Source organism: Dermacentor variabilis, unplaced genomic scaffold (genome assembly GCF_050947875.1).
Source record: "Dermacentor variabilis isolate Ectoservices unplaced genomic scaffold, ASM5094787v1 scaffold_12, whole genome shotgun sequence".
NCBI classification, from domain to species: domain Eukaryota; kingdom Metazoa; phylum Arthropoda; class Arachnida; order Ixodida; family Ixodidae; genus Dermacentor; species Dermacentor variabilis.
In genome coordinates this window covers 35375286-35646138 of record NW_027460280.1, presented here as the reverse complement: position 1 = coordinate 35646138, position 270853 = coordinate 35375286, and the positions used below count along the sequence as shown (strand labels likewise).

At 47.4% G+C, this 270853-nt stretch overlaps 2 protein-coding genes across 6 annotated transcripts; both read right to left on the bottom strand.

The window, feature by feature from the left end:
• Positions 1 to 28337: 28337 nt before the first annotated feature.
• LOC142566420 (U-scoloptoxin(11)-Sm5a-like) lies at positions 28338 to 254122 on the bottom strand. 5 transcript variants are annotated; one of them, XM_075677394.1, is made up of 6 exons: positions 254037 to 254122; positions 201556 to 201686; positions 91966 to 92105; positions 40637 to 40801; positions 31755 to 31973; positions 28338 to 31367 (listed from the first exon to the last, which is right to left on the bottom strand). In XM_075677394.1, the coding sequence occupies exons 3-6, from the start codon at positions 92083 to 92085 to the stop codon at positions 31167 to 31169; spliced, it is 705 nt and encodes a 234-aa protein (XP_075533509.1). In that variant the 5' UTR covers positions 92086 to 92105; positions 201556 to 201686; positions 254037 to 254122; the 3' UTR covers positions 28338 to 31166. The 5 variants fall into 5 exon arrangements, with proteins under 5 accessions (XP_075533509.1, XP_075533513.1, XP_075533512.1 ...); XM_075677398.1 differs by having other exon boundaries at positions 91978 to 92105; XM_075677397.1 differs by lacking the exon at positions 201556 to 201686.
• LOC142566135 (uncharacterized) lies at positions 157393 to 159579 on the bottom strand. Its single transcript, XM_075676946.1, has one exon. It carries the CDS (start codon positions 159496 to 159498, stop codon positions 157642 to 157644), a length of 1857 nt encoding a protein of 618 aa, XP_075533061.1. The 5' UTR covers positions 159499 to 159579; the 3' UTR covers positions 157393 to 157641.
• Positions 254123 to 270853: the final 16731 nt, after the last annotated feature.

Below are 270853 nucleotides of genomic sequence, written 5' to 3'. Positions count from 1 at the left end.
CCAGGCGCGACTGCGGCGATGCGACCGCCTAGGGATCATCCTCGCATTCCAGTCATTGTGCCCGAAACAGGCGATGCCAAAGCAGGGATCTCGTTCCAGTCATTATGCCCGAAACAGGCGATGCCAAAGCAGGGACCATCCTCTCATTACAGTCATTGTGTCCGACCGGCAGCGCCACGACAGGGTGCTACGAGATCGTGCTCGACATGGTGCTACGGCATCGCTACGACAGTGTGCGTCACCATTAGCCCATTGTACATTCACGTGCTCGTCTTTTGAGGGGTTCCTTCTTGCCCTCAACTGCGAGAGTATAAAAACAGCTGCCCCCGGACGCCAAAAGGAGGGCTCCGATTTCTTCTGTTGAGTGAAGTGCTCTCCCGTCTCTCTACTACGGTCAAACCTGACCGCCAACTCTTTGCGATGTTAAAATAAACAAGTTGTTTCGTTGTTACCAGTCGACTCATGCTTTGCCGGGACCTTCGGATGCTTCCAGTTGTACCCCAGGCCGCCAGGCCAACGCTACCCTTGGGGCTTGCGACCCAGGTACAACCACGGGCGTCAGCGCCGAGTTCCCAACAGATCGTACCAGCAGTCCGATCCCAAACAATCAGCAGAACCGGCAACGAGCTCGTCTACGCCGTGCCGATGCTGCAGCTCGGGAACAAGAACAGGCTCATGCAGCCAAGCGCAAGCAGCAACTGCTTTCCGAGTATCCGGCAGCCCACCAAGCTGCCATTTAAGGAACCGTCGGGATTAGCCCAGTGATAAACACCGGGGCCGCACGTTTGAGCTTCGTTGGTTAAGCATCTGTACGGAGTGCTTGGGCGGTAATTTTTCTGTTTTAGCAGGCCACAGTGATCTTGTGGGGCGAGCGAGGAAGGCTAATGAAAGGGCCTGCGTCGGTGACAGCGCGTGTCGACATCTCGTAACGAAACGACATGTATGCAACAAGATGAATGGTGGTATAGCAAGAATTCGACTTGTACACTCTAATAAAAGTTTACACCCTTTCAGTCGTATCTTGCCACACAACAATAAACTTCATCTGTCTTGTCCGCATTTCCTTTGTTTGACGCTGCGAGCCCGGTACTTCCCAGTAACGAACGGCATGCGCGTTATATCAGCATGACATATCATTGGCGACAGGAAAGTAGCGGGCGCGGAGTTTTCAAAAAAGGGAATGCAAGCGAGGCAGATGACGATTATCGTTGCGTGGCAGATATACACTTCAAAGGGTGTAAACTTTTTTTAGAGTGTAGCAAGAATTCGGCGGCGCGTAGTCCGCGCCGCCTACAGATGACCAGCCGGTCTCTTAATCTTGAAGATAACCACCTGGCGTCGCCCGATGCGCTGCGGAGCGGGACGTCCGTCTTGGAGCCACAAGGGTCCACATTGTGATCGGCGTGAATCGTGGTCGTCGCAGTATTCGCATCCGGTGATACTAATCGGTGGTATCTGTGTGCTGGGTTCATTCAAAAGGGGGTTATCGGGGCAGGCATTGACCGTCACCGATAACGCTCATCATTTGCGCCGGCTGTTTGCGCCGATAACAATATCGGTGAGTGCCCGTGATCCTGGATCGGTGCCATCGCCGCGTGGATAACATGACTCACGTTCTTTCTAAGATGTATGCGGCTCCACAAGACATTGTATATGGCATTTGCGGTGTATGCAATGGAGACCAAAGTTGCCGCAATTTTTTATTCTTCGCTGCCTGCGCATGCCGGCTGAAGGGGTGATGCCTACGAACACTGTTCGACCAATGTAATATGTTGAGGCAGTTTAAAATTGTGGAGATTCGCTAAAAGATTTTTTCGTTTTTGTTTTGTTTTTGCTTACGCCATGGGTTTTCCGCTCGCAACTGTACATGTCTTCACCGTTAGCGTCTGGGATTATTAGAGACTGGATGCTTAGGCACTTAAGATTGCTGTTTTAGGCGCTTATAGGAGGCACTGAAGTTACCATTTAAAGCAATATAGGCACGTACCAATTAATCTGCTTTAGATTTGTATAGGCTCAATTAAAAAGAACTTCCACCGTATATTTTAGGATAAATTATAATTTTCTAGGGAACACAGCCAAATAAACTCCTATTTTGTGAAATTCATTTTATTTTCTGAATAAAGCGGAATGCGGCTGGTCGAGTAGGTTATAAGATTTATCTAAATTCTAGTGTGACTAGACAGCACGGGAAAAGCTGTAAGAACAGTGACAACAAGCACAATTCCAAGATTTTAGGGTTTCATATGGTGCTATTTTTCAGTGAGTACTAGTTTGTACGGAGAAAAGAAATGTTTAACATTGTTGTGCCACACTGCATGCCTATCGTCGAGGCAACGGGCGCTGACCCCTCGTTCTTCTGAAGTGGTTGCCCTTGCGCTGAGCTTCAACCATTTACTGACAATCTTGACATCGTCATGTCAAGCAAACTCGCCCATCAATGTGTAGAAACCTCCAAAGTTCCACGAAACTGCCGACCCCTTCCCGTGGGTCGAACTGAGGAATCCCCAAGACTGCTGCCGCGACAAAAGAGGAATGCGACGCGGGTGACGTCAGCACCCCCCACCCCACGTGTCGTTCCTGCCGACGATGGGTCGCGAAAGGGATTTAAGGCAGGACCGGCCCAATGTTACAAAAGAGAGTCGCCACCAGTCGGTCTGGTGCGCTCTGGACGCTACTTGTATGCTATTACCTGCTACATCTGTACATATTGTGTAAAGCTTTTCGCCTCCTCGCCGTCTATTCCAAGAGTCCGTCTCTCGTCCTCGACCCCGAGTCACAATAACATTTACCGAAGTTAGAGACGCATACTTGTTCTCGGCATGTTCGATGATCCAATGCCCTCTGGAAATGCGGGATATTCACCAGTCAGAAGCTGTGACAAAAATTTCGAGGACGCTTAAGCTTCGCCTTTAGGCGTGGAACGCGATAGCATTCAAAGATCCCTGACTGCTTCTCACGCGTCCCGGCAACTGCAGTGTATGTAACTGCATTGTTTACCAGGAAACGCTCGCGGCAAATGCTATGCACGAAGGAGAGCTTTCTGGTAGAAACGCGGCCTCTTGAGTGCGCCGCGATGCGGCGGAGGTGAGCGCCATCTGGAAGTGTTTCAAGGAAGCGGGCGCGCCGCTACGTGGACTCCGAGATATTCGCGCACCGGTGCGGGCAAATGGCGGACGCCATCGGTGGTCTATGTATTGTAGAAACGTCGGAAAAGAGGTTTGTTTGAGTTTTCGCGTGACAGGATTATGTTTTCTCGTATATTCAACTTATAATCCGAGAGCTATCACGTCTGTAGGTTGTATGTAAGTCGTACTTTATGATTTTTCTCTGTATTTTAGCTTCAGAAATACAATTAGTTCAGTAAGTTCCTTGCACCAAATGCAGGGCCTGGGTATGGGTCCTTCGAAAATCTCTCTGCCGAAACGACGTCCGACGCCGACGCCAGCCCCCCCCCCCCCACTGCCTAGTCAACCCGGGTTGAGGGGGACCGCCGAGGTCAATGTACCGAATGATGCTAGGTTGATGAGTACATGCAAGCTCTGGGACGCGACACCTCCGGGTACTAAGTCCTCTTTCCATCTGACAATGGCGCGTTAATACTTTTAGTACTGATATCCCAGGATTGCTGTCCGAAGTTTCGATCTAACTCTACCAGCAAGAGGTCCGTTGGGGATGTTGGCGAACCTTTCCTGAACGTCCTAAATGATCCCCATATTCCGAGCTAGAGTTGCACGCGAGCATACAAATTTCTAGATGATGTCGGCCAAAAACCTGAAGTGAGTGCACAAGTACATGAAGTCGCCTTCTAGTGTATTGCCGCGTAGTTTGAACCCTTCTCATAGTGATACTCTACTGCAAAGTTGTAAATAACAGCATTTACAACGGCAAAGTGTTTGTGGTAATAATTCGCTGCCTTCAGCCAAGTTCCCCACGGGGAATAAATAAGATAACATTATAAACAAGATGAGGCTAGGACAACACACGAAAAATACTTTTAGGCGCCGAAAATCCAATATATAGGCACCAACATTGAAATAGTGATATATAGGCAGAAAAAAGGTGCCACTAAAATCTTTCTACACCAGTAGTTCATGCTTATATGTCAAGTAGGCACAATAATGACTTAAGGAAAAAATAGGCATTTTGCCTATAGTGTCGGTGTCTAGTGCTAATCAGCACACGGACCACGGTCCGGTCCGCCAATTAAGCGCTCGTGTGTTGCTATTGTAAATTACCTGAACATATGGCCTCGCGAATTGGGTACAGACCACGAGACTCGGACTACTTACAGGGCAACTAAAGCTGATTATTATGTATCGGCAAAGTACACTTCTGGAAGGTATGAAAAATCAGTCATATACCGTTAGCGGAATCTGATTAAAAAAAATTCACAGATGCATGCCAGTCGTAGCACCTGAAATAACAAAGCAGTGAAGTTGCATAAGCGGCTTCTCACACCCATCGTGGAGAGCTCCACCACTGGAAAAGCTGGCGCCACCATCGGTGGGACGTGGCATGAGGGATCACGTGGGCACAGCGGCCGTGTCGGCTGCTTCGTAAGCGCCGAAGCGAGCTGAAAACGAAAGCTTAAAAGTCCCACCTGCGCTACGGTTCTGAGTAAGTGGTGCCTTGGGTGTCTGCTTGACAACATTTGAAATCACTATAATAGGTAGTGGCTGCCTTTGGAGGCGTGCAGCATGGTAGGCTACTGCTCGGTGCCGCAGTGCCGGACGTACGCAACGAGCCCGGTGTCAGCCCTATTCACACGTAGCCGCAGGACAAGGAGCTGCGTGAAGCTTGGCTCGCGAAACTTAGAACCGGCAGACAGCCATCGGCTACAACTCGGGCATGCAGCAAGCACAGACGCGTGGAAGATTTCTGCTACGGCGCCGGGACGGCGATGCTCGGTGAGTAGTGTTTGGATCTGACTGCTGGTACGATCTGTTGGGAACTCGGCGCTGACGCCCGTGGTTGTACCTGGGTCGCAAGCCCCAAGGGTAGCGTTGGCCTGGCGGCCTGGGGTACAACTGCAAGCATCCGAAGGTCCCGGCAAAGCATGAGTCGACTGGTAACAACGAAACAACTTGTTTATTTTAACATCGCAAAGAGTTGGCGGTCAGGTTTGACCGAAGTAGAGAGACGGGAGAGCACTTCACTCAACGGAAGAAATCGGAGCCCTCCCCTGGCGTCCGGGGGCAGCTGTTTTTATACTCTCGCAGTTGAGGGCAAGAAGGAACCCCTCAAAAGACGAGCACGTGAATGTACAATGGGCTAATGGTGACGCACTCTGTCGTAGCGATGCCGTAGCACCCTGTCGTGGCGCTGCGCACGATCTCGTAGCACCTGGTCGTGGCGCTGCGCAGCACACTGTCGTGGCGCTGCCGGTCGGACACAATGACTGTAACGAGAAGATGGTCCCTGCTTTGGCATCGCCTGTTTCGGGCACAATGACTGGAACGAGATCCCTGCTTTGGCATCGCCTGTTTCGGCCCCAATAACTGGAATGAGATCCCTGCTTTGGCATCGCCTGTTTCGGGCACAATGACTGGAACGAAATCCCTAGGCGGTCGCATCGCCGCAGACGCGCCTGGAAACACCTGGCGATGAGTGTTGCGGTGACGACGATCGGGCCAAAATGTCCGCCGCCCCGCCGCCGTCGCGCCGGCAAAACCACGTGTCGCAGGCGAAACGCAACAGACCGCCCCGCCGGGGAAAGGAGATCCCGATGGACAGGGGACTGCATCCGCTGTCCGGAGGGATGTCGCTCGATGATGCTCATAACCGAAGTCGGGCGTCCCTTGACGTTTCTTGAGCGCAGCGCACAGAGAAGGCCTCGTTCTCTCGTTCAGGTTCGCACGGGACACTGCAAAGTGACTTCGGGAGAGTTCACATTTTTGTTCTCGTTCCCGGCAAGCGTTAGAACTACGCTGAAAACTCAACCGCTCAGTCAGCAAGCACGGCACAACCCTCACTAAGCCCTGCCAGGCTCTTTCCCCTTTTTATACCACTGCCTAGTTCCTTACAGTAGTCTAGCATCACTCAGAACGCGTCCACAAATTGAAAAATTGCACTAGAAAGCATATCATCACTTTGAAACACTAAACAAAAGCAATATGTTAAAAAAATCCTGCCTCAGGAAGAAAAACATCAGTAACAAACAATTTTGAGGCTGATTCCTACGTTAGGGGCTTCGACTTAAGCCATCGGCGTTACCGTTGAGACTCCCCTTTTTGTAACGCACCTCAAAGGAATATTGTTGTAAAGCGAGGCTCCAGCGCAGGAGGCGGCCATTTTTGGGAGAGATGGTCTGCAGCCATTGGAGAGGGCAGTGATCTGTCTCAATGATAAACCTCGAGCCGGCTAGATAGCATGACAATTTCTGAACGGCCCACACGAGACATGCACACTCTTTCTCGGTGGCGCTATACGCCTGCTCACGACTGGTCAGCTTACGACTAGCATACAGGACGGGGTGTTCTACTTCTCCATTTTCCCGTTGGCACAGTACAACGCCCATGCCTCGCTCACTAGCATCGCACTGAACAATGAACCCTTTTGTATAGTCTGGCGATCGTAGCACAGGCTGGCTTGTTAGGGCACTCTTTAGGGCGCTAAAAGCTCTTTCCTTTGTCTCGTCCCAGACGACTGTTTGAGGCTCTGTCTTTCTTAGAGCATCCGTCAGGGGAGCCGCGATATCAGAGTACCTAGGGATGTACCTCTGATAGTAGCCGGCGACACCTAAGAACGACCGAATATCGGTCTTTGTGCGCGGTTGCGGAAAGTCTCGCACAGCGGCCACTTTTATTTCAGAGGGGCGGCGACGACCCTGACCAATCACGTGACCGAGGTAGACAACCTCGGCCTGTGCTAACTGGCACTTAGGAGCCTTTACTGTCAAGCCTGCTTCGCGCAGGCGGGTTAGCACTGCCCGCAAGTGTGTCATATGCTCAGACCAGGATGCGGAGAATATCGCTACGTCGTCTAGATACGGTAAAGCGAATTCTTGCTGTCCCCGCAACACTTTATCCATGAGACTTGAAAAACAGTATGGCGCGTTCTTCAAACCAAAACTCAACACTTTAGGACGGAATGTTCCCATTGGTGAAACGAACGCCGCATACCTACTAGCCTCTTCTGTAAGTGGAACCTGCCAATAACCCCTGACAAGATCTAGGGTGGAAATAAACTGAGCGCTACTAACTTTCTCAAGGCGCTCCTCGATGTTAGGGATCGGATAAATTTGATCCTTAGTGATGGAATTAAGCCTGCGGTAGTCGACGCAAGGACGAGGTTCCTTGCCCGGTACCTCAACTAAAATCAAAGGGGAGGTATAATCACTCTCACCTGCCTCAATAACACCGAGCTGTAGCATTTTCTTTACCTCAGCCTCCATAATATCGCTCTGGCGGGGTGACACCCGATACGCCTTGGATCGTACTGGCTCTGTGGAGGTAAGTTCTATATCATGAGTAAGTACAGAAGTCCTACCAGGCCTCTCAGAGAACAGACCTTGAAACTCTTGTAATAGCTGGTGTAGTTCGGTTTTCTGCTCAGGCGACAGCGGTGCTTTACTGATAAGGTCACTAATGACTTGACCGGTGTCTTCCCTGTTCGTCACTGAGCCTAGTCCCGGAAGCTCGACCGGAAGCTCTTCAGGAACGTTTACCATCATGCACACCACTGCTTCCCTTTGTCTATAAGGTTTGAGCAGATTACAGTGGTAAACTTGCTGTGCTTTCCGCTTTCCTGGCAGACTTACCACGTAGTTAACGTCCGACAGTTTCTGAACAATTCGCGCTGGGCCCTCCCACTGCACGTCTAGTTTGTTGTTTAGCGATGTGCGCAATATCATGACCTCATCGCCAACCTCAAAACGACGGGCCCTGGCTGTCCGATCATAATAAACCTTGGCCCTCTGCTGGGCCTTTGTCATTGCTTCACCTGACAACTCCTGTGCCCTTCTTAAGCGTTCGAGGAGCTTAAGCACGTACTCCACCACGACTGGGTCGTCGCCCCTACCTTCCCATGATTCTCGAAGCATGCGAAGCGGAGATCGAAGCGAGCGACCGTACACCAGTTCAGCTGGCGAAAACCCCGTAGCCGCATGCGGCGCGGTCCTTAAAGCAAACATCGCCCCAGGCAGACACAGCTCCCAGTCAGTTTGATGTTCAAAACACAAGGCTCTCAACACGCGCTTCATGACGGAGTGGAGCTTCTCAACGGAATTCGACTGTGGGTGGTACACTGAGCTGTGTAGCAGCTTTACCCCACACCTTTCGAGAAAAGTTGTCGTCAAAGCGCTAGTAAACACTGTGCCCTGATCTGATTGAATTTCTGCAGGAAAACCAACTCGCGCAAATATGGACAGTAGTGCATTAACTATCTCAACTGAGCTGAGTTCTTTAAGCGGCACTGCTTCAGGGAACTTTGTCGCTGGGCAGATCACAGTCAAAATGTGTCTGTACCCCGTGGCTGTTACCGGCAGAGGTCCCACAGTATCAATAACGAGCCGTCTAAAAGGCTCCGTAATGATAGGTACCAATTTCAACGGCGCCCTCGATTTGTCCCCTGGTTTGCCCACCCGCTGACAAGTGTCACATGTCCTCACGAAATGGTCTGCGTCCCGAAAACACCCTGGCCAATAGTACTCTTGCAAGAGACGGTCCTTAGTTTTCTTAACTCCTAGGTGTCCGGACCACGAACCCCCATGTGACAAGCGCAACAGATCCTGACGATAGCATTGAGGCACGACCAGCTGATCGAACTCCACTCCTCGGCGGTCTAGATACTTCCGGTACAGGACTCCACCTCTTTCCACAAAACGCGCAGTTTTCCTGGCGATACCTTCTTTGACATTGCAGCGCACGTTTTCCAGGCTGCCATCCTTTTTTTGCTCGGCTATCAAAGCCGTCCGGCTGACTTTTAGCAACCTATCAAGTCCGTCTGACGTAGGCGCGATGAGCAAATCAGTAGATAGCTCTTCTAACTTTCCCGCGTCGGGATTTTCCTCTCCAGTATCTGGCGCCTTCAACGCTACAGACTCAATTTTATTCTGTTCGGGCGTGCTCTGAATATCAGCTTGCTGCGCCTCTGACCCTTTTTCGTTGTTTGATAACGTCGGCCCCGCAACTACCGCCTTTGCAGCGAGCTCCCGAACCTTCGATCTGGTTAAGGCCTGAACACTAGCTTCACCAAACAAAAGCCCCTTCTCGCGCAGGAGGTGATCGGACCTGTTTGAAAATAGGTACGGGTACTGGGGTGGCAGCATAGATGACACTGCCGCCTCTGTCTCAAGCGCTCCGAAAGGTCCTTCAATAAGCACCTTTGCTACTGGCAGACACACGCTATGAGCTTCCACGGCTTGCTTGATCCACGCGCACTCGCCCGTGAACATATGGGGTTCTACGTAAGATGGGTGAACTACATCCATCGTAGCTGCGGAATCGCGAAGCACTCGGCACTCTTTCCCGTTCACGAGGAGGTCTCGCATGTAAGGCTCGAGAAGCTTCATGTTCTCGTCAGTGCTGCCTATTGAAAAAAACACAACTTTTGGTGTTGTTTCCGGACACTGCGCCGAAAAGTGACCCGGCTTCTGGCACGTATAACACAAGCGCGCTCGCCTCATCTCGAACCGCTTTCTGCGTTTGGCTGCCGCCGTCTCTTTACGTTTGGTCGGACTGCTTTCGCTCGCATCCGCACTACGCGTGTCCCCCTTTAATCTCATGGGTGTGAACTTCGGCCTCTCAAACTTCGAGCCAAATTCACCCTTTTGACCGTCCTTAGCTCCGCGAGCCCGACGCGTCACAAACTCTTCGGCTAGCTCAGCGGCTTTAGCCACCGTACAAACGTCTGGCCTATCCAAGACCCAGTATCGCACGTTCTCCGGTAACCGACTATAAAACTGTTCTAGCCCGAAACACTGCAGAACTTTATCGTGGTCACCAAACGCTTTCTCTTCTTTGAGCCACTCCTGCATGTTCGACATAAGCCTATACGCAAACTCTGTATATGACTCACTTCTGCCTTTCTCATTTTCCCGAAACTTCCGACGGAACGCTTCCGCAGACAGCCGGTACTTTTTTAGCAGACTCGATTTTACTTTGTCGAAATCCTCTGCTTCCTCTCTATCCAAGCGAGCGACTACGTCGGCCGCCTCGCCGGGTAACAAAGTGAGCAAGCGCTGTGGCCACGTTTCCCGAGAGAACCCCTGCTTCTCGCACGTTCGCTCAAAGTTAACCAGGAACAAACCAATGTCCTCTCCAAGCTTAAACGGCCGCATCAGGTCAGTCATTTTGAACAATACGCGTTCTCCTGCACCGTGTGCCTGACTTCCATTACGAGCGCGTTCCATCTCTATCTCGAGACGCTTCATTTCCAAAGCGTGTTGACGGTCACGCTCTTCTTTTTTCTCTTGTTGCTCTCGCTCTTTCTGTTCTTTACGTTCGCGCTCTTCTCTTTTTGCAGTCTCCCTCTCTTCAATAGTCTCAAGGCATTCCGACAGCTCGTCATCCTCAGCCTCTAACTCAAGAATAGCCTTTATCAGTTCTGGTTTTCTGAGTTTGTCTGAGACATCCAGACCCAACTCTCTTGCAAGCTCTAACAATTTCGGTTTGCGCAACGACTTCAAATCCATGGCTGCTCTGAATGCTGCTTTCTCTACTGCTTACTATTGTCTTGCCGCAAACTAACCCGGCAGCAACGACAACCACAATTACCAGCTCTGTTTCTGACACTAACAAAAAGCCTGGCAAAGCTCAGAAGAAGAAAGTCCCGCACTCACCAAACCTCGCAGGCAGGAATTCCGCGCAGTCGTTCCGCTGCAGGCAACCAGTCGTCACACAGGGCTCGTTGCACTGCTCCCGGATCGTCGTTGAGCTGCTCAGCATACTGTCAACTGCATCTCTTTGCTGCTGGCCTCCGTTGTCGTGATCTCGCCGCTGGCAGACAGTTGTTTGAAGTCGTAGGCGATCTCACCGCTGGCAACCAGATGTTTGGATCTGACTGCTGGTACGATCTGTTGGGAACTCGGCGCTGACGCCCGTGGTTGTACCTGGGTCGCAAGCCCCAAGGGTAGCGTTGGCCTGGCGGCCTGGGGTACAACTGCAAGCATCCGAAGGTCCCGGCAAAGCATGAGTCGACTGGTAACAACGAAACAACTTGTTTATTTTAACATCGCAAAGAGTTGGCGGTCAGGTTTGACCGAAGTAGAGAGACGGGAGAGCACTTCACTCAACGGAAGAAATCGGAGCCCTCCCCTGGCGTCCGGGGGCAGCTGTTTTTATACTCTCGCAGTTGAGGGCAAGAAGGAACCCCTCAAAAGACGAGCACGTGAATGTACAATGGGCTAATGGTGACGCACTCTGTCGTAGCGATGCCGTAGCACCCTGTCGTGGCGCTGCGCACGATCTCGTAGCACCTGGTCGTGGCGCTGCGCAGCACACTGTCGTGGCGCTGCGCAGCACACTGTCGTGGCGCTGCCGGTCGGACACAATGACTGTAACGAGAAGATGGTCCCTGCTTTGGCATCGCCTGTTTCGGGCACAATGACTGGAACGAGATCCCTGCTTTGGCATCGCCTGTTTCGGCCCCAATAACTGGAATGAGATCCCTGCTTTGGCATCGCCTGTTTCGGGCACAATGACTGGAACGAAATCCCTAGGCGGTCGCATCGCCGCAGACGCGCCTGGAAACACCTGGCGATGAGTGTTGCGGTGACGACGATCGGGCCAAAATGTCCGCCGCCCCGCCGCCGTCGCGCCGGCAAAACCACGTGTCGCAGGCGAAACGCAACAGTAGCAGTAAACGCGCGCTGAGACGCTCGCCCGCGCGCGCTGCCTGGCTAATGTCATGACGGTTCGGTCTATCAACTTGTTGATGCTAGATACTGGCAAGTTCACTGGAACGGAAAGGGAGCGGTAAGAAGCACATTAAAGAAAACATGGCATGTTGTTATGTTAGCGTTATGAATTAATGCACTGGATTGCGAAAAAAAAAGCAGAGGGAATCGCACGCTGACAAAACCGGTAAACATATACAGTGCGACGCAACTTTATTTATTTATTGATTTATTTCTAATACTGGTAGCCCTTGCGGGCTGTTACAGCGGTGGGGTAAAATGAATTTTCCACAAACACGTAACACCAGTTCCGCAATAAACAAATGCATTCAGCCAATACATGACAGTTTACGCTCAAATGATTCAGTTGTGTGCGTTTCAATAAATCCATCTGCGTCAAGTTTGTTCCAATCAACTATAGTTTTCACAAGAAAGGAAAATTTGAAGGCACCAACGCGCGGCACATAGGGCATTACAGCATGAGGGTGACCTGTACGTGGGGACACTCGTCCAGGGGGACGCCAGTATAGTTTGGAGTCCAAATTGAATTTATTGTTATACAGTTGGTACAAGAATTTCAACCTGGCTATTTTTCTGCGCGTTGCGAGTTCGGGCAAACCGGCACGAGATAATAACGCAGTTACAGACTGCGTCCTTTGATAAGCATTAAAGATAAACCGTGCGGCTAGTCTTTGAATTCGTTCCAGCTTACTTATCAAGCCCACTTGGTTCGGATCCCAGACTATACATGCGTATTCCAGTGTGGGCCGTACAACTGTTTTGTACGTCTTGAGCTTTACCTCGGGTGTAGCATCTTTCAACTTTCGCCTTAACAGACCAAGTTTGCGTTGAGCAGAACCACAAATGTTTTCAATGTGTGCGTTCCAATTCAAATTGTGCGTGATTGTGACCCCAAAATACTTAAGCTTACTAACATGTTGAAGTGGGCTATTATTTATTCTGTAAGAAAACAGCAACGAGGTTTTCTTGTTAGATACAGTCATGTAAGCTGATTTATCGAAATTAATTTTCATGTTCCACGTAACACACCAGTCATAAATTCTTTGCAAGCATTCGTTCAACAACACTTGATCCTGGACATTCTTAACGCGACAGTAAATAAGGCAATCATCCGCAAATAGACGCAGTTCAATGTTAGTATGCAAGTCATTAGCAATGTCGTTTACATATAATAGAAACAAAATTGGTCCTAAAACCGAACCCTGTGGCACACCAGACAAAACAGGTAAGGAGGATGATCTTTCGCCTGCTATTTGAACATATTGCTTTCTATTGGTAAGGTACGCATGGATCCATTTCACAATTTGTGTATTAACTCCAAGTTTATACAATTTCTCAATAAGTTTTGTGTGACACACCCAGTCAAAAGCCTTCGAAAGATTAATTGCTATAACATTAATTTGTTCGTTGTTGTTGTTGCTGCGTCACTGTTGACAGACGTTGGCGAAAGCCATGCTGCTTACTGTAGAATAAGTTGTTATTTTCTATATATTCAACCAGATGTTTCGATATTATGCGTTCTAACATTTTACACGCGGAGCATGTAATGGAAATTGGCCGATAGTTTTCCGCCAATAACTTATTGCCCGCTTTAAAAATAGGTACGATGCGTGCTAGGAGCCAATCTTCTGGCACACCTCCGATATGAAATGACATTGCAAAAATTCTAGACAAAAATTGTGATATCCATTCACAATAACGCCTTAAAAACTCATTGGGTATCTCATCGGGACCACAAGGTTTTTTGGTATCCAGTTTTAACAACAATGCTAGAATGCCTTCTCGAGAAAGTTCAATATAATTTCTATCTTCACACATCAACAAACCATCGCTCGCATTATGGGGTGCCTATTACTGCCAGGTGCCAGGTGTCAATACAGAGTTAAACATACAGTTAAAAGCCTGTGCGATCGAAGCTAGTTTAGTGCAGACATTTCCGCCTACCTTAATTTCATTAATGTTGCACGTTGTTAGATACGGGACCTTTTCCTGAGCCTACTTCGAGTTCACCAGACCACATCGAATCGCGTCACAGCTAATTAAGGAGCGCAGAAGCATATCTACCACGTTCCCGAAGCGCCGCACGTCCAAACAAGTTGGCGTCCCCCTCCTCGTGCGCCGCAGGTGGAGCTATTCACTGCTTGACTCTTCCCGAAAGTGTAGCGGCAGCCTGGCACGGTTCCAGGTAACGCAGGTCCCGAGCAAAGCTGCTTTGCAGCACTGAAACGTCGCCCCATCCGCCTATTGTGACGGCGCTTGCAAGCCGGGAAGGCAATACCGCAGAGAGAACTAAGCCTTCGGACAATTGGGGCCCAAGGAGCAACCCTCGGCGCCGGGTGTGACACAATCGCACGGGCGCCTACCATTGGCAGAAAATGACACCTGAGCGGGCTCGCCGATTGGCCGAAAATGGCGTCACCTGAGCGGGCTCGCCGATTGGCCGAACGTGACGTGACTTCGAGACACCGAAGGGCTTAAAGCCAGAGACCGGGAGCAGCAAGGGAGCATTCCTTCACTCATCTCTTTCGAGCTTCTTGCCACGGGCCGCAGCGTCCGAGTTGCTGACGGCCCGTAACGACTTTATGACTTAATTTCTTTGTACTCTCACTGTAAATAATGTAAATAAACCTCCAGTTTTCATCTCAAAGTCCTCCTCATCCTCGGCCAACTCAAGCACCCAACGGCAAGGTCCAAAATCTGGGGGACAGCAATTGGGATTGTCCTCCAGATCCAACAACGTAGAACCAGATAAGTAATTCCAGAATTTTTGAGGCGAGTTTTGCAAGTAATCCACCAGTGTTGTTGAAAAAAAATGCCACCTTCGCGTCTTTTATTTCTTTTCTAACTTGCGTACTGAGACTGGCTATTTCTGCACATCGCCTTGGCATCCTTGTACGTGCACGATTCAGTCGGCGCTTTAAATGAATAATGTTTCTAGTTACCCATAGACTGGGTTTTCCTATGCGCTTGATTTTCTTGGGTACATATTTTTCTAAACAGGCGCGAACAACTGATACAAAGTATCTCCAAACCCTATTTATATGTCATTATCAACCGTCATATTATCAAGAGCACGTTCTAACTAGTCGATAACCGACGTGTCGTCAGCCCGATTAAAATTATACACATATACACAGGGATTTTTTTGTAATTGCGTGTTTCCTATACTTAAAATTTCTACTACTGTTCTATGATCTGATATGCCTTCCTCAATGTCGACATTATAATTAAATGTTCCGTTAGTCAAAAATAACAAATCCAGCGTAGATTGATTTTGCCCCTGTGTCCTGGTCGGCTCATGAACCACCTGAATAAAGTTGTGCTTGAGCATAATCCCGAACATTATATCAGCGCTAGGCTTTTCCACCGGCCCCATAATTCTCGCATCCCAATCGACACCTGGCAAATTAAAATCCCTTGTTAAAATAATTATACTTCTGGCATTCCTTATGTTATTTAAATGCTGGTCAAGCGCATACAAAAATTCAACAGGGCTTTTAGGGGCTCTATAGATAACGCCGACTAGCAAAATGGTATTGCCAATAAATAGTTTTTAACCCGCCGTGGTTGCTCAGTGGCTATGGTGTTGGGCTGCTGAGCACGAGGCCGCGGGATCGAATCCCGGCCACGGCGGCCGCATTTCGATGGGGGCGAAATGCGAAAACACCCGTGTGCTTAGATTTAGGTGCACGCTAAAGAACCCCAGGTGGTCGAAATTTCCGGAGTCCTCCACTACGGCGTGCCTCATAATCAGAAAGTGGTTTTGGCACGTAAAACCCCAAATATTATTATTATTAATAAATAGTTTGCACCACACACTTTCATGCGAGTTTATGGATGGCCCAGTTTCATATCTGAGTGGTTTCTTCACTAGAAGAGCCACGCCACCGCCTCGTGTTGCTCTATCATTGCGGATTACATGGTAAGTGCTTGGAAATGCCTCATCATCCTTCACGTCAATGTGCAACCACGTTTCTGTTATGGCAATGAGCTCTGCGTCGTGAAGCAATGACAAGTATTCAAGCTTGAGAAATAATATTCAACTTGAGAAATAATATTGAAAAGTCCAAGAATTTAGAAGGCAAAATGGCTGAATCGTCGCGACGGCACATCACAGTCGCCGTAGGCGTCGAAGTCTCTATAACGAAATTATTTTTGAACAGTTCTCATAGCGTCCACGGAACAATTGTTGCTAGTGTGTTGTAAAATGATCATATGCTGCGACCTTAAAGTGACGGAACGGTGCCAAAACGCGCTTACAGCGAAAGCAAAACCTTGTGCGCGGACATGCATGTAGACGCGCAGTCGGTCACTGCATTGAGGCTTCATTCTGTTATGCTCCATTTGGTTACACAGAGAGCCCACTATAAGAGCATATTTCACACAGTTTACTCTCAGCGTTTGCCTACGTTTCACGCAAGAAGCCGATTCGGAAGACTCCATCGCGGCAACCGCGCGTAGTGGCGTTCTGTGTACGTATTCGGTAAAGAGCGTCTGTAAGCAATTCTGTGCTTTCAGTTTGGCCAATATTATTATATAGACAGTCAAAAACGTTCCTGGTTTTGAGAGTACCTACATAAATGTCCAGGAGGGCTGCCGCGTGGTGTTTTTATTGAGCGCCGTAAGCGAAACCTATGAGGAGCGCGCCGCGTGATCCCTCATACTACGCAAGGGAGGCACTTCCGACAGATGGCGACTCCGTAAGTCCTCGCACCCAATACTAGGAGCTGGCTGTTTCTATATGTGATGATTCATCCCCGACGCCCTGGTCATACGGCCGCTTAGGGCTCCCACGCCGACTGCGTTGCTAGCTACTCTGTACCGCCGCAGCCGTATAAACGACTAGGCAACGTGGGAGTGGTAAAACGACGTGAGAATGAAAAATTACGGATTACTGACCAAGAAAATCCTAGCAAAAGAAGGCCTTGTGTCATTGTGTGATGTGTACGCAAGGTAACCTTTGCTTTATAATCGTCGATAAATGCGTTACAAAGCAAGAATTCGGGATTCGGACGCAGGTTGCGTTGCTGATTGATACCGAGCACGCCGCCGCACGAAAACGGATTCGAAACTTGGCAGTTTCGCTGTGAAAGCTGCTTCCTAATTCTCTGGCGTACATCTGGTTCCGCACCTTGCTGAGAAGGGCGCGCAACCACACGGGTCCCCCCAAGAGCGCCGAAGGTGAATCTGCCGGTGGAATAATGCACCCGCACACCTCGCATGATGCAGGAGACGCCGGTTTGAGGGTCGCAGACGGTTCCATTCCTGAGTCACGGCGGCGCCAGCGGCCTCCGGGAATCCGCAAGGCTGGAACGGCGTGTCCCCAGCGAATCGCTAAGAAAGAATGGCCCGGTAGCACGTTAACTGGTCACGGAGGTTCAAAGGGCCCCCCACATATCTGATTGCTGTTACAAGTTTTGCGCTCCGACGTAGGCGGAATCCCAAAACGCACGTGTACTGAGATTTAAGGGCTCCATAAAGAACGCAGGTGGTCGAAATCAACCCGGAGCTACCCGGCGTCTCTCACAGATTTGGTACGTCAAATTAGGCCCACAATGAGATTTTCAACGGACACTGAAGAACAACACTAAGTCAGTTTATGCGAGTAAACTATTGTTTCAGAACCTTAATGCAAATATTATTAGGGGAAATGTTATTAATGGAGAGACTGAATCTGAGTTACCCTTTTTGAATTTACTGAGCAAACATTTGCACCGCTTCGTCAGTTAGTTTGACGTAACAATTATCAAAGTATTTGCACCATTTTGGCCCCGAAAATCTGGAAACGTGCTTTTAGGGGCCGTTGATTCCTTTAAAATGCAGTGCGGTCCCTCTCTACCAAAAATAATTAGCTAGGTTTGAGTAGACGCTGTCGCAATCCATGACATCCCGCCAAGCTGGGGCGTTTTTTTATTGTTGAAGCATAATTCACCAATACACTTTCACGAAATGGTTCTCTGATTCACTCATTGGAATCTTCAGTTGCCGCTCTTGCGCACTGCTGTCTCCCTGACAGGTTGCGTTATGTATGCGTCAATGAACAAAAATCTTATAAATGCGTAAGCATTACTATGCCTACCCAACGAGGAAACCCGTCCGTCCGTCCTTCACGTAAGACAAGATCGCTTTCAAGATAGGGCCCGCAGCAGCGAGCGAATTCACCTTCGTGCTGCCTCTCACTTCAACGCGAAATAAACGCCGAGAATACAGCGCACACGAAGTTATCAGCAGTCGGCGTACTCTGTCCACCGTCGCAGATCGCTTTCAAGATAGGGCCCGCAGCAGCGAGCGAATTCACCTTCGTGCTGCTTCTCGCTTCAACGTGAACTAAGCGGCGAGAACACAGCGCACGCGAAGTTATCAGCAGTAGGCATACTCTGGTCCCCCGTCGCAGATCGCTTTCAAGATAAGGCCCGCAGCAGCGAGCGAATTCACCTTCGTGCTGCTTCTCGCTTCAGCGCGAACTAAGCGGCGAGAACACAGCGCACACGAAGTTATCAGCTTTAGAATAAAAACAGGAACAGCGCAACACAGGACAAACGAGTAAACAGGACAGAGCGTTACCAGCAGTCAGCGTACTCTGTCCTCCATTGCAGATCGCTTTGAAGATAGGGCCCGCAGAAGCGAGCGAATTCGCCTTCGTGCTCGCTTCAACGCGAACTAAGCGGCTAGAACACAGCGCACACAAAGTTATCAGCAGTCGGCGTACTCTGTACACCGTCGCAGATCGCTTTCAAGATAGGGCCCGCAGCAGAGAGCGAATTCACCTTCGTGCTGCTTCTCGCTTCAGCGCGAACTAAGCGGCGAGAACACAGCGCACACGAAGTTATCAGCAGTCGGCGTGCTCTGTCCCACGTCGCAGATCGCTTTCAAGATAGGGCCCGCAGCAGCGAGCGAATTCACCTTCGTGCTGCTTCTCGCTTCAACGCGAACTAAGCAGCGAGAACACAGCGCACACGAAGTTATCAGCAGTCGGCGAACTCTGTCCCCCGTCGCAGATCGCTTTCAAGATAGCGCCCGCAGCAGCGAGCAAGTTCACCTTCGTGCTGCTTCTCGCTTCAACGCGAACTAAGCGGCGAGAACACAGCGCACACGAAGTTATCAGCAGTCGGCGTGCTCTGTCCCCCGTTGCAGATCGCTTTCAAGATAGGGCCCGCGCGGCCGCGACACACGCAGCCGCGGCTGGGCTACGGTTGATCCTGCTGATAATGGTTGGCATCGAGAGAAGGTAGCATCGTCGTCCACGTCTACGTACGAGGTCTACCAAACGTGACACTGTTCAATTACCTCACGTACTACACCACGCGTCCACCAGTGCTCACTTCCACGAAGCAGCGGCATCATCCAAACGCATCATCATATAACATCAGTGAACATGCTACTAAACGCCTCTTCATCGTGTCATGCTGGTTTCAGTTAAAGGGACACTAAAGGTTACCAGAAACTCAAGTTAAAGTGGTAGAGCAATGTTCTAGAACGTCTAAGGCGTCAATATAATCGCGAACAGAGCTTTAGTAACCGAGAAATTGAGGTAAATGCATGACACGATTTGAGACCCCCCAGCGACATTCCGGTACTAGCCCGATGACGAAAGGACTCCTCATAATTTGTGTTACTAATACTCAACTACTCGTATTAAAAATATCATTTCATTCGATTATAAGACGGAAAAAAATGCTACTTGTCTACGTCTATTCGATTCTAAGAAAAAATAACATTTTGACGTTGCCCTTCAGTAATATGGGTGTTCGAAAGGTTTCGTTTTCGCTCGACTCTGCGCCGCGCACGCTTTGGAGTTTCAGTAGTTTCGTTATCGCGTCGTGCTGTGAGGGTTCTGCTGGCTCGCGAAACTTTCATTTGGAACAAGCAGCGAGAATGCCACGTCCATGTGATGTCGTGGGAAGCCCTCGTTGCTTTCCCGCTCCGGAGAGCCGGTGTCTCGAGGCCGCCGTCGTAGTACACAACGACGCCGGCAGTGCGAGCCCTCAGCAGCAGGTCGCGCTCGTCGGTGCTCAAATCGCTGAAGTTGAGCCCACCATCGCGAGCCAATCTGTCGGTGTCAGGGTCCATAGCGACGAGCGTCGAAGTTAGCGTCAAAGAATGAAGCACCAGCTTATGGGCGTCTTGCGCTGGAGTTTGAGGTATAGTAGCGGCGCCTGGTGGCGGTGCGGGAAACGACATCTGGGTCGTGCCAGCTTGGGTCGTATTGAGCCCTGGCTGTGGCGAAGCACGTTTCTAGGCCGAGTTTTGCGTCGATTCGCACAATTTTATGTCCTGTTGCGAGTGCGAAAAGGCTCGTCGCTTCTCATAGACCACGCCGACCACGCTGCGAGCTCGCCGCAGCCTATAGTTTAACGAAAACGGACTCTCCGTGTGCCGTGGGACGTAATGTGGGACGTAATTCGTTTCTCCTTCCGCTAGCCACCATACTCCCGCTTTCGCTCTGCTGTCGGCTCTGTCTTGGCTCTGTTTCTGGCCGCGCGTTCGCGTTTTGCGCAGAAAAGCCGTAGCGCCGTCTGCGGACGCCGTTCTACTCACCGATGGCGCAACGTCACTATGAGACCATGATGTCAGTACTCCTCGATCGGAGGGCGGGCGATTTGAACTGCGCTAGAGGTACGCGGACGCTTCAGAACGCATTTTCTCTTAAAATAAGTCTCTCCTTGGCACGAAACAAGCGTTTCGAGGTTTCTGTGATGGTATTTCAACAGTCCACGTTGACTTAATAGTAACCTTTAGTGTCCCTTTAACGTTTCGTTGTTGCAACCGCGCTTCTCCGTTTCACGATTCTTTCGCGGTGTTTCTCGCAATTATACCAAACACAGCAACGTACGACGACTAAACAGCAGGTGATTAGTAGCAAATGCTTACGCATCATTTAGATAAGTCCCACAGGAGAGTCTGCGTGTAATTTTTTGTAAAAGGCTACTAGCGTCGCCTCTCAACCCTCAGTATTATTGGGTCACTCCTGTGAATTTTCTTTAATGGCGTTTCTTCCACTATTCGCAATTCCTTCTTTATTCTATAATGTCGATGGCATCAAAATTTTCAAGGAAATTCGCACTACTTCATCATCAACCTGTTTTAAGTCCACTGCAGGACAAAGGCCTCTCCCTACGATCTCCAATTACCCCTATATGACTGTCGTATTTTTGCAGTTCTACTTTCGTTTTCTGAACGGCCTCATCTAAATATTGCTAAGGTTAACTTATGACTTTCAATTGCGAAAGCGCAAGTATTACGTTTTCCTATTCTGTGGATTGGGTACCGCTTTGTCAGGTCGTTAAGATGCAACAATCCTGGTGTACTATGTGGCATGACAGTAAACATTTTTTGATCACGCTAAATGCGTTGCAATGCGGTCTCTGCGCACAGTCGGTTCTGCTTGCAGTCTATCAAAAAGAATTCGATTCTCCAACGCCTTTCCTCGAATTATGCACATTCATATGTTTTCATCAACATGAATACACCTCGTTGGTCTGGAGTGCCGAACGCAAATCCAACAGGGACGTCATAGAACGGTTTGTGATGACTGTACGAAGTGCTAATAAAAACGTCATGGACACGATAACTGTCTTTTTCCGCCCTCTGCATATATTCATGATGAAGGGAAGTCAGCTTGCTTAACTTGCTGTACTACTCCAAAACGAGAGAGAGAGAGAGAGAGAGAGATCCACAGGAAGATGGAGGCTTGAAGTGATGAGCAGTGGTCGAACAAGGAATGTCACTTTAAGCCGATGTTTCGACAAGGGTTGTCTTCGTCAGGGTAGCAAGTTATTTCCTTAGCAGCGTTCTTATGTACTGTTCCCCCACACTGAGGGGGGCGGAGGGGGGAGGAAGAGGAGGTGAATAAGCCGGTGCGCAGATTAAGCGGAAGTTCAGTTGTTCAAAAAAAGCGGGAAGAAAGAGAAAGGGAAAAAGGAAACTAGAGGAGGGGTGTGGTGCTTAGTAGTTATGGACGGTTTCACTCGCGCGATAACTGCAGCGAGAGTGCGCCCCCATGAAACTTCCGGTCACGGCCTTATCAATCTACTGCGCCGGAACACAAAGCGCGTTTTTAAGTTGTTTTACTGGCGGAAAGTCTATTTTTTAAGTTTTTCAGATAAAAAGACATGCGCATTACGGCTGAAGAAAAAATACATACAACTTTTTCGTGTAACTTAGGGCAACATTCACTTGTAAAATTGTTCTTACGTACAGAGGAAAAAGTGTTGAGAATCTGCGGGCTTAGATATTAACGCGCTCTTTCTAGTCCTTATCGCAGAGAATGCCTCTCTTGCTCACTAAATTTAGCGCGCTACGTCAATGAGCAAAACCGGAAGCTGTCCAGGGTCTATAGAGAAGACCCAGGTAGGCGGTACTGATGCTTCTTTAGAAGCCCGGATGATAAAAAACTGAAAGGGTTCCAAATATGCAAACACGCGCCGACAACCGCTGATTAAAACTTCTTTCTGGGCGAGTTGGTGCATAGTTGGTGCAGACACAATACAGCGCTTGTGTCGTCCTTGTTACTTTGTTGTTGCATGTGTTTGCGCTGTTAAAAGTTTAAAGTCAAACCGCTGATACCTGGGACCCATGTTCAGGGAAAAGCAATAAATAAGGAGATACGCTGTTTGTAGACGTGAAAAAGAAAAGGCAAACCGGTAGAGGCAACTGAGTTCGATTAGGGTAAGTACGAATACAGATCTTTACGGCACTTGAGGATGACAGAAACGACATTAACTGAATATTAAATAAATGCAACAATAAGCTTATACTCCTGGGAAAAAGTATATTAGTAGAGCATCGCTTGGTGAGGAGATATAGCAAATAAAATAGACATAAAAAATCTGATGACGTAAGAAGTTGGACCGGGGCATACGATCAGCTCTGGTCTACCCAGGTGTAAGATTTGCGAGAAAGTAAGGGTCGCTTGTTATATTCGTGCCATAGGGGGTTAACGGTTGGATTCAGGTGCTCCCCTTGAAACATTCATGCGTGTTGGTTACAGTGTAGTGAACTTGCAGATGGGATATGATTCTCTATATTTTTCAGTCTCGAGGCGAACGAAAGTGAGACTGTAGTATATCAAGTTTAAGTTCGTCTAAATTGTGGCCTGACAGGTTAAAATGCTGTGCGAGTGCTTTCGGGAGTTTCTTACCGGTGTCCGTGCGATGTAGGTTTAATTTAACATTCATTGGTTGTCCTGTTCACCGGTGTATTGTTTGTGGCAAAAACGAACATTCCAGTTAATAAATAACGTTAGAACTAGTGCAGGTAGAATATAAATTTATATTTTGTTTCATAAATTTCGTGCGCATAACACTTCCAGTACTCCTAACTTTTACATAGTTTTAAAGACGTTTGCGGGTTTTGACCCTGGGGCAAGAGCAGGCTGTTATGTTGGTGGTAAATTGAAGGCTTACATCTGCGTGAACTAACAAGTCCTTAATGTTTCTATTGTGGCGAAACCAGATTCTTCGTATACCTCCGGGAGCGCTTTTCCAAACCGCCCATTGCTTTATAATATTAGGTAGTAGCCACGTAGAATATTGTTTATGCTTGTAAACTGTCGTACAAACTGTCGTACAAACGATAGTTTGTACGGCAGTTTACATTAAGCAGGGAAAAATTGAAAACGACGCTCTACAGAAAGCCACCAGATGGCCAACCATATTTAGACTATACTAGTCCCCACGCACGACACTGCAAACGAGGAATCATTGCAGAGCAGGCAATACGCATAAAGATGATCCGTAGTGCGACGGCGATTAAGCTCATCATTTAAATAATCTGAAGGCAACACTAAGTAATAGAAATTACCCACGAGATACCTATAACACCGCCGACGAGGATGCGTGTAAATTAAAAGGCAGATCAGCATTAACTAGAAAGGAGCCTAAAACGCAATCGAAGCTACCTCTTGCATTTGTAACAAAGTATTCGAACGGGCTCCTAAACGTAAACAATATTCCACGTAAGTACTATCTAATATTATTAAGCAATGGGCGCCTCAGAAAAGTGCTCCCGTAGGTATACCAAGGATCTGGTATCTCCGCAATACAGACTTCAAGGAATTGTTAGTTCACGCAAATGTAAGCCCTCAATTTACCACCAACATAACAGCCTGGTGTTGCCCCAGGTGCAAGAACCGCAAATATCTTTAAAACGATGCAAAAGCAAGAGCACTGGAAGTGATTATGTGCACGAAATGTATCTACACGAAATTTAAATTTCAGTTCAACCTGTATGAGTTCTAACGTTATTTATTAGCTGAAATGTTCGCTTTGCCGCAAACAATACGGCGGCGAATAGGATAGCCACTGAATTTTAAATTAAACGTACATCGCGCGGACACCGGTAAGAAACTTCCGAAAGCACTCGCACAGCATTTTAACCTGTCAGGCCACAATTTAGACGGACTTAAACTTGATATCCTACAGTCTCACTTTCGTTCTCCTCGAGACTGAAAATATAGAAAATCATATTCCATTTGCAATTTTACTACACTGCAACCAACACGCGGGAATGTTTCAAAGTGAGCACCTGAATCCATCCGTTAACCCCTATGGCACGAATATAACAAGCAACCCTTACTTTCTCGCAAATCTTACACCTGGGTAGACCAGAGCTGATCGTATGCCCCGGTCCAATTTCTTACGTCATCAGATTTTTTATGTCTAATGTATTTGGTATATCTCCTCACAAGCAATGCTCTACTAATATACATTTCCCAGGAGTATAAGTTTCTTGTTGCATTTATTCAATATTCGGTTAATATCGTTTCTTTCATCCTCAGCCGCTGTGAAGATGTGTATTAGTACCTTCATTCTCAACTGAACCTGCCTACAAAACTCAGCTTCCTGTATCGCTTTTGCTCTTCTTTACACCTATTCAAACAGCGTATCTCCTTATTTCCTGTTTTCCTGGAACATGAGCCCGCAGTATCAGCGGATGTCAGCGCGTGTTTGCATATTGGAACCCTTTCCGTTTTTATCATCCGGGCTTCTAAAGATGCAGCAGTGCTCCCTACCTGTGGCCTCTCTATAACTACTAAACACCGCCCCCCTCCTCTAGTTTCCCTTTCCCTTTCACTTTCATCCCGCTTTTTTGAAGAGCTCGACTTCCGCTTACTCTGCGCACCTGCTTATTCTGTTCCTCTGCCCCCATTCATGTTGGGGAGACTGAGCTATGGTACAGAAGTGTAAGACGTGTCAAACAAAGTCAAAGCGATAGGAGACAAGGTAGACGTACAGTACATGTGGTATATGTATATATATGTACTGAAATTAGTCGACTGGGGGGGGGGGGGTGAGGGCATCAAGAAATGCAATGTATGTTGCGTAATTGAATTACATTTTGGCATTGTTTGCATTATTATCTTCCTTTTGCCGTCCCACCCTAGTTTTTTTTTTTCCGGGCCCGCTATTTATCTTATTCATGCCGAATTTTTTTCAGTAACTTCTTCTAAATCATTTTTTTACGCGTATGTAGGTCGACGTTGCCTAACCCACTTTTTTTTGTTACCGGAAGGCCAGGTAGGCCCATGCCGAGTATAGTGCAGCCTATTGTGCAATGTGGTTGCTTGTCGGCTGTATTTACGCTAATTACACCGGCACCGTTAATTTGACCTTATGGGTCTAATTATCTCTTCTTGTCGCATTGAGAGCAACATTTTGATATCTTTTGCGACTCGCTACGTCGCTCTGAACGAGCGGTAGGGCGTTTTCCTTCTTTTTTCTTTTGTCAAGCGGCCAGACAGATACCCAGGACCCACGTACTCCAAACCCGTGTGAAGTCGCCAAAGAAGACCTCGTCTTCAAGGAAGGAAGGAGGAAGGAAGGAAAAAGTGGAGAAGGAAAGGCAGGGAGGTTAACCAGTTTAGCTTAACTGGTTTTCTACCCTACACATGGGAGAGAGATGGGGTGATGAAAGATGGGGAAGGGAGAGAGAGAGAGAGAGAGAGCACATAGCACAGCACACACACATCATCCGTTAGAGTCCATCAATCTGGCATGGTACGTGATATGACTGTCACAGCCGCTTGTCCAATGCCTCCTCGTCTTCAAAAACGCTTCTAAGGAAAGCAGATGCTACCCTGACGAAGACAGGTCCTATTGTCGAAACGTTGGCTTAAGCGATATTCCTTGTTCTACCACTGTTTATTGTTGTACTACTGTATTAATATAATTAGACGAAAAACATTATAATTAGATGAAAAAGTGTCAATGAGAAAATTGTAGAGCGACATGAAAAGCTCCCGATACAGCTTTCTGTTGCTCAATACCCGCTACACAAGTGTTTTTCCCAGTGTGAAAGATGCCCGCAAATACACGGAAAATTGCCGCGCGACTGGCCGCTCTAGGCAGATTGCGTGCATTCGCGGGCTTCTTTCACGCTCGGAAAAACGCTGTTATGTAGCACGTATTGAGCAACAGAAAGTTGTATCGGGAGATTTTCATGTCGCTCAACAATTTCCTCAGTGACAGTTTTCATCTAGTTATAATATTTTAGAAGTTTATTAATTAATTTGGACTAATTATGTAATTAGGTAGAATGAAAAAATAATAATCTGAGTATCTCCAAACGACGGAAAACAACATCATCCGGTTCTGTCCAGCTACGCGGCATTCGCATATTTTTAAACTCTGGCTAATGTCAGCTGGGACGCCCTGTACAATAGAACGGTTGCAGAAAAAGCATCGAAGTGTATGCCATCATCTGCTAACTTACTTACTAACTACCTTACTAACACTAGTATTGGCTATTGCTACAGCATGCCTTTACCATCATCAACATTATTTCGTTGCCGACGTAATCACGCTGACATACATCCTGTTCCTGTTCAAACAACCTCATGGCATCCTGCCCTGCCCCGAGCTACTCAGTTGCACCGTGCTTCGAATTCCGCGTAAGATCAAAAGGGAGCGTGGACCGTTCAGTGTCATAGCCAACACCCAACTGTGCATAGAATGCAAAATCAACTATTGTGTTTATCTCGATATTGATCATAGGTTGCTGTCAATGTTTCATTCCGAGCTTCGCTATCTTGTGTGTTAGCTACTTTCCCACATTGTAGAAATTGTTGCCCCTTCTTTGTTGTGGATTCACTTTGCGTTTTGTTGAATGTTATTTGTTAGTTTTCGTTATTGTCCTGCTACTTTTATTTTTTGTGTATACTTGCATTATGCCAAAATGTTCTCTTTCATTGTTTGTCTCGTTTCGCTTACGTTTTCTTTTTGCAGTTTTTTTCCTTAGTTTTTATATTACTGTACCCGGTGCGCCAACATGCAGACCTCAGAGTTATTCATGTGCACGTTAAAAAAACGAGTGACGTCATCTGCGCCGTGCGCGGATCTTCATCCCGGCAGGTCGCCATGCTTTCCCAGTTGGACTTACGGACCACATCACCGCTGACACTTCGTACGGGAGAGAGGGCTTCACGACCCCCTTTGGCTCGTCTGCCGTGGGGACAACTAATGCTGAAAAAAAAAATTGGAAACTTATACTGACGAAGCGTGATGTGTTTTATTTTAGTTGAGCTTGTCCGTGTTTTATTTAGATGCCGATAATGGATACCTGAGAAACCTCAGGTGCTTTATAACAATGTTCTCATTTCTATGGCGCGAAGGATGGTTTTTGTGCATGATCGGTGGTGGCGCTGGTCGTAGTGGTGATGGCTCAAAGCGTCGGGTCGAAGATGGGCCCCTTCAGTGTGCTGATCGCTGCGGGAGAGTGCCATTTAGGATGTTCGTCGTCGTGTGCACATGCGTGCCCCGCGTGTGGGTCGAGGTGCGATTGCGCCTACGAGACCATGTGTAACATCATGGTGCAGCCCAGGATACTGGGATGCATGACTTTCGCGCGTGCAAAGTTCAGCACGTAGAGAGGACGCCGGTGAGGAGTGTCCTCCCTCTGTGTCACGTATTTTGTACATCAAATTCACCCACCTCTCTACGCTTTTGTGCTAATTAGTGTGTTGTTTTGATTATTTTTCAAATATATTTTTTTGCGGCGTGGTTGGATTATTTTGCACGTGGTTCCGGTCTTTCAGAAGTCCTGTAGGCATATTAATGAACCAGTATAGCATCTAAGAACGCTGATTTGCAGAAGGCGAGAAATCCGTAACACATGAAGTTTACGCAAGTCGTACTGGTGGACGGAAGACCTGCTGCCATTGAGCTGCACTGTGGTGCTCTTAATTTCAAAAAAAAAAAAAAAATGTGATGAGCGCTCTTTCTCTACCCCCGCCTCAGAAAAATAAAGAAACAAATAAAGAAAAAAAAAGCCAAGAAAAACGCGTATGCATTCGTGTCAAGCGCAACACTTTTAACTGATTTTCGTAAAGTGTCACTGTGGCTTAGGAAAGTGGTGAGATAGCTGTGGAATAAATACTGCGAAGCAGTTATTAACGTGCAATGGGATATTGTGAACATTAATTTAAGGTAACAAAAAATAAAATAAATAAGCTCGTAGATCTTTATTTCGTTTTGACGGAATTAATTTAATTTGGAGTGCAATTACACATCGAAGAGTCGTACATTTGCGGTTACATTTATTCACAAGAAGTAACGGGGTTACATAACAAGTTCCCGAGGAAAGAAGCATACTCGACGGTAACTTTCTGGTGATCAAGAATCGCACTGAAGAAATGTGTGCGCTTTCACTTATCGACATGTTTTCATCGAAGCCTTGATCCAACAAAGTACAGTTTTGCCTCCGCAGTCTGTGAAATCCAGAACCCATGGGACTGAAATACCACCAACTTCCCAGTTGGACAAAGTTATTAGTTTGCAAAACAAGTGTCGCGCAGATTACCTAAATCAGCCTGTCGCAGCATCACGCATTCAAACCTGACAATGGCGTTGTTTTTTGTGCTTCATCTTGAGTCTCCGTGTGGTTAGTATCAGCATCACAGACGAGTGCAGCTCGATTCGTAGCATAACGAAAAGTTATTCTTGTTGTCACTCGACATCAGCGAAAATGCCACATTCACAAATTAGGTTGTCTCTGCACAACATACAGTGGCGCCAAATCTCAAAAAAAGGAACGCAGTTTTATGGCGGCGACGATAAAGGTTCGACACCAGATCACCTCGAGTAGTTGAAACGCTCGAAACACTTCGGTGAACTTCGTCGGGAATTTCGTTCCATGGGGCTCTCTGCCTTGACGTACTCCAGCAGAGATCGCGCTGTGTACACTCTGAACAGGTTTATAGGCTCTTGTAACACGAATGGTGTACCATGCTCTCAATGCACCTGGAATCTTATTTTCGCTTGCCTTCCTGATGCGGTTTCTGCAAAAGCGGGGAACAAGGGGAACGAAGAACACTTAACGAAGTACGCTTAAGAAGACTGAGTATTTCGCGAGAAGAAGTGATGGTTCAGGTTACAGAAGGACCCACTGCTGTGAGGTTGTCACTAAATAAGCACTCAGGGCTGCCGAGAGGGCTTTTCATTCTTGGGAGGCGTTCTAACAGGGCGATCACAACATTACATGGGGACTTTGAGGTCACTCGTCCCTCTAAATGGTATGGGTAATTCTATAAACGATGAACTGGCGCGTTATAATCTTGCACCAAGCGTCCTCTCGGAGCAAGTTTTTTGCACCACACTCGTGATGGAAATACGGCGTGCAACTTCGCGTTGTGCGCGCTTTGACGAGTGTGTTACGTGCTTTTTCTGGCGAGTACATGTGATCTATACGACTGCTCAAGGAACGTTCTAGTATTATTTTTTCTATCTATAGGAAATCACACTTCGCCATTTCAAAGCATTGCTTTTCAGTGACCTTCTTCACAACCGATGTAAGCTCTTTTATACACTTACCCATGCAAAATTGTTTTTGCTAGTGCAGGTAGTTCTCGTTCATTAAAGAGTGAGTGGTTGAGGTGCTAGTCATGTTGTTTTTGTAGAAACTTTATGTGAAACGTTTGTATCCCGGGCTTCATGTCCTCGTCGCCCTTTAATCACGTGTACTTAGTTTACTTGCCGCACTATCTTCACTGCGAATAATTTGCGTGAGTTCATTAAGCGTCTGGCAAAAGAAGCGCAGCCGAAAGCTTTCTCCGCAAGAGAAACGCGATCGTCTCCTGCTCTTCGAGACAGTTATGGTGACTTTCTAATCAGGAACAGCCGAGTCCGAGGCATGCGTGAAAATGTGAGCGCCGGTTGTGCGTAGGCTTTTTCAAAGTAAAACGCGCTTCAAAGTAAACCTAGCGCTTGTGGCCACGGCGCACTAGGGAAGGCGGACCCACACTCGCGAGTCAGAGTGTAAAATGTTTTCTTCACTCTCTCTCTCGGTCTCTCAGCCGAGACTGCCGGCTCTGATTAGCATAGGCGCTTGCGCACGTAGTGTACTCTGGTGGCACGATAGAAGGGCAGTATTAGAGTTATCAAAACCAGGCAGATTCTTTCAGAATTTTTTTTTGTTTACTACTCAGGCGCGGAAGCGTGTGACGGTCTATTCACGTGCGAGTTCGATGTTTGCAGTTTTAGAGCGTGTCTCGCCTTCGCAAACACACACGTCGGCGATATGAAGCCAAAGTCGTCGACGTGTTTTAAAACATAAATTGTGATTTTCGCATGGGCTAACGCGAGATCGGAAAATGCAAACTTCAAAGTTTTGTTGACATAAACGCCTGGAGACTGGTTTCCTCTAAGTCGTATACAAATCGGTGCCCTTGTATATATGTTTTTAACGAGTGGCCACTACGTCCACTTGCTTTAAAAAATTGCCACGTCGTTCTAGCCACGCACACTCGACAGTTGCACGCCGTACAGTCTTTGCCAGAGAGCCCGTGTAAGCTTGCCTAATTGCTGCGCGATATTAAGAGTGAACAATTTATTCACGTTAGTAGGCCCCTTTTCGCACGGGTTAATGGAGCGTGAGCACAGCAGCGCACAGAGTAACAGCACCGTCAGAACAGCTTAGGAGCCAGCGCAAGCATTGCTGCTGCACACATGACAACGCGTAAATCTGCGTCTGGAGCAAGTGCATACCAGAAAAAAAAATACTGCTGAGGCGTGCGGGGCGCACGCGGATCCGTGGACGCGTGTTGCTCGGCAGCAGCCGCAGCACTCCATCTCCGCATGGGCCCCGGTGCTTTCGCGAGAGCCTAGCAGCCTCGAGTACACAAGAGCCACCCTGGCACACGGAAAAACGGCTCGCGCTGTGCCCGGCACAGGCGCCAGCGCGGCGGCCTGCAGCGGTCTGTTTGGCAGAGGTGCGTACGCAGTGGATCGCGACTGAACACTTTGCGGGCAGGGTGGAGGGCGGATGAGCGCCGCGCGAGCTTTTATTGGCGGCTGCGGTGGCGGCGCGCCGTTCAGGCGCGCTCGGGGAGGCAGTTCATGAGGTAGTAGGTGCCCTTGGCTAGCTCGACGCGGTCTGCGGCCAGGTCCAAGTCGGTCGGGCAGCGCATCCCTGCTGGGCAGGCGCAGTCGCGCTTCACGAAAACCGTCCCGGTGACGAAGGACTCCGAGATGGCCATGCAGGCGTCCTCTTCCACGGGCTCGCAGGTCGGAGGCTGCGCCACAAGAGAGAGAGAGTCGCACGTTGCTCCCACGACCGGTGCCGAGCGTATACGTCGCCCTGTCCGAAAGTCAGAATCGATAGGGCATATATGTATATAAGGTCATAAAAGTATGACCAAGGGGACTCCCAGTTTACTTAAGCACTTTATGACACACATACACACGGACACTCTGCCATACATGCTCCCAGTTTTTTTTTGCACAAGTTCTCCACATACCTCTCTCTTGAGCACACGGCTAATACATTTGCTGGTTTCATGTGCACAGCGAAGAGCTATCACACGCTTTTTCTATCAAATCTTACACGCTTTTTCCAGTGCAAACTCAGCGGTTTGTGCTTCCAAGTAGAGGAACAAAGACATAGAAAGAGAGAGACGCACGCGTTTGCAGAGCGTGCTGACGTCGATGGCGGTGACGCCGTTGTCGTACTGCTGGTGGCTCGTCTGGTTGCGGTAGAAGATGTGCGTGGGCGGGCACGAGCAGTGCAGGCGCGCCGTGTTCTCCAGCTTGATGCCCGTCAGCAACGACAGCTTCACCGCCGTGCTGTACACCACCTGGTCGCGCAGGCAGCGCGCCAGACGTGGCGCCCGCCCGCAGTACTGCGCAACGAGTCAACAGGGTGAGCGGCCTTTGTGATCAAAAACACTACACGTACACGTAGCTGCAACTAGGCGGTGTGAAACGCAGCCTGGTGCTTTTCTGAGAATGTGCCCTGGCTAACACATTCGTCATTAATTAGCACATCACTAAACACTGTAATAGCAAGTAGGTAGCAGAAAGCTAGTAGCGGTCAAAAAAGCGTAATAGAAGCGAAGGCTGTTTGGGCTAGTACGTTGGCCATCCATTATCGTGAGTGTAAAGCACGAAGGTAAACCACGAGAACGTATACATATACAGACACGAAAAAGACGAGGCGCTCGTCCTTGTCGTGCATACGCCCTGGTTTCACCTTCGCGCTGTAGCCTCACGACAAGATGCTGTGAGCCATTTGAGCGGTGCAGCGTGCAGATATAGGAGGCTATGTGCACACGGTGTGCTTTTTTACGTACTGTTCGGGAGGAGAGTGCACGTTGCCTTTTCAGATTGTGCGCACGAGAATATGTCGCCAACAGATTCGTGGGATATTCTAGCAACATTACACACACACACACACACACACACACACACACACACACACACACACACACACACACACACACACACACACACACACACACACACACACACACACACACACACACGCACACGCACACACACACAAACACACACACGCGCGCTAACGCACGCGCGCACGCAAGCGCATCGACATCAAGGTTTCTATTGTCACTTAGCAGTGACGGCGAAGAAAGCGTACGTTGCGTACGCAACGGCATTGCGGTACGTATGATCGCTACGTTCTGCAAAGTGCGCATGTGCAGAACGCAACACGAACGGTACATGATGCGTACGCGGCCGCTGCGTACGCACGCATCCGATTCTTGCGTGCGTGCGTACGTGGGGAGCCTTGCGTGCTGCTCTCGTGGTTCTCGTTTGTTCGGGAGAGCGCGAGACAAAAGAGTTTCGCAAAATGGCGGCGTCAAAGGCGACCAGAGGAAGGCTATACTCCTCAATGGCCTGCGATCTGCCTTTGCTGCGTGAAGTGAACGCGCAGAAGCCATCCCCGGATCCTGCACGGCGGATATGCTAGCAAAAATGTTGACTCTGTTTTTGAGAAAGTGTTCAGTGTGCCCTGTTTGCACAAAAGCCTCGACCTCCTGTAGGCGCAGTTCGTCGCAAATGCCCGTGCCAGTCTCAGAAAGTAAGTGCTCGGTTTTTATTTTTCTCGATACGATTCGTGTATTGCACCGTATTAAATGTAGAGACCTTTAAAAACCTAAATATAGTTCGACGTAGCGTGAAAGCGCATGCTGGCGTGATAAACAGTGTCTATGGTTCGACCGATGGTTCGACGCACTGACCCGCCGTGGTTGCTCAGTGGCTATGGTGTTGGCCTGCTGAGCACGAGTTCGCGGGATCGAATCCCGGCCACGGCGGCCGCATTTTGATGGGGGCGAAATGCGAAAACACCCGAGTGCTTAGATTTAGGTGCACGTTAAAGAACTCCAGGGGGTCGAAATTTCAGGAGTCCTCCACTACGGCGTGCCTCATAATCAGAAAGTGGTTTTGGAACGTAAAACACTATAATTTTTTTTCGGCGCACTGGCGGACACGGCCAACGCTCTCCGACGCGCCCGGCGTCTAACAACGCTCGCCTGCTTACGTACGTAGGCATTTCCCAGTACTAAAGCGTGACGGGACACGCGCTCCTACGTTCCGCAAGGCGCTTGCTTGCTGCGTACGTATCGTCATGACACAGTACTAAAACTGTCTAATAACAGGCTACACTCGAAGAACAACGACAGCAGCCAACACAGTCGGCGATCGTCGAAAATCTGATTAGCGGGTCAAGTGCGTCAGCTTTTGTACGTGAGTCATCGAAGGTTCCAGGGTAGTCGCTGGTGCCCGCGTGTTTTCCAGAAAGTACTGCACAATTCGCATCGCGCATGCGTGCAATCAGATTACACAGGGTTCGATGATAACAGACAACGGATAGATCCATTGATAACATTCGATGGTGGTGGTGAGGGTGTTACAGCAGACGGGGTTAGCCTGGCATACATAGCCGGCAATTGTTCCGCCTGAGCCTCCTATGAGTGTCACAGTGTGTGTCACCAGGTGTCGAAGAGACCCATTTCTCGCATGAAGGCAATCAGCAGTCGTTGCACCCTGTTAATTATTGCCGCAGGCCCTACAGGGAAAACGACGTCTTCAAAGGTCGTGTGCGAAAGACCATTCTTTTGCAGGCTGTCGACCATCGCTTTCCTTTGTGTGTCGAACTGTGGGCATATCCAAATGAAATGTTCGATATCGGCGATATAACCACAGAAGGCACATAACGGGGAAGCGCATCGTCCAGTCTTGAAGAACCAAGCCGGAGTGTGCGCGGAGTCTGTTCGGATGCGGTACAATAGCGTTGCTTCTTCCCGAGTAAGTCCACGGGTCATACATGCTGGGTGTGGAGTCTTGGTGGATCGCCCTAAAGTGAATGCGGATTGCATTCTTAGGGTTATGAAAAATTTTTGGCGCTCTTACTCTTGGGACACATGTAAGTGCCAGGCGAGCAAGAGCGTCAGCTTTTTCATTTCCTTCAATTACTACTTGGGATGGTACCCATTGAAATTTTACGTTAAATCCCTTGCTTATTAGAACTTTGATCAGTGTCAGAGAATGCCTTATAAACTTGTCTCGAGGTAGGCCACGGTGTAATCGTTGAAACGATGATTTTGAGTCCGTCAGCACCACGACGTCACGTGCGGAATAAATGCGTAGTTTTCGCAAGGCCGCGGTAATGGCGGAACTTTCTGCTGTTGTAGAAAAAACTACGCGATCCAGGCGGCCAGACCATGACACATCAAGGAAGGGAATGCAGAATGTCGCTGCGCAGCTGTCTGTCTGTGCACGCACCGACCCGTCTGGGAAAACTTGTAGGTGGCTTTGAAACGCTGCGCTCAAGTGGTCTACCACAAGAAACTTTGCTTCGGCAGTTGAAATGGTGCGTTTCGCCGGTAGGTGGGGTACACTGAGGCTGCACGTAACGTCCGAAAAAGACCATGGCGGGTCGAGGCGACTCCGTTTAGGCCACTCCAAACCTAAACATCGAAAGGTGTTCAGCGCCGCATGGAAATTGGAGCGAGTTGTTGCTCTTAGCCGCCGGAGAAGCGCCGCGCCTGCATTCACTCGATTCACTCGCCCTGCCTTAAAAGATGCGTCAGCAAGGCCTGAGACGCCAAAAGGCGGAGTGGAAGAGACCCCGCTTCATTACTAACCTTCTTGTTTGAAGCCACTTGAGAAACTCCCATCGCCAAGAGATGGCGATGGGGGTGCACTGCCTCCAAGCACTCCAAGTGCACTGCCTCCAAGCACTCGAATTGGCTCGGTGATATCATAGGCAGCTGATAAATAATGCGGCTTGTTATCAGTGCAGTGTTCAGTTTAAGCATAGACATAGGATTGTTTCCTACCCGCCGTGGTTGCTCCGTGGTTATGGTGTTGGGCTGCTGAGCACGAGATCGCGGGATCGAATCCCGGTCACGGCGGCCGCATTTCGACGGAGGCGAAATGCGAGAAAACCCGTGTACTTAGATTTAGGTGCACGTTAAAGAGCCCCAGGGTCGAAATTTCCGGAGTCTTTCACTACGGCATGCCTCATAATCAGAAAGTGGTTTTAGCACGTAAAACCCCATAATTTAATTTTAGGATTGTTTCCCCAGCGTACATCTGCCATGCGACGAAGTGCGTTGACTCTTTGCACTGATGCAGCCATAACACTTTTAACTGCGCGTCGCCATAGTAGCTTGCTGTCGATGGTGATGTCTAGGAATCGAACACTAGTTGCATGGCGAATTGGAGAGCCTCTAATATTCAGCGATAGGCGAGTTGACTTGCGCCTCACCCCCGCAAAAAGCATGAAGGCACATTTTTCCGCTGATAAAAATAGGCCAAGTGTCCATAAGTGACGATCGATGACGGAAATTGCACCCTGGGCCCCGAGATCCAAATGCAGATGTCATCTGCGTAGATGGACATCTTAACAGCCGTCCAACCTACCTTCAGTGCATCTGGAAGGGTGGCCATGACAACGTTAAAACCAAGGGAGATAGGACACTTTCTTGTGGGACGCCGAGGAAAATGCGTCGCTTTTCGCTCATTATATTTCCGAGCTTAACCTGAACATGTCGCTCTCTAAGAAATTCATGGACGAATCGAAGAGCATCCCCAGAGACACCCAGGGCTTGGAGTCTATTGATGATGCCAATTAGAAGCACACAGTCATATGCTTTGGCAACGTCCATAAAGATGGCGAGTGTCGAAATGCCGTCGACGCGAAGGGGCTCGATGTGCTTTAGTAAGTTCAAGACACTGTCCTGGGCACTCAACCTTGGGCGAAATCCGGTCATACACGATGACAGTCTATTTCCTTGCTCAAGATACCAAGTTAACCTCGTACATATTAGTCTTTCCATTCCTCGAGGACCAGCGAGCCCTCGTGGAAAGAGCTAGGGCGGCGGCCTTAGCCAACGGAATTCTGGAATAAGAATCCGACCACCCTTCTCCTAACTCCCCTCCCCTTTTCTTTTCAACAAAATGTTTTCATCATCATTAACTTTGGTACGCATGATGTTAGCGATACTGGCCGATATAAGGCAAGGTTCGCAGGATCCTTTCCACACTTGAGCACTGGCACCACTCATGCTGTCCTCCACGTTTTGGGAATCTCTTCTGTGCTCCGCGATTAAATACGTCCAGAAGGGCTAGCCTTCGCTTGCATGGTATATTTGTGAGCATTTCTCTGCTGATCAAATCGGGACCCACAGCGTCTTTTTAATCTGCCAAGCGCCAAATACAACTCACGAAAGGTGAATGGCGTATCGTCGCATGGAATGATTGAGATCACAGAGGGTTCACTATTACTGCTGATCTGCCAGATATGTATACATTTGAAAAATCTTCTGCAAGGATTGGTAAATCTTTTCCTTGCTTTGAAGCAAGTGCTTCGAATAGAGCTTATGTGGGCGAATCTTTTCAGGTAGGCTATTGATTACTCCCCATATCCTTCATGGGAGTAAATACCGACAAGCTCTCACAGAAAGTAGCCCATTGAACTCGCCTTAACCTTTTTGTGTGACGACGGATGATAGCGTTTATCCTGTTCAGTTTTCGCAGTCGTATTTCCCTTTTCTTCTCATTAGCTTCCGCTCTGCTCTCGCATATGCGCTGTGCAGAGATTCTTTAGTTTCAAGTCAGGAGTAGGCAAATGACCTGGCAGTTTCAACACTGAAGTAGCCACTCTCTTTCTCCACAACATATCTGCGAACAGCTCCCCAGGGGATTCGTCCAACGCTTCTTTGTATGTGTCCCAGCGTGTCACAGTATGGAATTGTCGACCGGTAGTCTGAAATCCGATGATCTTTGCGAAGATTGGGAAATGGTCGGCTGTCAATCCTGTCTGGAGCCACTGTGGATGATACCAAAAAGGTCTGTAGAGTGTAACACCAGGTCTATGGCACTCCATGAATCTGGTAGCCTGAAAAAAGTCGGTATGCCATCGTTCGCCACACACAAGTCAGTAGCATCCACGGTAGCGACAAGTTCTTTGCCGCACAAATCTACAAGCTTATCTCCCCAAAGCGAATGATGTGCGTTAAAGTCCCCACTGATTATTCCAGGCGAGGGGCAACGAATGCAAAAGTCCTTTAGAAACGCCTCCATGGAGACCTTCCTTCGTGGACTTACATACACTGACACCACACTGAGTTTTCGGCTTCCTATAGGCACACTTGAACAGCGGCAACTTCCAAGGAGGTAGAACAAAGTTCTTGCACTGGTAAGGTGGCGTGATGCAGTTCACGGCTGATGTATATCATTGCACTGTCATTTTCAAATGAAGGTACACTCAGACAGCCCTGTCTGATGTACCCTGGGATCGTCCTTCCATTTGTGAGATCAGCCTCCGAGAGGGCTAGAATTGGTATAGGCATGTCTCGAAGGAAAAGACTAAATTTGTACAGACGCTGTAGAATACCGGCGCAGTTCCATTGCATTATTAAGGGCACTTTTGAACGGCGAAATGGGCCAGGTGGGCTAGAAATTGCCATTATGCTACTATATATATATATATATATATATATATATATATATATATATATATATATATATATATATATATATATATATGCATGCGGAAGTAGAGCAGAGTATTACTGACTCAAGAGCCAGCACTGCTTCCAGCATATCCATCGCTGAACTTGCAGGCATCTTCGCGGTGTGTGAGCGTAGTGGCGTGAACAAAAGGCGTATCACATGTTGGCAGTTTTCCTTCAGAGTGCTTCGGAACTGGTACAGATCGGTTCACTGCGGCTGCATATGTGCGCATTTCGGACTCTCTTCGAACATGATCGTCAGCGGTGTTGACCAGTTGCGTTGGCTCAATAACTTAATAATAATAATATTTGGGGTTTTACGTGCCAAAACCACTTTCTGATTATGAGGCACGCCGTAGTGGAGGACTCCGGAAATTTTGACCACCTGGGGTTCCTTAACGTGCACCTAAATCTAAGCACACGGGTGTTTTCGCATTTCGCCCCCATCGAAATGCGGCCGCCGTGGCCGGGATTCGATCCCGCGACCTCGTGCTCAGCAGCCCAACACCATAGCCACTGCTCAATAACTTCTTTTGGCGGTGTGAAAAGCGGGAAATTAGATGCGTATTCTGTTTCCAAACCACTTAGTTGTAACGCGCTGGACGTCGTCTTCTTGTTCGATGGTGCGTTTGCATGCTTTGCACCCAAGATAAACATCTTATTTCTTCGCTGAGCGGCTGTCCTTGCAGAACATCGGCCGTAGCTAGCTCAGTGGCCGCCGTCGCAGTTTGCGCAGATAAAATTGTCTTTTCTTGTACACGTCTTAAAGTCATGAGGTCCCCCACAGCTCTTGCACCTCTGCTCGCCACGACAATACTTAGCTACATGTCCGAAGTGCTGGCACTTAGAACAGCGAGGTGGCGCCTCCATGTAGTCGACAAGCTCGTGTCTCGTAAAACCGAGGTTAATCTTGTCCGGGCGCTCAGAACTTGGAGCAAATGTGGGAACGACAGAGTCAGTACGCCTTGACTCCCATTCAGATGACGATCGACAATATTCGAAGAACTTCCGATAAATGCCGGCGTGGCCTGCGCTGAGCAATAGCATTTGTTAGACAGTGAAACGCGATCGTCTGATAAAGATAAACAAGTACACGTGTCACTATAGATATCGCAAGCGAACCCACACTCCAAAAGCAGTTACACCATTTGGGGCGTATACTTGTCCCACAACGATAATCGTCATCTGCCTTGCTTGCGTTCACTTTCTTGAAAACGCTGCTGTCGCTACGTTCCTGTCGAGAATGCTACGTCACGCTGATAACGCGCATGCAGTTCATGACTTGGAAGTACCGGCCTCGCAGCGTTAAAGAAAGAAAACTCAAGCAAAGCAGATGACGATTATTGTTGTGGGACAAGATATGCCCCCACAGAGTGCAAACTTTTTAAAGAGTGCACGCGTATACGATCTCTCCCGCATGGCTTCGCACGGTAGGCTCCGTCCCTTCAGAAGATATTCGTTCAATGGAAGCATCCGCCTACGAAGTGCGCATGACATGGTGACCACTGGTTTGTTTTTCTTATTTTTTTTCCAAGGAAGTTGGAAAAGGGCAGTTACGGCATGCACTGGCTAAGATGTTGGCGTTGTTGATGGGATTTTGGTATGGTTGAGTAGCGGCCGGCAATAATGCTGCTTTCCCCTTTCCCTCACCCCCAGTGTAGGGTAGCAAACCGGGTGCTCTTCTGGTTGACCTCCTTGCCTTTCCTGTCCTTGCTCTCTCTCTCTCTCTCTCTATCTTGGCACTGTTGCTGGTCAGCAGGACACCTATTGAATTCATTATGCAAAAAAGAAGTGAGGCATGCAGACAGGACACAAGAGTAGAGAAGTGGACAACACGTTCGTGTTGTCCACTTCTCTACTCTTGTGTCCTGTCTGCACGCCTCACTTCTTTTTTGCGTGTTGTCCACTTCTCTACTCTTGTGTCCTGTCTGCACGCCTCACTTCTTTTTTGCATAATGAATCCTTACCAACTAGCTCAGCTTTCTGTCGTTCTAAGTTACACCTATTGAAGTAGTAAGACTCGGTACGTGCATAGGGATGTCATTTTCATAGCTTTCTTTCATGAAAAACAAAGTTGCGTGCGCGCGTTGCGCACGTCTCGCTAGAGGACGGCTTGAGGGCGCCACGAAGAGATAGTTTGTGCGACACTTCCGAGACGCCGACACGTCCGCGGAGTTATGTTTGGAAGCAGTATACAGGGTGTCCCAGCTAACTTTAGCCAGTGTTTAAAAATATGCGAATGCCACGTAGCTGGCATTGACATTGACTCTCACTGACAATTTTCGTCTAATTATAATATTTGAGAACTTGATTAATTATTTGGGACTAATGTAATTAGGTAGAATGAAAAAAGTAATCTGAGTATCTCCAAGCGACGGAACATTACCTTGGTTCTGTCGAGCTACGTGGCATTCGCATATTTTTAAACTGTAGCTAAGGTTAGCTGGGATACCCTCGTATATTCTACCGACGTCAAAAACTAACGCGAGAAAGCATGCATGATTTCCGGATGAGGAGCGCACCTTGTATTGGTCGTTGCCGTGTGACACGGTGCGACCGTCCAGCGGGTCCCAGTCGAGGGGGCAGCCGAGGCCGTCAGGGCAGCGGCAGAGCTGCTCGGAGTTGATGCCGGCGAGGTTGAGTTGCACATAGGCGCAAGCGCTGTCTTCCATGCACTCCGGAAGCCCCTGCGCCACGGTTGGCGAATCAATTGCCGTTACGCGCGTGCCGCCAACTGTGCGTGTGTGTTACTCATGGGCTAGAAGTGAAACGCTGTAACTGCAGTGCGAATTGGCAGCTGCACATATAGTGAGTCGTCACTTTTCGACGAGACGTTCGTGTGGCCCACCGCGTAAACAGCTGAGTGACTCGTGCTGACCATATTCTGTAGCCTCGGTGCAATGGCATACATTTGAACCACGCGGCTCACTTCATGGAGGGTTCTGACACTGCATAGACAATCCGCCTGCACCGTTTTTTGATCGCATCTCACTTTCGGTTAACCATACATTTCCGTTCAAAAGAAGCGCTTTCACCTAAGCTATCTGCAGTGACAGCAGCGCCAGAACTCACAGCCTAGGATTAAGGGAATGAGAGAAATGTGATTCAGACACCTTCGATAGTTTGTCGCGAGTCAACAGTGCCCGAGATCTGCTAAAGTCCAGCCGCGCATGCTCTGCGTACACGGTCACGTTCGAACGCGGAAGCACGATCATTCGCACGCTTGCTGCAGGCAGACCTCGGCTAAGACGAGCGATGAAGGTGCCGTTGTTCTCTCTTCGAATATCGCGTCATTTTACATCGAAGCTGTCTATGGCTAGGATCCGGGATATTATGGCGTCTGCGTAGAAGAACTCGTCTCTAAAAAGTGAGAGAGCCAACAACAAAAGCAAACGCATATATATCGCCGCTCGTGTCGGAGCTCGGTTTAACGGCCGCCTGTGTCTAAAACGGCGCTCCATCGCAGCTGTGTCTCTGTGAATGCATGACGTAGTGCGTGATGTAGTGGTGTGCGCCTGATAAGGCTAACCAAGGGGAATATTGTGTACCATTTCGCTCCACCGTTACTATGGGAAGGCCACGCGTGATCCGTACGCCTGAAGAACAGAGTATCTACGAGGAGCGACAGTGAGAGCAGCGGCGGGGAAGACACGTCGTGCCAGTACAACGGCCCGAGAAGAAGAGCGTGCCCGCGATGTGGCACGTAAGCGACGAGCAAGAGCCGACGACGCATATCGCGACGCCAAGAATGCCACGAAGAGACGCTGACGCCACGCGGGCACGGTGCCGGGATTCGACGGCGCCTATACGCAAGGTTCCAACGAGACTTTCTCGATTGCAACTTCGAATCAAGTTGCCGAGTATGTGATCGCCTATGGTTCAATAACGACCTCTCGGAAATCAATGGCATACGGTCGGAAGAGCGACGGCAGAAGGCGGTGGATGTCCGGAAGCGGTGCGTTCCCAGCGAGAATGTTGGGCAGTGTGGAGCCTGGGGCACGTTGCGCCATTCATTGTCTTACGTGACGGACACATTTAATAACAGAGGTGGTATGCGAATGTGTTTGCTTCTCTGGTCGCACTTATACTTGTTCATGTGCTTTGTCTGTTTATGAAACCAAAATATCCTCTGTATTTCTTTTTTTCTTTTTTTGCCGTGTGTTGCATGTTGCAATTGCCGCTGCTGACAGTTTTGTACAAAGGCAGCTGTGTGCCTTTGTAAAGCTGCCTCTACGGAGAGCAGCTTTTACCTACAGCTTCTTTCATCAGTGTGATAATGAAAAATAAACATTATTATTCTTAATATCATTGTTAATCAATCCAAGCTTGATAAGCTTATCGGTTCGTTTGACTGAGAATCCTTAACCAAAGAAGATTCGTCGGGCAAAGTGTATGAAAGGTTCTGTACACAACAGAAAAAATTTGAATTACGTTGCACACGGCTGAGAGCTAAGCCGATAAGAAAGGCTCACTGCTGAATGAACACGGAAATTCTTGCTTCTATTTCGTATCGAGACACCTTGTGGAAACGCTGCAGAAGAAATCCCAGAAACCAAGCACTGCGCTTAGAATACAAGTCTGCAAGAAATAGAGTTGTTACTCTTCTGCGTGGCGCCAAACGCTGTTACTTTTTTTTATAAATTCCAACAATCTCCAAATGATGTACGCAAAACTTGGTCTTTGGTAAACCATCTCAGAGGAGTGAGTTCCAGTAAACGGTCAGTTTTTGGTCCTTTACAGCAACCTCCCCCAGCAGTGGCTGGTGCTTTCAACAGGCACTTTGTTAGAGCGTCCCAAAGAGCTGTCTCTCCATCCACAAACACTCGGTCGTTAGGGCAATCCGTATCCGCGTCAGCTTTTCTGCCGAGAATTTTGAAGGGTGATCTGGAAGAAATTATTTACAGTTTCCGTCTTAACAAGCCCACTGGGTATGATGGAATATCTTTACACACCATCAGAAGGAATTTCAATGCGCTGTCAGATATTATCTTGCGTATACTGAATGTTTTTTTGGAAGGTGACGAAATTCCAGAATGCCAAAAACCTGCAGTTGTTTTACCACTACACAAGTCAGGGAAGAAAGTAGTGAAAATTATCGGCCAATTTCTATATTGCCGTTGATTGCTTAAGTCTTTGAAAAATTTTTTTTCAACACTGTATTCTTTTCTTAACAAAGTTTTCATCCTAACTGATCGACAGTTTGGCTTTGTTTCAGGGCGTGGTACTGTGGCACTGCTTGAGGAATTTTCAGATGAACTGTTCTCGGCATTCGATCAGAATATTTTCACGTGTGCGCTGTTCTTAGATGTAGCGAAAGCGTTTGAATCCCTGACTAATCAAATCTTGTTAAGTAAACTACATTTTTGTGGATTTTGTGGGACTTTTTATAACATTCTCGAAAATTACTTGAGCAACGGATTTCAAGTGGTCGCTACCGATGATAAGGTCGTTTTTAGTTCTAATCTGTCGTTGAAAGCGGGAGTTCCTCAGGGGTGCATTTTATCTCCATTGTTGTTTAATGTCTTCGTTAATGACTTTCCTTTGGCAATTTCCAAATGTTCTGTGTTCCAGTATGCGAACGACACTGTTACTGGCAAAACCTCTTTCTTACAAAATGTCAACTGAAATGTTGCAAAGTTACGTGTACAAGGCAATGCTTTGGTTCACTAATAATGGAATTTTTGTTAAAACCCCAAAACACAACTTGTTTGTTTTCGCTCTCCACTCAAGACTACGGTAACCAACATGCTTCTTTACTCACATGGGTCAGACTGTGTTTCTTGTAAATGTGCGCCTATCCCATACGTGGACTGTGTGAAATATCTCGGAATCTATTTCGACAGTAACTTATCATGGCAACATCGCTTATCACTTGTTTGTTCTAAACTGAGGTCAGTAGGTTGGATGTTGTTCAATATCAAAAGTTTCGCACCCTTGTCTGTAAGAAACATTGTGTGATTGTGCACATACACTGGGTTAGTGTGTTGAGATACAGTATTACAGTCTTCGGCTTCTGTTCGGATGGTTGGAGAAGTATGGTAGACAGGATTATAAAAAAATATTCTTAAAGATGTTGCCTACAATTCCCCAACAGTAACAGATGAAAATATCTTCTGTGAACTTGGTCTACTGAATTTTCATTCATTGCTTATAAAAACAGTTGTCGTCAAACAGTTTTGGAATTCCGCATTCAAACAAAAAAGTGCCGCCACAAGGGAACTTAGAAAACACGTCCGGTATGTAGTTCCTCGTTCAGCCACAAGGTATGGTGCCGCCAGACGATGTGCATATGTGCCGGACATATTTAACAATTCACCAGATGAAATTTTTAATGCGACATCGAAAAGCACGCTGAAAGAAATATTAAAGCAGCAATGGTGAGATTAACCGCGAGAACTTTTTTTGCATCATAATATTTACTTCAACTTCCTTTACTTTAAGTAGAGTAAACAAATGTTTTCTTGTTCTTCTCCATTTTTTTTCATTTTATTTATTCTACATGTCTCACCAGTTTATGTATTTTTTTTCTTTTCGCCATGTGTATCATATTCATAGGCACGGTCCTACAAGCCACCTGAGGCTTAGACCGGCCTCTTTATGTTTTTATGGCAATCATCATCATCATCATCATGATTATTATTATTATTATTATTATTATTATTATTATTATTATTATTATTATTATTATTATTATTATTATTATTATTAATTACCTATCATTACGATGACCACCAATCAGGACAATAAATATGTTCGTACCTTTGTTAAAAATTCTGTCACCTCTGTGTCGTGCGCTAAACAGCTTCGCTCATCATCCACTTTCGCTGAGTGGAATGGCTAATGAATTTTTTTTTCGCAGCCCAACAACGTGATGATAAATGAAACAGTCGCAGCATTACGTGGCTGGTGAAAGGTGGTTGAACCCTGTCAGATATGTGGTTTATACAGACGTAGCGTGGACAATAGTTCAGGGCACAATGACATTTAGTCTTCGTTTCTGTTTCGTACACCAGAGAAAAACATATTGCAATTTACAGATTGTGGCCGGTGAGCTTGCAAGGCGTATCCACTTGGAATGAATTGCCAGAATGACACCTGTTTGGAGATATGCGCCATCAAAATCGCCCTAAAGATGCCCTGTTGTTCCACTTACTTTTTGTGACAAACGCTCTTATATGCATTGAAGCACGAAAGTAACCGGGAAAACCATGAATTTCTTCCACACTTTGGTAAATAATATCTCGAAACTGGTGTCATCCTGAAAATTCATTTCCAGAGAATGTCTTGTGAACTCGCCGGCTACAATTCGTAAATTGCAATATGTGCCGTAAAGTAAATAATTCGGAAATTAATTAGTGATTTTTTGTTAATTAGTTGAATATGTGTTTCAATTTCTCGTGCTATAGTGATGTCCGACTCTCGGAATAACCCAGTTCTAGGACAAGGATTACGCTATCTGCCGCAGGGGATTTTTCGAAATTCTGGTAAACTTGAAAATTATCACCCCGTATACCGGGTGAATTTTCAAATTATAGCCGGGGAGTTCGCAAGGCGGCTCCTAGCCATCGTGGATGCTCAGTGGCTATGGTGTTGGGCTGCTGAGCACGAGGTCGCGGGATCGCATCCCGACCACGGCGGCCGCATTTCGGTGGGGGCGAAATGCGAAAACACCCGTGTACTTAGATTTAGGTGCGCGTTAAAGAACCCCAGGGGGTCGAAATTTCCGGAGTCCTCCACTATAGCGTAATCATACTCAGAAGCTGGTTTTGGCACGTGAAACCCCATAATTCAATTCAAGGCGGATCCACTCGGAACGAATTCTCAGGACGACATCAGTTTCGAGATATTAATTCCATAACGTTGCGGAGAAATGAATTGGCTTTCTTGTTAGTCAGTGCTTCAACGCATTAAACGACAATTCGTTAAGAAATTAAGTGGAATGACAATGCATTTTTACCGTAAGCTTGACGGCGCATATCTCGTAAATGGTGTCATCCACACAATTCTGTTCAAGTGGGTAGCTTTGCAGTCTCACCCGCTAGAATTTTCAAATTGCAATATGGGGCAATTAGTGAATTTGTGTTCATTAGTTGATTATGCAGTCATGTTTTTGTTCAAGTAATGCCCGCCTCTTCGACTAGACCAGCTCATGTACTAGAATTGGGGTACAGCTGCTACACGTAATTGAAAAAAAATTTGAAAGTGTTCGCTGAAACACCCTCTATAGTGTAGCTCACTACCTTTCAATAGTGAGCTGCACTATATAAGGTGTCTCAGTCTATATGCCTAGCCGATTCGTCCGTGCATCCGTCTGACGGTCGCCTGTACGCCAAAAATTCCGCTTGCGCAACCCATGCGCATGCGCGAAAGAAATGTAGAGAGAGAAAGAGAGGCGCACGATTGCCCAACACCGCCTAGATAGCACAAGGCCTTTTTACTCCGATCCATGACGCCATGCTACCTGGCCCGAAATTTCCATTGACAAGGCTGGCGTGATGAAAGCGGTGACGTCAAAATCATTGTTGCCGACTCGGGAGCATCCCCATTAGATTCTATGGCAGTCGGGCCAGGTAACATGACGTCATGGATTGTAGTGAAAAGGCCTTGTGCTATCTAGGTGGTGTTGGATTAGCTGCGCCAGTAATGGACGTCGTTGATCTCCATCGCAGCCGAGCGCGCGTGCGCAGCAGTTTCTCTCCGGCTGCGAAATGGGTAGGTCACGCGTCATACGTACTCCTTAGGAGCAGGCAGCTTTCGACAGCAATGCCGCGAGCAGAACCGAGAATGAGCTCGTCTACGCCGTGCCGATGCTGCAGCCCGGGCACAAGAACAGCCTCGTGCAGCCGAGCGCAAGCAGCAACTGCGTACCGAGGATCTGGCAGGCTACCAAGCCGTCGTTTAATGAACCATCGCGATTAATCCTGTGATAAACAGCGGGGCCGCACGTTTCAGTTTCGCTGCTTAACCATCTGTACGGGGCACTTGGGCGAGGTTTTTCTTTTTTTACTCACAACAGAGATGCGCTTACTGGCACTTTCACTCGGTGCGACTACCCGCACGATCAAGGAGGGCACACACAAGATGATAATATATAGATGATGAAGAAGTACACAATAAATTCTAACTTCCCCCACGCGACAGCGGCCATCCTGGCGGCAGCCTAAGGGTGCGGGGAACGCCACGTGAAGGGCTTCATACGAGGAACGTGGACCACTTCGGTAGAGCGGCCATGGCGGTCAGTTGATGGAACAACAAGTGTCACACGATAATTAACGGGAGAACTCATTTCCAGGACCGTGTCATCATCATCATCATCATCATCATCATCATCAGCCTGGTTACGCCCACTGCAGGGCAAAGGCCTCTCCCATACTTCTCCAACAACCCCGGTCATGTACTAATTGTGGCCATGCCGTGCCTGCAAACTTCTTAATCTCATCCGCCCACCTAACTTTCTGCCGCCCCCTGCTACGCTTCCCTTCCCTTGGGATCCAGTCCGTAACCCTTAATGACCATCGGTTATCTTCCCTCCTCATTACATGTCCTGCCCATGCCCATTTCTTTTTCTTGATTTCAACTAAGATGTCATTAACTCGCGTTTGTTCCCTCACCGAATCTGCTTTTGTCTTATCCATTAACGTTACACCTATCATTCTTCTTTCCATAGCTCGTTGCGTCGTCCTCAATTTGAGTAGAACCCTTTTCGTAAGCCTCCAGGTTTCTGCCCCGTAGGTGAGTACTGGTAAGACCCAGCTATTATATACTTTTCTCTTGAAGGATAATGGCAACCTGCTGTTCATGATCTGAGAATGCCTGCCAAACGCACCCCAGCCCATTCTTATTCTTCTGATTATTTCCGTCTCATGATCCGGATCAGGACCGTGTATGGGCCAATAAAGCGGGACTGAAACTTCTCACACAACCCAGAAGTGTGAACTGAGCACTTCATCGCCGGGCTGGTAGAAAACTACGCAATGAGATGCGTCATAATGATCCTCACGGTCCTTTTGTCTGGCTTCGGTGTTGAAGCGGGCACGCTGGCGACAATGGTCAAGACGTGAAACATATTCTCCGCAGGAAGATGGAGATGGACTGACGGGGGCAGAGAAGGAAGAAACGTCAAGAAAGGAACTGGGCGAACAGCCATAAACAAGCTAGAATGGCGAGTAACCGGTTGTGCGTTGAACGACGGTGTTATACGCGAAGGTGGCGAATGGCAAAAGTGCGTCCCAATTTCTGTGATCTGGTTGAATATAGGCGGCTATCATGTCAGAGAGCGTACGATGAAACCGCTCAGTGAAGCCGTTGGTCTGAGGATGGTAACCTTAAATTTTGTGAGTTGTTCCAGAGGCTCGGAGCACTTCGCCTACCAGTTCTGAAAGAAATGCCTTTCCGCGGTCGCTGAGAAGGACACGAGGGGTGCTATGATGCAAAATTATGGCTTGAAGAATGAAGGTAGCAATTTCGGAAGCAGATGCAGAACTGACACAAGCTGTTTCGGCATAGCGCGTGAGGTGGTCGGCGGCTGTAACCATCCATCGACTAACGGCGGGAGTCATGGGAAGTGGCGCATAGAGATCAATGCCAACAACCTCGAACGGTTCCGCAGGACACGAGACCGGTAGTAGCTGCCCGGCAGGAGCTGATGTTGGCCGCTTTCGACGCTGGTAGACAGGCCAGGCCAGTAGAAGCGACTTCTTATGCAGTCGTAAGTTTTCTGCGTGTCAAGGGGGCCAGCAGTCAAATCGTCATGAAAGGCTTGAAGGACGCGAGCACAAAGGCAGCGAGGCAGTACGGGCACCCAGCGTTGTCCGTCAGGATGATTGATATGGCGGTACAGCACGGAGAATTTTGTAGCTTGAATTGTGTCAGCTGTCGACGGAGCCTGGCGTTAGGCGGGCTCGTAGCACCACGAAGGCGGTCAATAATACGCCGACAGTAAGAATCGACGAGTTGTTGAGACGAAAATGATTCATGGTCGTCCGAAGTGAGATTGTCAAGAGCGGCGAAGGACAAAATCGCCGTTGAAGAGACGTCAGGGATTGCGTCTCTGGAGGTGGTTGCGGAGTCATTGATCAGTGCGGCTGCATGAAGCGGGCAGCGAGAAAGAGCGTCTGCGTCTTGGTGTTTTTTACCAAACTTGTAGCTGATCTCAAAGTCATATTATTGCAGACGAAGAATCCAGCGACCAAGACGTCCTGACATGTTCTTGAGTGTGGAGAGCCAACATAAGGCGTGATGGTCCGTAACGATGGTAAAATGGCGGCCGTGGAGATAAGGGCGAAACTACTGAATGGACCAAACGACAGCTAGGAATTCCTGCTCGGTGATGGTATAGTTCTTCTCGGGAGGTATGAGTATGCGGCTTCCATATGAAACAACTCTCTTACGCAAAGAGCTGTCTCGCTGGAGAAGAACGGCACGAATTCCATGGCCTCTAGCTGCCGTGTGCAAGATTGTGGGTGCAGTCTCATCAAAATGACACAGGACAGGTTCAGATGTGAGGGCGCCCTTCAGCTGGTCAAAGGCAGATTCACATTCCGGTGACCACACGAAGGGAGCACCAGAACGAAGTAGGTTGTGCAAAGGAGCAGCTATAGAGGCGAAGTTGCGTATAAATCGGTGAAAATAGGAAGCGATGCCAAGGAAACTGCGTAATTATTTTGTCTTTCTGGTCGAGGAAAGCAAAGCACCGCCAAAATTTTGTCAGGATCAGGTCAAATACCACCCTTACTCACAATGTGACCTAACACCTTGATGGTCTTGCTTGCAAAACGGCACTTTTTGGTGTTGAGCTGAAGACCAGCGTTAGCGAGGCATGTGAGAACCTCGTCCAGACGTTGCAGGTGCTGGGAAAATGTCGATGAGAAAATAAAGATATTGTCCAGGTAGCACAAACATGTTTTCCACTTCAGGCCGCGCAGAACAGTGTCGATAATGCGCTCAAAAGTTGCGGGAGAATTGCGGAGGTCAAAGGTCATGACGTTGAACTCGCAAAGGCCATCTGTGGTTGCAAACGCTGTCTTTTCTTTGTCGTCTTCGTGTATCGGAATTTGCCAGTAACCTCAACGCAGATCAAGGCTGGAGGAGTACTCGGCACCTTGCAGAGAATCGAGGGAATCGTCAATTCGAGGCATAAGGTATACATCCTTGCGCGTAATCTTGTTGAGCACTCGGCAATCGACACAAAATCGCACGGAGCCATCTTTCATTTTGACCAAAACGATGGGAGACGACCACGGGCTAGCAGCAGGGCCGATTATCTCACGTTGCAACATGTCGGCGACGTTTTCCTGAATAATCTTGCGCTCGGCTAGAGACACCCGATACGGCCGGCGACGTACGATGGATCTGCCGTCTGTCTGAATGCGATGCGTTGTGACGGAAGTCTGACCCAATGTCGAAGAATGGACGTCGAATGAAGTTGCATGCCTCTTCAACAAACTAAATAACTGTTGCGTCTGCGAAGGGGTAAAGTCGGGGTTGATTACGGCTGCAAGAGCGGAGGTAGAGGGAGAATGTCCAGTGTAAGTGATTTCAGGGGGAGCCGCCTTCAGGTGAACGACACAGAGAGGATCGGAATCAACAACGCAACCAAAGTGGCGCCTTTAGGAAGGAGAATTTTCTCGGGTGTTGTGTTCCTTGCGGCGAGAAGCGCAGACCCATTGTCAAATCTAACTAGGCCTGTTACAATGGCTATCTCTTTTGTGAAACAATACGCAGAAGGTAACACTAATGCATCTCCATGGTCGATGACGTCGGACGTGAATGGTCAGAATTTGCTGAGAGCCTGGACGTAACTCGGTATCTTCTGCAGCGAGCAGACGAAGTGGCTGGTACTTTTCATCGCCAGCGAATAATCGGTATCGGTCATATGTACTACGACATATTGCCCACAACATATAGCAGCAGAAGCAGAGGCAAGGAAATCCCGTCCTAAAATGAGCTGGTGGGAACATGGCGACAGCACAGCAAACTGTATGTGGTGGATAATGCCGTCGATCATCACACGCACAGTACACAACGTAGAAGGGCGGATGGAGTCCCCTTGAGCTGCAGCCAGCTGTGATCCATCGTAAGGCGTTGTAACTTTCCTGAGACGCTTACACAAATCAGTATGCATAACAGATAAAGTGGCACCAGTGTCCACCAAAGCTTGAACTTGCACACCCTCAACGAACACAGACAAGTGCGCGCTGGAGTAATTGTAGTTCTGTCGGTAAATGCGGCTTTTCCTCCGAAAACTGCATTACTTAGTTTTCCCGGCGACGGTCAGAGGTGAACGTGGCAGGCCGGAGGGGTGACGAGGAGCGGCGGAAGGGCGAAGGTGAATGGTGTCTCGTGCTGCGGTAACCATTTGGTGTCTCGGCTGTTGCGGGTGGAGATGTGGAACGTTCAGCGCGGAGGGGACGCGTAACGCCGGTTTTAGAAGTGGCCCCACCAGAATACGCATCGCGTTCACTCAGGTCGTACCCGCGACGCTCATCTTGTTGGCGCTTGCGGCAACAACGTGACATGTGACCGCGATAACCACAGTAATAGCATATAGGACGAGAAGGTCGCCAAGGCGGGTAGTAGGGGCCGCTAGATACGCCGGGAGATAGTGCGGTCAGATGGGGCAATGAAGGCTCAAGTGGAATTGAGGGGACATTGGCCAGAGGAGCGACACCAACCGGCGCGTATGCGGGTAGAGACAACGTTGAACGGACGCCGGTTGTGAGGCGCGGTAGCAACCTGGGCGAATGTTGGCAGGGGGCGAGGAGCAGGAGGGTCAACATGAGCAGAGCAAGTCATGGACGCGAGCTCCTCTTTGATGACGTCGCGCAACGCTGCAACAGAAGGCTGAGGAGGAAGGACCAACGGGGATGAAAAGCCAAGTGATTGAAGTTCCTCGCGGATAATCGCTCTAATCATTACACGGAGGTCAGGGTCCGCCGTAGAACGGTGTTCGCAGTCCGGCTGCAAGCGTACGGACTCGAGCTCATCGAGGCGCTGGCACGTCAAGACGATGTCAGCGACGGTAGCCGGGTTCCTCACGGCGAGCGCGTTGAAGGCCACAGTCACAATGCCTTTAAGAATATGACGTACCCTGTCCGACTGAGCCATAGCGTCATTGACAAGGCGACAGAGTGCAAGCACGTCCTCGATGTACGATGTGTAGGACTAACCGGAGTGTTGTTTGCGAGCATCAAGAGTTTTCTTCGCAAGGGTGGAGCGAATCGACGGCGTTCCAAATACTTGTCGAAGCTGCCGCTTGAAGGTGGTCCAATCGGAGAAATCAATCTCATGGTTGAAAAACCAGGTCTTCGCCACACCCGTCAGATAGAACGAGACATGGCGGAGCTTGAGTAGGTCATCCCACCGATTAGCAGAGCTTACGCGCTTGTAATCGTCCAGCCAGTCCTCGACATCGTCACCGTGAAGAACAGTGAACAGATGGGGATCGCGCTAGTGGCCACTGATGATCAGAGAAGGTGAGGCTTGCGGTGTCGAGATGGTTACGGTAGAAGTGCCAGGCTGCTCGTCCTGCGACATGCTGGCGGACATTCGGCACAGGCGGCGACCTGAACGAAGCTGCAGGTAGTACGGCAGGTGTGCAGAGGACGGGGGACCAAGAAGCACCTCCACCACTTGTGACGTCACAGCAAGGGCCGACCTTTATTGAGCCCGAGAGACGCGGCGAAGGACCCTCGGCCAAGTCCACTATGACGATGCGACTACCCGCACGATGAAGAAGGGCACACACATGATGATGATAATATACAGATGATGAAGAAGTGCACAATAAGTGCCCACAATACAGAGTGTTTCAACTAACTTTAGCAGAGTTTAAAATATGCGGATGCACTTTAAGACTACCCGACCAAATCTATGTTGCTCACCTTTGTATGTAGTGTGTCATGCTATTTTTTGTATTTAACCTAATTAGATAATGAATCAAGATTAATTACAACTTCAGAAGCAACGAAGCTAGGAAAAAAGTCAGAAACAGTCAGGAATCTTTGAAAGCTATCGCGTTCCACTCTTAAAGGCGAAGCTTAAACGTCCTCCAAATTTTTTTAGAGTGAATGGACTTCTGCCTAAAAGCAACAAATTTGGTTGCAATAGCCTTCGTTGTGGATCGTATTTAGTGCACTCCAGGAGGAGATGATGCACGTCTTCATTTTGATGGCCACAACAACACTGCGGACTAGAGGCACGTTTTATCCTCTATAAGAAGTGTCTCGTAAATGCAGTACCAAGCGGCAGGCGGTGCACCAATGTTTGCAATTTTCTGTTTTCTTTTAGAATTTCCGGAATTGATAGGTTTATACATGGGTCTGTAAAGTATAACTCCGAGTTCTTAGATTGCTGATCAAACCAGGTAGGTTTGCTGAGACGACCGGATGCCTGTCTCAGGGGCATACGGACTTCACTATGCAAAAGGGGAAGAATGATTCTGTCTGCGTTATTGTGCGCCCCATCCGCAGCTGCGTCCGCTGCAGTATTACCAGTAATATTGCAGTGCCCGCGGGTATACACTGAAATGCAATTACGTGATTCATTGCGTTTGCTTTTGTATGTTCTTTGAGCGTCTCATTCAATAGCAAAGTGTTCCAAGAATTTTTCTCACTGCTTTGTAGCAAATTGAGAGCGACTTGCGAATCACTAAAAATAACCCGTTTATTGAGCATTCTTTTCTGGTGTCATGAAACGCAAGGCACACAGGATTGCAAACAGTTCTGCCACGGTGGAAGATGTCTTGATCTAGCGTCAAATGTGGAATGACGAATGCTGAAGTCGAGGAATTTTTATGACACGAATCGTCTGTATACACTTGGATGTACTGGGGGACATAATGAGTAAATTTAGAACAGCGCTGTTTGGATCGGACTGCTGGTACGATCTGTTGGGAACTCGGCGCTGACGCCCGTGGTTGTACCTGGGTCGCAAGCCCCAAGGGTAGCGTTGGCCTGGCGGCCTGGGGTACAACTGGAAGCATCCGAAGGTCCCGGCAAAGCATGAGTCGACTGGTAACAACGAAACAACTTGTTTATTTTAACATCGCAAAGAGTTGGCGGTCAGGTTTGACCGAAGTAGAGAGACGGGAGAGCACTTCACTCAACTGAAGAAATCGGAGCCCTCCCTTTTGGCGTCCGGGGGCAGCTGTTTTTATACTCTCGCAGTTGAGGGCAAGAAGGAACCCCTCAAAAGACGAGCACGTGAATGTACAATGGGCTAATGGTGACGCACACTGTCGTAGCGATGCCGTAGCACCATGTCGAGCACGATCTCGTAGCACCCTGTCGTGGCGCTGCGCACGATCTCGTAGCACCCTGTCGTGGCGCTGCGCACGATCTCGTAGCACCCTGTCGTGGCGCTGCCGGTCGGACACAATGACTGTAACGAGAAGATGGTCCCTGCTTTGGCATCGCCTGTTTCGGGCATAATGACTGGAACGAGATCCCTGCTTTGGCATCGCCTGTTTCGGGCCCAATAACTGGAATGAGATCCCTGCTTTGGCATCGCCTGTTTCGGGCACAATGACTGGAACGAGATCCCTGCTTTGGCATCGCCTGTTTCGGGCCCAATAACTGGAATGAGATCCCTGCTTTGGCATCGCCTGTTTCGGGCACAATGACTGGAATGCGAGGATGATCCCTAGGCGGTCGCATCGCCGCAGTCGCGCCTGGAAACACCTGGCGATGAGTGTTGCGGCGACGACGATCGGGCCAAAATGTCCGCCGCCCCGCCGCAGTCGCGCCGGCAAAACCACGTGTCGCAGGCGAAACGCAACAGACCGCCCCGCCGGGGGAAGGAGATCCCGATGGACAGGGGACTGCATCCGCTGTCCGGAGGGATGTCGCTCGATGATGCTCATAACCGAAGTCGGGCGTCCCTTGACGTTTCTTGAGCGCAGCGCACAGAGAAGGCCTCGTTCTCTCGTTCAGGTTCGCACGGGACACTGCAAAGTGACTTCGGGAGAGTTCACATTTTTGTTCTCGTTCCCGGCAAGCGTTAGAACTACGCTGAAAACTCAACCGCTCAGTCAGCAAGCACGGCACAACCCTCACTAAGCCCTGCCAGGCTCTTTCCCCTTTTTATACCACTGCCTAGTTCCTTACAGTAGTCTAGCATCACTCAGAACGCGTCCACAAATTGAAAAATTGCACTAGAAAGCATATCATCACTTTGAAACACTAAACAAAAGCAATATGTTAAAAAAAATCCTGCCTCAGGAAGAAAAACATCAGTAACAAACAATTTTGAGGCTGATTCCTACGTTAGGGGCTTCGACTTAAGCCATCGGCGTTACCGTTGAGACTCCCCTTTTTGTAACGCACCTCAAAGGAATATTGTTGTAAAGCGAGGCTCCAGCGCAGGAGGCGGCCATTTTTGGGAGAGATGGTCTGCAGCCATTGGAGAGGGCAGTGATCCGTCTCAATGATAAACCTCGAGCCGGCTAGATAGCATGACAATTTCTGAACGGCCCACACGAGACACGCACACTCTTTCTCGGTGGCGCTATACGCCTGCTCACGACTGGTCAGCTTACGACTAGCATACAGGACGGGGTGTTCTACTTCTCCATTTTCCCGTTGGCACAGTACAACGCCCATGCCTCGCTCACTAGCATCGCACTGAACAATGAACCCTTTTGTATAGTCTGGCGATCGTAGCACAGGCTGGCTTGTTAGGGCACTCTTTAGGGCGCTAAAAGCTCTTTCCTTGGTCTCGTCCCAGACGACTGTTTGAGGCTCTGTCTTTCTTAGAGCATCCGTCAGGGGAGCCGCGATATCAGAGTACCTAGGGATGTACCTCTGATAGTAGCCGGCGACACCCAAGAACGACCGAATATCGGTCTTTGTGCGCGGTTGCGGAAAGTCTCGCACAGCGGCCACTTTTATTTCAGAGGGGCGGCGACGACCCTGACCAATCACGTGACCGAGGTAGACAACCTCGGCCTGGGCTAACTGGCACTTAGGAGCCTTGACTGTCAAGCCCGCTTCGCGCAGGCGGGTTAGCACTGCCCGCAAGTGTGCCATATGCTCAGACCAGGATGCGGAGAATATCGCTACGTCGTCTAGATACGGTAAAGCGAATTCTTGCTGTCCCCGCAACACTTTATCCATGAGGCTTGAAAAACAGTATGGCGCGTTCTTCAAACCAAAACTCAACACTTTAGGACGGAATGTTCCCATTGGTGAAATGAACGCCGCATACCTACTAGCCTCTTCTGTAAGTGGAACCTGCCAATAACCCCTGACAAGATCTAGGGTGGAAATAAACTGAGCGCTACTAACTTTCTCAAGGCGCTCCTCGATGTTAGGGATCGGATAAATTTGATCCTTAGTGATGGAATTAAGCCTGCGGTAGTCGACGCAAGGACGAGGTTCCTTGCCCGGTACCTCAACTAAAATCAAAGGGGAGGTATAATCACTCTCACCTGCCTCAATAACACCGAGCTGTAGCATTTTCTTTACCTCAGCCTCCATAATATCGCTCTGGCGGGGTGACACCCGATACGCCTTGGATCGTACTGGCTCTGGGGAGGTAAGTTCTATATCATGAGTAAGTACAGAAGTCCTACCAGGCCTCTCAGAGAACAGACCTTGAAACTCTTGTAATAGCTGGTGTAGTTCGGTTTTCTGCTCAGGCGACAGCGGTGCTTTACTGATAAGGTCACTAATGACTTGACCGGTGTCTTCCCTGTTCGTCACTGAGCCTAGTCCCGGAAGCTCGACTGGAAGCTCTTCAGGAACGTTTATCATCATGCACACCACTGCTTCCCGTTGTCTATAAGGTTTGAGCAGATTACAGTGGTAAACTTGCTGTGCTTTCCGCTTTCCTGGCAGACTTACCACGTAGTTAACGTCCGACAGTTTCTGAACAATTCGTGCTGGGCCCTCCCACTGCACGTCTAGTTTGTTGTTTAGCGATGTGCGCAATATCATGACCTCATCGCCAACCTCAAAACGACGGGCCCTGGCTGTCCGATCATAATAAACCTTGGCCCTCTGCTGGGCCTTTGCCATTGCTTCACCTGACAACTCCTGTGCCCTTCTTAAGCGTTCGAGGAGCTTAAGTACGTACTCCACCACGACTGGGTCGTCGCCCCTACCTTCCCATGATTCTCGAAGCATGCGAAGCGGAGATCGAAGCGAGCGACCGTACACCAGTTCAGCTGGCGAAAACCCCGTAGCCGCATGCGGCGCGGTCCTTAAAGCAAACATCACCCCAGGCAGACACAGCTCCCAGTCAGTTCGATGTTCAAAACACAACGCTCTCAACACGCGCTTCATGATGGAGTGGAGCTTCTCAACGGAATTCGACTGTGGGTGGTACACTGAGCTGTGTAACAGCTTTACCCCACACCTTTCGAGAAAAGTTGTCGTCAAAGCGCTAGTAAACACTGTGCCCTGATCTGATTGGATTTCCGCAGGAAAACCAACTCGCGCAAATATGGACAGTAGTGCATTAACTATCTCAACTGAGCTGAGTTCTTTAAGCGGCACTGCTTCAGGGAACTTTGTCGCTGGGCAGATCACAGTCAAAATGTGTCTGTACCCCGTGGCTGTTACCGGCAGAGGTCCCACAGTATCAATAACGAGCCGTCTAAAAGGCTCCGTAATGATAGGTACCAATTTCAACGGCGCCCTCGATTTGTCCCCTGGTTTGCCCACCCGCTGACAAGTGTCACATGTCCTCACGAAATGGTCTGCGTCCCGAAAACACCCTGGCCAATAGTACTCTTGCAAGAGACGGTCCTTAGTTTTCTTAACTCCTAGGTGTCCGGACCACGAACCCCCGTGTGACAAGCGCAACAGATCCTGACGATAGCATTGAGGCACGACCAGCTGATCGAACTCCACTCCTCTGCGGTCTAGATACTTCCGGTACAGGACTCCCCCTCTTTCCACAAAACGCGCAGTTTTCCTGGCGATACCTTCTTTGACATTGCAGCGCACGTTTTCCAGGCTGCCATCCTTTTTTTGCTCGGCTATCAAAGCCGACCGGCTGACTTTTAGCAACCTATCAAGTCCGTCTGACGTAGGCGCGATGAGCAAATCAGTAGATAGCTCTTCTAACTTTCCCGCGTCGGGCGTTTCCTCTCCAGTATCTGGCGCCTTTAACGTTACAGACTCAAGTCTATTCAGTTCGGGCGTGCTCTGAATATCAGCTTGCTGCGCCTCTGACCCTTTTTCGTTGTTTGATAACGTCGGCCCCGCAACTACCGCCTTTGCAGCGAGCTCCCGAACCTTCGATCTGGTTAAGGCCTGAACACTAGCTTCACCAAACAAAAGCCCCTTCTCGCGCAGGAGGTGATCGGACCTGTTTGAAAATAGGTACGGGTACTGGGGTGGCAGCATAGATGACACTGCGGCCTCCGTCTCAAGCGCTCCGAAAGGTCCTTCAATAAGCACTTTTGCTACCGGCAGACACACGCTATGAGCTTCCACGGCTTGCTTGATCCATGCGCACTCGCCCGTGAACATATGGGGTTCTACGTAAGATGGGTGAACTACATCCATCGTAGCTGCGGAATCGCGAAGCACTCGGCACTCTTTCCCGTTCACGAGGAGGTCTCGCATGTAAGGCTCGAGAAGCTTCATGTTCTCGTCCGTGCTGCCTATTGAAAAAAACACAACTTTTGGTGTTGTTTCCGGACACTGCGCCGAAAAGTGACCCGGCTTCTGGCACGTATAACAAACGCCCGCTCGCCTCATCTCGAACCGCTTTCTGCGTTCGGCTTCGGCTGCCGTCTCTTTACGTTTGGTCGGATTGCTTTCACTCGCATCCTCACTACGCGTGTCCCCCTTAAATCTCATGGGCGTGAACCTTGGCCTCTCAGACTTGGAGCCAAATTCACCCTTTTGACCGTCCTTAGCTCCGCGAGCTCGACGCGTCACAAACTCCTCGGCTAGCTCAGCGGCTCTAGCCACCGTACTCACGTCTGGCCTATCCAAGACCCAGTATCGCACGTTCTCCGGTAACCGACTATAAAACTGTTCTAGCCCGAAGCACTGCAGAACTTTATCGTGGTCACCAAACGCTTTCTCTTCTTTGAGCCACTCCTGCATGTTCGACATAAGCCTATACGCAAACTCTGTATATGACTCACTTTTGCCTTTCTCATTTTCCCGAAACTTCCGACGGAACGCCTCCGCAGACAGCCGGTACTTTTTTAGCAGACTCGATTTTACTTTGTCGAAATCCTCTGCCTCCTCTCTATCCAAGCGAGCGACTACGTCGGCCGCCTCGCCGGGTAACAAAGTGAGCAAGCGCTGTGGCCACGTTTCCCGAGAGAACCCCTGCTTCTCGCACGTTCGCTCAAAGTTAACCAGGAACAAACCAATGTCCTCTCCAAGCTTAAACGGCCGCATCAGGTCAGTCATTTTGAACAATACGCGTTCTCCTGCACCGTGTGCCTGACTTCCATTACGAGCGCGTTCCATTTCTACCTCAAGACGCTTCATTTCCAAAGCGTGTTGACGGTCACGCTCTTGTTGCTCTCGCTCTTTCTGTTCTTTACGTTCACGCTCTTCTTTTTCTTTTGCAGTCTCCCTCTCTTCAATAGTCTCAAGGCATTCCGACAGCTCGTCATCCTCAGCCTCTAACTCAAGAATAGCCTTTAGCAGTTCAGGTTTTCTTAGTTTGTCTGAGACATCCAGACCCAACTCTCTTGCAAGCTCCAACAATTTCGGTTTGCGCAACGACTTCAAATCCATGGCTGCTCTGAATGCTGCTTTCTCTACTGCTTACTATTGTCTTGCCGCAAACTAACCCGACAGCAACGACAACCACAATTACCAGCTCTGTTTCTGACACTAACAAAAAGCCTGGCAAAGCTCAGAAGAAGAAAGTCCCGCACTCACCAAACCTCGCAGGCAGGAATTCCGCGCAGTCGTTCCGCTGCAGGCAACCAGTCGTCACACAGGGCTCGTTGCACTGCTCCCGGATCGTCGTTGAGCTGCTCAGCATACTGTCAACTGCATCTCTTCGCTGCTGGCCTCCGTTGTCGTGATCTCACCGCTGGCAGACAGTTGTTTGAAGTCGTAGGCGATCTCACCGCTGCCAACCAGATGTTTGGATCGGACTGCTGGTACGATCTGTTGGGAACTCGGCGCTGACGCCCGTGGTTGTACCTGGGTCGCAAGCCCCAAGGGTAGCGTTGGCCTGGCGGCCTGGGGTACAACTGGAAGCATCCGAAGGTCCCGGCAAAGCATGAGTCGACTGGTAACAACGAAACAACTTGTTTATTTTAACATCGCAAAGAGTTGGCGGTCAGGTTTGACCGAAGTAGAGAGACGGGAGAGCACTTCACTCAACTGAAGAAATCGGAGCCCTCCCTTTTGGCGTCCGGGGGCAGCTGTTTTTATACTCTCGCAGTTGAGGGCAAGAAGGAACCCCTCAAAAGACGAGCACGTGAATGTACAATGGGCTAATGGTGACGCACACTGTCGTAGCGATGCCGTAGCACCATGTCGAGCACGATCTCGTAGCACCCTGTCGTGGCGCTGCGCACGATCTCGTAGCACCCTGTCGTGGCGCTGCGCACGATCTCGTAGCACCCTGTCGTGGCGCTGCCGGTCGGACACAATGACTGTAACGAGAAGATGGTCCCTGCTTTGGCATCGCCTGTTTCGGGCATAATGACTGGAACGAGATCCCTGCTTTGGCATCGCCTGTTTCGGGCCCAATAACTGGAATGAGATCCCTGCTTTGGCATCGCCTGTTTCGGGCACAATGACTGGAACGAGATCCCTGCTTTGGCATCGCCTGTTTCGGGCCCAATAACTGGAATGAGATCCCTGCTTTGGCATCGCCTGTTTCGGGCACAATGACTGGAATGCGAGGATGATCCCTAGGCGGTCGCATCGCCGCAGTCGCGCCTGGAAACACCTGGCGATGAGTGTTGCGGCGACGACGATCGGGCCAAAATGTCCGCCGCCCCGCCGCAGTCGCGCCGGCAAAACCACGTGTCGCAGGCGAAACGCAACAGCGCCAGCTGCCATGCGGCTACCATGAACATATCTCTCTTAGATATAATCCCGTCGACCGATAATTCTATTTTGGGACTTGTTAACATCCAAACAGGGTAACTAACATCCACTTTGCATAATTAAAATCTTGGTAATAATGCTTTATGTTCTTGAACAACATCATGGATCTTGCTTTTGTTTCGTTCGCTAAGGGCCAGGTTTAACGGTTGCTTCTCGTGTTGGCTTCTCGTGACTGGAAATGGTGGGTGACGAGCTTCAGCAATTGCCAGAGAACTCGAGGTAGCCTGCGGTACCTCAAGACACACTCGCAGCCCCCTTGCCAGTAATCGTTGAAGACGTTTCTCAGAGGAGGAGGAAGAGGAGGAGGAGGAAACAAATAGAGAAGGCAGAGAATGTTATCCAGAAATGCGCCTGGTTGGTCACTCTACTCTGGGGGCCGGGAATGAGGGAATAGAAAGATAAGATATAGAGAGGGCAGGGGGAGGGGGAGGAAAGCCGCTGTGAGCTCGTGCACGCACAAGGAAAGCCTGAGCGAATCAAACACGTTCACATAGGCCAGTCGCACTCAAGAAAGACAAAAGTGCCTTCATAGCTTCGTGGGCCAACGAGCGATGGGGATGGTCTTCAAGTCGCACATCACGCAGGAGTTTGCGATAATGAATCCTAACCAACTGGCCCGACTTGCCGCTTGATGTTGCGATAAACCATGGAAAATAGGTGCCGAATAAGCAATTTTTTGTTTTGTGAGTGCGTTATGAACTTGTAATGGTGAAGAGACTGATCACCGCCCCCCAACCCCCAACCCTAAGTTGTGCCAGCGAGTTGCTGAAGTACGTTTATTACAGTATTGGTCTGGTTTTCAATTCCGCGGATATGGGATGCCCATGTCAGCTGGTAGTCAAGAATAACTCCAAGAAACTTATCCCCTTTACGAACATCAAAGTGTTCCCTTCAAGCGTAAGTTTGAAATTATTCAGCTGTCGTGTTGTGTGGGCTGAACGGAGCGGCAGCCATGCAGCCGCTTCAAAATCCGTTCTTGTTTCTTGTACAGATTCTGGCATTCCTCGGCACGTGGCAGCCCTTGGATTCCTTTTACGAAGCTGCCGTTGTGCCGTCATCACCATGTTACGTCAGAGACCAACACTACGGCGGAAGCACCACGTCATCAACCCTTGACGCGGCGTACATCGTGCCCCACTTTGGCTGGACATTCCCATCGCCTATGCCACCAGTCAGCCGGACGTACTTAAGAGCGATGCTTTCATCGGGCCACTTCAGTGAGCTGGACGGAGCGGCAGCCATGCAGCCGCTTCAAAATCCGTTCTTTTTTCTTGCGCAGGTTCGTAAACATCCGTCGTTGCATGCTAAGCGATCCAGTAATATCTGTCTGCTGCTCTTCCCAGGCCCACTGGTGATTCTTAGTGATTTCTTTGAGTGTATATATGTTCTTAAATTGCTTATGTTAGCTGGGGATGTGGAACAGAACTCTGGTCCTGAAAAGGAGATTCTAGAAGCCATTGCCGCCTTGTCGGCTAAAACTGACGCACGCCATACCGAGGTAATAGGGATGCTATCAGAGGTCCGAGCTAATCAGCAAAAACTTGAGGAAAAAGTTTCCAGCTGAGCCAGTACGCTCGCAACAGTTGAATCCCTGGTGGAATCATATGAATCAAATCAGAATGGTGTTGATCTACGGAGAGTAGTCGATGAAACTGTGCGAGACCAAACTGCAGCAATAACTTCTCGGTTGGACGAGCTGGAAGACCGCTCTCGCCGCGACAACCTTATATTCTACGGGATTCCATACGTCCCAGCTGAGAACTGGTCCGAATCTGAAACTAAAATTCGAAACTTCCTTACCAGTTTACTACAGATAACTTTAATAGATGAAGCCATTTCCCGCGCCCACAGCCTGGGTTCCTACGCAGTAAATAAACACCGGCCCATAATCTTAAAACTCTCGTCCGCGAAGCATAAGCAAAAGGTTTTCACTCTGCGAAAAAAATTCAAAGGTTCTGGCAGTTCTGTTAGCGAAGACTTCTGCCGCGCCACATGCTTGTCACATAAAAATTTGATTGAATTCGGAAAGGCTAGCGGACAGAAATATATGCTACGCCTTAACCGTCTACAAATCGACAAAAAAAAAACTTACGTTTACTGTACTAACTGATCGAGTCTGCGAAATCCACACAGACGAGCTTAGTTCAACAAATTCTGTCCCAAATGCACCTTCTAAAACCCCTAGCAATTCAGAAACATAGCGGAGTCATGGTCCGGTGGCAAAGAATATTGCTCTTTTGTATTCAAATATTCGCAGCGTATGCAACAAGCGGGATGCTTTATCTTCTGTCGTCGACACGTGCAGTGCCGATATTGTTATCTTGACGGAGACATGGCTTTCTAGCAAAATTGAAGACCGTGAAATTTTGGAATGCGAGGGTGTTTACCGTTTCTATCGACATGACCGTGATGTGCGGTGTGGTGGCGGTGTACTTATCGGCGTTCGTGATTCGACTACCACTGCTGTAATTGAGCTTGCGTCCCCATTAGAGCTAGTGTGCGCGCGCGTAGGCTTCGAACGCAAAAAATTTATCATTTGCGTCGTGTACAGGCCCCCTTCCTCACCTAACACATTTTGTTCAGACCTTCACGATGCCTTAAATAGTTTACGGTTCCCTTCTACGCCACTAATACTCCTCGGGGACTTTAACTTTTCTGGCATTAACTGGCATACTGATCCCCCTTCAACCCAAGAGTGCTGTTCTGAATATTTCGAATTCATCAGCCTTTGCCTCGATTTTAACCTGCACCAGCTTGTTCTGAAGCCTACTCGATGTTCTGCACACTCGGCTAATACACTAGATTTAATCATCACTACATCCCCGGAATCCGTTTCGCCTCTAACTTACCTACCGGCTATTAGCGACCATTATATAATCAAGTCTAATTTGCAGTTAACCATCCCGTCTGTTACCTCGTCCAAAGTTATTCGTCATTACAGAAATGCTGATTTTGCCACAATTAATTACGAACTAGAATCTTTCATCATTGACTACATTCCAAATTTCCACTCCTGATCGGTTGAAGAAAACTGGTCAATATTCAAAGAAAAAGCCAACTCCTTAATTAACCGGTACATCTCGCAAAAACGTATTTATTCTAATTCACGCGCCTTGGTTGAACTGGCGTCTTAAACGTTTACTGAACAAAAAGAAAAGGCTTTTCCGACGAGCAAAAATAACTGGCAGTCATGAGCGTTGGAATGCTTACACAATAGCACTGAGCGACTACAATAATGCTGTAGCAGAGTCGAAAACAACATTTTATAAGCACACGTTGCCTTCTGTCTTGAAAGACAACCCAGAGAAATTTTGGAGTGTGGTCAACGGTAAAAAAATCTAGTGCCATTGAATCTGTGTATTTTTCAGATTCTGTGCTGTGCCTAAGCGCTGTTTTTTCTGATGTGCTTTATTTTCCTATGCTTCCTATTCCTAACCTTCATAGCGTTGTAAAGTTGATACAGACCTCAAAAGTTTCTGCAAGCACTGGAGTAGATGGTATCAACTCGGACTTTCTTAAGGGAACTGTTACTTATTCATCTATAATTCTGAGCGAAATCTTTGCTCAGTCACTTCAAACCACCATCCTTCCGAACGATAGGAAAGCAGGGATGGTGATACCCGTACATAAGTCTGGCAGTCGTTACTCACCACTTAATATTACAGACCTATATTCCGAACCAGTGTTCCCTGCAAATTAATGGAGCACATAATTTACTCACACCTGGTTTCATTTCTCGAGTCAAACTTATTCCTGCGAAAACTTTTCCTGCGAAACACAGCTTTTGTCATTCACTAATGATTTATTCCAGGCGATGGATGCTAACGTTATTATTGACTGCATTTTTCTAAAGTTCGCCAAAGCCTTCGATACTGTTTCACACGCATTACTTTTAACTAAATTAAGTAACCTCAACATTCATCCTAACGTACTTGCTTGAATTAAGTGTTTTTTGTCTAACCGTTCACAATTTGTTTATGCTAACGAATGTTTCGATTCCACTGGTCGAGTAACCTCCGGTGTACCGCAAGGGTCGGTTCTAGGACCGTTATTATTTTTAATTTATATTAATGACCTCCCAGACCAAATTAAATCATCAATTAAGTTATTCGCCGATGACTGTGTTCTCTATCGTGTCATTTATAACTCTGGCGACTGCGATACTCTTCAATCAGACATTGGCGTAGTAACATCATGGTGTTCTAGATCCCAAGTGAAGCTCGATAAATTCTAATAAATGTAAGACGATGCGTGTGTCCCGTGCTGTCAGAAATACCACCCTTCCTACGTACAATATTAACAACACATCTCTAGAAAATTTCATCATACAAATATCTTGGTGTCCACATTACACACAATCTTACATGGAACGTTCATATAAATTACATTTACGGTAACGATAATCGCATGCTTGGGTTGTTACAGCGTAATTTTTCGTCGGCTATTGCAGCTGTCGAGTTACTTCTGTACAAATCCTTAGTGAGACCTAAACTTGAATATGCATGCTCCATTTCCGACCCTTCTACTCTAAAGTTAAAAAATGCCATCGAATCCATTCATAACCGAGCTGCTCGTTTTATTCTTTCGAATTATTCTCGTCATGAAAGTGTCTCGTCAATGAACCTAACCCTTGGCTTGCCTAACCTAGAGTTACGTCGTAAATACTTTCGCCTATGCCTTTTTCATAAGATTTATTACACTAACGAAACACTTAAGGATGAACTAACCTCCCCGCCATCATACATATCGTAACTCACGGATCACTGTTTTAAGGTTGAAGATTGAACTTGTCGCACCAACGTTTATTTTGATTCCTTTTTACCAAGAACGACGAATGACTGGAACCGCCTCCCTGCCTCCATCACTGCCATTTCTGACGCCACAAACTTCAAGAATATTCTTAACGAATTTGTTTGTAATAATCACCACTCCTCTCTGTAATGCCACCGGGCCTTGAGAGTATGACAATAAAGAACAAACAAACAAACAAACAAACAAACAAACAAACCAACAAACAAACAAACAAACAAACAAACAAACTAACTAACTAACTAACTAACTATATAAATAAATAAATAAATACAGGAAGTACGGCTGTCATTGCGTATGAGAGACTCAAGCCTCTTTCTTTTAGAAAAGGTGTTGATAATATCAAGACCCTCTTGAAGAGTTGTTTGAATGTCTTGTATATAAGATCCAGAGGCCCATATGCAGATGTCATCTACGTACAGAGAATACTGGAGGCCACACGATAGTTTCTGTGGTAAGGCTGCCATGACATAGTTGAATAAAAACGGACTGAGAACACTGCCCTGTGGTCAGCCCTGCGTGATGATGGGATAATTACTCTCTCCTTCAATTGTTTCCATAAATATTTTTCTTTTGTTCAAGAAATTTGATATCCATCGCAGTGTTCGACCATGTAAGCCAAGCTATAACATACCAGCAAGGACGTGCATGTGACTTATAGTGTCGAATGCTTTTTGAATGTCTAAGAACACTGTGCTTGTAACATTTCCACACATGCGTTAATGTTCCACGCATGTGACAATGTCTAATACTGCATCCATTGTACACCGATTTTGTCAAAAACCGGTCATGTAGTCGGAAAACACATTTATGTGTTCACACCACCATTGCAGTCGACTGTCTACCATTTTCTCCATTAGTTTGCAAAACAGCTTGTGAGACTGACGGGTTGGTAGGAGTCAAGACAAAGGGTAGTCATTCCTGTTTTCAGTGCTGGAATTACCCGAGCCTATTTCCATGAATTTGGAAGAGTCTCTCTTACCAAGATATCATTGAATATCTCCAAAATAGCTATTCCTCCTGCTGGACCAAGGTTCTTTAACATCACATACGTAACACCGTCTGGGCCTGCGTTTGTCTTTGTACGGCATGACGAAAGAACACATTTCAATTCATCTAAACTAAACTCACAGACAAGTTGAAGGTGTTGTGACATAAAGCACGCGCGAACCTTCTGTTCTGTTAGTGTTGAGGAACTTGTAAATTGTAGGGAAGTACGCGGAATTCCTGGTCTGGATATGAGTTGACAGAATTCGTCAGCAACAGATGTTTTCGGAGTGTTTCGAGCTATGGCAAGGGCTCGGAAAGGATGGCTCTGGGTAACTGGACCACTAAATCATCGGACAACTCACCTTATTCTGGGAACTGGAGCGAAAGGAGACAACGACGCGCAGTATTCTCGACATCTTCTCGTGCCTTATTTTTGAAAGCCTCTGCGCGAAGTTGACTGACGTTTCTGTGCGATCTTGTAGTCGTCCAGTTTTCCGCTGCGGCGGTAAGCACGTTCTGCGCGTCTTCTATTGCTATTAGACATTCCTATTTCCCGTCAGCCGCAGCATATTCATCTGGGAGGATGACTTGCTTTGTGCATATCTTGTAAGGCTAACACAATATATTTGCAAAAAAAAAGTTCGGATTTTCGCCCAATGAGTCAGTTAAATGGCGAAAAAAATTTTGCAAATTAGTATATTTTGAGTAGCACTGAGTCCCTTCCCTCCGTATGAGACGATGTTTTAACGCAACCGGAAAATGATCACTACCAGGCATTTCTATGTCCGTTGACCATTAAATGCCATCAAGAAGTTCTTGTGAGCAGAACGTAACTTATATATAGCTTGAGTAACGATCCCCAGCAAGAACGTTGGAGAGCTGTCATTTAACACGCTCAAATTACATTTTTCTGTTGCGCACTCAATAACAATGACGTTATGTGCGTTGAAGTCCCCACAAACCAGCAGATTAATCTGTTTGTGATACCAAACACATTCACCAAGCTGTCTACACATATTTTGCTAGAACCTTGTAGAGAAAGACTTATCACAGTGACGCATGCATTTCTGAAAGATATCTGGTATGCTACGAACTCCGGTATATCTTAATCGCTACGCTGTATCAAAGGGAACGGCAGGTCTTTTCTCACACATAACATCGGTCTACTTGTTCCAGCAATGCGCGATGATTTATATATCACACAGTTTGAAAGACGATCGAGAGTCATCTCGCACGCCTGCCTCCTGGATATATCAAACAGGAAAGCTATGTTGAGCTATAGTAGTAGTTTAGCGCGAATAAAACCACGGACACAAGGAAGACAGACAAGGACCTTGTGTCCGTGGTTTTATTCGCGCTAAACTACTACTTCAAATATGGACGACCAACTAGCCCAACAGTCAACTCTTCTAGAGCTATAGTAGTTTGCGAAAATCAGCTGACCTAATACGAAGGCTATTAGCATTCCACGGGAATATAAAAACATTTTTGTAACGATTGATCATTGTAAGCCTGCCTTGGAGCTGTTAGTGGTTGTGGTAGCACCAACGACTCCTTATAAAGCAGTGCTTTTACTCTCAATTAGGTTGTTCAAACAAGTTCAACGGTAGCTCAATTGGTAGAGCATCGCACGCCTAATGCGAAAGACGTGGGATCGTTCTCCACCTGCGGCAAGTTGTTTTTTCATTCACTCATTCACTTTCATTTCCATTAATTTATGATTTCCTTATTTCAGTTATTAAGCACAAGTAATGTCCCCTGTATTGTCCTTGGTGTGTTTGCTGGCTTCTTACGATATCATTAAAAAATCGGGCCCCTCGGTTAACCCCTTCCTTTTCGTTCATTAGATAATGAGGTTCTCGAATCCGGCAACATTGATGCCTTCAGGTAGCACGTGTGGGTTTATTGACCAGTTGCCTTCACCCAAAAAGATCACGTACTCGTGACGCCTGCGGCAGAAAGGATGTTCCACATCCGCCGCCAAGCCTTGTGAGTGGTGGCGCTGGCTGACACTCCCAGGGTTAGTTCGTGTAGTAACACATAAATACCCCAGAAAGTGGATGGCGAAACGGCGCCGCGGTAGCTCAATTGGTAGAACATCGCACGCGAAATGCGAAAGACGTGGGATCATACCCCACCTGCGACAAGTTGTTTTTTCATCCGTTTTCATTTCCATTAATTTATCATTTATTACAGTTATTAAGCACAATTTCCGCTGTGTTGTCCTTGTGCCTTTGTTGGCTTCTTGTGATACTAATTAGAAGATCGGACCCCTCGGTTAACCCCTTTCGTCTCGTTCACACACACACACACACACACACACACACACACACACACACACACACACACACACACACACACACACACACACACACACATATATATATATATCTGTGTGTGTGTGTGTGTGTGTGTGTGTGTGTGTGTGTGTGTGTGTGTGTGTGTGTGTGTGTGTGTGTGTGTGTGTGTATTCACCTAGATATCGACCGTCCCAGCAGCAGAGAGCGGCCACGTCAGACCTAGTAGAAAGAGAGGAACATTTATTTGTTGCGATGCTTCGTTCGCATCACCTTTCTGTATACATCCGGGAGGCTATGCAACAAAACCTTCGCTCTAATAAAGGTAGTCTGTTTTCCACCGGGGTTCTGTGTGTAACCACTACTCATTACACCTACAGTACCGTATACAAAGAGCTACATATGGGCCGAATTCTCACTGTTTTCTTCCCTCCTTATCCACTTCTGAGGAGGAGGAGGATGTTGGCATCAGGCGGATCTATCCTTGCGCGACTTGCCGGTAATTGCTCCGCCCGAGCGCCTCCTTTCAGTGAAGTTCAGGAAAGGTAAAAGCTATAAACATTACGTTCAGTGCGCTATCATTCACAAGTGCAGATCCAGGAGAAGACGACGCGCGCAGCGAAGCGGAACAGCACACAAGCCCGCAGCTCGGGAGCCTTGGCAGCCCAATCAGCTCAATGGCTTTGTATAGCGCTCCGCTGCAGGATCACGTCCCAGCCGTGGAAGTGGAATGCAAAAATTCTCGTGAACTTACATGCACGTTAAGAAAGCTCACATAGTCAAAATTAATTCCTAGCCCTTCACTACGGCGCCGCTCATAGTTTTATTTACAGTGAAACTTTGGTACGGTAACATGATGACTTAGCTGAGCCATGCAAGATACTTGGAAGAGCCGAGCTTTTCTTTTTCTCTCCTTTTCGGCAGAAAGGCAATCACGAGTAACTGTGGTGTTATTTGCTCCGGATTTTCTCCTGGTTTTTTCACCTGATGATTAATAATGAATGACTTTTCTTGGCGCCAGGGGCACTTCTTACCAAACAGCGCCGGACACATTGTAATAATGAGTTGACAACTGTACATGAAGTGTGAATGTATCACGGTAAAGAGGCTTAAAGACCGTTGCTATATAAATGAGCAAAATATATATGCATTAATAATATGACAATGACAAGTGAGATGTACTATGACTGTTTTTTTTTTACCTACTGTGGCAGCAGTCCTTGAAGTCTTAGAGCAACTTCTCGACAAGGAGAGTAACTAAAATAGAAGTACAGCGGAAATAAATCGCCAGTTTCATTACATGGTGCGGGAAGATTACTCCGCCGTTTCTACGTCACAGTAAGAATCTATAAATTGCCCGAAAAATACATAGCAATAGCGCCAAGTGCAACCGATAGTTCCATTAATTGTTAGCTTACATTATTAGTTATACAATAGGTTGTCGACGAGATTTAATGCCAAGTGATCTTCAGAGGAAGCGGTCCCATGGTTTTTATAACCATGTCACCTACCGTGGTGGCTGAGTGTTTGGCGGCGCTGCTGAGCCCGACGTCGTGGATTCGAGTCCCAGCCGCGGCGATGGTATATCATGGGGCGAAATGAAGAAAAACGCTCGCCTATCTAAAGAAACCGGGTGGTCAAAATTGTCTGGTGTTTCCAATTACAGCATGCCTCATAATCAGATCGTAGTTCTGGCACGTAAAACCTCAAAATTTAATTAAGTTATTTAACTAACCATGCGACTGTCCAATAGTATACAGGATGTTTCACTTGAATAAAACTTTAAAAATATGCAAATGCCACGTAGCTGAATAGAACCAAGGTAATGTTGTTTGCCGTCGCTTGGAGATAGATTATTTCTTGTATTCCGCCTAGTCAGATAAGTAATCTTAATTATTTAATCAATTTCTCAAATAATATAGTTAGATTAAAGGTGTCAATGAGAAAATTGCAAAGCAACATAAAAAAACTCCCGATACAGCTTTCTGTTGCTCGATACATGCTACATAAAAGTGTGGGCCCTATAATGTAAAACTATTCCAATATGTTTTTATTCCAATCTCCTGCCGTCAAATTTGCGTAACGACCGACGCAAGAACCGGGAGGTCACGCGCAGGGTTGTCTGAACAGACCAATCAAATGCTTTCCTCGGTTATAGGAGGTCACTCTTGTTTGCTTTAAAAACGAATAACATTGCCTAAACTGAGCAGCTTGTCTTATCTAATTGGCTGATAAGAGGCGAGGAGCACGGCTCAAGTAGAGAGGGATTCGATGGGGCCGAGCCAGTGCACTGAAAACCGATAGACGGATGAATAGGGTGGTGCGGCGTCTGCGATTGGTCCACTTTCGCTTACTTAGCTTGCGGTGGCTGGTTGAAAATCGCAGCGGCATGCAACGGAAGGCTAAGAATGCCGCAAAAAAGGATCATCAGCGAAGAAAAGTTGACTGAGCAAGGTCGTAAACGTGCCGAAGGTGCTCTAAAACGTTACACGGCCACGCAAATAGTTTTATTGCATGCAAATAAATCAATGCTCTCTGGCAGGTGCGAGTAGCTAGTGCCTGAGTGATCGGCGGCAGCCTTCTTCTATTCCTTTCGGAACGGGACCAGCCTGCGGTTATTCAGACAAAAATTCAGTTTTGTTCGGCATATTAATACATCTTTAACGCGTACACGTCACTTTGACGCCGTGAGTTCTCGCGGTTATGTGACGTCGCGTGACAGGCAGGTGAAGTGGGTGCAGCCCAAAAACATTCGACCAATAGCCGAGGTCTAATGGCGAAAAGGCGTCGAATCAGAAATAACTACTTTTCTTTTGTTCTTTGCAGTCAGGCATAATCAGTGTGTACATGTTATATCAGATGAGAAGCTATCGCGGTTTTCGTGACGTCGCGTGACAGACAGGTGAAATGGGGGTAGTCCAAAAAAGTTTTTGACCAATCGCGGAGGGCTGATTGCAGAATAGGAATAGAAAAGTTTGGAATAGTTTTATGTTATAGCGCCAATAAAAAAAGTTTGGAATAGTTTTACGTTATAGCGCCCCAGGGCGCTATAACGTAACACTATTTCAAACTTTTCTATTGCAATTCTGCAATCAGTGCTCCGCGATTGGTCCAAAACTTTTTTGGACCACCCCCATTTCACCTGTCTGTCACGCGACGTCACGAAAACCGCGATAGCTTCCCATCTGATATAACGCGTACACATAGATTATGCATGATTTGACTGAACAAAAGAAAAATAGTTATCTCTGATTCGACGCCTCTTCGCCATTAGCCATCGGCCATTAGTTAAAAGTTTTCGGGCTGCGCCCACTTCTCCTGCCTCGCACGCGACGAGACAAAACCGCAAAAACTCACCGCGTTAAAGTGACGTGTACGCGATAAAGATGCGTTAATATGGCGAACAAAACTTCTTCTTCTGAATTTTCAAATTTCTTCAAATTTTCTTCTGAATAGCCACAGGCTGCCCCGTTCCGAAAGGAATAAGAGATGGCTGCCGCAGATCGCTCAGGCACTGGCTACTCGCACCTATCAGAGAGCATGGGTTTATTTGCGCGTAATAAAGCTTTTTGCGTGGCCGTGTAACGTTTTCGAGCACTTTCAGCACGTTTACGACCTCGTTCTGCCAACTCTTCTTTGCTGAGAATCCGTTTTAGCGTCATTCTTAAGCTTCGGTTGCATGCCTCCGCAATTGTCGACAAGCCACCGCAAGCTAAGTAAGGGAAAGCGAACCAATCGCAGACGCCAGCACCACCCTCCTCGTCCGGTTATCCATTTTCAGTGCAGTGCTCGGCCCTATCGAATCCCTCTTCACTTGAGCGTGCTCCTCGCCTCTTGTGAGCCAATTAGATAAGACAAGCCGCTCAGTGTAGGCAATGTTATTCGTTTTTCAAGCAAACAAAAGTGACCGCCTATGAACGAGGAGAGCGTTTGATTGCTCTGTTCAGACAATCCTACGGGTGAACGCCCGATGCTTGCGTCGGCGGTTACGCAAATTTGACGTCAGGAGATTGGAATAAAAACATATTGGAATAGTTTTACGTTATAGGACCCCATTTCCAAGCGTGAAAGAAGCCCGCGAATACAAGCAAAATTGTCGCGCGACTTGCCGCTCGAGGCACTTTGCACATATTTGCGGGATTCTTTCACCCTCGGAAAAACACCTTTGTGTAGCAGGTACTGAGCAACAGAAAGCTGTATCGGGAGTTTCTCATGTCGCTTACAATTTTCTCATTGACACTTTTCAAACGAAGCTTGTATTGGCTCACAAGTTTTGGTAGTGGTCTGACCACGCAAAAACCCAGTTGCTTCCAGAGCAGAGCAGCTGCGGGAAAGACCGATTTGATGAGTTGACAACTGCGCCGGCGCCGCAGCGTGAGTCATTAGCAAGGATTCCAGCTGCATAGGCGCTCGCTCGCGCCACGCGCGCAACCAATCAGAGCCGTTTCGCTTCTGTCGGGGAGGGAAAGGGCAGGAAAGGGTTTCGCGCGCGCTGCCGCCACCTTCGTTTCTGTTCAGTTGAGCCTCGGAAAAAGGATGGGATGGCCACGTGTTGTGCATCCCCCCGAGCAACGGGCGGCGTTCGACGAGCGGCGGCGAGAACTCGCCCGAGAAAGGGCTCGCCGTCGGCGCGCCGATCCAGCCGTTAGAGACGCCCAAGCCCAGGCAATCCGACAGCAACGAGAAGATCCCGAGCTGAGGGAGCGGGCGGCTGAAGCAAACCGGCGCCGTTACCTGTGGGTTACGTAACCGTGACGAAGGTCAGGTGCACGCAAGACAAGCTTCGCTTACCCCCATATTCCAGTAGGGGAAGGGTTGGTCATTGCCGCGTGACTGGCCGCTCGAGGCACTTTGCGCTATTCGCGGGCTTCTTTCGCGCTCGCAAAAACATTTTATGTAGCACGTATTGAGCAACAGAAAACTGTATGGGGAGTGTCTCATGTTGCTCTACAATTTTCTCATTGACACTTTTTCATCTAATCACAATAATCGATGTCTTGATTAATTATTTAAATCTAATTGTCTAATTAGGCGGAATGCAACAAAAACATTATCTGAGTATCTCCAAGGGACGGCAAACAACACTGCCTTGGTTCTGTCCAGCTGCGTGTCATTTGCATATTTTTAAGGTTTGGCTCAAGTTAAGTGACACACCCTGTATAGGGTGTCCCACCTAACGTTAGCCAAGCTGTTCAATTAAAAAAAGAAAGATAAAAATAATACAGTTCCAGATACGATTTCAAGACCTAGAGGATTCGGTCGTCATGAGGTCTGAAGACTGAATACTGAAGCTCTTACAATTGTATCTTGCAACGCGTTTTTAAAAATCTTTTTGGTTTCGTTGAGGAGCTTGGCTAACTCTAACTGGGAAACACGGTATATGAAGGGGTACATTTAACAAAGAGTACGTTCCTCTTGTGCTAATTTTTGTGCACCTTTTGCAGCAAAGCCACGTTAGTCATATATCCTGATTGGTTGCAGCGCCTTCGCTCAAATGATTCAACTGTATGTTTAAGGCACACTAACGTATAGTTGGCCAGTTATTGTATCCGTCGTGTAAAAAAAGTGCCACAAAGAGATGAAGCGCGAGAACGCAAAGACAAGCTCTAAATTGAACTCGTGCTCTACTAAAAAGGTATGCGTGTAGAGACGGAGGCCAAGGTACCCGTGGCTAATCTGGAAAGTTTAATTATTTTTTTCCCGAGCACAAGTGCTGCTTTCAGAGCGTCAAAAGCGTGCTCCCTCTTTATCCTCGTGATCGATATCAGGCATTTCCCGCCCAATGAAGCCCTGGCGAAGGATTGAACGGAAACAAGACAGAACGACGAGAAAAAGCAAAGTTGGGAAAGGTGCTCAGTTTGGGCTAAACCATATATCCTATAAAGACGCACGAAGAAAAGAAACATAGATAGACAGAGAAAGAAGAGCGATCAGCGCTGCCGCTCGCCGAATTACTTTCGTTACGCCAGTCGTTCCCTTTACGTCCTTCTATTACTTTCCAGAGTACACGCGCTGTGTACCTTCGTTTATTTCTCCCCACATATTTCTGGCACCACGTGTAACCACAAAGCGAACACCACGAGAAACGAGGACAATGGAGCGAACGGCGATGTGATCAGTATACGGATCATTATAACCAAATAACCCAACCAAACACGTTGCTGGGAACTTGATTACTGATGAAGCATTTCAGCACACAGAACTCGTGGCTTACACTTCAACGTGACGTGTGCCGACCTCTCAACGCTGTCAACCCCAGCAATTCCAGACATCGCTTTTAATTTACCGCTTTTACACCTTCACACGGACCTTCAATGCCCAAAATTACCGCAATGACGCATGCAGTATATTGGACGAGAAGAGAACACAGATAAAAAATTATAGTGGTGTTTCACTTCGTGAATGCGAGTTACGCGAATGCGTATGGGTGCTGTTCTGGAGCTTCTAAGGTTTGCTGTGTTGTCTGACACACCCGCATTGTCGCAACCCGCCGCCGTGTCCTAGCGGCTATGATGCTGTGCTGCTAAGCACGAGGTCGCCGAATCAAATACCGGCCGCGACGGCCTCATTTAGATAGGGGCGAAATGCAGAAGAGAAAGCAGAAGAATGCAGAAGAGCCCGTGCCCCCTACATTGGGGAAAGTTAAAGCTCCTATGGTGGTCAAAATTAATCACGTGCGCCATAATCAAATCGTGGTTCTGGCACGTAAAACCGCATAATTTAATTCCGCATTGTCGAAGCAAAACCACCAACACGTATAAAGCTGCGCTCAAATTTTGCCTTCACGAACTCGACCCAGAGATGACAATACATCATCATCATCATCATCAGCCTAGTTACGCCCACTGCAGGGCAAAGGCCTCTCCCATACTTCTCCAACTACCCCGGTCATGTACTAATTGTGGCCATGTTGTCCCTGCAAACGTCTTAATGTCATCCGCCCACCTAACTTTCTGCCGCCCCCTGCTACGCATCCCTTCCCTTGGAATCCAGTCCATAACCCTTAGTGACCATCGGTTATCTTCCCTCCTCATTACATGTCCGGCCCATGCCCATTTCTTTTTCTTGATTTCAACTAAGATGTCGTTTACCCGCGTTTGTTGCCTCACCCAATCTGCTCTTTTCTTATCCCTTAACGTCACACCCATCATTCTTCTTTCCATAGCTCGTTGCGTCGTCCTCAATTTCAGCAGAACCCTTTTCGTAAGCCTCCAGGTTTCTGCTCCATATGTGAGTACTGGTAACACACAGCTGTTATACACTTTCCTTTTGAGGGATAGTGGCAACCTGCTGTTCATGATTTGAGAATGCCTGCCAAACGCACCCCAGCCCATTCTTATTCTTCTGGTTATTTCAGTCTCATGATCCGGATCCGTGGTCACTACCTGCCCTAAGTAGATGTATTCCCTTACCACTTCCAGTGCTTCACTACCTATCGTAAACTGCTGTTCTCTTCCGAGACTGTTAAACAATACTTTAGTTTTCTGCAGATTAATTTTCAGACCCACCCTTCTGCTTTGCCTCTCCAGGTCAGTGAGCATGCATTGCAATTGGTCTCCTGAGTTACTAAGCAAGGCAATATCATCAGCGAATCGTAAGTTGCTAAGGTATTCTCCATCAACTTTTATCCCCAATTCTTCCCACTCCAGGCCTCTGAATACCTCCTGTAAACATGCTGTGAATTGCATTGGAGATATCGTATCTCCCTGTCTGACGCCTTTCTTCATAGGGATTTTGTTGCTTTCTTTGTGGAGGACTACGGTGGCTGTGGAGCCGCTATAGATATCTTCCAGTATCTTTACATATGGCTCATCTACACCCTGATTCCGTAATGCCTCCATGACTGCTGAGGTTTCGACTGAATCAAACGCTTTCTCGTAATCAATGAAAGCTATATATAAGGGTTGGTTATATTCTGCACATTTCTCTATCACTTGATTGATAGTGTGAATATGGTCTATTGATGAGTAGCCTTTACGGAATCCTGCCTGGTCCTTTGGTTGACAGAAGTCTAAGGTGTTCCTGATTCTATTTGCGATTACCTTTGTAAATACTTTGTAGGCAACGGACAGTAAGCTGATCGGTCTATAATTTTTCAAGTCTTTGGCGTCCCCTTTCTTATGGATTAGGATTATGTTAGCGTTCTTCCAAGATTCCGGTACGCTCGAGGTTATGAGGCATTGCGTATACAGGGTGGCCAGTTTCTCTAGAACAATCTGACCACCATCCTTCAACAAATCTGCTGTTACCTGATCCTCCCCAGCTGCCTTCTCCCTTTGCATAGCTCCTAAGGCTTTCTTTACTTCTTCTGGCGTTACCTGTGGGATTTCGAATTCCTCTAGGCTATTCTCTCTTCCACTATCGTCGTGGGTGCCACTGGTACTGTATAAATCTCTATAGAACTCCTCAGCCACTTGAACTATCTCATCCATATTAGTAACGATATTGCCGGCTTTGTCTCTTAACGCACACATCTGATTCTTGCCTATTCCTAGTTTCTTCTTCACTGTTTTTAGGCTTCCTCCGTTCCTGAGAGCCTGTTCAATTCTATCCATATTATAGTTCCTGATGTCCGCTGTCTTACGCTTGTTGATTAACTTAGAAAGTTCTGCCAGTTCTATTCTAGCTGTAGGGTTAGAGGCTTTCATACATTGGCGTTTCTTGATCAGATCTTTCGTCTCCTGCGATAGCTTACTGGTTTCCTGTCTAACGGAGTTACCACCGACTTCTATTGCGCACTCCTTAATGGTTCCCATGAGATAGTCGTTCATTGCTTCAACACTAAGGTCCTCTTCCTGAGTTAAAGCCGAGTACCTGTTCTGTAGCTTGATCCGGAATTCCTCTAGTTTCCCTCTTACCGCTAACTCATTGATTGGCTTCTTGTGTACCAGTTTCTTCCGTTCCCTCCTCAAGTCTAGGCTAATTCGAGTTCTTACCATTCTATGGTCACTGCAGCGTACCTTGCCGAGCACGTCTACATCTTGTATGATGCCAGGGTTCGCGCAGAGTATGAAGTCGATTTCATTTCTAGTCTCACCATTCGGGCTCCTCCACGTCCACTTTCGACTAACCCGCTTGCGGAAAAATGTGTTCATTATCCGCATATTATTCTGTTCTGCAAACTCTACTAATAATTCTCCTCTGCTATTCCTAGAGCCTATGCCATATTCCCCCACTGACTTGTCTCCAGCCTGCTTCTTGCCTACCCTGGCATTGAAGTCGCCCATCAGTATAGTGTATTTTGTTTTGACTTGACCCATCGCCGATTCCACGTCTTCATAAAAGCTTTCGACTTCCTGGTCATCATGACTGCATGTAGGGGCATAGACTTGTACCACCTTCAATTTGTACCTCTTATTGAGTTTCACAACAAGACCTGCCACCCTCTCGTTAATGCTATAGAATTCCTGTATGTTACCAGCTATTTCCTTATTAATCAGGAATCCGACTCCTAGTTCTCGTCTCTCCGCTAAGCCCCGGTAACACAGTACATGCCCGCTTTTTAGCACTGTATATGCTTCTTTTGTCCTCCTAACCTCCCTGAGCCCTATTATATCCCATTTACTACCCTCTAATTCCTCCAATAACACTGCTAGACTCGCCTCACTAGATAGCGTTGGATACCACCAAACATGAAAAGGTGCAATGCAAGCTTGTTGCACAGATTACGATTAGGTGTGGCCTTCACCCGGCGCTACCTACATCTCATCGGTCGGGCGCACAGTCCGAATTGTGAGGAATGAGGTATTCCTGAGACGGCAGAACACCTATTGTGCATCTGCCCGCGATTTGATGTTGTTAGGGTTGGCGTCTGGCACCACGTGCAGAAAGGAATTTCAACCGACCATCTCTCACCCTGCCTCGTCGAAATGAGGCGTGACTTCGCCTGCTATGGTTGGCGTCCCGCACCTCTTGCGGAAAGAACTTTCTCTCACCCGACCTTCTTTCACCAGGCCTCGTGGTAATGAACCGTAACTTCATAATTCGCCATGACCATTTCGAGTGTCTGTCGGTCTGGCGGAAGCCCCGCAGTATAAGGCCTCTTTTGTGTGTGTGTGTGTGTGTGTGTGTGTGCGACTTTAAAGGGACCCGTTCCTCGAACGGCCAAAAGGAGAACTTCCACGAACCAGCAACGCGCAAGGGAGATGGACAAGCGTCTGCAATTCCAGGAGGCGGGGCGGCCTCCTCCTTTCAGCAGGCTTTCAGTGTCGGTCACGTGACGTCGACGGAAGCAAGAGGCCTCCTCCTTTCAGCAGGCTTTCAGTGCCGGTCACGTGACGTCTACGGAAGCAAGAGCCCTCCTCCTTTCAGCAGGCTTTCAGTGCCGGCCACGTGACGTCGACGGAACCAGGATCCCTCCCACGATTGTAGAGAGCCTATTTAAGGGGCTCCGAAATGTACTTTTGATCACTTCATTCTCTTCTCTTCAATTTTCAACAACCTTTGAATAAACCCTGCAAGTTTCGCACTAGAAATCGTCTCGCCCTTGCTTGGTCGCCATGGTCTACCGGATGCCGGCAGCCCGCCGACAACGCTACGCTACCCAATAAGTAACGTCGGTCGAGCTTCGTTAGGCCGGCGCCGCTACAACTCAGCAGCAGTACGATACGCTACCCTGGAGTACGCAACAAACTGACTGGCAGCGATTGGGATACGGAACTCTGGCGACCCCAACTTGGACGACAACTACGAGATCGTAGCCAATTCGTCCTGGCGACAACGTTCGGAAGGAAGGTGTCTGGATTCATGACTGCATATGGTGAGTGCACGGCTTTTCTTCACTAAGATATCCCTTGGCTTTACGTATTTTTTTGGAAAGTACATTGCAGTGATTTTATTTAACCGTTGACGGAAGTTTTGAGTACGTCAAGGTTGTTATAGAGTGAAGAGTTAGCAGCACTAAGGGCAGCCATGAACTTGAAGGCACTAAAGAAGCCGGAATTGTTGAGCTTGGACAATGAGTTGGGCCTCCAAATTGCCGAATGAAAGAGAAAGCCGGAGATCATTGAGGCGATCGAAGCGATCGGGGCCGATGACGATGAACGGACGGAATGCCTAGAGAGCATTGCAGATGAAGAGCTTAAGCGCCTAGAGGAAAAAGAAGAGCGTAAGCGCCTAGAGGAAAAGGAAGAACATAAGCGCCTAGAGGAAAAGGGAGAGCGTGTTGCACGCGACGCACTCGAAATGAAGCGCCTAGAGATTGAGCTCTTGAAAGCTAAAAATTCTGAAAGACCTAGCCCAGAGGCACGTGAAAGCGAGCGCAGAATGACAGACTTGATGGCACCCTACGCCGTAGGAGGGGATATAGGTCTTTTTCTGGTACAGTTTGAGCGCACGTGTGAGAAGGCAAAATTCGCGAGAAACACGTGGCCGCAACGCTTGTTTACGTTGCTGCCACGTGAGCTAGCTGATATCATTGCCCGCATGGGGAAAGAATAAGCAGAGGACTTCGATGAAGTTAAAGCAAATCTGCTTAAACAATACAGATTATCAGCGGAAGCATTCAAGCGAAAATTCCGGGAAGTCGAGAAAATCAAAAGTGAGTCATACTCAGATTTTGCATACACCTTGGAGGTAAACCTGAAGGAATGGCTCAGAGAAGAGTGCACTCGGCGACGCCGAAAAGACAATGCAATGCGTTGCTTTAGAACGGTTCTACCGCCGGCTGCCAGCAAACATCAAGCATTGGGTTCAGGATAGGCCAGGCGTAGACACAATCACGAGAGCGGCCAATCTCGCTAAGGAGTACATAACCCGCCGTGCGTTCGAATGCAACGAAGCTCCTAAGAAGGAGGTGACTAAATACAGACCCGACAAGCCAGAGCGATGGTCAAAGTCGAATCAGTATAAATCAAAGGAAAGGTCAGATTCAGTGAAAAGTAGTGACGAGAACAGCAAGGGAAGGGAGGGGTCACCCGAACAGAGGGCAAAAAGGCAAAAGAAAAAGAACTTTCGAGGCCATGAAACCAATAGTTTGCTACAACTGCCAGCAAATAGGGCATACATCCGTGGGATTCAAAAATCCCAAACTTGTGTTGATGTCACTAACTAGTAACGAGGAAAATCTGAAATTGCTAGAACCATACATTCGAGACCCCGTGGTAAACGACAAACCGTGTAGAGTGCTTCGCGGCTCGGTCGCCACAATACCACGGTGCATCCGTCGTACGTAGAGGAAGGCAGGTTCACGGGAGAATGTGCTTGGATAATGCAAGCCGTGGAAACCTCCAGTGTTTGTCTCCCTGTGGCCAAGATTCGTATCGAAGGCCCTTTTGGAGTATTGGACACTGAAGCTGCCGTCTCGGCACATCTCCCGCCTCAATATCCATATTTGTTTTCTAACAAATCTGAGGATTTGCTGCAACGCAGGGGAATAGGGTTTAGTGAAGGGATAGTGCAAGCCTTAACTCGTTCCAAGGCAAGGGAGCTCGCGGCCAAGGCAGTGTATGAGTGTCAAGTGCTGGAGGAAACAGGTTTGACTGAGAATTCGTCAACCAGTACCGAAAAGGACATCCCTATAGGGGATAATGCGGAAAGTACACCAGCTAATGAAGAGGTCAGGAAAGCAGCAGAGCCTGAAATGTCTCGCGAGGCAGAATGCAGACAAAGGTTATTGAATGTAAGCCCTGCCACATCGATTGCTGAGCAGGAAAAAGATTCCACCCTGCGTAACCTAAGGCCGGACGCTAAAGAAGGTGTGGCCAAGCAGAACGTAATGTTCCTCAAGAGGGCAGGCGTCCTCTATAGAAAGTACACCAGTCGAAAGGGAGTGCAATTCGACCAACTCGTGGTGCCGCATCCCTATAGTGAGCAGCTCCTGCACCTGGTTCACGGGGGTTTTTGGACAGGGCATCTGGGCATCCGTAAAACAAAGGGCCGCTTATTGCAGGAATTTTACTGGCCCGGCTGCTTTCGAGAAGTAGAAGCATTTGTAAGGAGCTGCGAAACATGTCTACGCATAGGCGAGCCCGGAGATAAGGCTAAAGCGCCAATGAGACTTGTTCCCATTATCACAGAGCCATTTCGCAGGCTCATAATAGACACAGTGGGACCACTTCCTGCAATCTAGTCTGGCTATCGACATATTCTTATTGCACTATGCCCCGCAATAAAATTTCCCGAGGCAGTGCCTCTCAAAGAATTCAGCTCGGTGGAGATCGTCAACGCGCTTTTATCTTTCTTCGCGCGAGTAGGGTTTCCCGCAGAAATCCAGTCAGATCTAGGATCCGTCTTTACGAGCGCACTGACCTCGACGTTTCTGGAAAGGTGCGGTATTAAAATTATTCATAGCTCAGTGTACCAGCCGCAGTCAAATACGGTAGAGAAAGTTCACTCAGTCATGAAACGGCTTTTGCGAGCCCTTTGTTATGAGCACAAAGCCGATTGGGAGAGTTGCTTGCCTGCAGTAATGTTCGCGCTTCGAACTGCACCGCACGAATCAACAGGTTTTTCGCCTTCAAGGCTCGCTTACGGACACTGCCTTCGCTCCCCTCTCCGCATTGTTCGAGAAGCCTGGGAAGGCCGGGCAGACGATCCTTCGGTTGTGCAATACGTGCTAGAGCTGTTGGACCGTCTGCACGCTTCTCAGGAATTAGCAGCGCAGGAAATGCGTAAGGCACAACGCGATGCTAAGCATTACTATGACAGGACGGCTCGCACGCGACGCTTATAAGTGGGGGAAAAGGTAATGATCCTGAAACTCTCGTTGAAAAACAAACTAGAGGTCCAATGGGAAGGACCGGTCGACATAATTCAGAAATTATCTGAAACAAACTACGTAATCACGGTACCGGGAGAACGAAGGACACCACAAGTGTACCATAGCAATCTACTTTAACCCTACCGGCAGAGGGAAGCCATTGTGAACATGTCCTTTGACCAACCTGAGGAAATGCCTGTCGATTTTCCAGAGTTAACAGCAGTGACGGAGGCAAAAGACATTCACGAGACCATTGACAAGTTAGTAGAACAGGCGGAGTTGAATCCCAATCCAAGGGCCGAACTGAGGGAATTCGTGTTTGAATTTAAAGACGTATTTTCAGACACACCGGGCAGGACCACTGCGATCGTTCACGATATCGAGTGAACCTCGTCGGACCCAGTTCGTTCGAAAGCTTATCGCGTTTCTCCTCGTCAACGTGAAGTCATGACCGCTGAAATAAACAAGACGTTAGAGCTAGGTGCAATTGAGCCAGGAGAGAGTGATTATACCTCGCCTCTTATCTTGGTTGAGGTCCCAGGAAAGGAGCCGTGACCATGTATCGACTATCGCAGGCTCAATTTAATCACGAAGGACCAGACTTGTCCAATACCGCATATCAAGGAAAGGCTTGAGAAAGTGAGCAGTGCTAATTTCACCTCTACGCTCGATCTAGTCAGAGGGTATTGGCAGGTTCCGTTGACCGAGAGGGCAAGCAGGCTTGCGGCGTTTATTTCCCCGATGGGAACATTTCGGCCGAAAGTCCTGAGCTATGGATTGGAGAATGCGCCGTATTGCTTCTCTAGCCTTATGGACCAGGAGCTACGAGGAATAGAGGACTTTGCACTTCCGTATCTCGATGACATAGCAATCTTTCATCATGGGCCGACCATATGCAACACCTGCGAACCGTGCTGTGTCGTCTTCGAGAGGCCAACTTAACCGTTAAGGCTCCCAAATGCCAATTAGGGCGCGCGGAGGTAGCTTATCTAGGTCATGTAATAGGGCAAGGCCATTGTCGGCCTTCCGAGGTTAAACTGACCGCAATAGACAACTTCCCGCAACCACGCACCAAGCGGGACGTCAGATCATTTCTTGGCATGGCGGGTTATTACCAAAGATATATCCCGCGGCATTCCGAGATTGCGAGTTCTTTGACGGATGCCCTCAGAAAAACAGAACCACAAACGGTAAAGCGGGATGACGCAAAAGAAACGGCTTTTAGTATTCTTATAGAACGCACTAATGAGTCAGCCAGTGTTGAACGCGCCCGTCTACTCTAAGCCATTCATTCTTCAGTGTGATGCCAGCGACAGGAGTATGGGGGTGGTGCTTTGTCAAAAGAGAGATGACGAAAACGAACACCCTGTACTGTACGCCAGTAGAAAGCTTTCAGTTCGTGAGGAAGCATACAGTGCATCAGAAAAGGAATGCGCCTGCGTAGTATGGGCGGTGATGAAGCTAGCTTGCTATATCGCTGGTTCAAGATTCACCATAGAGACTGACCACTGTCCCCTCACATGTCTTCAGTCCATGTCTACGAAAAACGGTCGTCTTTTGCGCTGGAGCTTGGCTCTTCAACAGTACAGCTTCGATATTTGCTACAAGAAGGGTAAGCTTATCGGCAATGCCGACGGTTTGAGTCGTTGGGCCTAGAGTAACGAAAGCCTCATGCTCACCCGGGTTTCCGTGGCATTAGTACGTTCGTTCATACGTTTTTTTCCGAAGTGTAGCCGATTGTTAGCTGATTTTAAAAAACACGTCTTAACGCTTTCAGGAAATGGCTGTTTTTAGTGTTCAGGGGGGAGGGACGCGAGTAAGGAATGTGAAAGGTGTAGCGGTTTTTTTTAAAGCCTGGTTTGTCTTGGAGGAGGGTGGTCTTGTTCTCGCTGCTTTGTGGTTGTGGGTCCGGCACCGTTCTGGGGTGATTGCTTGCCCACGCAGGAGACGAAAAGTTGCGAGACCTGCTTGCAAGACCAATTTCAGCGGAGCGGACCAGGGAGAAAAGTCACAAGAGCGCCACGAGGACTGATGACCACTCCCACGAATCTACCAGCTACGAACTAAGGGTTCGTCACTCCTAAGGGGAATTCTGCTACTGAAACGCCGATCCCTCGCACAGCGGCTGCTGGCCCCTACGCGTCGGGGTCTTGCTCCCCCGCCGGAGATGCTGTTAGGGTTGGCGTCTGGCACCACGTGCAGAAAGGAATTTCAACCGACCATCTCTCACCCTGCCTCCCCGAAATGAGGCGTGACTTCGCGTGCTATGATTGGCGTCCCGCACCTCGTGCAGAAAGAACTTTCTCTCACCCGACCTTCTTCCACCAGGCCTCGTCGAAATGAAGCGTGACTTCCTAATTCGCCATGACCATTTCGAGTGTCTGCCGGTCTGGCGGAAGCCCCGCAGTGTACAGGCCTCTTTTGTATGTGCGTGTGTGCGACTTTAGTGGGACCCGTTCCTCGAACGGCCAAAAGGAGAACTTCCACGAACCTGCAACGCGCAAGGGAGCCGGACAAGCGTCTACAATTCCAGGAGGCGGTACGGCCTCCTCCTTTCAGCAAGCTTTCAGTGCCGGTCACGTGACGTCGACGGAAGCAAGATCCCTCCCACGGTTGTAGAGAGCCTATTTAAGGGGCTCCGAAATGTACTTTTAATCACTTCATTCTCTTCAATTTTCATCAACCTTTCAATAAACCGTGCAAGTTTCGCACTAGAAATCGTCTCGCCCTTGCTTGGTCGCGATGGTCTACCAGATGCCTGCAGCCCGCCGACAACGCCACGCTACCCAATAAGTAACGTCGGTCGAGCTTCGTTAGGCCGGCGCCGCTACAACTCGGCAGCAGTACAATACGCTACCCTGGAGTACGCAACAATGTACAGAGAAAATCGCTGACAGTCATCTTGCCGAAATTTGTTGTTGGACCATTAACTCAAAAGATTCTATTGGGACCTTCGCCTGATCCTCGTCATCAGCCCCTGAACGCTCTCAAAAAATTCTTTTATGATAGCGGACTGGACAAGAGTCTTTGAAGAGTCTTGGAGCGTGCAAGATTCTCGCCACCATCTTCACCCTCATAATTGACGTCTTCTCTACTCTTTCTTTCTACACCCGTTCGCCTTCCCCCAACGCAGAGTAGCAGGTTAGAACATTCATTCAGGCCGACCTCTAAGCTTTTCTATCATAATAAATACCTCTCTCTCTCTCTCTCTCTCGCATTAGAGAGTACCGTAATTGTCGGTGAACTTTTTTCGAAAATATTCCTCAGCACGACTTATCGGAATACTGCATATCATATTGACGGCAAATAAAGACGGGGAGAGCGGAAGAGAACACATAAACAACACGGGCGGTAAGCGGTAGGGCGATTTATGTGTTCTCTTCCGCTGTCCCCGTCTTTATTTGCGGTCAATATGATATGCAGTAAGCACCAACTAGGCCAAACTGAAGTTCTTCTAGGAACTATCGCAAGTTTTCCATAGTCGTGCCGGCGTCATTAGGCGGTGGTTTCCACAATAACGCTTCAAACGACTGAAATAAGCGCGTGCATTGCTGCTTCCGCGGCGCCTGCTGGCCTAAAAAGCGTGCCGTGCACAGCGCGCCGGGCCATGGGAGAGTGAAATTCGAGGAGAGTTGAGGAGGGAAAGCCAGCGCGAGGAGGATGGCGTCGCTACTTTCCAGAATGGAGAGATTTCAGTGCCCGCATTCCTATGGAATTTGTCAGATTTCACGATCTCTCTCTATCTGTCGGGAAAAGTAAAAAAATCGACATATTTTATTAGAACAACAATAATTTGCTTTGTTAAATTTTTTTCGCCCCATCTCTTTTCGACGCCATGATGCATCGCGCAAACAGCGTTACCTGCGAGACGACCTGCAAGTGCGAATTGCGAGCGTTCTGTGAGCCATGTCACCAAAGTTCAAGCGCGTTCGTACAATGACAAAAACGATAAACTGTTTGCGCATTGCCCCTGCGGGTAATTCTCTCTTGTATTCAGTGAGCCGAGAGTGTTTGCTGACAGGGACAACATAAAAGATTGTAGCGAGGTAACCAAGCGCTTCCGGGCACCGAGCATGGTCGCTGGAGTCAGCACCGACGCGCGAGCCGCATGTCCAAGCCGCCAGTCGCACGCGTCGTCGCGCTCTGCAGGCACCCAACCACACGCGCCCGCACTCCGGCGTCAACTTTCACGCCGCTCTCTCATTGTTGAAACTTGTAACGAGGCAGGATTAGTGTCGCGCGGCCAGCCGTACGGCGTGCGTGCGTATACCGGGGACTAAATTAAGCCGAGGTGTTCCGTATCCGTGCACACCTTGTTCGAGCCGGAGGGAGCGCTGCACATTCAGAATCATCATACTGCATCGGTCGTCCCTGTAACACCTGCCCTTAATTCGGTGGCTTTTCTTTATCAGCTCGCTCAATCGATGATTGCGTTAAACTGTAGCAGGAAGCAATCAGCCCCGGCCGCCCCCTTAATTCGGCTGGCACCGGTGGCCAGTGTTTACCTTTCATACGACAAACGCGCGCACAGCTGCGACCGCATCCCACGAGCCCGGCGGCTAGGTCGACGTCGCGACGTTACGATGACGTTTTCTTCTTTTTATTTTTCGATTGTGCGCGCTCGATTGGCAATTGCACTATATTCCGCGCTTGATACACGTCGCAGCGTATTGCAGCAGTACTTGTTGCGTTCGGAAAAAAAAAAAGGAGCTTAAAAGAAAGACAAGAGGCTAACGAATTACGTTCTGGAGTTTGATATTATCATGAGGCAGGGCGTAGTGGTGAACTGCGGAATAATTTCGAACACCCGGCGCTCTTTAACGTGCACCCAATGTACGGTGCACGAGCATATTTGCATTTCGCCCCAATCGAAATGCGGCCGCCGAACCCGCGACCTAGAGCCGAGCAGGACAACGACACAGCCACCGGGCAAACCGCATCCGCTGTGGTGGCATAGTGGCCTTGCGCTGCTATGCCGCATTTCGATATGGGCGAAATGCGAAAACACCCGTGTCACTGGGTGCACGTCAAAGGACCCTGGGTGGCCAAAATTAATCCGTAGTCTCCCACTACGGCTTGCCTGGAAATCATATCTTGGTTCTGGCCCGTTATTTTTTTTAACCGAACATACCGCGGCGGGTAAAAAACAATTAAGACCCGTCACTTTGCTTGTGTCTATATTAAGTAACGATTTTCTTGCGCGGCAGCAGATTGCTACGAACGGGTGGATGTCTCATTTTCCCTTTATTCATTACTTCTCTCCACCTTGCGGGTTTCCACAGAACTACTACGTCAAACTCTTGCCTTTGCTTCGTGTTGTCGACAAATTCGACTTCATCCTGCCATCTGCTAGCCGCCTGGTTAGCTCAGATGGTAGAGCGGCTGCCTCGGAAAGGCGATAGTCTCGGGTTCGAGTCCCGGACCAGGACGAATTTTTCTTCAACTATAAGGCTTTTCTTTCGAAGAACCCGCATGGGTTTCCTTTGTAGCAATTGCTACGAACGGGTGGATGTCTGATTTTCCCTTTATTCAGGTTGTACTGTGAGCACAACGTTTCGGTAAAACAAGCGTCTCGTTTAACCACTGCCAGAAGCATCGCGCACAAGTAAGGACGAGATGCTATTCTGTGCCCTGTTGTTTGTGTTACTCACGGGAATGCGGACGAGCACAGTCACGTGGTACTTTTCAATTCTCGCGCGCTTTCTATACAGCCCGGAAAAAACGCGGCCGCTATTGTCATGGAAAAAATTAGTTGGGTATTCTGAATAGGCTCTACCAGTTCTACATTGAAGATTTTGCATTTACATCATGCTTTGAAGTTGGTTAATTAATTATTGTAAATTAATTACATAGGATCATAGTAAACATATATTTTCAGTTGCTGAAGAGGACAGCGAGCAATACTAAGTTGCTTGCGTTCTCGTAACTCACATGTGGATTTTTCACTCAAAAGTGGCGCACGACTATCTATAGTCGATCGCACGACAAGTTCTTTTTTGTTCACAGGCTTTCTTTCAGGCTAGGAAAAAACTTTTATCTAACACGTGTTGGGCAACAGAAGCTGGATCGCAACTTTTCAGGATGGTGCACATTTTTCTCGTGGATACTTTTCTCCGAATATAACATTTGATGAAGTAGATTAATTGAGAATATCTAAGTATGTAATTAGGCGAAAAAAGAAAGGTTGTCTCACTCAACGGCAAACAACATTACTTTGGTTCTGTCTAACTACATGGCACCTGCATATCATTAAATTTTGGCGCGAGTTACGTGGGGCACATGGTATAAACTTCACATGCTACGTGTGTCTTGCCCTCTCTTTCTTGTCGTCGTTTTTGTCGTGTGCTGACAGTGTTAAGCATGTAGTCCACTGTGAACAGTTCGTCGCTGGTCTCAGTTGCGCCAGATGCACAGTGATCAGCGATTGAAAAGCGGCACTCGGAGTGCGTAGCCGCCGCCTCTTCTTTTGCTCCGCGGAGCGCTGCACGATTGCTGCCGGACCAAATGGAGTCACAGTGCGTCACAGAGCTCTCGCTGTACGCCACGGTGCGGCAGCTCGGTGTTCCCACCGCCCAGGGTCGGTGTGAAAAGCGCCGGCAGTCATGAGCTCCGACTGTCGCGTGTCAATGGCTGAGCACTGTATGTTTTTAAAAGCTTGGTTCAAGTTACGAGAAGCACCCGGTTTAAGGTTGCAATTAACGATATTTGTTCTGCACTGCCTTAAACAGGAATTCAAGCAACACTATAGGGATGCAATTGTTTTGTCTCGCAGAAGAAATGAAAAATCGAGGGTAAGACAGGTTACACACGGTCACGTTTGATCGCGATCGGGCTTGATCTGGGTCGACTTTCTTTTTTTCTTTTTCGCTTGATATGCAGCGTCTTCATTGCCTTCGAAGCAAGGAACGTTTGCCAATGCCCCTCTATACCTCCAAGCATGTTTACGTCCATAAACGGATTTAGGCTGAGCTCTTCCGAGTCGACGCCCCACTGCTTTCGGAGAGCAGCTGCTCTGGAGATAGTGACCCCGTTCATTAATCATGAGGGCAATGTGGCCAGTGCGCGGCCATTGATCCGGGCGATTATAAGGCACTCAGACGTTGATCCGCGGGGCGCCGCATCATTTCGGTCTTGGAGAATCGCCCATGTCTGCTTTGCCCACCTCCACTTTCACCGACGGCCGTTCAAGGAGAAAACATTTATCCGCTGATATCTCTTGTCTTGACTGATCGCTTATATAGGGATGCTTTTGTACGAAAAATTATAAGAGTGGTCCGTGTACTTCGCCCTGGCCGAGCGATCAGCGTGAGTAACCTATTAGATGCGAAGGCGGGGAATATATAGCTTCATATCGTCTGGATAAGCTGTAGATGGCCAGCGGCATTGACAGAATTGGGGCAAAGTATTGTGGCGTTCTTCCAATGTAGTGGTGGTGATAAACTTTATTGAAAGTGGGAAGGGTAAAGGGGGACGTGGCTGAGGGATTGGGCTCAAGTAAGTCCCTGGGCCTGCTTGGCCTTCTCCGCCCAGTCCATCAGTTCAAGCTGTTGGTCGACGTCCCCGGAACTGAGCCAGGCTGTCCAGTCAGTCTCGTTTTTCGAATGTAACTACAGAGTAAGTGTAGGTAGGAAATAAGCACGATGGTCGCAAGAACAGCGTGGTGACGCAGCGTTTTCTACGGATGGTGTTGCTTCATCGTGCTCTTTTATACGTCAATGCAGACAGTTCGTCCAGCAAGTTATCATATAGCGTATGATACGTTGTTTGTAGCTGCAGCTAGGCAGAGCCCCAGTCTCCATGGTGCGCCGATTGCAGAGTAGTGGTGTCGAGGGAAAAATAACAAACTGGGTAAATGGCTTGCAATATGCCTTTTTTAAGGTTCTTTATCTGACGAAGCTGACTCGTGCTGACTGACTTATTGACTGAATCAGTAAGATCTGCAGGCGCGATAGTAGCGCCTTGGAAACTGGCGTCGGAAGTGAGGCGCCTATTCATCGTTATCAGTAATTTAAGACACCGACGGCTGTCGAAACATTGATGACACAATAATCACTACGACCTCGTTTAGTCGTGTTGTTTCTTGTTTCTCAGATTATATTTGCCTGAAAGTAATAGAACATATGCAAGAAGAAGAAGTAGTAGTTTAATGATTGGAAAATGTAGAGAGGTCGGCCGGAAAATGGAGCATCTGGCCTGCTACTCTACGTAAGGGAAGGGGACGAGGGGAAGAAAAAGGGTCACAATGGGAGATGATAATGTTAAGAACGAGGTGAAGGACATATTGCATAAATGTTATCACGAGCGTGAGTCCAGACTCGTGTCGCCTAAGAAACGTGAAAGAGCACGCATTGTCTCTATCGTCTACCAACTCTGTGGCCATGCGCCTAGCAAGAGGTCCTCCCACAGTGGGCTATTGTATAAATGTCTCAAGGTAGCTGTCATTGTCAGTGCCATGTGCCATGTGCAAGGCCTGAATCAAGGTCACTCACAAGCCTGTAAAGTGCACTCGGCACTTAGACCAAGCAGTAATCATGAACGTGAATTATGGTTATAGTGTCACGTGGAAAGAAACGACTTTATGAAATGGCAGATAATATCTAAACAATTTCACGTAGGTCAGCAGCTACAGAATGTCGAGGCTAAGCTGGCACTGTCACGTATAACACTTCACTCCTCCTCGGCATCTTCCGTCTTCCTTATGGTAGATTTAGTTTCATGATTGAACGATAAAATAGATGAGAGGGGCAGAAAAGACATCCGGAATATAAAGGGCATGCCGGGTGGAAAATACAGGACGGCGTGGACGAATGAGATGCACTGAGCATTTCTATAAGTGTTGAAAATGAACTTCGAGAGCCCTTGCGGCATTCTTGTTCCCATTGGACAAGGCGACAGCAGGGGCTTAGGAGTCCCATTTCCACCTATATATACCCAGTCGCAGTTTCACTCTGTCGCGTGAGCCCTGACAAGTTTCGTGGAACCCTTGACCAGGGAAGAATCGAGCGGCTCACTGAGATGTTCACCGTGAGACTCCTGGGCTTCATGGGAGCCAGGCCGTAGAAGCGCGGTCTTGCCTGCACTAGGCATACGGCGCAAAGCAGCACCCAGCACGGCAGGCCGCCACGGTCCATTGCTGCTGCAAGTCTTGTAGCTGCGTCAGGGGTAAGCAGGGCAGAAGGGGAGTTGCACGTTAGTTTGTGCCTCGCTTTCGGCTGCATGGGTTTATTTTTCGTCTCTGCATGCAAAATGCATGATGCAAACAAAAACGAAAACTATCAGCTGCGTCCCTGGTGAAAAGCACCTGTCTTCTTTTCCCCCCTACATCGTACGAGTCTCGTTAGTGCTTCGAAGCACGGCCGGATGCAGCAGCGCGAAGATGTACGTATGTGGCCATGTGATATCTAATAGTGGTATTTAAACGTTGGTAGTACACACTGTCTCTCATGTCTTAATTTTCTTTGGAGCATCTGCTATTGCAGCACTTCACTTTCCCGCAGCTGGCCTGAATTTACGCCACCATCGCTTCCACTCCCAACTATATTATATGACAGAACATACAACGCTACGACGCAACAGTGAGCATTTTCCACGCTGCGCAGATTTACCTGGTACAAAATCGCTCTAGTACGCGCATGCCTATAGCAACGTTCTTGTACACGTGCGCGCGCCCACGCGCGCGCGCGCGCGCGCGCGTGTGTGTGTGTGTGTGCGTGCGTGCGTGCGTGCGCGCGTGTGTGTCTGTGCGTGCGCGCGCGTGTGTGTGTGTGTGTGTGCGTGCGTGCGTGCGTGCGCGCGTGTGTGTCTGTGCGTGCGCGCGCGTGTGTGTGTGTGTGTGTGCGTGCGTGCGTGCGTGCGCGCGTGTGTGTCTGTGCGTGCGCGCGCGTGTGTGTGTGTGTGTGTGCGTGCGTGCGTGCGTGCGCGCGTGTGTGTCTGTGCGTGCGCGCGCGTGTGTGTGTGTGTGTGTGCGTGCGTGCGTGCGTGCGCGCGTGTGTGTCTGTGCGTGCGCGCGCGTGTGTGTGTGTGTGTGTGCGTGCGTGCGTGCGTGCGCGCGTGTGTGTCTGTGCGTGCGCGCGCGTGTGTGTGTGTGTGTGTGCGTGCGTGCGTGCGTGCGCGCGTGTGTGTCTGTGCGTGCGCGCGCGTGTGTGTGTGTGTGTGTGCGTGCGTGCGTGCGTGCGCGCGTGTGTGTCTGTGCGTGCGCGCGCGTGTGTGTGTGTGTGTGTGCGTGCGTGCGTGCGCGCGTGTGTGTCTGTGCGTGCGCGCGCGCGTGTGTGTGTGTGTGTGCGTGCGTGCGTGCGTGCGCGCGTGTGTGTCTGTGCGTGCGCGCGCGTGTGTGTGTGTGTGTGTGCGTGCGTGCGTGCGTGCGCGCGTGTGTGTCTGTGCGTGCGCGCGCGTGTGTGTGTGTGTGTGTGCGTGCGTGCGTGCGTGCGTGCGCGCGTGTGTGTCTGTGCGTGCGCGCGCGTGTGTGTGTGTGTGTGTGCGTGTGTGTGCGCGCGTGCGTGCGTGCGCGTGTGTGTGTGTGTGTGCGTGCGCGCGCTCGCGCACGCGCGTCTGTGTGTGTGTGTTTGTCTAAGTTTGACAATCGAGCAGAATAGGGCATCTATTCATCGGCTGATTAAATTGAAACACAGAGCAGCTTTAGCGGTTCATCGACGCCCTCATGGTGCCTATTGAGTATTGCCTATCGAATGTCTGTAGAGGCACGGCCCTGCGCGGATTCATTTACGCGGACGGGTCTACACCGTACTAACAGCCGTAGCTTTTATAGCTTAATTTTTCAAATGGGTCGTGCAGTAAATCAGCAAGTGAATAGACACCTTGTACCTCCTGTTAGAAAACCTACCGAGCAGAAAAAACAATCACATTACGCTACAACTGGTATTGGCAGCTCCGCTTGTTTCATTTTCAATTGACTTAGAACTCATGGTATTCATCTTTCTTGAGTTAGGCCCTATTTTATGTAAAGTCACCGTCTAAGCAAATTCACCGTTTATCTCCACTTCACTCTGCCTTTACCCATTAATGCTTCAACATAATGTTTTGTTTTCACAGGTCGCATTGAATATCACACAAGCAAAGACTATTTAAGGTCATCCTACTAACAGCTAACGTAAGCTTAGATGATCCAGAGTTGCGCTTACAGAAAAAATTTAGTGATTTGGAGCAATTAACGCAAAAAGTTGGGCTAGTTCGAGTTGATGCATTTGCTGGGACATCAACCTACACGCATTCACATGTAGATGGCCTCTCAGGAGGCCGTCGAAGCCTGCGCACCGCACAAGATCCTGACTATCAGGAAAATAAGGAGAACGACACGCGAGTTGTAAACACGTCGGTACAAAATAAAGTTGCACTAGACATTCAGCAAAGTAGGAATCCCAAGAAGCAAGCGGGCTCATGAGGCCAATCGGGAGAAGGTGCCCCGCACAAGGACATAATCCGGCGTCCAGGTCAACAACATTGGGGCACAGTCACCGATGCGGGTAACGTTAGATGAGTATGACGAACGCAGTCATAAGAGCGTAATATCAACGCAAACGAATCAACTCCATGAGAGACTGAAAACTCACTACCAAACGATCCAGATCCTATTACACAGGAATATGCACGGGCAGCTAAAATGTGCTTTCGAAAGTAGGGACAGGTGCGGCTCTCATATCTGCGAGGCTGACGCTCTTTTTACCGACGGAAGAATCCTGATTCTCTGCACCACGGCCATCCACAGATGAGACGTGGTGAGCGACCGCAAGATAAGCGGACGCGTTCCACGTGGTGCGTGAGTGCAGGCCCCTGACCGAGCACCAACGCGATATAGTATCCTGGCCGCACATTGACTTGGCATGGGCGCCGAAATGCGAAAACACCCCTGTACTTAGATTTAGGTGCACGTTAAAGAATCCCTGGTGGTCCAAATTATTTCGTAGTCCCCCACTACGGCGTGCCTCATAATCTATTCGTGGTTTCGGCAAGTAAAAACCCATAATCTAATTTTTTAAACTTTTGTTTCATAGAGCCATTACTGACCTTACCAATGTCTTGTAAACCTGTCATTTTCTTTCTTCTGGTGCCTTCTTGTTGCACAGAACTCCCGAGACATTACTTCATTTGTGTTAGTCACCTACATTTCTGCGATGCATGTTTCACCCAACCTGCAGTAAAAACACCTGAGTTTTTTTCTATACGTTGTCGTGTCGTTCACTTTAAGTCATCGCATAAGCGAGCATTGCATAGCGTTTACAGCGTTTTGCTTCTGCCGACTCTCAGTCGTCTTTCCTCTAAATATCATCCAGTGTTCCAACTTCCTTTCAGCCCTCAATTTGTTTCGACACGTTACACAGAAAGCACTCTCATAAGCTATGAACAGACAATGTACGCTTGCAGAGTCCTAAACGGATCGGTAAGGGAATGAATTCAAATATCTCAGTAGACTAAACTACCATGACCTGTACAATTGGACATAAGTCTGGCCAACTTCCCGGCACCTCTGCTTCCCCCACCGTCTGCTCTCTAAGAAGGCGCACAACTTTAAGCTTCACATTATACGTAGCAATCATTCCGATAAGTTACTTAAGTGTCCTTGTTAGTTTCCGCGTTACAGTCAGGGAAAGCCGTTGCAACTACTCCATCCACAGGAGTAGACCAGGTATAAGCAGTTCCTGCTGGGGCATTCTGAATAAGGGCACTCATCAGTTCTCATACGACGTGTAAACAAGTGTTCTGTCATAAACATCCTTAATGACGCAGTTCAAGCTTGTGCAAGCCTGGTAAGTTACCAGCCTTGTGCGGTTCTTTGTCATAAAACTATCAGGTTCATTCGCTGCCGCGAAGTCAGTCTGCAAGCGCAGACTGATTGGTCTCGAGTTGCGGTGCCCGACGCCAAGCAGAAAAGAAACAAATCATTGTTGTGGTGATATTTAAGTTTCAACGTGACATAAGTGCCGACCTAGGCGTCATCTTCGTTTGTTGTTGAAATTAGTGAGGATACCTGGGTGCTATGCATTATCGGTTCAGCAGCCGCCTAGGAAGATAGCCTGTTTCTCAAACCTGCTTCCCGACTTAATTCTTTCTTGCTCCTCTTCTTACGATAGTATTTGGCAAATTATGCAACCCTCCTTTTTTCTTTCGTTTCCACCGCCCCCCCCCCCCCCCCACCGCCCTATCTGACTATAAGTAGCGCTGTTTCCGTCCCATTGCAGAGACAAATGATCTTGTAGGGAGTCCGTTGTTAAGGCTGTGTATTGATCAGCAGCGACCCGTAAGAAAGATAGGAGGAAAGAATGTGGAAGCTGGAAGAACTTCGAATCACTCCAAAAGAAGTGACACCGCCCCTAATTCACCTAGCATTCATTCATTACGTCTCGCGAAGCTCGAGGCCGCATTTTACCTTTGCGTTTCTTTCATTCTTTACATGGTTGCTCTTAGGTGCTGCGGTTGGTCTTTTTGATTACTAAGAGCACCATCAGCGTTTTCAGTGAGCGCGACCGGGTAGGACGAAGACAGTGTCGACACGTCGTCCATCTTTGGATCCTATTCCCGTAGCTTGCAAGCCCATCCTCATCTCTAGACCGGTTGCTCCCCGGTCGCGGCGTCCGCATTCCGATGGAGGCGATGCGTTAGACAGAGGGATAAAGAAAAAGAAAGGAGGGAAGAAAGAAAGAAATCGTGTGATCAAATATTTCCATGCACGCTGAGGAACTCTGCCTGCTCAAAATTAACCAGAATTCCTAAACTATACGGCGTCTTTCGTAGCTCGCGTGAAAATGGGGACATCGAACATCCACACTTATAGTTTTAGTTAAAGGGGTGGCACAAGTTCAACCCATACAGTTCATGTATCTAGTACACTACTTATTGACGCCGCTAATTATCGACGTCTCTCGAAAAGCTTTGGGATCTTGGCCCAAGATCTTTAAGGAACTAACAATTAAAAATTACATGCATGCCGACAGCGCAGTGACGCTGAAATCAATTACTATATGCACCACAGTTCGCACGAAGGACTTCTGGATGCACAGAGGGTAATAAAATAAGAGCTGACTGTAGTGATTGTTCCGGCTCAAAGTTCATTTACTGGGACGGCAGTAGATTATCACGGTGGCCATCGCCACCTTGCAAACAACTTCTATGCTATGCACAAGGGTAATAAAATAAGAGCTGACTGTAGTGATTGTTCCGGCTCAAAGTTCATTTACTGGGACGGCAGTAGATTATCACGGTGGCCATCGCCACCTTGCCAACAACTTCTATGCTATGCACACAACGTCATCCTCCTCCGGTACAGTCTTGTCTGTTGTGGCCACCGAAATACACGCACAGACGTGACCTCATTCAGAGTGCGCGTATAGGGCGCAAAAACCCTCGCAAATTTCCAAGCGCCAAAGCTGCGCAATAGAGTCAGCGATTAAGCTCGGAACTATACAAGTGCTAATGTACAACTGCAGTAGCACTTTTTCCGTCCATCTCGTCTTCCTTTGGTTCCGTGTTTGCGCTCCATCGTTGTGAAATGTGAAACTCAGGGCTGGGTCTAAGGCAATAAACTCGAGTGTGCGGAACACTGAATCGCTAGCATATATAGGCTAACTGCTGCTCAGTTGAATACAGAGCTGGCCCCGGAATCTTTTGACATTCTGTCATTTCTCAGTGTGACTGAAAGAGCGCGCTGGTTGCGTGGATTGCTCGCAGTGCTTCACTGTCGCCAAGCATGTCAAGACTGAGCAGCGCGGGTGAAAGCGCACTCAGCCAAAAGCGCCCCTGCCTGCAAATATATTGAGAGACCGTTCCCTGGATGAGTGCCACTAAGGTCCCTTGTCTATAGGGGTTCCACCTTCGTCCATATATTTATTCCCGCCACGTCCAACGGAGAATTTTCTGCTGCCGTCTTAGTCCGCAGTCTAAAAATCTGCTTCGGCGTGGTCCGCTTTATGGCATAGCATAGTGTACCCTGAATATTACCCCATGTCATCGTTTCCTTCTTCCTTTTACTGAGTGTCCACGTATAAAACGGCGCCTTCTCTAGCACTCGAAGAGAAAATGCGATCGAATTATTTATTTGCATTGTAAACATATTCAGATTGCGAAAGTATCCTGCGGATACCTTTGCAGCCTTGCTTTCTTGCTTATATATAAAAAGATATTGCTTATATAAAAAATATTGCTTTCTTTCTCACATAAATATGAAAACTAGGGCGTTTAAGCACCCACACGCAACCTTAAATAAAAGAAAAACAAACAAACAAAATATATCCAGAACAAGACAGCGAGCTCTGCCGTCACGGCGCAGAGATAGCAGACTAGCACGGCCAACTAACCGAAATTATTCTGCTGTCCTACCTGCTTCCCAGATCTGCAGGTGTGGCTGGTCCAATTGTGTAACGCGGTCTGTCGCGTCAGTGCTAATGTAGCGTATTTTGTCCTTTTCCGTTCAGTCCTGACCATTAATTCGCCCTTTTGACTCCTTTCGCCTGTACGTGGCTGGCAGTATTGCTTCATTGTGTTCTCTTGCGTTTATTTTTCGCGCTCTCAATAAGCAAAAAAAAAAAAGAAACTGCTAGAGGCGGGGACATCAGCGCAGAACTCGGAGGCTGCAGCGCGGCCTGAAAGTCTGGCAGCCGTGGTAAACATTAAAAAAAAAAAAATGATAGTAGCGTCGCACGAGTGCTAACGCAAATGTGGCTCTAGAATATGTTTTCTTACACGAGGAAAATGCATTTCTGACAGCTTAGATATCTGCAAAAAACCAACGATTGGACAAATTTGATGAAAACAACACGAGTTCGGTAGTGTTGCAACGTTTTCTTTTTTTTTTCTTAGGCCAAGTCGTTGCAGGTTCGAACGACTGCTATTAAAATATGCTTAGTTAAAAAAAAAAAGCTTGCGTATTTGTTTTGTATTGTTCTTGTTTTTTGCTTGTTCCGTTGCTTGTGTTTGTGGGCGCGTTTCGTGTCTATAATGGAAATCTCTCGAATCCCCTCCGGGCCGTATCAATACCGCTGCTCGCGTCACTGAAATGTCAGGAGGCATTTCATCGCTTCCCCTTGTCACATTTTGAGTGCCAGTGGCGTGGATGTAGGAAGCCATAGCAGCAACTTTCTTTGTTCGTTTCCTCTTCTCAGCCGTCCTTCACCGTCGCTTACACCATCCTTAAGGGCCTCATCGCTGTTCGTTGTTGCTTTGGAAGCGAAGAAAACAGTGAATGAAAACTACAGGAATGAAAGCAACGTCGCTTGCATTTTTTTTTCTCCACCACGTGAGTTTGACCCCTGGGACTTCCATGTTTGCGTCGCTACTTCACTATATCTGTGCATAGTGTTGCGCTGTGTTGCCTCAGAATTTCTGCGCACGTAGATATAGGTACGACGTCCTCACAGAGCGCTTTGCGGAGTGTGCCTTGGGGTGTTTCTTGTGCTTCCTTCGCTGTATAGCATGAGGGAGAAGAGCTAGCAGCCAAGCGTGCTGGGGAACAATGGCAACATTGTTCTGAAGCAAACCTCGTCGGATACGTGCGAGGTAAAAGGGGAGAGGAGGGAGGATGCAGTCGACTATACTTTTCCTTTTTCTTCTTCTTCGTAATGGTTCCTCTTGCAAACACTACTGTTATGATTGCACCTGCAGTCGAACCACTGTTATGTGTGGAAGAAAGAAATCACACATGTGGCCTTGAGATTTTATACAGTACGCTAAGAAACCGCTCAACCTCCACTGAAAACGTACATTAATGCATACATTGCTCGGTAACTTTGATATGCCTGCAGCGTTCCTTTAACGTTTTTTGGAGTGCCGTAATTAAAGGTAAATTTAAGAAGGATAACGAAGCGGCTAGGTGAATGTTTTTTTAAAGGAAGGTTTAGCTTCAGGCCTCCTATTTAAGTACAACAGAAAAAAGAAATCGTTTTTCTCGGCAACCACTGCATCAAATTTGATGAGGTTTCTTGCATTAAGAAAAATTAAGATCTAGCAACTGTTGGTTGCGAATCTTTTTATTTTGGTTGTGAATTAAAAAAAAATTGGTAAAAATTGCAAACTTCCAGAAAACGAAGTTATGAAGTTTTCAACACTGTAATTCAGCAATGAAAAATGATATCACAATTCTGTAAATGGAAACTGGTAGTAAACTTAAAGCGGATAAAATTGATATATTATACATGATTGCAACGATTGTAATGGCATCATTAAATATGCTGGCAGGGTGTACCGCGACTCTCCTCAACCTTGTTGAAGAATGGACACAGTGGGAGAAAAGGATTCAAAGCCCATTGGTTCAGGACCAACCAAGGGCAGTCCAGAGGGCCCATGATGTCGCTGAAAGGCTTGGCCTGACAGTGACAACGTGGGAGCGGCCCGCCTTGGCTTAAGTCGAGCCTCCGGACCTCACTACAACAAAAGTTTTCACACACACACACGCGGCTCTCAAGAAGACCACTAAGTGTGAGTGCGCTTGTAAAGAATGTGACAGATTCGCGTAAAATATAAATTTACAAATTAAATTTGTTGGCTTTGGATGCTCCAATGAATGCAGTTTACAGAACTGCGATATCTCTTTTAGGTGCAGAGCTACGAATTTATAAACTTTGTGCCCCTAGTTTTTTCAAACCTTACAATTTTTTTAAATGCAGGCCTTAAATCGAAACCCCGCTTCCAACAGTCACTAGAACTTAACGCTCTCTCTCAAATGAAACAAAAAAATTAAATTATGGGGTTTTACGTGCCAAAACCACCTTTGATTATGAGGCACGCCGTAGTGGAGGACTCCGGAAATTTCGACCACCTGGGGTTCTCTAACGTGCACCTAAATCTAAGTACACGGGTGTTTTCGCGTTTCGCTCCCATCGAAATGCGGCCGTCGTGGCCGGGATTCGATCCCGCGACCTCGTGCTCAGCAGCCCAACACCATAGCCACTAAGCAACCACGGCGGGTTTAAATGAAACAGAGTTCATTAAAATAGGCCCACTGGTTATCTCAGAAGAGCGTTTCTACATTTTACATGTGTTTGAATAGGCGACATCGGAATTAGGCCCGAGCCAAAGCTTCCTCTTAAGACTAAGAACAGATGCGATAAAACGCGCCGACTTGAGCGCGTCGTCGTACGTGCATTCGCCGAGGCGAAGCAGCGTACTCCCTTTTGAAAAAGACACGCTAGCAAGGAATGCACAATCCAACCTTTACCATGCCGAGATGAAATCTTTTTCAGCGTGCCTTCACACACGCAGAAACTGCCAAATATACGCGCTCAGATCATAGCGTCTCATTCCTTTTCCCACGTATAAAAATTGTGGCTACTACGACCTTATTGGGCACTGAACTGCTGTAGACACCTGATCGCCGGCGACTGGCCTGTACACACAACGTTCGCTGACACTCCCGCAAGCAAGGCGATATCAGCGCTCCCTATCGCGCAGCCCACCACACTCGAGGTTTGTTTCTTAGGCAAGAAGAGACAATGTCGCTGTGTTTCATCGCCCAATCCACCATGTCACGACGAACGTGGTGCATATCCAAAGTCGGATGTCGTCGCTCTTCATCGCACCGTCCGCCGCGAACAATAACGTTGTCCACTTCCACAAGTAGAGAAGCGTGGCATCGCCCTTTACCGTCTCGCGGTTTACAACGCAACTGAGCAACATGTCCTCTAGCAGGTAGGGCTAATAAACTAACCCACGAGGCACTTTCGGATGTTCACGAAACGAAATACGCTCATACGCGAGGCGCTGACTGCACGACTGGCGCCGCCAACTTTCCGCCAGCCACGGGTCCGCTGTGCGTACCCCCGTGACGCAGCGTCGGTGAGTCCCTCCACTTGGAGACGCTTATTTAGCAGACATTTCGGCAGCAGATTGTATTGGTATTCGTAGATTCACATGGGTCAGTCTTTCTTTACTTACGTGAACTCTTGCCATATATGTGGGCTGAGTCACAAAGTTCAATGGGAGGAATACAGTGGAAGAAGAAAAATAAGCCCTAAAGAGTACCAAGAAGGAGGATGCCGGGAGGAAAAGAAAGCTGGATGCTCTAAAGTTAACTCGAAAAGCCAGTTTCGCCTAAAAAGCTTATAATTTCCGTTAGGGGGGCACAAGCGGGTCATCTCCTAAGATAAAATAGGTTGTAATTAATAGTAAAGGTGTGCAATTCGTATAATTAGCGATAGACATTCCGTCTCGTTGCTGCGATATGCGTACATGCATTTAAAATGTGCAGCATTATTAGTGTTTCGCGGCATTTGTCGCATTTTACTTGCTCTTTCTTCGTCAGTAAAAACAAACTGTGTGCAAGGCGTATGTGCCTTATTCGAAATCGGCATTAAATTACTTCAACAAGGTGTTTTTGACGATATGTTTTTCATTCATCAAAGACAGGTTTACTAAGTTGCAGTTTATTGTTTTTCCTCGAATCTCGATCGCATTTCCATTGGCTTATCTTCGCCTGGCCAATAGCTCGAAGGCCATCCCGATAGGTAAGCACCTTTATTTTTTTTAATCAGTTTGGTATTTTGATTCAGATGCCTTAGAGGTCCGGGGACCTTCTTTAATGGGTGATTCGGCGTAGGTCGAACTCATTTCACCGAGCATTCATCATCATCATCATCATCAGCTTGGTTGCGCCCACTGCAGGGCAAAGGCCTCTCCCATGCTTCTCCAACAACCCCGGTCATGTACTAATTGTGGCCATGCCGTCCCTGCAAACTTCTTAATCTCATCCGCCCACCTAACTTTCTGCCGCCCCCTGCTACGCTTCCCTTCCCTTGGGATCCAGTCCGTAACCCTTAATGACCATCGGTTATCTTCCCTCCTCATTACATGTCCTGCCCATGCCCATTTCTTTTTCTTGATTTCAACTAAGATGTCATTAACTCGCGTTTGTTCCCTCACCCAATCTGCTCTTTTCTTATCCCTTAACGTTACACCTATCATTCTTCTTTCCATAGCTCGTTGTGTCGTCCTCAATTTGAGTAGAACCCTTTTCGTAAGCCTCCAGGTTTCTGCCCCGTAGGTGAGTACTGGTAAGACACAGCTATTATATACTTTTCTCTTGAGGGATAATGGCAACCTGCTGTTCATGTTTTGGGAATGCCTGCCAAACGCACCCCAGCCCATTCTTATTCTTCTGATTATTTCCGTCTCATGATCCGGATCCGCCGTCACTACCTGCCCTAAGTAGATGTATTCCCTTACGACTTCCAGTGCCTCGCTGCCTATTGTAAATTGCTGTTCTCTACCGAGACTGTTAAGCATTACTTTAGTTTTCTGCAGATTAATTTTTAGACCCACTCTTCTGCTTTGCCTCTCCAGGTCAGTGAGCATGCATTGCAATTGGTCCCCTGAGTTACTAAGCAAGGCAATATCATCAGCGAATCGCAAGTTACTAAGGTATTCTCCATTAACTTATATCCCTAATTCTTCCCAATCCAGGTCTCTGAATACCTCCTGTAAACACGCTGTGAAAAGCATTGGAGATATCGTATCTCCCTGCCTGACGCCTTTCTTTATTGGGATTTTGTTGCTTGCTTTATGGAGGACTACGGTGGCTGTGGAGCCGCTATAGATATCCTCCAGTATTTTTACATATGGCTCATCTACACCCTGATTCCGTAATGCCTCCATGACTGCTGAGGTTTCGACTGAATCAAACGCTTTCTCGTAATCAATGAAAGCTATATATAAGGGTTGGTTATATTCTGCACATTTCTCTATCACTTGATTGATAGTGTGAATATACTCTATTGTTAAGTAGCCTTTACGGAATCGTGCCTAGTCCTTTGGTTGACAGAAGTCTAAGGTGTTCCTGATTCTATTTGCAATTACCTTAGTAAATACTTTGTAGGCAACGGACAGTAAGCTGATCGGTCTATAATTTTTCAAGTCTTTGGCGTCCCCTTTCTTATGGATTAGGATTATGTTAGCGTTCTTCCAAGATTCCGGTACGCTCGAGGTCATGAGGCATTGCGTATACAGGGTGGCCAGTTTCTCTAGAACAATCTGTCCACCATCCTTCAACAAATCTGCTGTTACCTGATCCTCCCCAGCTGCCTTCCCCCTTTGCATATCTCCTAAGGCTTTCTTTACTTCTTCCGGCGTTACCTTCGGGATTTCGAATTCCTCTAGACTATTTTCTCTTCCATTATCGTCGTGGGTGCCACTGGTACTGTATAAATCTCTATAGAACTCCTCAGCCACTTGAACTATCTCATCCATATTAGTAATGATATTGCCGGCTTTGTCCCTTAACGCATACATCTGATTCTTGCCAATTCCTAGTTTCTTCTTCACTGTTTTTAGGCTTCCTCCGTTCCTGAGAGCATGTTCAATTCTATCCATATTACACTTCCTTATGTCAGCTGTCTTACGCTTGTTGATTAACTTCGAAAGTTCTGCCAGTTCTATTCTAGCTGTAGGGTTAGATGCTTTCATACATTGGCGTTTCTTGATCAGATCTTTCGTCTCCTGCGATAGTTTGCTGGTATCCTGCCTAACGGCACCGAGCATTGCGTGGCGATTATTACCGAAGACTCCCAGCTACAGCCTATAGAACACTCTACCCCCGCCCCCGACAATGGCCGGGCCAAACATTGGTTTCAGCGGGGAGGGGGCGTCTCAACAGATGCAATAATTCTTCACCTCCATGTCTACGCGTCAAACATCCTTGCAACCAGCTCACGTTTCTGGAAGCTAGCAAGGCCAGGCTGCGCATCTCTTCAGATTCAAGATTCAAGATTCATTTATTTCTCCAAGAGAAAAAGGCCGGGGACAAAAAGCTGCCTTGGAGCAGCTTGACGGGGGCCTGGGCCCGTTTACAAAATGGCAGCAGTGAAGGGAAAAAAAGTACAATTTGACACACATCATGAACCAAGGAAACATACACAATGCAGAATTACAATCAAACTTAATGTAATACAAAGTAAAATTCAAATATACAATGCACTGAGAAGTAAAAAAAAGCATAATACAGCGGTATAGCAGAAACAGAAGGATTAAAACATAATTGCATTTCAACACTACGATATAATATATGAAGTTCAAACAATACATAGCAGTATTTCTTTTTATACAATGGCAAAAAAACTATTAGCCTAATTTGGGTTTGAACCCACCACATGCTCAAAAAATTGCTGAACAATTGTTTTTCTGTTTAGGTTCATATTTTCTGTGTACCATTCGTTTGTGTTAAGGGTGTTGGGAACCAGCAAATGCAACATTTGGGAGCCATACATTGTGCAAAGTCGGGGTAGATGCCATTTCTCTTTGCGTCTGGTGCTTGTATGAGTGTGCGTTTGTGTCACCGATGAGAGTTGGATTATGAACTTAGCCCGAGGTAAGCTCAAGTTATTCAAGGCGCGAAGGATGGTAAATGACACTAGATGATGAATGGGATTCCATGTTTAATAAACAGTGGTCTGGTATGAGCTATGTAATCTGAGCCAGAAACTATGCGGATAGCTTTTTTTTGCAGAAGTAGTAGTTGGTTTAGATGCACGCGAGCCGCAGTTCCCCACACAAGATGACAGTAGCTTATTTGAGAATGAAATAATGAATGATATATTAATTTTTTTAACTTTCACGGGAAACAAGTCGCGACCTCGTGAAAGAGCTCCTACAGATTTCGATAAGCTTAAAGAAAGATGACGGAAGGGATCAGCCCATTTAAGATGTTCGTCAAATATTACGCCAAGAGATTTATATTTTCTTACGATTTCGACAACGTAGTCTCCAATAAGCAGTGGGATTGATGTGGTTACTTTCCGATTTATCGAACGAAAAATAACCGCCTTTGTTTTATTATGATTAATCTTTAAACTGTTTACATGTGACCAGTTATGGAGGCTTTCCAATATGACGTTCGCTTCAAATAGGAGTTCATTCGATGAGTTTCCAGATAAAAATAAACTAGTGTCGTCGGCATATATTATAAATTCAGCCTTCTTGGAAATATGGACGAGATCGTTTATATATACGTTAAACAGGAACGGACCTAAGATACTGCCCTGCGGTACTCCGCATTTTATATATTCAAAACTGGAGCTACAACCATCAACACATAGGGATTGCTGCCGTTTTTCAAGGTATGACCTTATCAACTTAAGCGGATTGCCTCTTATGCCGTATGCATAAGGTTTATCTAAAAGAATGTTATGATTAATGCAGTCAAATGCTTTGCTGAAATGGACAAAAATGCCCAATGTTAGAAGTTTATTTTGAATGTTTTGCAAAATTAGTTTTTTTTTTGTTTAAGTAGCGCAGATTCCGTACATAAGCCTTGTCTAAAACCAAATTGGGAATCTGTAAAAAGGCGATTATCATTCAAGTGAATTTCCAAACGCTTAAGCAAAATTTTTTCTAGTGGTTTTGAGAAAATTGGCAGAATCGATATTGGTCGATAGTTGCCCATGTCTTGTGTCGTCCCAGATTTATGAATAACAATCACTTTGGCTAGTTTTAGTCTGTCTGGGGAGGCAGAGGAAGATATCGATAGGTTAAGTATATACGATAAGTGAGGTGCAAGAAGGTCAGCTACAAATTTTATTGGTTTTACTGACAGACCCTCTGCGTCAAGGCTAGAGCTACTCTTCAAGGCCATTGGTGTAGCAAAAACTTCGAATGGGTGCGTAGGGTGCAGGAAAAAGGAGTCAGGTGTCTGTACAGAAATTAGGCAGGTAGCATCTTTGTTGTAGTCTGTTTTAGGGAGACCAATAAAGTGTTTGTTAAAGCTATCCGCTAGTTCAGTACCCATTAAGGTTACACCATTCATTGTAAGACCTCCTATAGAATTGGAGGGCTTGGGCATGTTAAGGACTGCGTTTATTGTTTTCCAAAGTAATTTTGCATCACAGCGGCCGTTTTTCTCAAATATATTCGTATAATATTCCTTACGCGCCTTGCGCAACTCGCTGTTTAATTTATTTCTGAACTGTTTGAAGGCAGTCAGGTCGGCCAAATCTCGGCTGGATAAAAATTTTTGAAACATCTTGTCTTTCTTTTTTATCTGCTTATAAAGAGACGGCGTAATCCATGGTTTTCTCATTTTTTTAGCTTGGCGCTTTGTGGACCACGGGAAACATGCATCATATATTTCACAAAATTTATTTATAAATATATTGTACGCTTCATCTGCACTGCTATTAGTATAAATTTCAGACCAGTCAGCACTGTTTATCATTTCTCTGAATTTATTAAGATTTGTGTTATTAATTGACTGATAGGTAGTAAGGGCTTTTCTAGTGAAAGTTGAAATTTTTTGTACAACCGACACAAAAATTGGACAGTGGTCGCTAAGGTCGGACGACAATGTACCAGCGCATTCGACAGTAGTGTCTGCATTCACGACGTATAAATCTATAGTTGTCTGGCTGGAAGCCGTAATTCTTGTGGGAGACACTATTACGTTTGTAAAACCATTGGATTCAATTATGTTGGCAAGACTAAGTGACGTGTAATTATCTTCAGCTATATTTATATTGAAATCGCCACCCATGACCACTATATAACGGTTAATAGAACAGAATTCTAGAAATTTGTTTGCATAATTCAGAAACTGGTCACTGTTCCCGCTCGGGGGCCTATACACTACCGATAAGATTTGATGGTTATGACGTAATGTGAGAATTTCATAGTCATTTGTTATAACTGAAAATTCATCAACAAGCTCGAATGCGTAACAAGATTTAACATAAACTGCCAGGCCGCCACCGCGGGTTTCTGTTCAAGAAAAAGCGCGAGAATGATTCCATGGAAACGAGATCATTTTCTTGTGCGCACCATGTTTCAGTAAACATAAAACAATCAAAAGATACCGGAAGATTATGTATCAGCTGATCTAGTTGTTCGTGTTTATGCCTCATTGAGTGAATGTTTAAATGCAACGCTGAGAACAAGCCTTTCTTTTTCATACTAGATCCCAGTTCACAGGGGCAAACACGTTCAAAATACCGATTGACTGTCATCAAGAAAGGATAAGAAGAATAAAGTACGTGACCATACGGAAAGTGGTTGGCAAACGCAACATGTGTAACTGCAAGGCCGAGTTCTTGCTGACATATGCAGATATCTCTGGTACAGTAACAATAACCACGTGGGACTGTCAATTTGTACGATATAAACTTGGGCAATCAAACTGGATGCTTCAACACGACTAAAACTATTTAGTGGCACAACCTTAAGCACAGAGACAGAACAACGTAATATGACGCAATTCGTTTTGTGTATAATACACTTACAAGGGATGTACGAGGGTATGACAAAACTTCTACAGAATAAACATGTCGCACTGCAAGTGCGCTTGGTTTCAGAAGCATAGACATGCGACATGTTTTCAAACGCTACCATTTCTGAGCCAGTGACACCTTTTGCATTAGTCATTATCTGATGACGCAGTGAGCCTCGCAATGTCCTCTCTGCATGCAATTCTGATTGTGGGCGCATCGTCGGTTTGACGAGCAAAGATTTTACCATTGCGCACCCAAACATGCTTCCATTTGGCTTGGCGCTTCTGCGCAGTTGCCTCGCCCAGAATGCGCTTGAGTTCAGGGCAAAGGTGCTCTTTAACAAAAATTCGCATGTCAGAATCAAAACCAATGTCAGAGCATACCAATTTTGCAGCGCGCGCTTTATGAAGAAAAGCGTCACGGACCTGCCTCCAATTGCACTGCACAAGTATATTTTTTATTGTCGAGTTTGCTGTCGGGGCGCGGTGAATTACATCAATATCAGTTGGCAAAATAGAGGCATTCACTTTTGCTGCAATTCTACCTATTATCTCGGTTAGGTTCTCTGGCATGTTGCAAGGAACGCCTTTAATTTCAACATTTGTGTTTCGAGAGTATTGTTCGGCATGGAGGAGACGACTTTCATGAGCCTTCAACTGCTGTGCAAGGTCACTGCACCGACTTTCAAGTTGAACGTTCGCCTCTTTCAGTTCTTTGTTCTCCACTTTCATTTTATTGTACTCTTTACTAATGAACCTCCCTCATTTCTTTCCGAAAATCTGTTTCAAATGTATCTCTAAAATCTTTGAACTCTGCATGAAGTTCCTGTTTCAGATCCTCGAAAAAAGACCTGATTTCTTTAGACATTGCAATGCAAAATACACTGTGGCAGCAGCAGCAACAGCAGGAAACCAAACGAAAAAATAAATTCAGTAAAACAGAGCAGCACAGACCTGCGTGGAAGAAGCGCACGATTGTGAGTACGTCGTCGCTGTTTTCCGTTGCCGCTGCTGCCAAAATGAACCTTGAGCGGGAGCGCTCGCCGCTTTTGTAGTAGTCTTCTCCTCGAAGAGCCAATGGAAATTATTGTCCAGGTTACCTCACAGGCCTCCAGCAGCACGTGTCATACGGCCAGGTGATCAAACTTTGCTGATATGACGAGCTAGGTGATCAGCTATATTAAGCAGGATGCGTTGTTGGGCAAGTTGGTTCATTGTAATAGGAAACATTGGTTACGCTTTCTAGACAATCACATGTAAGAAGACAGGACAGGCGCAAGGACAGGCGCCTGTCCTGTCTTCTTACATGTGATTGTCTAGAAAGCGCAACCAATGTCAGCTATGTTAAGCCGAAGAAACTTGATGTAGAACAGGCCTGCGGGGAAGAAGCACACGATTGTGAGTACGTCGTCGCTGTTTTCCATTGCCGCTGCTGCCAAATCTACGGAGGATCTCGTCGGTGGTGCACCGTGCGGGCACAACTGGTGACAGGGACAAAATCATCATCATCATCATCATCATCATCATCATCATCATCATCATCATCATCATCATCATCATCAGCCTGGTTAAGCCCACTGTAGGGCATAGGCCTCTCCCATACTTCTCCAACTACCCCGGTCATGTACTAATTGTGGCCAAAACTTCTTAACCTCATCCGCCCACCTAACTTTCTGCCGCCCTCTGCTACGCTTCCCTTAGCTTGGAATCCATTCCGTAACTCTTAATGATCATCGGTTATCTTCACCCCTCATTACGTGTCCTGCCCATGCCCCTTTCTTTTTCTTGATTTCAACTAAGATCAACTAAGAACAACTCGCATTTGTTCCCTCACCCAATCTGCTGTTTTCTTATCCCTTAACGTTACACCTATCATTCTTCTTTCCATAGCTCGTTGCGTCGTTCTCAATTTAAGTAGAACCCTTTTCGTAAGCCTCCAGGTTTCTGCCCCGTACGTGAGTACTGGTAAGACACAGTTGTTATAAACTTTTCTCTTTAGGGATAATGGCAACCTGCTGTTCATGATCTGAAAATGCCTGCCAAACGCACCCCAGTTCTGTGATGAGGTCGACGAGGGTCGCTGTATCCTGCCAACCCCGGAGAGCGCTCTCTCTACTGCGCAGCCGCAGCCTGATGAGGTCATCAATTACACTAGCAAATCGGTATCACGCCCTGCCCTCCGTCAGCCTCTTACGCCATCGCTTGCGCCTCTAATCAGCGTTCTTGACTCTATCCTTCCGTATTCCTCTTCCCTGCATGTCCGCACCCTTTTCTTCACAGTCCAACCACCACCACCACGGCTGACCACGGCATCGAAACCTACGGGACGCCACAAAGAAGGCTATGTGGCTTTGTGTGTCGATAAGACAGATTTGTTACAGTTTTGATTGAGTTTGGCCGGTATTTCGGCTTCATTGTTTTGTTCTTCATCCGCAAGAGGATCTAAGACGGCCGATGGGGCCCCGCGTACGTTTAGAGTGGAATATCCAAATAATTTATCGCAATTCGATGGACAGAGTTAAAGGAGCGAAAAGAGGAAAACAAAGGAAAGCAAGAAAAAAAATCTGTCGGTGTTTTTACGGTCTCCTTACGCAGCCCTAGGTCCTTAAGTTGTCTCATATTCAACTAGACATCACTAAGAGAGTTCGTGTGTTCCGTGTCTCGCCTATCGTTCAATAGGGCTTGCTTCTCCTATAAGTTCTCAGTCGGATGTGTATTATTTTTGTGTAGAGGCTCTACAGAGTGTCTGAAAGCCTGTACGAGTAAGCTTTAAAGGACAAATGATGACAGAGGTGTTCATATAGGAGGATGTGGCCAAGTACTGCACTAGGGTGGCCAATCCTGCTCTGGTGAGGAAGTGCGTTACCGGTTCTGGTCCCCGGGATCAGGCCACACTCCAGGCCTGTTTATGCAATTTTATCAACACGCAGATTCTTTTTTTTTTAATCCGGTGGAAAATTGCGCGGCACGGGAATTCGAACCACGGACATCTTGCACGCGAGGCGGGTGTTCTACCTCTACGCCATCGCTGCTGTTATACTGCTGCACAGCCGCCGTAGTCCTTCATAAAGAAAGCAACAAAATCCCAATAAAGAAAGGCGTTAGGCAGGGAGATACGATCTCTCCAATGCTATCCACAGCGTGTTTACAGGAGGTATTCAGAGACCTGGATTGGGAAGAATTGGGGATAAGAGTTAATGGATAATACCTTAGTAACTTGCGATTCGCTGATGATATTGCCTTGCTTAGTAACTCAGGGGACCAATTGCAATGCATGCTCACTGATCTGGAGAGGCAAAGCAGAAGAGTGGGTCTAAAAATTAATCTGCAGAAAACTAAAGTAATGTTTAACAGTCTCGGAAGAGAACAGCAATTTACAATAGGCAGCGAGGCACTGGAAGTGGTAAGGGAATACATCTACTTAGGGCAGGTAGTGACGGCGGATCCGGATCATGAGACTGAAATAATCAGAAGAATAAGAATGGGCTGGGGTGCGTTTGGCAGGCATTCTCAGATCATGAACAGCAGGTTGCCATTATCCCTAAAGAGAAAAGTTTATAACAGCTGTGTCTTATCAGTACTCACGTACGGGGCAGAAACCTGGAGGCTTACGAAAAGGGTTCTACTTAAATTGAGAACGACGCAAGTAGCTATGGAAATAAGAATGATAGGTGTAACGTTAAGGGATAAGAAAACAGCAGATTGGGTGAGGGAACAAACGCGAGTTGTTCTTAGTTGATCTTAGTTGAAATCAAGAAAAAGAAAAGGGCATGGGCAGGACACGTAATGAGGAGGGAAGATAACCGATGGTCATTAAGGGTTACGGACTGGATTCCAAGGGAAGGGAAGCGTAGCAGGGGGCGGCAGAAAGTTAGGTGGGCGGATGAGATTAAGAAGTTTGCAGGGACGACATGGCCACAATTAGTACATGACCGGGGTTGTTGGAGAAGTATGGGAGAGGCCTTTGCCCTGCAGTGGGCGTAACCAGGATGATGATGATGATGATGATGATGATGATGACGGGTCTTTCTAAGCCTTCGTACTCTCCTTGTAAGTTGGCTGGACGCTTTTGTGGTTTCACTCGGAACGCTAGTTTGGTTTCATTTTTTTTTCTTTTTCTGCATGATTCGTTCTTTCAGTTGGGCCACTGTTCCCACATTTCCGAATTTCCAGTTTCGCCTCTGCGGTTTTCTTTGGCCGAAAGTGCACGCACAGAGCTTCTTTTGAGATGTTTCGGGTACTGAGGTACAATAGTAATTATTGTCACAGCGGCCTAATGGTCGCTCACATTGGCGCTGCTTGCGAAGTGATGAATTAAAGGTGCAATAAAGAGAAACACTTAATCATTTTAGACCGCGAAAATGTTGTTGTATTTTTCAGAAACACATCTTAAGCAATTTTGAATAGCCTCATTATTGGAAAATAAATGAAAGGTTAAAATTTTTTAAATTTAGAGTCGAAATCCCAGCGACTACACATCAGTGTGGCGTCACGGATTTTGAACTAATCTTTTTTTCGTATTTGGAACGTTAGCGACTCAATGAAAGTTCTTGAAACTTGCCAAGTTCAGTCTCTTTTGGAATGTAGTACAATAATTTTTTACCGCTAAGAAAATCAGCCAGGCCCGCGCAGACGCCATCAAAATCTATGATCTCATGGCGAGCCGGTGCGGAAACTTCAAGGTGGTGTCACTGCCCGTCTATCGTTCTTACGGCTTTTCTTGCTTACCAAGACCTCTATTACAGTAAGAGTGGCTTTACTGATAGTGCAGAAAGATTATTTACTAATACAGCTCAGCTCACTTCTCTATTGACCATCCCTTTAGCCCAGTGGCGTAGGCAGTCCCCCCTTTCCCACGGAACAGGAAATTTCATTAGGCGAGTGGTTAAGCGTACCCAGAAGGAGTGGAGAGTCATTACTATGAAGACATGGATGAAAGGGCGCGGCTAAACGTGAAAACGATTCGGGGACCAGTGACGGTCCCTCCCCTCAAGCGCACACGCGAAACGTCTTTGCCGTCGCACCAAAAACAAGTGGGCGAGAGGTGCGGCGTCCGCGCCTGTCTACGCGTCCGCGTTTGCTTAGACTCTGATTGTGGAAAAAACGACTATTATTATGGTTGTTGTAAGAAAGAAAGGAGAATATTGCTGGCCGCGCCGACGACGGCTGACATCTGGATATTGACCAGCTAGAGGGATGGCGCAATAATGAGGAGACGCACATAGGAAAAAGCACAGAGGGAGTGAAAAAGCAAACAGGGACTATTTCCAATAATTAGAGTTGTCGTTGGGCGATTTATTTAGACAACGGAGCACCAACAGAAACCCGGGCGCTCCCGGACAGCGACAGCGCCGTGAGATTCTTTTTTTTCCGTCACTACACAGTGCTTATGCATTTCACGATAGCGATTATTAGGGCAATCTGAAAAGCGAGAACACAAGAAAGTATATTTCAGAAGACGCAAGTCGATGGTCATTGTAGAATGAGTAAGATAGCAGAAATTTCCAGAGTCTCCAGCCTTGTTCACGAACGGTATGGTAACACGCAAATTCCTCCATCTTGACCGCCCCTCCGCCCCCCCCCCTCAGGCGCGTATGCCGATATCTCGCATGTAGGCACAGACGTGTGCGTCTCCTCACGTGATGCGCGTATGACATGCACATTATGATCACTGGAGAGATACACCATATTGAAGCGAAATCGACAACTAAGCAAAAAGCTGGCTGAAGCAACCGCATATTTTTCTTCGTCGGCCTCTGCGGTGAAGTGGGCGCGAAAACTTCGTTTATGCCGATGCTCGTAGTGTGTGGTGCCTGAATGACATCTTTATCTAATGAAAGAGTCTGGATGAAGTGTCGACAGGTGCCTTACGAATATGTCAACAGGTAACGCACGAGTTACCTAGAATACTTCGGTTTCTTCCATTTGAGAGCGCTATCAATCCTGCCTAAATACCAGCCAAAGCGCAAATTGTTCCTAATTTATAATTTTTTGAAGATTTCTTACTTTAATTTGCTTCAAAACCGGCGTTAAGATATCGTGTGTGGTGTTTCATGCGGTGCACGCGGAAATTTAGAATTAAAAGAAAACATCACATATTTGGTTTCACAGTGTGGTTTCTCTGTGATAATACTACCCTACCGACGACCGGTTCATTTATATCTCTCACTATGTGTGTGGTCTTTTGTATTTACTTCTCCTCTGGCATACGATAACAAACCTTGCTATTCGTCTCTCTGCTGCAGGCGCGTCGTGTATTTTTCGTCTCTTCGCAGTATCGTAGTGACACATTCTTAGGAATTCTGCATATGACAATATTATTTGTTGGCGACGTCATGCATATGATTCGACACGCCTCAAAGGCTGTTTCTGTGGGCGTTGTGAGTGCGGGGCGTGCGCGCAGCTCACTAAAGAGCAGTTAGGAAAGCTGGCTTCCTCACAGTAAGGATATTTGTGAGGGGAAGCCCACTTTACAAAATTATTTCGTTTTACTGCGAAACAGGAACTCGAAAGTGAGTTCGCTGTGTCCATCCGGCCATTATTTTCGGTATGCCGCTGTCATCATGCCACCTCTAATTAATCCTTGAGCTTGACCATACAGCAAAAAAAAAAAAACATTAATCTCCGCCTTGATTGGGGATTGACCTCAAGGCAATGCCTCGTTTTCCTTTCTACCAATAGTCACGGCATCCGCCATTTGGTTCTTTTTTATTTTTCCATTTGAATCAGCATTTTTTTTATTTCGCGTGATTCAGTCATGAAATTGTTTTGCTGTACTACTTGAACACCTGGTAAATATGCAACATAAACTTGTTTGTAAAACGTCCTGGATATCGGGCCCAGCCCCACGTTCCCTTACTACTTTGATCATCACGATCAAAGTATATTTCACACCTTCGGACTCCCAGTCGCAACAGCGCATCAAATAAACGTTCGTATTGTTCACGACGCTATCCAGTTTCGCTAGCACAAAAAATAGGATGACATTTCATTCAACAGACAGGCGCCTTCCTCGTCGCTTGTTGATGAACGCATTCACATTGTGTACACAGCTCGTATAGTGAGCACAGGATATCGTGCTCTCCAGTGTTCGAGCGCGTCGCTGTCCGGCCATACAAAAAACGTGCTGTTTTCCTTGTAGCTAAAGCAGAAAATTTGCGCCTAGTTCTAAAAGCGCTCTCTCAAACCTGTGCACATCAAGTACTGTACTAGTGTGCACTCAGCGTTTCCGCTTTCCACTCCCACTTTCTCTTAGCCCAGTGCAGGGTAGCAAACCGGACGATTGTCTGGTTGACCTCCCTGCCTTTCTTCTCCTTGCTTTCTTTCTCTCTCTTGCGCCTCGCTCAGTTACGAAAGGCAGCATCTCAATATCGTTACGTCTTCCAGTAACAGTACTTGCCGCCAATAGCCACGCTCTTTATCACGGCGGACTATTTCGCGATTACCCAAAACCTATGTATACCCGGCCACATCTCAATAAGTAATCGCTAGACCCGCTGACACGGACGTCATCATGCCACGTATCGATTCCAAACAAGATTACCGGAGATAAATTCTGACCCTGCTTAAGAATGTCACCGTTGTCAACCCGAAAATTCCAGAAAATTAAGCGGAAAAATCACTGTATGGAACTGATGTTTTGGCCACGATACAAAGTTTAAATATTGTTTACACACAAATGATGTTTTCGTCTAAATTTCCCAGCAGCTCTTCAATCGCAGCGCGCTTATTTTGTTCACTGTGTCTTCCTGGAGGAAGAAACGTCAGTAGGTTCACGAGGGGCGGTCACGTGCCCTGGCGGATTTGATTGTCTAGTTGGAACACCCGAAAAGGCAGGCAGGGGCGGTAAATTACTCCGGCAAGTAGGATCCGGCGTCTGAGTCACCGTCGATAAGCTGCTTAGGCGCAGAGATTATATTAGGGAAGCGGCTGAGAGGCGGCGGCCGCTTAGTACCTAAATTGGTTCCCGTACATACGTTAGCATCCGGGTTCGCTACTTTATAGAACAACCTGTAACATGGTTCGTAGTGCGTACCCGAATACAATGCAGAGAATTCGGCGGCTTCATTGGAGCGGGCAATACAAAGAGTGGAAGGCTTCCGGGGTCGGGGTTGTGTGCAGAAACCGAAGAAGCAGTCTGTGGGTTCAGCAAGTCTCACACTGTCTCATTTAGTCTTTGAGTATACCAGTCTACAAAATTTGGCCTATCCCTGCCTACACCCGACGGGAATTAATTTGGCACGTGCCAACTTAGAATCTTTAAAAGCTGTAAGTGAAATCTGAAATACTAAGATATAATAAAATAAGATAACTAATATAACTAATAATAAAATAAGATAACTTAAATCTGTAACTTAAATCTGAATTCTTCGGCGCACCATGCTTGTTTCCTTGCGTTTGACCTTGTGAGACATACGGAATTTCCTTTATTGGTCACAGTTATGGGTCCAGTAGTAAAACGCAGAGTTTCGGATGACGAAACGAAGCAGGATGCTCGTAAGTCCTTGTGAAAGCGCAACACGCGTTTCAGAGGATAGTTCAAGGCTGTTGAATGAGTAAGTCGATGCTTCAGCGTCTGCTTGCTCATTAGCCACCAAGCCACAGTGCGCCAGTACTCATTAAAAGTTGATATTGTCGCCATTTCCACGCGCAAAGTTGAGAGGCTTTGTGAGTTCTAGAGAAGTCGAAGTACCTTTCTTGTCTGATGCTGTTGAACAGGTGGCTTTGGATCACGGAATACTGTCAATGCGCTAGGCGGCTCTCCGGAGAGTCGTTAATTGTGTGCCAGACATTCATAAAGCCCGTACACGTATATTTACTCAATTATAAAATAATACAGACTGTGGGCTCGATTATCAAATAGCATCAGCTTTGAGAAAGCGTTTGTATGCGTAATGCGCGTGCTTGTATGGATATTGTCGCCTTGTAGTGACGGTCAAACACATAGTAGCAAAACTGTGACTGCCGAAATTACCTCTTTATTGGTCCAACTTGTGCCCCTAAACGCAAGTGGTCGTCAGAGCACAACGAAAGCGGCGAACACAGTCGGCGATCATAGAAAATATGATGAGAGGGCCAAGCGCGCCGGCTTTTACACTTGAATCGTCAAAGGTTCCAGCGCAATCGCTGGTGACCGCGTGCCTTCCAGAAAGTGCGACACAATTCGCGTCGCGCATACAATCAGATTACACGAGGCTCGGTGACAACAGACAACGTATAGAACTGTAGATAATATTCGCGAAACTTCCGCTATATGCATGCGCGTCCTGCGCCGAGCGCTAAGTTTTAACATTTATTAGCCGGTGAAAGGCGGTCACCGGAGAAAAGTAACCAACTTGTCAATCAAATCAAATCTAATCTAATCAAGTTTATTCATTACAATAAAGGAAACGGTTACATTTTTGTTTTACAGACGAGGGTCCCAAAGTCGAAGACTGTAACCGGGACCCTCGGTGGGTAATTATAAGAAAAAAAAGTACATAGGTGGCAGGACAGAAATAAAATTTACGAAATGTACACTGAGAGAAACAAAGAGGTGAAGTGCAACAACAGAAACGTGATTAGGACTACAATGTACAGTATTACTATAAAAAAATAAAAACACAATTGGCGTACAACAGAACCTTTAAATTATGTAAAGAAGGAACAAAACGAAATAGAGAATATAATCGGCAGACCCAAATGAACATAAGGTAAGAATATCAGTGTGCTAAAAATATACATATAAAAATTTTCAACAGACATAAAAAGCAAGAAAATACAAAAAAAGAAGCATTTACAAACAAAACGGCTAAAGGCAACGGTAAGCATGTGAATAGCAAAACATAGGGAAAACAGTAATAATAAATAAATAAATAAATAAATAAATAAATAAATAAATAAAACATTTGGAACCATATTTGCGTCAATGCGTCAAAAGGAAATCCTTAAGGGATTTTTTGAAGGCATAGAACGAAGTGAGTGATTTTATGTTTAATGGTAAGCGAGTCCATCAAGATATGCCAGCAAAAGATGATGTTAGTTTACCATAATTGGTACGAACACGAGGCAGTAAAACTTTTGTGTTAAAGGCAAACCTAGTTCTATTGTAGTTATGTAAATCATTTAAGTCAACAAATTCGTAAAGCAATTGGTTGTTAAGTAACTTGAAAAATAAGGTTGTTAAATTATATTGAAACAAGTTCACGGTCGTTAAAATGAGTTTCTGACAAATCAAAATGGATGCATTTGACTGGCGAGGACTGCTAGTAATGATACGAATTGCTTGATTTTGTAAATGCTGAACTGATGACATGTGACAATTGTACGTGTTACCCCAGGCAGCGATTCCATAGTTGATATGACTATGAATAAAAGCAAAGTAAAGTGATAAAAGAGCCTTGTGTGAAAAGAAGGCGCATGCTTTTATTAGAGCGCGAATTTAAAATGCCGTTTTTTCCTTAATATTGTTAATGTGGGAGTCAAATTTGAGGTTAGCGTCCAGGAGGACACCGAGGAATAGGACCAAGTCACCGGCTGGAACTTGAGGAGCACCAAGTGTTAACGCAAGTGGAGAAGTTAGGAGCCTGTGACCACTATTCAATATTATATATTTAGTATTCGCGGTATTAATATTTAGGTAATTACTGCGACACCATTCTATAACGTCAGTCAGCGCAGCATTCAACTTTGATGTTAATGAGATTAACGACGTATCTGCTAATGATAAGGTGGTGTCGTCGGCGTATAAAACCCAGTGAGATGAATGCAAAAGGTCGGGCACGTCATTAATGTAAGTAATAAACAGCAATGGACCAAGAATGGACCCCTGGGGTGCACCTAAGCTAATTATTTTAGTTTGAGAAAGGGCACCAGCTACGGAAACCACGTAATGCCTATCGAACAAATAGCTTTTTAATAGAGTTAAGGCGGGACCAGTAATACTTCTGTAACTATATTAGTCATATCGTAAAAGCCCAACAAACACTGACACCAAGGACAACATAGGGGAAATTACTTGTGCCTAATAAATAAAATAAAGAAACGATAAATTAACGGAAATGAAAGTGGATGAAAAAACAATTTGCCGCAGGTGGGGAACGATCCCACAACCTTCGCAATTCGCGCGCGATGCTCTACCAATCGAACTACCTCGGCGCCGTTTCCCCATCCACTTTCTTGGGTATCTATGTTTCAGGTAATTATGTAACTATATGTAACTTCAAGTGCCGTTCCTCTCACCTGACATATGCATACTGTACGCGTTGCCAGTCAGATTTATCCATTTGTTTATCAGAACCTACACGCTGAGTGCCTAAATTATCATGTGTCATTTGCTATGGTATAGCTATGCTATAGCGCTCGATATGATATACTACCTATACTATACCTGTACTATATCTATACTGTTATACTAGCTGCTATACCAGTTGTAGGATACTGTTAATTAGTGATTTTATAGTTAGTTGAACATGTGTTTTCATTTCTCGTGCAAGCAATGTCCGCCTCTCTGAATAATCCAGCTAAAAAATTGGAATTATGTTATCTGCAACAGGTGATTCTAATAATTCCGTAAAACGTAATAATTATCACCACGTATTGCGGCAACAAATAACGTTTTCTGAGCACTGACCTTCTTGCTGTTTCACCCTTCACAATACCGGCGCTAGGAGCCTTACCTGCCTTTGTCCCAACTTCTAACTGGCCGCTGATGGAGTGGTGCGGATACTGTGTTTTCCACGCGTTCAAATCAAATATCGGACAATTGTTTCTCGATCATGTTAAGGCACACTCGCTTTCGCTCCGTGCTTCCTTACATTACCACGACGCACTGGTGCTGGAAAACGGACAATGCGCAAAACAAAGCAAGAGAAACCCCAGCGAGTGCCGCGAGCGCGCTGTTCCTGCTGAACGCCCTGAACGGCGGCGGAAGCTGCGAACACGCCATGCAACGCGGTACGCTGCGCCCTGCGGAGTGTTCCCACTAAACTTTCCGTCGCTGCTGCGGCCACAGGGCGAACACGCGCGCTTAAAGAGAGCGCCCATTGCTCAGACGTTTTCGCAACGCGGCACAGTGGAGGAGGCGCGCTTTCTGCACGCATAATTGCGAGGCAGCCGTCGTCTGCACCTCGCAAAGTACTTCGTCTGAAGAGCGAGGCTAGAAAGCTGGAACTTGCAGAGCGCGAGTCAAAAGCTGGAGCTCTGCGAAAGGGCGATTCGCGTGCGCCAGACAGACAGGGGGAAAATGTCACACTGGGCCGCGGAACAGCGCTGCGTTTGTCTTTCGTGTTTCGCCACCCGCGTTCGTGTGCAGTGCCGCGTATACGGCGTGCAGGCTCCGGGAAAATTGCTCGGGTGGGGCCGATTTTCAAGGAAACGCCCACGAATAAACACAACTGGAAACAGGACGCGTGTTACCGGAAGGATACTGAATGGCAGCCGTCACGAAACGAACAGTCCGTCCGTCGCCACGGCTGAAGCGTGTGCGCCTGTAGAACGTTGCTAAAAATAAAACTGTTTCGAGCCATCACAAACTAATCTACGATGAGACCACAGAGTGAACGTGTGCTTTGCCGGTAATGAGTCTTCCTTCATAATTGCTCCACAGAAGCTCTTCCGCTGTACAAATGCCAAATGAATTCAAGACAGCACGAGCAGAGCACTAAGGCAATCAAGGCAGCTCCTAAAAGGGCCCTGTCAGGATGTCATAATGAGATAACGTCGACCGTACATAGTTGTCGGTGTGTCATTATGCCTTCTAATTAAAAAATCTTTACGACCTGTCTCTCGCAAGGTTATCCTTAAACGGAATCAGGGAAGCTTTTTCTTTCTTCTCTTCCTTGCATAAAGTTGTATAGCGCACCGCTTGCCCTTATAGCAAATCGTGATACCTAGAAACGTGGATAATAATTAAGACTATGACTCTTTTAATAAAGGGGAAAAAATAGACATCCACCCGTTCGTAGCAATTCCTACAAAGGAAACCCATATGGTTTCCTCGAAAGAAAAGGCTCGCAGTTGAAGAAAAATTCGTCCTGGTCCGGGACCACCACCTTTCCGGGGCAGACGCTCTACCACCTGAGCTAACGAGGCGGCTAGGAGATGGCAGGGCAAAATCGAATTTGAAACTCTTGCCTGTGCTTCGAGTTGTTGACAAATTCGACCTCGCCCTGCCATCTGCTAGCGGCCTGGTTAGCCCAGCTGGTAGAGTGGCTGCCCCGGATCAGGACGAATTTTGCTTCAACTGCGAGGCTTTTCTTTCGAGGATCCCGTAAGGGTTTCCTTTCTAGTAATTGCTACGAACGGGTGGATGTCTAATTTCCCCTTTATTAATTACTTCTCTCAACCTTGTGGGTTTCCGCAGAATTATTTCGTCAAACTATGACTGTTTTGTTTCACCAGCTAACTAGGCAAATGAATAAGCCAGCGCCTGATAAGAATTTTTAAGCGTACTGATGTAGTTAACTCATCAAAGTTCGGTAAAAAGCTGGTGGGTGATCTAAACGCAAAACGTTTGTGAGTTCAAAATGAAACCCAGCACGATACTGTACATAGATGAGCGACGGGGATAAATAAATGAGCTGGGGAAGGAATCGAATAGGAAAAGGCACAAGGGGCGAATGGTTAACAAAATAAAAGAGAACAGAAAACCAATAATCCCATGAATTGACTTGCGGCTAACAGCCATCTTTTATATAGGGCGTACCTCGTAACTTGAGCCAAACTTTAAAAATGTGCAGACGCCACGTCGCTGGACAGAACCAAGGTAACGTTGTTCGCCGTCGCTTGGAGATACTCAGGTTATTTCGTTGCGATAGCAATTATATGGACACTCCAGCCGCATTTTTGCCGTCGCTGTGATGTTCTGCATAAAACCGTCTCCCCGCGTCCTGTGCTGAATGTGCGAGTGAAGCCGACCATTGCGGCTCAATGTGGCGCGCGCGAAGGAGAAAGCGGAAAGCAAATGCGCTGTTTTCTGTCGCGCGATGGGCCGTGGGGAGATGGGAGTGAGGGAGAGGAGTCGGCGTTGTGTTCTGACAGCAACTGCACATTTCGCGACCGAGCGCAAGGTTAACTGACGATAGCGGCTCAATCACGCGCGCCATATATGGAGGAAAGCGAGGGGGGGGGGGGGGGGTGCGGCTTCCACTCCGCAACAAGTTCATACTTTGCCCGCGCGCGCGCGGTCGCGTGCGCCGTATCTTGAAAGGGATCTGCAAGTCACATCGCTCGCTGCTGCTGCCGCGCTTGTTCGCACCAGCGCTTGGACAGCGAGTGTGCGCGCTCATCCAGTGTGATGTGTTCGTGTGTGGTTGTGCGCGATGACACCATGCTCGTTAATTCAGTTAGTAAGCGAATGTTTCCACGTTTATACGCCCGGTAAAACTACTATCCTTACTTCGTGTAGCTGCCTACTAATTTGCTATCGCGATCGATGCTTCGCCTTTCGGGCGACATCGCGACTTTCTTTTGCATGCCGCCTAATTGCATGACTAACCTTAGTTAATAAATGAACTGCTCAAATATTATAATTAGATGAGAAGTGTCAATGAAAAAATTGTAGAGCAACATAAAAAAGCTCCCCATACAGCTTTCTGTTACTAAATACGTGCTACCAGAAGTGTTTTTCCAAGCATGAAAGAAGCCCGCAGAATACGCGCGAAGTGCTTCGAACGGCCAATAGCACGGCAATATGGCATGCATTCGGTATGCAATACCGGTGTGCATCCAGGGTATGCATCCAGTGAGACCCGTAGGGAACGTACACCTTACAAAGGCGCTTGGAATTAGAGTGGACGGAAGCATCAACCGGTCAATAGTCGAGAAAAGTAAGAGACACTTAGAGTATCTGTGAAAAGAAAAAAAAAACAGGGAAGAGATTGATACGACCGGATCCGATACAGGCATACAGTAGGCAGCGGGACCAGCTAGAGGAGTTTTGAGGAGGAGAATAAGGATTACGGAGATGTAGACAAAACCGCTAGAATGGAAAGCATGTGTAGCATACCGGATTGGCTCACGCAGGCTGGGTGACTGTTTGTCACCGCCCCGTTTCAAAAAAGATGCCAATAAGTTATAAACATCATCACCACCATCATCATCAGCATCACGCGGTCGCGTTGCAGTAGGGAACACGTGCAGTGCTAAGGCAAATACGTACCTAGTAGCGTTAAGATGAGGCACCGCGTTGGAAGTGCAAAGTGCATCTAGTTGCCGAGGTTGTCTTTGCCGCACATATGCAAAAACAGTGCGCAGAAAGGCAAGTTCTGTTTTCGTCGGCATCACGACTAGTGTGGGGACATTTGTTACTAATGTAGCTTGAATGACGACTGCACCTGTTCAGGTATTGAAAGCAATCGATCGATGTGCGCAGTCTATGTGCGCAGATTAACGGTGTCATCTACAGCAAAGTAGCTGCGGCCTTCTTTATATTTCGCGTAATGAAGCGGCACACCTGAGTTTGTCGAAGACGCTATAATGGACGAATTGGCTGTGTATAACTCGTTGTGATACATTATCCGACCTGGTGCATGATCCCACGTAAAATTTTACATGATATATATATATATATATATATATATATATATATATATATATATATATATATATATATATATATATATATATATGAGGAGTGGTAAGGAGCATTTGATATCGGTTATTCCATGTAACATCAACAGATGTCAATAAAACGACAGCAGTCGCAATAAAAGTCAATAAAGTGAACCGGTACGATTAAGCCTCAAGCGTGGAAGCTTGGGCAAGTTGATAGCCGTTAATTTCGACGGTGTACACAGCGCACACAGACTTATGGAAATAAGGAACAGGCGGAGAGGGAAAGGGCACATCTGCCTGTTCTTTGTTTCTCCATGTCTGTGTGTGCCGTGAGCACCAACGAAATGGATTAGACCTCGTTTGCGGTGTTTCGAGCGACCTATGCACGCGACATTCTTTTCATGAGGGCATAGCTTGTTGGGCCAGCTGTAACATGATCCTGAGCAGAAGCAAGCCAGCGAACAGACTAAGAAAGAAGAGAAAGCGATAGGAAAGCCTTCCTTCCTTTCTTTCTTTTTTTTTTTCGCTCGATAACGGCTGTCACAATTCAACGGACGGCGTCCTTGGCGTTCCCTTCCCTATTCGGGTGTGCTGAGGAGAATTCTCCTACACCCATGCAGTTTCCTCCTCCCGGCGTCCAGTATACTATACTTGCCTGGTAACCGATCGCCAGTATAGTAATCATCTGCACGTAGTGGCGGTGAATAAAATTAGTGAAAGGCATAAATGCTCGTTTATTCTTGCCAGCATAACAAGCGCGGACCTGCTTTTACTATATTTAGGCCTTCTTCCCAAAAGAGTGAGCCCGTCAGTTAGATCAACGCATTAACGGCGGCATGGGCTCAAAGTAAGAGTAATCGCCACTGCTTTGGCGCGCAAATAGCATCTCGGTACACAAACTGTATACGTTTGGGGCACTGTTTCGAGCAAGAAAAGAAAGTGTTAGTGTGAACAGCACTTTTGAGCACTATTATTTCATTGAAATATTTCTTGAATAATCCAGGTTTCTGACAGATCCAAATTACGACACTTTGTTTCTACTTTGACCATTGATCAAGGCATATCCTATTATTTGCCCTAGTATCTATTTCTACTGTCGAGAAGGAATTCGATCTTCAATATCTCATCACCCTCTAGTAGAGTTTTCTACGTTAAGTCTGAGTATTATGAGTGCAAAACACAAGGTACCTCAAGGCGAACCAGCCTTCCCCCCTCCCCCCCCCCCCCGAGAATACCTCCTCTAATCCTCCGAGGTCCAGGTTTACGCGCGGTGTTCAATCCTCCCCGCCTCAATCCGAGCGCTAATTGCGAAAGTCGAAAAAGGAAGGAAGGGATTAGGCCGTTGTCGAATCACTGTATCGCTGCGCAACCTCCGTTTTCCACTTACTGAGTCCCTTCCCCTTAAAGAATCACAATCTATCGAGGAATGTGAAGGCGGCTAAGAAAAGTCGGGTGGCCTCACGGAAAGCTGGACGATTTAATTAAGAAAGAAATCGCTTTTCACTGGAACATCGGCGACTTGCTTCAATAATTTTTTGCCCAATTAACCCTAGCTCTGCAATCGCGCAGCGCGACTAGCCGTGGACAGTGTATAGCAACAAGAGACGCACGCACTAAGACTCCCGTCGCCTGGAGTCAAAGCGACGGCTAGAGGATTAACCGATCGCGCCAATACACGTCGGGCGGCCGCGGTCACTCGAAAAATACCCCGGCGCCTCTTGGTCGTCTGCTGGGGGCGTGAGCGGACGAGGTTCGTTAGGGCCAACTTGTCCCCTAATGCTGCTGTTGTGATTGGCGCCCAAATCGAGTGACGGCGGCGGCCTCTCGGCTGTCCGAAACTCCGCAACGGCTGATTACCCGCTCCAGGCCGCGCTGCTTCCAAGAAGAGCGCTCAAGACACTCGGTAGTGACGGACAGCAGCAGGATCGGCCCACGTGTCGTTGAGCTAACAAGCCAAGCACAGCCGTTGCGAGAGCTCGTAGCGCTGTTTTCTTTATTAGAGCACCGATATCATCACACGACGGCTTGTTTGTCCCCCTTGCACAGACCTGTCATAGTATAGCAGCCTGTGCGGCGTTAATAAAGCGCACTGCTGCAAAGGTCATATTCTCACCGGTGGCGCTTTGGTGTGGACGACTTGCTGAAATCACATCATGAGTGCTTGAACAAGCACATATCTCCGGGAAAACGGTGATTGATGGGGATATCAATCAATCAATCAATCAATCAATCAATCAATCAATCAATCAATCAATCAATCAATCAATCAATCAATCAATCAATCTGGTGCTTTTAGGGGGATCGCGAACTCACAATCCCTTTGAGAATGGACAAAGTTCGCACCCAAAATGCCGCCGCGTTTGTGCGCGTCTCAGAATCGCCCTCTCATGCCACTGCCCTCGCTGGTAACGAACGTGCGGGCAGTGAAGCAGACGTTGAACAGTCATTTCGTTTGTATATCAACAGGCATGTGCTTGTCGGTTGCAAAAGTAGAAGCCATGAAACATGCTCGTGCAGCTGTGGTTTCGTCGTCCCTCTTGCGAATGCTATAACCTGATTCAAAGCTCGCATAAAGCGGATGTAAAGAAAATGAGTCCGGAGCGCCAGATTCATCTGTTTGCCAACACCTCTTGACATTATTTCTCATGCAGCGTCAGCGCTTCCTGGGTATTCATTGACGAGAACCACGTCCGTGTTCAGCGCGGCACAAAAAGATGAATACGCTCTCAGAGCGATGCCGAGCAGTCGATGCCCAATTAACAAAGCGCCTCCGGCAGTCGTCGCGAGTATGGTCGCCTTTCATCTCGGCCCGGCCGCACAGACGAGGATACCGCTCTCCGAATAGCCATTGTCCGGGGACACTGCGCCGACAGATACTCGTTGTAGTCCGCAAAGAAATGCTGCCAATAGCAACTTTCAAAGCTTTTTTATTGCATTCCCTAGACGAAAATGAACGCGATTCGATCCAAACGGTACGGCTTTCTTTTGAGCAAACTCTCTTGATCAATCAACATAACGTTTTAGAGAAGTTTAGGGACCATCATCGCGCTACGCTGGTCGCGAGGTTTATGTTAGGTCATTCAAACTACCCACGCTAATTACATATATGCAAAACAAGCGATGATATTGTTTTTATTGGCGCGAAAATGCTTTGTTATATGTAAAGACTTGAACTCATCCAGCATGCATCTACTAATTCTGCGGTATAGAAAGAGAAGAATAAAAAGAAAAGCTATCAGAAGTTGGCAAAGTCTACTGAACTATTAGCTCCTCGGTACACATTTGGGCGCTGATAATAAGGAAGTACGCATGACCATTTGAGGGGGCAGGGGGGGGGGGTGCGAGATGGATGGAGCTTTCTCATTAAGGTTTGTATTTATTTGTCCACCAATCCTAGCTCCACGGATTCTTGACATGCGGGACAATAAAGTTGTGCTATGTATAAGAAGGAAAAAAATGCTGAGAAGGACAGATTTATTAGCTGAAATATGCTGCCCTACTGAGGGAGAGGGAATGGAATTGGGTAGAACGACGTCGCCTGTGGTGGTTTGTGCTTTGGTTCATGACGTCACAGAAATGACCCGCCAGCACGTACGATCGATCGAGGACTCTTAGGATGCGGCGGTGCTTACAACGTTCTTGCTTTCGGCACGCCATGCCTTGTCAGACGAAATGTTTGTGACGTCGAGGCTCGAAGTGCGCAGGCCATGTGCTTTGTTTAGGCCGTGCTGCATATAAGATCCTCCTAATTCACTAAGGGGTCAATTCACGGCAGTGATGCGAGTCAGGGTGTATGCTGACTGCTATCGCTGCCTGCAGATTCACTGACAAACTGTCCATTCTACGGACTTTTCGTACGTAGATACAGACAAGTGGAAAAAAGAAGCTCATTAAGTGCCTGTCTATACTGATAAGGTTGATGTTGAAAATCGTTTCCAGCACCTATCGGCCTAACAGCGAAACTGAAACGCGTTCTGGGTGGCGCAGAGTGTGTTCCTGCTTTGTCACCTACTTGTCAATTTATCCTCACCCCACCGGTGCTCCTTCGGCGATAAAACATTACTCTACCACCTACAGCTGAGAGTGAAATTTACGAACGCTTACTTTTCCTTCGTTGGAATGGCTGATGTAGACCAACGTGCGACGCTTGGGGATCAGAAAAAAACCCTGACTACGATCGTCAGCGCATTTCCTTACTGACCGCACTACACCTACTGGACTCGAGGACAATTTCTGAGTCACATTTGTTGCTAGTGCAGAAAGGTAATCGTGTACTCCTGAATGTCTTAAATGCACCAGCCTCAGTGGCTATTTATAGCCCTCCTGTGCATCCTGCTGCGCACACGCAATGTTCACTCTTTTCCTTTTCCTATCCCCTGTTTTCCTTGCTCCCATTGTATAGGGTAGCAAACGGGACACTCGTCTGGTTGGCCTCCCTGTCATTCCTCTCCTTGCTCGAACGTTTGCCCTGTTTACCGCAACCCCGTCGCGGTAGCCTAATGGCTATGGCGTTGTGCTGCTGAGCTCGAGGTCATGAGTTCAATCCTGACCCCGGCAGCCGTGTTCCAACGGGTACGAAATGCGAAAGCGCTCGTGTACCATGCAATGGACGCACGTTGAAGAATCCTAGGTGGTCAAAATGAATCAGAAGTCCCTCATTACGGCGTGCCCCATAATCAGATCATGGCTCTCGCACGTAAGACCCCCCCAATTTTTTTTCTCTATTCTACAACCTTCATTTTCTCATGGATTCGAAGTTCACGATTTCGTGCCCGCAGAAAAGAAACTGTAGTCCAAAAAAATTATCTGTGCAGAAACACGTCCGCGCCCTAAGGTGTTCACTTAATAGGATTAGAACATACGCTCGCCATATAAAATTTTAACGTTTAGGGGTTTATACGGGACCCTTGTTCACTGTGAACAATGAACCCATGTGGAGCAAGTAACGTCAGAATCATGTTATATTATCTGTCAAGTGTATATTTCAGATCGATTATGTTCCTTTCTCTCCCGAGGGGTTTCCGTCGAACACCGAACATTAGTGTGTTCACTCCTTCTTCGTTCAATACTTGGAATTCTATACGAATAGAAGATACATAAGCCTGCAATTTCTTTTGATCATGTCATGTTCCACCTGGACATGGCATGCATGGCTTGCTAATTCAGGTAGGGGGCATGAAAATTATGCGAAGGACATAAAATAATAAATAGAAAACATAAAGAATGAAGGAGAACCCTAGCGCTCTGGGAATCGACATGCAAACCGTTTTGCTGGTAGCTCACTACCCAGCAACCATTTGAGTTTATACAAAGAATTATAAGCTGGACGAACGTGTTTCTGCAATACGAATAGCTATGCGTCTGAGCAATCTGAGGCGAGCGTTTGTGAAGACAGCAGCAAAATGACGCCGACGGCGATCGTGGGACGCCGGCGGCATAGTTTCTACTCCGGCGGTTCGACGCGAGCTTACGAGGTGCCGATTGTTGGGGTATACACGGGTACTGGACGAGTGTAAGCTAGCGAAATGCGGATTGCGACGTCATCCGCGTTTTATACAGTGGTTCGTGCATATGACCATATCATGTGGTTACACGTCGAAAAGGACAGTGACATTTGCACTCTGGCGATGAAACGTTAATACCTGCTTGACCTGGGCTGATCATGAAGGTGGTACAGCTTCACACAGTTTGTACATATCGTTAGCTGCCACGAGTAAAGTACTGGGGCATGGCGGCCGATGACGGCTATGGTGCAGTCTAACGCAGCGTCTCAAAGCGAGAGCTGTCACGAGCAAATAACACGAACTGGCACATGACGTACGCGCCAAACGTCACAAAGAGCTAGTCAGCTCTGGTAGAAGAGAAGTAGGCGTGCGATTGCCGCCTAGTTGGTAGCACACTGGGATGTCGTGCCCGATGGCGGAGGTTTGATTCCACTGTCGGTCATGAATTTATTTTAGAGCGAAAGCTCTACTACGCCATGTCTCGTAAGGTCATTCATCGCGTCGCAATGACCTTGAGCCGCGGGAGCGCAAGTGCGGCAGGTGTGATGTCACGCCACGTGATCCGCTGCTGAGAGGCGTCGTAGCTGCGCTCGCTCAGAGCCTCGCCGCTACGTTGCCACGTGACTAAACGGCTGCTTCACCGGCACTGGGTCGCTCAGACTCGCCATGAATAGCGTACCGGCAGGGAGATCTATGCGCGCGCTTCAGCGCAAGAGCCAGGCCGAATCCAATCATCCAGTAGATATAGCTAGACGGCGGGTTGCTAAATCTCAAGCAAAGGCAAAATTGCCTGCTGAAACACCGGAGCAAAGGGAGGCCAGATTAGTACGTTATATAGAAGCTTACCAAGCGCGGAAGCGTGCCAAGGTCGAAGCAACTGCAACCGCCGCCGTCGTTCAGCAACACGAACAACAAGAAGGAGACGAAGCCGTGGATACAAGCAACGACGCCCACAAAGAACGTTTGACGAACCACACCCTTCGGCTGGCGGCAAGCTCGACTGCGACGACCAGGTTTCACCGCGACAGACGAACAGCGGGAAAAGACGAAGGACAAGGAAGGAAACACACACCAGCGCTGGTGTGCGTTTCCCTTCTTGTCCGTCGTCTTTTCGCGCTGTGCCCCTGTAGAGTATGTAGAGCCCCGCGACTTCACGGACAACCCGCTCGGCAGCGTGTGTAACATGTGTGAAAGTCTGTGGCCTAATTTTAATGAAATAATGTGTGCATAGTCGTTGCAAAACCAAGCCAAACAAAGCTTTCGCTCGTGATAACTAGGTTTACGAAATTTAAACCTCAGCCAATTTTTTATTACAGAGCTCCGAAGTGTAGCGAGGCAACAAATACCTACCTACCTACAGCAAATGGCCAAGAATGAGGCAAGAAATGCTTAGCTATAGTAACTCAAATTCACATATACAAAGGTTTATGAGCGTCTACAACTCCTGAATGACATAAGCAAGGCGTTTTCTGAATCGCATTTCGTGCTCCCCGTTTACGTCCAGGGAAATCATTTATATGCATCTGTACGATTCATAAACGGTTCTTAAAAACAGGCCTCGGCCAATCGTGAGGGAGAATTCATCATTTGTGAAAGCGGCCTTCCCAATGACAAGCGTCTCTTATGAACGGAATACTTTGTACGTTTAACGCCTGCTTTTTAGGCCTATGCATTTGTGGTCCGATAGAAGATGCACTGGCGGGCGAAAACCGAACCTGGACAAGTGGAAACATATAAGGCCATTAGTATTTGTACTGAGTGTATTCTCTCTACTCAATGCATATTTTCCTTCCGGTTGACCGAATTCGTTCAATAACCGCGTTACTTGGTACTAATGGCAATGAGATTGCTGTTATTTATTCATCATATTTTCAAACCATACATTGTGAACCCGTTTCAAGACGACGTTGCTGAGAAAGACACCATATTTATCCTCGAAGGTTTTAGCGTTGTTCACTAGCTCCCTTTTGCGCAACATGATGCTTTTTAACGCAAGAACTCGAAAAAAAGAAAACAGTGAGAGACGAAAGGAAGAAGCTGGCCCGTCTGTGCCCCGGAATCACGAGTGGCGCTACGAACAGGTGTACAGTACAGCACGTTAAGCGTTACGTGCATTGCTCCACTGGAGTGGTTTATCTGAGTCCTCTCAGCTGTGGCAAGAGCTACATTTGACAAACTGGGCGCTGCGTCAACGGCCGAATGAAAGCACGCAAATATTTTAAAGCGGGATACGACCGCGCACTTTTCTGCGCATTGCAGGTCTTCTCCCGACTGTGAACCACTGTTTTACAGGGAAAGCTGTATATGACTAACCTTCCGTAGTTTTTTCGGTGTCCGGTAACAGAAACGGACTAAGCCATTCCTAACAAATTCATACGGGTGCAGTGCGGCGGCGCAGATTTCAAAATGCGGGACAGATTAGAACACTCGCCGTGAACAATAGCGTGACGTCAAGCTTATCTCAGTATATAAGCAGGAGAGGTATCGGCGCTAACAGTTGCGTTATCGATGGGGCAGACACGTATAGTTCGTACACCCGAAGAACAACATGTGTATGAGGAGCGTCGGAGGGAACAGCAACGAGAATGTAAACGGCGCCGGCTTGGCGCCGGCGCGAGATGACCACCGACGACGAAGGTTCCCGCGATGCTGAACGAAAACGACAATCGCGAGCCCCAGCACCTCCGAACGAGCAACGACGCCATACTAGCAACGCAAAGAAATGACAACCATTCCACTCTGTGAAGATGGAATGGCAACGAAAGCACTTTGCTTATCGTTTGAGAGCTTTGACGGTCGTAAGCTTTCGCTGGCATTCCATCTTCACAGAGTGGAATGGTTCTCATTTTTTTAATGTCGGTATCCTAGGCAGAAGCAAGAACAAAACGGCCCGTAAACTGTTAGAGGCCTACTATATACAAACCACTGGTCTAGCCTGCGTGAGTCTAACTATACTGTTAGACTTTATGATTCGGAATTGAGATTGTTGAGCATTTAAAAGTGATAACAATGCCTTCGGTTGACATGCGTCCTTTGCGTGCTTTATGCGTTTGCGCATGTGTATCTTTGTGCATATATAGGATGCTCTGTTTTCGGAATAAACACTGTTAAGTGTAGCGCTTGTCTTATTCCTTTCCTTTCGCCTTTCACTGTTTTCTTTTTTTTTCGAATTTTTGCGCTAAAGAGCATCATGTTAAGCAAACCCAACTCGCCCAAGAAGGAGTTATCCCTTTTGCGCGCATTTATTGCATGAAACGTACGCCAAGAAAGGTGACAAATTTTGCAGGCACAGTGTTAGAGCCAGCGACGCATTTCTGAATGAGCATTTAGCTTATTCTGCTTATCTTTCTATCTTTCCGGCGATCTACTAGGTGGGTAGTCCCGAAACTTCTCTTACGTAAGAGTGCTTTTTTAACGACCAGCGTTCGAGCCAGAATGATTGATAATAACGACTGATGTGAAAAGAAGGTAATAGCAACGGTGATGGCTAATCGGGGACAGCGCTTACAATATAGTTCTGTGAATACAGGCCGTGATTTTGAGGGTCCCTATCTGTGGATTATTATTTTCTTTAAATGCATAATCGTTTCTATGCCTACCCAACGAGAAATCCCGTCCGCCCATCCGTCTGTCTGTCACATAAGACGAATCGCTGTAAAGAAATTAATGTATAAAACAGATTAAATTCGAATGGAGAAATGTTGGCGGTGGTCAGTGAGCATTCAATGAGTTCATAGGGATGATAAGGAGTGATCAGGGGCTAGATGGGTCTTATCACGGTTCATAGTGGTCCGCCGCAGATGGATAAGGGGCTAAAGAGCGATAAGGGCTTATAATGGTCGGATCAATTCTCATAAGAATAATAAGCACCGATAAGGGTTGATAAGGATCGGATTAAGTCCGGTAATGCTGATAAAGACTGATAAGGGTTGATAAAGGTTTATACTGATCTGATCAAGTTTCATAACATTGATAATGACATCGGGCTGCATGGAGATGAGCAAGTGGCACAATGCTTACGCATTCTTAGACAACTCCCAGATTAGTTTCTGCGTGAATTCTTTATATGTTAAATCATTCATTAGCTCTATCTGCTCTGCGTCACGACACGTAGGCACTTTTGTAACTTGAATCAATCTGAGTTTCCCATGCCAAACTAGTATTTTCTGTCGAGCCATAAGTAGTAGGTGTTTTTTTTTTAATATGCATATATTTGTCTTTCTTTAATATCACCTTGTAGAGGAGCGGGATTCGGACGTTTCAGATGGGTGACTAGAAGGGGGACGCTTGCTTTCGTGAAACTACAATGTGCATAATTACTTGACAACAGAACAGTGATTACCTCTGTAAATAACTTTCTGTTCAGTGCATGCACCGACATCTACAGGAAACACCGGTGCGGAGATGTACGAATATATCGATTGAGTAGAAATATTCTAAATGACATCACCCGCAGATTATGGGGAGCTAGTTGGTTCGGATTCGTTATCAGAACATGCAGCGTGACTCAGACCAAGACAGAGTAACGAAATGAAACACACAGTGCTTGTGCGATGTTGAAGTTGAAGCTATTTGATTTACCACAAAGTACAAAAGAAAATTGCACGTGAGGTGTGGCTCGCAAGGTGAGAAATAAACTGCATGCATGTAGCTTGACTGGCCGCGCATCCCAGTACCCGGCAGCGGGCACTTGGCAGTAGTAAGACATGTACACAAAGACTGTTACAACTGCGATACTAGTTTGCTAAACAATAGCGGACATTTTAGCAGAAGTAAATAATACTTGTATACAAAGACTGCTACAGCTGCAATATTAGCTCAACGTCATATATAAGATGGAAACTACAGCATTGTTTAACCAAATGAACTAAAGAAGCAAATGATACCAAGCATTATGAAAAAATGTTCATACAAGTCATTTCTCGAAAGTAACCTCAAATTGCCTATCGTGAGTTCTAAGCCTGATATCATGAACTGGGCTAGGCAAAGACATTTTTGAAATTATATCATGATATAGATACGAGATACTGAGACGATAAGTATTTGAGATACAGATACAAGATGCTAGTAGATAAAACGTATCGGATACGATACTCGGTATTTGTGTCTTGAGATACCTCGATAAATTTATTTTTTTATTATAGCTCCATTGTAAGGGTCGCTGCAAGTTTACAATAGCTAAATTGAAAGTTCGTAATTTTCTGCTTTTCGAAATAGAAAGTTTTCTATGTTCTAACAAACTACTGTCTTCATTCTGCTACAATCTACGGGGCTAGCAGGACGGTTCAACCGAGGTAGGCTGTGCAATCAACAATTTTTTTCATGTCGCATTTACCAATGGCACGAGGCACCGTTCTGCGCGCTGATCATAAATAGTTTCAGCGTCCTAGTTCACTACGTGTTTCTACAATACTTGTCCTCCATGTAATTGTCCTCCGTTAGGTTTCAGTACGCAATTAGTAGATTCTGCGGTGAACAGAATGCTACGCGTTGAATAGATGAACGTGCAATGTTCAGAAACAATATGGCGCGTGGCATGCTTTTCATTTCGTAACGATAGCGTTGTGAGCTTGCACTAATGTCCAAATTGCGCGTTATATAAAGGGGATGTTAAAGTTAGAGATGGAAATGGAGCAGCTGAAGGTTGTCTTGCAAAACGCGCACTCTGATTTCACTTCGTCGCCGTCACAGAGAAGCGGTAGTCCATATAACAGCAGTTATTGTTCTATCGAAGGCTCTGTTATTGTTCCACCTATACTCGCGGACAACTTTTTGTGGCTATGAAGAGAAAGCTACGCAGGTAAAGCGCGCACAAGTGAGAGTGCTTCTAAAGAAGAGTCCCGCGTTTTCATTATCGTTAGTTTAAGCTTGGGAAGAGAAAACATAGAGACCTTATTAGCAACATTTAAATAAGACAGAACACACCACTGAGTGTAAAGCATTACTTATATTGCCGCTTCTCCTTTCCGCATCTGAGCAAACGCGAAACCGTCGCACATGGAGGCTGCGTCGATTCAGCGTCTTTTCCGAGCAACCACGAGCACTGTCAAACTCTGCCGGACTACTTGGCGCGGTTACACGTATGCAGTAGCCACGCGCTCGCAGATTTCCCTTCATTACCACAGCAATTTGTCCGCGACTATAATGATAGCGATAAAGAAAATTATTCCTCTAAGATAACGTTCCATTTATTTGATTCTTAGAAGATTGAAGAAGCGCGAAAAGATACACCGACCAAGATAACTGAAAATTTATTTACGTTTCGGCTCCCTATACGGGAGCCTTGTTCCCAATAAAACCCATAACAGAGACACAGCGAATTTAAGTGCGTTTCAGCAGATGACGCAAGCAGCGAGTGTGTACCGTCTGATGTGTCCCGCCATTGCAATTTAGCGTGAGTGCCGTGGTCTGTGCGTGCAAGGATTCTAGATGCAGGCGTGACGTTAGCTTCTTTTCCTTGGCCAGAACACGTGCACTTGCCCGGTCCATATTGTGGCCTGTAGATTCCACATCTTCAGCAGGGGCACTCGAGGCCACTTGCTGCTTCCTGACATAGTACTCGTGCTGTTCATGCCCATGTTGTCGGCGAGACAGGTGACTTCAAGAAATGTGTGAAACAGCACATACAAGTCACACGAGACCAATCAACTGCAAAGAAGAACTTGATAGTCACCAAATTTGATAGCGAAGAGGGGGAATTTACTGACCCCATCTTAATCGTTATGGCGCAAGGCCGGCCAGTACGCGGATACCTCAACTGGGCGGTGAAACTTGTCAAGACGAACGATGGAAATGTCAGAATGCGAAACTGTTACATTCTGTACATTAGACAAACGCAGATCTAAAACATTACCGCGACAGTTCTAAGTTAATTTGTGATGCTGAAGGGAGTTAAAAGTTAGAAAATCTAACAACGAGCTGCATTTGTTCGATTTGAACCTATTTTAGTGAGAATAGGTGTAGTGGTTCCCATAAATACCAGGTCTGTTCAAGCCACCAACCATAAGTCATCATCATCATCAGCAGCAGCAGCAGCAGCAGCAGCAGCAGTAGCAGCCTGGTTACGCCCACTGCAGGGCAAAGGCCTCTACCATACTTCTCCAACTACCCCGGTCATGGGCTAATTGTGGCCATGTTGTCCCTGCAAACTTTATCTTCCCTCCTCATTACATGTCCTGCCCCCCCCCCAATTTCTTTTTCTTGATTTCAACTAAGATTTCATTAACTCGCGTTTGTTCCCTCACCCAATCTGCTCTTTTCTAATCCCTTAACGTTATACCCATCATTCTTCTTTCCATAGCTCGTTGCGTCGTCCTCAATTGAAGTAGAACTCGTTTCGTAAGCCTCCAGGTTACTGCCCCATACGTAAGTTCTTGTAAGACACAGCTGTTATGCACTTTTCTCTTGAGGGATAATGGCAACCTGCTGTTCATGATCTGAGAATGCCTGCCAAACGCACCCCAGCTCATTCTTATTCTTCTGATTATTTCAGTCTCATGATCCGGATCTGCGGTCACTACCTGTGTGTAGTGATTTTTAGAAGAAAGGTAGAGAGAAGTGCAGTTCCGTAACTGTCTCTCAAAGGAGGACGCAGTTACGGAACTGCACTTCTCTCTTCCTTTCTTCTAAAAATCACTACACACAGGTAGTGACCTGTCTTAAGTAGATGTATTGCCTTACCACTTCCAGTGCCACGCTACCTATCGTAAACTGCTGTTCTCTTCCGAGACTGTTAAACATTACTTTAGTTTTCTGCAGATTAATTTTTAGACCCACTCTTCTGCTTTGCCTCTCCAGGTCAGTGAGCATGCATTGCAATTGGTCCCCTGAGTTACTAAGCAAGGCAATATCATCAGCAAATCACAAGTTACTAAGGCATTCCCCATTAACTCTTATCGCCAATTCCTCCCAATACAGGTCTCTGTATACCTCCTGTAAACACGCTGTGAATAGCATTGGAGAGATCGTATCTCCCTGCCTGACGCCTTTCTTTATTGGGATTTTGTTGCTTTCTTTAGGGAGGACTACGGTGGCTGTGGAACCGCTATAGATATCTTTCAGTATTTTTACATACGGCTCGTCTACACCCTGATTCCTTAATGCCTCCATGACTGCTGAGGTTTCGACTTAATCAAACGCTTTCTCGTAATCAATGAAAGCTATATATAAGGGTTGGTTATATTCCGCACATTTCTCTATCACCTGATTGATAGTGTGAATATGGTCTATTGTTGAGTAGCCTTTACGGAATCCTGCCTGGTCCTTTGGTTGACAGAAGTCTAAGGTGTTGCTGATTCTATTTGCGATTACCTTAGTAAATACTTTGTAGGCTACGGAGAGTAAGCTGATCGGTCTACAATTTTTCAAGTCTCTGGCGTCTCCTTTCTTATGGATTAGGATTATGTTAGCGTTCTTCCAAGATTCCGGTACGCTCGAGGTCATGAGGCATTGCGTATACAGGGCGGACAGTTTTTCTAGAACAATCTGCCCACCATCCTTCAACAAATCTGCTGTTACGTGATCCTCCCCAGCTGCCTTCCCCCTTTGCATAGCTTCCAAGGCTTTCTTTACTTCTTCCGGCGTTACTTGTGGGATTTCAAATTCCTCTGGACTTTTCTCTTTTCCATTATCGTCGTGGGTGCCACTGGTACTGTATGAATCTCAATAGAACTCCTCCGCCACTTGACCTATCTCATCCATAATAGTAATCATATTGCCGGCTTTGTCTCTTAACGGATACATCTGATTCTTGTCTATTCCTAGCTTCTCCTTCACTGCTTTTAGGCTTGCTCCATTCCTGAGAGCATGATCAATTCTATCCATATTATACTTTCTTATGTCAGCTGTCTTACGCTTGTTGATTAAATTGGAAATTTCTGCCACTTCTATTCTAGCTGTAGGGTTAGAGGCTTTCATACATTGGCGTTTCTTCATCAGATCTTTCGTCTCCTGCGATAGCTTACTGGTATCCTGCATAACGGAGTCGAAACTCGGCAGAACAACGTGCGTAGTATACTGTGTTCTACTTTAGTCTTTAGATTTGTCCTGTTGCTCTTCCTTTCCTCTTTCTTCCCTTCCTTCCTTCCTATCTTCCATTTCTGTGTTGCTGTCACCTCCCTTATGAAGAGTAGGCAGGCGTTGTACCCCTTCCGGTGGAAGTTGCCAGCCTGCTCGTCGCTTTCCCTTTCCTGTTCACTGTGTATGTGTGTATATGTGTTCAAAACAAATAATAATAATAATAATAATAATAATAATAATAATAATAATAATAATAATAATAATAATAATAATAATAATAATAATAATAATAATAATAATAATAATAATAATAATAATAATAACGGAGTTACCACTGACTTCTATTGCACACTGCTAAATGATCCCCACAAGATTGTCGTTCATTGCTTCAACACTAAGGTCCTCTTCCTGAGTTAAAGCCGAATACCTGTTCTGTAACTTGATCCGGAATTCCTCTATTTTCCCTCTTACCGCCTAACTCATTGATCGGCTTCTTACGTACCAGTTTCTTCCGTTCCCTCCTCAAGACTAGGCTAATTCGAGTTCTTACCATCCTATGGTCACTGCAGCGCACCTTGCCGAGCACGTCCACATCTTGTATGATGCCAGGGTTAGCGCAGAGTATAAAGTCTACTTCATTTCTAGTGTCGCCATTCGGGCTCCTCCACGTCCATTTTCGGCTATCCCGCTTGCAGAAGAAGGTATTCATTGCCCGCATATTATTCTGTTCTACAAACTCTACTAATAACTCTCCCCTGCTATTCCTAGAGCCTATGCCATATTCCTCCACTGACTTGTCTCCAGCCTCCTTCTTGTCTACCTTGGCATTGAAGTCGTCCATCAATACAGCGTATTTTGTTTTGACTTTACCCATCGCCGATTCCACGTCTTCATAGAAGCTTTCGACTTCCTGGTCATCATGACTGGATGTAGGGGCGTAGACCTGTACGACCTTCAATTTGTACCTCTTATTAAGTTTCACAACAAGAAGTGCCACCCTCTCGTTGATGCTATAGAATACCTGTATGTTACCAGCTATATTCTTATTAACCAGGAATCCGACTCCTAGTTCTCGTCTCTCCGCTAAGCCCCGGTAGCACAGGACGTGCCCGCTTTTTAGCACTGTATATGCTTCTTTTGTCCTCCTAACGTCACTGAGCCCTATTATATCCCCATTTACTGCCCTCTAATTCCCCCAATAGCACTGCTAGACTAACCTGACTAGATTACGTTCTAGCGTTAAACGTTGCCAGGTTCGGGTTCTAATGGCGGCCTGTTCGGATATTTAGTTCAACAGTACTGTTCAACAATAAGTAGTTGGCGCTAAATGCGTGGTCAAATAATAATAATAATAATAATAATAATAATAATAATAATAATAATAATAATAATAATAATAATAATAATAATGATGATGATGATGATGATGATGATGATGATGATGATGATGATGATGTGTCTGTGTGTGGGGGTGTGGGGGTGTGTGTGTGTGTTTGCATCCATGTGTCGGATCTGGTGGACTTTCTTTTGCGAACATTATTTACGGTACTTCTGAACATGCGCTTATTAAACTTGGGGAACGGGCCGAGAGGATACCTTATGGCGTAATTTTTGTGTCCACCGGGCCTTCCACATGTATAGACTTAGGTATTATGTTCGGTCACGTTAAGAAAGTCGACCGCAAGCTTGGTCAGTGCGTGAGCGGTATAAGTGCCTAGGAAGCGGTGAAGTGTCGGCGGCGGGCGCTTGACTGCGCCCTCTTGGCTGCAGGGATGGATGAGAGGATTACGGTCACGTAGCTTCTGGTCGCGGCGCTCTGCTATGGCATCCGAAATACCTCAAGTGCTCAGCGTCCCAGCTTTGGCTGATACTTAGTCTTCTAGTGCGCCTTAATTCGAAGTTCTCACTGGGCGGCGACGTTATTTTCGCGTGAATGGGCTTCTGAGAAAGGCAGCTCTCCCCAACTCCGTTTTCTTGTGATGAAGTGAACCGCACACCGATCGCTACTGCGTTCGACCGAATGGGACCGGGTGTCTCAATTCTCCCGCTCTCTCTCCGTTTTCTTTCTATTTCTTTTTTTTTTTTTTTTGCTCAGTGGCCTCAGAGTACACATAATGGGAAAGCCATATGAAATTGAATTCAAACCCTTGATATAGCGACGCCATGAGCGCTTCGGAGTGGAATATATAAGAGCAAAAAGAAGGCTCACCTCTCCATCCGCCTTTGAAATCGCGCTCTAGTCGCAGCGTGAATATTAAGGAAGAAAGAAGTCACGCATGAACCGCGGCCCTGGTAGTCTGTGGAAAACGTCGAACTCGGTATAACAGCTTCTGGGTTTACGGTTTCGTCGTTCATTCTTGCGGGTGTCGAAAAACATAATTAACTTCTTTCAGTATATTTCATTTCTTTTTAGTCACTGCCACTGTTGTTCACCAGGGATTCCTTTCGCGGCCGCTTGCAGAAATCTGCGCGGACATTTTGTAGCCAACGCGCACAGCCTTTGTCAAACATGTACGGCGCGCTCTGCGTGTGACGAAAACTGACTACACGAGATGTCGTTGTTCCTCTAGTACACAGCCACTGAGAGCCGGAATTCTGAAAGATGTGGACTTGAGGTTTTTCTCGTTCTTAGCGGCGTTGAGCAAGAAACGCGGTACGAAACACACAACGAGCCTCGGAGTCAGCGTTCCTCCCAATCTGAATGGGAGAAAAGTTGATTTTTTTGCGTTTTATTACCATTAGCATTTCTGTTTAGTTTCTTTTTAGACTTTTATATTACCTCGACGGCCGCAATCTAATAGAGCAATTCAGTTTCTTTTAACGCTTCTCTCTTTTTGCATTTTTGCACAGTACAGCTTTCTTGCAAGACAACGCAGCAATGCGCGTGAGGACTGAGATGCGGGCGTCTGTTGGTATGCCATCCTGGTGCACTAGTGTTGCGCAGTCAAGACCAGGACGAGAGAGGAGCACATGACGCACACGCCTCTGTGTCTTCGTGCACTCTTCTCGTCTCATCGTCTTGTTTGCGCTACGTTAGCATTCAATATGCGCACGAATTATGCGGTATACGTGAAACGCTGTGATTCGTGTCCAAAGAAATGAAGTTATTTGAGTGCACATATGATCAGCGGATTCATGTCTACAGCGAGGACGCTGCCTGCGCGTCTTCACTGGTACAGTAAGGCGCCCGGGTTTTCTAGTGGCAGTCGAGTTCCGAAAACTTATTCCTGAGAACATTTGGACGCAACGCTGCTCTTTTCTAATCGAATTGATACAATAGTTGATCTGCTTGCGGAGTCGACTTCGCGGTGGATGTACTGATAGCGTTGCACCAGGCTCATCGTTATGAAATCTTATGGAAACTTGTACCAAATGTCGGAAGCCTTGTGGGCGCTCCGGCTGCCCTTTTTTTTTATCATCACGATACTCTGCGCCCATGGCTGTCACAGCTTGAGTGCAGCTAGGCGCGCCGGCCGCATTCAGCATTTAGAAGACTGCAGCTGGCATCTCCCTAAATATAAGCACGGGCGGGGATTTATTTATTTATTTATTTATTTATTTATTTATTTATTTATTTATTAGACATACTTTCAAGGCCTGAAGGCACTGCAGAAACGAGTGGTAACAAATCAAAATAATACGAAGACAATTATGTAACGGAAAACATTTTAAGCGATAGCGTGGTACACTGCTGTTTTGAATGAAGGCGTATCTGGTCATGCATAGCGAAACAGACCATGCCCTGTTAAATCTTCGACAAGAGGTGCGCGGGACAATCTGCATGGCCTCAATAGGGAGACAGAAATGAGATTCGAAAGGCGAAGAGGTCGCATCCAGCTTACTATACCGGCTCTGGGGAAGGGGCCAAGATAGAGAGATAGATTTAGCTAGGGGATCAGGTGGAGACGTTGAAAGCATGTGCCTCCAACTACTCTATTTTACTTGTAGTATATGCGCTAAGGCACAATAGAGTGAGCTATGAGTGAATTATTCAAAAGAAAAAAATACTGATTAAAATAGAAAAACTAAAAAGAGCCAGATGGATGACGTGAACATTTATAGACAGGAAAAAGCGCATTAGCGTCGGTCTTTCTGCAGCTATAGAAGAGGATCACCAAACAGCTTCAAATGTCTGTTGGTCATCTGTCGCAATATGAGGGTCCTAAAGAAGAGCTGCAACACAGTACAGGCGCGCCACTGTAGAATTAAAGCATTCAATCGGGCACATGCAGGTATAAAAACAGATATTTCAATATGTCCCACAAGCAAGCCGCGGGAACTCGACTCTTCCGAACTCCGAATCTGACACGGCAGCTTTGTACAAATGGAAAGGAGTCTCAACACAGAAACCGAACCAGAGGGCCATAATATCACTGCAGAGTCGAGCTGTTCGTAAAGCTCGCATTGTATTTCCTTTCCATTTGTTCAATCCATCTTCATTAGTCAGGAAATCGCGGATGTCATTCACAGGACAGCTCTTACTAATCGTACGCTTTGTGAATAGCCGTTACTCGGGCACGAGCGAATATAGCAGTGAGCGAGGTGACAAGAGACGAACCGTTCTCCAGTGAACCTATACTTATGCAAGCAAAATGAGAATGCTTTAAAAATAGCTCGCCCAAAGTGAACATCCCCTGTCGCCTGTGCCCACAAAACAGTGCATATAGAATGTGAAAGAGCCCAAGCGGTGTTTTGGGGTACGCTAAGCTGGTTGGGGGCTGCAACTCTCTATTTTGTAAATTTGGGCCGTGGTTTGCTGTGCACCAGTGAGTGAGTGAGTGAGTGAGTGAGTGAGTGAGTGAGTGAGTGAGTGAGTGAGTGAGTGAGTGAGTGAGTGAGTGAGTGAGTGAGTGAGTGAGTGAGTGAGTGAGTGAGTGAGTGAGTGAGAGGGAGAGAGAGAGCAAGGAGAGGAAAAGCACAGAGGTCAACTAGACGAGCCCGGCTTGCTACCCTGCACTAGGTGTAAAGGACAGGGGAATATAAAGAGGAAAAGAGGGAGAGAGGGAGCACTGAGGGCACATGTGATGATGCACAGGGACACTATAGGCGGTCGCTTAAACCGGTGCTCTTCAAGTAGTGTACTAGTACACGAGTCGGTTTTTGGGACAGCGACGGATGTTGCCATGGTCCGAGTATCTTTGACTCAGAAAACGGTCTCGAGTCCAGCCCGTTTACAGTTGTCTTGAGAGAGAGACGTTGCACTTAGTAGCGAGCACAGGTACACAATAGATGCTTGGTGGTTTACTCGCACCTAAAGGAGTCACACATCGGGCTCTCGGCCATTCCCATACGATAGGAGTAAGCGTTCGTGAACGCCACTCCCAGCCAGAAGCGGCACAACAAGGTTGTTTCGCCGCGGGAAAGGTTAGATGGCAGTTGTAGCCGTAGCAAGGGGTCCAGCTTATGCAATCGGCAATTGCAGGCACTTGAATTGCGCAATGTTAGTGACTTTTTGTCTGCAAGCAGACGAAGTTCTCCGGCAGTGTCTGTCCTCGCTAAAGGTATTGGACGCGTCTGGGTGTTTTCGTGGGCAGACCAGGTAGCCATGCCAGCAAAGTCGTTGCCGGCAATGCCACAGTGTGCAGAAATCCACTGAAATATTATGTTGTGCCCCGTTTCCAGAGCTTGGTGGCGTACTTCCCTGATGTCGGATGTCATCTCCTCGTAGTTCTGTGATGTAAGGCAGACTTGATACTGTGAAGAGCTGCCTGAGAGTCACAAAATATGACCCATTCCTTTGCCGGCTCTTCGGTGGCGTCGGTCATAGCGGCATGGAGGGCAGCAAATTGTGCCGACGTAGATGTAGTCATGTGTGACAATTTGAATTTAACTGTTACCTGCTTAGCTGGAACGACGAATGCGGCAGTTCAGCTGGTTGGTGAGGTCAAACCATGATATGCCTGGTCATGTCTGGTGCAGTAATAGGAGCGTCAGTTGCTTCAGGGCCGGCGAGGGATGAATGACCTTCTTTGCGATTCCCGAAATAGCAAAATTCATCATCATCATCATCATCGTCATCATCATCGTCATCATCATCATCATCATCATCTTTTATGTCCACTGCAGGACGAAGGCCTCTACCTGCGGTCTCCGATTGCCCCTGTCCTGCGCCAACCGATTCCAACTAGCGCCTGCTAATTTCTTAATTTCATCTCCCCAACCTAGGCTTCTGCCATCCTCGACTGCGCTTCCCCTTCTCTTGGTACCCATTCTGTCTCCCAAATGTTCCAACGTTTACCTGATCTGTGCATTACATGACCTGCCCAGCGCCATTTTTTTCTCTTAATGTCTATTACAATATCGTCTATACCCGTTTGCTCTATGACCCAAACCACTCTCTTTCTGTCTCTTAATGTTATGCCAAGTACTCGAGCGTTTTTGCCGCTCGCCCCCATCAAAACAAACTGCTTGCGCACAGGGCGTCACACGGACACGCATTGTTTAACGGTGCCTGACGAGTCGACAAAAAAAAAAAACACGCCGTGGTTGCTCAGTGGCTATGGTGTTGGGCTGCTGAGCACGAGGTCGCGGGATCGAATGCCTGCCACGGCGGCCGCGTTTAGATGGGGGCGAAATGCGAAAACACCCGTGTACTTAGATTTAGGTGCATATTAAAGAACCCCAGGCGGTCGAAATTTCCGGAGTCCTCCACTACGGCGTGCCTCATGATCAGAAAGTGGTTTTGGCACGTTAAACCCCATAATTTAAATTTAGAGTTGACAAAACAGGAAGAGAACGTCGATGACAGTCCTAAAGATAGGTGAATGGCTTCAACTACAAAGATAACGCGTGGCCGGAAACATGCAGGCGTATTTCACGGGAACAGATTTAGTAAAGACAGTTGCTCAGCTTTGCTGCCACACCCATAGTGCCAGTATAACTAATTGTACAGGGCCCTTAGCTCTGACTGCGTTTAATCTGCGCTTAATCTGGTGTCAGCCCCGGCTGTTTCGCTGGCGGCTCGCTCATCACAGGCGGAAAATTATTTATGTGCGTGTGTTGCGCAAACTGCTCCACGTGTGCTATCTGTGGTGGCTGATTTCGCCTATGATAACCGAATTAGAATAGTGGATTATAAAGCCGAATCGTGCACTTCGATACGGTACGCGCAATATCCAACTTAGGTCATACTTAGGCAAATCGCGCCGTTGAATTAAGATGGTTTCGAGTAGGCTATCTTCTGGTTTTTCAGGATTCATCATGTCACCCTGGTCCCACATGTGAAGGGTAGTATTTCTAAGTAAATAAATAAATAAACGTGTGATGCTTTTTCGTTGAGTAGGTCATTGAACATTTAAGAGTGCAACATAAGTTATCCTCACCACTAGAAAAAGGAGGAGGAAATAGAGAGAGACGGCAGAATTCACAGCTGAGTCAACGTCTGCTGTGTGACTGAGTTAAAGGACAGGTCAGCCCGTACAACTTCGCGGAAGAAGCATGCGCTTAAATTTCTCCTGCCCACCACTCCGACATCGCGTTTTATCCACCAGTTATCCACTCCCGCCAACAACGAAAGAACTCTGTGAAGTATTCGCAAGCTGCTTATCATGTATGTTGTTTTTTCTCTCGTAATGCATCCTGTCTTTCCCGTTACTCATCCCCCTTGTCGACGTCCTGCGACGCACATTTAGCGCTCACCCCCCTTTTCACAAAGATTTGTTTTGATTGTTCCTTCAACATTTGTTTTGTGCCTGAAACGGTGGTTAGCTGGCTAAACGGCAAGGAATTCTTGTCGCTTTTTCACATTTAATCGAAGCCTAGCAAAAATGTTGTATGCCACATGGATTGTATGCAGATGCATGCGCGAGCCGAAAAGTTTCATTTCAAACTTTGCTAGGCACCAGAGAAGGCGAATAAGTTGCACGCCTTGTCCCGCATAATCAGTCATCTCACCGAATCGATCAGCATGTCGGATGAAATTCGCGCACAGCTTTCGGTCAAAATTTATGGTGTCCATCTACGTCCGATAATCGTCTCTTTTTTATTATATGGCACTTAGGAGATGATGTCGCCTTTAGTTGACACCGGCTATTCCTTTCCACTTAGAGATTTTTAAACAAATAGTTAACGCATTAAAACTAAAAGTCAACTCCAAATCATAACATAAAGTCCAGTCACATACGTACACTAATTCCGCACTAAAATTGAAAGCCAGCTCAGAAATACAGGAACACAAAGTGCAGTCACATAGGTGCAGTAAAGTAAACACAAAGTCCGGTCACATGACTGCACTAAAATCAAGGCACGTAAGAAAGCACGGATTAGTTTCAAATGAAGGTAAATTAATCCAGGCATTGAATTGGCGTCGACGATCTCTGTACTTCACGAAACGCAGTGCTGCCACTTTGCGGCCTTGAAGCTTTTAATGAAGTTCTGTGAACCCTAGTATGGCATTTGTCTGAACTCATCTTCAAAAACTTTCAAATCCAAGATTAGCCTGTCAGCAAATTACTTAACTTGCTGCTAGCAATGCTTGTACTGCAAAATAGATATTGTCACGTGGTGGTGACGTTAAATAACACAGTAGCAATACTGTGAACGGCAAAACTAACTTTTATTGGGCGAACCTGTGCCCACAAAACAGGCTACACTTATAGCACAACGATAGCGGCGAACACGCTCGGCGATCGTCGAAAATCTGATCAGCGGGTCAAGCGCGTCGGCTTTTATAGATCAGTCGTCGAATGTTCCAGATTAACAGATGGGACCCACGTGTCTTCCACAAAGTTCTACACTATTCGCGTCACGCATACATGCAATCAGATTACACAAGTTGCGGTGAAATACAGTGAACGGAACCATCGATCGCATTCCAGAAACTTCTTTTACATGCAGGCGCGTCCTGCGCTGCCCGATAACATTTGTTAGGCGGCCAAACGTGGTCGCCCGCTAAAGATATGTACACGTGTCAATATATTCATGCGTAGGCTGGTGGGCATGTCGTTGTTTTCTTCTCCTTTCTGTATGATCCGTGCGGAGGTCTCTGTCAATGACACGTAAAAATAAAATATCTATGGAAAAGTAAATTAGCTTGTGGTCTCAGCCATAATGAGGGCGTCGGGTCACAATCAGCAAGGGAAGGCAGTCGAGAGAAGATCCTCCTCGTAATCACGTTCGGCCGACTTCTTTGTTCTTTGCTTGCTGTGCCGGTCACGAGACGAACGCGATTGACCTGAGTGCGTTTGTACGATGCTTTGCCCAGTGGAGAATCTGGGACACATTATAATTAACGAAATTAAACGGTTAGAATTAAATTGTTGCACGGGTATTAGAGGGGTGCATAAAATTCGCTTGTACAGCTTGAAACAGAAGTTAGCATGGGTCGCCGGTGGCTTCCACTCAGCAGCCTTTGTGCTTCTTATGGTTACATCTCTGTGCGATACCGAAAAAAAAAAATGACGCATCATGGCGGCAGTAATAAATGCACAGATTCAGTGATTTCTCTAAACGAAATTGCCTTCCTGAACTGTAAATGCGATAATGACGACGACGACGACGACGACTCTTTGACTGACATTAAGAAAGCGAAGAATCTTTGCGAAATGAACGCCACGAACAGCTTCAGTGCCGAAAGCTGCGCTAACAACAAATGCTTCTTCGCGAAGCACTTGCGCTGCGCGAATGTATCCTCTGCTTTTGTTGAAAAAATGGGAGCATAAGACATCGCCAATCGGAGAGTGTGTGTGCGCGCACAAAACTGCGCACAAATTCGAAGCAGGCTTACAATATGTCAGCTATATAGGTGGCTCGTATTGTGGCTAGGTATTACATGCGACGCTCTATTCCTTCCCGAAAGGATCGACAACGCTTCATATTTTCCTGGAAAATGACAAATCCGGGCGTCCCACTTGATTTTTGGTTGTAGCCTGCCATTAAATGTTTTTCGTACTCTATTCATGTAGCGGATTAATCTATTACGCTACAACCAGTGATGTATCCCTTGCAACCCACCCTTTTGCATCTTCCTACGGCACACAAATCTACCAACAGCTCTTTAGTTTTCTTTTTCCACAACTTCTGCCTTTATTTTTTTCTTTTGTGACAACCATTTATTTAACGTTTTTGGAAAAGTAGTCATGCATTAATTTCTGGAGGGCTTGTCTGCAATCACGCTCTAAATTTTTTTGAGAGGCTATTCGTACCGTTTTTTAATGACAATTGATGGTCTTCTGTTTGCAACTGATCCTTTGTCTCTGGTAGGTACTATCTTTTTTTTTCGCTAGTCAGTACAGACGTGATACCTAAATATACCGAAATAATTCGAGCTTCTGTAAATATGTGTTTGCGTTTGATTATTCTATATACGGTATTTATAATTCGCATTCGATTCGTACTCGGAAAAATTGATATTGGCCCACCTCTAGTTGTCGTAAAATAGGACCCCATGTAGTAAACACTAGGCATGCCCCCTCTAACTGGCATAATATACAGGAAAGACGACGCTGCCATTATCTTTGGAAATTAAAAAAAAAGCGATTGCATTAATCTTCGTCCGTGTACCCATCGAAATGTGAGGGCCCTCGATCTTTGCGAATTACATCATGGCTTAAAGTGCGCAAGACTCGCGTCGGAGTACCTTTGTCTTAATGTAGTGATGCCCTACCGCAGAGTCATTTGCCACAAAAAAAAGTTCGATGACGCCATCTATGGAAAGACACGGCGATTACCGTAGCTACAAACGATACAAACTAAATAACAACTTATATATGAACTTATTAGCAGAGTACTAAAAAATACAGCGAACTCTGAAGCAGTATACCGGACATTAGGTTTCAAACAAGGTGTCGAACTATGAATGGTGGCGACGTTGAGATAGCTAGTGTTATGTGGCTGTGTCAAGAATTTTATGTTTTGTCACTTCTTTGGGTTCAGTTTATGGATGTTCGTTATTGATACTTTCTGCGCGGTACATGGCTAATTAGTTGCCATACGACTGCGCTCAGCGAACGAAGATGCGAACGACTGCTTGAAAAACAATCGCTCTACTTCGCTCCGCGCGGGAGTATTTGCAGTATGGTATGGTATGATGAACTTTATTTAATGTCCTGAAGATCAACCCTTAGGTTGACGCAGGCGGCTCCCACGTCGGGACAGTAAGGTTTAACTTTACCGCCGTATCATGGGCCTTCTGGACGGCCTGTACTTGATCGAAAAGACCTCCACTGTGTAGGACTCGCTGCCACCAGTCTCTCTCCTTGTCACAGTCTGTGAAAGTCACAGGACACTGCCAAAGCATGTGATCCAGAGTAATGATGCCATTACACTTCTCGCAATTGATTGGTATCTCTCTTTCAGGATATATCTTGTTAATAAAGTTTGGACTTGGATAAGTTCCTGTTTGCAACAATCTCAGAGTCACCGCTTGAGCTCTATTGAGCTTAGCGTGTGGCACTGGGAATTCCCTTCTGTTGATGTAATAATGCCTCGTGATTTCATTATATGTTAGTAATTGGTCCCTGTTCTCCTCCTGTATATTATTAAGGTTCTGGTCGCGTAGTGCACGGATAGTAAGTCCTCGTGCAGCTGCGTTAGCCATCTCGTTTAAATTCTTCCGAGATGGATCGACAGACCCCATGTGCGCAGGAAACCAGCGGATTTCGATCTCTTGGCTGTCCAACTCACCGATCAGCTGGGCAGCCCTTTTGGTTACAAAGCCATTGGTAAAGTGTCTAATAGCCATCTTAGAGTCACTGTAAATCTTCGTCCACTTATTATTCCTTAAAGCCAATGCTATCGCTACTTGTTCCGCGACTGTCGTGTCTTTAGTCATGATTGTAATAGCATCCCGAGTGAGACCATCTGCATCTACTACTACTGCCGTAAAGGCTTTCTTTCCTCTGACCCACGCAGCATCTACAAATGCCGCATGTTCTCTGTCGTGTTCTATCTCTTGCAGGAGAGCTTTGGCCCTTGCCTTTCGTCTTTCCAGGTTGTGCACCGTGTGCATATTTCTGGGGAAAGGAGTCGTCTTGATTACCTTTCTTATGCTATCTTTTAGTTCTACTGTGCCTTCACCTGAAATTTTGGATTCGGTTGGGCACCATCCTACCTCTTCTAGTATTGCTCTACCTGGCCTTGTTCCAGAGAGCCTCTCTCTGTGGGCAATTTGCTGAGCTTCAATTATCTCGGCTATTGTGTTGTGGAGCCCGAGTTTCATTAATTTGTTATCCGGAGTGTTAATCGGTAACCCCACTGTTGTTTTGACTAGCCTTTTAATTAATCTGTTCAACTTGTTTATCTATGTCTGTGTCCAAGTGAGCATCCCAGCTACATATGAGAAGTGACACAAGGCGAAAGCGTGGACCAGTCTAATGGCGCTCTCCTCTCCCAGCCCTCTGTGTCTGTTAGTGATTCTCCTTAGCAGTCTTATTACCTCCACAGTCTTGCTTGTGATGTGTCGTATTGTTCTTCCATTTGCCCCGTTTGCCTCCAGGAATAACCCTAAGACTCTAATGGATTCTACTTGCTTAATAGATTCGCCTGCCTTCGTGGTCAGTACTAACCTGGGTTCTTCCTCGGGAACGTATCCCCTCGGTTTTCTACCCCTTCTTCTGTTCTTGAGTACAAGGAGTTCAGACTTATTAGCAGAGCATTTGAGTCCCATGCCTTCTAAAATAGACTCTACCTCATAAATGCTCTTCTGAAGTCTGCTTTCCGCATGTCCCATACTTCCTTCAGCGGTCCATATAGTCACATCGTCTGCATAAATGGTAAAGTGAATGCCCTCTATCCCTTTTAGTCCCTTTGCCACTTTTGACATGGCCAGGTTGAAAAGCATAGGTGACAAGACCGACCCTTGTGGCGTCCCTTTGTCACCGAGATCCATCTTCTTTGATTTAATATCCCCGAATCTAAGGTGAGCTGAACGATTGCCAAGAAAGGTTTTGACCACTTCGTAGAGTTTTCTCCCCAATCCCAGTTCGGAAATCACTGCAAGTATTGCTCTATGCTTAATTCTGTCAAAAGCTTTTTCGACATCCAACCCCAAGAGAGCTCGAGTGTTTTTTGGTTTAGCTAATAGCAGTTGATGTTTGATTAACAACATGGCATCTTGTGTGGACAAGCCTGATCTGAAACCAATCAGATTGTACGGTAGGATGTCATTGTCCTCCACATATTTCGTTAACCTGTTCAATATGACATGCTCCATTGTCTTCCCTAGACATGATGTTAACGAAATTGGCCTCAGATTATCCAAGTTGAGTTGCTTGCCCGGCTTTGGTATTAAGATAGTACTGGCCGTCCTCCATTCTTCTGGATATACCCCATTTTTCCATAGGTCATTAATGTATGTGGTCAGATATTTTATTGAATCGTCGTCCAAATTCTTAAGCAATCTGTTAGAGATGCCATCCGGGCCAGCTGCTGACCTACTATTCAGATCATACAGTGCCGTGCGTACCTCACTTTCGGTGAATTCCTGATCCATATATTTGCATTCTACCCCTAAGTAATCGGGATAACTCACATCCTGATCTTCTTTCCTGAGAGGCAAGTATTTAGTAGCCAATCGCTCCATTATGCTCTCTGCGCTTGCAGTCTGACTCTCCTGGTGTACCAGTTTCGCCACTGCCGTACGTCTATTCGATTTAGTGCCTTTTTCGTTGAGCAGATGCCTCAGCAGACTCCAATTGCCTCCACGTTTTATCCTTCCGTCTAGACATTTACACACCTCATCCCATTTTTGTTTCTGCAAATATCGTGCGTGTTCCTCTATACTCTTATTGAGCTGAGCAATTCGTTTTCTAAGTCTCCTGTTTAGGCGTTGTGATTTCCATCTTTGTAAAATCGATTGCTTGGCTTCGATCAAATGCGCCAATCTACTATCAATTTGTTCAACCTCTTCCTCTGTCTCTATAGCCTTAGTTGCTGCATTCAAGTCGTCCCTAAGCTGACCCACCCACTCTTGTAGTGTGATGCGCCCCTTTCTATCTGTGTCTGCTCTGTCTTTTCTGATTTTTCTAAAGTGCTCCCAGTCTGTGTAAGTGAAATGCTTTACCTCCCCCCCTGTCGTTTCGACCATTATGTGTAGTATGTAATGGTCGCTTCCTAGGTCCGTACCAGAGTTGATCCAGTCTGCGCTGGGTAAGTTATAAGTGAAGGATAAGTCCGAGGTAGTGTCCCTACACGTGGAACTGCCACACCTGGTAGGAAAGGCTGGGTCCGTGATAAGAGAAAGGCCTAAATCTGTGGCGAGATGCCAGATTCCTTCCCCTTTTTTACTACTCCAGCGGTAACCCCAAGATTGGTGTGGGGCGTTGAAGTCCCCTCCTATTATGAGTGGCGCAGTTTTGGCTACCCTCATGGCCTTATTAAAAATTGCTTTGAAGCTCTGTCTCATCTCTCTGGGACTGCTATATATGTTGAGGCAGAACAAGCTTTGCGCTTTACCTCTGTGCCTTTTTAGGACCATTTCTATCAATATGTATTCAATTTTACTCGCCCCTAATTTTAGATCGTGCTCTATGTAGGGAATTTTCTTGTCAATTAGGGTGGCAATTCCTCTGCCTGGTTCTTTGCCTTTGCAGACCGAGTTGAAGCCGGACAGCCCGATCTCCTCCGCTAGAGTTTCCTGCAACATTATTAATTTCGGCCTATTTTCAACCGTTTTGATTATCTGTGCTAGTGACGCTCTTTTTTGCTGAAATCCTCTGCAGTTCCACTGCCACACACTAAGTCGATTTCTATTATCCATTATTATTGTCGCTGCCCCCTGACTTGCTACCCCCTGTCACTGTTCGCTTGACTGTACCACCTACCGCTCCTGGGGGTATTCTAGCGCTTTCTGCTTCCAAGGGCAGATATTCTTCATCCTCTCCTTGGGCCTCTAGCCTTTTCAACCTTTTCTCGGCTATTAACTTCCACTTCCATGTTTTATCCACCTTAAGGTTAACGCTGTCTACCGTGTCCTTTAGGTCCCTAATCGCATTCCTAATCTCTGCCAGAACCGAGCACATCGATTCTGCCTCCGGAACTACAGCTCTCTTTTTGGGCGCCGGTGTGTCTTCTTCCTGGCTGTTACTTCTACACACCGGCTTAGCTATTGCCACACTGCCGCTTTCTGTCCTCAACCCTTTTTTCATTTCCTGAATCTGCTGCTTAAGTTCTTCATTTGCTTTCTTTAGTGATATAACCTCTCTGATCAGCTGTTCTACTCTGGCATCATTACTTTATCCTGCGAGGCTAGCGCATCTGCGACTTTCACAGTACCTTTGACTTTCTCGGCCCAGGTCGCTCCTGGCTCCTTTTTCTTGTTTGTCTTCAGCTCCTGCTCCTTGAAGCGCACCTGCGCCTCCCGAGACCTGGAACGGTTTCGTCCCCTCGATGTTGAGCGCTGTCTTGATCTTGATGTGCTTCTGGAGCGTGAGCGCCTTCCGGCGCCTGGAGGGGTTGCCTTTGTCGGTTGGGCCGATTCCATCTCAGTCTCCACTTTGGAGCGTTGTCTTCTTCTTATTCTTACTACATATGGTATTTGGTACCGCTGCTTGCAAGGCATGTCACCTGTGGGGTGATCTTCACCGCAGAACTTGCATTTGGGAGAGCAGATATGAGCCTCACCTGGGTCTTGCATACCACATCCCCTGCACTGCACAACACCAGGTGTTGGACAAACGTCTGATCTGTGTCCGATTCTTCCACATGCGTAACATACGTCAAATTGCTTCCTGTACAGATAGCACCTCACGAGGGTTGACCCATATTTGATGAAGTTGGGCACCCTGAATCCGTCGAAAAGCACAATAACCGATCCCGTAGCTTTGATACGTTGTGCAGCCAACGCCGTTGGGTTGTATTCATGCACAATCTTTTTCGTGATCACACTCTGACTGTCATTGAGGTTCACTCTTCTAATAACCCCCTTGCACGTAGAGTGGGGGGCTGTTTCATAAGCACTCACTTTATATTCTGCCTCCATGATCGTAATGGACTTGATTCTCACATACCTTTCAGCATGAGAGGAGTCCGGTGTACTAACCACCACAATATTCTGTGTGAAGTTGGGGCAGACGATGTCTTCCTTCGCTTGGTCTGCTGTAGGCCTGGCTGCCTCGACGACCGCTTCTCCAATAGCTGTGCTGACCTTGTTCAGGTTGAGGCCTCCTCGAGGCCTAACGATGATTTTCCTGTGCTCCTCCGGCAGTTGCGGCATTCTTGACGCCTTCACAATCCGGCGTTTGAGCTTGTCGGCCCCGGCAGCACCTTTGTTGGCGATCTCCTTTCCTTGTGATTCTTGGATCAAATTGGCGGCTCCACCAGCTCCCCAGGTCTTTTTCGCAGATCGCGATCTTCGGTTGGTGACCACCTGCCAACCCATTCTTTCCTCGCCGTCTTCCGTCTCCGAGGAGAGTTCGTCGTCCATGCGCATATCGGCCATGCCGGCTTGGCGGGCTCGCTAGACCTACGTGGCGTTAGGCCCAGCGTGGCGCCCACTTGCGATGCACAGAAAAGAGGCTATAGAAGTCCAAAAAATGCTGGCCCACCTTGTCCAAAGGTGTCCACCGATTCGGGTTAACCTCACGAATCCGATGATGAGCTTCAATGCGTGGTCCTGCCAAAAGTGCCGGCAGAATCATTCAAAAAGACGGAGCCGATGCGGGGCACGTCCGCTTTCTTCAGCTTCTTCTTCTTTCTCAGCATTTGCAGTATAACTAGCGTCACTAGAGGCACTGTACAGTCACTGCGCATCCCTGTGCGCACAAAGAAGGAAACATTTCCAGGCACACCCAAGTGCGATATCAAGAAGTTCATGACCACGAACTTTGCATGGGTGAGCCGTGATGACACTACCGCTGTGATCATCATTGGAGACTTCAATTTGTACTTTTCAAAACCAGAGAAGAAATCGTTCACTCTCGTTTGTGCTAGGAGAGTTTGGTTTGAAGTTCCACACCATTCCCAGTCACTCAACTACGGTCTTCTATAGATTTCACTTTGGCCAAGAATCTGTCTACACAGTAATCCCAAAGCTATCGTCACTAGCGTCATTGCCCTAAATTTCAGAGCAATCAATACTTTTCAAAGTGCAGAAGACTGCGAACAAACGCAATCACTAGGACCATTTTTTCACCTCGTGCAGGCTCGTGTACACGAGTGTAGTGCCGGGCAGAGGCTATGAAGTCATGTGCTGCACTTGGCTCGCTGGGCTGTAGCCAATTAGAGAAAACAGCGCGTCGTCTTCTGCATCAGCAGACGAAAAGCTCCCGACTCCGCTTTTCGCCTGACTTCGCACTTACTGGCTGCGTATAAGACTTTGCCTGAAACTAAACGCCAATGCACGAGTTTCTTTTGATCAACAAATCTAGACAAACACCAGCAAAATACATCACGAACGCGCATTGCAGGAAGACAACCTCTCGATCGGTATAATACAGCGCGGAGTCTGAAACAGCCCGAACCATCCGTGAGTAAGATAATTTTATCGTCTGGGAAGATTAGCTCACCTTCCTCTGTGTTTTTACTTTGTGTGCCCACTTGTTTATTTGCTATTTTCTTTCTTACTTCTTTGTTTCCTTTGCGTACTTGTATGTTTTCATAACTAATAATAATAATAATAATAATAATAATACACCATCGAGACTGCAGTGTAGAAAGTGTAGTTTTCATGCTACGCTACAGCTATAAAAATGGCTTCACGGAGGTGGGAGGAGCAACACTTTTCTACACCAAGTAAAGAAATGTCGGCTTCCTACACTAGCTACACTCGTGTAACCAATGTAGGTAAAAAAAGAAAACTCCATTGTAGCCTGTGAAGGAGGTAGACCAGCAAAGCTGTGTTGCGCGGCACGGCGGTAAGACTGCACCTAGAACACAGAGTTACACGGAAATGTTTTGCAGCAGCACACGTACACGTGGTACGAGAAGAATCGCGCCACGTGTCGTTCCTCGGACCGTATTCCGTTGATTTCGGAGAGATCCCTGTCAAACCATAGTCTGTTGTACATCCGACAGCCCGATCCAAAGTCACGGTCGAGAAAGCCTCTCCGAAACCTCGCGTTGGCACCGGCGAAGTCGTTGTTACGGCCATCGGCCGCATCGGCACCGTCTCGACGCCGTCTCTTGCGTTCGGCGTCGCGGGCACGCTCTTCTTTCCGTACAGGTGGATCGGCCCGACGTCGACGGTTGCATCAGGCGGCGCGGGCGCGTTCTTGTTCTCTCACCGCCGCGTAGGCGGCGCGACGGTCACATTCCCGCCGCTGCTGCCGTTCCTAGAACATTCGCTGTTCCTCGAGCGTACGAACCACTCGCAGCCGTCCCATGGCAACGTCGGAGTGAATATGAGCCGCTATCCCCTCATCAGACAGGCAATACGTCACAGACGCGTGGTGTCACACAGATGGCCTCTACAACCGCGCTTCGGTGCGAGCGTTCGCTGTCCCTTTGTGGTTCAATGTCGGAGCCAACTACGTCACAGACACGTGGTTTCAGACACAGGTGGTAGCCCTACTTTTAATTGCAGCGGTTGAGCCTGTCGAGGTGGCCAAATCGAAACGCAGGAAGCGTCTCACCGCGCTGACTCGCCCGCGAAAAAATTTGTAAGGGCGTTCTATGCCGCTGGTCGGTGCATGCGTCGGTGCCGTAATGGTTTCAAATCGGGCTTCTGTGATTAGAGGTCCTGTATGCAAGTCATGCCGTTGGGCAATTTTAGTATGGCTTCTTTAATTGTTGACAACAGTGTTTCGTAGAAAATTGAGTTTACAAAATCACGAAGGTGTGTGGAGCCAGAAGGACCAAGTTTAGGCATGTACTTCCCACAATTTACATACTAGCTAAACCGCCCCGATTACAGCTCCCGTATAGCGATTGCAGCTCCCGTATAGTTATGATTGTACGAAACTATGGATCAAACAATGCTTCAAGTCGATGGACGGCGTTCAGACTAAGCCAGTGGCGCAATAAGCGATGTCACCGTATTGTCCGCTGGTTGTCTACAACTGGAAAGCAAGGAATGCTGTGGGCATTTTTTTTTTGACAAACTTCACAACGTTTGCCGACCTTCGACAGTATCTGCCTTATGGTCATGGTACAAGGGTGACATATAGTGAACTTCTCGGCCGCTAACCCGTTTGTCATTTCACTGTAGTTTCTAGCGTGTGACTCCACCATAATTAATATATTTTTACGCTATTTAAAAACTTAACGGTTACTATTATTGCTCCTTACATTTTCCCCGTGGATTTCAGTCGATTCACCGAATATTTAACGCAAAACTTTTATTTAAACCAATACAAATAGAAGGTATATACATTCTCTTCAATTTTTACGTGCATTCTGCCGTACATTTAGTCTAACTCGGAAAGCACCAGTGAAAGAGAAACAAAAAAAAATGTTAAGTTATGGCAAGGTGGTTCCCCCGCGTTCACGAACTCGTTATTACAGGCGATTGGTCAGAGTCTTGTTGCAAAGCACCAAGGGGACCCAACGTATGAATATGTCAGTGATGAGGCTCACAGGTGGGCATATTTAGACTGTCCCAGGAACGGTTTCTGCAGCCCTGTGTAGTCGCAGGTTCTGCACAGCTGCATTTTGTCGGTCGGCAGTACCTCCGTCCGGACGTCTTCGTTCGGCAGACGCGTCCAGACGAGCTCGAAGTGGGGTCCGTCGCGCGCCAGCGAGTGCACGTGCAGCGTGTGGGCGTTGGGAAAAATGCGCTGCAGGAAGTCGAGCAGGCCGGCTCGCTGGTCCGACGATACCTTGCGCACAGCGACGCAGAGGCGGCGCAAACTCGGCGCGGGTTGAAGCTGGTTCAGGAAGCGCAAGTCGTCCGGCAGGCGCTCGCTGTGGAGCGTCAGGCAGCGCAGATGCGAGCACAACTCCTGCAGCGGCGACAGACTTGGGAGATTTCGAAGGCACCAGGGCCCAAGGTCGCCCAGCCGCAGCTCGGCAACCGAACAGTTGAGCAGAAAGTCCAGCGTGTCGACGTTTCGAAGGTCGCACAGCGTTAACCGCTCGAGTGGGCACAGCGCATGCATCGAGTGCAGGCATTCACTTGTGCAAGTCGACTCGTCTCCGCACGCAGTGCAGACACTCGACTTGCGTGATCTGTTGCCGCGGACGTCCAGCACACTCAGCCGAAAAGACGCGTTCACTAGTTGCGGTAAACGCGTGGGCGTGCTCAGTGCGCACGCCGGCAACGAGAGCGATCTAAGGTGAGGAACAACGGCCTGGCTTAACGCTTCGCAGCAGTCGAATTCGCCGACGTGGAACGACGCGAGGTTCAGTTCCCGGAGCCCAGAACAAGCGGATACAAATTGGCCCAGAGTCACCTCTGCAGGAATTATCTTCGCACGGGGTCCGAGAGCAGTGGCGAGCGTCAGGGCGCGAAGCTCGCACAAGTTACCGTTCCTTCTAGTCATCTCGCGGAGACGCGCCCACGAAAGAGGGTGCTCCAGGCACAGCAGAAGCTGGGTGAGGCCCTCAGTTGTCGGTATTGTGCAGGAGTCGAGCTTGGCGCAAGTGCGTACGCTACTACGCGGCTTCTGAATCACACTCACGTTTCCGTACCTGATGACATCAGCTCGGCAAGCTTTTATGAGGTTGTTGGCGACCGGAGGTGGCTGATCCTGCGCGCTAAATTTAATACGACGAGTACTGCGCACGCGATCCGTAGTATAAGTGAACACTTTCCAGTTCTTGCGTTTGACGTAGGTCTCGAGCGTCAAGCGCAAAAGGCGAGACCATTGGCGTTTCCTGTTCTGTTCGTGCAAGTGAACGGAGACAATCGATGGGCAGCGCTTCAACACGTAAACCAGAAAGTCTGTGAGCGCCTTTGTGGGAGCCACCTCGACGTACATGCGCTGCAGGGATTGCAGCCCAAGGGTCACCTCGTTTCTCTTGAGGTGCTTTAGCAGAAGCTTCGTGTGCGCGCGCCGGTCACGGCAGAGCGACCATTCCAGGCACGTTAGTTTGCTCAGCTCGTTCGCTGCGAGAGCAAGCAGAGTTGATGGAAGAACCTTCGTATTGATGCAACGAAGTGTGGTCATGTTGACGCAAAGGCGCAGGCAATCCCCAATGACGACAGCGTCCAGCTGGACGCAGTTGTTGATGTCCAGTTCGACGATGGCCCATGCTCGAACGGCGTCAACAAATTCGGCGAAGAGCTCCGGAGGATGCGTGAAGTGGAAGCTCGTGAAGTGAAGCACGCCAGGGGTGCGGGCGACGCGCTGAAGGCGTCGACAAACCGCCTCGAGGGCTATCAGGTCAGCGGGACTAAGGTAGGTGAACACGCCCACCAGCACTTGGTCCGGCAGCGCGAGCAGCGTGCACTTTTGGTCAGGCTTTCGAGCGCTCGCCAAGCTCGCCATGTCGCTTCTGACAGGAACTCTGCAAGCACTGAGCGAACGCGGGAGAGCCCCTTTCGTGATGCGCTGCCTCGCGGTGGGCGTGTGTACACCACGTGTTGACGATAAAGCCACAGATAAATCGGCAGATACTGCCACTTGGCTTTCACGAGTGTCTCTTCACTGAGCAATCTTTGTGTAATGATTGAAAAACGTAGCACGCTTTTGCACAATATCGCGCGAGCGTCGACCGCATTGCCCGCATGGCACGTCAGCATCTTATAACGGCGACATCGGCAACAATATGCGCAAGCGCGCAAGGTGCTTTCCAGTGCGAGCATCGTATGTTACGCTGTTCGCATCAGGAAGACACGGGCGCTGCCGGGGCTATCTGCGCAGTCTTGTTTGCGAAAAGCCGGTGTGAAAACAGGTGTAGATTGAGATGTTTCATCTGCGATGCACTCTTAATTCTTCTTATTATTATTACTGGAACCCGCGCATGCGCCTGGGAATAAAGGGAAATAAAAGGAAGGGAAATGTATGAGCACGTGCGAGGTATTGCCATAAAAAGAAGCAGAAGGGGTAATTGCAAACACCCGCGCCTGCATGGCCTGGCTATTCGTGGCGGTGCGCGAAGGGGCCTCGTGGATAACAAAGATGTAGGGCGCGTGCACTTTTGAAGAGAACAGCTAGCAGACGTCATTCGAACTGGAAATTACTTTGCGCGCTGATCTCGCTGCTTCTTGCCGTTGTAAGGAGCTGAGATGTGGTGTGGTCGACTCTCGAGCGGTGCAATTAACAAAAATTGCGAGGGTGTAGAATGAAGGCGCCTACACTGTCACCATTCATATTTAGATGAAATGCGTCTGCGTCGTGTCCTAACAGTACCGCGTCTCTGCGTTTATGGTATTGATATATTCGCAGACGCCGTCATCGTAGTACATGTAACCACCATGCGCACCGTCATGCTTTCGAGCGCACGTGGTAGCTATAGTGCGCATGTCAGTACTTCTATTTACCTATATACCGCTGCGTCCGATAATAAAGCGCTTTTGGTGCCTTGCCTCATGTCTGCGCACGGCAAACATGCTTTGAGCACTCGCGATTGTGGACAACTGCAGGGGCCTATAGACGCCCAAAAGGCATCATTTTTGTTGCTGCCTTTAATTTTATTAACGTAGTTACATTTATGAGGCTTTTAGAGTCAAATCAACCAGGATTAATCAAGGCTGATGGGAAAACAAGCACGCGCAGGCATGGCATAAGTTCTCCCTTGGCCATTTCTGTGCTGCGCGGCTTCTGTAAGGCACAAGCGATGGTTCTGTTGTACAGCGGCCATATTTAACTTTGCGAATAGTGGGCTTGAAATTCGGTTGTTGACCAACTAGCTGGTTACTGATAGGCTTTACATCGAGCGCCCTTTCCATTACACTCGAAAGCGGAAATTGTCGTGCTCGGCAATTGATGAACTGATTTGAATGGAACTGTTTGCCTTCGAAGGAGCTAAATAACATCTATGCCCGGTTCCACAAAAAAATATTGAGCTAATTCTTCATTTAAAAATACTGAAATTCGCATTCTGGCAATTTTGAAAAGCTATTTTTACAATGTCTTGGCTTCACAACAGAAGTACAGATATCTGAAATATGTACAAGGCATCGTTCAGCCCACCTAAAGCGCAAAACTGATATATTTGGCCACGTCTAATTAATGTCGCGGAAGCACGCGGTGTGGAGAAAGGTTCACGAAAGCGAAAAAAATGTCATTCATACGACTTGCAGCACGAAGCTACAAAGGAAGCCCAAACGCGGTTCTCAGAAAGAAGAAGAAGAAAAAAAAAGAAGCTTCGCACTTGCCTTAATTTTCCGTTCCATGCACTTTTGTAGTACGGGTACCACACACAAAATTCCTGAAAAACTATAAGCACTCAATAGCTGGTATACATATATATTTACAGCCTCAGACGCAAGCTTTATTTGCATGAAGCAAATCCCTTCCCCAGCGTGGAGTAGCAGGCTAGAGGCACTTCACTCAGGCCGACCTGTCCACCTTAAGAAGACGAGTTCTTGACCAGCTGCTATTCTTGCTTCGCTCTGGCTTTTCAGTTAAATTTTTGCGTACTGATGCCCCCGTGGTGGGTACAGTATCAAAAGCAATGACCGACGTTCCGCCCCCTCTGCCGCCAAGGTTGGGAGCTGGCCTCCAAGCTGCAAGTCGGTCTGCAGCGCCCGACCACCACAATTCGCCGGTTGAAGAGGAAACTTCGTAGGACATCAAGCGTGAGTGAGCTTAACTACAATAAGCCGCTCTCACAGCAAGCGTACACAATCGCCTATACATCCCCGTCGCTGCTACAGGCAACCTCAATTCCCTCAATAGGCAAACTCTCACTGCCTATCTCGAGAGGCTGACTCCAGGGGCTCCAGGGCAAATCTGAGAGGTCCGAATTAATCCCAGAAGAAACATACTGTTGATGTGACTACATAAACCATCCTCAACACGTTAAAAGCTGTGACTCAGCTAGGAAATATACTTGTGCGCTCATTCATCGTGCGTGGAGGCAGCAACACCGCCGGTGTGATCTACGATATGGATACAGATATTGATGATGGCGATCTACCAACGCTAATCTCCTAACTGTCCATATCACAGACATACACCCTTCTGGACGGTCGAGGTGCATAATGCTCATTTTTGAGGGAGACAACTTAAAACACATGTAAAAGTGGGTTATGTGAGGCAGCCTGTCTGTCCATACGTCGCTAGGCCATTACAGTGCCATAAATGCCAGAAAATTGGGCACGTAAGTGCTGTGTGCGTGAATAAGAAGACATGTCCCCGCTGTGGTGGTGATCACTATAAGTTGACGTGTGCTGGCTCTGACTTGAAGTGCCCTAACTGCGATGGGCCGCACGAGGCAACGTCGAAGGATTGTCCAAAATTATGAATGAATGAATGAATGAATGGTGTTTATTGGCGCAAGGGCCAGGTATGGCCAAAGAGCGCCAGGTCCGTGGTGATGCGTTCGCAATGTAGTTATGAGTTCTATGAGGTTGATGTGATGTGGATGTAAAGGGGCCTTAAAAATAGTCGCTCTAGAGTATGTAAAATCTATCTGTAATAAGATTATGTCGATGACAACTGACGTTTTCTATGACCATTAAAATCCATCGTGAAAGAATGATGCAGAATAGAAAATATGTAAAATGGTAAAATTACCTGGCGCACTACTGCCTCGCTAGAGCCCTTGAAACACAAGGGCCTAGAGGCATATGCTATATGAAACAGCTATCACAGCGGCATCCTTTGAAGAGAGGAGACGCTACAAACGTGTGGGGCTAATAACATGCAACACAATGTTTTTCAGAAAACGTAGGACTGCGTTGGTGTCAAAGAGTGGTTCTGGGCCGAGTAACATTGCAGGATGAAGGGAGATGTGCTGCCGGTATGCTAGGGGAAAATGTTTCTATTTTCAGATTCGGCTGCCCGACACGCCAGGAGGACGTGGAGAACGGTCAGCCTCTCCCCACATCTACCACAGGTTGGAGGATCATTTTCAGTGAGTAAAAAGTTATGCTGCCAAATGTGTGTCCTATTCTGAGACAACAGAATAGGACAGCTGTTCGCGGTGATTTTGTTGCGGTGGGCCAAGAACCTAACTATGGCTTTATCACGCGCAGTTTGTTATTTATTTCTTCGTCCCACATGCGTTGCCAGTGGTTTCGTAGTTTCCTTCTTAAGAAAGGCTTCAGGTCTGTGACAGGGACCGAAGCAGTAGCATTAACTGCATGCAATGAAATTGATGTGGTCATCTGGTCCGCTAGAACGTTACCGTCGATGCCCCTATGTCCAGGCACCCAGCATATAATCCCATGTTGGTTAGATATATATGCTTTACACAGGACGGAATAGAGTTCATTAATTACCGGATTTTCGTTGTTACAGAATGACATCAAGGCCTTCACAACACTAAGGGAGTCCGTACATATAACTGATTTCTGGAGTTTTTATTTCTTTATATGCTTTACAGCCGACAATAGTGCGTAGGCCTCAGCCGTAAAGATGCTAGTTTCCTGATGCAGTACATCGGATTCCGAGAAGGACGGGCCGACGGCTGCGTAGGACACCCCGTCGTGTGACTTCGATGCGTCTGTGTAAAACTCCGTGCAGGAGTGTTCGTACTGGGGTTCCCGGAAATGCATTTGGATTTCAATCTCTTGAGTGTGCTTTGTAACTTGCTTGAAAGATATATCGAATTGTATCAGCTGCCACTCCCAAGGAGGTAGCAGCTTGGCTGGATGCTTTAGGCGAAGCTCGAGGAGTGGGACATGCATTTCATCACTAAGCGCCCTCACACGCAGCGAGAAAGGCTGTCTTACGGAGGGACGATTACGAAAGAGTGTAGCACATGTCATATCGTTAACGGTATTAAAACACGGATGTTGAGGATTAGAGTGGACTTTCAGAAATTATGTTTGGCTAATGTATGTTCTCTGCAGATGAAGTGACCACTCATTTGATTCTACATATAAACTTTCAATGGGACTTCTTCTGAAAGCGCCACTGGCAAGTCGGATTCCTAGATGGTGGACCGGATCTAGCATCTTTAGCGCGCTCGGGACGGCAGAATGATTGATCACGGCACCGTAGTCCAACCGTGATGAAGTAAGATAATGTCCCGCAAGAGAAAGTCCGCGACGTCAGTGGCGCAACTGGTAGGGAGAGCCCGCGTGATAGCATATCGGGTGGCGTAATCAATTGCGACGGCTACCCATTTGTTCCCAGAGGATGACGTGGGAAAGGGACCGAGGAGGTCTAATCCAACACGAAATAACGGTTCGACAGGGACGGTGATCGGCTGGATATGACTGGCAGGTAGCACCTGAGATGTTTTCCGACGCTGGCAGGGATCACAGGCAGCAACATAGCGTCGGACGGAGCGAGCGAGACCAGGCCAATAGAAGCGGCGGCAGACGCGGTCGTACGTGCGGGCTACCCCAAGATGTCCTGCAGTGGGTGCGTCATGCATCTGAAAGAGCACAGTCTGCCGTAGATGTTTTGGCACGACAAGAAGAAGATCAGATCCGTCAGGGAGGAAGTTCCTTCGGTACAGAATGCCGCCCTGAAGGACATATCGGCGAAAGGATGCGTCGGTGGGTGTAGAGCGCAGACGATCGATGAGTGCTCGCAGTGATCGGTCTCGGTACTGCTTATCGGCGATGTTAGCGAAGGCAGACACAGAGAAAATGCCGTTGGCGGTACTACTGTCGGCGTCGTCCGGCTCGTCTACCGGGTAGCGAGACAGGCAGTCCGCGTCCTTGTGTAGTCTGCCAGATTTGTAGGTGACTGCAGGCAGTCCGACGTCGCGTTGAGAGGCGAACCAATTAAAACCAGACTTGAGGACGTCACGCCGTGTGCAAAAGAAAATTCAAAGATACTTAGACAAGCGCGACAGATAACGTTGGAGGTCCTTTTGCACTAGCCTGGACCCAAGGAAACCGTTGTCCACGGTATGGCTTGTTGTACGAGCACTACCATCTTCTCCACAACAACTACGTACCTTTCGAGCTTTGGTTATCATTCAGACGCGCAGTGAGAAGGAAATCGCGGAAGATTTCTGCATGCACCTCTCCGGATCTAAAACAGCGGTAGCTTCACTACTCAGGTGCGCTCCTCCAACAATGGACGATCGTCTCGACCTCCCATTCACGCGGCAAGAGCTACGTGCAGCGATTTCCTCTTCAAGACACTGAAGTGCGCCTGGGCCTGATGGTATTACCTATTCTACTTTGTGCCATCTGTGCCCTCGAGCGTCTGAAGCGCTTCTGCTTTTATACAATCTCTCTTAGTCCTCGGGGACTGTGCCTGCATACTGGAAGACAAGCTAGATTGTGGCATTATTGAAGCCAGGCAAGACACCCCACGCTGTGCTTTACTACAGACCGGTGGCGCTTTCCAGTTGCATAGGAAAAACCATGGGACGCATGGTCTCCATGCACCTGGAGTGGTTTTTGGAGAAGCGTAATATATAATAAGACGCGATAATAGGTTCCGAAAGGGTAGGTCGTCGATCGACAGTATTATTGACTTAGCAACAAATATTGAACATAGGAAACGCCACTGTCGATTGACGGTTGCTGTCTTTCTTGATATCAAGGGTGATTTTGACAATGTTATGCATGGTTCCATTTTAAATGCCCTTGAAGAATACGGCATCGGTGGCCCTATGCATCAGTGAATAGCCAGGCATCTTCAAGAGAGAACGAGATTCATTACAACTCTAGACTGTGAAACAAGGAGCCATCCCGTATATCGTGGGGTGCCTCAAGGAGGTGTACTGAGTCCAACTTTATTTAATGTCGTTCTCGTTGGACTCGTCGAAAAACTTGCAGGCACAGTCTCGGTCTCTGTGTACGCAGATGACATCTGTATATGGGCCACGAGCTTAACGCGTTTGCGAGTGCAAACGAAGCTGCAGCGTGCGGTGTCAATGACGTCGACATGCCTAAACAGTCGAGGACTGCAGCTCTCACCGACAAAAAGTGTAACAAGGCATTTACACAGAAGTCAATGGCCTGCTACCCCGTTATGATTGATGGGAAGATTATACCTTCGTTAACCCACCACAACTTTCTCGGAGTCATCATCGACCGTGACTTATCTTGTTCGAAGCACATCTCTGCATTAACAAAAAAATCTGGACAGCTTTACTCAAATCATTCGACATATGTCTGGAACATCTACCTGGGAGGGGGGGGGGGGGCACAGCACCGATACTACGATGGAGCACTCACCATTGCTGTTATTCCAGGTGCCCCTTTTGCTTGGCGTGCCTACGGATTTCTTGAGCACCGAACCATGCTGCACAAGTATCTACAGCCCCGAAGATTGGGCAAGGGTGCTGCTTTTGGATGGCAGCAATACCTTCACCTGGCCACTCGGATCATCAACCCGTGACGCCACTATCAGCAAACTGAACGCGCCATATAAACCACTCTCCGGCGACCTTGCGCCGGGGCACAGCACCGATACTACGATGGAGCACTCACCATTGCTGTTATTCCAGGTTGGTTATTTAGACCACTCTTACTGCTATGTCAGGAGTGACAATCGCTTCCTTATTATGGTGCTGTGCCCGGGTAGAGGGTCACTTGTAGTTACCACTTGTAAAAAGAATGTCGCAGCGTTTGTTGGTGATATACTTTTGCTGCTCTCCGGGGATATTGAGTCAAATCCTGGTCCAGACACTGACTCGGTGCTGGCGACTGTCCTAGCGACCGTTTAAAGAATCGAATCAGGCTAAGATGACATTTGAAAAGATCTCCACGCCTTAAAGAACTGGCAAGCATCTGTGGACGTAGAACTACGACAGTTGGCAGCCCGAATTCGCGTACTCGAGGTCGACACCGAGGCAATAAAACAGAGCCTATATAATTCATCTGTAGGGTCACCCGAGTCTGTTCTTTGCATGCGTAACAAACTTAAAACTATCGATACGCGCTGTGATGATACCGAGAACCGACTTCGCCGCTCAAATTTAGTCTTCTTCGGTATACCAGACCTACATGACGAAATTTGATCCTCTGCGGAAAAGAAAGTAATGAAATTTTGCTCACAGACCCTTGGCATAAGCGTGGAAACAGCCTTGGAAAATACAATGCCGGCAAGTGCAGACCAATTATCACTATATTCACACATTTCAAGGACAAGCAGCGAATCTTAGAAAATGGGTTCGAGCTAAAGGGCAGCAGATTCGCAGTACGCGAAGATTTTTCCCTGCAGACGCGAGTATAGCTAGGAAAAACTCGCGTGATTTCGCGAAATCGAAAAAAAAAACATGCCATACAAGTTAAATGTTGATAAACTGCGAATTGATAATATTAGATACGCTTACGACGCCATATCATGAGCAATTGTTCAGTAAATGCGATAGCTCACACGGGAACAGACGACAAATATTACCGTTCTTTCGCAACCACAGCGCCAGAACGATGAGCCGTCGTAGTTATCTCTAGCATATACTAACATACGCAGCATTCTGAAAAAACGTGTCGAACTTAAATCCTACCTGGAAAACTGCGAATGCCGCATACTGACTCTGACGGAAACTTGCCTCAATTTGGGTATTTCATATAATGAGATTTTTCCCGACACTAACGCTTACGCTATCTACCGCAAAGATCGCGAAGGTAAAAAAGGAGGTGGTGTTTTAATCGCCGTTAAAGATCACATACCATCATTTGTTGTAGACATTCCTAGCCAATTGGAGATTATATGGGTCTGCATCAGATCATCATTTACTAATTCTTTAATTGGTGTATGTTACAGACCACCAGACAACTCTCCTTCCTTCATTTCCGATCTGCGCGACATTCTCGACATTATTTCAGCGAAATTTCCTAAAGCAAATATATTCTTAATGGGTGATTTTTAACTACCCTGACATTTACTCGTCCTCCTTAACTTCCACCTCTCGCTCCTCTAATGAATTCATTAAACTCAACCTCCATTTTTCATTAGTACAGTTAGTCGACCAAGCTACCCGAGGAACTAACACACTCGATCTTGTTCTCGCGTCAAATCCCCAGGTTACTAGCGCCATTACTGCCATTGATGGATTCAGTGATCACAAAATCTTGAACCTAACTATTAGCATTCCATCACACTCATCACACTGCCATTAACTCTAGTTTTGAGACGTTCTGCGATACATTCATTCCTACTGTTTCCTCCCGTACTGTCGACGAAAACTGCACGATTTTCAAACACAAGTTATTGACATTATTGCATACACATATACCTTTAATTTCATTCCGACTTAACATATCAAAACCGTGCTATCATAGATCTCTGCGAACTTTATAGAATAAAAAGAAATGTTTGTTCAAAATAGCAACACGACTAAACACTCCTGCATCTTGGTTAAAACAAAAATCCTGCAAAACCGCATATTGTCATGTTGTTCGTAAAGCTAAGCATAAGTTTCTTTCGCATGACTTACAGTCCTTAATGACTAACAATCCCAAAAATATTCATGCATACCATTTCCCCGGCTTCCTCTCCGACTACCTTAGCACTACAGTATGAAACCGGTAATCCGATTCAAGAAGAAAAATGCACCCGATGTTTTGAACAAGTAATTTACATTCGTATTTTCGAAGGAAAACTGCTCAAATATTCCTAGTATTGCTGACGTTAATTATAGGTATAAGAACCGCATAGAGTTAACCGTAGAAGTGATCACTGCCGTAATAACGAAACTTAAAGTATCCTCAAGCTCCGGTATTGATGGAATCAACACTAAAATCACCAAACTAACAATAATGGCTTGCAGTTTAATCCTTTACCATATCTTCACTTAGTCATAATCAACTGATAAACTTCCACATGATTGGAAAATTGGCAAGGTGATACCCATCTTGAAATCTGAAAACAAAAGTAATGTAAATAACCAGCGCCCCATTTCCCTGACTAGCATCTCTTGCAAAATACTTTAACACGTAATTGCTTCTAACATTGCGCAATATCTAGAAAATAACCATTTCTTTTTTCACCAACAACACGGTTTTAGAAAAGGCTTGTCGTGTGAAACCGATCTACTAGAATTCACCGATGACCTATTTTCTACTATGGAAAGTAACACACAGACAGACTGCATTTATGTCGATTTTTCTAAAGCTTTCGATAGTGTAGCACGTTGCCGTTTAATTACTAAACTGTCGTCCCTTAACCTTGATTCTTTACATATATCATGGCTCCGTAACTTTTTATCCTCACGCAAGCAGTTTACTTGGGTTAATAACAACTAATCTACGTTATCTGACGTTACTTCTGGTGTTCCTCAAGGCAGCGTCCTGGGTCCTTTATTATTTCTTATCTACATTATTGACCTTCCATCTCATATAACCATCTCATGACCTTCCATCTCCATCTCATGATTGCATAATATAGCGTAAAATTATAACTCACGCAGATCATCTGGTACTACAACAGGATCTTGACAAACTCACTTTTTGGTGCTCGCAGTGGCAAATAACGGTAAACACTGACAAATGCAAACTAATGACGTTTAGCCGAAAGTAATCAAACTCGACTTACACGAACTCTCTTAACAATTCTATATTGGTAACGCCAACTACAGGTACCTTGGTATTAACTTCACTTCTAATCTTTCTTGGTCAATACAAATTGAAAAAATTACTGCCACGGCATCACACACACTAGGATACTTGAAACGTAATCTTCATGCGGCACCTTCCATAACACGAAAACTAGCATACCAGACATTTGTTCGTCCACAACTCGGATATGCATCATCCATCTGGTCACCTCACCAAGTCTATCTAATCAACTTACTGAAATCTGCGCAAAACCGCGATGGACGTTTCATTGTTCGAGACTATAACCGACATTCCAGTGTGACTAACATGGAGACTTCATTATCACTATCATCCTTGGAATCACGTAGGCAGATAGCTACTCTCTGTTTATTGCATAAAATAGTCTACAGCGCACACGCAAATACCTTGCCACTATAAAACCCACATCGCATATCTTGCAGGCTTCATAATCAACAAAGTCTTACTCGTCTTTCCGGCCGTACCCAAGCCTCTAGCGCATCTACGCTTCCACGTGCAATTGGTCTACGGAATGACCTCCCTGATGATGTCGTCTGTATTCATGACCATATGGCATGTAGAAACAATATACTAACCATCTATGACTCTTTCTGCTAACCACATGATCACTTGAAATCATGTTCATAGATTTTATAGGGATATCATGTAGGTCCACTCAATTTTGTATAAAACCTACTAGGTATACTATTATTACAATTTCACACCATATCTACTACATTTTACCATTGTATAATACCTGGTTCTTCAATTTCTTATGTTTGTTTTCGTGTTCTTGTTAAAAATTATTGTCTAGTCCCCCACACATAATACTCCTACATGGAGCCGTAAGGTATTTGTAAATAAAAATAAATAAAAATCGTGGGGTGCCACCCAAATAATCTTTTCTGCAGCTCTTTCAGGCACTTTTTGTTGGCTACCCAGTGCGCCTGTACTTTCTCGGGTTAGTACAACTGCTGTGTGCACACTTGAAAGTGCTCAGGCTCGCGCACTGAGAATTTGTGTAGGACTACCACGATTTGAGCCTACTTGGGACACTATTCCAGAGGCACGCGCGTGCCCAGCTAGAGTTTATCTGCAACATCAGCCATTGCGAATGTATCTAAGGCTACTGACTAGAAAAGGAATCATCCACTGACGAACGTCACAAGCATACGGCCTGTCGCCGCCTACTCAGAAGCCATGTTGTCGCAGCAAGACTCATTGCCGTCGGACTTCGCACCGCATGACATACCAGAAGTTCCCCTCTGGACAATGGCAAAGCCAATGGTGGGACTCTCGAGCCCCGTAATAACGAAGAAGTCAAAAATGCCTCTTGCTGGGCTCAAGCATTTCGCGTTATCCTACACTGCTTACATATATGGATATACCGAACATGTTTTTGCAGATCGTTCTGTGACACAGACCCCTGCCGCGGCGACTTACATGGTACCTGGAATGGGGATCGCACAATGGTTCAAGATAGGACACAAAACGTTGTCTACAGCAGCTGAGTAACCGAAGTTCGAGAATCAATTCGCTGCATACTGCAACAAAGCCTCGAGAAGTGGACAGTGTTCTGTGACTCGAAACCAGCACTGCAACTCATCAGCAATTATATGAATCACAGAACCGCATATAGCCCTCTGGTTTATGATATCATGTCTCTGCTAGCTGAGGCGTCTCAATACGGGCATGCCATCGTGCTGCAATGGATTCCTAGTCATTGTGGAATAGCTGGAAATGAACCGGCTGACGCGGAAGGAAGAAAGGCGCACACACTGACGAAGCCATTATAAAAATTCATTTTTCCCGGTATGACATCAACGCCTTGCTCCATAAAGCGATAAAAACCTGTATGGCGAGACAATGGGACAACCCTGAACATCAGCATGAGCGCCTCCATAGACTTGACACTGGTTTACGATTCCGGCTCCACTTCGGTTGCGGAGAGGCCAGGAAACACTCATCAATCAATTACAGCTGGGTGTGGCGTACACTCACCGCTACCTTCACAATATTGTACACGCACGGGAGCCTGACTGTACCGTCTGTCACACGCCCGAGACGATGGCTCACATACTTTGCGTGTGCCCTCAATATGCAGCCGAACGAAGAACACTTAAGTCTAGTGTTGACTGCTTGGACTCCCGCCCCTTTTCGGAAGAAAATATTTTAGGCGCGTGAAGAAGAGTTGACCGTGCCCAACATGCCATAAAGTCGCTCTTGAACTTTTTACGTGAGACTGGTTTAGACGATCGCCTCTAGTACCTGTGAAACGTGCAGACAGCGCGAAATGTGTTTGCGCGATAACGTTTTGTGCGGACAAGATTACCCTTGCGTGTATTGTGTCTACCATGCGCATCCGCGTATTGGACAACGTGTGTATAGTAGCTCATTGCGCCATAACACAATCACCTGCCACCTACCTTTCCCTGTATTTCCCACTTCCCCATTCCCCAGTGAAGAGTAGCAGGCTAGAGACACGCCCTCCAGGCGGACCCATCCTCCTTTCACTTCATTAAAATCTCCTCTTCTCTCTCCCTCTCTGTCTTTGCCTGACTCTAAATGCATTATTTCGTTGCAATGTATTGGAGTTGTGAATTTGGCATCTCAAAACTTTCCAAATGTTTAAGGGCCTGAAACAACTCTCTTAGACCACCACACCTTACATTTTGACTTGCTCTTTTTCATGCAATACGTTTTATTCTCATATATTTACCGAGTGCATGATTTCTTTCTTCAGTGGGTTTAGCTGGGTAGCACATTTCGGCCCGAGCTATATATCTTTAGCAACACTCCTAGCTACACCAATGCATTTTCAGCCCCCTCATCGGAGTGATTTCTCACAAGATTCTGTGTTTACCTCATTTACGGCTTGGTGCAGATGAAACGCAGTATGATGATGAAATAAGATTTCAGCTTAACATACACAAAGTGCTTACAGCAGCCATCAGCAGTGCAGGTTTTCATTACAAAGCTGCTGAGAATAAAGAAAGCGTATAGGTGAAATATAAGCAGCTCAGCAGCACCGAAATATCACACACGTCACTCGAGCTTCACATCGTCTTACGGCACCATTCATCCTCAGAATCATCTCAGAGATTTAGCTGTGTGTGCTTAGTGATGCACCTTCCAGTGCAGCCCACTTCGCCTGGGTTTCTCACTTCTTTCTCAGCTCCGGATCTCGCGGCAAGGGGACAACTGAGCCCTTCTCAAGCCGACTTCGATGCTCAGATGGTCACCCAAATCATTTCTTTTCACTCGACATGACACGCGTAACCGATAATCTCTTCGAAGGCTCCGTGTATGGAGGTCTCCTAATGCACGCCTCGCCGCAAGTCACGTACCACGGCAGCATTCTTCCGCGGTCGTCGTGCACCACAATGGCGATCGAGTGGCGCGGTTCAAAGATGCCACCGCCGTGAACGGTGGCGCTGCCATCGAACCACCCTTACGGCCCTACGCACCATAGCCACCCAAGAGCGCTCGCTAATCGTTGATGAAGTCCAGGCACATGCGTAGCGAATCCCACAAGCTGTTAATGCCTTGGGTGCGCGCAATTTATAACTTATATTGCGGGTCTCGAAAAGGAGTACGAAAGTTGGAAGAAGGAAGAAAGAATTCTCTGCGGTTTATCTGTCGAACGTGAGAACTTTGACGTAAATCTGCAATATTTATTTATTTATTTATTTATTTATTTATTATACCCTTAGGGCGAAACGAATTACAGAGGGGAGTGGGTAATGCAGGTTACAAAGACAATCATTACAATACAGTTAATTTTGTTAGAACATAATTTCAACATTCTCCAAAATAAACAAAGGTTGTTAGTGCATCGCGAAATCGTTGATTATATTCAGTGGCTGCAATATCGGGAGGGAGGCGGTTCCATTCGACAGACGTCTGGGGAAGGTAGGACTGAAAACAAGCTTTAGTATTGCATTTTTTTATTCCAACCTTGTGCCGATGATCAATGCGATGGGAGATGTATTCCGATGGTGAAATAAAATCGTCGTGTAGCGTGACGTGATGATGTACCTTGTGGAATAGAGTGAGGCGACTGATTTTCCGGCGAGATTATAAATGTGGGAGAGGAAGGTTAGTTTTCATGGCTGTGATACTTGCGGTATGGTTGCAATTTGAAAAGATGAAGCGAACGGAGTTATTTTGTACAAGTTCGAGAGAAGATACAAGATTTTCATGCCCAGGGTCCCGCATAGGTCGTATGAGTGATTTATAAAGTAGGAGCTTTAATGTTGATGGAGCAGCAGAGAAGTTGCGACGTAAATACCCTAACATGCGATTAGCGTTATTGGTAACGTATTCAGTATGAGCATTCCATGTTTCGTGATATATGTACGCCTAGATATGTATACGATGCGACGGAATCAAGAGGAATGCCATTAAGACAATAAGAAGGGGAAGTGTTAGAACAGCGAGAAACGCGCATGAACTTACATTTGTTAATATTTAATTCCATTTTCCAAGTTTTGCACCAGTTAGAGACCAAATTAAGATCGGTCTGGAGAGTATTAATGTCGTTGAGGTTACGTATTTCTCGGAAAAACACAGTCGTCAGCAAAAAGGTGGCTGGCAGAAGATAGGGTGGACGGAAGGTCATTAATATAAATTAAAAAATAGAAGTGGTCCGAAGACGGATCCTTGTAGTACACCAGATAGCACGTTAGTAAGCGGTGAGGTTGTGCCATTAGTGAAAACTGCCAGCGGTTGAGAAGGAAAGATTGAATCCATCTAAAGACATGTGGGTCAAGATTAAAATGACTTAATTTATAAAGCAACAATTGATGGCACACTTTATCAAAAGCTTTCGAGAAGTCTAAAACGACGCAGTCGGCGCAAGATGACTGGTCAAGAATGCAATGTAATTTATCAGTGAATGACAGTAACTGCGTTTCGCAGGAATATGCTTGACGGAAACCTTGAAGTGCAGAAGAAAATATATATTCATGACAAAGGAGATTAAGTGCGTTTCTAATTCTCTTTCAGGTGAACACAGATACAATTTCTATCTGGAAAATAGTGCTTTCTTACGAAATAATGTGGGACCTACTAGGAACGATGGTGATTAAGGCAGTGCTCCAGCGTTAGCCGATGACACTCCAAAGCAGAGGGACAAGCGCTTCTGTACAATGGCGCTACTGTTTGGCTGAAGTTATGCAGTTTCTAATCCAGTGCCACTTTTAAATCGAGCATAGCCTATCGCTTTAAAGGGGCACATAGGAGTGGATCATAAAAGAGGTGTTTTTTTTTTTTTTGTAGGGCAAAAGCACATGCACAGAATAGTAAGGGAACAGAAAACTTACGGGACAGCGCTGTCCTCTAGGTTTTCTCTTTACTCGCTTTTAATGTATGTTCCCTCACTATTACGTATGTAGCATAGTATAGGCCTGTATATGGGCCTGTGCAGTATATTTCTGATCTCGGAGAAGCATAGTTAGAAGCACATGGGCCCAGTACCGAATGATTTGGGTGAAAATGAATTGCGAACACTAGATCACATGCCATTCAGCCAGCCTACTTTCACATCTTTCCTTTTCTTTGTTCTTAGCGAAAGCAAGGTCAGACAACATCCGCCATGCCTCACGGTTTATGTTGATTACTATACAGTCAGCGAAAACGCAAGCTAAGATCAGGTTGACATCTTGGATCGCTCTAGGGAAGCAACCATGCCGGGTTAATGGTGCTTCGAAACACACTCAGGAAGCCGAAGAGGCAGTCGCGCAGCCGCAGAACGACGGGCACCTATCTCAGCTGTTTAAGCCCTGTTCACGCATTGATTTTGGTTGCCCTACTGTGATTATCTTTTCCACAGCCTTCCCGCAAACTAGTCATAAGAGGAAGTTTTTCATTGAAGTTTTCCGGTGGCAAGATCAAAGGGAACTAGAAAAACAGCGTTAACACTAGGACAATGTGCTACACAAAAACAGTTTTAAACAATACATATAAAAGCCAAGCCTTCGGGCCTTCATTTAGCCGAAAAAACAAGTAGGCGGTGCATCACATGCACGTTCGTAAAGTTGTCTTAGCAATAACCTCAGGGTAAGACTTAGTAACAACGGCGTACCCGTCGCGAATAAGTTAATTCGGGACGACAAGTGGAGAATCCATCTTTCACATGAATGCGCTTGCGTCGCCTACAGGTGGCTGTTGAAGCGGCAGCGGCTGCTGTTTATCCTGTACGGTCTGGTGAAGAGTTTACGGTTTTCGCTGCTTCCTGCGTCCTTTATTGCAGTTGCTGGGCTGGAGAGGGGAGGAATTTGGGGGCAGCGCTTTGTGAGGCAAAACTTTATGACCGCTTATAATTGTCAGCGTGGTAACGAGAATATAAAAGCCGCTCGCACAAGCGGGCCATTGAAACTTGCCAAGTCGTTCGTGTACCATGGGTTGCTCAAGAAGCATACGGAGAGGAAGAGAAGGCGGCACGGACGGTACAAGCGCCTTTCTTGTCGATGTGTTTCTCGTGCAGCCAAGTCTGAAGCAATGCTAACTCACCCAACTTTCAGTTTTCTGCTTACAAAGTCGGTCGGGATTAGTCTGCACCTGATCTCTCACTTTTCTTTTTCGTAAAAAGCCCGTAGTGATGAACAAATTCGTCCCTGCTACATTTTTTTTTATAACAGAAGTGGTTGTAAAGCGAATGTGCACAAGAGTGGCTCATAGGAAGGCGGGCTATGCCCAAGACAAAGATTCTGCGTAAAACTTTCGACTCATCGTACTACGCCTCCCCGCTGCGGCCACGTCGGCTTTACTGGACGGCGGATAATATCACAAGTTTGGATAGAGGCAATGTTTTAAGGCCACAGCAGCAACAACATGCACACTCGTGGCCTACATCAGCTACGACAGGGATAAGATTTCTTAATCGCCGACAATGGCACTGACGTTGTATAGGCAAGACTTTACACGTCGATATTTCCTTGCTACAATACGCGCATAGTGGCAGTATATCAATAAGTAGGCAGTAAATGGTGATGCATACTCTGCGAGTATGCACGCACCACAATGATGGCGCCAGACTTTTTGGTGGAATGTGCATTTATCCATGCAAATGCTGGCGTCACACAATGCGTCGGTGAAGGGCACTTACACCTGACAGTGCCTTCCACTTGCAAATGACGCCCTTATTTTTGCGTCGTCGTTGTGCGTGGCCGTCCATGACGTGAACGGCCCATGAATTGCAAGCATGCCTATAGGAGAATCCTAATTGCGGTCTCCCAACCAACGGCCGCTCTTTCACTCCCACAGGCATCGTGGGAAAGAAAATAATAAACCGGAGACATCCGTTTCGCATACCTTCCGGCGAAGTTGACATGCGATGCAGAAATCGACAAAAAAAAATAATTGCGACCGCACGGACGACAGCGAAGCGAACATTCACGCTTGCGGAGTCCGGAGTAGCTGATGGGATCGAAGCGGCGCGTTCCTTCCTGTACACGCACAACCGCGGCGCATGCGCTGAGGTGTAGCAAAAGTTTGCGTCGCCCAACTCGGCACCGGAGCATGCCGCAGCAGAGACCAGTAGCGCCTCCTCACTGTAGGGTCACAGGGACGCTCGGTTCCCATGGGTTTTTGCGGCCGGCGGTTACCGGCAATGTCGAACAACGCCAGCCGTGTCCCGCGTTATTTCAGAGTGCCCGTGGCGACTTAATTACGAACCCCTCCACCCACCACCACACACGCAGGCCGCCGAAAAGCGCTCGTTTTGCTTTGATGCGATCCAAGGGTCATTACGCAGATGCTCTGCGCTGCTTTGGCTTCTGCGGGCGGCGCAGCGAACCGCAGGCTTTTTCTGAGGCCACGTGTCGTAATGACGGAGGCTGCATGGTCGCTCACCGGAGCGCTCCAGCGTATTGTGATCGACCAAGAAGCATGGCGCTGTGACGGCGACAGGTCTCCAGCTCCCGAGTTCGACTTATGTCTCTTTCTCGTGTAAGCTAATGAACTTTGTCCTGTGCTGCTGTTGCTTCACCGTTTCACCCCGCGATCAGATTAACGTGCTCCCAAGTTGTGTCGCTGGTCTACATTTGCTCCTCATAAAGCAAAGTTAGCGAGAGTATACCAGCTCCACGTGAACCTGTGCGAATAACGTTCTTTTTTTTTAAATTGCTTGGCAGACAATACCAGACATCCGACCTTTGCTGCACAAAACTTTAGCGTCTATATAGAGCGTGGGAGAGCTGGTAGTTGCTCGCGTCTCCGAACACGCCTATACGCTAAATTAACAATGTCCAGAAAAATCGGGAAATCAATCAGCGTCCATAGCAGCTTCGAGCATCAAGCAAGCATGCTTTCTGTGTAAGAGCGTCATTTTTCACTAACAATTAACCTGAAAGGTAACGGGCCAACAAAAATTTCAGGAAGGTATAGTTCCTAAAGTTCTATGCGTAAAGTTTTGATGCGTAAAGCACGCACCAAAACTGTTTCCCACGCACCACTATCTCCGCCAATACATCATAATCATGATCTCTACTAAACCCTACACAGGGCGATGGCCTCTCACAGAGATTTCTTTTTACTTCTATTTTGCGAAACAGATTGGAAGTAGAAAATCGGGGTGTATGGAAATGTAAAATTTGCAAGCATCGTGACTGAGAAAAAAAAAATTATTCGAAGAGACTCACAGATCAAATAGGAATTTGCCAGTGGTCGTATGATGCTCGAAGACATAACTTGTCTTGTTGTTGCAGAATGTTACAGAACAGCAATTTTCAGAAATATGGTCGAAATATGTGCCGAAAAAGTATGAATTCAAACCTTCTCGTGATACAAAGCTCTCGTATGGGCTGTGTCTCAACGGTTTCCGAGAGTGGATGTCAAATTCTCTTATAAAGAAAGAGCTCGATTCCCGCGCGTGTTGCCGGAACCAAACCACCAAACTTTCGCTCTTTCTTTGCGCATTTCACTGATTGGTCGCACACGCTGGCGTACAATAGTACTTGTGTCATCGATTTGTTAATTTATGTCAGTTTTACTCAAGTTCGCAGTGTGCTGCGTAGTGACGGAGTGGTCAAAGTAAACGAGACGCACGCATATCTGTGTTTATTTGTGCTGGACGTATTAGGAGCAAGCAGGTCTTATACTCAGATTTCTGGAGTGGAGATGGCTCTCCATAAGTGAAGTCTGGGACCGTCATGTTTCTAGAGGCAAAAGAGCCCGAACCGCCATAGCCGCTGTAGAAGAGCGCGGAGAGTATTCGTATAAAATGTTTATTGACTGTGCGCTCTTAGGGCAGTATTTAAAATTGATTGCGGTACGCTTTCCGAGAGCATTACAACGCCTTTAGTAGGTCATGGCTGCACAAACACTTAAAGATAGCGCTGGTTATAACGTCCTACCTGTAACATCAGCTGTCGTCGTTTGCTCACGACCGGTTGTCGTGCGTGCGTCTGCTTCAGTTGGAAGCGGTTGGGAGCGTTCTCGTACCTACGCGTATGTCAGTAATAAATTTATGCGTCCAATACTCGTTGTTACGCCACTGCATGTGTTTTTATGTAACGCATGCATGGACTACAATTAGATGGAGAGTACGTGATTTCACCACTGACTAGCAGCGGGCTCGGGTTGTGCTCGAATACATGTGCGGTGTGTATGTACCAAAACCTCGTCTATTTGGTTTGCACGTGCAATGTCTGTGTTTGTAGTATGGAAGCCAGCGAGACGCGTGGCTAAGAAATGGACAGGGCGAACTCTCCGCTTGTAACGACAGAAGGGTTGAAAGTCCAGCGCTCGTGCCAAACACCACCGACCGCGTTGGGTAGTGGTCCTACCACAGACAAGTACAAGAGTCTTAGCAGGACCCAGTTACCCAACCAGCCAGGACCCAGCCAGTGACCAGGAAAGTGCCGTATAGCAGTGCTCGTTAGCAGTATCTGTTTGTTGATGGAAGGGTTTACGCCACAATTATACTGGCCTACTCTCGATAAATTTTACCGACTGGAGATGATTAATGATCGCCAAAATATCAGTACAGGAGAGTTTCTAGATTATGGCCTCATCGGAAGTATTTATGGAGATTGACAGTGGACGAAGAAATGAAAGCTTCAGCCTGGAGCCTGTCTTTCGACTAGGGGGTTCTGTTATAAATCTACTGCGATAGGGAGGTAGAACACATCTTAGCTACTCCAATTTTTTGCTAGAACTTTCTCGGACCGGAGATCTAGTCATTTTGTAGCCATTGGCGATTCCTCCTGAGAGTCCAGGCGCTACATGCGTGAGGCATTGAGCCTTGCCACTACAAACGGAACCTAAAAAAAGCATCTTCTAGCACTTCAGTAGCATTACGAATTATCACTGCATATTGAGTTTTAAGGAAATTGCAAAAAAAAAGGTTGCAGGCCTCTAAGTGTTCACTGAGCTGTAACTTGTTTTACGTAGGCAATAGTATTCTCACGGAGTTCCCCACTTCATTTCCTTTCGACATATTTATATAATCACCGCGTACCTTATCACGTACAACGGCTAATATTTTTTTTCACACTCACTAGCGCTTGATGTGAGTGACAGTTTTACTTTCCAAGCAGTGATTCATAATCGACATTTTGAAAATGTTTTCTATAATGCCTAAAAAGAAAAGAGATTCGGCTGTAGTCACGGGATTGATCGCATGCTACCCTCACTCATAAACCTACGTAGAAACAAATTTGCCTTCATTAAAAATGAAGACAAGAAAGTTGACATAGATATAAAATCTGGCATAAAGACATAAAGAAAAACGATTTCAAGTGGCACCTGGCTACGAAGTTTTCTCGGGAGTGGCAGGGGTAGCGCGGGCAAAGGAAGTGGCTCTGAGGCGCCTCCGTTCTTTTTCCGAGACACAGGGCGATGATATGCGAACTAATAAAGTGGAAAAGAAAACACTGAGGTTTGTCTTTTGGGCGCGGGAAACAGAATGCAAGCGCGCCAGGGGCTTTTCTCGCAAACAGCGCTCGTGCTTCAGCCTAAGCCGGCGGTGGCGTACGTTGCCACACAGTTCTGTGCAGCGCGCAAGATTCTACGGCAGACGCTACGCTTTGGCGAGGACAGAGCATCTGCATGCCCGCACGTTGCTTCGCTTGGCGCGCACCTTCCAGTGAAAGCGCGATCGCTATTGGCCCGACCACGTCATATGTAGCGCCAAGGTCGCGGATAAGGACCTCAGACCTACTATCTAGGACCCGTATCAAAGTGCCAAACCGCCGTAGTTGCTCAGTGCCTATGGTGTTGGGCTGCTGAGCACGAGGTCGCGGGATCAAATCCCGGCCACGGCGGCCGCATTTAGATGGGGGCGAAATGCGAAAATACCGGTGTACTTACTTAGATTTACATGTACATTAAAGAACCCCAGGTGGTCCAAAAGAAGAGGAAAGGCAGGGAGGTCAACCAAACGAGCTTCCAGTTTGTTACCCTATACTGGGATAAGGGAAATGGGCAATAGAAAGAGGAACAGAGGGAGAGAGGGAGCGCTGAATACATGTAGGAGGATGCACAGGAGCACTACAAGCAGTGTCCTCGGACCGGTTACTTCAAGTGCGCGAAGCGCTTTTCGTGCCAGTGACGGATGTGGCCACGGTCCGAGTATCTTTGACTCAGAGATCGGTCTCGTGTTTGCACGCAAAAAGACACAAGCTTTCTGGAGTTCAAGTGCCTTCCACTGCCGACTGCGTAAGCTGGATCCCAGCTAAAGGGGGCGACATAAGCCTCCAACCTGGACGCCCCTTGACTGGATCTTAAGGACGCGACACGGGGCTTACGGGTCAGTTTCTTCTAGCATTCACGCAAGTTCGCATCCGGCAATCAAGCATGGCGCGTCGCGTACTGCGCCCTCTTTTCTTTTTCTTTCCCCCCTTGTCCCTCTGCGAACATGCCACAACCAGTGATAGCCCGTTCCAGTGGCGTGCCAGTGGCTTAAACCGCGATGCTTTGCGCAGGACAAAGATAGAGCGTGGTGCCAAGCAACCGGATTTCGCAAACGTCATCACGGGTAAATTAATCTTTTAATTGCCGTATTGGGGCTCTGGATTTGGTTTGACCACCTGAGGCTCTTTAACCTGCACCTATACATAAGTCTACAATGACAGAAGACAAAGGTAATGTTCAATAGCCTGGCAATGCAACAAGAATTCATGATCGCCAGTCATCCTCTAGAGACTGCAGAAAAATACCGCAGTGGGTTAGTTAGTTCGACACAAATAACACTGTTGCACAACGCAACAAAGGGACAGGACTTGAGGGAGAAAACAACGCACGACACCGGAGCGCTCAGGTGTCATGTGTTGTTTTCTCGCTTGAGTCCTGCCTCTTCGTCGCGTTGCGCAACAGTGTTAATCCTGTAAAGGAGTATGCTTATCCAAGTCAATTACTCACAGGGTACCCTAACCATGAGAAGGAAATTTACAGAAGAATAAAAATGTGTTGGATTGCATACGGAAGGCATTACCAAATCCTGACTGGAAGCTTACCATTATCATTAAAAAGAAAGCTGTATAATCAGTGCATTCTACCGGCGCCAATATATGAGGAAGAAACTTGTAAGATAACAAAGAAGCTCGAGAACAACTTAAGAACCGCGCAAAGAGAGATGGAACGAAAAATGTTAGGCGTAACGTTAAGAGACAGGAAGAGAGCGGTGTGGATCAGAGAGCAAACAGGGATAACCGAAATTCTAGTTAACATTACGAGAAACGGAAATTCAGAAAATTGTCTCCTAATGCGTAGCATTCTTGGGCTCGACTCGTACTTTTCTATCGCTATGTTTGGCCTAGATTGTGCTTTTTTTTTCGGTGTTAGCCCACCACAAATTTCAAGCCGGCCCACTCCCAAATTTAGGTTTACCAATCACAAATTTCAAGTTGGCTACGATTGTGCCCGATTTTGCTAACAAAACTCTTGGGGTACTCGCCACAGAATGCTACCCATCACAAAATGGAACTGGCCAGGCCATTTTATGCGTGGTACAGGCTTCGAGCATAATATAAAGCCGGCATGACAAAAGAACAGACCAGCGCGCCGAACATTGTGGCTTGAAACAGACAAGCCGATGGCGCATTAACTCATTGATGTAGCAGAGCATGAATACTATAGTGCAGTATGTGCGGTATTTATTCATTGCGTGCTTGCGCAATGGGAATGATGCACGGAAGTTACGAGTCTTCCGGATTCCGACGGCAGCGGTTCGCGCCCTATTCCGTGAGAGTCCTCTTCTATCTTTCGCTGATTGAATTGAAGCTTGATTGAATTGAACGCTGAGTGATGCGCCCGACGCCACACCTCGTAGAGTTCGAGGCGAGCCCCGGAGCGACTTGTGGGCGCTTTGAGTGCTTGGTCACGTGACCCGCTTTTCAGGCTTGGCTAGCGAAGAAATCGCGGTTCACAGAAACTCTTTGGAGAGCTTCCAGAGGAATGGTTGTTTTCTTCTTTTCCTCATTTGCATGATGTCAGTTTACTCCTTTGTATTCCGGTCCTCTGTGCAAGAGCGCTAGGAATTTCGAGAAAGAAATGCGCGCGAAAGAGAAAACGAAAAAAAAAAAGCAGGCGCTCCCATTTTAAACATAGCATCCCCCCCCCACCCCATTGCTTTGTTTAGATACTCATTTCATGTTTGAGTTGCTGAACTAAACATGGCAGATAATAATGGAAGTAGTTATAGTAGTCTCCACAAAAGCCGGGTCGTTATTTTGCTTTAACGTAGATATATATATATATGTTGTCCGTGCTGCTAGATGGGTTATACTCTCCAGGGGTCCAAATTTCCGGAGTCCCCCACTACGGCGTGCTTCATAATCATATCGTGGTTTTGGCACGTAAAACACCAGAATTAATTTTTTTAGACGGGTTCTACTTAAGAAATAAGCAAATAAGCAAACAAGTTCATTCTCACTTTTCTTTCTTTTCTTTTTTTTTTCTTGGACATAAGCCATAACAAGTGGTGTTGAAGAGCGCATGGTGCAGTTTAGTGTTGAAAAGATGTAAAGATGGACAACCTAATAGAGGGATGATAAACACACAACCTGCCCATAAGCATGGCTTGCGCTTTCATCCCCCCCATCCCACTCCCATGTATAAGGTAGCAAACCGGTTAACCTAAACTGGTTAACCTCCCTGCCTTTCCTTCTCCCCTTTTTCCTTCCTTGTTCAAATGGTGAGACAATGGCCATGATGTAGCATTCCGTGCGCCGCTTGCATACCTCATAGGAACTGGTCGAGATGACCATTGACGCTTTTGGTGGCTTATTTATTGCGTCCACCCTTTCACTATTGCGCCCTCTGAAGCCGTTTCCACTGCATGATAGAAACAAAATTACTTAAATGTCGATTATCGTAGTAAAACAGCACCAAAAGACAAGCACAAGTTTAAGGAGGATGTGTGGCGTAAGGTTAAAATAAACGGAAAAAATGACAATGTATAGTGTTTAATGGCGCGAGGGAACGGAAGAAATAAGAGGAGGCAGAAAGAGTGCGAAATTCGCAACTAATTTTATTCCAGGAATACCCAACATGACTGGCTGTTCCTACGAAGACTTTAGCTAATATTTAAAAATAGTCGTATTCAAACAAATAAAAAGAAGGTCCATTCGGAGCCATGTCGTCAGTGGTGGCGACCACGCGATGACGGCTGATACGGGGAAATTAGTCGCTAATTAACGAAAATAAAAAAATTAACATTTAATCTATTAGTTTCAGCAGGCTCATCATAACTGGGTAATTGAAGCTAGTTCTCCGTACAAGCCATATGAACTTTTGGATCTAGAAAAATGGGGCTACCCGCGGAACTGTGGAACGACGAATTCCAGCTATCCGAGCGCGCGAAAACGAAACTGGGAGGCTGCGTCGAGCGCAAAGCCGCGTCCCTCGAGGAGACGTTCGGCTTACGTCACCCACCAGCGGTTCAGCCACCGCGCTGCGAGAGAACGGAGCGACTCGCAGGGCAAAAGGTCGCTTCTGATGCTAACAATGCGCACAATGTCGGTACTTCTGCAACTTTGAAAAAAACTTCATAATTACTTCCCGCCCAAAATCCAGATGCTTGAAGATCGTTGCCGGTCAGTGATATCTTAGTTTACGTAATGTCAATAGCTGGGATAAGCAGATTTGCTGGATAATTGATTTGAACCTCGGTATTGCTGTCTGGTTCCTTTTATTCCCTTGTCTTTCCGTTCCACGCTCGTTCGCTCCCTCGGGGTTTACTCTGGTAGTGGGTTTTAAATTTGCCTTTGATCTCGCGCACGTTTGATATCTTCATCGAGTTCTTTTAGGATAGCGCGGAAAGGTCCGTTCGTGCACTTAACGACAGCTTACAGAGCTCGAGCTAAAATCCCAAAAGCAAAAAGCCAGCGCTGCCCTCTTTAGGACACTTCAACGGCACTATGCCAGCACAGTCGTTAAAGAGGAATTATCCTGACCCGAAAGAAAATGTCCCTTAGGCTCTGTGCGTAAGGAGCTCTCAGGTGCACTTCAACAGCGCCAGCCGGATCAGATCGAGGCTAAATAAAAGTGAGACTGAACTGTACATTCGTGGATCCAGGAGAGAGAGAGAGAATAAACATGCTTATCACATAAGTTGATCCAGGGGCCCACCATCAGTTTACGACATTTTGCGGGGAAGGGGAAGATGACGTCCATGGGATTTGCCTGAGCTGATCTCGCTGGCGAGGCATTTCCGAAAGATTTGGAAAGGGGCCATCTTAGCTGCACGTTCTTTTTCTTCTTTGCTTCTTTCCCCCACTTTTTTCGGGGGGGGGGGGGGTTAGCACCGGTCCTACAATGCAATGAAGAACCTAATCCGAATTACTTATCGCTGTCCCTCGACGCCTCATTGATGAACACAGGTCCAGTCTGTTTTTTGCGAAAGCTGACAAACACCGTGCGGAGCGTCGACAGGAGCAACGCCTCCTCGGACCACCAGGTCCAAGAAAACTACTATTAAACGTGGGATTAGGACATGCCGCCGATATTGGGCAGCCGCATGCGCCTGTCAGTTGCCTATACGTAACTATAGGGCACGTCGTAAATGCCATGAGTAAGGGCGTTTAGCTAAGATGAGCTAATCAAAAAGGAGGGTAGGGGGAAGGAGGCGAGCGGTACTCATCGGGTGCCACAATGTGAAAAGTTCCTGTTCTCCTGCCATCGTAGTCATGCTTTAGTTAAATGAAAATCCTGTCATGAAATTGGACACTGATGCAGCTGTCGACCTGAATGAAGCCAAGTGGGCTGTGCATTTCCCAACTGCAAGGTCTCAGGAAGGGGAAGTAAAGATTTGCCGTGGGAATGGAACGACAGTTCTTTTAGAGGACTATTGAATGCAGAAGTGTTTACAAGGATCAGTGCTTTCGCTTACCGCTCGTCATACCGAAGAACACTCCAGGAGCAAAAGTGTTAGCGCTCTTTAGCCAAGATTGACTGGACAAAACTGGGTGGGAAAAAGTCCTGGGAGCAGGAATGTGAACGATTGCTGACTGATATGTACAGCGATCTTTTTCTCTCAGCTCGATCAAGGAGGAGGAGGAGGAGGAAAGAAAAAGGACTCAGCTCGATCAAAGAGTTCAAAGCGGGCTTAGCTGTGATCCCGCTTTAGCTTTCTTTCCAAAAGGTTATTCTATACTAACCAAACTTCTCTATTGTAACCAATTGAAAACGTTGTAGCCTTCGCCAGCAAATAGCGACAACTCTTATATATATATATATATATATATATATATATATATATATATATATATATATATATATATATATATATATATATATATATAGGCTCCAGCCACTGCCGGTTTGGATTACGCGTGCGCGCTCTATCCTTGGAAGCCAATAAACGTGCTTCTACACTGCCACGGCGCCGATCTCTGCGAGAGGGCGTCGCGAGCTTGCAACAATTGAGAGTTCGACGGAAGGCTGTGTGGTCGGTATGAGACATGACAGAGAAAGACGTACACCAACCAAGTAAAACTTAGTTAAAAGACAAGTTCCCTATTGCAAAACCCAGTATCCGGTGTCCATTGCCATGCCGGATTATGGTCCCAGCGTCGCGGGCTGGATGCTGGGGCGCTGGGCAGGTGCGGCTTACTGGGAGGCGCTGGGTACTGGTGTGAAAAACAGCTCTAGAGCGTTAAATATGTGGTGCCTGGCCAAAGTATATATATTTTTTTAATACAGAACGCAACAGATAGCGTTTTAGCGCAATAAAAAAAATAAGAAGTAAAAATAGCGTCAACAGGTTTTGATCGTTGGACCTACAGATGCCAAGCCCGGTACTTTAACACTACGCCACGCCAGATTTTTTTTTCTTTATTACCGACATGGCAACATACAAAACAAGCATCGTGCATGTGCGAAATACATCATACATACGCCACGCCGGCAGATGGGCATCGCTGGGTAATTTGCCATGTCAAGACCCAGAAGCAGTTTCACAGGAGGGGGGACGAAAGAGAAAAGTAGAAGGCAGGGAGGTTAACCAGAATAACGTCCTGTTGGCTACCCTACACCGGGGGAATGGGAAAGGGGAAAACAAAGATCACAGGGAGAGAGAGGAGGGAAGGAAAGAAGGAAATTGCCGCGAGTTCGCTGACGCGTGTGGTCTTACAGAAATTGCATTAATAGTCACAGATGGTCGCACAAAACCGTCGTCCTTAAGAAACACAAAAGCGCCTTCACCGTTTTATGGGCCGACGGGCGATGGGGGCGGTGTTCCAGCAGCACCTGCACAGAAAGCGGCCGACTGTCCAGTCTCTGGAAAGCTTTGGCAAGTTCTTGTCTCTCTGGGGCATATCTTGGACAGTGGCACAGCAGGTGGTCGATGTTTTCTTCGGTGCCACAGACCTCGCAGTTTCACAGAGTTTCGCAGAGACATAGATGCGCCATCGCCCAGCAACTAAAACTCACGCCTGTACTAGAAAGAAAAAAGTTGCTGTCCGCATTCAGTAGTATGCCTGGAAGTGTCACAACATCGATTTTTCGTTGCTATCAGTATTTTAACTTCAAAAAAGTCCTAAATGAACCGCCGACCCGGGATGCTGTATGGGTTGTTACTGCCGATTTCGATAGCCGTGTCTTCTTCTTCACGCAAAGTATATGCAACGCTTTCTTAGTTCAGCGATGCGTTTCAATCGACACGTCTGTCTAGTCATAGATCTTCGTCAGAGAAGCGTAGGCTAGTGCTGGCAGCCTTCGGCGACAGCACATATACGTATGTTTATGACTCGTCACATCGGCGCTCATCGCTTCTTGTGCTGACACTGTAGAAACGAAAAAAAAAAAAGATTTATTTAAGGACGCCGATGCGAAAGCTGAAACATGGAGCGATTTACCCTTGTTAGACTTGTTGATTCCTGAGCCCAGACACGCCGATAGCGTGCAGACTGACTCGGCGGATACGCTAAACCTGAGCTTCGGTGGGGATCGATCTCGGCGCGGGTAGCTGGCGAAAGCTAAAATGTGCGTATTTGAGCCTCAGAACCTTTTTTTAGTACAATAGGGAAAGTGGAAGCGCACGAATCGCCTCAGCTTCGTCATCGGTGCGATAATATCAATCAGCGATAAGCTTCGAACTCGGGGTCCCTTCGAGCGCGTCTGAACAACTTCTGGATTTCGTGTCCCCTCCACAACACTGCGACAACAGCAACAACTACCAGTCATATGTTACGTGCAAACTACTAAAAAACGTGGCGCCCTCTGCGTTTGCGGGATTACTTTCAAGAATTTAGCCATCCGCCCAGTCAAAAGGGCAAATGCAAAAAACGAAAGTGATCTTTAGTGTCAAATGTGCATGCATAAACAGGGCAGCTTACGCGCCTTTATTCCAAGCTGCGACACGAAATAGAGTGGTATGACCCAAAGATATAACGTTATTTAGCATAATAGACTAGTATCAAGCGATGAAATTGTATAAAGCATTAAATATTTAGGCATAAATATTTACATATTTAAGATGAGGCTTGTATATGCTGCAGCGAAAAACCGGAGACCACTCAGCACATTCTAATTGTATGCGAAAGGATTCACCCAGTGAGACCCGTAGGTAACGTGCATCTTCCAGAAGCAATTGTATTTAACGTAAACGAAAGTATGAACCGGTCAGCAGTCGAGATAAGCAAGAGATGCTTAGATTATTCGTGCGAAAAAAAGCAGGGAAGATATGGATACAACCTGGCTGGTTGCAGCATAGGTAGCGGTAAATGGTAGATAGCCAAGTTTAGAGGAAAAAAAGATTAAGGAAATGTGTATAAAAACGCTACAATGAAAAATATGTTTAGCATACTGTGTTAAATCGAGCAGGCTAGGTGACTATTTGTCACCACCCTGTTTCATAGGGAATGCCAGTAAATCATCATCATCATCATAGTCTTCGTCGTTGTCAACATGGAGCATGAATGAAATGAAATGGGCGGCAGTAGCCTAAAAGCGTGGACAAGGAATGGAGGAAAAGGTCAAGAAAATTGGCAACCAAGTACAGGGTAATTGAAAGTGTAAATAGACAGCCAGAAGTCATTTTAAAAAATGAAGTGACAGGAGTATGGACTGTAAATTCGATGCAAAGAATGGAAACAAAAAAGAATATGGAGATTTACAGATACGGCAAGAAAGATGTCAGGAAGGAAAATCTGTACGACAACACATACGAACGTGCCTTGCCATTTGAGCCTCGAGCTGGCTGCTAGGTGACAAAAACCTACCGTAGCAAATATTGACAACAGGAAGAGGCATGCGCATGCTGCAGCAAAGGTCGGGGAACGAACCAGAAAGTCGTTACAGAATGCTAAGATATTCACCCAGCAAGACCCGTAGAAAACATCTGGGATTCAAAGCAGATGGAAACAGCAGCTCATAAGATGGTACCAAAAATGGCCTACGGCGCAATGAGTAAAAACACGGTCAAAAAATGCTCAGATTGCCGTCATATTTCTCAGGGAGGTTTGTTCAAACGAAGTAAATTAATGGCCCTGAAAGGAAAATCTGCAACGTTTCGGTATGCGTGGGAATCGAACCCTGGCCTCCGGGGTGCGAGACGAGCACGCTTTCCCGACGCCACGGCGTCTCCACGGTTCCGGTTGACGAAAGGTGCGCCTAGTGCGTGCGTCATTGCACACGTCACGTCGCAGCCAGCTGGCTGACTAAACGTGTGGCCTAGTGCGTACGTCATTGGCCACGTGACGGTGCAGTTAATGGTGAGGAGGTGGCGCCACATCATGAGTGTATGACATGAACGCGCTCATGGCGTTCCGGGGTCTACAAACGGTATAATACTCTCGCACGTAAGCAGTCTTAAGTGTCTGTGCCTCATTTTTCCTTAAGAAATTGTCGTGGGTCCTCTAGGCGAGAAAAGCTGTCGCAGACCACGTTATGGATGCCTGGAGTTCCGTACACGCAGCAGCTTTCATACCAGCTACACAGTTTTGGGTGTTTGTCACGGGTAGTGACACAAAATAATTTAACGTTGCTGCTCATAGATACTCTGCAAACACAGTTTTCAAGCTCATGGAGAGCAGCTCCTTGCGAGTAACAGTAAAGTAGCCACACGACAATGAACGAGGCGCTTTTCGAAATCTTGACCACGTTCCCAAAATGTTCCCAAGTGACCTCATACACTGTACAGGCGTCATTAGTAACACATTTGTGCTGAAGCTCTATGAGAAGTAGAGGGAAATGGCTACAATAGTGGCCAGGAACCAGACAATAAATCGGGTATATATTCATTCAACCTCGTGGCAGAGAATGTGCTGCGCTGCAGAGTAGTAGTTTTTATCACAAGGCATTGTATCGGGTGATCCAACCCCGGCCACGGCGGCCGCATTTCAATGGGGGCGAAATATAAGAACACCCGTGTACTGTGCATTTTGTGTAGTACGTTAAAGAACCCCGAGTGGAGAAAATGAATCCAAAGCCCCCCACTACAGCGTGCCTCATAATCTAAACTCGGTTTTCCAGAATGTATTTAATTTTAGTTTTTCATTGAAGTGCAGAGTCAAATCATTAAGATTCAACTCTCACATACTGTCCGATGGGTGCTGATAAAAGTCACACGTTGAGTGTCAACTTTTCTTTTATCCAGAATTCAATGCGAAAGCATTTCAGAATGTAAGCGACGTCCCTAGAAACTGTGAGTCATACGACAGTGTTTTAGATTTTATTGCAAGCAGTGCATTTTTCTTTCATTTTTACTTCTTTATTTTCGATGTTGTTAGAGTCCTAAAGAAAGGTTTTGTGTGCTGCTCAGTGAGACAAATTGGAGGGATCTTATAACTGTCATAAACATAGAGAGGTGATCTTTCTTTTCAAGCGCCACCACCGTAAAGATTGGCCTTTTGCATATGATTTACGTAGGGGCCCTCGTTTTCAGGTAAAACCCCGGAATTCCCGATATTTGTGCCTTGAAAAAAAGTCATGAATATTGGGTTAAACCCGATTTCTCCCCGAAATTGGCCCTTTTGTAAACGATAAAAATAAATGCAGGTGTTACGGAGCTAATGAACGCTGCCCAGCTTTTGCGAGCAAGTGTACAAGATATATCATAGTTTTAGTAGTATAATTAATAGGGCATATACCTTGTTTTCGCTTCACACCGGCATATAGAATATAAAAGTATAATATATCCAATGCCTACCGACATTAAGAGAACGATAGTTTGTTGGATTTTTGCTGCCGCGTTTGGCATCAATACGGCATTGGCGCATTTGTATCGCGCATCCCGCATGTCGCATATACTTCAACGGTGGTAATGCGCCAGAGAGGCGAATTAAATATTAATGAATAAGCTCTTCGACTTCAGTTCTGGATGTGTTTTTATCAGTGATCCACTTTCGAAACGTCCCTTTAATGTAGAAACATTGGAAGGCTTGTCTGATCACAAGAGTGTTTCGTGTTCGTAACATATCCAAATCCAGTTCATACAGAAGGCACAATGAAACGGGAACTTGCATGCAAGAGAGCGAACGATGCTGCCATCACGGCATATCTTGCTCATGAATTCCACAACGTCTCGGAGCTCCCCTCAGGCGAACACTCGTCGGTAGATATGGTATGGACAACATTTATAAATATTTAGGCACTCCATAGACACATTTGTTTGGAATAAAAAAAAAATCTTAAGAAAGCACAATCCATGGATGGCGCATGAAATAATCCTTATCAAGCGCAAAATAAAGGGGCCCAGAAGAGCTGGGAAAGCTCGCTCTGCAGTAGTAGTGGGTCGCGAATCTCACCGCTTTCGAGCTCCCTGAAAAGTAAAGTGAGTGTGGCGAAAAAACACTTCCTCAGTCTCTGTATGCGCAGCTTTGTTAAATTGGCTCCTCATAGGTTCTGGCGATACGTAAGTGTAAAGCCTAATAACCAAGCACCTACGCCTACCTCGAGCGCAAAACAGAAAGCCAAGCTCTTTAACAGCTGCTTTCAGTCAATCTTCACTGCTGACAATGGCCTTTTGCAACGCTACCCATTTATACCAAATAATGAAGGCAAATCTTTACACACGCCCTTCATATCGCAGGCGGGCGTATTATCACTTTTATTGAATGTTGACGAAAAGAAAAGGGCTAGTCCAGATTATATTTTAAACGCCGTTTTGAATTAAATCGAGTTCCGGGGTTTTACGTGCCAAAACCACGATGTGATTATGGGGCCCACCGTAGTGGGGGACTGATTTGCGAGCACCGCCCTTTGAAATTAGACATGTTCGTGTGAGTGGATACGCTTGTTTAAATAGAACATTTCTGTCCAGAAAAAGAGCATTGTATGTGTTAGGAGTTCGTAAAAGTTACTGAAAAATCCCGAACTTGGGGCTGCCAGACAAGAAATCCTACAATTTATGCCCGATGTTTGGGCAAGGCGGAAAAAAGCCCCGCCCCCCTCGATTTCTCCCCGGTTTTTCTTTCTAAATATAACACCCAATTTTACTCCCCCCCCCCCCCACCCTGATTTTTAGAAAATGAAGAACGCCAAACGAAGGACCCTAAATATACACGTTTCATAACCCTCGTTTCTTACCGAAATGTTTTGCTTCATTTTTTCCCACCTTTCAGCAATAAATGATGCAAGCCGTGCATCGCTTCCTATACAACGCGTCTAATCACCCGAAGTTGCAGCCAAATGGAAGGGTACATCACTTCGCGTGTTTATCGCTGGGACTGCACAAGTCACAGCCGTTAAATTTTCACTAAGCGTTAGGAGTAGGGTTCAGCAACACGTGCCAGGTGTTAAAACTAGTGCGCCGAGGTACTTTGGAGCGAACGATCCAGCGCCTCCTGTCGAGCAGAGTGGGCCTAGAGGGCTATAGGCTGCCTCTCCCTCGCAGGCTCGCAGCGCCCCCGTAGAGTTGCGACCGTAGGCAGCAACAGCCTCCCCGTGCACAGGACATATGCACTGTGTGTGCCGCACCCAGCCAAGGATGTTTTTAAATACATTTCTGGACTTGAACCTTACCGTCTAGAGTACACTCAGAGGTCATGTGTTTTTGCTCTGTTAATGTATATATATATATATATATATATATATATATATATATATATATATATATATAGGCTAATAAAAAAGAAAAGGCATGTTGTTCCCGGCAGAACTATTACCTTCGACTGAGTATTGATGACGTGATCTCCAGTAAAGCTTGCCACGACGTTCGGGCTTCATCCTAAATCCAGTAACCCAAAGGTAGACGTCGACCAGCATCTGTACGGTGAAATTGGCCCTCTTAAACTCGTGGCGAGTGTGAGGAAAGCGGTTCTTTTCCTTCGCTATAAGCCGATGATTTATTGTGCCCTCATAATATGGCGCTGGTCCGGCTTCGCTATCGGGGCATCATTTTCCCTGCATCATATTTTAAAACTTCCTTGGCTCCAGTCCATTTATTCGCAGAACGATCATCCTTTTAAGTTGAATTTTACGTCATTCCGCAATAACATCTCCTATTCTTTCTGCGTTTTGCTACAAACAAGCAGCGCCTGATACGAACTCTCTGCCTCCGTACCTGCAATCCAATAGTCTTCTATTGCTGACGGTATGTCGGCCACGTGTCTCTCCAATATGTACGTCCGAAAAATGGAGAAACTATAAACGCAGGCAGTGCACCTTCTGGAGGGACAATCCTTCATATTACTGTCCTCCTACTCTCCCACCTCCTCGTCCCCCTCCTCCCGCACCTTGCCCCTTTTTCTCGTTCTCTGCTCCCGCTCTTGATTCAACGGAGCTTGGGTTAGCAAAATATCCTAGAGCGAGATGCCTGTTTCCAAGCAACCTGCTAAAGGCCTCGCACCAACAGTCGAGTGGACGATGCCGTGTCTTTGCTGTCGCATAGAATGGTGTGTAACGTGACCTGTCCTCCTTCTCGAAATATACAGTTTGTATATGTCAGCAGTAAGACTGCTTTATTGCACGCAGGAGCGTTCTTCTATGCGCTTAGATAAGCGGAGAAGGACCATATAGTGGGACACAATTAACTAGAACCGCGCGCTTGAGCAAGCCACGATAGCTGCCGTCACTCGTTTCGAAGCAAAGGTGTCGCCACTTTAACGCTTAGGTAAGCGCCTACGAGGGACGGACGAGGACCCTGTTCCAAGAGGTTTCATTCTTGTTTAGTTACCGGCTCCTAAAGGGCAACAAGAAATGCGCGTGTCAAAAGCGAGCGCACGCTTAGCCCGGAACTAGAAAACGTTACGTAAAAGAGCACTGGTAAAGCCCGACGAGTTATCTACTCGCCGTCCTGCATATGAAGTTAGAGTTCCCACGCAAACGTGTAGAAGCGTGTATAGTGTCGCAGCCGTGAAGGCCGACCGCGGCGGCGTGCAACGTATCGACGAGATAAATAGAGAGAAAGCAAAGTGCATGTATCAAATAGAGAATTTGAATGGTCCATGAAGGAACGAAGCACGAAGGAACATGCGTCAGATATAGACCGAAATTTCCAGTACATGTAGGCGGCCGCCATGTTTTTTTTTTTTTTTTTTAATATAAAGATCAAGATGCTGCGAGAGCTGCCTGCGGAGCGCGAGAGCGGCGCGGGCGACACCGGGTCACAGCGCGTTTGCGGTTGTCATTCGCATGCGATGACACCTTCCGAAAGCGCTGCAGCCGCCTCGTCCTCTCCGGAGGCTCTTTTAAAGATAAAGTTTATTCTCTCTGTGTCTCTGTCTGGTCCGTCTCTTGAGAAATGTTTAAACTAATACCGGGGGTAAAAGCACTATACCGAAACGCAAAGAAACGAAAAAAAAAAACGTAATGTTTGAGCAATTCTCTATTCCTGCCGCCGCCAGTTTTTATGAGTACGCTAGCTAATAGGTCCACTGGGCTCCGGAGGGCAAGATTTCATTGCAGACGGCCCCTGTGAATACCTGCCCGGATGGGTGCCAGATGGGCGTTTCGAGGCCGCGCCTGCTTCCCCGCGTTATACTGCTGACCAGATCCCGCCTCCGGCAAACGAGTGGCTGCTGGCACGCCATCCAGCCTTGCCTTTTCTTTCAATATCGCCGAGCGCAGGCGGCTTGCCGCGACACATCGCCACCAGCACTGGCGGTCGGCGCAAAGCCCTTCGCCGCCAAGACCGGAGCCACTTGTTCGATCGCGCACGCGGAAACATCCGTTTTGACAGCAGACAGCGGCGCCGGCCCCGCTGCTCGGTCCGGATTCTCGAAGCTCGCCGGATCTGCGGCCGCGGCTCAAGCCCGCGTTGTCTCCTCGCGTGTGCGTTCGCGGTGCGGCGCCCAGCGAGGAAAGACCGCCACTAAATCAGGCTCCGGAGCCGCGCTCGGGGGTCGTTGCTGCGGGACGCCGCTGTCACGCCGCGCGCGAAGCCACGTTGTTCTTACGTGCCCCACAGAGCGCGTGATTAGCGCGCGTTCGCTCTCCAATGAAAAAGGGGGAGCCTGCTGAGTGCCCGGCGCTTGCTTTGTTGCTTTAAAACCCCGAATAATTTCCGCTGGTCGGTGATTTCTTGAGGAGCTTACAGGCTTTGTATCATATGCGCGGGCTTGAAATTACTGCCCGCTGTGCATTTTTTTACTCGTCAGAAGCTTTCTTACAGCGTATACCTAATTGACTTCGTTGAGAGACTTCTTGAAGGAAGTTAAGGTCAGCGAGACGCTAACATTGCGTTTAATGAAAACCTATTATTGGTATTATAAACTGTGGAGGCCATAAAGTGTCGTTCAGTTAGGCATGCGTTGTATACCGTGCTCGCCACGGCCGCGCTGAGTCGCGACCACACTTACGTGTTCATTTCTCTCAACGGCGGGTGCCTTCCAGCATTGCTCGTAAAGTGGATGCGCGTGTTATTGTTCCCATTGTCCATGTTACTGACCGGCCTACCTACGTATCGCGCATCTCGACCATGACAGTATTATTATGCCTTATGGAACAGAATTTCCGAAACGCCATTTCAAACTGAATTTGCACGCTTGCGAAACCAATGGCCAATGGCGACGAAAGTATTTGGTCGGGATTCAAACAAAATCAAGGGGCAGCGCAATTTCTTCTTGTCGTATCCGAGGGTAACAAGCGTGGCCGTTATATAAAAAAAAAAAAGAAATACGAAACCCGATAGACAACCGCTGCGGTGGCTCTGCGTTTATGGCGTTATACCGCCGCACACAAGGTCGGGGTTTCGATTTGAGGCCGCGGCTACTGCATTCCGATGGGAGAGGAAAGGAAAAAAAAAAGAACTCGTTCCCGTCCTCAGATTTTGGTGCAGGTGAGTACAACCCAAGAGCAATATTTTGTAACGATCCATTTCCGTTCTCCATTTGTTCTTTCCGTCTTTCCGCATTGACTCGGGCGCCGTCTGTTATCGCGGGGCGAAGGGGGGGGGGGGGGGGGGCAACTCGGGGCAACATGATTGTAAGAAATTAAGAATGAGAAATAAAACGGGCGATTACAGAACGTGACCCCAGACGGTCAAAACAGGACCAGGGCCCTCCGCTACGGCAACTCTCATATCCTAGGGGCCGTATTTTGTGGCGACTCACTTTCCGTTCTTGCTCTCATCATCCGCCGCGCCGAGTGTCGAACCCCGGCGATGACGCGGTGTCGCGGCGGCGTGCGCGAGTCAACGATGAAGGACGAAAAGAATGGAGAATGATATTAACCGTCGCGGGGTCACAGGTGCTGCTTTTGGATTTTATTACCCAGAAGTCAAGGAAAACTATGCATAGTGTTGGCCTGCTGAGCACGAGGTCGCGGGATCAAATCCCGGGCACGGTGGCCGCATTTCGATGGGGGCGAAATGCGAAAACTCTCGCGTACTTAGATTTAGGTGCACGTTAAAGAACCCCAGGTGGTCGAAATTTCCGGAGTCCTCCACTACGGCGTGCCTCATAATCATAAAGTGGTTTTGGCACGTAAAACTCCATAATTTTTAAGTCAAGGAAACCCGAGAACTGAAGAAAGGTGGGCGGTAAGTAATGAGGCGCAGGTTTTTGGCTAACCGTTCAAAGAAGGAGGACAATAAGCTTACTTGTAATTCAGTCCAAAATGTGATGCGATACTGGAAATATTTTTACATCATAACGCTCAGGCTTACATAACCTAAGTTATTCATTAGATTTTAACCATTTTCTGTTTTGTTTTGCACATTACACTTTGTCGATGAGACAGTATAGTTGCACACCGCATATAGTTTGAGCCCACAGTACTTTCCACGTTACGTATCACTTACTCCGCCAGACGTCTAGGTTGTTGCCTTCGTGATCTTTTGTAAAGCTTTAAAGAGCAGCTCATTTCAGCGGCCTCAACTTCTGCTGTCTACCATTCTCTGGAAGGTCGATAAGGTACTTTGATGGGCGGCGATGACGCCGGTCCAGCACCGCGTTCTGCCTGCACTGACCGAACCTTGTCGCTGTCAACGTGCATCATGGTGCGCCCGACGAGACTGGCAAGGGTTGCGACGGGGATGCTTTTAGCGGAGGCCTCGTCATGTCCGCCGTCCCGATAGGAGCTGGCACAGGTCAACGAGCAAAGTATAGAGCACCGGCGACGCTGGAGCGGGCTTCACGGTGTTGTTAGCAAAACGCTCGCTAAAACTTAGAAGAAAAAAAGAAAGATTGATGTCCCTAGCATGGGGCCGAGAAAGCTCCAATGATATTCTCCGAAAGTCGATGGGCGGGATCGCGCCTCTCGCCGAGTGCGTGCCGAGTCTTTCTTTCTTGTTCCTCCGAACGTGGCGCTTACCGCTCCGGGTGACTGGCCAACCAGCCGGCGGTTAGTGTGAGCGAGGGATGGGGAAGGGACGCACTAGCTTGAAAGAGAGCAAGCTGGACAAGGAAAAGTGGACGTTGGACAAAATAATACTGAAACGGAGTAACCATAAAAAGACCGATATTAGGCAAGAAAATGTATAGCGCACGAAAGAAGAACGAAGGTTGCGGGTATACTAAAGTTATCTAGAATACAATAAGGAGTTTTGAGAAGCATCCAATTATTAATTCAGGACATTCACATAGGATTATTTTTCTGTCACTCACATGGTCCTAAACGGCCATGAAAACGTTTATGTGGCTGAATCCCAATGGAGAGGCTCCGAAGAACGGACAATAAGCGAAATAATTTGGTAAGCATGTTTCTACAGGCATCTAACTTGCCCCAACGACGATGGGCGAACTTCGGCTGTCGCTCTGTTGAAGTTGCAGAAACGCATTTTGAGAGCTTCGATGTCCGTGCATACTATGCGGAGCTCTAAATGGCAGAGAACGCATTTGTCGAAGTACTCTCCACGCCAGCCGGAGCAGTTCGTCATGTTTGTCACAAAGGCGCCCGGAGTGACCGTTTCGTTTCCCCGGCCGGCGTGTCTGCCTTGTTGGGAAGTAGTAAACCACGTGTATCACAAACAAGGGGACGTGCAAGTGTTTTCTTTTTCTTCCTTTCTTTTTTCCTCTGCGCACATGTTCCAATACGCTAGGTGCGTACTACATAGATCGTAGTTGCTCTAAACAGAAGGTACCGCATGTTTGCTTGCTTCCATATACTCCGCCCAGCGCTGTTGTCTGACATGTCTGAAAAAATTACGTTTTGTAGTTTTACGTGCCAAAACCGCAATATAATTATGAGGCACGCCGTAGTGAGGGATTCCTGATCAATTCTGACCACATGGTGTTCTTTAACGTGCACCCAACGCGCACTACCGCGGGCGTTTTTGCATTTCGCCCCCATCTAAACGCAGCCGCCACCGCCGGGATTAGATCCCGCGCCCTCTGGATTAGCGGCGCAACACCAATGCCACTACGCTACCACGGCAGATGAACACATGTGTGATAGTGCCTGTCATTGTCATGCTCGCAACAGCGTCGTGTCTATTCTTACGAAAGGAGGGCCTGTTCTTCTCACCCTCTTTTCTTTACTGATGCCTATCTTCATTACCGATTTATTTATTTATTTATTTATTTATTTATTTATTTGCTGTAGACGAAAGAGAAATTAGAGCTGTTGAGTCATGTTCTACCTAAATCTCTTCCCAGCAGCTCATCCATTAGGGAACAGAACAGTAACCTAGAAGCGTTCTTTTCCGACACAGATTGAAATGTCGCACCGGGATCCGCTCACGGTACAGTCTTCCCCAGTAAAAGATCCGTTTGGGCTGGTTGATGCAGGTTTGTTCTTACTTGAACAACTATCACTAGCGCTACAACGGAAGAACAAACAGTGAAGAACGCTCGGGGAAAGCGCCGCCGTCCCTGCTCTCGTCCTACTGTCCGGATATATTCAAGTAATGATTAAATTCCATTAAATCATTACGCACTATCAAGTGCAGGTGCAAATTCACGTTATTGCTAAAGTAGTCATTATTTTACCGCGTGTTTCATTTGTTTTAAGCTATGCAGGTGAAAAAAAAAATAAAGGACGCAGTAAATGGAGCAATTATACCACTTCAGTTCCATTACTTGAATATGCTGACACACACTGCACAATAAACTACGGTGAGCCCGCCATGGTGGCTTAGTGCGAATGCTGTTGCGCTGCTAAGCACAAGGTCGCGAGATCGAATCCAGGCCACGCTACCCACATTTCTCTGAGGGCGAACTGCAAAAACGCTCGTGTACTTAGATTTAGGTGCACGGTAAAGAACCCCAGGTGGTCAAAATTAATCCGGAGCCCCCCACTACGGCGTGTCTCAGAATCGAATCCAGGTTTTGGCGCGTAAAATCCCATAACGAAACTTGCACATTCGACAATTTTTTTTATGTATTTAATGGTGCAATCTTTATTTGCAGGGTCCTGTAAAACTTGACAAGAAGCTTTATGACGCGACAAATAAAGATTGCACCACTAAGCATATCAAACAATTCGTTCAGCGTGCAAGCGGCGTCGTATACCAGATTCCCTCCATCTGCAGGAGGGTGCACACAGGGAAGACAGGGCGTGGTTTAAGTACACGTGTAAGGGAGCATTAAAATAATTTAAGCGCGAATCATGGTTCGCATTTAGCTACACACTGAAGGTCACGAATTGTTTGCCAAAGTTCGACAAAACAATGGTTTTGTTTAAACACGAGGATAATTTGCCACGAAAAATAATAGAGATGTTCTTTGTTGAGAAAGCCGGTGAAACATGCATTAGTGTGCCTTCAGTAGCTTTATCGCCAAGATAAATACATTTTCTAGAGGTGTGATGATGCTCGTACGCCGTGAACGTGTGAAGCACGAGCGCCATCTTTAACTGACAGCAGCGCCGTGCCGCGGAGCTACCGGCAGATAAGGCAGGCATGGTCCAAGAAAGGTCCACGGCTGGGAATGGATATGTTGACTTCGCATTTAGAGCCGTAATTTAGATTTTAAAAAATGGAGGCAAGGACTTCCGGATTCGCCCTCGTATTTATGTCCTTTGCAGGACGAAGGCCTGTCCCAGCGACTTGTAATTGCGACTTACTAGATGATTCAATGTTATGCCTGCAAATTTCCTCATTTTCGCCCTCGGCTGCACTTCACTTCCTCTGGTACCCTTTCTGTAACTCTAACCCGTTTTCACAGTACACGTTTACACAGCCGAATTCATCGCGATTGCAAATCTAATGGAAGGAATCAGATGAGCGAGCTCGTCTAATAACGTCTCGGGCCTCAGGGAGCACGCGATCTGCACAGGTCGTAAATTGGGAGAAAGAAAACATTTCTTTTAGGACGGGTGTCGTAGTCTTCTACGTTAGAGGAGACCTTTTGCGACAGAGAATATTGACAAACATCAGCCATAGTTACCTCTCAGCTTTATTCCGGCGTGATTGTCCTGTGTTCAAAAGAGGGCGAAACACTTGGGGCAATGTATAAGATAGATATCGTGCGCATGGCCTTCCCCGAATCCGCCCAAAAATCTTCTGGGAAAATAAATCACTTTGCAAGCAAAGCCCAGGACGTTTTCAGTAAAAATGTAGCACCATGATGCGGGAATGCAAACATGCAGAGACGGAGCGGCGTTTAAGAGCAGATCTGGCTCCATTGTCGTTTCTCTAAAACGCTGCCAACTTAACCCTTCCCCTTGTTGTCCGTGCGAGCACTCGCACCTCTACGCTGTTTGCCTATGTCTAGGCACTGTTTATCTTCCGGCACGCAGTTGCGACTCGGGGTACAGGAAGGTGGAACAGCAAGGCAGAAATAAAAGGACACACAATACAAAAAATTAAGCCGCCTGCTGTTTAAAAAGTGACACCTGTAAAATTATTTTGCAAGAGCTCGCCGCACCGTAACGCGACTCTGCATGGTGAGCAAGACGCGAGCGTGTTATCTAGGAAGCGGCAAGAACTGAGCGTTCTCGTAAAAAAAGAACGAAACAAAAGGAGAAACTCGAACAATGGCCAAATACGGAAGACTTTTGAGTAACAAAAATGGGTGACTTCGCTCAGCGTAAGTGGAGCGCATGAGTCGTCTTTCCATGACGCCCTTCTATTTCTTTTCTCTATAGGCTTTCCTTTTTCCTCGTGCGTTGTTCTTTTTTGCTTCGGTCGCGCGTTTATCGTGTGTCGTAGCACTGGCAACGGGCGAAAGCAAGATCTGTGCCACCAGGGGCGACTTACAGCTTTGTGCGGGAGGCACGCGAGGCTCCTGCAGGGCCAAGCTGGTGACGTCAACGGCGCGCGAGCGTTGATGGCCTCTTGTGGTGCTCGCTTCGAGCTGCGCCCGCCGCGCTGCCTGGACTGGGCACGCCCTGCGCATCGAGGGGCAAACATCACATTCAGCATCCTCTGGGCCCAGGACCACGTTCGCTGCGGACGAGGGTCACACGGACGAGAGTTACAGACGACGCCCGTCTGCGTGTTCGGACCGGCCAAAGCGAATTTGCTAGCTAAGCCTGATCCGAGCGACTCGCCTGAATAATTCCTGAACGAAAGGAATGGTATGGAGAGAAAAATGAAGACATGACCCTACGCACTTGTTGATGTTAACGGTTGTTACCATTGATGTCAGCCTGATAGCAGCACTCACTCCGGCACACTAAGTCGAGCATATCGTCTCCAAATCATGACAACGCTTCTGCGTGGGGACATTTTCATTAAGAGGTTGTTAAAGCACCAGAACCTATTCAGTCCCACTCAGTTGCCTGATGTTGTGGAGCGCAAGGACGCCACGACAGAAGCCCGTGAGGCCACCGTGCCCGGTCTTGCGCGTGCATCGCTCCGGCTGGCGTTGGCACTTCTGATAGCATTGGGCCTGCTGACCTCGTAGCACGACTGTGATCACCTACGACGCTGCCGCAAAGCAAATCTCACACGCGCATTCTTCTTCCTTCGACATATTTGATCGCCACTTAGACACCCATGGCTGGCCACTGTGGTAGCACCTTAGTGATGCCTGATCGGAATCTCAGTTGGTTCGTTATTTGACACACGAAGCCCGATGGCTGCCTCTGAACTGTCTGTTTAAGCGAGACGACCACCGCGCTCTACCCGGTGCTTCACTGTTGCTGTCTCTGGTCCACAGTATATAGCATGAACACAACTCTCGGCGCTTACACCGTGACTCCACGACGAGAGAGAGAGAGACGTGGGAGGGCGGGGGGGGGGGGGGTGATTGAGGACTACATATATACCACGAGCTGCGAGGTTCGAGGGACCTCGTTCGCTACGATGATTCGATTGTATCAGTGGCCACGTGCAGGTGAGCTGGGCACCCATGAGAACATGTGGGCAGAGGTCGTCCTGATATCTAGCTGTCACCTATCACGTAATTTTTGTCGAGAAAAAATTGACCGCCCCTGCTCTCTATCTCCTAATGGACGCGACTATGCTCACTCGCCGTGGTGGCTACGGCGCTGCGCTGCTAAACACGAAGTTACGGGATCACTTCCCAGCCACGGCGGCGGCATTACGAAGGGGGCGAAATGCGAAAGCGCCCGTGCACCATACATTGGGTGCACGTTAAAGAACCACAGGGGGTCAAAATTAATGTTAAATTAAAGAGCGGGTACGAATTCGTGTTATTACTGCGCGAAGAAACACGGGGACCCGGTAGAAAGCACACGACACACGCGTTGACTCGCAGCTAGTTTTATTCTGAAAGATCGTATACCTATAAATAGTTGAACGAGATACAAGTGTCACCATGTCTAAGGTGGAATGAAGAGGTGAATGAAAAAAATTATACGTCATACACATACACACACTCAAAAAAAGAACTATTCAAACTATTCAAAATTGAACAAGAGTCCCCCATATCGGCGTGCCTCGTAATCAGATCGTGGTTTTCACACGCAAAATCCCAAAATATAATTAATTTTTGTTTGCTCAGCTCAAATCGCTCTTAGGTAGCTGCATTTCTCTGAAGAAAATGTTCTTCACACTTTCAAATTTTCTGCAGTCTTTCTTTATATACTGACCAGCGTCCTCTTGATCTTTTTGCTTGTTTCTGTATTGCGCTGTTACAGCGCCTAGTCGTGACGAGGCTCCGCTGCTCTTGGTTCGCCACGAGTAAACACTGTAGGGCAATTAACTGTTGTCGGACAGCTGGACGAACATGCATTTCTCGACCAATGTGCGCTTTATCAGATTGTGATGTTGAGGTTACTATGGAAATATCTGGTGCTCGTGTAGATACAGTTCTTAGGTCAAATGAGCCTCAATTTTTATTCTACTTCATCGAAACTGGACAAAATAGAAAGGCTTTCTGTTTTCCAAAGAATTCTCTCATGCAAGCATAATCAAGAATTTATAGTTTCTGCCTCACTTTCGGTGATCCATATGATATTAGTAGTAGTGACAATTTCACCCAAAGCAATTGGACGGTGTCTTGCTCCAGCGGGAGGAGTCCTCAGTCTAGGGCTCCCGTGGCCCTGGCTGCCGAGAGAGCCCGGCTCACCAGCTATGGCTGCAGTCGTCCAGGGTGGAGCTGAGCAGCGCGGCTTCCCATTAGGACTGGCTGGGATTGGGGGATGGTGGGAACATCCGGATTTTTTGAACACGGCCAGGTAGTATGGCATAAATTAGCACATTCTTCGCAAAATGGCGCGTATTATTGAGTTGTGTGGCGTACCAATGGTGGAGTACACTTTGGTATCTGTACATGTTTCTCTGTAGTCGCCGCCAGACGACAGCCTCTTCTCTGGTTAACTTATTATGGGTTGGGGGAAGACTTCTTTCTAGTCGACAGCATTTTGTTATTTCTGCGTATTGTGTAAGAGTATGGCAGGTATCTGTTCCCGGCGCCTGTATGCCATTTGTCATTGCTCAGAGGGTAGTCGCTCGAGCTACAGCATGGGCTCGCTGACTGCCAGGCACAGAGTCATGGTCGGGGGTCCGTACTACCTTGCCTCGATGCAGTTTGTCTCGATGTGTCGTCAGCAGTCGGCGCGCCGTCTGTGTTACGCATCTGTATGCACGGCATGCCGCTTGGGAGTCCTTGACTTCGTTTGGGTCGCTCTGGATGGCGGCGAGGGCAATGGCAGCCTCTTCTACCGACCTGGATGTTCTTATGGATGCCGTGACGACGGTATCCATCACCTGGTCTATGACGCTGATAGTGATGTCCTGTGTCGCTCGTATTCTGCCGCGTCCGTGTATTTGACAGCAGGCTGTTGGCCAACATTCTGGCGTGGGCTTTTGCCGTGGCCTTCAGTCTTCCTTAATAGTGTTATGAGCGCATATTCTTCGGTATCGGGGTTACCTGTATTAGCTCATTGATTATTCATCGGTTCTCGTTTTTTTTAATACATTGTATCCATAAATACACTATATAAAGCTAATAAGAATTTGACAATAACTTCCTTATGGCAACCATGTATACAATAACGGAAGTAAGAGGACGCGGCCGAACATGCGAACATTTACTCGTTACTCAAAATGACCGATTGAATGAAAGCGAAAAACAAAATCATGGATATGCTTAAGAATGGCTGAATTGGGAGCTTGTCGTGTGTCACAAGTAAAGCTACCCGCCGTGGTTGCTTAGTAACTATGGTGTTGGGCTGCTAAGCACGAGATCGCGGGATCGAATCCCGCCGACGGCGGCCGCATTTCGATGGGAGCGAAATGCGAAAACACCCGTGGTACTTAGATTTTGGTGCACGCTAAAGAACCCCAGGTGGCCAAAATTATTCCGGAGTCCCCCACTACGGCGTGCCTCATAATCATATCGCGGTTTCCGGCACGTAAAACCACATGATTTCATTCACAAGCAAAGCTAAGCATTCTTGCGGAAACACCGCAATCTCGCGTACAGGAAGGGAGCGCAGCGTCGACCTTGCGAGCCGAATGCCGCCTGATTTGATGGCGCGCTCACGAGGGCGAGGACGACGCACTTTTGCTTCTCCGCGAGCACGCACTTGGCGGGAGCAGCGTTTGTGCGTACGCGAATCCTTGCGCGCCGACCATGTTTGACGCCGCAGCGTAACGACGCTGGCCTGTCGCCGTCCCGCGCTCCCAGCGCACGCCGCGTCCTCGGGGTGACGTTATCGAGTAGTCCGCGTGTTTGCGCGCCGAGCGCGCGCTAAACCAGGCCTGTGTGGCACCTAATGGCCCCCTTATACGACGCTGTTTATGACGCTGGCTCCGCAATGCGCGGCCACCGCAGATAGAAATCGGAAAAAGTGGCGCCAACAGATTTCTGTAGCGCTCGTCTGTAAAGGCTGCCATTCGTCGGGCAGCGCGAAAGTTACGAGCGCGAAAGGAAAAATGGAGAGAGAGAGAGAGAGAGAGAGAGAGAGAGAGAGAGAGAGAAATAAGAGCACGATTGTCGCGCAAGGCAGATGTTGATGCACGACGGAGCCTCCCGCCACGTTACACAGCCGTTCTGAAACGATTTCGGTCTGCTTTTGGAATGCCATAAGCAGACAGTGCTGTGGCCGCCGTTTGTATAACGCTTGGGCGCCGTGTCACAGGCGGATATGTTCCGAGGATGGTGGAGGGGTGCGTAGAACATTGCTAGTTTGACTTGTGGGTTAAAGACTGCACGTTTACACGGCGTGAACCACACCTTGGAGAGGGTTGGTGACGCAGGAGGCCAGTCCCTCTCGCTCTCTCTCTCCCGCCATACTGCTTCAGTGCACTCAGAAACTGGCTATATGGTGTGCAATGCACATGAGTGCTTTGAGCCTTCGACACAATACACAGTTTTAGCAGAGAGTACCCAAAATGGTCAGCGTACGCGATGAGGCCGCGAGTGTGTTTACCGTGCACACACGTCGGACGAGCTGCGCACGCCCACTGCCAGGTCGATGGTTTAGTGGCGTGTAAAATGGCAAATCCTACACTTTCCAACCGCGTAAATAATCCTTGAGGTCCTAAGGTGAAAACGTCAGTGAAAACGTAAGTCGGAGAAGTTGATCTACCATACTGCTGAGATCGAGATTTGTTTTCGGATGCACCCGCTCTTTTGCACGAATAATGAATTACCATACGCATGAACGACAACGCACGAAGACTAACTGTCCTCTGCACGCGGGCATAAAGCTTGTCGAGTTGTTGTCTGAAGCAAACTTTAAAACAGAGAGACTGGATTTATTGTGTTTTTAGTGGTGTTATACATTGAGTAAAAGGGGGACCTCGATCATGCAAGCTCCTTAAGAGAGGCCAGACGAGTTGGAGAGACAGGGAAAGAGGAAGAGCGATATGAAGATGTGAATGAGTGTGTGATGTGAAAGAAATATGTGAGAGTGAGCTGTGAAGCTGTTAACCAAAGAGAGAGGAGTGATAAAAGACAGGTTAGGGGCCTAGCCAGGCTGAACTCTATTGCCTTCCCTGCACTGGGTAAGGGGGAAAGAGAAAGATGAGAAATAGGAGAAGGCTTCATAGTATGCCCGCAGACACGCGCACAAGCATCCATCGGAGTCTGTCACAGGCCGTCGAAAAAGCTGGAGGACCTCAAGAAACGCAGCAGCGCTTTCGCGGCTTTATAAGACGCTATAACCGGGAAAAAATGTACGTCAACAGAGTGTTAATTTGGGCTGGATCGTTAGATACTTGGGCGAGAGACGTTTCTTCAAAAAAGAAAAAAAGTTAGCATACCTTGAACGTGATTTGTAAATGTCTCCAGGGCCCGGGCATTGTAACGATTCTACGCCGATGTCCTTTCTTTTCGCGCTTAGCCAGTGCTCAGAGCGGCGCTTCGCCGGCGTTATCAACGGGATCAGCCGGCCGTGAACGTTGGATGATTAGAGCGTCACAGAATCGAGCTGAAGGAAACGGCTCCGCTATCTTGCACTTGGTGATGGCCGCATATGCATGGTGTCCCAGCTAGCTTGGCTGGATTATTACAATTATTCTGTATAAACAAACCGAAGTAAATGTTGTTCACAGTTGAGAAGCCGCCAGGAAATATTTCGTGTGCCGGTGGTTACGTTGTCACGCGGTATTTTCAAAACTTAGTGGACTGGCTCTTTCGCGTGCCAAAATTAAGCACGCTAATTGTATCTTGCTCAAAACCTGCTTGTTCGATGTTTCTTTTGATTGTCTAGAACTTCTTATTTTAAGTGATTTCAATTCATTTATTTATTCAAGTACCCTAAGAGCCAGACGGGCATTACATAGGGAGGACGCAACCATGAATAAAACAGGATAGCGCAACTTCTTAACATACACAACTAAGCATAAAAACAAACTAAATCAAGACAGCAAAGATTGAGTTGCAGCAAAACTGATGTGACATATGAGCCATACATCTCCAATTATTAATTATAACATGAATAATTACGGTGTTGAATAATTATTTGTAATTACTTAATTGGATTACATCAACAAAAATTACTGATGGTTTCTCAATTCAGCTGCGAACAATGTGCTCCTAGTTTCGTTCGCGAAAAAATGATCCATCTTTTTTTAAACCTTGGTGCTGGGACACCCTACATTCAGCTTGTCGCTACGATTAAACGTTATAGTTGCTGGCCAACGCTCGTGTCCTCTTCTAAAGGCACGTTTTTTCGCCCAAACTGAAAAAATGTTCGGTGCGCTACCGCGCACGGTGGCAAGAAATCAAAAGAAAAGTGAAGTGAAAGAGATTAATAGTTAATAAAGGGAAAATGAGGCATCCACCCGTTCGAAGCAATTGCTACAAAATGAAGCATTAATTTTTCAGAAGAATCTAAGGTGCCAAGCAAATTAGCTCGCTAGCTGCTTTTAGTGTTCACGCTCGTTGTAGCCACTGTCCCAAAATCTTTCGTCCTAATAGTTGCCGTCTGTCCCGCGTCTCTGTAGTGTGGTAAACGTGGCTTGTTTCTCCATATGCCGCGACACAGTTGCGGCATATCTTCGGCACTGCCACATTTCGCATCCGACCGCTCGTGCGCGGGGTCAGCGCGACAGGGCAGCGATGCCAATCGTGCGCGCTAGTGCCGCTGACGGTGCAGCTATCGCTAGGAAGATGTTGACAACGCAGAGAGGAGTGGCTGCACCTGTGGACACGGTCGCTGAGCACCGAACGCATTTCAGCTTATACCGCGTGCCTCATACGAGCATCCTTGCTCTCCCTCTGAGCTTGCATGTTATCCGACCAGGACATTTCCTTCCATGCGCTAACGAGCGTTCTTGCGTTATTAAGGAAACACATTATTAATGAGGCGTTAATGGAGAGCAGGCCAGTTTTTCCGACGGTCTTTCGGACGGGTTCTTCTAAATGGACGTAGCAAAATGAGACTACCACGCCTAAAGCGGGCGCTTTGGAACACGCCACTGGATTACGCAGGATTAAAAGGTCACATCTAATTAGCGGACATATGCGTGCGCATGCACTCTTGTTTTCATCTAAGATTACGCTGTAGAACGTGTTTGCTAAATGCAACAAATCTCGACCGCGTCCCAATAATTAGCTTAAGTTACACCGTGCTCTTCAGTCTGCTCCCTGGCAGATGGTTCGCTAAGTCAAACAACGCATCCAGTATTTTTATGGCTCTACATACATAAAGCCGGTCCTTTCAGTAAAGAAATACAATTTTCTTGCAGAAAAAGAATCATGAGCCATTCCACTCTGTGAAGGTGGATGACCGGCGAAGTTGATCCGATCGGCTTCGGAAGATACACCGGCACATGCGGGTACACGTCGCCGTTCGTCGTGGAGAACCGTGGAACCGCACCCTTTAGTAGAGCCTCTCTACACGCCTTGTACTGAACTGAGGCACGTTACGCTTTATCAGCGCCTCCATACACGTGCCGCAGGCTCCACACTGCCCAACGTTCTCGCTAGGAACGCACCGCTTCCGGACATCCACCGCCTTCTGCCGTCGCTCTTCCGACCGTATGCCGTTGATTTCCGAGAGGTCGTTATCGAACCATAGGCGATCGCATACTCGGCAACTTGATTCGAAGTTGCAATCGAGAAAGTCTCGTTGGAACCTTGCGTATAGGCGCCGTCGAATCCCGGCACCGTGCCCGCGTGGCGTCAGCGTCTCTTCGTGGCATTCTTGGCGTCGCGATATGCGTCGTCGGCTCTTGCTCGTCGCTTACGTACCACATCGCGGGCACGCTCTTCTTCTCGGACCACCAGGTTGGCACGACGTCGACGGTGTCTCTCCCGTCGCCGCTCTCGCTGTCGCTCCTCGTAGATACTCTGTTCTTCATGCGTACGGATCACGTGTGGCCTTCCCATAGCAACGGGGGATTGAGATGGTACCAACAATTCCCATTGGTCGCCTTCACAGCCGCGCACTACGTCACGCACTACGTCATACATTCACAGACAGACAGCTGTGAAGGAGCGCCGTTTTAGACACAGGTGGCCGGTAAACCGAGCTCTGACGTTAGCGGCGATATGCGTTTGCTTTGTTGACTGTTTCGTTCTCACTTTTTAGGGGAGAGCTTTTCCTCGTGGACACCATAAAATCCCGGATCCTAGCCATTTCGCTGTAAAAACTGTAATTTGTTGTGAGGCTTGTGATGGATGTTGTGATGGTTTACCACTAATTCTCGCCGCTTCCAGTTGAGCTTTACGTTGATATCGACTCCCATCCGCAACATGAATGTCTCTTCGATGGTTTCGTATAGAGATTACCATTCGCATCTTCGCTAGACGCATTGAGCGTCTAGCGAAGATGCCTGATATATGCATAATTTATTGCATCTGTGACGTTTTATTGCGTACTCTTTATATAAGGTGTCGAAGCGACATTTTATTGCATCATAGACGCACTGGGAGTCTATGATGCAATAAGCCGTTACTTTGACACCTTACATAAAGAATGTGCAAGCCCAAATGGCAAGCTTCTTGTCATTTTTGTTTCGTGTAATTTCGTCTTGGAGGGTTGCCAAGCCTGACGCTCGCGTAAGCTGCCTATGTGGTCGGGGTGAACGTACTTGACCGGACTCCTTGTAACTCAAAGAAGAACTTTGATGCATACATGTCTGGGTCAGACCTGCAAACAGTTGATAGATATCGTATAAGCTCTTATATAGCACCAAGATTCTTCTTTTCTCGTTTTTTTTTTTGGAGTCTCAAATTTGCCTATTGTGTCTGATGGGACATTTTATGCGTGCAGTTGCTGCTTCGGTTTCGAAATATTCTGCAACGTAACCATTTACCACCATCATTGCCAACTGGTACAGCGATACTCGAGAGCGTGCGTTTCGTACAAAAACGACTAGAGGGAAGAGAGAGAGAGAGAAAAGAGAGACTAGAGGAAGTGTGGCACTACTGTCTGAGGGATCGGCAAGTGTGGTGGTTTAGTCAATATGGGAAATGATATACGGTGCATTAGTCATTCAGCTCCAGCAACAATTGAAATAGGGAAGCCTGCTGCTTATTCCTTCGGAAGGCAACGCGAAATTGGAATGATTAATCATTTTATTAATGTACGCATATCAGTTCAAGCTCTGGCACTGTCATCGCGATAGATGGGATGCTCACGCGTGTAGCCTTTTCTCTTGCGATGTGGCCGCCTATCGCCAAACGGAAGGGTGCGCATACATGCGCAACAGGCTGCGCTCGTGTCATATACTGTCTAATAAAAAATTATGCAGATCGCAAGCGCTCTCGGGGTCAATATTGTGCAAAGTGTTTTGTGGGTAGCTGGCTATCTAGCCTCGTTTGGGACTGTGCAAGGGGTTACCAGATGGCACAACGTGTCTGTGTAAGGAAAGCAATGGTGTGTGTGACGCGAGCGTGTGTGTCGACAACGACAATTCGACGGCACAAATACTATGGCATGATGACTGATTTATTGGGCTCCGACAAAGAAACGCTACAACGTGTTCCGTCACAACCTGGGTGGATCCCGAATGTATAGTGTAGACTGGATAAACTGAGATGACACAAGGCATTCTTATAATTAATGTGGAGTGAATGAACACTCAGCCCACCTTGTAGCAGCCAGGCGAATTGTTTTCCAGTATTACATATACTGCGAATGCTTTTACGTGCTCATGAAGTAAATGTGTTTGTGGTAGACAGATACGCTACTGTTGCCTGTGGCTCCAGGACCTCAATGGGCTTACGCCCGCACATTGAAGGAAATAGCCCGCTAGCTTCTTGTTATATTCAGAAGCAAGATATTAAAATATTTTGCTCAGAGTATTCAATGCATGCATGTATGCAGCCGTGAACTGTAGTGCACATGCAAACTTTCCCAGTCACCCCCTTCGCCCTCCCCCCTCCTTTTTTGTATGTGTGTGTCTCGGCCATGGCACTATCGGTGGCGATAATTATCCGACGCGAGATACGACAAAAGTAGAAAAGGCATTACTGTAATTGCTTCCAGCCGGTTTGTGCGCGAGAAAAGTAAAATAAGGCATTCGGAGTTACCCTGCGGGCTCATAGTGTAGTTCAAGTTTATCCTAACTTCGCTGCAAACGAACACAACAGTCTTCGTTTACCCCTATTAACGTTGCTTCTTACATTCGGCACAAGTAGCTATTCAATTACGCATGATCGGAATCACAGCGTACACCACCTGAACAGTATAGCAGGAACAGCTCTGACCGCTTTGCTGTATATGAATATTTTTATACCGACGGCGTAAGTCGTGGCTTCTTTAAATACGCGTGCAATATTGTCATACGGCATGCGTCTGTTGTTGCAGGTTGTACAATGGCGAGGCAGCAGAGAAAAGTTTACTTCGGAGAACAGCGTTATCTTATTTAATTGACAACTCTTTTTTTAAGAGTAAAGCCGAGCGCTGCAGATAAATATTTCACCTTTTTAATTCTTGTGTATACGTTCAATCGTTCTAGAGGATATTCTGTACAGTCCTCGTGCAGTATACGTGACACTGGGCGCTGCTATTATTGGCGGTGGTGGTAAAACTTTTCGGGTGGGGTCAGCCTGGCATTTCCGCACCAGCAGTTGCCCCACCTCAACGTCCCTTTCCAGGTCACCAGGATATATCACCTTTAACGTGGGGGCGAATAACGCTTGTGTAAAGCCTGTCTTAGCGCGAGGCGCGTGTTAGCCTCTAGCGGCGAAAGAGAAATGCGATGCACGTGCTGGAGGTGGAAGACATGATTGAATTTGGGTGACACATTATCTCAACATTCTCTGGCGTTCGCCTGCGCCCCTCTTTAAACTTTCATATGGCAAAGTCGATCGCGCCGCCTTGGACACCCCGTGGGTACAAAAAGAAAGATGTCTTATTAGGCGCTCTTGTGATGGATTCACGTGGCAGTGTTTGCTACTAAACTGGCGCGGGCACGAGTTCTCACGAAAAATGCAGATGATTCTCATTTGTACTGAATACGTTTCAATTAAATTTTCTACTTCGCACACAGGGCCTGGTAAGTGACGCTAGCAATCGCCACCGGCATATTATTATGGCATTCGTAAAGCTGATGGGCCTCGTAACCTCAACACTACCTCGCGCAGCTGCTGCTCGTAGTCGTAGCTCACGAGTGCATACCTGCTCTGCAAAAAGAAACGCTCGCGCTACAGCTACGCCTGTGCCTCGAGCGAAGCCGACTGCGCGAGCCGCAAGCGGCACACAGCTCGGTGAGCTGTGCTCGGACTTGTTCGCCGTGCGCTCGGACTGCAGTGAAGAAGACGTGAAGAAAAGCAGGAAAGAGGGGGAGGGTATCCAGCGTGTAGACCTGCTGTCTGCCCTGTGATGAGGTGAGGGGTTAAACGGAATTCAATCGGATAGAAGGAGAGACGAGTTAAAATAAAGCACAGTTTTCTGTTTTTTTTTTTTTTTAATTCACGAGTGCGAGGTGTAGCGCATCACATTTCTCAATGTCTGTCACTCAGTCTTCAAGTCCTCAAGAAACTTAAGAACGCATTCAAGGCTTTCTGTGCTGAGGACGGCCTGGACAAGTGTCCGAAGATTCTCTCTTCCGACAAAGGTCAGTTGTCTAGTCTATGTAGTGCGATCAAGATTTCTTTTTCTAAGCGCACTTTAGCGCTTAGAACTGTAAGCTAAGCACCTAACTGCGTGCCTGGCGCTGTCGACAGCTGCCGAAGAACATACTTAATTGTGCTCTTGTCGGCGGCGTTTTCTCCGAATATACACCGGCTTAAGTGTATCCCATTTACTGGAATAAATTCATTCATTTTATTCAAGCAAATGGGTCCCAGATGCCTGCCTACGCTTTTACATCATCAAGCGCCGCACGACTTCACGTCTCGTCTTGCCGCGCCTGCGTCGGTCTGAAAACTTTGGCGACATATTGTATTTTTTCAAGGCTTCTAAAGGATGTAACAAACTGGGCACTGATGTGCGTATTCTCACTCTGCCACAGATCAACACATTTCTGATTTAATCTAACATTTCGATTGATCATGTTCCTAGTTATTCTCATGCTATTCTGTGTATATTATTATTATTATTATTATTATTATTATTATTATTATTATTATTATTATTATTATTATTATTATTATTATTATTATTATTATTATTATTATTATTATTATTATTATTATTATTAGTAGTAGTAGTAGTAGTAGTAGTAGTAGTAGTATATTGGTGTATATTAGTTATTCTGTGTATGTTATCAGCACTGCAGTGCATTTGTTATGTCTGTCACTTTAATTGCTTGTATGACAGGCGGCGGCGCTGTCTTGTTTTCCACTGCCGAACTATCTTTTAGATACTGTATTATATATTTGTAGCACGTTGTTATTACACACTGCAATGTGATGAGCCTTTAAGCCGATCTCGTGGCTTTCATTTCACTGACCTCTATTTCCACGGCGATAATAGGTAAGTCACAACAATAATGATTTAGCGTGCATCAAGTAAACGTGGCTGAACTGGAACAGTCAGTTCTTCTTACGCTCTTATTAATGCTTTTTTGGCAGGCTATAGGCAGGAGCTTTATCCCAGTTGTCGAGCGCAGGACTGCTTGCTTCAGGCGATTCATACGCGTTCATCGCGTTGTCAATTTACCGCTTAGCTTTTCCGCTAGATCCTGCCACCTCATCTGGGAGCTGCTGGAGTGGCCAGTACTAGCAAAATTTGACCACCTGGCGGAGGATGGCTCTACATAAAGGTGCCTACAAATAACACTAACGCTGTCTTCTTGTGCTGTGTCTCTCCATCGATGCATTTGTTCCTAGCGAAGCGTGAGGGATCAGTAAACGAGAATATCTTGTTCTTCTCATTTGGAAACGTCATATTCAATATTTTCCAACCTACTACATTTTTATTACTTACATTTTCCGCGTTTCAATGTTGTTGCACAACATAAGAAAAAAAAAAGAAAACGTAAGGGCGTGCGACAGCAGCGTCCTCGAAGAGGGTTCAAACAGCTAATGCTGCTTCTGGTATTTAATGGCTGAATTGGTGGTGACCGCGTATATGTGATGAGGTGCCAGTGTAACTGTTGGCTGCTGCTCAAAGCAATCGTACTTCTCATCCCCGTCCTACAAGCCGGTGAGTATGCTGCTCTAGATATCATCACCTGCCTGCTTCCTCTTAGCAACAGTCAACAGTTAAAATTAAATTCTGGGATTATTACGTGCCAAAACTACGATATGATTACGAGGAACACCGTAAGGGGGGGGGGGGGACTCCGGGTTAACTTTGACCACCTGCGGTTCTTTAATTAACGTGCTCTCGATTCAGGATATAGACGGGCGTTCTCGTACTTCGCCTACATCGAAATGTGGCCGCCGTGGCCTGGATTTGACCCCACGCCCAGTCAACACTTCCACCTACGCCTTGCCACTTTTAGCCGGTCGCCAAGTCGGCCATTTAGCAGAGTTACTTTTTCACATTTTCCATCGAGAGACCAACCACTGCGGCCACGCACGCGAGTCGCGCCCTCACTTCGCGTTCCTTCCTCTTATTATGCGTTGTTACTTTGAACCGCGGTAAAAATAACCAACAAAGATGCAGCAGGTTGGAAAATATTGAGAATAATGTTTTAGTATACGGTGCACAATTTGGCATTCGATCCTACGCCATTAAACCGGTAATTAATAATTTGGTTAACTGACTTCCGGCAATTATCTAGCTATGCGTACGAGAAAAAAAAAGAGTTTGCAGAATTAAACCGGTAATTAATAATTTGGTTAACTGACTTCCGGCAATTATCTAGCTATGCGTACGAGAAAAAAAAGAGTTTGCAGAATGTGACTGTTGACATATTACCGTTAGTTCCATCCTCCCACCTCCTTGCCTGCTTTTAGAGGGAAGCTTTTCTTTGCGAACTTCGTTGAGTTTCGTGATCGTGGCTGCGGCCTGGTTGTTCCATTGCCGAATAAGCCAACCAATCACAGCAGAGCACACGCGCCGCGCGCCCCGCTGGGTTCCTTGCAGCACCACCAGATGTCGCTCACCTCCACGCCTTCGAGGTGGGAAAAAAAGAACCAGAAAGCTCGCCTTCGTGCTTCCGCCGCTGCACGGTAATGAGGTAGCAAACGCTTCTTGCGAATAGAATGGATTCGAATTGCACTACGTGCGTATGCGCCTGCTGCCTCTAAGACCATGATGTGTTCAATGCGTCCGTCGTACTCGCTAGTACTCTGCAACTGCGCTCAACACAGTGCTCGATATAACTAGTATGCGTGCGTGTGTATGCGTGTGTGCCCCACTTTGTTACAATGTTGAACTCCTACTGTCGTAGTCATAACGAAAATTGTGCCACAGATCTTAACCTGTATACAAGTAACATATAAAGTTATCGTAAACGTTAGGACGTAGAGAGCCTGCCGAAAGAGAGGGACCGATATATTGAAGAAGGAAAAAGAAAGAAGCGAAAAGAAAGCATTGCTGCAGACGTGAGTTTAACGCGAAACTTAAGATCGCACTCCAGAGTGCCCGCCCACGTAGAACGCTATAATGAATGGCACTCGCTTCCAGATCGCCACGAGCCACGCTGGACGTCCGAATCGCTACCGGCCATTTGACTTGATAAAAGAAGTGGCGAAACGGTGCACTCGTCGGCGCAGCAGTTCGCCCAGCGAGCTTCGTTTGCTTTTATCTTCTCTGAGTGAACGCGAACGCGCCTAAGGGGTTTGAGAAAGGCAAGCGGTTTGGAGCGTTCTCGACGTGACGTTTTTTTTTTTTTTCCTCTTGTCTTTTCGGGTTCGCATTTCGTTCTTTTTCCGGGACGCTTTGAATTTTCTTTTTCCCATTTGGCGTCTTTTGCTTCCTTGTTCTTTTCGTTTTCTTTCGCGTGAAAGAATTCCGCTCGCCTGCTGCTGCATAGACAGATTTCGCTCAACAATGTCGAAAAGGATCTTGCTGATTTGGGCTAAGCTAAGCGAAGCTCACACAGTTTGTGAAACCCCTAGAGATCGAAAGCTTAGTACAATGGGGAGAAAAAACAGAGCAAGCGTACGCATGGCAAAGGCAACCTGAATGGAAGTAAACAGGCCAAGACAAGCCAGCGGGCACAGTTCAACAAGAGAGACGTATTGCGGGATTGTCCTATTGAAACAATTCGCTAAATACGAAACTTAGTGCATTAATGGCACTATATTGTTACGTGTAGCTGATGTACAAGTCTATTTACAATATATTTACACGTAGACCAACGGTGGCAAAGATGGCGACGCTATATCAAGCGGGGCCACGTCGTTTGTTTCTCCTCAGTGCAGCCACACTGTGGCGGCTGTTCCGTAGTATCACCCCCGGCAGTAGAAGCACCGTCCCGGTGCTTAACCTACACATCCGCGGTGAAAGGTGTGTGGTATGGCTTTAGTCTCGCCACGTGAACCATGTCACTTGCAGCCGACGATGACGCTGAGAGGTTGGCGGGGATGACTTCATACGTGACATCGGTGACTTGTCGCACAACACGGTATGGGCCAGTGTAGCGTGACAGCAGCTTTCCGGAAAGGCCCACACGTCGAATGGGTGACCAGAAAAGCACCAGAGAACCCGTAGTAAAGTGCACGTCGCGATGGTGGCAATCATAGAGGCGTGTCTGATGCTCCTGTGAGACCTCGAGACGGGTGCGGGCGAGCTGGCGCGCGTGGTCGGCGTGTGCGATCGCGTAGCGGGCGTTTTCAGTGGCTGAACGTGTGGCCGAGGGCAACAAAGTGTCTAAGGGCAATGCGGGTTCTCGGCCATATAGGAGATAGAATGGTGAATAGCGGGCGGTGTCGTGACGCGTTGAATTATACGCGAACGTCACATATGGTAAGTGAAGATCCCAGTCGTGGTGGTCGGTCGCAACGTACTTGGATAGCATGTCGGTGATGCTCCGGTTGAGGCGCTCCGTGAGGCCGTTGGTCTGTGGGTGGTAGGACGTGCTGAACTTGTGCTTAGTCGAGCAGGAGCGGAGGATGTCCTCGACGACTGCCGACAGAAAGCTGCGGCCACAGTCAGTGGGTAATTGGCGTGGAGCACCGTGCACTAAAATGACGTCATAGAGCAGAACGTCAGCAACGTCAGTAGCACAACTTGTCGGGAGGGCTCTGGTGATTGCGTACCGCGTAGCATAATCAGTAGCGACGGCGACCCATTTATTTCCGGAGCCCGAGAGAGGAAACGGTCCAAGAGGGTCTAGACCAACACGGAAAAAGGCACCGTTGGGAAGTCGATCCGCTGGAGACATCCAGCTGGAGGTGTGGAGGGCCTCTTCCGGCGCTGACAGGGCTCACAAGCGGCAACGTAGCGCCGCACGGAGCGGGCGAGACCCGGCCAAAAGAATCGACGGCTTACACGGTCGTATGTGCGCGAGACGCCCAAGTGTCCAGCCACGGGAGCGTCGTGAAGTTGTTGGAGGACAGTCGAACGCAGGTGTGATGGAATTACGAGCAGAAGGTCAAAGCCGTGTGGATCGAGATTGCGACGGTATAGTGTCCCCTCCTTAAGGAGAAACATCCGGAGAGAGGCGTCGCCAAGCGTTGACTCCAGATGGTCGATGAGGGCTCGTAATGAAGGATTGCGGCGTTGCTCGTTGCCGATTTCAAGCAACTGGGACACAGAGAAAACGCAAGCGATGGCGTCCGCATCAGCCGGGTCGTCGAGGGGGTAGCGGGACAAACAATCGGCATCCTGGTGCAAGCGTCCCGTCTTATATACCACGGAGAAGGTATTTTCTTGCAGGCGTAACGCCCAGCGAGCGAGTCGTCCCGTGGGGTCCTTGAGCGAGGATAGCCAGCAGAGCGCGTGGTGATCAGTGATGACACAGAAGGGGCGTCCGTACAAGTATGGACGAAACTTGGCAACAGCCCACACAAGAGCGAGGCACTCGCGCTCTGTGATTGAATAATTGCGCTCGGCGGGTGATAGAAGTCGGCTGGCATAGGCTATAACGCGATCATGTCCACGCTGGCGTTGTGCTAACACTGCTCCTATGCCGTGACCACTGGCATCAGTTCGAACTTCCGTTGAGGCAGACGGGTCAAAATGGGCCAGAATTGGAGGCGTGGTAAGGAGTGTAGTGAGCTGCGAAAAAGATGCGGCATGGTTTGGTCCCCAAGAAAATAGGGCACCTTTCTTCAAGAGGTCGGTAAGGGGACGTGTGATGGTCGCAAAATCCTTCACAAAGCGTCGGAAATAAGAGCACAGCCCTACGAACCTACGAACGTCCTTGGTAGACTTCGGAAGAGGAGAGTTCGTAACGGCGCGTATTTTGTCCGGATCAGGTCGCACGCCTCTGGCGTCCACGAGGTGTCCAAGGACGGTGATTTGGCGGCGAGCGATGTGACATTCTGACGAGTTAAACTGGAGACCGGCTTGGCGGAACACGTCAAGAATCGCTGGAAGACGGTCTAGATGCGTGTCAAGTGTGGGCGAATGAACGATGACGTCGTCCAGATAGCACAAACAGGTGGACCACTTGAACCCCTGAAGCAAAGAGTCCATCATTCGTTCGACGGTGGCGAGCGCTTTACAGAGACCGAAAGGCATCACCTTGAACTGATAAAGGCCGTCAGGGGCCTATGTCGTCGACGGATATCTGCCAGTAGCCGGACCGTAAGTCGATAGAAGAAAAATAGGTGGCACCGTACAGGCAGTCTAGAGCGTCATCAATACGTGGCAGATGGTACACGTCCTTTTTTGTGATTTTGTTCAGGTGGCGATAATCTACACAAAAACGCCACGTGCCATCCTCTTTTTGACAAGTACGACGGGAGAAGCCCAGGGACTACGAGAAGGCTCGATAATGTCCTTTGCAAGTATCTTTTTGACTTCCTGTTGGATAACAGCTCATTGGATTGCAAAAGCAGTAGCAGTTTTTCCATAAACCACTTTTCGTAACGTCACGTGCCCATCTATTCATGATAAAAGCCCGCTTTACACCCGTGGAACACCTCTTCCAAGCTATCGAGAATTCTGTTTTCACTTACTCAGCGCTGGACAAGTAGGCTCAAGCTTTTGCTGTTCGACGTCTATTGAAGTGCGCAGCGCGTTCCGACAGCATCAAGTGCATTTGAAGAAAAGCATTTTCAATGCAAGGCGTAATGTTGCCGCGTAAAAAATTAATACGCAGTTCTCCCAAGATTGTACAAGTCAAAACTCTCCAATCTTATGTTGGCATACGGCTGTTGCCTTTTCTGCACCGATGCCTAGGCGACTGCGCCTCACCCACACCTCTGTTCAGTTGCTTGCTGACGCGCTAGAGTGCCGAAGCTTCGTCGTAGATTACATCGGTGCTAAGGCTATCTCTAGGATCATTCACCACGCCAGAGACTGCTCTCACGGCTGTCTGCATGGCTGGGCTGAACTCGGAAACAAGGCGAGCTGCTGAATGCAACGACGCAAAATGAATAAAAAAACCAGACAAGCGGAGGCGCTAAATGAAGTTCGTCGCCTTTTTCTATTCTTAAGTGACTTGTGTGATGCAGTTCATTACTCTGATGTTTCGTGAAAACTTCTATAGCTTTCTTGCAAACCATTTAATCGGAGTATCAAATAAAAGAAAAATCTGTCCCCATCGCGAGGGACTATATGCTTAACCTAAATGAGAAACACCATCAGTTATATTCGAAAAGAATAGATTCCAAGCAATTATTTAGGATCTACAAATTAAAGCATATGAATATCTCTGCGGAGTTTAGTTACGCCAAAACAACGTTAGTGTGTGTGCCGTAGACGATGTCTAATGACGGAGCTACGTATTCTTGCGTACCTTCGGCTACCACGACACACCCAGTAGTTACCACTTCAGTGCACAAAGCCGGAGAGGAGTACCTTCCTCAGACCCAAAGGTAGCTCAGGCACTTGATCGCTTTCTAAGTCGGTTCTCATTACCGACTTCTATGTTACGAACGTCAACAACTCATTTTTGTTGCTGGAAAATGCTGGAATTAGTAATCGTCACCTCGTGTATTTATAAAAGTTGCTTTTCTTAGCCTCAACACAGAGAACGTGTAACAGGGCGTTTTGCAAGGTAGGTGCTTTGTCGTGCTTAATGATCCTTCGGCATGCTAACGCAATTTATTTATTCAGGACAGATATCTAAGAAATTAGTCATTTGTTTTGAATTTGTTTGTGAGTGGATTCCAGCGGTTCATGCAATAAGGTTGCAGAAATATAGAATTATAAGCTGATTTATTTATTTATTTATTTATTTATTTATTTATTTATTTATATGTGAAATCTACCGGCGTTAAGACCAGATGGTAGAATACAATGAATAATCGCCCAGAAATAAGAAATATTCGACGCAAGCACTCACACCGCGCATACTGATTCGTACTACCCTTATGCATTCTTAAGGTAATTCACAAACTTTTCGGGGGGCCAACTATCTATATATCTATGTATGTTTATATCTTACCGTTTTCCCGCCTACCTGGGTCCCTGGGTAGTCCGTGGCCGAATGGGTAGCGCATCGGGTTGCTGTGCTGAGGTAACGGAGTTCGAAAAACCAACCGTCGGACCAACTTGTGTCTCTGAGCATGTGGCAATGTGTACGTATCTGTATACGTGTCACCGTATCTGTTCTTATCCTTTTGTTGCTGTGACGTTAGCACATCATTCAATATATGTTATGCAATGTTTAGTCTCATTTGTATATTGAATTTCACTAAGTATGTTCCCATTTGTGTGTTCGGACTGCTGTTTTTTTTTTGTGCAGCACTTTTGTATAATACTACAGTGTGCTGTAATGTATTTTGTTGAATCAGAGATACATTGTCTCGCTGTCCACTCCTGCTTATGGCTTTGTTCTGAGGTCAGCAGAAATCTTCTCAATAAAAAAAATGTGCCGCTCTTCAATGAACGTCTTTCATGCCGACATGGGTCACTGTAGATGCGTGACTGGGCAGGTACCGATCTTCGAAGGAACTCTTTGCCGCCGACTTGGAGCACTGGGGACGCGCCACTCAGACTGTGTTGGTCTTCAATGAACCTCTTTGATGCCAACTTCGGTCACTGCGCACGTGCATGTAGGTGTGTTCCGCTCTTCAGTGCACGTCTTTGACGCCAACTTCCGTAGCTAGGCATGTGCCACTGGCAATGTGCCACTCTGCAATTACAAGAAAGATCGCGTAAATTTCTCCGATGCTGAGCGCAATCGAACCCACGTCACAAGGGTTGCTCAAAGACAGCAGCCCGACGCTTTAACAGGCTGCGCCTCAAACGCAATGGGTAGATGCGCCGCTTCTCAATGAGCGTCATTCACTCCAACGCTTTGGCGAGCTGCTCCATGAATGAACTGGGTATGTGCCGCTCTTCAATGAACCTAGGGTCACTGAGTATGTCACTGGGTCACAACTGGGGTCACTGAGTATGCGCCACTGAGTGTGCGGCAAGCGAGGGAAGAATTCTCACCGTTCGCAGGCACCGGCACGCCTCGCTTCTAGTCTCGGAGGCCACGAGGGGACTTCTCGGCAACGCCACTAGAAGGCGCAGCGCGTCCAGAAAGAAGCGCGAGAGGGAAGCCCGGTTGCCGCATGACGCGTTTCTCAGCGTTCGCATGCACCGGAGGACACGCATTTCGGAGGCCACGCGCAGGCTTCGCGGCGGCGGCGCTACACGGCGCCGAGTGTTCCTAAGGAAGGAAGAAAGAGAAATTCCGCTGCCGTACGCGCATCATACACAACTCGTGTCAGTACGTTGTGTCGCTATCTTGATCACCTGCCGAAAACATTCGTTGCAAACTTAACAAATCACCTGTGTTGTTAAAACGAATGCGTCCAAATGTATCTCTTTATGTACAAACCACCCCTTATGTGATACCCCCAAGTTGGGTCGTTAATAAAATAAAAACGAAATGAAATGAAAAATTTCGTACGCATTAGCATCCACAGAAATCGTGAGATGGTTTCTGCCGATTTTTGGGGACATAGGCGGCCTCTAGACCAAATATAAAATTCTGCCCTTCCTTATCGCGTCGCGGACATTCAAAAGACGTCGAACATCGTCATCCGCATTCCCACAAGTGCTTTTAGGACTATCAATGAGGCAAGATTTACGTAGATAGTGTTTTGTGAACGCGATATCGAGTGACAAACCGTAGTTTAGTGTTTGGAAATATCTGCTAATACATGATGCGTGCGGACATTAATCTGAATGCAAGCGTTATAAAATAATTCTGAAGATCTTGAATTTTGATTAAAACAGGTACTTCGCTTGCCCCTGTAAGTTCCTGTAGAATTTCATACACTAAACCCTAGTTATGCTGAACTGCTGTTTACATAAACAAGGGATGATAATGCTGCCTCAGTTTCTACCTCTTTGTACTAAATTTACGTACCGTAACGCGCCGGTGTAATGGCAAAATATCTAGCTCCAGTTGATCGATTAACGTGGGACAGCTGAAATATATTTCTGATCTCAATCAGGAATGACAAATGTAGACGCATAATAATTAGTTTTCATGGGATACGCTGAAGGGATACCTCTTACGGGATATGCATGCGCACTTCATTAACAATGATTTACCTCTAGACTTTCACTCAACGCAATTTCCATATCGCAGTGATTTTTTCAACGTTGTTGTTCTTTGCGATTCGCATGCTTCACGAACTTGTCTGAATAAACTTGCTCGAAGCAAGTGCCCGTCTAGTATGTGGCGACTAGTGCTGCCACAAAAGGGCGACACAGATAAACTCACAATTTCTTTTTTGCATGCATTTTTCTTGTCTTGCGCCGCCCCATCCTTAGATCCCTAGACAGCTCTAAACTTTTTCTCGTACTGAACACATGTTTTTGTAAAACTTGACGCAGCGCTCGAAAAATTGTAAAACTAGCCCACGTTCGCAAACTTTACGAAAAATTCGGAATAGTTGGCAGCTATGGTCTTAACTCCTTCACTCACGGCGTACAAATTTGTGAACGCGATTTGGTTTTGATTTTCTGTCAATTCTTCGCAAGGAAAAACCTTCTGATATTGCGGTGCGGGTAAATTGAACCCCTGCATACTCAAAGTGGCTCCATTTCAGTTCAGTGCACTGAATATTGCTATACAAAATCCCTTTGGTGAAGACACTAGCCAGTATGTTTGACGATGAGCGAGGGTGAACGAGTCATTTTTTTTTCTCGTAACGCTTGAAGCCAATGACTAAATTGTTCATGTGTCATGAGTCGTTTAATCAGTTCTCTTTGTTAAGGAAATATTGTGGCAGAATGGATTGCGCGCTGAATCAATATTCAATTACATTGTAATTATGAGTACTGACTAGAAAGTGCACAAAGCTCGTTCTTTCTTTCACAAAGCACTTTCTTTCACTGTGGTCTGTGGCGCCTCAAAATAAACTTTTAACTTTGGCAAATTATCGTCCATAATAATTTGTTATTGAACGGGTTAACTACCTGGTAGACTGAAAAGAGGTAAAGAGCCGAATGAACCCACAAGTGATGGAGCGGCTTAAGCCAGTAATGTGCAACAGCTGGACACAGAGTGCGCCGATCGGCAGTGTAGGGCTGCACATTTACGCCAAACAGTGTGACATTTTACAGCTATTCCAGTTGATCTGCCATATTTAACCATATCGAGGTTTTAAATGCTTCACATTACAGATCATGGGCGATATAACGTAAAGCTATTCCAACATGCTCTATTCGATTTCTGCAATCAGCGCTGCAGGACTGGTGAACATTTTTTCGGGCCATCCCCACTTAGCTCGTCTGTCACACGACGTCATAAAAAAAGCGAAAATTTCTCATATGATATCAAGTCTACAAACTCATTATCCATGATTACAGCGAACAAAATAAAAATAATTATTTTCAATTCTACTCCTTCTTTAACACCAGTGTGAACACTATTGAACACTATTGAACACTATTGAACGCTATTGAACAAAAACTTTGGGGATTCGCCCACTTCACCTAATCTGTCACGCGACGTCAGAAAACCGCAAAGCTCAATGCGTCAAAGACGTGTACGCATTAAAGATGCCATTAATATGGTGAATAGCCAGAGACTGCCCCGTTCCGACATCGATATAAGATGGCTGCCTGAAGATTGCTCTGGCACTGGCTGCTGGGAGCTGCCGGGAAAAAGGGTTTATTTCCACATAATAAAAAAAAATTGCGTGATAGTGTAACAGTGTCGAGCGCTTTCGAAACGTACACAACATCTCTCTGCCAACTTTTCTTCGCTGAGGATTTGTTTTAGCTGCATTTTCACCCATCCGTTGCACGTCTCCGCGATTTTCCACCAGACACCGAAAGCTAAGCAAGAAGAAGCGGGAAAATCGCCAATGACGACACTACCCTCCTCATCCGGTTATATAATTTTACTGCGCTCGCCCGGCCCCACCGACCCCCCCCCCCTCTCCTACATGCTCCTCGCCTCTGGTCAGCCAATAAGATAAGAAAAACCTGTCAAGTAAGGTCATTCACTCTGAATGCAAACAAATGTGACCTCCTATATGCGAGGAGAGCGTTCCATTGGCCTGTCAAACAGCGCTGTCAGTCACCGCCCGATGTTTGCGTCGGCGGTTACGTAAGCTTGAATGTCGGGAGATTAGAATGAAACTAGATTGGGAGTAGTTCTACGGCTATAGGGCCCTATGTTTCACTAGCACTAAGATGCATCATGCTCTTCACCTCCGCGATAACACCACTAAAAAAAAATAGCACTTCGAAAACATTTTAGAAAGTTACGAAAATCCACACGCTATTCCAGACCTCCGTGAAGATAATGATATGCATGGAGCCCGAGTAGTCGGTGAGAAATGAACTGTGTCCTTACGGGACGGGACGCGAAATAAATAATGGAAATAATGGAAACTAACAGGATGAGGCGTACGCCCTACGAGAGCGGATTGCTCCTCCTTGGAGTAAAGTGGAATTAGATAAGCTCAACAATAAATAAATCTATAAGGAACGGCGCTTATGAGCTGTATTAAAGATATAATATTCCTGTCAAGTGTAAGCGGTCCTTTCTTAAGGAGTTTTGATCCATTTTAAAAGATAAGGAATCAAACACTTAAATCGAAAAAACTAACTGAGCAGAGCAATCGATTCATATTTTGCATAATATAAAGTAGACACAACATATATAGAGCTGTTATAAAATATCCGTTACTTCTCCATTATTTATGAGCATTCTCGGTGGAGACTCTGCACTAAGACAAGTACTTAGGAAATGCAGTCATTTTGTCATTCCGGAAGTGCAAAAGTACTTAAGGTGCTGTGCCAAAGGATAACAGAAATAGCCAGAAGTTAGAAAGTAGCCATGGTATTCGGGCGCTTCTGAACCCCTATACTGAAGCTGCTTCTCGTATTTTAACTTGATAGGGATCTTCGAGTTAAGGAGAGGCACACGCAGTTTCTTACCACCTTTCTTCTGCGTTCTTTATTAAAGTTCACGTACTAGTTATCTGTCTTCGAAAGTCTTGTATTTCCCGGCTGACCTTTGTACATCACTTCATCTCTTTGACGACTCGCTTACCCGAGCGATACACCTGACTACACAGGAATCTGATCAATAGCACATTTCTTTTCTTCTTCTTTTAAATGTTTTTTGTGTTATGTAGAAGGCGTGCATAACTCTTCTAGCAGCCCGATTCAAATTAAATGGCAGGTCCGTATGAAGTGCCCTCAATTTCACGGTACCGACAGCAAAGAGAGCACGCCTCTACTTTTTTATAGCGAGAGATAGAGTATTCCAATGTAGACAACGAGGGAGAGGGGGAACGGTGACGTAAAGACTGGATGGGGGGGGGGGGTGATGACGACAAAGAAGATGGCTGCACAACGATGAATGCAAGTTCAGCATTTTGATAGTTATCAGCAATGTCCAAAAAAGTCATTCAGACATGTCATCCGCCTTCCAGATCATGCAGGGCTGGAATCCAATTGATACTTCACAGAAACCTTGCAACGATGAAGCTTATGTGTGGGTTTCTCCAGCGTGAGCAACCACAAGTGACAAGAACGGTCCTTACAGCATGTAAAGAGCAGCGACAAGCGGCTCCAGTACGGCGGGGACATGCACGGAGTTTTTTAGCGGCCGCAGTCTGGAGATCACAGAGAATCACGCGCCTTCGTTCTAGCATGTGCTTCAGCATTTTCTCAACGCTTTCCTTGTCCCTCTTTTTCGGCTCCTTGCTTGCCTGTAAGGTCGTCGGCTTGACTAGCCCTAGCATCCGCTCCTTGACGTAGAGGTACACTACGGCGCGGTGTCAGGCCCGTGGGGCTAGAGGGCAGCCAAAACCACTCCATGTCGGTGCCAGCCACGGGCGACGAATGTTCGCTCTCATGCTCTCGGCGACCTTAAATCTGCGGTACGGGTGCGGTTACCATCCGTGATGCCGACACATCCAGATGTAAACGTGACAGCTGCGCCACGCCGCGCAGTTCTTCTGAAGTGGCTGGGCGGCGGTTCTTTCGCGCTCGTTGTTTGTCTCGGCAAACAGGTTGCGCACCCTCTCTACGTGAAGATCTGTCTCTTGCCATTTTTCGAAGAATAGGCACTTCCTCTTGCATTTTCGGGCAATCCTTCGACGTTGCTTCGACGAAGTAATGTTGAAGAACGCGAGCACACCGCCGTTGTTTTGTCCTGAAGAAAAGGAGCAAATACGCATTCTCTGTATTTTCCTGTCTCATTATCATTCGGGGCGAATGAATTGCTCACGCTGCTTGGGAATGCATTCTGTTATTAAAGTCCGATGGGCAAAATAATGGCATTTCGGAAGCGGCTATAGTTGTGTAATAATAAGGAAAGGCGGTGATATTTTTATGCTATACATATTGAGAAAAGTGGGCCTAAAATCCACGCTGTGAAGATGGTTGGCCAGCGAAGCTGTGGTATCAACTGATCCGATAGACGGATGTGACGTAGCCTTGAATTTGGTCCTGTCGGGCCTGAGCACGACGCCGTTGTGCATATTGACGTTGCTGTTCCCGTCGCTGATCATGGTGTTCACGCTGCTCTTCGGCAGTCCTGACTATACGTGGCCTTTCCATAGCGCTGTCAAAACACAAATGAAATCAGTTGCTAGGTACGTTATTCTTTTCTATACGAAAGTGTAGTTAGTTACGTTAGGCCCTGCTTTGTGGGCTGTAGTTTCCGCTTCCTGACAACTGCAGCTTCTGCAACCGTAATCTTACTAGGAAACGCTTGCGGCGATCGCCATGCCTGGAGGCGAGCTTTCTGGTTGTTGTTTTTTTGTCTTTCCCCCACACGGCCGGCGCCGCCGCTGCCGCGTATGGATGGATGGATGGATGGATGGATGGATGGATGGATGGATGGATGGATGGATGGATGGATGGATGGATGGATGGATGCTATGAACGCCCCTTTGGAAAAGGGCGGTGGGCTGTGTCACCAAGCTCTTGTTACTATATTGCCTAATGTCCTAACTATGTTAAAAAAAGAAAAAGAAAGAAACGAAAAAAAAATCACGCAAAATTTCTATCACCAATCTTTCTGGGAACTTCGTTTTTGTCCGCCTCTGTTGTTTGTCATTTGCCTATTTTTCTTCCACCTATCTTCCAATAGCCTCTTACTGGTTTCTATTGCGGATACTGTTACGGTGAAGGGAAGGAAGAAGTTGGATTGGACGAGAGGAAGACGAAGTCTGGCAGTTTCCTGAACGCCATTAACCTCAGTTGTAAATATACATTATTTTACACTCGTGGGCCTGCTTTCTTCCTGCAACATTTTGGTGGAGGTGCTGGGTACAATCACGGAACTTCGCAACGGACGTCATCTACCTGCCGCCACAATGGCAAATCAACCGACACAAGCGACAACACCTCAGCAGCCCGTGCCAACGGTCATCCTCACTCATCCGCGGGACCCAGGGACATTTTGTGGCGCGGACAACGCCGACGTCGAGGACTGGCTTACGATGTACGAGCGAGTGTGCGACAACAACAGGTGGGATCCAAGAATGATGCTAGCAAACGTGATATTTTATCTAAGAGGAACTGCGAAGCAATGGTAGGACACACACGAAGCTGACCTAACGAGCTGGGATGTCTGCAAAGAAAAAATGCAGGACCTGTTTGGCAGACCTGTCGGTCGTCAGCTGGCAGCAAAAAAAGAACTTGCGTGCCGCGCTCAGACGTCCACAGAATCCTATGTCATGTACATACAGGATGTACTGGCCCTCTGTCGCAAGGCTGATGAGAACATGACCGAGGCAGACAAGATTGGTCACATACTGAAAGGTATTGCAGACGATGCATTCAATCTCCTGATGTGTAAGGATTGTGCCACTGTCGATGCAATTGTAAAGGAGTGCCGGCGCTTCGAACAAGCGAAGGGCCGCCACGTCGCTCAAACTTTCGCCCGATTGCCCAATACCGCAGCGACAACTTCTTGCGAAGACCCGCCGCGGTTCGTTCAGCCCGCAGGACCGGAAGATAACACGCGCATCGTTCGCAGTGAGCTTGAGGCCATGGCTCCGGCTCCAATTCGTCCCGACTGTCGGGAAAGCGTGCCCGCTATCTCCCTTATACAAGCGGTCATTCGGGAGGAAATAGCAAGTTTGGGCATTCCATCTCTCTGCTCGGTCCGCCATACAAACACCTTCGAGATTTCTCCGGCCGCTCGCTCCCAGACGCGAAGCTTCCCGCCACCCCGTCGCAACCCAGCTGACTGGCGCACAGCGGATGATAAACCCATCTGCTTTAATTGTTCCGGTATTGGACACATCGCCCGTCATTGCCGCAACCACTGGTCGTCGCCTCCTCGGTGGTCGTCTCCGAGTCACTACCGCCAAGTACCAGACAATCGCACTTTCTCGCCCTATACACCGACTAGTAACATCAACGCCGACAGCGCTCCACCAAGATCTAGCCGCTCCCCGTCTCCGCAAGGTCGTAGGTCCCGTTCGCCTCTCGTTCACCGCTCTTCGTCCCCTTCTGCAACCGGTCGCTTCGCTTCGGGAAACTAGGCGGTGCAGCTCCCAGAGGTGAAGCTGCAACTACGACCCGGCCCACAAATCCTCTGTTGACCCTGCCTACATGTGGAAACCTACTGGACATTGAAGTTGATGGCGTTCCTGTTAGATCTCTCGTTGATACAGGAGCGCAGCTTTCAGTTATGAGCGCTGCTCTCCGCCGAAGGCTCAAGAAGGTTCTGACACCCGCCGTACTGGGCACTGTGCGAGTCGCCGATGGGAGTACTTCACCTGTCCTTGGAATGTGCACAGCACGTGTGACCATTGGGGGCCATTATACTGTTGTTCTATTTATCTTCCTTGAACACTGTCCGCACGACCTAATTCTCGGCCTCGACTTCCTTTCGAAACACTCTGCCTAAATTGACTGCTCCGCAGGTGTTGTACAGTTGGATCTGCCGCTTCCTGCCGACACAACTTGTGCTTCACACCGCTTATGTTCTGCTGAGTTTGCAAGGCTGTCGCCACAAGCGGCTACAAATGTCCTCCTGACGCCCTGTCCCCCCGTACCTGATGACGAGTACGTCGTGTCGCCGCTTACCAACGTGGTTTTGTCGCGCAATATTGCCCTACCGAGCACCTTAATCCGGATCCGCGAAAACTGCACTCGCGTGCCCATCCTCAATTTTGGATTTTCGTCGCATGTGCTGCCACACGGTATCGCCATAGCGCATATCACTCCTTTGGAATAATTTGAGGTTTCTTCCTTGACCTCTGAATCCTTCCTCAGTACCAACGGACCATTGTCACCCACTCCTTCGTACTCGACGCCTACGGACGATGTTTCTAAGATGATCGCCCTGACCTTCCTTCCGAGCAAACAGCAGCTCTTCGTCACCTCCTGTCGTCTTATCGGGATATCTTTGATTTGGACGACCGTCCACTTGGCCAGACATCTGTTGTCACGCATCGCATCAACACCGGTGACGCCAGCCCCATTCATAGGCGGCCCCATATCGTGTCTCCGCAACAGAAAGGGCCATCATACAAAAAGAGGTAGACAGGATGATGGACAAGGACTTCATTGAACCTTCAAGTAGCCCGTGGGCATCACCAGTTGTCTTAGTAAAGAAGAAAGACAGCTCGTGGCGCTTCTGCGTTGACTACCGTCACCTCAACAGGATAACGAAGAAGGATGTTTATCCCCTGCCTCGCATTGATGACGCTCTTGACTGCCTTCACGGATCCCAATACTTTTCATCAATTGACCTTCGCTCCGGTTATTGGCAGATTAGCGTCGATGAGATGGACCGCGAGAAAACCGCCTTCGTCACACCGGACGGTCTGTACCCATTTAAAGTCATGCCCTTTGGATTATGCAATGCGCCAGCTACATTCGAGCGCATGATGGACTCTCTCTTGCGCGGCTTGAAGTGGTCTACATACCTCTGTTACCTCGATGATGTGATTGTGTTTTCGCCGAACTTTGAGAGCCATCTGCGGCGCCTCACAACCATACTCTCCGTGTTTCGCAGGGATGGCCTTCAGCTAAACTCCTCCAAGTGCCATTTCGGTCGCCGTGAAATTAACATGCTCGGCCATCTCGTAAACACCACCGGAATCCAACCTGATCCACAGAAAGTTCACGCCGTGCGAAATTTTCCTGTACTTTGTTCCACAAATGATGTCCGTAGTTTTCAGGGCTTATGCTCTTATTTTCGGCGATTTGTGAAAAATTTTGCCGACATAGCTCACCCTCTCACTGACCTTCTTAAGAAAGATGTCTCTTTTTCTTGGGGACCACTGCATGAGAAAGCGTTCTCTACCTTGATTGAGCGGCTTACAACTTCCCCAATTCTGTCGCACTTTAACCCTTCTGCGCCCACTGAAGTACGAACTGACGCGAGTGGTCATGGCATCGGCGCTGTCCTCGCTCAGCGTCAACAGGGCCAAGACCGTGTCATCGCTTACGCTAGCCGCCTTCTTTCTACGCCCGAGCGAAATTACTCCATTACTGAGAGAGAATGTCTCGCGTTCGTATGGGCGGTCGCGAAATTTCGGCCGTACCTTTTCGGTCGGAGCTTCTGCGTCGTAACCGATCATCACGCCCTCTGCTGGCTCTCCTCTTTGAAGGACCCAACTGGACGACTTGCACGTTGGGCCTTGCGTCAACAAGAATATACATTTTCTATTATGTATAAATCAGGGCGCCTGCATAAAGACGCTGACTGCCTGTCCCGCGATCCCGTGGATCAACCGGACGATACCGATGCAGACTCGGACATCAGTGTTCTATCCCTCTCCGGCTTCCTCCATATTGGCGACGAGCAGCGCAAAGATCCTGTTCTTCGAACACTTATGGGACGCCTAAGCTCCTCGCCCAATGACCCGTCCCTCCGGATGTTCACCTTGCGCGATGGAACTTTATACCGTCGTAGCGTTCGTCCTGACGGCCCGGAGCTCCTCCTAGTCGTTCCCAAGCACCTTCGACTAGCCGTGCTCCAGCAACTTCACGACGCTCCTACTGCTGGACATCTGGGCATCACTCGTACATACGACCGCCTGCGGCGACGCTTCTTCTGGCCCGGCATTTATCGCTCTGTGCGACGTTATGTCGCTTCTTGCGACCTGTGTCAGCGCCGGAAGACGCCTGCTATGACTCCCGCTGGTTTGCTGCAACCAATTGATATCCCTACAGGGCCCTTCTTCCGGGTGGGCCTAGACCTCCTTGGCCCCTTTCCAATTTCCATCAAAAGAAACAAATGGATTGCTGTAGCAACCGATTATGCCACGAGATCTGCCATCGCACGAGCGCTACCAACCAGCTGCGCTACAGATGTCGCCGACTTCTTACTATACGACGTCATCCTGCACCACGGCGCCCCTCACCAGTTGCTGACGGATCGCGGCCGCTACTTTCTATCGAAGGTCGTCGACGATCTGCTCCGCTCCTGTTCTACAGAACACCAGATTGCTACCGCGTACCACCCTCAAACGAACGGCCTCACCGAGCGACTCAACTGCACGCTAACGGAAATGCTGGCCATGTACGTTTCCGACGATCACCGCGACTGGGACGTCGCTTTACCATACATCACTTTCGCATACAACTCGTCCCGTCACGACGCTGCCGTATTTTCGCCATTTTACCTGTTGTATGGCCGCTACCCCACCTTGCCCTTTGACACGTTGCTACCTTCCGCAGTACAATCACCCAGCACTGGTTACGCTCGCGATGCTATTGACTTAGCCGCCCAGGCCCGAGAAGTCGCCCGTCATCGCCTCAGAGTCACGCAAGCTTCTCAAAAGCGACGCTACGACCTTCGGCACCGAGACTCCCATTTTTCACCTGGTTCCCTTGTCCTTCTCTGGACGCCTTCACGTCGCGTCGGCTTGTCGGAAAAACTACTTTGCCGTTGTTCTGGTCCGTACCAGATCTTACGCCAACTGTCCGACGTGACATACGAGATCACCCAGTCGGTCAGCCTTCAGTGCCTCCCAACGTCACCAGCGATGTTGTTCACGTCACCAGGCTGAAGCCCTATGTCCCCCCATTAAGTGATGCTCTATAACTTGCACCGGGACGGAGCTACTCCGCCGGGTGGGTGATGTTACGGTGAAGGGAAGGAAGAAGTTGGATTGGACGAGAGGAAGACGAAGTCTGGCAGTTGCCTGAACGCCATTAACCCCAGTTGTAAATATACATTATTTTACACTCGTGGGCCTGCTTTCTTCCTGCAACAATATGTTTATTTTCCCCCTGCTCTCGCTGAATCCAAGGGCTTCAAGGAGGCCAGAGGTGCCTAAATCGACCGCTGGGCAGATATCTTCACATTCTAATAGAACGTGCTCCATCGTATCCCTAACTTCACCGCAGCAAGCACATGCTTCTTCTTCTACTTGTGGTAAGCTTTCTAGTTCTTTTCCTCCACTGTGAATCAATGTTTTTTTCTGTACAAATACGGGAACAATCTCCCAGCCCATTTGCTTTCTTCCACATTCCTCAGTCGTTCTTCATAATCAATTTTACTCCGAGCTTACCTCACTTCATAACTTGCCCACCCCATATCACCCTGCACAGCTTCATTTGTAGTCTTCCCGTGAGCGCCCATTGGGAGGCGTCCCACTGACCTTTGCTTGCCATTCAGTCCTGACTGCACCACTGACTTCAAGCAAACAACCGCATTTCCAAATGTAAGTCCTGGAGCCATTAGACCTTTCCACATACCCCGGAGCACCTCGTACCTATTGTATCCCCACAGCACTCTGTGTTTCATTATAGTCTCATTTCTCTTTGCCTTTGCTGTTATTGTTTTTCATGTGTTACCAAGGTATTTATATATTTTTACCCGAGGTAATTAGTAGCACTGTTTTAATTGAATACCATAACACCTGATTTTTCACCGCTAAATTTTGGACAGATTCTCGCCTTGTTTTCCACAGATACTAGCCAGACGTTGCATATCACTTTGCTTGTTAGCTAGCAACACAATGTCGTCCATACCCACCGCGGTTGCTTATTGGCTATGGTTTTGGGCTGCTAAGCACGAGGTCGTGGGATCGAAACCCGGCCACGGCGGCCGCATTTCGATGGGGGCGAAATGCGAAAACACCCATGTACTTAGATTTAGGTGCACGTTAAAGAACCACAGGTGGTCCAAATTATCCCGGAGTCCCCCACTACGGCGTGCCTCATAATCAAATCGTGGTTTTGGCACGTAAAACCCCGTAATTTAATTTCATGTCGTCCGCATAAAACACCTGGAAGTTACTGCTCTACTACTGTACCCGCCTCTTTGTATGAGAGATTAAACCCGATATTACTTCCTTCTAGCGCCCTTTCCATTCTCATCATGTACATCATAGACAGCAGTGGCGATAAAGGACACCCCTGCTTCAGTCCCTTATTGATATCAACTTTCTCCTCGCTCCTCATCCCTTACAATTCAATGCAAACGGTATTTTCTAGGCAAATCTCTGTCATAAGCTGTATACAATCGTCGCCTAAGCCTTCCCCTTCCAGAATATCCCACAAAATGTTGCGGTCTACGTTCTCATATGCTCCTGTAATGTCTAAGAAAAGTCACATATAGCGGTCTCCTTTCTACTCTGGATACTTCAATACACCGAGTAAGGACAAATAAGTGATCATCTAAATGCCTACCGATTCCGAAGCCATTCTGAAGTTCTCTTTATATGCCGTTATTCTGTGCCCATACTTGCAGCTTTAATTTATTCGCCTACATTGCTAACCTGTATAATACCGATGTAGTGATCAATGGTTTATATGAGTGAATTCTTTTTCCCCTTTACCTTTATAAATTAAATTCATTCTACTTTGTTGCCAACTGTCTGGCTTTCGTCTGCCTTTTAAGGTTTTTTTATACTGCTTTCAACAGAACTTCCTTACTTATTGGTCCTAGTTCGTTAATCAGCCTAACGGGAACCTCGTCTAGCCCTGTGGCTGTACGCTTCGGAATTTTCTCTTCGGCTTTCTTCCAGTTGAACTTTGTCAGCACCAGCTCCTTTTCCATGTGGTTCTCTTTCATGCTCTGGTTCTCTTTCATGTTTATGATAAGCAGGGCAGGAGCGAAGTGAAGAGCTGGGGAGAAGTACGAAGACGAGGGTAGAATAGTGGTGGTCAATCTGGACGCTCGTATATACGTGCATTAACCGACTGATTTTAGCGACCGCCACAGCCGTTCTTGTGACATTCCACAATGTCGGCGTGGGAGGCCGGGATCCCAGGGCTTCTCTTCGCAAGAAGGCCCTTTCGTTAATCCGCAACAGGAAACGCGAAGGGGGGTTGGGGGTGGAAAAGTAGTAAACTAGCATGGGATATATTTTATAGCTTATAGACATCGTCAAGCATTTCCCATAGGAGTCGCCGCCATTTCAATAAAAACAAAAGCACGCCACTTCAAAATAAGCTTGGAGATTGATGGAATTATAGGCACAAAAACGTCGAATAAGTCACTTTTTCGTAGTTCGAAGGCTCTCTTCATAGCCAGAGATGCGCTACACTTCTTAGAAACAACAACAACAACAAGAAAAAAAAAGACTATATCGGTTGCTCGTTCACACATGCCCCTACAACCTTCTCAAGTACAACTCCTGCTCAGAAACAAATCTGCTAAATTGTGCATAATTGACATTTACTAATTAGTTAAGTATTGCAAAGTCCATTGTTAAGGTTAAGCTTGCAAGTATTGCAAGGTCCGAGCATCTGAGAATTCAGTATCTCAATATGTCTGAAATAATGTGCCGTTGGTCACAACGGTCTATGATGTACAGCTTACTGTGAGGCTCGATATTTAGCAATGCACGAAGCTAACAGACAATATATAGCCTATAAGGAGAAACAAGCTATTTTTTTTACTAAGCACTCCAATGAAATATAAATGTGGGTTAAACTGACAAAAAGGCCTTCATATACTTAATAAGGAAAAAAAAAGAAATGATCGAAAGTGGAAGAAAAGGACACTTCGCCACCGGTTGGAGCCGAATTTCCAGTATCCACATTATGCGTAAGTGATCTATGAATCCAGCTATGGAGGCATCCATTGCATCCAAATGGGGATCCAGATATCTGCATCCCCATTTTCGGCAACTAGCCTCGAGTGCCTAGGTCCGGAATGCTAGCCAGCGCCACATCGCTGTCATTGCGAGTACTCTTCTCCTAAGACATGGAAAAACGTCGTCCATGTTTTAGTCGCAGATGTCAGAATACTTCACCAACACGCTATTTACAAGGTGTGGCATTTCTGCTGAAGACAATGCGGATGAGGCCCCTCGATCGGTCTACGATGTCTCCACTGTATACCAATGTTACAGTCGAAAGCAGACGCAGTCACAAGGCTTTGGTCGCTCGTGAGCGAGTGTGCAGAGGCATAGGGTAGCTCGAACGAATCTACGAACACACGTTTCCAAAGCTCGGACCCACATCTGCATCTCCGACTTCTACCGGGAATATCAACAGCTGAAGAAACACACCTGAGCAGGCATTAACGAATGTTTACTCATTAAGCATTGAAGAAGACAATCAGGCATCTCCGCTATGACAGCCCTTGTTACAGTGTGGCTAGAAAAAAGTTTTCGATTGCGTTTGACACACTGAACGATCGCCCCATGACGGAAGAGAACGCTTGGAACTTGGCCCACACCGAGTTCAACGCATAATGCTTTAAACAAGTTGCACCTCTTCTTCAGTTTCTCTCTGTTTAATGGTTGTCTCTTTTCTCCTTCTATCACTCTTCATTTTTTCTTTCCCCTTTCCTCAGTACAGGGTAGCCAACCACTATTTATATTATCTAACCTCCCTGTCTTTTATTCTCTTTCCTCCTCCTCCTCATCCTCCTCCTCTTCCTAAATGTTTCTAAGATTACGTTCCACGTAACACCTGCTTTCAGTTCCGTCATATCATATATCATATCCGTCATATCAGTTTTCGGATGTTTTCTGAATGGTTTCCATGCTTCTCTCTGGTTAACCTCCCTGCCTTCTGCTTTTTTCTTTCCTCCTCCTCCTCCATGTTTCTCTCACAATGCACGTCTCACAGCTATAGTCAGGCAAAACGCCTAGCAACACACCAAGCCATGTCGTGTGTGTGTGTGTGTGTGTGCGCGTGTGTGTGTGTGTGTGCGCGTGTGTGTGTGTGTGCGTGTGTGTGTGTGTGTGTGTGTGTGTGTGTGTGTGTGTGTGTGTGTGTGCGTGCGTGCGCGACTTAAACATATGCGCTAAAGTAAATGTAGTTTAAAAGATAATTAGCCACATTTTTTAGCTGCCTGGCCATTGGGACTGGTTGTGTGAGTAATGTTGGCCTCTTTAGCTAATTCATCTGAACAGATGCATTGTGTGCGAGTATCGCATGAGCTGTAATGTCCGTGCGATTTTGAAAAAAAAAAGCCGGTTCTAACTAACAGATAAAAGTGTGATAATGCCAGTTTTCTGCGCGTGTGGCATCGGTATATCACGTTAGGGCTAGATAACCAACACTGCGAGCGTAGACGATTATTGGTGCATATTTTAGTTCTGCTATGTCAGCACCATTCAACACAACAAAGTCGTCACATTGGTCGCATAAATTTTGTAGAACTCCCCGCGGATAAATTTCCTTGTGTCATGCAATGAGTTTCTGCCCGAAGAGGTATCAGCGCGGTGCTTATGGAGAACATGAATGACCTTTGTTAACGTAGCTCCCATTCATGTTTTTTTTTTCCTTCTATGTCTGATCCTTCAGATTCAGAATTTTTTTATTCCATGGTTAAATGAGCCTTTCTCATAAGGGCCTTCATCGTTGCATTGGAAAACAACGACACGTGGGAATTCATTGAAATGGTACTGCTCAAAAATACATATTTCTTTTGCCGCCACGGCGACCAGTGAAGTGTGGTCACCTTTGCTAGGTGAGGTACAGTAAAGGGCTATGCTGGCGAATTCCAGAGAAGGAACATACGCCACGCAGATTGATGTGTATTGTTTTGCACCAGTTCGAGCACAGGCACCTGATTAGCCATGTTCGTTCAGCACCTGAGGCCAGCACACGCTTCACGCCATAGGCTTCGAGCAAGGGCTCTTTGCATTCAAGAAGAAGACTTATTACGACTAGCAAAAATCAACTTCAGTTTGGCGCGCTTTCTTCGAGTGCTTTCTGTCATACGCTTTGCATGGATAGCACAAACATTTGTGCCAATAGCGCCATTTGTTCAAGTCAATAACTGCTAGGTTCTTCGGCTACTTCACACCGCAAAGCTGAGTAGTTGCGTTAATCTAGAGGAATCTGTCATTGTTACCGACCAGAGTCAGGTCTGTTGAGCTCAACTACCTTCCATTTGTTCACGAACGAAGCCTTTAGACACGCCGCTGTGTCGTACAAAAATTACTAGAAGCAAATCTCACGTTGTAATCGTTGATGTAATCATTGATAGGACATCGATCTTTTCTTACGATTTGGGACTATGCACACGCATGCAAAATCATCGAATTTAAGTGAGACCGCTTCATTTTTTTCTCTCAGCACTTTATCAACTTGCCTTGAAACATGAGAGCGACATCTTCTCGAAAAGAGAACTGACGAAATAGTACTGAATGGTGCTCTTGCTACGCGACCGTGCCTGAACTGGGATTCTATGAAAGGTCAGAGAAACTTTAGTTGAGAAAGCACGCACGACAGTGTTGTACACGCACGGAAGCCGGAATTACGTCCTTTTATGGCTTTTCGTGATTGCTGTTTACAGGTCATGGTTCTTATTCTGCCGAGCCTATCCCATTAGAAGTTACGCAAGTTTCTGGAAAAAACAACAGAAACGTTCCGCACTGACCTAGCTGACAATCATTCCCTAGCATCTGTGTGAGCTTTTTCAAGACTTAATAGCAGGCGTTTTTTGGGGCGTTCCTGGAAATTGGTCTAGGCTTGAGTACTCAGTCGAGCTTCTTGTCCAGCAAGAGCTTCTGTCAAGCGTGCTCTGTGTAACGTTTCTCGCAATACGCTGATTGAGAAAAAAAAATCTGAAAGAACGACGTACTTTATAATAAAAAGACAAAACTTCGTGGGACCAGTTCTAAGCAGCCAGATCACGCGGTGTTACGAAGATGATCGTGCTTGGTTCTAAGGGCCCCTCGCTTTTTATATACAACATGAGAGGGTGATGCGTTGAGTGGGGGCTGTGTTTTATTGTTTATTTATTTTCGGTAGCAGTAAAAGCAGAGGCGCAGGTTTGCGACAAAGAGTCCCAGCCTTCACCCACTGGCCTAACGCTATACGCTCGTCTCACAGAATAAATGATGCTTTGGTGACACACAATATCACGCGTTTTCTCTGTACTGGACTGGGAAACCCGAGGCGCAAAAATGAGCATCGGAAACGCAGCTGGAATTGATGCTTCCGGGACCTCCGTTCGCACTCGCCTTCCACCCCAGCCGTTTCCATGGTGACAGTGAATCCAGGTCAGCTCTCTTCTAGAGTTACCTGGGCCTACTGGCTCACAATCATTTGGCATGCCACGCGTTACAGTTTATACTTATATAGATGAAAGGGAAGATGAGCAGCCTTGGGAAAAAAAGTAACCGCGTGAACGACAATGACATCAGACCGCGTCTATTCTTAACATCTCGCCTGTTACGTTATTCATCCAGTGCTTGTGCCCGGGAGTCACTTATTTCTTCCAATCACCGCGGTGTCTCAGTGGCTAGGTTTGCGGATTGGATTCCCGGCGCCGGAGGCCGCATTCTTTCGGGAGCGGAATGTAAGAACGCTCGCGCACCCATCTTTAGTTGCACGTTCAAGAACATTAATCAGGTAGTGAAAATTCATCCAAACCCGTCCACTGTGGTACGTTCGATAGCCCCTGCGCATGCCTTTGGTACCTCAAGCCCCATCGATATACCTATCCCTCGACCCGCCGCCATGGTGGTTTAGCGGCTATGGTCCTAAACCGCCGAAAGATCGCTGTCATCCTCTACATACACGGGTTTTCCCATAGATTAAAGAAGATTGCTGGAAGAAGCGGCATCAACGTTGTATTTTCGGCGTCTAATAATTTGGTCAGCGTGTGTAGAAACACAAGGCCAGAAAGAATCGCACGTACCGCATGCGAAAAAGAACATAAAAACAAATTCATTGATTTCATCACGGGTGTGGTATACCGCATTCCTCTCGGGTGTGGACGATCCTACATTGGTCAAACAGGCAGATGCATAAACGACAGGTTACGAGAACACAATAACAAAATAAACAATTTGGCCGCCGACGGATTTCTTGCCATCAATTGCCAGAGATGCAAATGCAAACCTAGATTTAAAGAAACAGTCATCATGAGTAGAAGCAGGCGTGAGATGACGCGCTTGATAATACAAGTTAGGGCCACATCAACATTCGGCGACGCATGCGTCAGTAAACCTTCCGTTTCATTATCCTCAAAAGAGCTCAATTATCTTTGTTCGCGCTGAACGTGTGCATGTCTGTGAATATGCGAGTCAAAAAACTGCTTACGTGTGGTTCCCAGTTTATTTTTTGTTCATTTTTACGGAAATTTTACACGTGCTGTATGACGTTGCAAGGGTGCATATATAGTGACGAGAACGGGAAATAAATCTGTTGTTGAAAGTTAGCGCTGTGTGTCTCAGATGTGCCTTTCTGTTGTCCTTGTTCAGCTTGCGCTACAACAAAATAAGATATGCCGTACCAACAAGCCCCTATACCTACCCTCATCCCCCACTACAGCGTGCCTCATAATCAAATCGTGGTTTTGACGCGTAAAAACCCTGAATGCAGTTCATACCTATCCTTCGCTGCGGCATTTTGCACACACGCTGCCCGCTGTTCCTCGTGTCGGGTCACTTTTTCGAATGGGCGGACTGAAAGCGAAATCATTATATTTCACGTTAACCGAATGAGTTAGCCAACATATCTGGTGTGATGGCATCTTGCTATAAAATAAAAGTCAACTAACCACATCACGTTCTTGTTGATAACGCTTTCATGCCTTGATTTAGAGTGATACCGTTGAATATCAGTACTCGTCGAGAAAGAGGCAAGTCTGTGTTTTCTGCGGGCATACAGTTTAAAATTATGGCACTTTGAGAAGCCTGCGTATCTTTTGCCGTTGGCGTGTTTTCTTTCTCGAAACTCTTATCGGCTACGCACATTATTTGGGGTAACACAGAAATACCGTCATGGTTCAACGGCATAAGTATTTGCATACGCACTCGGCTCCTGCAGCTATGTAGCAAGTGTTAGTAGTATTTCACCGACCTACTAACAGCTGCTGCACTAAATTTTCTAGTTTGAAGACCAACGGAAGTAATCATAACAGAACCATTTAGAAGCGCGCAGCTCGAACGAGATCACTGCTTCAACCGGGCTAAGGCTAAGAAAAAAGCCGCGCAAGACAGAACTATAGCTGGCAGCGCTGGGTGCCCCTATATATGAGTGGGATGTAGAGGTATAGGCACTGCGCCACGAGTCACATGTGTAGAACAGGAATGTAAAAACGAGTACAACAATGAGCTAACTTCGTGGTCTGAGCCGTGATAAGTTCTTGGCGGCCCTTCGCCTCAGTTACCGACTTATAAGGTCGCTTCGCTCTCATCATCATCACAAGTTAGCTACAGCACAGAGTCATTTTCCAGCTGTCTCCAGCTGTGCGCCTGTCCTTCGTCAACCGACTTCATCGTTTCCCTACAAATTTCCTGGTCTCATTACTCATTCTAACTGTTTGCCACGACCGGAAACGCGTTCCATCCCTTAGTTCTGAGAGACTACAGTTATCTGTTATCCGCATTATATTACCTTCCCATTCGTGTTACTTGAAACTACAATGTGAGATACCGACGTTTGATTCATAATCCGCGTTGCCTCCATCCCATGCCTTATGCCTATTTCTTTCGATCCCGTCGTTTTTCATGTGATGTTTCGTTTCCTTCGAAGAAGAAGAAACTTTAGTAAAGAATAGTCCGGCAGTTCTTGATGTGGTGGCCTCAGGTACAAACCAAAGGAGCCGTAACTTGGAGCATAAAAAAAAAACTTCGTTTCCTTCGAAGTTTTTTTTTATGCTCCAAGTTGCGGCTCTTTTGGTTTGTACCATAGAATAATACAGTGATATGCTTTTCTTTTGAACGATTTTCGAACTCATGTTTGTTTATCTGCAGATGTCGTTGTTATGAATCTCTCGTGACTAGTTGGACGATATGAGTGCACTTTTCTCACTGCTTCAACTATCTGGCTGCTGACGACGAAGGGTTCCATCTACACATCGGTTTGGTTGTCCGCAAATGCGTCGCTCGCGGTGAGCTCTACCAAAGCGAGTTGTCTTTTATTTGACTGTCCTTCTTTCTTTTTTTTACAAAATCAGAACAAGCACGGTCAAAATTCCCGACTTCCAGGCGATCGAACATCGGACTCCTCATTAACAAGAGTTTGAAATTCGCCGTGCGTAACCGCAAACGCGTGGCATTGCATGCACTAACGCAACAAGTCTTCTTCTGTGCTACTGCTAGATAGATAAATCTAAGCGGCTCCAAACCGCTCGTCTACGGTAGGTGCGACGAACGCTCAGGCTCGGCAAACATTCGTTCCGTGCCAGCGCTGGACTTTAACGACAAGGCAGATGCACGAGGGTCGTCTTCACGAACCATCTTCTTGGCCGCCTCCAGAAATAGCACATAAGTTGTTGTTGCTGTCGTAGTCGTCGTTGTTGTTGTTGTCGTCGTCGTCGTCGTAGTCGTTGTTGTTGTTGTTTGCGACCTTCGTTAGAGAGACGGTGCCAGCTGTGCATGGTCAACTACTCAGTGGATCCCTTTTATTTCACGTAGCACTCGACATTTTTAAAAGTTCATCGAAAGTCTGGCGCGCGTTCCCGATTAGTTCGGCTCATCCAAGTGTCCGCCCCTACCCGAGCCGGGAATCTCCCCCACAACGTCAATAATCGGATATTCAAATGAACCTCAAAAGCCAAACTCGACCTTCACCGTCGCAGAAAATCTATAGAAACATGCAACACACAAATTAGAATGAATAGGAAGTAAAGGATAGTTCTGAATTTTGCAAAAGATATTAATTGAATCGATCGCCTTAGTCAAACTTTCAACAAAGCCTTAAACAAGTTTTCTTCTTTTTTTTTTTTTTTTGCGCCGGAACGCCTGACTCATGTACGGTTCACGTGAACGCCAGATTCGCGAGAAGTAGGGAGCACGCCACTAACCCGAGTGACATTTCGCCAGGCTCCTTTCTTTCCCAACTCGAAACAGCCACTTCGTATCGGGAGAGTAGGGGCACTATACCGTTAAGTTATTCTAAACTTTTCGGTAACAATTCTCGACCAGCCACCGCAAGCTAAGGGGGAGCGGATCAATCACAGACGCCGGCACCACCCTCTTCAGCCGGTTATCTACTTTCACTGTTCTGGCTAGGCCCCATCGAATCTCCCTCCACTTGAGCGTGCTCCTCGCCTCTTATCAGCCCATTCGATAAGGAAATCTGCTCAATGTAGGCAATGCTATTGGCTTTGAAAGCAAAAAAAAAAGTGACCTGCTATAAACGAGGAGCGCGTTTCATTGGGTGTTTCAAACAACGCTGCGGATTACCCCCCCCCCCCCCCCGATATTTGCGTGGGTGGTTACGTAAGTTCGACGTCAGGAAATTGGACTAAAAACAGATTGGAATTGTTTTACGTTATAGGACCCCATGAGACTGTTCCCATCTATCGCCATAACCAGAGCGTGAAGTATACGCGTCAGAAAGTGCTAACGAGTGCTTTATTAACGTCAATTAGTATCCATTTATACTTCAACGGGCACGTTAGAATAACAGCCCTACCGCAGCTGTCGTCGTTCCAGCAAAAGCCACCACTATCAAGCTGAAAACCTCTCATTTGGCAACGTCAACGGCAGCAGAACTCGCAGCGCTTCGAGCCGCGCAACACTTTATTAATGACGAATGAACACACAAATGGTTGATTTTCCGTGACTCGAAGCTGGCACTGCAGCGTTTATTATTAGCTTTACAGCGCGGTCCGCATGAACAGTCGGTATTTGAAATCACGGAGGCCATACACGACCTGATTGAGAAAAGACATGAAATAATTTTTCAATGGCTACCTAGTCACTGCGCTATCATCAGCAATGAACGTGCCGATCAATCTGCTCGTTCAACAAATGTAAATAACAACCTCCTATCGATCCTCCTGTCTATGGCAGATTCTGCAAGGATGCTCCACCTACTTGCACGCCAATGCACCGCATCAGAGTGGAATGAACCACATTTCAGCGTCGAATTTCACATCTCATCTGTCCTCGTAAGGGGGAGGCCGCGTTTACGGAGGAGCCATTCGTCGTCTTGCGCCCAATATGCGGAGCTTTGGATTAGTGGGTCCGCACATTCCATCCCAGCTACAACTATGGGAAGACCACGAGTAGTCCGTACTCCTGAGGAAGAAGCTGGCCACAGCGAGCGTCAGCAAAAGTTGGCTCGTCAACGGGCTCGTCATCGTAGGACCGACCCCGAGCTGCGCGCCACAGATGCCGTGTTTAAACGGCGGCCCCGGGAGGCCTACCCCGAGCTGCGCGCCCGAGACGCGGAAACACATTGGCAGCGCCGAGACGCGGAACACATTGGCAGCGCCGGGAGGCCGACCTCGAGCTGCGCGCCACAGATGCCGAGTTTAAACGGCGGCCCCGGGAGGCCTACCCCGAGCTGCGCGCCCGAGACGCGGAAACACATTGGCAGCGCCGAGATGCGAAACACATTGGCAGCGCCGGGAGGCCGACCTCGAGCTGCGCGCCACAGATGCCGAGTTTAAACGGCGGCCCCGGGAGGCCTACCTCGAGCTGCGCGCCCGAGACGCGGAAACACATTGGCAGCGCCGAGATGCGGAACACATTGGCAGCGCCGGGAGGCCGACCTCGAGCTGCGCGCCACAAATGCCGAGTTTAAACGGCGGCCCCGGGAGACCTACCCCGAGCTGCGCGCCCGAGACGCGGAAACACATTGGCGGCGCCGAGAGGCCGACACCGATGTGCGCGCCCGAGACGCGGAACACATTGGCAGCGCCGGGAGGCCGACCTCGAGCTGCGCGCCACAGATGCCGAGTTTAAACGGCGGCCCCGGGAGGCCTACCCCGAGCTGCGCGCCCGAGACGCGGAAACACATTGGCAGCGCCGAGATGCGAAACACATTGGCAGCGCCGGGAGGCCGACCTCGAGCTGCGCGCCACAGATGCCGAGTTTAAACGGCGGCCCCGGGAGGCCTACCCCGAGCTGCGCGCCCGAGACGCGGAAACACATTGGCAGCGCCGAGATGCGGAACACATTGGCAGCGCCGGGAGGCCGACCTCGAGCTGCGCGCCACAAATGCCGAGTTTAAACGGCGGCCCCGGGAGACCTACCCCGAGCTGCGCGCCCGAGACGCGGAAACACATTGGCGGCGCCGAGAGGCCGACACCGATGTGCGCGCCCGAGACGCGGAACACATTGGCAGCGCCGGGAGGCCGACCTCGAGCTGCGCGCCACAGATGCCGAGTTTAAACGGCGGCCCCGGGAGGCCTACCCCGAGCTGCGCGCCCGAGACGCGGAAACACATTGGCAGCGCCGAGATGCGAAACACATTGGCAGCGCCGGGAGGCCGACCTCGAGCTGCGCGCCACAGATGCCGAGTTTAAACGGCGGCCCCGGGAGGCCTACCCCGAGCTGCGCGCCCGAGACGCGGAAACACATTGGCAGCGCCGAGATGCGAAACACATTGGCAGCGCCGGGAGGCCGACCTCGAGCTGCGCGCCACAGATGCCGAGTTTAAACGGCGGCCCCGGGAGGCCTACCCCGAGCTGCGCGCCCGAGACGCGGAAACACATTGGCAGCGCCGAGATACGGAACACATTGGCAGCGCCGGGAGGCCGACCTCGAGCTGCGCGCCACAGATGCCGAGTTTAAACGGCGGCCCCGGGAGGCCTACCCCGAGCTGCGCGCCCGAGACGCGGAAACACATTGGCAGCGCCGAGATGCGAAACACATTGGCAGCGCCGGGAGGCCGACCTCGAGCTGCGCGCCACAGATGCCGAGTTTAAACGGCGGCCCCGGGAGGCCTACCCCGAGCTGCGCGCCCGAGACGCGGAAACACATTGGCAGCGCCGAGATGCGAAACACATTGGCAGCGCCGGGAGGCCGACCTCGAGCTGCGCGCCACAGATGCCGAGTTTAAACGGCGGCCCCGGGAGGCCTACCCCGAGCTGCGCGCCCGAGACGCGGAAACACATTGGCAGCGCCGAGATACGGAACACATTGGCAGCGCCGGGAGGCCGACCTCGAGCTGCGCGCCACAGATGCCGAGTTTAAACGGCGGCCCCGGGAGGCCTACCCCGAGCTGCGCGCCCGAGACGCGGAAACACATTGGCAGCGCCGAGATGCGGAACACATTGGCAGCGCCGGGAGGCCGACCTCGAGCTGCGCGCCACAAATGCCGAGTTTAAACGGCGGCCCCGGGAGACCTACCCCGAGCTGCGCGCCCGAGACGCGGAAACACATTGGCGGCGCCGAGAGGCCGACACCGATGTGCGCGCCCGAGACGCGGAACACATTGGCAGCGCCGGGAGGCCGACCTCGAGCTGCGCGCCACAGATGCCGAGTTTAAACGGCGGCCCCGGGAGGCCTACCCCGAGCTGCGCGCCCGAGACGCGGAAACACATTGGCAGCGCCGAGATGCGAAACACATTGGCAGCGCCGGGAGGCCGACCTCGAGCTGCGCGCCACAGATGCCGAGTTTAAACGGCGGCCCCGGGAGGCCTACCCCGAGCTGCGCGCCCGAGACGCGGAAACACATTGGCAGCGCCGAGATGCGAAACACAGTGGCAGCGCCGGGAGGCCGACCTCGAGCTGCGCGCCACAGATGCCGAGTTTAAACGGCGGCCCCGGGAGGCCTACCCCGAGCTGCGCGCCCGAGACGCGGAAACACATTGGCAGCGCCGAGATGCGAAACACATTGGCAGCGCCGGGAGGCCGACCTCGAGCTGCACACCACAGATGCCGAGTTTAAACGGCGGCCCCGGGAGGCCTACCCCGAGCTGCGCGCCCGAGACGCGGAAACACATTGGCAGCGCCGAGACGCGGAAACACATTGGCAGCGCCGAGATGCGAAACACATTGGCAGCGCTGGGAGGCCGACCTCGAGCTGCGCGCCACAGATGCCGAGTTTAAACGGCGGCCCCGGGAGGCCTACCCCGAGCTGCGCGCCCGAGACGCGGAAACACATTGGCAGCGCCGAGATGCGGAACACATTGGCAGCGCCGGGAGGCCGACCTCGAGCTGCGCGCCACAGATGCCGAGTTTAAACGGCGGCCCCGGGAGGCCTACCCCGAGCTGCGCGCCCGAGACGCGGAAACACATCGGCCGTGCCGGGAGGCCGACCTCGACCTGCGCGCCCGAGAAGCCGAAGCTCAACGGCAGCGCCGAAAGGCCGAAGCCGAGCGGCGCGGACAGACATCGGCGGCGTCGGAATGAAGAACCCGGGCTCCGCGAACGAGAGGCTCTAGAACCGCGTCAACGTAGAGAAGCAACCATCCTGAACGGTGGAGCCACTGCTCGCTTCAAGCGGGAATTCCTGGATCGAGACTTTCGTCACAGTAATCGCACGCGTAAAAATAAAACGCCCGGTAAAACACGGACAGAAACCCCACGCGCAAAAAGAATACACTGCGAAAACCGTCCCCCTACCCCCCCCCCTGGTAAAAAGCACTCCTAAAGCAAGCTCATCGCTCGAAGTATGCAAAAGCGAAAATGAGGTCAAAGAATGGCGAAACAAAAGATTTACAATATAGACTGCTTGCGAAGTTTGACTTGCATGGTATAAAACTCGGTGTATTTAACACAGCTTCGCTGTTCGACCATCTTCACGGACTGGAATGGGGCGCTGATTTCCGTTTTTCTTCTTTTTCTTTTCTTGATCCTTTTTTTCCTTCTCGCTCTTTGTCCTCTTAACGATCCCTTATCAATCCCGATCCCTTAGCAAACCCGAAACTCGCCTCTGGTTAACCTCCATGCCTTTCTTCTCTCTCTCTCTCTTAGCACAACACATATTCTGCGAGAATGCGGACACCGATTACCCCCCAAAACCAAGTCAAGCGTACCACTGTGCCTAGTGATTGAATATGGGCACATCCACGGAGGCCCAACGCTACCTGGCCGCTTACATCGAATCGACAATGATGCGAGGTACCAGCAAGCCTCTGGAATGCGGGTTAGATCGCTTACTAACCTATATTAAATACATGATCTTTTTTTCTCTCTCTGTCTCTGTGTGCGTGAGGCATACGGACAGTTCCACCAGCAGTGCCAAAGTTTAGCTTCTTGCCTTACGTGACTACATCCCCTTCGTCCCACTGTAAACTGAGTCAGCCATGCATCTGGCGCGTGTTTTGAGGCTCCAAGTTATCACTTGAGATCCCGCAGTCAGATTTACAACATGGGACTTCCGAACAGTTAGCGTCCGCGATCAAAGAGACGTGCCACTGAACTTTTAATTGCATTTATGACATCGTTCTTCAGTAGCATGCCAGGTCACGGCGCTATCGTGCGTAATGACCTTACTGATAACGCTGCTGTCGCTAAACGTGCCCATAAAAGGTTTCCTTAACGCAGTAGGTCGTAAAACAAAACAGGTGACACAGACTTCGCAGACCTCTTTAGTCTATATTCCGTAATTGCGCTACACAAGTTATAGGTATGCGAAGAAGACACCAGCCATCCCACTTGTCCTCTTTCGTCAATTAAAATTAAACCCCCGCGAATGTTTTGTTCCCCGAAATAATCAGGTTATGTCAAGTGAGGTGACTGCGTTGAAATGCGAACAGAATATAGAGCTCGTCTCGAAGCCATTGAAGGTTGAAGGTTGAAGAATGAGGTTGGAGGATATATGTCGCCCACATTTTGTAACGGACACGAGCACTATATACCGTCGAATATATATACCGTCGTTAGTGGAACTGGGGAAGACCCTCGACCAAGTTTTTCTTATTGTGTGATTGTCACTTTGCCTGCAGTTCCTTGGGAAATTCCCGGTCAATTATTCTTAATTATGGATGCGTCTGTCTACGCTATGTAAAATATTTTCGATCAGCCATGTCGCTATGGAACCAATAAATATTACAGTGGCAGCATGCGTACTATACTTCAGGGGCCAAATTCACAAAGCTTTTCGTTCGTAAGTGCTGTTTTTCATTGGCTAATCGCCTTCGCTATCGATATGTCCTACATCGCTATTGACTGGCACAACCGCTTTTAGTGTAAGAACGTTTAGTGAATACGGTCCCAGAGTTTTGATATTACTAATTAAAAAAGAAAAAAAAAGAAAGTTCGTCATTCGCGGGTTTCGAATAATGTTGCATTGGCACACATAAAGAGCCGAGGCATGTAACGGGGACTCATAATTTGCTTTAGCAGTTGCTAAAAAATAAAAATAAAAAGGTAGCCGTCCTAACTGCTAAAAGAAAGAAAATCTCCAGCGCAAAAGAGTGCACTTGAAGACACGCTCCCTTTCAGATTGACTCATCATTTCCACCTTTTCCTTTCCCGTGTTGCTGACGTTGACGCTGCCGATGTTATCGCCAAAGCGGTCCGTCACTCTTGCGCCGGACGGTGGACACGGCAGCGCGGGCGGCAGAAGGAAAAGGCCGCGAGTTCGCCGGTGTCCCAGCAGAGTAAACAAGCACCAGCAGATGCCGCGTTTGCCACCAGAATTCGCGTTGCAAGGAAGAGCACCACTACGTCGCCGGTGCCATCCTCGACTCGTGAGAGAGGCCGACTACGCGCAATAATTCATCATGGCTGGGCCCTGCGGCTTGCGATTTGCAAAGACGCCCAACGACAGCCCTGATTCATCGCCCGCTAAGCGAAGGAAGTATGACAGCAGCACTGCGCCACCAACAAAAGACGCGTATTCCCGTGGTCCCGTTTTGTGCTCTTCATTCGAGCGGTCAAAAACGGACACGCTTTGCAGACGGTACGGGGAATAAAAAGCGACTGCGAGGTGGTGAAGTGCTGGAATCTGAGGAAAAACTCACGACAAAAATTTTAAGGGACTCGGTTGGCTTCCCTCAGCGGCGCATATTATTCTTTCGCCCTGCCCTTCGCCTCACTGAAGAACCGTTCTTGTAAGCAAACAATAAATCATCGTCGTCATCAGCCTCACCCTGTTTTATTGTACGCTGGGAGGACGAAAAGCCCACTTGCCCATATCGTGCGTCAGCCGAAGTCATCATCTGCCTGCAAATTTCCAAAGCACAGTATCCCACCTAATACCCAGCCCATTTTTGCACAATCAGGCGATAAAAATAAAGAAAACAATCCATCGAAAGTGTAGGCAAAAGGTCAGATTGCCCAAGTAATTCTCGTGGCATCAATATATATATATATATATATATATATATATATATATATATATATATATATATATATAATTGCTTAACAATATTACCGCGACATCTATGCTGGGTGGCATGATCTCCGCCCATCGCATCTGCCCGTCTGCACCTCCACGCTCCAATTATAGTTCCAGAGGGACGCCAATCTTGAAAATTCGCCCCCGTAGACGCTTTAATTGGAGGTATGTGCCGTTCTTCTGTATGAATACGGCATGTCCTTGCGAGCTCTGCACAGTAACTGCCATACACACTGCTGAACCTCTAATTCCTGCAAGAAACTTAGGCAAAGAACAAGTTGTCGTTTGGTAAGAGCAGGTAGAAAACCGTAATGCTTGATGTAGCTACATTATACATATAGGAAATCGCTTGGTGAACCATGCTGGACACGAAGATAGCTAAATATAGCTCGGCATAGTGAATTCCGCTGTGATTTAGAGTTAACGAACTCCAAAGTGGTTCTGGAAGGATCTCTGGAAGTGGGTCACGTCAATGCTAAGCGTGCTGCTTGAACTGCTCGCAGCGACTGCGGAGAACTCATCCTGATCCCGTATACCGCTTTCGGGAACTGACGGATCGGCACTTGTGTCACCTCTTGCACAGCGTTCGCTGCGTAGTAGTGTGACGTGGAGTGACGATAGCGGCCTGATAATTGTTTTGACCCAATATGACTTTCACCACCGTGTCGCGTTCGTCAGTAAATTTTTTTCGTAAGCAACATTCTTTTCTTTAACACTCAACTACCTTGTACGCCGCCGTTGTGACACACGTCGGTTAACAGGACCTGGACCATATGCCTAGAATTTTTACGCGTTTGAGAACCTTGAGGAGTACCTTTAGGAACCCTTTAAAGTAGGTAACGACATGTGCCTTTAATTTTCGGGATGCTCTTGGAACATGGCGATGTGCGCCTACTAAGGAGCTTATATATAATATAATGCTCCCATATACGACAAAGAGCACACAATTATACTATGCAAGATGCCTTGGCTTCATGTGTTAGTGTGTTTCACGTGCATTGTGTTTTCTCTCCTTCATCAAACGTAGTCGCATGCTAGGCGCGCAGCTATCGCCTATCTTCTATACTGCATTTCCCAATTGAAGGCTGAGCTATAGGTAAAAAGAAGCCCACAAGAAGAGACAGACGACAAGTTACGCTGATTTTTCAGCAGTTTTATTTTCGTCGTCTTCGCGCACATTTATACAGGATTATCAGCGTATGCGCAGGCAAACAGTGTGCTTTAAAGAACATTGAAGTCCTTTCATGAACAGTGTAATAGAGAGCTCAGACAAGCTGGCTCCGCTCTCTTTTCTCGGTTCGTCCCGGCAATAATGCTGCAATCGAAGTGTAATCGAATAAAGTTCGCAATCTATACAACCTAGACCACGAAAGCCACTGTCTTGCTTGTCGGCGCTGTTCCGATGCGTCCTTAGGAGGTCATTCACGCATCTTCTTGTCTGGCAGGAAAGGCCATACAAAAACGACGCTTGATAAATGGCTTACTCTTGTGCACATAGCCAACCTGTTCTTGTGAGCTCTGCCACGCAAAATTAAACATTGTAAAGGGCTACTCGTATTCGCGTCTCTTTCACAGTATGATATACAATAAGAGCTTGAACATTCATTGATCTGAAAGCTCGGACAAGGGGTCAGAATCAGTAAAGTTGTTGCTTTTCTTTTGCGTTCGTTGTTTTGTCTTCCACTACCTCTACTTTAAGTTCTCCTATCCCCGTTAAACATTTTTTCTCTGTCTCTCCTAGTAACGCACAAATGTCATCAGTCCCTCACCTTCACCTAATCTATTCTGGGAAGAGTCGCTCGTTCCACGGGCGAATCAATAGACCGCTTTGTAGCGCCTTTCTTTAGAGCACACAGGGACCCTCACGGAAGCCGGCAATTTGAGACAGTAGCACGGTCTCATAAAGAAAAGTTTCCTTGCTTCCAGCTTTGGCTTTAGTTCATAAATGTCATTCGATTGTAGAGTGTCGTGTTGTGCAGTTATGCGGTCTCTGATATCGAGCTTACCACCTCTAGAACTTTGCGCGTTCAGTGGGCGTGTGATTCGCCCACGCTCTTAGAAGCTGCCTTTCTCCCGTCTTCTACTTTCGCTTGATTTTACGAGGGCACCATATTAGTATGCAGTCATTAATGCGGGGTATTCTTGTTTTATTGTAACAGGACGCGTCATTTTTTTTAGGTTAGGAATACGCGGCAAAGGCCAGTCAAAACGGCAGAAAACACACAGCGAGGCAAATCTAGTATACGCTTAATCCGCCTTTGTCGAGTTTCACTAATATTATTTGTGCAAGGCCGTGTTCCCTTTTCTTCCTCGTTTTTAGCCGTTGTCGATCAACTAGGCCTTACATAAGTTTTGCAAAACGCGCCTTGATGGCCATCTGTATATTTGTGGACATCCTTATTTCTCGCTTTCTCTCTTACATCTCAGTATACTAAAAGTGCATCGGCTGCTTGCTGGAAATGCGCCTGCTTTGGGTGATTTAAGACCACGTTCCTTCGTAGCGGCAGATCACGCGTTTCTACCGGCCCACGTTCTTCTCTTCAAAGCTCTGATACCAGCCGCTGACCCGAGATAGAGAAAACTCAAGAAGACTTATATTTCACTCTATATGAGCTTTGTTCCTATGTATCCAGATCTTGTCCAAATCGTCTTTTTTTTTTTTTGTCAGCGCTCAGTGAGACAACAGTTTTATTGTTATTTCGTTTTAAGAATCTGCTTTAGCCTAGTCTACTCAGGCTACGTGAATCACCGCGTACTCGGTAAGAGTTCCTGCTGGGAACTTAATCTGCATTCTTTTTTTTTTTTCTTACGTTGTGAAACATCAACAAAAATGTGACATTTCTTGTCGGCGTAACGCCTCCAGCGGTCTTCAAAGATAAGTATGCAACATAGGCGGCTTATACAACTAGGTGAAGTGTGCAGAACACGATTACACCACTCGGCAAAATAAGCAAAATGCAACAAACAAATCGCGTTTCCGATGCCTGCACTCGGTTCGCGAGGCGTCGCATTTCGTAATAGTTGGCGACTTGGTAGTAGAGCAACTTCTCGGAATACGCAAGAAAATATTTTTCTTTCTTGTGAGCAACACGTCAAAGAACAGTGCCAAGAACAAAAACAAAATAATGTGGAGGGGGGCGAATAATAATAATGCGAAGCCTCTGATAATCCCGCAGAGGAAATTCTCGATAGAATATTTCCTAGCAAAGGTAGTGTCGATGTTCCCGCTCCAGTATAGCACCGTACTTCTTGGTCCACAATTTAGAAACAGTTATTCGTACGTGAGTTCACGCTTTTATCTTCTTCTCTTTCTATCGATAAGGTATCTTTGTGGCGCCTTTTAAAACGCCTGTTTCATTACATTCTTTTTTTTAATTACACAACACCTTCCATTGCATTAATCGGCGTGCACTACTGATATTGCTGTGGATATTCTTTCGCCCAATCAACGAATAGGAAACGGGGAAAACTGAACCAAAAAAACCTCCTCACACTTGGCGCGCGCGCGCGCGGCGCGCGGCGGGAGCGCCCAAGTTGAGGAGGCGGCAAAGAAGAGGAAGGCAGAGGAGCGTGCTGCCCGCTCACCGCTTCTCGGGATGAAGCGCAACGAAGTCGAAGGCGAGAGACGGGACACCTCGGAGCGCCGGGACCTTCGTTCGCCGGTTTGCGGGCTGTCGTCGGACTGATTCAGCACCGGTGCCCCAACCCGACGTTGTTCAACTCCCCGCGCGTTCCGCGCCCGGGTCCATCTCTATTGGGCCCGGGCCTATCACGTGGGCCGCGGCTGCACCAATCGTGGAGCGCGGCCGCCTCACATGCACCTGCGGTGGCTTCCCGTCGAGGGCGCACTGAGGTGATGCGGGAGAGAGGCGTTGTAGTAAACTGCCGAGTGCACTACGCCAGAGTTCATCGCAGGTCATTAAGATTTTAGGCCCGCGCAACGGCACCCCCTCAAGAGCGCATTTTCGTTCGCCGCCGATTCGATGCGGGGGCGGGAAAACTGCGAGCGGAGTTTGGGCCTCTGGCAAAACACCAGTGTATCTCTTTGCCCTTTCACACTCACTTCGGTAGCAAGATGACGAGAGCAGTCTTTGGCGTCCGCGACGGTGCCGCTTTTATAATTTTTGCAGTCACTGCACTCACTGCTAATTAAAGAAACTGGATGCATTATAAGTAGCATGTGTGCAAACACCACTGTAAAGATCTACATCCTAAGACACATACTGCCAACGTTTACCCGCCGTGGTGAGTTAATGGCGATGGCGCTGCGCTGCTAAGCACGAGGTCGCGGGATGAAATCCCGGCCGAAGAGGCCGCATTTAGATGGGGGCGAAATGCGAAAACGAATGTGTCACCTACATTGGGTGAACGTTAAAGAACCCTAGGTGGTCGAAAATAATCCGGAGTCCCCTACTTCGGCGTGCTTCAAAATCAGATCGTGGTTTTGGGGCGTAAAAACTCAATAATTTCATTATTTTTTTATACACTCACCCTTCCACACACCTTCCCCCTCGCACACACACACGCGCGTACACACTGCGCGTGCATGCATGCACGTCCCAGGCCAGAGAAAAAAAAATGTTTCTGTGTATTACGCAAGAACAAATGGTACGATACGATTATGCCATTTTGTAAGAAATACCTATAAAGATTAAGGCAGCGTATTATGCATTATGTGTGAACTTCTGTCTCGAAATCCTGTCCTCGTCCGTTTCCGTTTCGCCTCTGTCGCAGGCTACTGTTAGTCTCTTTCCAAACAGTATTGACTTTCGAATGTAGTCAGCAATGCATTGACCTGGGAGATCTGCTGTTCTGTTTACTTAAATTATCACGTAATGGTCCCCGAATGCATGCAACATTATAATAGTCGTGCTACCTAGTATCACTCGGGAACAAGTATATATAAATACGAATTTCATTCCATTTCATATATTATACCCTCAAGGCCTGTGAAGGCTTTACAGGGGGGGAGAGGGGGAAGGGAGGGGGGAGGGGGTTACAAGTAAATTCGAACAGTAAGTCTTGCAAAAGAAAAATATACAACATAAAAGTACAATTTGACAAATAATTCATTAGGAACACAATGAGCAATTACAAAAGGTATTACAAAAAAGGACAATATATACAAGCACATTAAACAGCATTCTAGCTAGTAACGTTGGTTAAGGCATCACGAAACAAAAGATTATCACTAATGGACACATGGTTTGCGGGAAGGTGGTTCCACTCTAGTGATGTCCGAGGTACGAATGACTGGGAAAATGTATTTGTGCTGCAAGAAGGGACGTGAACCTTGCAAGAATGATCGATGCGACGAGATACGTAGTGTGGAGTATGGATGAATACATCCCGTAGTGTTGTGGGGTGAAAAATTTTGTGAAGTAATGATAAACGGGAGACTTTACGTCGAGCTGCAAGAGATGGAAGAGAAAGGCTAGTTTTCATGGCTGTTACGCTGGCACTTCTGTTATAATTCGAAAGAATAAAACGAGGAGCGTTATTCTCAACTAATTCTAATGCGTTAATTAAGTTTAGGTTATTAGAGTCCCAGACTGATGTAGCGTATCCTAATTTAGGGCGTATTAGTGTTTTATAAAGCAATAATTTCAAAGAGTGTGGAGCCTTAAAAAAGTTTCGCCTTAAGTAACCAAGAGCGCGGTTAGCATTGTTCACTATATTAGTAATAGGAGTTGCCCAGGTAAGGTCGTACGTAATATGAATTCCTAAGTACTTGTACGAAGTTATCTGTTCTAAAGGAAGACAATTTAAATAGTACACCTGAGAGACGTTAGGTGTCCTATATACACTTGTTAACATTTATACTTTACACTTGTTAACACACTTGTTAACGTTTAATTCCATTAGCCATAAACTGAACCAGATAGATATTATATCAAGGTCCGATTGAAGATGGTTAGTATCACAATCCGTAGTTATTTCTCTAAAGATAACACAATCAACCGCGAAGAGATGAATGTTAGAAGTTACTTGTAAAGGAAGGTCGTTAATATATATTAAGAACAACAAAGGACCGAGAACCGATCCTTGGGGCACTCCGGAAGCAACAGAGCACACCGGTGAATTGCAGCCGTTAGCACTAACGTATTGTGAGCGATGAACCAGAAAACATTCGATCCATTTTAAGAGATTAGCACCAATATTTAAATGGGTTAGTTTGTGGACTAGAAGTTTGTGACAGACTTTATCAAATGCTTTTGAGAAGTCTAGAAATATGCAGTCGGCGCATGATGAACGATCAAGAATTCGGTGCAACTGATGAGTGAAGGATACGAGTTGAGTCTCGCATGAGTATTATTTCCTAAAGCCATGCTGTGCAGGTGAACAAAATGTGTTATGTTCAAGGAAGTCGACGAGGTTTGTGAATACAATGTGTTCTAGAAGTTTGCAGCACATGCTGGTAAGAGAGATGGGGCGATAGTTGGTTGCTATGTTTTTGTTACCAGATTTATGGAGCGGAACCACCTTTCCGACCTTCCACTGATAAGGTAAAGTGCTGGTGTTGAGGTATTGTTGACAAATTTTGGTTAGTATTCTAGAACTGTATGCGGAAATGTTTTTTAGCAACTTAGTGTTAATTGAGTCAAAGCCAGGTGAAGAATTGTAGTCGAGCTTGTCAATAAGTTTAGCAACACCAGATGTATGAACTATTACCGGAAGCATGACTGGATAATCATAGTTACGTAACTCGGGAAGTTGTTTATTTAGAGCTCCCGAAAAATTCTTGAGGAAGGCTTCGTTAAGGTGATTTGCAGCACCATGTTTAGGAACAGGCTGCCCAGTAGAGTCGTATAATAAGGTTAAGTTATCAGAAACAGGTTTCATTATTTTCCAAAATTTTTAATGCTAGTTTTAAGAATAGATGGAACAGTAACAGCAAGAAAAGTACGTTTAGCAAGTTTTAAAGCTTGAATATATTCGTTAGAAGCCACCTTGTATGCCGTCCAACGAGAAGAACTCGAGGACAACTTAGCTAAGCGGTAGATACGCTTTTTACGTAGAAAGTCGTTTAATGCGAGTGTTATACCAGGGGGCTTGTGAGTTAGAAGTTAAGATACGGCTGGGAACATATTTGTTCATTAGTTCATTTACTTTATGAGCAAACAGGTCCCAATTAGTTTGCACAGAACGGTCACCAAAGTTAATTAGGAATGTGTCAAGAAACGTATGTAAGTCGTTATTGATGACCCCGAAGTTTGCTCTACTATAGTCGAGTATTGTTTTCTTTTTCTTGATATTTTCGGATGGTTGGTATAATGGTAAAATGCATTGCAGAATGGTCACTTAAAGGCGGAAGGAAGGTATTGTTGGAAGTTAGTTTGTGTTCACTAGTAAGTACTAGGTCGAGAGTGTTTGATATAGTAGCAGTATTCCGAGTTGGTTGAGTGACCACTTGCGAAAAGGAAAAAGTAGAACATACATCTTAAAATTCCTTCGCCTGAGACGAAAAAGGGAGTAATGAAGGAGGCTGAGAGTTCCATATAATGTTCGGGAAGTTAAAGTCACTTAACAAGTAAAGAGGAGATGATGGAAAGCGTGATGATACGTTATTAAATACATAATGCAATTCAACGAATGTGGGCGAGGAAGAACGAGATCGGTAGCATACGCCTATAATTGCTTTCTGGTGATCAATGTTAAATGAAGCCCAGACGATTTCGAGGTCAGTAGCAACTGAAATTCGTGAAGAAGAACATCATTCGTGACGTTCTTGAATACGAATAGTCAGGGTTCGCGAAGAAGAACGAGACCGGATTTCACAGGACATCCATGTTTGTGTTTCCCGGTGCCAGGCACTGCCAGCAACATCTTGTCTTACGTCGTAACTTAGTTGCTGCTAATAATATGACCAGAAAGCAAATAACCTTCAGCCAAATAGCTACTCATAAGCAGTCATTTATACGGACGTCATGTGTCTGAGATTGGACGGAAACTGGGCTGGCTGGTGGCACTAACTACAGGGTAAACATTCAGAGAGGAAAGCCTGAGAGCACTTGGGGCTCAGAAGGCAAAAATTAAAATAAATTAAATTATGGGGTTTGACGTGCGAAAATCACTTTCTGATTATGAGGCACGCCGTAGTGGAGGATCGAAATGCGGCCGCCGTGGCCGGGATTCGATCCCGCGACCTCGTGCTCAGCAGCCCAACACCATAGCCACTGAGCAATCACGGCGGGCCTCAGAAAGCAGGCGGGGTGATGGCAACGCCGGTAGTGAGCGCTGCCAGCCATGGAGGTAGTTGCTTCCTCTAGCATAGCTCACATATTCAACAACTTTGCTAAGTACCAAATCCACGAGCCTCCCTATGCCTACCGAAGTTTACAACATAATACTCGAAATATCCCTGCTTCCCGATTCTGGGGTAGCAAACAATAAGAAACTTGGTTAGCGCTGTGTTTGTTGAGAACCATCTGAACTAATCATGACACTGCTCGTTTTGTGCAAGTTTATTAACTTACTGAGGTGCCTTGTATACCTAACGTGGCTTGCGTTTCCTAGTACCCTTTATACGCAAGAAAAGCTACTAAAAGGGCTCGTCAAGCATCTCAAACACGAAACATGAACGGCCCAAGCGACAGGATCCTTTAAATTCATGCACACGTGCCTACAAATTGTAAATGGCAATTAATTCGCTGCTTCGAATGCACTGTACATTCAGCACCGAAACACGGCATGATCCATGCCGGTAGAGGTCAACCAGCGCTCTACGCTGTGAACAGGAGCCGTTCGACGCAGTAGACACTGGACAGAGTAATTAAAGATACAAGGACAACAAACGTTAAGCCAACACTAGTAATTCTTCGTAATACAGTAACTTCCCGCATTATTCGTAAAATATAGATGCCGGTTAAGTTTAACTAAGATTAACTGGGGGATCAAGTGGCGAGGTTGGAAGCACTCGCTTCGGGCTGCTCCCATATGCTCTACTTTATAAACAAAGGCGTTATCACTGATGAAATAATTAACGCACACCCAAAGCCACGAAAAAGAATATGTAAGGTACAAATAGTGGAGAACGCAAAGTCGCAATTAAGCACGAATTCGAAGAAAAAAAGCATGAGCAGACATATATCTCAGGCAAAATATATTTTCATCTTTGATTGCTTCATGTTCCGAACCGCAACGTCGTCGATAAGATTAGCAACGAACGAAATACCAAAAACACTCTTCTGTCTCGTTCATGCAGTGTGCTGCGCAGTTTTCATCATGTTTTTCCCCATTACCCGCAAATCAACCAAGTGAAAGCGAGCAGGCTGTACCAGAAACGAGACGCACGTTATTGGGTGGAGCGAACGCACAGATGACGGTGTTGCAGGATTAAGTCTTGGCTAGCAGGGCCACGGTTTAACCGGGCTTAATATAAAGTAGTACCCCAATTCAGTAGGCTTTCGCAATGTGTCCTGCACGTAATTTTAGGAGCGAAGCGTGCCAAGCGTTCTTGGGGACCAGAACAACTTGCATGCAAATAGATGCAAAAACAGATGCAAATAGCGGAGTTATCAGTTTCTGAGTGCTCAAACCGCTTTTGGCCGCGATACGCATCTCGCGCGGAGCGCGTGTGCCTTGGCGCCCGTCGCCGCCTCTACACTGCCCGTTCTGTTTCCGTGCACCAAGCGCCACGGCTTCCTGCGCACTTCTCAGCGAAGATGTGTCGCAAACGAGACGTATACTGCACGTCACTACCTGACGTGTGCGACAGGCTCGCTCGTTTCTCCCCTGCCACGAGCCTTTCCTTGCTGTCTTCTTCAAAAATACATAACAAGGGAAAACTTCATTTCGCGCTCGTGCGAGAAATCACGTCGCTGCTCCGGAACAACACACGGCGGCTCTTTGTTTATTCTGACCGGCCGCATGCGTGGGCCTAAACGTATGTATAAGGTTGGTTTGGACTAAGTGGCTTGGACTGAATAGGCGGAATACTCTTGAATTAGGACGAGGCGCCGAAGTGCGACAAGACCAATCCTGCTTCTTTTGAAAGTTTATGGGGAAAAGCCCCTAGAGGGACGCGTATTCAGTTTCTCCTCTTTCTTGCTTTTTTTTGCTTTTCTGCAGCAGTGCATCGTATATTTCCGAAAAGCCGCTCTTACTCTCCTCCACGCCCACCCGCTGCACGCGCTCGCCTACTCAACACTTCCTCATAAAGTTGTTATCCTTGTTTTAATGGTCTGAAACTACGTTTCGTCAGTATAATTTTTTTCGCCTCCCAGAGATAAAGTCTCCGAACATATTTCCAAGGCAGGTTACAATGCTTTGAATTGTGGGGTTTTACGTGCCAAAACCACGATTTGATTATGAGGCACGCCGTAGTTGCGGACTCCGGAATAATTTTGACCAACAGGGGATCTTTTAACGTGCCCCCAACGCGCGGGACACGGGCATCTTTGCATTTCGCCCCCATTGAAATGCGACCACCGCGGCCGGGATTTGATACCGCGACCTCGTGCTTAGTAGCGCAGCACTATAGCCACTAAGCCACCGCGCCGTGGGTCAGGTTGCAATGCTGTTCTCTAGGTTATGTCGTGCTTGAGACAGGCATAATCTAGACTCAGACTTTTATGTTGGCCGATAAGACTTTCCGCAAACTTCCTTAGCCGAAGCTCTCTGGTTTGGCAGTGGCTGCTGCTGTCGGCTGCTGGGTCGGTCGGCATCTCGACCGGATAATGTGTGGAGGTTGTATGCGCTCCTATAGAAGTGCCACCAAGCGGGCTAATATAACCCCTGCAGGCCGACCGACAAAGTTGTTCTAGTAAGCGCACCTCTGTTTTGTGTAAAAAAAAGGCGTAAATTCCTACATAAAACCTCAGCGTATGATGTTGGCTCATAGGTATATTTAAAGCACTCTGACCTCTTAATAGAATAGCTCATTATATTTAGAAGATTATTTGATTTACTTGATTTTCTTTAATTTAGCCACTCCTTCGCTAGCGATGTTCCTCCCCTGTCTTCTCCCATATCGGAGGCAAGAGACTGCGTAAAGTTTACGTCACTAGCACATCCTACTTTTAAACCAATGCTCTGTTTGCCACTTCCCCCGACTTTGCGGGTGCTGGCTGTTTACTATCTTGCCAAGTAGAGGTCGATTTGGTTCACTGGGTTGTGCCACAGAGCATCAGCAACTGCATGTGCCCGCTGAGTGTGTGCCCAATTTTCAACAATACCGCAGAATGGGCATAGGTATGTTCCCGAATAGGCATGCAGAACAATAGTCAAGAAAAGAAGAAACCGGTAACAAAAAAAGGCGACTACAGAGAAGGGGAAAAAAAAGAAGTCGAAAATAGAATCAGCCGAATGGGGAGAAAGAAGTGAAGTGGGCGAAATGGGACCAGGGCGTGCACTGAACGAGGTGTGTTGAGCGACAGAGAGGCGAAAATTAGCTGTGAAGGAAGTAGCAAAAAAATTGAGAATTAACATTTTAGCAAAGGCGGCTCAATGGCCTTAACAGGGGTGAGAGTCAGTGGTGGAGATCATATAAATATAAAGAAATAGCTAGAACACGATCATAACCTGTCCGTCAAGCCATCCTCGCACATGTACTCCAACAGAAAAATTATAATTCGCCATGCATCGGTCTGAATGGGTGACGTAGTCCATGCCTTCAGTGAAGTAATGCCACGTCCCTTGCGCTTACTATCGTCACTCCCATCTTACTATTGTCAGACAGGAAAATGGACCGAAGCGTGCATTGAGTGACGAGCGTTGGTCTGCAGAGAAGTAAATTAGTCGGCAAGAGAATCAGCCGAGTATGGAGTAAGGACTGGAGCGAAGAAAAATGGAGCAGAGCGCGGATTGCTCTCTCTCTCTCTCTCTCTCTCTCTCTCTCTCTCTCTCCTGATTTCTCCCTTCCCCACTTTTTAATGGCTGTTTTCCTATGGTATACTGACTGCTAATCAACACGTTTTTGCTATTCCTCTATTCTTGAGTAAATATTTCTGCAAAATAATAATATAGTCTATAATTTCTAGCTTTAACATTCGCGTTATTAATATTAGTACTATTGCACTCCCCCTCTTTTCTTGTTCCTATAGGGGGCGCTTTCTTGCTAAACCCGGTTGTGGGTATGCGCCCATGTCTGGGACATCCATCATTCAGTGCTGAAGACACGCAGACCAGAAAGAAGCGTCGATCGTAACAAGGACACCTTCGTCACGCTGCAAACAGCGACTCGTGGCGGGCATTGGCACATGCATCGATATATTCGCTTCATTATGTCACATTTCCGCGATCGGGAACGTTTTGAATATATATTGCATATGAGTGATTGGCTTTAATTGTGTGTGAAAGGACTTTCCATTTACGTCATTTCGAACAACTATTTCCATCGTTAGCGTTACGTTTGCATACCATTTGTTCGAATATCTGCGCAATAAAAGAGCTTCGCTTAACATCAATTCCCACAGTGGAGTTGGATCCGCTGTGTGTTATTTATTTCTCTATTTTTCTTTCTCTTCAAATTATTCTTTTCCGATGTATTACATTTCCGGTGACGGGTTTGTGCGCTCTTCGCGTCATGGGAATGCAGGCATTACTTGTGTTGCTGGCTATTTGTGCACTGCAGGCGGTACTTGTACCATGCTAGGGGAGGTCTGTGACAAGTGTTGCCATTTTAGCAATTTTGTCGATAGATTTAACAATTTTCTTGTCTGTTTAGCGACAAATGTTTTTATTTTGTGACCGGCAAGCTTTTCTAACGACATGACAGAACATTTGGCGACATTTTAGCGACTTCGAAGACAGGAAAGTTTCTTCAAAAATGGCTTTCTAGGTTGTACGTTATTAATAAAAAAACTACAAGTAGGCGGCCTAAATTGGCTGTACGGCGCGTGCTCTCTGTGACCATGATGGAACGACTGTTGTCTTCACGTTATCAGTGTTCATATTGTGCTTCTTGTGCTTTACAGCGTGGTGAGCTTAACAAAGATCACGATGTGCTCCCCAAATCCATGTTTTTGTTGTTGTTTGCAAAATCGATTCGAATTAGCTTTGACCCTGCATGGTTTGCAGCTTTACTAAACACGTTCGACTGGTCAACGCTCGCAACCGTACCAGCATATTATCTTCAAAAACTAATTTCATCAAAGTGTATGGTGAGGTATAGAACGCAGCAAGTGCCTGTATAATCAGGCAGATCGACAGTAGAAACGTGTACATATCGGAGCGACTGCTCTCATTCACGTTAATCTGAATGCACCGCTTCCGTTTCTCAAGGCTCTCGGACGAATCAATAAAACAGGAAGCTTTCAGGTGGATGAAGGGGCGGAGGTGCAGTATTTGACCTACTTCAAATGCACGCAATTGCCATCGCTATGTTTCCAATACACGACCAAGCGCATGTCACTGAATTTTGTTCTGTCCTGAGCACCAAGTAGTACAAAATTCGCAGGGATCATTTCGCCCGAGTGGCTTGATTTTAATGCTAAAAAAACCACACACACACACACACACACACACACACACACACACACACACACACACACACACACACACACACACACACACACACACACACACACACACACACACACACACACACACACACACACACACACACACACACACACACACACACACACACACACACACACACACACACACACACACACACACACACACACACACACACACACACACACACACACACACACACACACACACACACACACACACACACACACACACACACACACACACACACACACACACACACACACACACACACACACACACACACACACACACACACACACACACACACACACACACACACACACACACACACACACACACGCACGCACGCACGCACGCATACACACACACGCACGCGCACGCACGCACGCACGCACGCACACACATACACACACGCACGCACGCACGCACGCACACACACACACATTACCTATGTTTTTTTTTATTCTCCTGGATTTGTACTCTCACAGTCTCAGGGTCACTGTAACACTGTCCGTGAGTACGCCTTTCACTGGCGTGAAGAGTGGCCTCACTGAGAATAAGAGCGCGCGGGTTAAATTTGGGGCTGTTCTCACGGCGTACTATAAGGCGCAATATTTTTCACGCACTATCGTCCCCGCCTGATGTTCACACTGAATTTGTTTGCAGTACGAAACTTGGTGAGGGGCCATTTAAGATAGTGATACCGTTTTCTGTGTCAAACACTAACAAAATTCTGTTTTGATGGCGTTCCCCAAGTACAGCGAATGTTGGCAGCGCTAAGGAGCTGTAAATGGGCTTTGCATACATCTGAATGAGCAAAAAATCTCTTCCTAAATGTCGGTGCGCAGGTTTCTCTTTAACGTATAAAAATTTCGTGGCTGGGTCTCCTATCAGTTTTTTGTCAAAAGCTGCAATGGAACTCTACTCGTTCCTGTTGCTGTCCCGGAATGCGATAGGATACGAAACAAAATTCGAGAGAGCCGTAATGAAAGCAGTTGTGTAACAGCCTCTGCCTTGTGCTCACCTCCGCTCAGTCAGTCTTGCACGTGCGCGACACGGTAAATGAACCGAAAAGAAATGGAAGGGGATCTCACGTTATCTGGAGTGCTGTACGCAATGCGCATCATGCCAGTAGTCTATTTTGTTTAGTTTGCTACTATAGCACATGCACTGACCTAGTGATCCTTACACGAGTACGGGTCTTTTCAATGACTCGATGTAAAGGTCGCTCACATTGTAATTACTGCACCAACATCTTACACGCCCTGAAACTCTGTATACGACGCTCTGTGTAGGCAGTACGGCAGATTGAGCAACGCAGCGAGTAAGGACGGCTTTTAAGCGGCGCTCGTGCTCGCAGAGCAACCGAGGTGGAGTTAAATGGTAATGGGGACGAAGTATATACCAACCTTACAAAAGTCGTGCCAACTCTCAGCCCCGAACAACGCTCGTATTTGATAGTTTCGCCACTGACTCATTCACTGACAAAATGCTAACAGCAACGAACAAAAACTGCAAGGGAAGGAGCCTCGTTCTACCGTTTTGTAGTCCTACTGCTTGTCTCAACGAACTGACTCGTAAGTGAGCGGCACGCTGGAAACAACTTATAAAGCGCGCAAGTCAATATAACACAAACATTTATTTGACAGAGATAAAAAAAATAAGAGAGGCAGTAGCAGATCTCACGCTACAGATTGACATCCACTAAAGAAAGGTTTGTCTGCTGGAACGCTACAACACTACAGACAAAGCAGGAGAGACTTCCCCCCACCACATCATTCTCTAACAGAAAAGATGCCTTCGCAGGGGCGCCAGCTACAAACTACTAAATTCCCCGGCTCTTTTACCTTCCCCTCTTCCACCCCACACAAAATCCCTCATACTAGCCCTACTGTGTAGCAGATACCACTGCATCTTTGAATACCCACATTCTACGGGCTACTCCCCTATTCCTTCACCCTCGCCTTCCTCCTGGGAGATTGCGCTGACCAGCTCGGACCTGCAGAAGCAGCGACGGTTGATCCAGTGAGCACGCGGAGCGGCACAAGCCAATTGAGCCCTGAACTAAGGTCTCCAACCTACGAGGAAGACACCCGACCTCATTAAGACCCCACCGGTCGGACGCACGTTCGTATTACTCCCGAGATATCGTCGTTTCTGCTCCGAATTTTTCGGGAATACGCCCACCGCTGACGCCTACATGGCGGACGCGGAATCTGTTCCAGGTCTTCCCGCCGCTGATACCAGCCTGGAAGACAAGTCATCACAAGAGATTGCGCCATTACCGATCTCCGACCCCTGCTCCGTCCTCAGCACCATAAACATGGCACCGTAAGCACCGTAAAACGTCTTTGAGGTAGGATCGAGTTCTCATTCATCTGCAGCTGTTAAAAGACCGAAGGCAGGGGTAAGTGCCTCCCGTGCCTCCCGGACAGCTCAAATTAACATTCGACAGGCAAACAAACATATCCATCTGCATGACCATGACCAGGCAGCCTGTGCAAGTCGCTGCAATAATGACAGGACTCGTCACGGTACACTCCCCTCTAACGATTGGGCCAGTGTTACGCAACGACAGACGCTGCGTTAGACAAGCGTCGGTAGCAGGTGACAAAACGCGACCACAACATTTTGATGTATTCGCCATTCTCATTGGCCGAGGCGCTGGTAGCTAGCTACCTCCAAGCTCCACGGGGCTTTTGATACAGAATTGTAGAGCGTCATGTGCCTTTTATTGCAACAACCATTATATGGACACTCCTGGCGCATTTCTACAATTGGCGTCGCCGTCGCCGTGAGGCTTCCATATAAAATCCGAGGGCGATAAAACCGTCGTCGCGCGCCGTATGCTGTATGTGCGAGTGAAAGCGTGTGAAGAGGACGGCGCAATGAATGATGAGTCCCGCTGCCTTGGAAACTATCTTTCTTTTTATATAGGAGCCTTATGCTCACCAAAGCGATTAAAGAAAAATTCCTGGAGTGGAAACGATGTCCCGAAGGTGAAGCCGCACAAGAGGGGCACGATAAATCTATAGATAAACTACAAAAAATTGTGAAAAAGCGCTTTTCGCACATTTCCCACGAGTTAATCAACCTACTTGGTTAATCATAGCTTATTTTGTCAGACAAATACTTATCTACATGTATCTCTGTATTACTGGTTTTAGTGTGAAATCTGAATATCCTGGTATATTGTGTGGGAGGAAGTTCATCAATATTCAGGAGAAATTGTTATTTTCCTTGGGAACAACCAGCTTTTATTTTCTAGTTAGCCTAGCATTATAGTAACAGAGCCAAATCTCTTAATCTAAGTGGAGATCACTCGACAAGGCTCTATTTCAGGCGAAGGAGGGGGCCAGCATTGGCTTCACCTTTCCTGGTAAGGGAGGAAGAGAGGTGGCTATGGGAGCTTCCACTCCAGCAGTTTTTCTTTAACCTCCTGGATCCTAGCTATAGTGAAGCAGAAAACGGAAGCGAGAAGCGTTTTCGACCGAATAAGCGTAGACTTTGGGCTAGCTGCTTTATATTTACTAATCAGGAAAGCTGTTGTGCTTTTACAAGAACCTTCGGTTCAGTGCCTTCATTTCAATTTCTTAAGGAAAGCGTCAAGTTTGCGTCACGTTACGTCACGCCTCAAAGAAAATGATGTAATGTCCTGAATAGAGCCCCTGCCTCCTACCACTATCACGCGCGGCAAACGCGCACACTCTGCAGCACCTGTTGCGGACATGTCGGAAGACAGACGGCGCCACGAACTCCTTCGAGAAACTCGGGTTTCTATTGGGTTGCGTGCGCTCGTAACGGATGTGACGTGCAGCGATCCGTACACCGCGAGCCACGGGAATTCAGGCTGAAATCGTATTCTGTGAGTAATTCGGCGACACAAAAGGGCCTGCTATTCGCAGCAACCTTAATGTGCTGCCTCTTGTTCTGTCTGTGCATGTCGAGCCTTCTCGTTGAACAAGCCCTTACTGAAGGAAAACGGAATCAGATACAACATGAAATGCGTACGTTTTTGCGGCCAAACAGCTCCCCCTTCCCCCCATAAATGAGCTGTTTCCCTTTTCTTCCCTGACGGCTGCGGTGGCACAGGGAGAACGCCCACCTAAGCGGTGCCTGCTTCGTTTTTCAGGAAAAGGCTGCGTCCCCGTCATCACGAGCTGGCGCAGTTTCGCGTCATATCTCATCTGCTCTTCCGCTGTCATGGTCCCGCTGGCGTGACTACAAACAGAGAATTGTGGTGACTGTGTCGCTTGAGAAAGGCGGCCTGTGCTCCTGAATTGTACTTGATTCTTTTTTTTTTTTTTTGAGGCTGTTACTTTACGTTTCCGAGAAAGGTCGCGGAAACGCGCGTGTGTTCTTTTCCTCTCTCCGTTATTGTCTGTGTTTACGCGACACAAGCTTCTTATTCGCTGTGCCTCAATAGCAAAACGCCATTAGAAAATTGAATGAGCACCCAGAGCTCACAGATAGCCTAAAGACATAGGAAGTTTGTCGGTCTTTGTCGACTCGCCCTCTCGGGTAAATGAGATGAGTGTATCTCAGAAGTAACGTCAGTCATGCAAGTCCAAACAACAGTAGAGAGAGAGAAATAACTTTTATTTGAACAGTCGGCAGATTGGTGGGGCGCCAACCTCGCCTAGATGGCCGCCAGAGGCCCTTGGGCTTTGGCGACTTCCTCGACCTGCTGGATGGCCAAGAGTTGGTCTTTAGGGGCCGAGCTGAGCAGCATGGTCTCCCACTGCTTCCCATCCTTAACTTTTCAGCCCTGTCGGGCCGCCCGAGGGCAGAAGAATAAATAAATAGTTTTAGCAGCCATCGTAGGCATTTTCAGTAGCTAGAAACGTCGCTACATTCGCTGGAATTCGACTCCAGCAAACGACTGAATTAGAATACGTGGTCCAAAAGAAATATTCGTTAACCGCATCAACATGTCTTTCGGGATAAAATATGATCAATAAAGTTGATTTTTATATTGTTGACGTCTACGCTACCCGCCGCGGTAGCTTCAAGTGGTTAAGGCACTCAGTGGTTACGTTAGTGGGTACTCAGCTAAACTCTAGGTCGAGCGTTCAATCACGGAAAGCTTCGCTATCAGTAGCATATTACCGTCACGGAAAACACAACCGTGTGCCTTTGTGACGCCTTTAGAAGGTCAGCATTTCATCGCCTTCCGGCAAATGAACTGCAGAGACGTCAGTAAGAGTAGCCGCAGTAAGCCATTGGCCATGGGCGTTTCGCTGCCAGGCTCAAGGTTCTATCCCGGCCGCGGCGGCCGCATTTCGATGTGGGCAAAATGTGAATACGCTCGTGTGCTTAGCTTTCGGCGCGCGTTCAGGAACACCAGGTTGTTGAAATTAATGCCGGAATCCCCCACCATGGCCTGCCCCTTAAGCAGATCATGGTTTTGGCACATAAAACCCCAGAATTTAAGGCCGCCGCTGATCACACGTTCCATTCAAAACAAAAAATAAGCCAGAAATTACGATCACCTTTTGGCATTATTTGCTTCGCGATTGAGCGACGGAAAGCCTCAAGAAAGCGCGAAGTCCACCGTTTCTGTTGCAGCGAATTTGACGAGGCACAAGCGAAAGCAATTACAGTGTGCTCGCAGTAAAACTGTTGTTAATGGTCAGTTTTGTCTAGCAGGCGGGACTCTTGTCATGCTATGGCGGGCAGCGGTCGTGGGGAGCTGTCAAGAAGACCTTGTGCACCTGGCTCCCAATCCCAATCAGGCGATAATTATCTCGTTAATAATATCTTAATGTAACTCTTTCCGTTTAACACGACTGATGTAACAGAACTGATTGTTTATGGCAGTCGCAGCGTTTCTTTTATTGCGATAGCAATTATGTGGACACTCTAAGCACATTTCTGCTATCGCAGTGATGTTCCGTATAAAGCCCAAGGGCGATAACATCGTCGTCGTGCGTAGTATGCAGTATGTGCGAGTGAAAGCGTGCGAGGGTAAGCCGACGATGGCGGCTCAATCTCGCGCGCGCGAGGGAGGAAAGCGGGGATGAAGCGCGCCATCTTCCGTCGCGGGCAAGGCACCGGGGAGAGGAGAGAGAGAGCGGTGGGGGTGTTCTACTCCGGCAGCTGCTGCGTATGGCGCAGCCGCGCAGGTTGTATCTTCAAAGCGATCTGCGAAGGGGACAGAATCTAGGTGCGACGAGGGCTGATAGCTTCGTGTGCGCTGTGTTATCGCCGCTTAGTTCGCATTGAAGCGACAGGCAGCACGAAGGTCAATTCGCTCGCTGCTGCTGCCGCGCTTCTTCACTCAAGCATTTTGACAGCGAGCTTCCAAGGTCATCGAGTCAGATGTGTTCATGATTGCTTGTGCGCGTGCGACACCATGCTTGTTAATTTAATTAGTAGGCGAATGTTCAGAAATGTATACGGTCTATAAAACTATTCTCCTTACTCCGTATATCTGTCTACTGATTTGCTATCGCAATCGATGCTTTGCCTTTCGGACGAAACTGCCCCCTTTTTTTCATTCCTAATGCGCAGCGTGAACATACCAATTCACGCCGCGTGTCTTCAGAAATTTGGTTTCCCTCTTAAGAAACCTCGTGCTGTGGCAAAGGTCCAAGCAGTGGCAATGGCGCAAGGGTGCACGTAATTTGATAGGTATTTGATGCACAGCATGTAAAATCTGGACACCTTCGCGGCACTGCAACTCACCCTATAGATGACCAAAATAAGGACAACTGAGATTTCGGATGCCTTACAGTGCACCGTTCGATAATTTTGACTCCCCTGACCGACCGCGTGTTATTTTGCCACCGACTGAAGCAGTAAATACCATGCTTTTGTTTTGGCACGTCGCCGTAACGCATCCTCAAAAACTAGCGAAGCTATCAATCCAGTAGCCATTGAAAGCGCCCAAACTACGCGACAAACTAGCTGCTACATCTAATTATTTCTGATTTACA

Bases quoted from the DNA above. Each gene is read 5' to 3' on its own strand.
- LOC142566135 (XM_075676946.1), bottom strand. From the start codon at position 159,498: ATGGCGAGCTTGGCGAGCGCTCGAAAGCCTGACCAAAAGTGCACGCTG.
- LOC142566420 (XM_075677394.1), bottom strand. From the start codon at position 92,085: ATGGACCGTGGCGGCCTGCCGTGCTGGGTGCTGCTTTGCGCCGTATGC. The intron at 31,974-40,636 runs GTGCGCTCCTCA...CTCGTTGCGCAG, and splicing joins ACGGCAACGACCAATACAAG to TACTGCGGGCGGGCGCCACG. The intron at 31,368-31,754 runs GTGCGTCTCTCT...CTTGTGGCGCAG, and splicing joins TCAGCACGCTCTGCAAACGC to CCTCCGACCTGCGAGCCCGT.